This window comes from Phascolarctos cinereus, unplaced genomic scaffold (assembly GCF_003287225.1).
Source record: "Phascolarctos cinereus isolate Bilbo 61053 unplaced genomic scaffold, phaCin_HiC Scaffold_5;HRSCAF=322, whole genome shotgun sequence".
Taxonomy (NCBI): Eukaryota; Metazoa; Chordata; class Mammalia; order Diprotodontia; family Phascolarctidae; genus Phascolarctos; species Phascolarctos cinereus.
In genome coordinates, this window is record NW_027555958.1 from 277,933,595 (window position 1) to 278,180,832 (window position 247,238).

The following is a 247,238-nucleotide window of genomic DNA, read 5'->3' on the forward strand; positions in this document are numbered from 1 at the left end:
AGCAGGAAAGGATTAGTTGAAAAGACTGCCACATCTTTGTACCGAGTCCCAGCGCAGTTGCCACGTTACCGTGGTTGGGACGAATGGGAAAACAATCCTTTACACCCGTCCTCCAAGATCCCCTCTCTAAACTCCTCTAGCACGTTCATGAGGTCAACAAGCAGTTTTGAAACGCCTACTATGTGCAAGGTTTCAGCTTCTCATTTCTCAAGCTACTCTCCTCTCAGCTTTGACCAAACTGCGCTGTTCCCTTTCTCCCCTCTCCTCCTCCTGTCTTCCCACCATCGGACTGACCCGCTTTTTTCTGCTTTCTTCCTTCTTTCCTCCCCTCTCCCTCCCCCTCTCCTGGCTTGAGCTGAGCAGCCTTTGGTTGGGGTGGAACTCGCTTTGAATCCCAGGGTTGAAAGTAGGTATTGGGAGATGGGCAAGTCGGGGGTTGGGGTGGGGTGTCAGAGAATCATGTGACCCTCACGTGACTGTCAGTCTCTCAGTCCTCTCTCTTTCTCTCTCCCACCCCTCCTTCACCCCCCAAATCGTCCAACAGCGGCGACACGACACCTCTCCCCTTGCTGGCCGCCTCCACTAACTCTTAAGGGAATGAAGGAAGTCGTCAGCCCGGCACCGATCGCGACAGGCCCCACCCCACCCCCGGCTGGGAGTCGCAAGGCGATAGGCCTCGGAGGGGTGGAGGTGGCAGCGCTGCTTACGTGCGGTCCTGGTTGAAGGAGAAACAGCTGAGCCCGGCTTCGGCCTCCGCCCCACCCGGGAGGACTTCGGCGGCCTCCGTCTCCATGGGGACGGGGAGAGGGGGCTCAGCCTGACAGGTGGGGGCGGGTCGCGAGCAGCCTGGGTCGCGACAGTGCCTAGAAAAGCCTCTCGGTGGCGGCGGCGGCTCCTCAAGCCCCCCGTCCCGGCTCGCACCCTGGGGTTCACCTCCACAGCTGGCAGCCGGCGCTGCCGAGCAGCTGACTGGGTGGGGCCACGAACAGCAGCTTGCTATTGGTAGCCACCCCACTCTGGGGCGGGGCTACCGGATCGGCCAATCGCTAGTAGCTGGGGGTGGTACTTCTCGGGAGGTGACCCTGCCCCCGGCCCGGCGACGCCGTCGCTCATTGGGCCAAGGGTTTAACTACGTGGCTGGAGGCCACGTGGTAGTGTTTTCGTCGCCTGGGTTCCAGGTTGGAGAGGTGCAAAGCTGAGGTCCCTTAGGAAAGATAGGCTCATCTGGAGCCTCTGGTATGTGCACCTGGAGGCAGCCCCATTGCCCGCTACAGTCCTGCATCCCTGGCTTCTGTAGCTTTATTTTTACTAACCTGTTACCGATAAACAAACTGTAGATTTCATTAAAGAGCATTAGAAGCAAGGATATCTTCTATGTGAATTGAAGGAAGACAGAAAGAAAGAACGTAGCTTCGAGCCAGAAGGGAATTCGTTGAATTTAATTGAATTAATCCATTTCTTTGAAATTGGGAAAGGCATTCCTTCTGTTAACTTGTGGCTTCCCAGTGCTGTAAATTCCTCAAGGAAGGAGACATAAAACTTGAATTCCTAGAGTCCTGAGTCATAAATAATAACGAATATACAACCTCGGGGAAAGAGAGAAGGTACATATTTAGAAGCTATGGGCCTAGAATCAAGAAAAGGCAGAGAAGGTGGATTAGATAATATAAATCTTTGTGTGGGACATCTTCCTTCTCCCTAATAAAGGAATAATAAGGCATTCAAAGGTATACTTATAGGTTGGTTCAAGGCTTCTTGGTTTCAAAACATTATGCCGTGCTACGAATTAAAACTTATGGTTTAGGTGTGACACTACTGCACTCTAATGTTCCGAGTCAAAGGAACATCACCTGCCAGCTCAGTCCTATACCTCAGTCCTCTGTACAGTAGTCAATGTTCTATTTAGAGGAGCAAGACAATTTGTACAACGCCTCCTGGTTAGAATGGCGTTTGGAATGCTGGTTCTATTTCTAGATCTGGCTCTGAGTCACTGCAACTAGGAGCAAGAGGTTTAAGGTCTCTAGGCTGCAACTGTAAGGCAAGGAGAAAGTAGCAGACCTCATAAGACTCGAGAGAAAATGAGAGTAAACTTTAAAATGTACCTCATGAGCTTTGTGAAATTTATTTGTTCCTGGAAAGCTATGTAAACTGACTTTATACATTGTTTTATACCAAGTGAACAAATGTATCTTTTATTATTCATCCTTTCATAAAACAAACAAAAAAGGAACATGGTATAGGCCATATGTTATCATGGAACAAAAATAGCTCACAACAAAGTAAGCTGGCATTTGATAGTTTAAAAAGTCTTTTCCTCGAAACAGCTCTGTGAGGTAGGTGTTATAAGTGTAGTGGGTGTGTACCAGAGTATTCATGCTGAAAGGATCCAAGCAGTTCCAAAATAAGCTTTACGGGCTGAAGGAGAGCCTTGAAGCGCCTGTACTTGAAAAGCTGATTTGGTTGTGCCAGTGTGAGTGCCTGGAGAGCGATAGGATGTGCTGAGAGGCGGTAACTGAGACAGAAAGCTAAAGGAGTGAGGCTAGTTGTATGTTCCTAGGAGCAATAGAGAAGACATTGTCAAGAGAAGCTGCAAAGCACTGAGCTGAATTGCACTGAAGTCAATTCCACTCACACTAATAGTATTTCATATCTTCTTCATTGACTGTGACTAAACCTATAAAGTCAAGGGAAAAGTTGAGTTCTCTGATAGACGATTATAACTATTAATTTGCTAAAGGAGCTTGGGTATGAATTCGTTCTCTTTCTTTGTATGCATTTAACAAAACTTCTCTATATTAATGTTTTGGTAGCCTTGGTTGCTTGCAGGTGCCTAAGGAAACAAACTCAATTCTGATGTTCCAAGAGGAGACTTGGAGAATTATTACTATCAAGAGGTCCTTCTCTTTTCCACTTCTGTACCTCCAACCTCCTCCCCATTCTCCTTAGGAGGTTGAGTTCTATTGAGGGATCTATTGACGTGTGGATTACAGTATTATTATTATTATTATTTTATTATCATTCCAGAGAAGAAAACAGAGGTTTTTGTTGTTGTTTTTTTTAAACATTGACATCACTTTCTGGCAACTCTCCTTCCCACCTCGCAGTAGAACCCTCCCTCATAACAAATCCTCCCATCAAAACAAATCAGCACACTGGCCTTGCTCAGATGGGTTAAATTGCCCTGGGTCACACTACATGTAAATATTAAAACCAGATTCAAAACCAGACATCTCCTTACTCCAAATCCAATATTCTTTCTTTTATACCACATTGTCTCTAAAGAAGGAACACTGAACCAGAGGATCTGGATTTCAATCCCATCTCTGATATTTGTTCCCTGTGAGGTCTTCAGCAAGCTAGCCACTTCTTTGTGCCTCAGTTTCTTCTTTTGCAAAATGAAGACAGGTTAGATAAAAAAAAATTCTCCAAAACTTTCTATCTCATAATCTTAAGGATCTTTTATTTTTCAAACATGCTGGGGGGAGATGATAAAATTTGGAGATATTATGTTTGCTTTAAGTGAGGGTTCACAGTATTATGCTGGAGAAAATTAGTGGAACAGCAGGACAAACTACCTCGTAAGAAGCATGGAATTTATAAGAAATAATGACGCAAAGACATCTTTGTTGGACTCGACAGCAAGTGGCTCAAAGGAAAAGGAAAGCTCAGGAAATGTCAAACACTTTCTGACTCAGCCATAGCAAAGCCAATAATAAAGATCAAACATTTTTAATAGGGGTGCTATGCCAGAAAAAAAAGAATTCATAATAATCACAATGAAATAAGATGCTTAGGAAACAGCAATTAGTCATGTCTGGCACTGCATCACAGTAGAAACAAATGCATATTTGGTCACATCATCTCCATGTACAAAAACCTTGACTAGCTCCTGATTTAAACCAGTTACAATGTCATTCAAGGACCTCCACTGCCTTGTTCCAGCTTCCATCTTTCTGGTAACCGTTATTTGGGGAGGAAGGCAGTCAGAGTCAAGGGGGTGCCAAATCCTCTCTCCCCTTTCTCTAAGACCCCACAAGCAATGTGAATCAGAAATTGACAAATGGTCTTTCCCCTCTGCCAAGAACTGGTGAACTTATATTAGAAAGGCTGTAGAGTAGCCAGAGGGGAGTGCATTTCCCTTCATTTGCAGATTGAAGAGGTACTGGCTCAAAGCTTTTTTCTCCCTTAAGCTCTAAGCTCGAGGACAGTTTTCTCTCTTGGGGAGAGGACTGGACTCAGGAAGAAAAGCTTATTCTTCCTCTCTTTCCTATCCAAATGAATTTTTCCTACCATCTCCATTCACTGTCCTTTCATCACTACTGTTTTATTCCCTCTTTTTGTATAAAGGGGCAGCTAGGTGTCTCAGTAGATGGAGTCCTGGGCCAGGAGTGAGGGAGATCTAAATTCAAATCAGGCCTCAGATACTAGTTGTGTGACCCTGGGCAACTCTTTTAACCCTGTTTACCTCAGTTTCCTCATCTGTAAAATGAGCTGGAGAGGGATATGGCAAACCACTCCAGTGTCCTTACCAAAAAATACCTTATGGGGTCATGGAGAGTGAGACATGACTGAACAAAAGCAACTTTGTATAAAAGAAAAATCTATTGATTGCTAATCCTTATTTGTGTGATTTGTATTAAGCAGATAGAATGGCAAAGATTTGGATATTTGTAAAGTGACAGTTTCATTGAGGTTGCATCTTAGGGAAAGAAGAGAAGCGAACAGTGACTCCATTCAGAAGTCACAAATATTTGTTATTGTTGCTCAGCTTCCAACTCCTCACAACCCCATTCGGGTTTTTCCTGGTAAAGATACTGCAGTGGTTTGCCATTTCCTTTTCCAGCTCATTTTATAAATGAGGAAACTGAGGTAAACAAGGTAAAGTGACTTGCCCAGGGTCACATAACTAGTATGTGTCTGAGGTTTTTAAAAATAATTAATTTATTTATTTTTAGTTTTCAACATTCACTTCCATAAGATTTTGAGTTTTAAATTTTCTTCCCCTCCCTTTTCACACCTCCCCCCACTCCATGGTGTGCAATCTGATATGGGCTCTACTTATACATTCACATTAGGCATATTTTCCCATTAGTCATAATGTAAAGAACAATTAGAACTAATGGGAGGAGCCACAAGAATGAAGCAATAAAACAAAACAACAAATGAAAAGGAGAGCAGATAGTATGCTTCCATCTGCCTTTAGACTCCATAGTTCTTTCCCTGGATGTAGATAGCATTTTCCATTGTGAGTCTTTTGGAGTTGTCTTAGATCCTTGCATTGCTGAGAAGAGCCAAGTCTATCAAAGTCAGTCATTGCACAATGTGGCTGTTACTGTGTACAATGTTCTCTTGGTTCTGCTCAATTCACTCAGCATCAATTCATGCAAGTCTTTCCAGGTTTTTCTGAAATCTGCCTGCTGACCATTTCTTATGGAACAATTGTATTCCATTACATTCATATACCACAACCTGTTTAGCCATTCCCTAATTGATGGGTATCCCATCAATTTCCAATTCTTTGCTACCACAATAAGAGCTCCTATAAATATTTTTGTACATGTGGGTTCTTTTCCCATTTTTGTGATCTCTTTGGGATACAGACCTAGAAGTGCTATTGCTGCATCCAAAGGTATGCACAGTTTTATAGCCCTTTGGGCATAATTCCAAATTGCTCTCTGGAATGGTTGGATCAGTTCACAACTCCACCAACAATGCATTAGTGTTCCAATTTTCCCACATCTTCTCCAACATTTATCATTGTCCTATTTTGTCATGTTAGCCAATTTGATAGGTGTGATATGGTACCTCAGGGTCATTTTGATTTGTATTTATCTAATCAATAGTGATTTAGAACATTTTTATATGACTTATAGATAGCTTTAATTTCTTCTTCTGAAAACTGCCTGTTCATATCCTTTGACCATTTATCATTTGGGGAATGACTTGTATTTTTATAAATTTGACATATCAGAGACATTCGTTGTAAAAATTCTTTCCCAGCTTTCTGCTTCCTTCTAATCTTGGTTGCATTGGCTTTGTTTGTGCAAAAACTTTTCAATTTAATGTAATAAAAATTATCCATTTTGTATTTCGTAATGTTCTGTATCTCTTATTTGGTCATAAATTCTTCTCTTCTCCATAGATCTGAAAGTAAACTATTCTTTGCTCTCCAGTTTGCTTATAGTATCAATCTTTACATCTAAATCCTGTACCCATTTTGACTTTATCGTGGTATATGGTGTAAAATGTTCTATGCCCAGTTTTTGCCATTGTATGTGAGGTTTGATTTGAAGTAAGGTCTTCCTGACTCCAGGTTCAGTAATCTATCCACTGTACCACCTAGCTGCCCTTATAGATACTGTGGAGGTAGATTGAAATAGGGCCCCTAACAAAGTATGCTTTCATAATCAAGAGTCTATAAGCAGAGAGAAATTAACAACACAAATTGTAAATTTACTCCGAGAACTAGCAGAGATTAATCCTTGAGGAAAAAGCAAGCCAAGCCCCTCACCCCCAAACATGGGACATATCAAGTGTTGTATGTGGTGGCCCTGTACAAATATTACATATGGGCACCTCTTACCTTTTTCTCCAACAAAATACTAACACTTGGGGACCCCTTACAGTTTTACATATAGAGACCTCATCCTTGGGGATTAATTTGGAAAGATTGTTTTCTTTTTTTTCTCTCTTGTTATTTCTCCTACCCAGTTATTGGGACTTAAGTTTTATGGGTTTTTTTTTTGAATGGATTAATTGTGACAGTTTTTTGAATTTGACCTGGTGTCTGGATCAGGTTTAGCTGATGCTGGCTGGAAAGAATTTTGGCTTATTCACTTTCCTTGGGCTTTTAAGTCCCAGTTGCTTAATTTTAAGTATCTTTGTGTCTATTCACTGATTTTTTTTTTCTGTCTGGGACATTTTCAATTCTGTTCTTGTTTTAGTTCTGTTGCATATGTCACTTTGTTTCTTTCTCTATGGAAGACATTAAAGGTAATGGATAGAGATCCAGCCTTGAAACCCAGGAGGCCTGAGGGAGTTCAAGTCTCTCTTACACAAACTAACAGAGAGGCCCTGGGCAAGTCACTTAATCTCTCAATTCTCTAGCAACTTTCCAAGATTATAAATTTCAGAGAAGGTATTGATCTACTTTGGTAAAAGTGGTTTCCTCACTTGAGAAATCCCTATACCAATGAAATCACAGGTCGGGTCCCTATCCTATCTTACCCTCCAATGAGATTTTCATCTCCCTACTCCAGAAGGGTTTTTTTCCCTTTTTTTCTGCCTACGTAAAGCAATCCATCATTTCAGCTTCTTTTAAACACATTATCGTTTTTGTTTGTTTGTTTTTGGATTTGGGATGCACAGATTGTATTACATTTTCTGGCTAGTTACTATAATGTTTATAGCTATTCTTTCTAGAAATGTTCCATTTTGTTGCCAGTTTTATTTTCTGTTTTTGTTGGGTGTTGTCCTCAAGTCTCAAACAGAAAAGTCTTTTCCCCTAATCTATCTACTCCTAAAAATAAAGTGTTATTATGCAAAATGTTTTATTGATGTTCTCAATTGTTGTGCTATGTTGATGAGACAACAGGTTTAAGTGGCTCTGAGCAAGTGTTTTTATTCATTGCATGTTATTCACATTGTTATTTGATATATTTTGTTACTTGAAAAAAGTTATTGGTATTATTTTTATAATCTCCATTTTATTTCTGTTCCATTGATATCATGTCTATGTGTTTACTAAAGTGTCGGTATATACCTATTGGAAACAATTTTGCCATATTCAAAATACTAGCTGGATGTAAGTTGGGATCCTATATCTGCATACTTTATCTGCATACTCGCCATGCAACCTGTGCAGAAACCTACAAGAGAATGAAGACAAGCATTGGTAGTGCATATCATGAGAACGCTGGCTTTTCAAACTCAGTAGTAGATGCTTAGATATTTGACCAGGTGACTACTTAATACTGAAGACTAAAAGGATTGGTTGAAGCAAAAGCTAAGTAAGAGAATGGGAATTTCCTTAATGTACATGTGGGATGTGGAATGTGGGACATGCTTAAGGAGCAATTCAATTCACTGCTGCACAACTAAATATCTGGGGCAATCAAGGATGGAAACCAACAAAAACTGTCTGGAAGAATTGTTGGTCATTTACATCATCAAAGAATTCAGCAGCATATATCTATCACTTATTATAAGGATAAAGAGGAATGAAAAGATACAAATGTCTATTCTCTGGATTGCCTACAAAGCATCCACTTATCAACAATCTTAGATTTACGTAGTAAATATTAACATATTTCTATGGCTGAAGAAGACAAAGCAAAGGCACCTTTCATCTACCAAAGTGCATTTTTCCAGTTTGAGTGTATCATCTAGGTGTATTAGGGGCAACTGTCATATTTCCACAACTGATGATAATCCAAGAGGTGACTATAAGGAGGGAGTTCATTTTGGGCACAGGGGAAAGCCAATGAAAAGTACAGAAATGTGAGATAGATTGTTATATATGGGGAACTGACTGCCAAGAACATTGAGACAAGTCATAAGTAAGAGGAATTGGTAATTGATCTTAGAATACAGGGAGTGACTGAATTTACTGAGTATGTATATATGGGGATAGGAGGGGTGATATGGTGAGACTTGTACTTTAGAAAATAACTTTGGTAGAGGTATGGAGGATGTTAGAATGGGGAAACGCTTGAGATAGGGAAATAAAAAAGTACATTGTAAGAGTCCAGGCGACAGATTGACAAGAACCTGAAAATTGAGCTATATCCATGGAGATGAGGTGACTGTGAGAGATTTTGACAAGGTATTTATTAGATGTGAGAGTGAGGAGTCAAAGATGATACTAACATTACAAAACTGAATAAATGGAAGGATTGTGCTGCCCTGGACAAAAATAGGGAAATTCAGAAAAGGAGTGAGTTTAAGAAGAAAAGCAAAGAGCTCTGTTTTGGACATGTTAAATTCAATGTGTGTATGGGACGTTGAGTTTGAAATGGTTTATAGGCAACTTGTAATGGAGGACTGGAGCTCTGGAGAGAGACTGGGAATGGATATTTATGTTTGGAAGTCATCTGCATAGAAATGGTAATTTCATTTATCAGGGCTGATGAGGTCATCAAATGAGACTTTAGGAAAAGAGAGAAAAGAACCAAAAATGGAGCATTGCAATATACCCAAACTGACTAGGCATCACATGGATGATGAATCAAATAAAGACTGAAAAGACAGTTCTCTAGGAGGAGAGAAGGGTGAATGGTGCAAGGAACTCAAGAAGGATGGAGAATGAAAAGCGATTGTTAAATCTGGCAATTGAAATCATTGCTACTGCTTTGGCTTTCTAGTTGCCAGCCAAGTTAGAGGAACAGTTATGGGACCAAGGCTAAGTGTTTCTGTTCTTTACCCTAGACCACCACCTAGTGGAGACTGTGCACAATATGTTTTACTCCACACTGCCAGTTAAAATGACAATATGTAGCACCTGGCCTAGACCTGCACAAAAAGATGCCAGAAGCCACCAGTGGCTAGGTGAGAGATTGTACCAGGAAACCATCACAAGGCTCAGTGAACAGAACTGAAGCCTGTGAGTTATGGAAAGGGGTCAATGACACAGATCATAGTAGTAAACAGATGTGAAGAAATACTATGGATTCAGAGAAGCCCAAGAGTTAAACCTGGAAGAAAAGACTAACTCCAAAGCAAGTAAAAAGAGCCTAAGAGAGGAAAAAATGACTTGGTGACAAAGACTGCAAGAGTGATTGAAAGAAATAAAGGAAGAGACAAAAATAAAATTACAGATTAGAGCTCTGAAGGAGAAAAAATTGGAAGCAAAGTGAAAAGATTAAAAGTGAAAGTAGAACACCTTATGCGCATGCCACACACGCGCGCGCGCGCGCACACACACACACACACACACACACACACACACACACACAACACAGAGACAGAGAGAATAAAAATGAGAGGATGCAGAAAAATTTACTACCAACCAGGCAAAAAAAAAAAGAGTTGCAATTATGCTCTCAGACAAAACAAAAATAAAAATTCAGAGTGTAAACAGAGAAGTAAGGAAATTGCATTTTTTAAAGAGACCATAGACAATAAACCAATATCATCATTCAATTTATATGTTCCAAATTGCATTAAAAATCACTAAATAAAAATTAACCGAATTGCAAAGACATAGGTAGTAATAAAATAAAAGTAGATGACTTTAATAATCTTCTCTCAAGATTGGACATGTATAACAGAAACATAAACAAAATGGAAAATATATCATTAAATATATTGTTGAAGAATTTATGGTTGAAAGATTTATCATGCCTTCTAAATGGGACCACTAAAGATCATACAGAGTTAGAGCACAGAGAAACTACTGTATGTGTGTATATATATATGCAAATGAATTTGACATGTCCTTTATAAAATTATAATACAATAAAACCTAATCAATTTCAGAGAACACAAACAAGAACCACAGACCTAAATGGAGACAGTAATAATATTCTAAATAAGGAGTGGGTCAAAGAACAAATTCAGCTAAAGCAATCAACCTTCAGAAGAAAAATTATAATCTTAAAAACATACATTATCAAAAGAGAAAAAATACTAATGAACTGAACATACACGAAAAATTCAAAATATGACAAATAAATATAAAATAAACATAGAAGAGAAAAATTTAAAAATTAGAGGAAAAGATGAATTGAAAACCAAAAACAATAGAACTGAAAAATGAAAAGCTAGTTTGTCAAAAAGACCGACAAGTGATAAACTTTTTGTTGTTTGTCATTTTTCAGTCATATCTGAACCCCATTTGGGGTTTTCTTGGTAAAGATACTAGAGTGGTTTGCTATTACCTTCTCCAGGTCATTTTATAGGTGAGGAAACTGAGGCAAATAGGGTTGAATGACTTGCCCAGGATCACACAGCTAGTAAGTGTGTGAGGCCAGATTTGAACTCAGGAAGATGAGTCTTCTTGACTCCAGGCCCATCCACTGTGCCACTTAGCTGCTTTTTTAGCCAATCTTATTAAAAAGAGGAAAGCAGGAAATCCAATCATCAAAATGATAAAATCACAACAAAACTAGAATAGAAAGAATTATCAGATTCTACTATGTAAAGCTCATAAAACTGAAAACACAAAAGAAAAATAGAATTATATTTAAAAAATAACCAAGCTAACAGAACACCAAACAGAAATCTGAAGTAACTTAATCTCAGCGATGGAAAGGAAATAGAACTATAAAAGACTAACCAAAGGAAAAAAAGTCTTGGTCTTAATGAATTTATAGGGGAATTCTATTAAATTTTTAAGAATTCTCAAAAATTGAGGAATAACTCCAACCAATACTTTTATGTTATACATTTATGTCAATAGATTAGAGCTCTTCTCTGAGTGGGGACGGTTTGTAGCTAACTTGGAGGGAAAGTTGAGCCAACACACAGTTGGCAACAGTGGAGCAGAAAAGGAGTAGGCAGCTTTCAGAGATTTTGTGTATAGTACTGTGTTTGCTCATCTGGGTCAGAACACTCGTAAATATCAAGACTGGTTTGATGAAAATGATGGGGAAATTCAGAAGCTGTTAAACGAAAAGATGAGAACTCCCCAGGGTTTACCAGCAGAATAGTTCATTCATTTCTAAGAAGGCAGCATTTAATTCCATCAAAAGTAAAGTACAAGCAAAGCTTATAGAGATGCAGGATTCTTGGCTCAGTAAGAAGGCAGATGAAATTCAGTTTTATGCTGATAGTAACAATCCAAAGCACTTTTATGATGCCCTAAAGACTGTTTATGGGCCAGAGACCTATGGTGCATCTCAATTACTCAGTGCTGATGGAGCCACATTGATTAGTGATAAGGACATGATCTGGGAGAGATGGGTTGAATACTTTCATAGGGTTCTCAACAGACCATCATCAATCAATGCTGAGGCCATTGACTGTTTACCTCAGGTTGAAGTCGATCCCACCCTAGCTGAAGTTCCAAGTGAAGAAGAGGTTTTGAATGCCATTAGGCTCCTTTAATGTGGCAAAGCACTTAGTGCTGATTCTATTCCAGCAGAGATTTAGAAGATGGGGGTCCATTGTTCATACAAAAGCTGACTGAAAATTTCCAGGTTATATGGCAAAGGAGGTTATCCACAAGGAGTTCAAGGATGACTCCATTGTCTGTCTCTATAAAGGTAAAGGAAATAGATTGTCCTGTACAATGCTGGTAAGATTCTTGCCAGAATCCTCCTTAATAAGCTGATCCTTCACCTGGAAGATGGTCATCTACCTGAGAGCCATTGTGGCTTCAGAAATGGCCAAGGAATGGTTGATGTGGTGTTTTCTGCTTGACAACTCCAGGACAAATGCCAGGAGCAGAACAGAGGTCTGTACACAACATTTGTAGATCTGATCAAGGACCTTGATACTGTCAGTCATGAGGGTTTATGGAAAATTATGTCAAAATTTGTTTGTCTGGAGAAGCTCCTCAGCATTGTACATTGATTTCATGACAACATGATTTCCCAGGTTCTGGACAATGATCTTGTGTTTTCCCAGTCACCAGTGGAGTGAAACAAGGCTGTGTGCTTGCTCCCATGCTTTTTAGCATGATGTTTTCATCCATGTTGTCAAATGCTTTCAATGAGGATAAATACAGCATCAAGGTCAGTTACTGCACCGATGGTAAACTCTTCAACTTGAAAAGGCTATAAGCCAAGACCAAAGTTGAAGGAGTATTGGTGCACGATTATCTGTTTGCAGATGATTGTGTACTCAATTCAGCCTCTGAAACTGAGATGCAACCAAGTATAGATTGGTTCTGTGCTACTTGCGCTAATTTTGGCCTAACAATTAGCACCTAACAACAAGAAAACGTAGATGCTCCATCAGCCACCACCGTACCATCCATCAAATGGAGAAATTTTGGATGCTGTAGATAAGTTCACTTGCCTTGATAGTGTACTTTCCAGGGATGTACACGCTGATAATGAGGTTGATGCATGCATTGTCAGAACCAGCTCAGTGTTTGGAAGCTTCTAAAGTATTAGATTGACTACCAAACTGAAGGTCTACAGAGCCATTGTGCTGATTTCATTATTGTATCCCTGTGGAACCTCAGCAGTATACCAGCGCCATGTTTGGAAATTGAATTGCTTCCATTTTTCTTACTCATTCTACTACCCGCTTTCCTATTATTACATTGAAGTCAGCTAGGTGGTGCCATAGATAGAGTGATGGATTTGGACTTAGGAAGATTCCTGAGTTCACTTCTTGCCTTGAGCACTTATTAATTGAAACTGGGAAAGTTATTTAGTCTTCTTTATCCTTAATTTCCTCATCTATAAAATATTAGTGAATTGTTTAGTCTATTTACATTTAAAGTTATGAGTGTTAAACTTGTGTTTTCCTCCATTTCTGTCTTTGCTTTTTAATATCTTTTTTTTTAAATCCTCTTTCTCTTTCAGAACTTTTTTTGTTCTTGTGTTTAGCTTTGCTTAAACTACTTTGGTGCTTCTGTTCCAGTGAGCTCTTTCCTCCCCTACTTCTGTTTGTCTACTCTTTCCCAAGTTTGGGAATTTTATTTGAATTGTTGATTTCTTTTTATTTCTTTTTATTCCTTCTTATCTTTTCTTCACCTCTTTTGTCCCTTTATTTTTCTCTCTAAGTTGTGTTCAAAATATTTTCACCTTTTTAAATCTATTAGCTTTCTTTTATTGCACCTTTTGCTAAGTTTTCCTTTGCTTCATTCTTTTCATTATTTCTTCTTGTAGTTGATTCTGACAAAGTTGCTTTGGCTTGTAAAAATTCATATTAATTTTTTCTTAATTTTTAAAAGATTTCCATTATAATTTTTCTGTTATCAAAACTCAACAAATATGAATTTTCCATATACAAAGAACAGAAAAAGGGTATTATAAATGAAGTCATGAACTCCTATTATGAATAGTTTCTTTCCCCCCCCCCAAGTATATGGTAATTTCAACACAGTTAAAGTGCTATCCCACTTGTATCTATCTCCCTCTGAACTTCCTTCTATTCTGTGCATTAACAAAAATGTTTCATTGAGGTTTTTTTCTTTTCTATATCATCATCATTATCACTAGTCTCTCCTTTTGTACTTAAAAGGATGCTAAACTGTTTGTTCTGTATTTATTAAATGTTGATGTTATTTCATTGTCAGTAGTGCCTTTAAATATAATGTAGTTTTTTTTTAAAAATCATGACTATTTTCACTGTCACCTCCTTTGTCCAGTTTAATTATAATTGAGATTCATGTGATTCTGTTCCTTCTACCATTCCTCCATGTTTATATACTCTTCTTCTCAGACCATTAATCACGAGAAATAGTTCTAGTCCCTTGTTCCTCATTTCTTCCCCAGTATATTCCTTTTCTGCTCCATTTTATTTCTTCTCTTAAGACCCTCAAAAAAGAATGAAAATGCTACTAAGCTTTTTCTGTTTCATTTATTCAACTCCCTCTGTGACCTTTGAAGATAATAGGGTCCTGAAAAAACATTCTTTCCTCTCTATCCATTAAAATTTAAACCCTTCATCAGTGTTCATCTCCTTCCAAGTTCTCAAATGTATTTATATTTCTAGTTTTCTCTTGAAATTTATATTTATATTTGCCTTTTCATCAGAAATGCTATAAAGCTCCTTATTCTATTAAATATCCATTTCCTACCTCTCTCCTCATCCCTAGCCTATAGAATTATATTCATTCTTGCAAGATAAATTGTTGTTGATGGTAAACCTTTGGGAAAATTGTATTCCAGCATTTTCTCTCCTTTATGGTAGTTGGAGCACAGTCTTGTGTGATCCTGATTGCAGTCTCATGATATGTAAAGTTGTACTTTCTGACTCCTTGAAGTATTTTTTCTTTGGCTATGGAATTCCTGAGAATTTTCATTTCTTTTAAGTGGTAACTGGTAGATTCTTGCTGTTTTTACTCTGACCTTTGGATGGAATAGATCTGGGCAGTTTTCTTTTATGATCTTAAGTGTTTGGATTGGTCATGATTTTCAGGAAGTTTGGTGATTCTTAAATAATCTTCCCTTTACCTATTTTTCAGATGAGTTGTTTTTGATAGAAGCTGCCTTATGCTTTTGTCTTAAAATTATATTTTATTTATTTCAATCAGCAAAAACACGCTTTCTGTTCCTCTTCCCATTCCCCCTCCCCCATTGAAAAAAATTTTAAATTAAAATAAATTTTTTGTTATATTTTCAGTTCCAAACTATCTCCCTTCCTCCATCCCTACCTCACAGATTTATAAACATATGTAAAACCATACTATGCTTATTTCTGTCAGTTCTTTCTCTGGGGGTGGATAAGATCTTCCTTCATAGGTCCTTTAGAGTTGATTTGAGCATTTATCATACTCAGAATAACTTGGTTGTTCACAATTATTCTTTGAACAATATTGCTGTTACTGTATACAATATTGTCTTTGTTCTGCTCATTTCACTTTTCATTATTTCATGCAAGTTTTTCCATATTTTCTAAGGTCAACCAACTTATCACTTATTATAGTTCAGTAGTATTTACATCACAACCATATACCACAAGTGGTTTAGCTGTTCCCCAATTGATCAGCATCTCCTCAATTTCTAGTTCTTTGCTACCATAAAGAGAGCTGCTATAAACATTTTTAGAGCATATAGATCCTTTTCCTTTTCCCCTGATCATCTTGGAAAAAAGACCTAATAGTCACATTGCTGGGTCAAAAAGGGTATAGTCAGTTTAATAACTCTTTGAGCATAATTCCAGATTGCTCTCCAAAATGGTTGGATCCATTCACAATTCTTCCAACAGTGTATTTGTGTTCCAATTTTTCCATATCCCTCCAACATTTGTCTTTTTTCCCTTCTATCATTTTAGCCAATCTGATAGGTGTGTGAGGATATCTCAAAGTTGCTTTAATATACATGTCTCTAATCAATAATGATTTAGAGCATTTTTTCATAACATTATAAGTGGTTTTGATTTCTTCATTCAAAAACTGCCTATTCATATCCTTTGACCATTTGTCAATTGGGCAATGACTCATGTCCTTATAAATTTGACAAAATTCTCTATATAGTTGAGATATGAGACCTTTATTCAAGAAAGTTTGTAAAATCCACCCCCCCATTTTCTGTTTTCCTTCTAATCTTGGCTACATTGGTTTTATTTGTACAACCCCTTTTTAATTTAACATAATCAAAATTATCCATTTTTTATATCACAATGCTCACTATCTTGTTTATTTATAAATTCTTCTCCTATCCATAAGTCTGATAGGTAATATGTTCTATGTTCTTCTAGTTTTCTTATGGTAGCTCCCTTTATATCTATGTCATGCATCCATTTTGGTCTTGTCTTGGTAAATAGTGTACGATAATTTATCTATATTTAATTTCTGTAAGACTCTTTCTAATTTTATTTTAAATGGGGTATCTCTTACTGTCTCTTCCTGCAGGAATTTGTTGGTGGCAAGCAGAAATGCTGATGATTTTGTGTGTTTGTTTTATATCCTGCTACTTTGCTAAAATTATTAGTTGTTTCAGCACTTAGAAATAAAACAATCAATTGTCTTAGTTGAATCTCTAAGATTTTTGAAGTATATCATCATATCATCTGCAAAGAGAGATAGTTTTATTACCTCACTGACCATTTTGTTTCCTTCATTTTGTTTTTCTCTTATTGTTGCTAGCATTTCTAGTACAATATTGAATAATATTGGTGATAATGGACATCTTGTATCACTCCTGATCTTATTGGGAAGGCTTCTAACTTATCCCCATTACAGATAATGCTTGTGGATGGTTTTAGGCAGATGCTTCTTATTTTGTGGAAAAATCCATTTATCCCTATGCTTTTGAGTATTTTTAATAGGAATGCCTAATTTAAAGTTAAAGAAAAGAAAAATCTCTGCAACAAAAATACATAATCAAGCAAAACAAATTTTAACATTGGCCATGTCCAGGAAATGCATATACGTACATATGTATGTATGTGTATATACATACACTACATACATACATGTGTGCATGCACACATACACATACATTCATTCTGTACTCTAAGTTCTTCCCCTCTGTATCAGGCGGTAGGCAACATGTTTCATCATTAGTTCTCTGGAATTGTAGTTAGCTATTAAACTGATCAAAGTTTCTAATTCTTTCAAAATTGTTTTGTCTTTACCAAATGTTTGTCACTCTATAAATTGATCTCCTGGTTCTGTTCACTTCACTCCGTTTCAGTTCATACAAGTCTTCCCAGGTTTTTCGGAAACTATCCATATGATCAATCCTTACAATAGTATTTTATCACTTTTATATACCATAACTTGTTCAGCCACTTCCCAATGAATTGGCACTCCTTAGATTCCCATTCTTTACCACCTTAAAAAGAGCTATAAATATGTAAATGCTTAGAGTTGATTTTTCTTAATATTAATCCCTTTAAAAAATCTACCCTGCCTCTAATTCCCCCTCCTCCCTATTCACCTTTCCTTCTTATTTCCCTACTGAGTGAAGTATATCTTTGTACCCAACTGTGTGTATACTCTTTCCTCTTTTTCCGAGTTCAGATGAGAGTGAGGTTCAAATGTGAGCCACTTCCCCTTATTTGCATAGATGTCTACTTTTACACCCTGACTGTGTGGGATAATTTTCCTTAACTTTTCTTCAGCATCCCCCACCACATTACATTCCTCTTCCCCTTTTCCCATTCTTCTCTTAAGATCATTAAGCTGGAACCTTTCCCAGGCCTTGTGTCATTAGAATCCCTCTATAAACTGTGATGGTAGTAAGATTCTGAGGGGACAAATGTATCATCCCAGATTAGAATGTAAGCAGTTTATCCTACTTTAGTCTTTTATCATTATTCATTCCTGTGTACCTTTTTAATGTTTCTCTTAACTCCAGTGTTTGAACTTTAAAGATCCTACACAGTTCTGTTTTTTCATCCATAATGCTTAGAAGTATTCTATTTCATTAAAGATTCATTGTGTAAATTTTTCTTGGTTATAAACCTGTATCTTTTGCCTTCTGGAGTATTATATTCTAAACTCTCCATTCCTTTAGATTAGTTGCTGCTAAATCATGTGTAATATTACTGACTCTGGCTCCTCAGTATTTTAATTCTTTCTGTCTCCCTGCAGTATTATTTTTCTTTGACTTGGAAGCTCTGAATTTGGGCTATAATGTTTCTGGGAGTTTTCATTTTGGGATTTCTTTCAGAAAGTGACTAGTGGATTTTTTTTCTATTTCCATTTTGCCCTCTGGTTCTCAGGGATCTGGGAAGTTTCTTCTAGTTCAAGATGTCTAATAGACAGTTGGAGATACTAGACTGGAAGTTACCATTGGTTTTTCTGTTGACCCATAATGTATTTTTTTCTTTGTGTGTGTGTGTATGCTTGGTGTCTATTTATTTGCATTTTCATCCTCAGTTCTTAGTTTGAGACTTTGAGCCAGATCCAGGCTCTAGCCCTTCCTGAACCCTTAAATGTGGTACTTAGGCCCTTTTTTGTCCTTAAGTTGATTCATTTGGATCCTACTAGTGGTTTCCATTTCCCCATGGTGTGTCTATTCTCAGAACATTGACAAGTTTCAAACACTCCTGAATCATTTGTGGTCAGAGTGCTGAAGTCTGGAGGACCATTTTGAATATCTCAGGTTGGGCTGCCATGGATTTATGGCATCCTATAAGGATACTAATCAGAGAAATGCTCGGTCCTAACCCTATGTTAGTGGTCAGAGTGTTCAAACTGCTTCAGATTCCTGAAAGCCTCAGAGTTCCTAATTCCTGGGAATAGAGTGCTGCACTTTCTGGATGCCCCTGGAGTGTTTGGTCAGGGGGCTGGCAGACTTCTGGCTTGTTTACTTGCATTCATGGTGGCTTCTCTGGAGGAGTCTAGCAGATTTTGGCTGTTTTTTTGTTTTGTTTTGTTTTGTTTTTTTGTGCTGAGAGAAATGATTACTAATAACCAACAATTTGAGGAGATCTAGAGTTCCCCCCCTTTCTTCTAAAGTCCTATTTTAAAAATTTAGTCTCTTGAAGAACATTGATGATAATGAAATTGGACTGAGACCTCAACCCGGTAGGGCAGCCATTGTGTTCTGCTCAGGCTTGGGTGGAGCATGCATTCTTTGAACAGATAGATGGTCCACGGCTGGGGGTGGTCTGGGTATAGAGATTATTTCTCTGTCCTAGGGTGACATAAGTCACTCTCAGCCTCTCATTTTAGTATAGCCCACCTTCTCTTGTGTTACCCAATCAGAGTTGATTGCCACTCCTCTTCCAAAATAACATATAATCTCTGAGCCCACCTCACCATTATTTTCTTTGGTCTAAGACACATGACCAAATGACTATCCTTTATTAATAACATGCTGCCCTTGTTAATAAAATGACCAAATTATCCAGAAACTATGTCTTTTGAAACTTTTTAATCACCACAGTGCAATATTGGGCTTAACCACTTCCTATCTCTTTTACTAATTATTCTTACCCACCAATTCTTCTATCAACTTGTTTTATCTTCTAATTGTTCCGCTTAGCTTTTTTTACTTACCTTTCCTTGTCTTGCCAACTCTCTTCTCTTTTCTTCCTTTAGGTTTGGTGCCCTAATCCTCCTCGATACTTTAATATCATCCTTAATTGTACTTGATCCTGTTCCTCTTTCAATCCTGGAGTAGAATCTGGACAGATTTAGACCTGAGATTGCTTACCTTCAAAATTTTTTCAGTTTCTCCCAAATTTTGCCCCATTTATCTTCTCCAAATTCAACTTTTTCCCTACTTTTGTATTCCAACCCCCTCTAAGTCACCTACGCAATTTCATCCTCCATTTTCAGCTTAAGTCCTTCTCTCTTCTCTCACACTCCCATAGAAGGTGGAGGAAAGAATGAAGAAATTAAGTGAGAAAGAAGCATGAGGCAGAGTTGCTTGTTTATTTAACCAAGTGCCAGACACCAGGCCTCTTGCAATCTGCCCACCCAAACCCAAACCCAGCCAGCAAACACAGGTAATCAAAGGACACCTTAGTGAAAATTCCTTGCTCTCTGTTTACCAGCTTCTTCAGCTTTGCTGACCTGAATTTTCAATCTACCCCAGCCACACGCAGGTATAACCATACTCTTGTCTCATCATTATCCACAAGTATTTCATCCTCACAATCCAGAATTTTAAATTCTGCTGACTATAATATCTTTCCATTTATTCATGTGATTTGTACCTCTTAAAACTATTTCTTATTTCACCGCAATCAACAAGTATTTAATAATTGCTTGCTAGGTATCAGACACTATGCTAGGTACTGGGGATACAAGTGTAAAGAATGATATTATTCTTACTCAAAACATTCTAGTGGGGGACAGCACAAGTATCTCTCTCTCTCTCTCTCTCTCTCTCTCTCTCTCTCTCTCTCTCTCTGTCTATCTACCTATAGATATCTAGATATATAGAGAGAAATAGATAAGGAAGGGTCAGTTGAGTCAATCTCACTTTACCTTATTTAATGTAACTAACAAAATGTGCAATAAGTCAATCTAGAGGCATGAACTAGGTGGGAACAAATCAATAAAATTTATTAAACTGATATTTTACCATCTGCCTTGTGGGTCTTATATAAAATAGCAAACCAGTTGCAGGACAGCATTTGAGTATTTGGAATCCTAGAGGAAAGGGAATCCCTTGATGGTGATGGAGGTGAGGGAGAGGGAAAACCTCTGTCTCCTTCTTTGTTTGCCTATGTCTTCATTGAGAACATTGTGAAGTTCAAAAGGTTAGAAGATTTGGACTTCTCATCGGAATCCTAGAAGTGTCCCCAGAATAGCAATGATTATTGTGGTAATGTGGGCATTGGGAGCCAAAGACATACTAGATACACTGAGCAAAAGCAGCTTCAGGACTCTACAAGGAGCCAGCAGAAAGCTCCCCCACAGTTGTGAACCGGTTCAACCATTCTGGAGAGCAATTTGAAACTATGCCCAAAGGACAACAAAACTGTGCATACTCTTTGATCCAACAATATCACTGCTAAGTCTATGTCCTAAAATATCAAAAAGAGGGAAAAGGACCTATTTGTACAAAAATATTAATAGCAGTTCTTTTTGTGGTGGCAAAGAATTGGCAATTGAGATGATGCCCATCAATTGGAGAATGACTAAATAAACTGTGGTGTGTGATTGTGATGGGATATTATTGTCCTGTAAGAAATGGAAAGCAGAATGATCTCAGAAAAACCTGGAAAGACTTACATGCACTGATATAAAGTGAAATGAGCAGAACTAGAACATTGCACACAGTAACAGCAATATTGTACAATGAAGAACTGAGTAACTTAGCTGTTCTCAGTAATACAATGATCTAAGAAAATCGCAAAGGACTAATGATAAAGCATACTATCCACCTCCAGAGAAAGAACTGATGCTGTCTGAATACCGACTGAAGCATGCCATTCTTCACTTTCTTTCTTTGTTTTATTCTTGTTTTATGTTCAATTTAGTGTTCTTGTACAAAATGATTAATATGGAACTGTTTTACATAATTACACTCATATAACCTATATCTGATTGCTTACCATCTCAGGGAGGGAGGAGGGGAAGGAAGGAGAGAGAGAGAGAGAATTTGGAACTCAAAACTTAAAAAAGACCCAAATGTTAAAAAATTGTTTTAACATGTAATTAGGGGAAAATGTTTATACATACATACATACATACATACATACATACATATATGTATATATATGTGTATATATGTATATATATGTGTATATATGTATATATACACATATACACACACACATATACACACACATACATATATAATATACACATTATATATATACATACATATATTTAAAAAGAAGGCTCCCCCATACATAAGAGAAACAATTTAAGGACTCCAGAAAAAAGAATTCCTGGAGCTTTGAGTTATCCTTTTATCACATGAGTTCTAATCTCAAGCCCACTTTCCCCTGAACTCCATACGTACCAGTGGGAGAGTTGCGTCAGAGACATATTCTGTTCAGCTGTTCTTACTATATCACCTTAGTAAAATACTCCTTTATGAAAGCTAATTATCTGTCTGACTAATGTCAATTGACAGTCATGAGGGAAAGCACAACAATTGGAGCTTGTGAGCTGGAGAATTCAAAAGACACTCCAAGCCCCTCAGGACACCCTAGAATTCTAAGGGGAGGAGAAGCAGCCTTTATCTGGAGACTCTGCTTACCAGTGCCAGTGAGAGCTGGAAGAGCAAGCTTTAAAGCCTTTGTTATAAATATATATGGCATACCTATGAAATGATTAATACAAATAAAAGTAATTAAATACAAGATGGTTTGTGAAGAAATATATACAAAATAGTTGTATTCAAGCTAGTTGGGGAGGAAGGGCACTCAGTTATAGTTGGGGGCTTCAGAAAAAGCTTCATGTGGAAGATGGTATTTAAGTTGCTTCATAAAGGGAGAAGGGAGTTAAGAGAAAGGAATTAAGAAAGGAATGTGCATTCCAGGTATGGGGGCAGTCAATGCAAAGTCACTGAGATAGGAGATGAGGTGTTCTAAGTGAAGAACAGAGAGAAGGTCGGTTTGGTTGAATTGAAGATTACAGGAGGAAGAGTAATACTCAATGAGGCTGGAAAGATAGGTTGGGGGGCAGGTTGTCTAGGGCTTTAAAAGCTAAGGAGAGGAGCCTGTATTTTATCTTAGAGGAAACAGGAAGCTAGTAGAATCGATTGCACAGAGACCTCAAATAGTCAAATCTGTGCTTAAGGGAAATTACTTTGGCAGCAGTGTGTAGCCTGGACTGGAGTGGGGACTGATGAGGTCCGGAGACCAGTTGCAGTAATCTGAGTGAGAGATGACGAGGGCCTGATCTAAACTTGGTAGCTGTATGAATGGAGAGAAGGGGTCGAACGTGAAACATGTTGAGCTATTAACAGCAAGATTCAGTAAGTGACTGTATACATGGGCTGAGAGAGAGAAAGGAGTGAAGAATAATACAAAGTGGTAAACCTGGGACACTGGAAGGATGTTAGTACCTTTAATAGAAGCAGGGAAGTCTGGAAGAAGGGAAAGGATTTTTTGGGGGGAAGGGGAAGTAATGAGCTCAGTTTGGGACCCGTTCAGAGTAACATGTTAAAACCTCCACTCACCCACAGTTCCCTGCTTTCCCAGTCTGTCACCCCTACTTTCACCATCTCACTTATCTCCTTTCTCTGTCTATAGATCAGTGTTCAGTGCAATACAAACTCAAATCTCTTCCCCCCTTGACCTGTGACCATGCATCCTTCTCCTAAATCCAATCCTCTCTCCCTCATACTTAAAAGATGCTGGAGGAAATCACACAGCAGTGTTGATGAGGTCCACCACAAAATTATGTTATGTGCTGTCAACTGCATAAATCTTGCTGCCCAGCAATCCTTTTACTCTTCTCTGATTGACTCCACCTTTCACACTCCCTAAAGCATCTGTTTCAGACATTCTATTCTCCCCTCAAGACAGTTATATTGCCCTCTCCCCCCAATAAGAGAACCTTGCTTCATATTTTATTCAGAAAATTTAAAAAAAAGAAAAAAATAGAAAATTAATACCATTTGTCATAAACTCCCTTTTCTCTCAAATTTCCACCTCATATTCCTTCAGCATCCACCTTCATTCTCTCCTTATTTGCTTCAGTCTAGGAGGAAGAGATAGTTCTTTTCCTTATCATATCTATCCCTTCTACTTTCTTGTGCTCTTGATTTTCTCCCTTAAATAATTTCCTCTCAATTAAAGGGACCTTAAAAATAATCTAGCCCATTTTAGAGAAGAAGAAATCTATTCTCAGGGAAGAGGTTAGGTGACTTATCCCTGGTCACACAAGTAGTAAGTGACAGAGGCAAATTTCAAAATCAGGTTCCGTGATTCTAAGTTTGGTGCTCTTTTTACTTTCCTTCATATTGTCCATAGATATACTGAGTTTCCTGCTTCTGGGAGAAGACATCCTGTATTACTCTCCTATATGCATGGGAATGGCCACTTTCCATTGGTTGCATAGTTGGAAAAGGCTGCATCTTCTTAAACTGCCAGACTGAGACACACATTCTCTTGCTGTGTCTAGGGAGGGTGAAGGTTATTATTTATCCACAGTGTGGACATTGTGAACTGACCTGGTCCTCCTTTTGCCCAGTGGCCCCAAGAATCAACTTGGGGGTTGCATTTTGGTTTGTTTCATTTGTCATTTTCAGTTCTAGGTACAAGGTGTAGAATACTCATTGGACCTGGGAGTTTGAACCATGGTCACTTTGGAGTCAGGATTCTAGTTACAAGCCTGAGAAGCTAGGGTGCCTGGGACTAGAGCCCAAGTAGGGCTTTGGACTTGGAATTTGGGATTGTGCTGTATAGGAACTGAGCTAAACTGAACCTGATCCTCTACCCCTTGCCAGAGACTGAGGTGGTGGTGGGGAGAAGATTGTGCTCCCAACTGTTGTGGGGGTGAGTGTGGGCAATGTTTGTGTGCTTATTCTCGCTATTCCTTTGAAGTAAATATAAATATTACTCTGTAAAAGCTAATCCAGCTACTAAGTGGTTGAATGGAATTGCATTGTAGGGGACCCCCCCCAACTAGGAAAACACTATTGATGGGGGCTGAATCCAATGACAGAGAACCTAGACACTCCTAAATCCCCTCAATGGTACCAGAGAACCTGGAGGTAAGGGTGAAATGTAACAGACCTGGCCTTTAGGCAGTGGGAACCAGGCTAATCACTGTTACACCCAGAGTGCATGGCAACTAATATTCTGAGGGAAAATACCCTAGAGATTGTGTGTGTATGTGACTATGATTGATTCATGGAGTATTCTGGGAAGGAGAATGCAAAAGATGAGAAGGTAAAAGATAGGTGAAGTCCTGGAATGTTGGACAACTTTCATCTGTAGGTGCAGCCAAAATTTGCCATCTGAATCCCCAGGGCCTGTATCCAGAGGTACTGTGAGAACTGATGACCATATAGCTTTGGCTATGGAGTTGATATGGCATCTCAAATCATATCCAGTTGGATGAGACACCCCCTAACAGTCATTATGCTCTTTCCCCACTCAATTCCTTGTTTCTGTCTCCCCAAAGTTTCTGTCACTGTCTACCTCACATTAGTACTCAAGCAGGAAAACCCTCCCCCTTCCCCTCAATGAGAAAGCTCTGGTTCATGTGTTTCAATATTTGTGCTGATCAGCGACAGCTATTTGCTCTCTCTATGTACATACACAAAACTGGTTTAGCGTGATACAGGTCTTGTGCTTATGGTGCAAAGCTTTTGCAGTACAGAGTCAGAGCAGTTCTAGCATAAACACAATAGACTCACCCAGTGCTCTCTTTGGGAGACAGCCCCTGGGGTTAAAGCAGCCAGGAGAACAAAGAGACAACTTTAGGAACTGGTTCCAGATGCTGGGCCAATACCCATTGCAACCCAAGATTGAAGCAGGAAAAAGATGAATAAAGGCCAGAGAAAGTATTTATGATCTCACCTGAATTTACACTTACACAGAATTTGAGCCTAGTAGTACAAATCAAAAGAAGGAAACTTCATATTAATGGTGTATATATTTAAGTTCCTCATAAATTGGGATTATTTCATTCTTTGTATTTGTATCTCTAGTGCCTAGGACAGTTCCTGGCACATAGCAGGTACTTTAATAAATCTTATTGATTGTTCTATGAACTTTCCCCTATGGGTTCATCATCTTTATGCAGATGACTCCCCAAAAAACACATTCATCTCTCATCTTTCCTGGACTCCATTGTCTCTCCATATCAGTAGTTGCCTAGTGGACGTTTCCACCTGGATATCCCATTGGTATCTCAAATACAACATGTCCATTATCTTCTCCTTGAAATTCACCTCTCTTCTTAATTTTTCTATATTAGTGGAAGGTTCCATTATCCTTCCAGTCATCCATGTTTTACAGCCTTGGGATCATCCTCAAGTCCTCACTCCTTCATAACCCGTATCCAATCATTTGCCAAGCCTTGTTTTTCTACCTCTTGTTGTTGTTGTTGTAGATCCTTAATTCTTTTTAAAAAAATTTTTATTAATTTATTTTGATTTATCAACAATCACTTCCATAAGCTTTTGAGTTTAAAAATTTTTTCCCCTTCCCTTCCCCCCTGCCTCCCCAAGATGGTGCACAATCTGATATAGGCTGTACATATACACTCCTATTAAACATATTTTGCATTAGTGGTGTTGTAACGAAGAATTAGAATCAATAGGAGGAACCATCAGAAAGAGGAAACAAAACAAAACAGAAGAAAAAAAAAGGCGAATAGTATGCTTCAATCTCCATTCAAATGATCCTTCATTCTTGAAGGGGACCAATGACATCAGGAGGGAGATGTCTTAACTTGCAAGTGAATTGGATTTAAGTGAGGCAGAGCTGTGCAAAGTCATCAGCCTCACTCTCTTCCCCAGAGTCACCGGAGTCCAGTGGCAAGACATAAGTTAAGATCACTGGTGATGGCCCAGTATTTTCACCTCTAAAGCACACTCTCATCCCCTTGTCTGCACTCATATGGCCATCACTCTAATTTAGGTCCCTATAAATTTTTTGCCTGAACTATTACAATAGCCTCCTTATTGGTCTACTTTCTTCCAGGCTCTCCTTCTTTCAATCTATATTCCATACAGCTGACAAATGGATATTTTTAAAAGCACTGATCTGATCATTGCACTCCTCTGCTCAGTACCTTCACCAATCCCTTATTGCCTCTAGGATAATTTACATACTCTTTCAGTTTGGCATTTAAAGTCCGTCATAGTCTGGCTCCAGCCTGTCTTTCCAGACCAATTTCACATTATCCCCTTTTATGCACTCTACCTTCCATTCACATTGGGCCTCTGCCCTTTTCCAAGCTGCCCTGAGGAGGGTTCCATACAGCGTTGTTCTTGGTTTCCGTTGTAACTTTAAAGGGAAACTTCACAACGTCCGGAGCCCTAGTTGTCTTGCAGGTAGAGGAGGATGTCCTCAAATTCCTTGCTGCTGGAACTCATTTGGGTGGCACCATTTTGGACTTCAAGATGGAAAAGTATATCTACAAAAGAAAGAGTGATGGCATCTACATCATCAATTTGAAGAGAACTTGGCAAAAGCTTCTGCTGGCAGCTCTTGCCACTGTTGCCATTGAAAATCCAGCTGATATTAGCGTCATCTCATCCAGGAACACTGGCCAGCGAGCTGTTCTGAAATTTGCTGCTGCCCCTGGCACCACACCTATTGCTGGACATTTCATAGCAGGTACCTTCAGTAAACTAGATCCAGGTAGCTTTCAGGGAGCTTCACCTCTTGGTGGTCATTGATCCTCTGACAGATCACCAGGCTCTGACTGAAGCATCATATGTTAATCTCCCAACCATTGCATTGTACAGCACAGACTCCCCACTTCACTATGTGGACATTGCCATTCCATGTAACAACAAGGGAACTCACTCAATGGGTCTGATGCTGGCTTGTGAGCTCCTACGTATGTGCAGTACCATCTCCCATGAATATCCATGGGAGGTCATGTCTGATCTTTACTTCTATAGGGATCCAGAGGAGATTGAAAAGGAAGAGCAGGCTGCAGCTGAGAAAGTAGTGATGAAGGAGGAGTTTCAGGGTGAATGGACTGCCCCTGCCCCAGAATTCACTGCTACTCCACTGGAGGTGGCTGATTGGTCTGAGGGAGTACAGGTGCCATCTGTGCCCATTTAGCAGTTCCCTGTGAAACATTAGGGTGCTCAGCCGATTACTGAGGCCTGGTCTGCTGCTCCTACTGCTCAGGCCACTGAGTGGGTAGGAACTACCACAGAGTGGTCTTAAGTTTTACCCCAGATGCTCTAATAGTGTTGAAAAAAATGCTGATGGAAAATAAACATTGATTTCTTACAAAAATAAGAAAAAAAAACAAATTGGGCCTCTGTGCTGTCCCTCATATTCACATCCTGTCTCGTAGACTGCCTCTATGCCTGGAATGTGCTACCTTTTAGCATCTCTAGCACCTTTTAAGGTTTATCTACAAAGGTCTCTCCTGTTGTTTTTTGTTACTGTTCTCTCTGTCCCTGAAATTACTTTGTATTGATTTTTATGCATTTTCTATTTCCTTAGCTGTGCATACATCTTTTTTGCCCCAGCAGAATGTAAGCTACTTGAGGGCAGAGGGATTAGGTTTGGGGTTTTTTTTTTTTGTACCTTCACTGCTTAGTACAATGCCTGGCACATGGTGGTTACTTAATAAATGATTTCTGAATTTTGCCTATATCCTATCTACCAAACGTGTGAAACAAGTCTTGTGAATTTGGGTGTCATTCCCCCTTTCTGGGACTGAGTTATTTCTTCTATAAAATAAAGGGGTTGTATTAGATGACCTCCAAGGTCCTGTTCAGTTCTGATGTTGTGATACTCTCCAGCAAGATCCTTCTATTTATTGGCTTAGGCTTAGACTGTAAATTCCTTAAAGGAACTGTCTGGTCTTTTCATATTGTATCTCCTATACCTAGCACAGTGCCTAGAACATAAGCATTTAATAAATGCTTTGTCATCTATTTATCTGTCTGTTTGTCTGTCTGCTTGTCTTTCTATTCCAGTACAGGCTTATCTTTTTACTATCCCATACATTCACTCTTACCTCTGTGCTTCCTGCCTCCATTTAAATTTTACCATCACCTTTCAGGGTTCACCTTGAAAGGTTTCCTCTTCCACGGACCCTTCTCCTATTACCCTACTCCAATCTTATTTCCCCTTTTGTTTTAACTCCTATATCATTCATTGGCTGTCCCGCAAAACTGAATACTTGTTATTACACACTGCCTTGCATTGCTCTCTTTTTCTTGTGAGGAATTCTATTTCTTCAAACAGCTCTTCATTGTATAGACCCTCACTAGGAGCCCTATATTTCTCTTTAGTTGTGTTCTTAAATACTCACAGTGATCTGTGATCTTATGGTTTTACTGTTCCCTCCGTTGGTGTACGTTTTAACTAATCAATTTTTGCTCATCCTGTGACCAGTATGCCATTTGCCAACAGGAGAATCTGGAAGGCCTCACTGTCTTAAAAGACTGCTTCTAACTTGGACTCTGCTGATCTTCTTTAGTGACAATGGTGAAAACCTTTGGCAAGCACACCAGGTTCTCCATTTTATACCTTTCCTGAAATAAGTCATAGGATCATTGTATGAAGATATCTCCACTGTTATATCTTTCAAGGAATCTTGGGTAATTCTGTCATATGTATGGGAGACATCTTGTTGGAAGACAGCATTCAAAGTGATGTTTTTCTCTACTGAATAACATGCTTTAGAAAAATCAGTAAATAAAACACATAATGAGGATTTTGTATTCTCTACATTTTTCAATCATTCTTTTATTCTTTTTAAAAAAAATTTTAGGCAATTGGGGTTAAGTGACTTACCCAGGGTCACACAGCTAGTAAGTGTCAAGTGTTTTAGTCTGAGACCGGCTTTGAACTCAGGTCCTCCTGATTTCAGGGCCGGTGCTCTATCCACTGCACCACCTAGCTGCCCATAATTCTTTTATTCTTAAAATATTCTCAAGCTTATTACATACCTAGCATTATGCATGTTACTTTGCTTCAGATCCCTTTGGCATCTGCCTAGGACAGGGCTGGGCACATAGGAGCCATTTTACAAATTTCTTTTGAATGATATTATAGCTTCTTGGGTGTGCAATTAATTACCAGCACCACTGGTTCACTAGTTTTATACCTATAGTTGAGGAGTCAACTCATAGTCAAGACAAAACTGGCAAACTGAAATCAGGATGTTGATTTTTTTTTTTTTGTGGAGGATCTGCTGTTGCAATAGGTTTGCAGGTCAGTTAGAGGCTGTTATCTTATGTCAGGTGTTATCTTGCCAGGCCTTATCAGGCCTTCCATGCCACTTGTAAGAGTAATCTTGAGCTCTATAGCGGTAATAAAAGTAGAAGTAGATAACATTTCTTAGATCCTTAAGGTTTTTTTTTAAATGTGTTTACATATACTATCTCATCTGGGCCTCATAGGAAATAGTTCTTGAGGTTCTTGAGTTCTTGCTATAATATTATTAGTCCAATTTTCAAAATGGAGAAGCTGAGACTCAATAATGTTAAATGAATTGCCCAAGGTCACATAGCTTCTAAGAAGTTAGCTTCTAAGAAGTTAGAGGCAGAATTTGAACCCAGTTCCAGCACTCCATTTCACTCTATCAGAGTTGGGAATGTGAAGACAGGGAAAGGAGGAAGTCAAGGGGAAGCTATGGACCTGTGTCAAAGTGTGACCTCCTTTGTAAGGTAAATGCAAAGGGGAAATGTGACAGAGCTGAAAGGGGATTTGTTTATGGACATTGGTGCTGGCTCATGTACTCCACTGTAGAATTTACTAGCTACTTAGGGTGTGAGATAAATGATTTGGGTTTGGGGTGATATGGTCTGATAAATTATATTTGCTTGTTTTTTTACCATAGTGCATCAATTGAAGGAACTTGATATTTTTTGTCTAAGGAAGGGAAGATTCAGAAATCATGACATGGGAGGGGTGTGTGTGTGTGTGTGTGTGTGTGTGTGTGTGTGTGTGTGGTGTTTTCTGACTGCAGTGAGTACATCTCTTCAGAGGATTTGCTGACCAGCAAAGCAGATCATTTGTAAATGGTGCCACCTAGTGACTGAAATGTTTACTCCAGTTGTTGGAAATCAGCTTGGGAAATGATCACCTTGGGAAAAACCTCAGAATCACAGAATTTCAGAGTAAGCAAGGATCCAAGCAGCCACTTAGTCCAAACCAACCAACTCTACTGCCATCCCCTCTTCCCCTGCACTTGAAAATACCACACCTTTATATTGCAGGTTTGCAAAATGCTTTTCGTATATTGTTTCATTTAATTCTTATAATAACCTTGTGAAGTAGGTGCTGTTAGTTAAGTTAAGAAACTGAGGCTCAGATATGCCCAGTATCCCATAGCTAGTAAGTATTTGAGACAAGTTTTGAGGTAGGGTCTTCTACGCTCTAACACCAAATGAGCATCTAATCTTTCCTAGAAGACTATGAAAGTGAACCTACCACCTCCTGAGATAGTACATTGCACTTTGATTGTTCTAATGTTAGGAAAATTTTCATGATGTCAAGCCTACATTTGCCTCTCTGCGTCTTCTATCCATTGCTACTAGGTCTGTGTTCTGGGGTCAAGTCGAGCAATCATAATCTGTTTCCCACTTGAAAATGTCTCGGGTACTTTATGATAGAAATCATGTATTCCTGATCTTCCCTTCCTTAGACTAAAATTCTCAAGTTCCTTCAACTGATAAATTTCTATGGGTTAGAAAAAAACAAAACACGTCTGGCAGCCAACTTTGGTGAAAAACATAGCCAGGCTGTTCTTAGTGTAATAGGAATAAATGCGGGAGCCCCCTTGATCTGAAAGATCTTATACCATTTCTGGTAGGCCATGTATATTGGCTCCTGTGTTTTGGGATGACTCAGCATTGATTCCCTTGGTCTCCTCCTTCAATCATATACACCTCTCTCTTGGACTTCTGAGGACTGGATAGAAGATGATTTCTATTGCCCTTCCTGTACTTAAGCAGGTATGGTGGCTGCTCATGCATGGCAGCAGGCACACATGCTACCTAGGTGAGTCTGTCCATTGACCTCTGTATGCCTTTTCTGCTTTGTGTTTCTTTCCTGAGGATGGGTTGTTGAACAACAATCCTGAGATGGCTGTTTCTTGACTTGGAGGCAACCTCATATGTTTGAGAGGTCAGGAGCACCTGTGTCCCTGAGCTGATTAGGGGAATATTCTACAACTATTTCTTTCTGGGAGAAAATGACCACTGTCAGGAAGGTAATCTCAAGATCTGGCTTATTTTGGGAGGAGTGACATCTACCAAAGCACCTGCTACTTAGACAAGGCTGGTTTTCCCCTAGAAAGGGACCAATCTATCCTGAAGACTTGGGACTAAGGCTCAAATTGTTGACTTAGCTTCTTGAACACTTAAGTACAGAAACCTAGCACATGAAGATTCAGGGGTTTTACAGGCCTGACATATTATTCTCACATGATCCTGCAGGCATCATAGTACCACCATAGCAATTATGTAGATAGGAGAGCTGAGCTATGACCAGCTGAACTAATGCTATATCTTTGCTAACTATTATTTCCATGTTGTTGTTAAGTATACCTTCAATATTAGGTAGTCTGTTCTGCAAGTATCTCATTTCATTCCAATTCTTTTTTTTTTAAAGGCAATTGGGGTTAAATGACTTGCCCAGGGTCACACAGCTAGTAAGTATCAAGTGTTTGGTCTGAGGCCATATTTGAACTCAGGTCCTCCTGACTTCAGGGCCAGTGCTCTGTCCACTGCGCCACCTAGCTGCCCCAAAACAGTCCCTACTCTTTTTTTTTTTTTTGGTTAGGCAATCTGGGTTAAGTGACTTGCCCAGGGTCACACAGCTAGTAAGAGTCAAGTGTCTGAGGCCAGATTTGAACCTGGGTCCTCTTCACACCAAAGCTGGAGCTCTATTCACTGTGCCACCTAGCTGCCCCTTCATTCCAATTCTGAACAGGAAACACTTGACCAGCCTGTGTCAAACCTGACCCAGAGCACCTGGCTTGACAGAAGATATGGACTTTGATGGCGCTGTTCTGATAGTGCAGATAAAGGTGAAGGTAAAACGGTGATTCCTCAACACCATTAAATATTTTACATTTTAATGCTTCAAGTATCAATCTCCTGGTAGAGTATAATGGGAGTTATAGGTTATTGTTTCATATTTTAAGTCTTTGTCAGTGCACATTTATAGGTTTTTGTATTTTAAGTATTTCTTTTATGAGGAAAAAAATAAATAGTTGTCCTATATTTGATCTACATCATGCACTGAATACCTTTCTGCCCTCTTTTGGGAGACTGTAAATATGTGACAAGCTTAAACTTTAAGTGATTTTCCCCTGGAACTCTGGGGTGTGGGAATAAAAAGCCAGAGAGTCAGAGAAAGAATCTCATCCCTCTCATTCCCTTAGAATCTTAAGGGACTAAGAATATGTATGAGCTCAGAGTTATGGACCCTTAGTGGGAGGGATAATTGATGTTTCTTGGACCTGAGCTGGTCTATTGTTACATTAGACAACAGACAAACAGTATTCTTGGGCCTATGCCTGAAATCTTTCCAACTTACTAGAATTTGCTATATCTTACTCTCCATTGGCATAGTTTTCAATAATACATTGTTGTCTTTGTATCACAAAAAGAAATCAGAGTAAGACTTTAGTGGAAGCTTGATGAATCAACGAAAATATCAAAGGTTTCTGATATAGCTAAGAATCATCTATAAAGATTATTCTTCCAAAATGTGTAATCTGGATCTTCTAAACCTAAATCTGAGTTATAAAGAATATGTAGTTAGATTTCATAAAGCAACAAGGATATACTTTTTATAGAAAAATTAATTAAATTGAATTTCCCTGACTAGAGATGTTTGGTTAAGTAACTGCCGTTCTACTTCAGCTTACACACATCTCATTCTTTACTTACAAATTATTTTTATTTATTCTTCTGGGAACACAGGGACACAAAGTTGAATTATTGTGTTCATCTATCTTGGAGAACTATACGACAAATCTAGTATTTTACATTGCTCATAATGAGAACCCTTCAGGGGAAATTTAGAGGGAGAATAGTCATTAATTTTATTCTTAAATTTGGTGGAGTAGGTTGAAAATTGTTAAGAAAATAGATACTTTTGAGTAAGTAATTAACTATCAGGGCAACTAGTGTTAACTGAGCAGCATCAGTTACTACTTAATCACAAAGGAACAGACCAACATTTTATAGTTATATGAGGGTAGCTTGAAGACTCTGGGTATTTTGTTGTCAGATGAGAATATAAGCAAACTGTGTGGAAGATAAAGATTTTAACTATTCCACTTACCCTATATTCTTGTTCAGATCCATTTAACTGTCAAGAAAATTGGTCCAAAAGGGGCTTGATAATTTCTAATCCTGAGTCTTATAGTTGTCAGAGGCAAAGGGGTGTGATTCAATCCTAGCCACAGAGAACTCAAAGAAAAGATTCAATCTTAGCCTGGGGGCACTCCACTGTTCAGCATCGTTCTTATTTGGCTATGGTGACTCATAGTTTTTTCTAGGTTGTAAAGGTGAAGGGATGCATAGAATGATTCTCCACACTACAGGTTTTAAGTCAGTTAGTACACATTTTAAAAGCACCTACCATATGCCAGGCAATGTGCTAAACTTTGGGAATACAAAGATAAGCAAAATTTAGTCCCTACTCTCAAGAAGTGCACAGTCAGTTATAAGGTAAATAAAGTATTCCTAAAGGAAAGTGGAATGAGGCTTCAGTCAAGGGGAAAAGTAGAGATCTGAAGTGGAGGGAGAGACAATGCTTGATAGAATGTTTTGCACAGAGGAGAAAGGGAAGGAATAGGCTAGCTGTACAATTAGAATTTAAAACCAAGTTGAGATTTTCCTAAAGAGGAGGAAATTAGATCCTTTGAGGAGGAAGGAGCTGCTTGTCCCTCCAAAGAATGATAAAGTAGAGTCAAAGATGCTATCAGATAAAAACACATTCAGTAAGGGTCAGAGGAAGAATTGAAGAGTAGTTGGTGATTCTCTGCTTAAAGGTACTAAGACAACTATTTGTATACTTGATAACGAAAGAGAGGTCTATTGTCTTCCCAGGGCAGATATCCAAGATGTAATAGGACTTCTCAAAATTTGTCAGAAAGAATGCCGTTACTCACTTCTGGAAATGCACACGTGCACAGATGACGCTGCCAGAAGGAACACGAAAAGTATTGCCGGTGATTATGAAGTCTTGGGCAAGAAACTGAAAACAATAGGGGCACAGGTGGCATTTTACTTACTTTTGCCCAATAGAGAAAAATTAATTTGGGAAATGAATAGCTGGCTAAGAAGATGACGTCTAAGGATGGAATTTGGGCTCTTGGAGCACAGCTTAAAGTAAAGAGATGACATATTCCTGGCCAGATTTGGAGTATGCCTAACAAATACTGATGAGAATCCATTTGCCAGATGGTTTGCAAATCAAAGGAAAATGAAGTTAAATTAAAAGGAATGGAAGAGGGAGAAGGCTAGGTATGTCTCCCAATTTAGATCTCTTAGAGAATAACTTTTATAAAAGGAAGATTAGCAGTTGAGATACCCAGAAATTCATGGGAGATAAAATTCAAGAAAGAAACTGGTAGTAAAATACATATTATCAAATGCCTATAAACACATTCTAAACAAAAGTTTAGCAGACAAGCAAGAGGAACTAGAGGTCCTAAGGCAAAGAGGTAAATCTGACCCCTTAAATATGACTTGAGACTTGGTGAAATAAAACCCAGGACTGGATCATGGATCTAGATGGGTGTATCTAATTTAAAAAAATAGGATGGGTAAAAAGGTGGTAGAGTGAGCAGTATACCAGCAAAGATTAAAATAAAAATCATCTGGTAACTCATGACAGAGAGGTGATGGACTAATATGCAGACAGAAATATATTTTTGGATGTGACCAATGTGAGAAAATGCTTTGTTTGACTATGTTTTTTGTTTCTTTTATTTTGTTTCTTTTTCTTTTTTTGAGAGATGTAGAGGGGAATATAAGAGGGAGGGTAGAATCAGAGAGGGATTAGTCATAACCAAAACAAACTCCAATATAAGAGGATAAATTGTGAGGGAGGATTACAAGGAAAGAAAGAATGGGTAAGAAACTATACTCAGGGTTTGGGTGAGGGAAGAGAAGAGGGCTACTGGATCAGAAGCAGATTACTTCAGTTATAGGTCACTAGCATTGAGCACATTTCTTTCTCACTACCTTTTCTTTGTAAAAAGGTTAAGGGAGCAGCTAGGTGGCACAGTGGATAAAGCACTGAGGATAGAATCAGGAAGGCTGTTCTTCCTCAGTTCAAATCTGGCCTCAGACACTTACTGTGTGACCTTGGGCAAGTCACTTAACCCTGTTTACTTCGGTTTCCTCATCTACAAAATGAGCTGGAGAAGGAAATGGCAAACCACTCTAGTATCTTTGCCAAAAAAACTCCAAGTGGGGTCATGAAGAATTGGGCATAACTGAAATCACTGAACAACAATTTAAGGGGGGCAATGAGAAGAGAAAATATAAGAGGCCTAAGCTATTGCAGTAAGGATTTGCAGCTATTTGATTTAAAAAAAAGAAACAACTTGGGGGAAAAACCTGGAAAGTACTCTGGCAGAAAATAGAGTTAGACTAGCACCTCAAATCATATACCATGTGTGGGGAGAGCAATATTTTGACTTCTTTTTCAATGTAAGTTAGGCTAGTTTTTCTTTGAAAAGTTACAAAAACTCTCCCTAGGACTTGATTAGTTCAAGACCAAGTTGCCTTGATATCAGCTACTGGTTGCTTCTAAAAATATTGAAGTGGCTTCCTGATTGCTTAAGGGCATAAAACCCCACACGCTCAGATATGAACCATTCAAACTCGGTGAGTGTCCCCAAAACATAAAAGTTACCACATCCTGCCCTGTTGACTAGACATGTTTCCATATGGAGTCAAGGGGGACTACTTCTACCCAAGCTAAGCTCTAGTTACCTTTATTGAATATCCTTTCAGATGCTATGAATAAATAAGACTACTCTTGTTAACTGTTGAATGACTTATGAATGCCTAATGTTTTTTTCAATCACCAAACATGATGTAACAGAGTACTGGCCTGAGCAAGGCCCACCCATAACACCAAGATAAATTACATATGGATACATGACTTAGGTGGTATAGTTGTGGATAGAGGAAGTAGACCTGGAGTCAGGAAGACCTGAGTTCAAATATGGCCTTGGAAACTTAACTGGCTGTGTGATCCTGGGTAAGTCACTTAACTTCTGTTTGCCTCAGTTTGCTCAACTATAAAATGAGGATAATAATTGCATCAATTTCCCAAGGTTGTTGTGAGGATAAAAATGAGATAACATTTGTAAACACTTAGCACAGTACCTGGTCCATAGTAGGTTTTATACCAATGGTATTATAGTAATAATTATATAGGTCACATTATAAACAAATTAGAAGAGCAGAGAAGAAATTTCCTTTTGGATTTATGGATAGTGGAAAAGATCATGACCAAATAAAAGACAGAGAAGCTCACAGATGATAAAATAAACAATTTTGATTATACAAAATTTAAAAGTCTTTGCACAAACAAAAACAAATGCAGCTAAAATCAAAAGGAAAATGATGAATGGTGGGAAAAATTTTTGCAGCAAAATACTCTGATAAAGTTCTCATTTCCAAGATACATAAGGAATTGACTCAACTTACTAAGAATGAAAGCCCTTCCACAATTTATAAATGATGAAAGGATATGAAAAAAGTTTAAAAAGGAAGAAACCCGAGTCATTAATAGAGACAAACAAATTAAAACAATTCTGAGGTCCCATCTCATACCCAGTGAATTGACCAATTTGACAAAAAGGGAAAATGACAGTTGATGAAGAGGTTCTTGGAAAATGGGAATAATACACTGTTGGTAATATTATGTACTGCTCTGGCCAATTTGGAATGTAATTTGGAACCATATTCCAAATGTTCATATTTTTGACCATTCTTAGGACTATATCCCAAATAGATCAGAGAAAAAGGAAAATGAATACATGAAAAATATTTATAGCCTTTTTTTGTAGTAGCAAAGAACTAGCAACTCCTGTGCAAGTCACTTAACTCTGTTTGCCTCAGTTTCCTCATCTGTAAAATGATTTGGAGAAATGGCAAGCCACTCCATTATCTTTGCCAAGAAAACCCCATGGGGTCACAAAGAGTTGTACATGACTGAAATGACTCAACAACAACAATAACAAAATTAATGGAATTATAAGAGAGTTATAAATAATTAAGGCAACTAGGTGGTACAGTGGATGGAGTGCCAGGCCTGAAGTCAAGAAGACTCAACTTCCGAAGCTGAAATCTGGCCTTGGACCCTTATTAGCTGTGTGACCCTGGACAAGTCACTTAATTCTTTTTGCTTTAGTTTCCTCATCTGTAAAATGAACTGGAGAAGGAAATGGCAAACACTCCAGTATGTTTGCTGAGAAAACCCCAAATAGGGTCATGAAGAGTTGGACATAACTGAAAAATGACTGAACAAAAACAATAAATGTTTAAAATGATGAATTCAGAGGAACATGGGAAGAATTGTATAAAGTGGTGCAGAGCAAAGTGAGCTCAACTAGGGGAACAATCTATACAATAATAGCAACATTGTGAAGACAAACAACTTTGAAAGACTCCAGAACCCTGAACAATGCAATGACCAATCAAGATTCCAGAGGACCAAAGAGCAGCCCTGTTTAAAAAGAGGTGATGAACTCAAGACACAGAATGAGATGTACATTTTTGAATATCACCAACATAAGAATTTGCTTTGCTTGACTATGCATAGTTATTACAAGAGTTTTATTTTGCTTTTGGGGGGAGATGGGAGACAGGAAGGAGAGAAAAATAATGCTTGTTAATTGAAAAAAGTAACAAGATATAAGTTATATGAAATATGTGATTAGGAAATACATAATTAATAATCCTAACTATTAACCTGAATGGACGAAGTTATAAAATGGAATAGAATAGCAAAATATATTAAAATAAAGAATTCGACCAAATGTTGTTTATAAGAAATTTACTTGAAACATAAAGATGCATGCAGATTTAAAATAAAAGGCTGGACTAAAAACTATTATGCTTTGAATGAACTAAAAAATATGGCAGAGAGTAGCAATCATGTTAGTCAAGACAATAGTAAAAATAGACGTGATTAAATGAGATAAACAGAGGAACACATTATGCTTAAAGACATCTTCGATAATGAATTAATATCAGTACTTAATATCTATACTCTAAATTTTATCACATTAATATACTTGAAGGAAAGCTAATCAATTTATGTGGAGAATAGATAGCAAAATGATAATAGGGACCTTTACATTCCCCTTTTAGACCTAGATAAATCTAACAAAAAGAGAAACCAGGTCCGGAATAACATTTTAATGGTATTTTGGTTTTTTTTCCAATTACATGTAAAGACAATTTTTAATGTTCATTTTTTAAAATAAAATTCTGAGTTCCAAATTTTCTCCCTTCCTCTCCAATGACATCCCCTCGATTTCCAATTTGCCACAACAAAATAAATTGCTACAAATGTTTTTCTACATATAGGTCCTTTCCCTTTTTAAAGATCTCTTTCGGATACAGACCTAGTTGTAGTATTGCTGGGTCAAAGGGTATGAGTGGTTTTATAGCCCTTTCGGCATAGTTCCAAATTGCTTCTAGAATGGTTGGATCAGTTCACAGCTCCACCAACAGTATATTAATGTCCCAATTTTCCCACATCCTCTCCAACATTTATCATTTTCCTTTTCTGTCATATGGTGTAAAATGTGAGGTGGTACCTCAGAGTCATTTTAATTTGCATTTCTTTAATTAATAGTGATTTAGAGCATTTTTTTATATGACTGTAGATAACTTTGATTCCTTCATAAGAAAACTGCCTGTTCATATCCTTTGACCATTTATCAATTGGAGAATGACTGATATTCTTATAAATTTGACTCAATTCTCTATATATTTGAGAAATGAGGCCTTTATCAGAGACAATTGCTGTAAAAATTGTTTTCCAGCTTTGTACTTTCCTTCTAATCTTGCTTCCATTGGTTTTGTTTGTACAAAGACTTTTTAATTTAATATAATCAAAATTGTCTATTTTACATCTTGTAATGTTCTCTATCTCTTGTTTGTTCATAAATTCTTCCCTTCTTCGTAGATCTGATAGCTAAACTATTCCTCACTCTCCTAATTTGCTCATGGTATCACTCTTTATGTGATTTATCACTTAACCATTTTGACCTTATTTTGGTATACAGTGTAAGATTTTGGTCTATCCAGCAGTGGGGAACCTGCAGCTTCAAGGCCACATGTGGCCTTCTAGGTCCTCAGGTGTGGCCTTTTGACTGAGTCCAAGTTTTACAGAAGAAATTCTTTTATTAAAAGGGTTTGTTTTGTGAAGTTTAGATTCAGTTAAAGAGCAGCACTTGAGGACCTAGAGGGCCACATGTGGCCTTGAGATTGTAGTTCCCCATTCCTGCTATACCTAGTTTCTGCCATGCTGTTTTCCAGTTTTCCCAGCAGTCTGAACAACGTTTTTAGAAAACGTTAGATATGATAGAACTCTGGCAATTACTGAATAGGAATAAAAAGCAGCATACATATTTCTTGGTTGTGCATATCGTAATTGCTGAAATGATCTTGCATTAGGGCTTAGAAACTCCATAAATAAATGCAGAAAAGAAGAAATATTAAATATATCTACTCTCTACAAAATAAAATGTACGTTCAATATATGGTCAATATAGAGATTTAAAGTTAATTGAAGACTGAAAAACTAAATCTTAAAGAATTCTTGGGGTCAAAGAACAAATCATAGAAACAATGATTTCCTTGAAGAAACTGATAACAATGTGGAAACTTATCAAAACTTTTGTGATGCAGTTAGTCAGTGGAAAATTTGCATTTCTATATGAAGAGTTCTTAGTATTTTTTGTGTGTCATAACCCACTTTGGCAGTTTGGTGAAGTCTATGATCCCCTTCTCAAAATAGTGTTTTTTTTTAAATTCATAATGGAAGAAAATGTTAAATTTCATTTAGAGGACAGTGGAAAAATGTATTTTTCTCCATCCAAATTCATGGATTCACTGAAATCTATCCTTGGGACTTCTATGGACCTCAGGTTAAGAACCTAAGGTTAAGTCTAAGCACTTTCATCAACATAAGATAAAAAGACATGAAACAAACAAATAGAATCCTAGAAAAGTAACAAATTAATTTTTTAAATTTTATTTATTTATTTGTTTTTAGTTTTCAACATTAACTTCTATAAGATTTTGAGTTCTAAATTTTCTCCCCCTCCCTCTGCTCCCCCCTTCCCAAGATGGAGTACAATGTGATATAGACTATACATGTACAATCATATTAAATGTATTTCCATATTAGTCATGTTGTAAAGAAGACTTAAAACCAAAGGAAAAATCCACAAGAAAGAAAAAAATAAGTAGAGAAAATAGTATGCTCCGATCTGCATTCAAACTCCATAGTTCTTTCTCTTGATGTGGATAGCATTTTCCATCATGAGTCTTTTGGAATTTTCTTAGCTCCTTGCATTGCTGAGAAGAGCTAAGTCGATCAAAGTTGGTCATCATGCAATGTTGCTCTTACTGTGTACAATGTTCTCTTGGTTCTGCTCACTTCACTCAGCATCGGTTCATATAGGTCTTTCCAGGTTTTTCTGAAGTCAGCCTGCTCATCATTTCTTATGGAACAATAGTATTCCATTACATTCACATACCATAACTTGTTCAGCCATTCCCCAATTGATGGACATCCCCTCAATTTCCAATTCTTGGCCACCACAAAAAGAGCTGCTATAAATATTTTTGTACATGTGGGTCAAAAGCAGCAAATTTAAAAAAAATCAAATGAAGCAACAAAATGGAAATTCTGAAATCAAAGAGCAAAAGTTAAATTGATAAAAAAAATTAGGAGCTTTAAAAAAATAAACAGTTAATCTAATTTTGAAAGAACAAAGCAAATGAAAATCCCAATATGAAAAATGAAAAAGGAGAATTCACAACAAATAAAGATGAAATAAAAGACATTATCAAATACTCTTATAACCAATTATGTGCCAAAAAATTGGTAACTTAAATGAAATGGATGAATATTTACAGAAAATTAAAAACACTCAGATTAATAGAATAATTGAGAACTTAAATAACCCAGTCTCAGAAAAAGAAATTGAACAAGCCAAAAATGAAATCCCAAAGGAAAAACTATAGGATGAAATGAATTTGAGAATTCTACCAAATAATCAATGATCAATTAATTGCATAAAGAATAATTAATTGCATAAACTGTTTGCAAAAATAGGAAAAGTACTAATCTTACCAACTTCCTTTTATGATACAAATATGTTTTTGATACATAAAACCAGGGAGGGGTTGAATACACATTCACACAGTTTGGCATAAGCATTCATCAAACTCAGAAAAGGAAGTAGGAGATAGGTAGAGGGAGGATAATCCTGGTGAGAGAAAATTACGAGCAAAATAAATTTCCTTATCCTGAGGGAGGTATTAAAAGAAAAAAAAAAGAACTAGTAACTAAGGGAGTGAATTAAGGAATACCTCAACAAATTGTGGTATATGAAGGTAACCGAATATTGCATTGTAATAAATTACAAAGAAGATAATTTCATATAATCTTGGGCAGTGAAGTGAGCAGAGCAAGGAGAGTGATCTGTACAAGGACAGCAACATTGTAAAGAAAAACAACTTTGAAGAATTTAATAGTTTTGTTCAATGTGATGTCCAATCATGCTTCCAGAGGACATCTGATAAAGCATGTTACCCACTTCCTGACAGAGAACTGATCAACTCAAGGGGGAAGAAGCAACACAAAATTTTTTTATATGTCCACTGTGACAATGTTTTGTTTTGCTTGACTGAGTTGCTACAAGAGTCTCTCTCTCTCTCTCTCTCTCTCTCTCTCTCTCTCTCTCTCACTCTTTGTCTCTCTCTGTCTCTTTCTGTCTCTCTCTCTTTGTTTCTATGGGGAAGGGGGTAGTTGGTAGGGTAAAAGGAGGTTAGTAACAGTGGTACCAGAAAAAAGAGGGTCATTGAAACACTTTTAAAATAATGTGCAAAAGAGGATAGAAGGAAGTTCAGAAAGAAGTACAGACAAGTGGGGCAATTTTTAAAGTAACATGGAATTTATGATATACTAAAAAAAAGAAGCAAGTAGTACAAAAGGGAGATAATAATAATAGCAAACATTTATATAGCACCTACTATGTACCAGGCACTGTGTTAAGTACTTTATAATTATTACCTCCTTTGATTCTCACAACAATTATAGAATGTAAGTGCTGTAAATCTCCCTATTTTATAGGTGAGGAGACTGAGGTAAGCAGAAGTTAGGTTAAGTGACTTGCCAGGGTCACCCAGCTAGTCTGAGGTAACATTTGAACTGAGGTTTTCCTTACTGCTTGCACTATCTTGCTGATGGTTGCATATACTGCCCTCTTTTTCAGTTCTGGTTTGTGTATGGAAATGCTCATTTTTTGGTGTTTAAGTTTAGAACTTGAAAAAAAATCAAATGAATAGTAATAAAGAAATTCAATATGGGTCAATGTAAAATTTTTTACTTGTGTGCAGAAAATCAACATTACAAGACTAAGATGGAGGAGGCATAAATTTTTTTTTTGCTTTTTGGTGAGGCAGTTGAGGTTAAGTGACTTGCCCAGGGTCACACAGCTAGTAAGTGTCAAGTGTCTGAGGCTGGATTTGAGCTCAGGTCTTCCTGACTCCAAGGCCGGAGCTCCGTTCACTTCACCACCTAGCTTCCCTGAGGAGGCATAATTCTGAAAAATATCTAAAAGTTTTAGTGGACCACGCCTTCAGTATGAGTCAGTAGCATGATGTGGCAGCCCAAAAAACCAATATAATCTTGGACTGCATTGAGGGGCACAGCATTCAGAAATAGGAAAGTGACAGTCTCACTGTACTCTGCCCTGGTCAGACTTCATCTGAAATATTGTGTTTGCTTCTTGGCATCATAGCTTGAAATGGGTCATTGATAAGCTGATGAGTGTTCAAAGTAGAGAAACCAGGATGATGAAGTGTCTTGTGTAAGTCATGTGAATAGCTGATTGGGACTTTTGGTTTCATAAAGAGATTTGGTTTTTGCAGGGGGATCATGATAGCTGTCTTAAAGTATCTGAAGGGTTGTCACATGGAAAAAGAATTAAAATTATTCTATTTGCTCCCAAGTAGGCAGAACAAGGGAAAGTGGGTCTAAGTTACAAAGAAACAAAGTTAGGTTTGATGTAAAAAAATTCTAATAATTAATATTGTCCAAAAGTGGAATGGGCTTCCCAGAGAAGTGATAGACTCCCCTTTCTCAGAGGTATTTCAACCCGGTCTGGAAAAGTACTTGTCAGATGTGTTCTAATGGGAATTCCTTATGTATGGTTTATACTACATGGTCACTGAGGTCCTTCCCAATTCTCCAATTGTGTGATCTTGAATAATTTCAAGAAAAGAATAAAAAAGTGTTGGAAATGGTGGATACTGAATAATGCTACAAAAATAATTATATTTTAATAAACAGGAAAAAATTAATTATGGATATTGGAGCTATTCCTAAATCAATTGTTCATACACATGGCCATGTACAGTGATGAAACCCTACTATCTTCAAAGAATTTAAAATGATATCACCCAAAGGGCTTTGCAGAGGCATGTGGTAGTTACAAGCAGGCTGTCACATGGCACAAAGAAGGAACTGCAAAGAAGAAGTGGAGCAAAAGATGTCATCAAAGAAATGTGAGTGAGAAAAGAAGAAGAGCTGGTAATGTTGTGAAAGCAAAGGATAAGTAGTGAACAACCTGCACTGATATCCTAATTATGTCAAAAGAACATATGACATATGGAGCGGACCCTTTCTGGTAAATGTAGAGGAATGTGGACCAGAATACCCCATGATGGGCAGTTATGGGTGCATTGGAATGTATGTTATTAAAGGGAATACCGACATTGATGAAATCACAAATCCTTTTTAATTTGAGTTGAGTTGTCTACACAAACCATCCATACATCCAGAAATTCCAGTATTTTGGCAAGTGGCAACTGAATGAGTCAAGTCAGGAAACATTAGAACAAAAATATGGACTCTAATAGAACCTAGAAACCAGCTCTACTACTTTGGACAAGTCAACCTTTCTGTGCCTCTGTTTTTTATCTATAAAAATAAATAAGGGGGTTAGCCTAGATGGCCTCTAAGGTCCAATCCAAGTCTAAACCTAGGATCTCATCCATGTGGGTAATCCCTCCAATGATGTAGCTCCTGATCTATCTGTGTCTGCCCATTCTGTGCTACTCTCATTTACATCTTCCCATAAATTTGTCATGAGTCCATCCAACATGCTGAATTTCTTTTAATGTTCTCCTGATATTTCATGAAAAGCAGTGGAGCATGTGGGCAGTATATCAATTATTCCCTCCTTACAGTATTTAACCATACCACTTTACATCCCTGCCCCCAGTCATATACTTCTCAGATGACATTCTTTACACCACTTATATAATTACTGTATTGCAAATAAGTAATGTGTTAGAGTCTGCTCATGTCCATCATGTGTTGCTCCATTGCCCTTTCAGTAATCCCCAATTTCATTTCCTCAGAGATTGTGGTATTCTGTAACTTGAAATCATGCACTATAACTGGAAGAAAATTAATGCAAAGACTGGTCCTTGTTTCAAAGAAAAACTTGGAATTGTTAAAAGAAATGTGTGATTTTCTTTTTTCTTTCTTTTTTTATTTTAAAGAATTTTTAAAATTACATGTAAAATTTTTTTAACATTCTTTCAAAAAAAATTTGTTTCAAATTTTCTCTCCTTTCCTCCCTTCTCCTTCATTGAGAAGCGAAGCAATTTGATGTATGTACAGTTATGCAAAACGTATTTCCGTATTAGTCATGTTGTGAAAGAAAACACAGGCAAAAAACTCCTAAGAAAAATAAAGAAAGTGAAAAAAAGGTTGCTTCAATCTGCATTCAGACTCGTTTAGTTCTTTCTCTGGAGGTGGATAGCATTTTTCATCATACTCCTTTCAGAATTGTCTTGGACCATTGTATTGCTGAGAATAGCTGTCATTCACAGTTGACTATCCTTACAATATTGCTGTTACTGCATACATTGTTCTTCTAGTTCTGCTCACTTCATTTTGTATCAGTTTGTGTAAGTCTTTTCAGGTTTTTTCTGAAAGCATCCTGTACACCATTTCTTATAGCACAATAGTATTCCTTTGCACATTCCATCCACAACTTATTCAGTCATTCCTCAATTGATGGGCATCCCCTTAATTTCCAGTTATTTGCCACCACAAAAAGATTTGCTATAAATATTTTTGTACATGTAGGTCCCCCTCTTTTAAAAAATCTTTTGGGGATACAGAATTAGTAGTGGTATTACTGGGTCAAAATTTATGCATGGTTTTTTAGCCCTTTGGGCATAATTCAAAGTTACTTTCCAGAATGGCTGGATCAGTTCACAACTTCACCAACAGTGCTTTAGTGTCCTCATTTTCCCAAAACCCACTCCAGTATTTGTCACTTTCCTTTTCTGTTATATTAGCCAATCTGGAAGGTGTGAGGTGGTATTTCAGAGTTTTTTAAATTTGCATTTCTCTAATCAACAATGATTTAAGGTATTTTTCATATGACTATAGGTAGCTTTGATTTCTTCATTTGAAAACTGCCTATTCATATCCTTTGACCATTTATCAATTGGAGAATGACTTATATTCTTTAAATTTGACTCAGTGCTCTATATATTTGAGAAATGAGGCCTTTACCAGAGAAACTTTCTGTAAAAAAATTTTCACATTTGTGACTACTGTGTGTTTCCCTCCATCCTATTTCCCCCCTGTTTATCCTTCTCTTTCTCTTTCTCTCCTTTCACCCTGTCCCTCCTTATAAGTGTTTTGCTTCTGACCACCACGTCTTTCCAATCTACCCTCCCTTCTATCAGCAGCAACATCTGCCTCCTCTAATCCCCTTCCTCTCTTACTTCCCTGGAGGATAAGATAGATTTCTATATGCAACTAGGTATGTATGTTATTCCCTCTTTGAGCCAATTCTGTTGAGAATAAGGTTCAAGCACTACTCTATCTCTCCTCATTTCTCCCTTCACTGTAAAAGTTCTTTGATGCCTTTTTATTGTAAGATAATTTACTCCATTTTGCCTCTTTCTTCCCCTTCTCCCAGTACATCCTTCTTTGTCATTCCTTAATTTTATTTTTTTAGATATCACTTGATCTTGTTCAACTCACACTCACGCCCTCCACCTATGTGTACTCCTTTTAACTGCCCCAATAATGATAAAGTTCTTAAGAGTTAAAAGTATTATTATGTAGGAATGTAGGAATAGAAATAGTTTAACCCTATTTAATCCTTTATAATTTCTCTTTTCTGTTTACCTTTTTATGCTTCTTTTAAGTCTTGTATTTGAAAGTCACATTTTCTATTCAGCTCTGGTCTTTCCATCAGGGAATGTTTTAAAGTCCTCTATTTCATTAAATATCCATTTCCCCTCTGAAGGATTATACTCAGTTTTGCTGGGTAAGTGATTCTTGGTTGCAATCCTAACTCTTTTGCCCTTCAGAATATCGTATTCCAAGCCTGCCAATCCTTCAGTGTAGAAGCACTAAATCTTATATGATTCTGACTGGCTCCATGATATCTGAATTATTTCTTTCTGGTTGCTTGCAATATTTTCTCCTTGACTTGGGAACTTTGGAATTTGGTTATACTGTTCCTGGGAATTTTCATTTTGAGATCTCTTTCAGGAAGTGATTAGTGGATTCTATTTTACTTTCTGGTTCTAGGATATCAGAACAATTTTCCTTGGTAATGTCTTGAAATATGCTTTTGATCATGCCTTCCAGGTAGTTCAATAATTCTTAAATTATCTATCCTCAATCTATTTCCAGTTGTTTTTCAATGAGATAGTTCACATTTTCTATTTTTTCATTCTTCTGATTTGGTTTTATTGTTTCTTGATGTGTCATGGAGTCATTAGTTTTTACTTGTCCAATTCTAATGTTTTTAGGAATTATTTTGTTTAGTGAGCTTTTATGCCCCTTTTTCCATTTGACCAATTCTACTTTTTAAGAAATTCTTCTTTTCAGTGGGTTTTTGTTCCTCTTTCACCATTTGGCTTATTCTGTTTTTTAAGGTGTTATTTTCTTCAGGGTTTTTTTTGTGTGCCTCCTTTACCAAGCTATTGACTCTTATTTCATGATTTTCTTGCATCACTGTCATTTCTTTTCCCAATTTTTTTTCTCTACCTCTCTTGTTTGATTTTTAAAATCCTTTTTTGACCTCTTCTAGGAATTGTGTGTGTGTGTGTGTGTGTGTGTGTGTGTGTGTGCCTGAGTCTTTCACATTTTTCTTTGAGTCTTAGTATGTAGCTTTCTTGACTTTGCTCTCTTCTTCTGAGTTTGTGTTTTGATTTCCCTTGTCACCATAGTAATTTTTTGTGGTCAGGTTATTTTTGTTTGCTAACTTTCCCAGCCCATTTCTTGACATTTACCTTCGTGTCAAACTTGGGCTCTGCTCCCGGGGTGGAAGGGCCACTGTTCCAAGCTTCAGGTTTTTCATGCTTCTCTTTTTAGAGCTGGTTTTGGGGGTCTATAAGTTTTTAGATTTTCCAAGATGGTATGATCTAAGGAGAGGTGTGATCATGGGTCCCCTGTCCTGTGTTCTGTTCTGTGAGCAATCACAAGTACTCTTTTCTGCCCTGGAACTATGACCAGGGTCCCCACTCCCCTGTATCTGCATGCTCTAGTGTGTTAGTGTTCCTTCTTGCCCTGGGACTGCCACCTAGAATGGCATGTGGACAATGCAGCAGAGTCCTGCTCCCGGTGCCAGCAAAGGGTTCTCTGTAATCATTTTCTAACCAGTTGTCTGATCCCCTTACCATCTGTAAGGCTGAAGAGCTCTGGAAACTGCTGATGATTCAGTTGCCCCCAAGGTCTACTGCTGGCTTGCTAGGGTATTGCCTGTGCTGGACTTTGTTCTATACTTACTCCAGTGAGATTAAACTTTATTGTCAACTTTCTAAGTTTTCTTGGGCTAGAAAATTATTTCACTCTGTCCTTCTGTTGGTTCTGCCACTCCAGAATTCTTTTTGAGGCACCATATTAAAGTTTTTTAGAGGAGAATACAGGAGAGCTTAGGTGAGTTTTTGCCTTTGCTCTACCATCTTGGCTTCCAATGTGCAATTTTCAAAGGCAATCCAGATAATTTTCCTACTGTTCAATTCTAGGTGCAGCTCATTGTTCATTTTCAGTGCCCATCTAAGATATGTGGATTGTACAATGATAATAATGATTAGCATCTATGTAAAGTTTGCAAAGCACTTTATCTCCTTTATTTCATTTGATCATCATAACAACACAGCGAGGTAGCTACTATTATTCTCATTTGACAGATGAAGAAACTGTGAAGCACAGAGAGGCTAAATGATTTGCCCACAGTCATACAACTAGTAAGTGTCTAAGGCAAGAAGTAAAATCAGATCTTCCTTACTCCCAGTCCCATATTTTATCCATTATACCACCAGATGCCTCATGAGTTCTAAAGACTGTAGAACAGCAACTGCTTATCATATCATGATTATTCAACTGTAGAAATGCAACTATTTATCATAGTTGAAACCTACAAAAGATAAGCACACATAAACTGATGAAACATAGAGATAAATTTTAAAAAAATGTGTGCATACTAACCCAGTATAATAAAAGCTCTGATGTACTTAATGTATATGCTATTGGTGCATGGGAAAAAGGTACGAAAATTTAAAAAAATATTTTGTACTTAAAAACAGAATAAAATGGGCATTTTATACATAGTAGAACAGAAAAAGAATATTGTACATGAAACTGTGACTTCCTATTATGCAAGTCTTGCTTTTTTTAGTATATAATTTCAATCTGTAACTTCCAAAGCTATCCTGCTTGTCTGTGATTCTTTTTGTCCTTCTTTCTAGTTTTTTCTGTGCATTTAAAAGTGATTCACTGACTCTTCTTTCTTTTCTTTACCCTTCTTCTTTCCCTCCCTCCCTCCTTCCTTCTTTCTTTCCTTCCTTCCTTCTCTCCCTTTCCCCCCAAGCCTTAAAGTTCATTAGCATATGACTCTGTCTTCATTGGTGGAGATTAATGCCCTGTGCCTCTGTAAGGTAGGGTGGTGGTGATGGTGGTGCTCAGAGTTGGTGAGAGCAGGAGAGAAGAGTGATTTATTCTAGTTTTCAGCTTTAAGAAAGAAGATGCGCATTGCCAACCTCTCTTCAGGTTACTGATGGGGAAGAAAGACTCTGGGAGGAAGCCGACCTAATTGGAGCTGATAGTCTTCATCATGTCCCTATCCTCAGCTTGCTGTGCTAGAGACTTCAGAGAATTTTTCTGTTGGTTGAGATCTGTAATTCTCTCTCTCTCTTTCTCTCTCCCTCTCCCTCTCAGCTGAGCTGAGCTATCTCATTCTTGCTGTATCAGTAACTTCACTCTGTATTGTCTAGTATGTGTATATATACACACACACACACACATTTTCTGATTTTCTGTTTTGCTATCAACTTGGATAAATGGGTTTATTTGCTATTTGTTATGCATGTTCATTGTGGAATTGGTATTTTGTAGAAAAAAGGAATCAACCTTGTGACCTAAAGCTTGGGGGCCCCTTTCCACATTAGTGATCTAGAGTTTAGCTTGAACCTTAAAATTACTTTCCTTAGACTGGAAATGTTTAAGGGAACAGATAGATCTATCCCTAACTTGGTACTCTCTCCCCCTGAGGAGAGCAGAGTTGCAAACTTCTGGCCAGAAACCTCCTGCTTCCTTTCCTGTAAGGAATTAAAGTCTCCCTGAGAGATAGATGGGAAGAGAAGATGGTAGAGATGGCTCTTCTTGTCTCCCTGTGAAAGACATAATTCATACATTGAGACAGCACCACATTATATTTTCTTTACTTTTTTTTCTTTTTGGAAACTCTATTCAAAGGGAATACCTTGAATACCTAGATTTGTGGTTGGGAAAAATATAACAGGATATATACCCTGTAGAGAGGCAGCGTGTCATAGTGGAGAAAAGGCCAGCTTTGGCATCAAGAAATCCTGGGTTCAAGTCCTGTCTCTGACACATACTACTTATGTGATCTTGGGCCAGTCATGTAGTTTCTCAGCACCGAAGGCAACTTCCATCACTTACGTCAAGTTGCCAATTGTGCAGTGGGAATTTTCAGTCTGGGAGTTCCCTATATCCATGAAATCATAAGTCCAAACAATAAGAAAACACGCACACACATACACACATTGTATTGGGGCCTCCCCAAACAGGAGCTCCAAATTATACATATTTGTGATATCATTCATCAGGGTTGGAGTGAAATTGAAAGTGTTAGTAAAGACTTGGAGATGAATTGACTAGTTCCCTACATCAACCCTGAAAGGCAAGAAGGAATCTCACCAGTTGTGTGACCATGAACATGTCATCAAAACTCCCTTATTCCCCAACTTCTTCATAAAAATATCTATGATTTGAAAACCCAGACATTGTGATCCACCAAGAACAAGTATCCTATGGTTGGAAAATGGTAATATAAGGATTTTTTTTTACTTATGTCTTTGGCAACCATACCATTTGTTTTTTTTTTAAACTACTTATTTCAAGAAAGAAGTTACACTTTACGAAAAGGAATATTCTTTCTCAAACCATGTGTTCTAATTTTTTTTGTTTGACACGTAGCATTATCAAGACCATGCTACTCTTTATATCCACACTGTGGGGGCACATATTTGCATCTATAGAGAGACAGATTGATAGATATGCTTATATAAAGTAGTACTATCAAGCTTAAGCGTGCAAAAGAGCACACAAACACAAGAGAACAAGGAGATCATTCTAGAAGATAAAAAGCGACCCTTGTAAATTATTGTCCTTAGATGGCTATTTCTATGTCTTTTTAACATACTTTTTAGAGTGCCATGTACATACTAGCATCCCTGTATAACTGTATACATATATACATACATATATGCTATATATATATATATATATATATATATATATATATATATATATATGTATGTATTTAAAAGTAAGTGGAAAGATAATGAATGATGAAAATGGTAAAAATAATGACTCTCTAGTTGTACCATTTCAGACCACAGAATAATGCATTCATTATGTATGAACTAATACATTGCATCAAAGCAAAATTTAGCATATTTGGTTGTTGACAAACTGAAATGACATTTTCTGGTTTGCTGTTGAGAATTTTCTTTTAATTTCACTAACACCTGTCAGGATCAAAGCTGGCTCAAGAACTGCTGAACTGGCTGTAAGCAGCTTCTTGTCACACATTGCTGTCAAGTGAGAGACTATGTTATAAATGGAAATGAGGGTTGTCTCATAAGCATTGCCTAAAAAGCTGATACGGAAGTTTATTTATGTACTCATCATTTTCATGACCTCTTTCTCCCAGTTGATTACGGAAAGCCCCCTACTCTTTTTTTTAAAATATCTAAAGTTGACCTTTTTAAGTTATATATGCAAATTGGCATAGCATATATAACAAGATCTATCTTTAGGTTGTCCAGGGTCCAGTAAAATGGTAGTCATTGATGGTCAGTATAATCGCTGAGATCCATAAATATAACTTATTCCAACTTGATGAAACCAATGTCTTTCTCATACCACCAGGAGCACTGGTGGTACATGTTCAGGCCTTACTTGAGGATCAGGCCATGCCAGTTCGAACAGACGCAGCATGACCGAGACCCTTGGCCGAATTTTTGAGGGTGGCTCTGGTAGAGCTGCTGGTAACCCAAGGCACCACTAGCAAAGATGTGAGACAAAAGGCGCCCCCTACTCTTCCTCCTACCAATTACGTAGTCTTCCAAAATAATGGCTATAGGGATTGACTTACATATTTGAATCAAGTTGATTTTAAATGATGTCTTTGAGGTTAGAAATGTCCTTTGGTCAGCTGTTCCTATGAGGGTTCATTTGTAGAGATCAGCTAAGGGCAAATAATATAGAGACAAATAAGAGCCCTTAGGAAAAGCATTAGGCTGACAAGAAAGGTCATCAGATTTTAAAGTGATTCATTCCTAGACTATCTCACTCTTCTCCTTCCTTATCCCTGGAAATGTAGTCTGGTCTCACACAGGTTTAAGCTACCATCTTTCTAGAGATGATTCTCTTGCCCTGTTCCTTCCCAATGATGAAATCAGCCACGTACTACAGTCAATATTCTTGCTTTTTATAATATGTATGTGTATGTATGTGTATATGTATATGTATGTATATTTGCATATGCGTGTGTGTGCGTGTATATGTGTATGTGTATGTATATGTATATGTATATGTATATGTATATGTATATGTATATGTATATGTATATGTATATGTATATGTATATGTATATGTATATGTATATGTATATGTATATGTATATGTATATGTATATGTATATATATGTATATGTATATGTATATGTATATGTGTATACATATATACATACATATATGTATATGTATATGTATGTGTGTATACATACATACATATATATATGTGTGTGTGTGTATATATATATATATATGTATGTATGTATGTATGTATATGTATATGTCCCTGGCAAGTCACTAAAAGTCTCCAAGACTATAAGTCTAAAAGTTGCAGATTGGCACTTACCTCTATTGGTAAAAGGAGTTTCCTTATTGGAAATTCCTTATATTCATGAAATAACATGTAAAATGTAACATGTAAAACACAGTAAAATATGAATGCATTTCTATATATTTAATATGTGTTATAACATATACATGTCATACATATGATGTATATATGTATATATACACATACATATAAATGTATGTATAAGTGTGTATTGTGTATAAATGTATATATAGTTATTCTATAAATACTCGTATTTATAAGAGTTGATAAAAATAAAGTATTTTTCTGTAAAGGACCATATAATTCTCCGAAAGAACTCTGGTTTGGGGACACTAAGGGGCATAGTGGAAGAGCCATCTTTAAAATGATTTCTTTAGGTTGCTTAAGGAGTATGAAAAGATTTTAATTTTTAACTTTGTCTTCCTAGCTTCAAAATACCTCTCACATCAAAGCTCTCTTCTCACTTTCACTTCAACCAATGTATTTTGGATAAGTTATCACTTATCCCGCAAAATGTTACAAAACCCTCCTAAATGTCCTTCCTGCCTCTAATCTACCCCGTCTCCAGTCCACCCTACTGCCTTTGTCACTATCCCCTTCTATGTCTTTGCCTACTGAATCAAGTTAAAACTCCTTACTCTGTCATTAAATCATCCAAAATCTGAGTATGATCTCCCATTTAATCTTATTTAATACTATATATAGTCTATGGTGCAAAAACTAGACTGTACTCTATCTCTTGTTTTTCTCTTATTTTCTCTCATGCCTGTGCTTTTACATATGACATCCCATATACTTGGAATAAACTCTCCCCATCTCCCATTTCCATCTGTTGAAGTCATTTCATTCTTTCAAGGCCCAACTCAAGCGCCACCTTCCTTATGGCTCCTTGAATCCTTCCTGACCCACCCAGTTGAAAGTGATCTTTCCTTTCTCAAGTTTCTCATAGCATTTCCTTGGCTGTCTTTTTTTTTAACTAATTTTTTTTAAAGGATGAGGGACAAGGAAAGATATCTAGATCTGTGATTTCAACAATTTAGGTAATTTCCAATGTTGAAACTGTAATAATTAGTATGGGAAACTATAAGTTATATCTTAGTTGCCTGTGGCACTGAAAGTTTAAGTAACTCACGCTGTCAGTATTTGTCAAAGGTAAAACTTGGAGCAATGCCTTCCTGACTCCAGAGACTCATTCACAGTACCAGGCAACCTCCCAAACCTATCTTCTATAATGATTACATATATATATATATATATATATATATATATATATATATATATATATATATATATATATATATATATATATATATGTATATATGTGTGTGTGTGTGTGTGTGTGTGTGTGTGTCCAAGCCACCCTCCTCAAGTAGGTCCTTGACAGCAATGACTGCATCCTTTTCATCTGTATATCCCTAGCACAGACAGTGACATGAATATGTTTGCTTTATTAAATGTTCAGTTGTTAAATCAAATATTTTACCCTTGAATTGTTGGTTCCCATTGCTTTCTTTGTATTTTAAAAAGATCTCAGAGATGAAAGTACTATGTCTAAGCCTTAGTTCCATGTGGATGTCAGTTGCATCTAATCCCCCCTTTTTTTCTGTCTAGACTTGTGATCTCACAATGTGGGGAATCTCAAGGTGGTTATTACTCTTACTGATGTGGATTGTTATGGTTACTGGATATAGACATGGAGTTACTGATAATGCCTCTGTAACTTCAAGTTCTGGATAGTTGCCTGGGAAACAAGATTAAATGATTTGCTATGGTCACATACTGTTCGAAAATTTTTAAAAATTACTGACATCTTTTGTTTTTGCAGAGTGTTTAGTAGCCCAAAATATAGTTTTCTCCCTTCTCCCAACCAGAAGACTATAATAAAGAAAAAGGAAAGCAAAGCTAATCAACATATCAAGTGAGTATGGTGGTACTTAGCATGTGGAATGTTCCATGTCAACATTTTTTATAGCATTTATTAAGCACCTACTATGTGCCAGGCACTATGCTAAGCACTTTACAAATATTATCTCATTTGATTCTCACAACAAGCCTGAAAGATAGACACCATTATTATCCCCATTTTGTAGTTGAGGAAACTAAGACCAACAGAGGTTAAGTCCCCCAACTCTACAAAGAAGGATGGGAGGTATACTCTATTGACTGAGACTAAGCTTGATCATTATAATTACACAGTACTGAGCTGAGTTTGGGGAGGCATTTATTATTTGTTCAATTTGAATCATTGTAGTCATTATGTCAATCAAGAACTAATCAATAACATTTATTAAGTGTCTTTTTGACAGGCACTGAGTTAAGTGCTTGGGATGCAAAGAAAGGCATAAGATAGTCCTTAACAAGCTCACAATTTAATGGAGAAGACAACACATAAAAAGAAGCTAAAAAGTTGGGGGGCTGGGGAGGAAGGTTATAAAGACAAGGGGCATGAGGAAGTTACACAGCCAGAGTGGGATATGATCTAAGGAGGTGTGAATTTCTGAGTTGCTTTCACCTTGCAGAATGATGAATATCTGAAGATGATGAAGTCTAGGAAAGTAACTATGTGGGACATGACGAGGAGAATTTCCAGAATATTATTCTTAAATGGAGGAGGATCAGGGAGGAACTTCCAGATGTCTACCTCCTACCTTCTCTAACCAGAGGAAGGAAGGAGTCATAAGGGCAGAGGGTGCTGAAGTGTGAGTTTCTGAGTTAATTTTATCTTGCAGAATGATGACTTTGTGTAGACCAAAAATATATGAATGAAAAAGATGATCTGTGCATATTGTTTTCCTGGTTCAGCTTTGGATCTATAAGACATGTGTATGTGGGTTCTCTAAATATGTAGACCTAGGTCATGGGTAGCATGGATAGATCTAGGATCTAGTACAACTTTGTGGAGCGGAGTAAAATCTTCAGTCTATTTGAGGGAAAAGGGCAGGTCTGAGCAATCTCTCCTATATTCAAAAGCTAGTAAACTTCTAATGAAGAAAGTAGCAAATAGAAATTGGAGAAATCATTCAGATTATAATATATTCAAAAAGTACATGAGTAAATTAATTCTTTAAGTAAAAGATAAGATCTCAGCTCATACTAAGAGTGAGTGAATGATCTTACCCAGGGGAGTCCATGCTCAACAGTATTATAGGTACTAGAAGTCAAGGAGCATGATAGAGGCTGGCTTCTCTATATATCTATGGCTCTTGGGTCTCCCATTATCTATTCAAAAATTCATACTTCACCCCCCTCAACCCATCTCTTTTGAGGACCTCTCCCAAAATATACTTCCAAAAATTCCCTTATGCAGATATAAAATGTCATGCTCAATATTCTCTCAGCCAGTTAGGAATCATATCCTTCACATATATGCAACACAGGTCATGGAGTTGTCCTTTAGGAAAACTGGCTAGAAGTGGGAAGAATCAATTACACACAAGTTCATATAAATCCTTTCAAGCTTCTATGAATTTTTCAGATTTATCATTTCTTTGACACAGTAATAGTCCATTATTTTCTTGTACTACAATTTGTGGTATTGAACTAGATACATTTATCTGCCACCTGTCAAATATCACTAGTCTACAGGTACAAATCCGGGTTCAGAATAAAGGCAGTTTACCTAGTCATTTTCAAGAGGGAGGGTAGCTCTTAATTTATATTTATTAGCTTAGCTCTTTTTTTTTTAACCAAATGCTAGTTATAGAAAAGACTATAATGAAGAAAATTACAGATCAGGATTAAATTTTTTTTTTCATAGAGCACACTTCTCCAGAGCAACCATGTAAGATTAATGAGTGTTCACTGGACATTTGTGTAAACAGGAAGACTTAACCTTTTTTTGTGTCATGGATACCTTTGGTAGTCTGGTTAAGTCTATAGATCCCTTCTCAGAATAATGTTTTTATATAAATAAAAATGGAAATCAATTACATTGAAATATAGTTATCAAAATATTTTTAAAAAACTAGTTCACAGCTCCCCCAAACTCTATCCAGGGACCCCCAGGGGGGTGGTCTATGGACACCAGGTAGAACACTTAGTTTAAATTCTCAATTATTCATGCTAATGGAGTATGGGAGTGCTATAGAGTCAAACACACCAGTTATTATAGAAATAATTTCTATCATAAAGTCTTTTGGAATACATCAAAACCACTGGCAAAACACTGATTTTTTCTGCTTAATTTCTTATTAAAACAAGTTTCTACTCTTTGAGAACATGTCAACTAACAAAGGTGGTTTAGTAGTAGCACCAGCAGTTGACATTTATATAAAACACTTTTCTCATACTAATATGGCATAGTGCAAGTATTATTATTTCCCTTTTATAGATGAGGAAGCTAGGGCTTATAGAGATGAAGTGATTCAAATTCTAGCCTTTGTCTGATTCTATCCAGAGCCGGTGCTCTTTCCATTATACTATGTTGCCTCTAGATATATGATGAGGGATAAGAAGAATCCTATCTAAGGAATGCTGGGAAACAAATTTTAGGAAGAATATTGACAAACTGCAGTAGATCTAGAAGAAGGCAACCAGTGCTGTAAAGGAACTGGAGACAACTGTATAAACTGGGGTGCTTAGCCTTCAAAAGAGAAGATGTAATGACTAATATGAAAATATGTTTTCCATGATTGCACATGTGTAACTTATACCAATTTGTTTAACCATATCAGGGAAGGGAGAAGGGAGGGAGGGAGGGAGAGAATTTGGAACTTAACATTTTTAAGAATGAGTGTTCAAAATTGTTTTACATGCAATTGGGGAAAATCAAATATTTTTTTTTAAAAAGAAAAGATTTAGGTGGGACAAAATAACTGTAACCAAATATTTGAAAGGTTGTCACATAAAAGAGAGATTGAATTGCTTCTGATTGACTTCAGGGAATAGGACCAGGAACAATAAGTAGAAATAGTAGATGGACAGATTTAACCTCTATGTGAGGAAATACTTCCTAATAGTGAATGCTTTCGATAAGTGGAATAGACTTCATGAGGTAGCAGATTTTCTGTCACTGGAAGTTTTGGGGGGGAGCGTATGTAACAGAATAAAGATTAAATTGTGCTGAACAAAACAATATAAAAAAGCATAAATAAATGAGTTTATTGTACAAATTATGTTTTTGTATAAATGTATCAAGGACTCTGAAAAGTTTTTAAAGTCCCACTGGCGCAAAGACCTTTGAAGTCCTTTTCTTTCAGCTGACATAGTTTGAAGACCACAAAAATACCAAATTTAGAATAGTAAGTCAGATGAAGAGCTCCGATGTTGCCTAGGGCTTATTTTTGCCATGAGCGGAAATCAGCTGTTGATGTGACTGCTTTTGAAGATGCACTGAACTTCATAACAGAATAAAAAGATACCAATGACAGCTATTTCCTGGGTTGGACTTCCCCTTTTGCAGGGGATGAGACTGAAATGGAATGGTTTGGATGTCACCACCTGCCCATACTGCCTACTTGATCCCCTGTGGTCTAATGTCACACATAGTGAGAAAGCTGGCAGCAGGAGGGAGACAGTAGGGGTCCTGCCTCATGATTAATAGTAGCAGGGCATTTGGGGCCCTGAGCAGGATATAAGGCAATGACCCTTAATTCCCAGTTGAGATTTCTGAATAACCCTTTAAAGTTCAAAACAAAAAACCCACAAACACAATCTCCCTCAAGTTTTTCCCAATTTAAATGGAAAAAAGTATTTTCTGCCAACAAATTAATGAGCCCAAAGCATTTGTTACCCAGTTGTGTCTTCTCATGAAGAGTGAGTGGACCAGGTGCTAGAAATTATAGTGGGAGGGTGAGGATATGATATAGGAGGATACAGTTCAAAGGCCTCTTAAACCCACCCATTACGCAAATGATCATGAAAGTTTCTATATACAGAGACAGTTTCCAGTAAAGAGTTCAAAAGCTTTTTCAGATACTGTTCATATCATGCATCCTCCCAGTGTCCTTATATGCATAGCTGCCCCCTTTTCATAGATGGGAAGCCAGGATCCCATGTTTGATAGAGTCCTAGGCTTGGAATCAAGAAGATCTAGATGAAATCCTGCTTTTGGCAACAATTCTTTGATATTGGGCGAATCATTGATATACTATGCACATGAAGCAATGCTTCCCTTCCTCCTTCCTTCCTTCCTTCCTTCCTTCCTTCCTTCCTTCCTTCCTTCCTTCCTTCCTTCCTTCCTTCCTTCCTTCCTTCCTTCCTTCCTTCCTTCCTTCCTTCCTTCCTTCCTTCCTTCCTTCTTTCCTTCCTTCCTTCCTTCCTTCCTTCCTTCCTTCCTTCCTTCCTTCCTTCCTTCCTTCCTTCCTTCCTTCCTTCCTTCCTTCCTTCTTTCCTTCCTTCCATCCTTCCTTCCTTCCTTCTACACTTATTTATTAAATGCCAGCTGTGTTTTAGACACTGTGTTACATACTAGGTATATGAAAACAAAACCGAAATGGTCCCTGCCATCAAGAAGCTTCCATTCTAGGTGTTGGAGGTGGGAGTATAACAACAGACAATATGTACACAGATAAATAAATACTAAATATATACAAAATAAATTTCTTTACTGTTAAAGATGAAATCAAAGGTCCAGAGAAGTTAAATTCATTCATTCACTTATTCAAAAAATGTATTGAGTACCTGCTAAAGGCAAGACAGGATGGTAGAACACAAAGATAAATAAATGACTTAGCCAAGATCCCACAGGGAAGCAGTATGGCCAGGGACTGGGATGACAGAATCTCAGATTTGCAAGGAGTCTTAGAAATCGAATCTCATCCAACTTATATCTGAACACGAATCCCTTTATCTCATCCTAGACAGGTGGTTATACAGACTTTGCTTGAAGTCCTCCAGGGATGGAGAGTAAAGTATTCATTCCACCCCAGCCCACTCCTTTGGTCCCCAGGCAGCCCATTCTACTTTGGGACAACTCCAATTATTAGAAAAATTTTCCTTACATTGAGCTGAAAACTGTCTCTGCAACTTCTATCTTCCAGCCATAGCTCCTGATTCTGCTCTCTTCAGGCCATAGTAGATCAAACCACATAAGGCGCTGCCTTCATTTTCAATAATGTACAGGCAATTTATAAATATTGTACTCTAACCCTCTTGTTTTTCTGCCACTTAATAATCACAATAGCAACAATAAATCCATTGATTCTCCAAGGCTCTGCAATTTTAACAATGTCATCTTTTGGCAGGAACTCCTGTGTAACTTAGCAAGAAAAGCAGTAAGCCTTTCATGATAGTAAGAGAAAACAGATGGACAGCTGTAGCACTTCATTAGTAGTCATGGAATATGAAAAAGAAGCAGAGGAAAGCCTATGGTGAGCTGGGAGACTGCTTGCTGGCAGATTCACAGACACTGGCAAGAATTTCTCAGCAAGAGAAGAGATGGATGGGTTGTCCCATCTGTGCTGCTGGAAAATAAGAAGGGTGGGGAGAGACACACATAGGTGAAATCACAAATTCATTGCAATATTGAGGTATAACATGGAATGTATAATGACCAGTGCCTGTAATTGCTTGTCTCTTTTTCCTTTACCCTACTGCAGAATTATGACATGAAGACAAGTGCCCATCTTTCCTTTTTTCAAAAGGGGAAAATATCTATTTCTTTGGTGTTGTCTTTATACAACTGTACTGAAGTGCAGAAATATGTACTAAAGTATAGAAAGAAAAGACTGTTTAAATACATCTTAAAGTTTTAAGACACAACAACCAAATGAACCTCAAAGTAAGAAAAAATACATTGCCATATTTTGAACAAGGGAAAATGTTTTTAAAATATTCTCTTTTTAAAGTAAATTGAGTCATGTTCAAGTAACTGGAAAAGAGCAATAATACTTTACAGTTCTTTATCTTTTATTGGCTCAAAGAAAGGTCACTTTGTAGGATCTAGCCACCTAGCTTTAAAAAAAAAATAAAGAATAGCTGGAATTTGTTGTGTGCATCTTTTCAAATACACAAATGGATGTGTTTTTCATTGATATAAGTGCTTCCTCCAACATTGTTGATGGCAACCTATCCTTTCTTGCCCTATCTGTGAAATTCTTGTGAATGACTTCCTATAAATTCACTAGAAGTGATCTACCTAATGTGTTAGGGGCCTTCCTCATTTTATCTTGTCATTATAAGGACACTAATAAAGCACATGGGCTGTCTGTTAATTATCCTTCTTTCTCACCACATGACCAGTCCATCTTCTTTTTCATTTATACATTTCTTTGATGGTATCATTACTGTGGTACTCCCTTTGCTACCTAAGGAACCCAACTGCTCTGGACCCAGATAGTCTATTTGGACCAAGTTTAGTCCTGGGGAGTCTGCCTATCATAAGAGTAGGTTCCCTTTTCCCACATTCCCACATAGCCATGTGCCCCTAGGGATGATTATTTTTTAAGAGTAAATTAGATTGTGGCTCAATCTAGGACCTCTCCAAAATGGTAAGAAACAAAAAAGAAGGCACTTAATGTATAACATGAACCAAGTAGGGAGTAAGTATTTTGTTCTTTCATGCAAAGGGAATGCTAAACAAAGTGGTATTTGACAAAAACAAACTTAAAACAGCATTCTGTAATTGAACCTAACATTTGTTACACCAACTAGGAAGCTAATATTTAAATCTTACCAGAATGTAAAGTAGTTTGTAGGACTGCTAATTAAGTATTGTACATTTCACCTTGGCTTAGCACTGTCCAAACAACTCCCAATATTTGTCTGTTGGTAAGGTGGACAAGTTTGGGGTAATCTGGTTGGAGGCCATGTTTTCTAAGGGTACTGGAATAGTTCATTTCCAGGAATTCTTCCTCTGCCACCATTCAGCTCCTATTTGATGTGACTCAGCAGGTCATTTCTAACCCTATACATGCTCATCTCAGGATTGGTACTTGTCCTTTTAATATCAGGAAAAAGGAGGAAAAAAAAACAGAAAAGAAAAACGAAAAAGAAAAATAAAGCTAATGGGGGCAGCTAGGTGGTGCAGTAGATAGAGGTCCAGCCTTGGAGTCAGGAGGACCAGAGTTCAAATCCTGCCTCAGCACTTGACTTACTAGCTGTGTGACCTTGGGCAAGTAACTTAACCCCGAATGCCTCACTGAAAAAGCAAAAAAAACCCCCCAAAAAACAAGCAAACAAACAGGAAAAGGGAAACATAAAACAAACAGTTCAAATCAGCTATAGAGATGTTTTGACAGGACATATGCTTTAACTGCCATACATTTATAGACCCACAGGGGGTTGGAGCCAGCTGCCTATCCCTTACCAACCCTCAGGAAACAGTTGTAAACACTCTTGCATGATTTGCAGCTGGAAGGAATGACATGAGGGGGAAGGCCACTCCGTTTTATACAGGTATTCCCCTTTTCCATCTCTACAGCCAATAAGGAGACTGCTCATTATCTCACAGTGTAAAACCCTCAGCAATTCTTAGTGAATTACGTGAGGTTTTGGGAGGTGGGGATGGTTCTGACTACCTATTAATTAGTTAGCTTCTGCTTCATAATTCCTTGTTTGTAATGTGTTGCAGCCTGTCTACACTCCTCCATTGCACTTCGATTGACACTAATGTTCAATTCTTTGGAAACTATAGAATGACTTGCAGCCATACCACACTTTCAGAATATATTTTCCAGGAGAATATAGACTTTGTTTCAGGAAAAAAACTTGGGGTTATTAAAAGAATTTTGCCATTTGCTAAAGATAATCAAGTCTGCTCTTCTCTTCCTCTTGTTCAATTTTGGGCTCAATTCATTTTCCATTTGTGTTATTTGTCAGTCAATCAACAAGCACACATGTACCATGTACTATGCTAGGTACTGGGATACAAATACAAAGAATGATACAATCTCTTCTACCAATGAGTTCTCCAAATTGTATATTTTGATAGATGAGTGCTACAGGTTTTCTGTCCCTCCATGTCATAGTCTGGGCAATACGCATTATTAATTTACTTGGCTTTTCCTATGTGCATAGTTAGCTCAAAATATTTTGAGTGACCATGGATCTCCTCCATGAAGCATAGCTATGTTCTGGGACTTGATGCAGGCAACTTATTGTCAAGCGCAAATGGTAGTAGCTGGATGACCTCAACAACATAGGAATCCCTCCATAACTTGAACTTTATACTCTCTTCCATGACATTGACAAACATCTTTTGTAAGATTGTCTCTGTTGAATATGTTACTTGAAATTAATGATCGCAAGACTGTTGAATAAGAGTATTTCTATTATCTTTTGTTGTTGTTATTATTTATGTTATTTATTATTATTATTATATTATTTCACTCATTTGATATCATCTCCTCTTTTAGATGCTGAGAATCAATCTCTCCACACCCCCTAAATCGAGTCTTCTCCAGCAGGAACCTTCTCTGTGTACTTTTGGGCTAGTCTTAACTACTTTTCATTTCTTGGGTCTCTTTAATTCCATTTTTACCTCCTCTATATAGTCATCCAGCACCATGATGTTAGTATGAAAATATGTTGACTCCACTATCCTAGATGATAAGAAGAGTTTATTCTAAAAATATTTACAGATCTCTCCCATATTTTGCCTGTTTGTCTTCCTTGCAGTTCCATCTTTAAATAAGCTTGGTATGATTTTATTAGGTTGAATATCTCATCAAGTTTTCTTTAAAGTGATTTTCTCTGCACTTTTTTTTGTTTTTGCTGTTTGATAAGGTAATACTGTTCCTAATTTTCCACTAGCCTTTTGTATAAGTGTCTTTCTTTTTAAATAAACAAGTTAGTAACCTAAACTACTGTTTTCCTTGGTTACTATATCTCTCCACTTGGCAGGTAAATTGTGCTTTCTGTCTGAGGTAGTTTTTAGGTGCTTTTAATCTCCTTGCTATGACAATTGAATTATATTGATTAAATATCTTAAGAAATTATTATGATCCATGTTGATATGTTTTCTTTCATCCATTTTTACATTTTTGGCATCAGTGATTCAGTTGGAGTTGTTTTTAATTGCGTATTATATCTTTTTCTCATCTTTGTCCTTTTTTCTAGATTTATATTAATTTTGTTCTTTGTTTTCTGAAAACTGGCAGTTCATATCCTTTGACCATTTATCAACTGGGGAAATGAGACATATAAAATTGAGGGCCATTTTAATTTTTCTTTCTTTCATGGGTACCATGGCCAAATAAATTTTAAATTTTTATGTACATTTTATTCATATCTTTTGCTTTTACATCACTTAGATTTCCATCCCCACAATATTCCTCCTCTTTTTTCCTCCCAGAGAATCATCATTTATAGCAAAGAATTTAAAAAAGGAAAAAGAAGGGAAGAAGAGAAGGAACTTAAGCAAAACTGATAAATATCTTAAAAGAAATCTGACCTATGCAATGTTCCACATCAGTAGGCCTACGTCTTCTTCACAATCTTTGCAAAGGAGTAAGGGGAAATATTTTCTTATGTTTCATCTTTGGGTCCAAGCTTGTCTTCATAATGTTGCAACATTCATTTGCGATTTTTATTGTGGTTGTTGTTATTACCATTTAAACTGTTGTAGTCACTGTACATATTGTTTTCCTAGTTATTCTTATTTTGCTTCCCATCAGTTCATGTAGGTCTTTCTGTTCTTTTCTACAGTAATTCATGTCTGTTATTTTTTTTACAGGACAGTAGTATCCCATTACATTCACATACCACAATTTGCTTAGCTACTCCCCAATCAATCTACTTTGATTTCAGTTCTTTATTATTATTAAAAGTCTCTATAAATATTTTAGTATATATGAAACCTTTCTTTTTATCAATGGCCTCCTTAGAGTATATGCCTAGCCATAGAATCTTTAGGTCAAATGGTACAGATATTTTAGTGACTTTAATTGCATAATTCCAAATTTCTTTCCGGAATGGTTGTATTCACTCACACCCAAGAAAACACAGTGCTTTGCCAGGACCATTCTTGAAGCTTTTCCAGCATGAACGGATCTGTCAGAGTTTATGCTCTGCTCATACTACCTTACCAAACTTAATTAGTGAATGCCAGATTACAGAATCCTTGGTTAAGATGTAAGAAGGAGGTAGAATGTAGGTGGCATTTAACATTCTGGGTTAGCAATTTTTTTTTCCAGGATTGGGTGTTTATAGTATTTTTTGCATTATCAGCAAATTAAAACATCTCTAAAATGATCATGAAAACAAGTATTGGGGTCTCACTTGAAGAAGCCTGACTATATTCACTTTGCTTAAAAAAAAGTTCACTCTAAAATGTAAAGCATGGAATACAAATAGTTCCAGCTTGGGTATTAGGTTGTGGTTTTTTGTTTTGTTTTGTTTTTCTAGAGGCACAGGAAATAAACAAGTAAAAGATCAAGCCGTTTAGCTGAAGGCAGAAAGGACAATCTACCAGCTATCACTGGAAAAATTTTGAGTTTAGATTGTAAGCTGCCCCCTGAAGTAAACAATATTAAATGACTCAGACCACCCTGGATCAGATTCTGGAAAAACAAAGGACTTGACATTCAGTGCTGTTTGTTCAAAATGAAAGCTCAGTTGAACAGCAGGTTAGAATAAGAGAAAATGAGATTCTGACTGATTGCCCTCATGTAAACAGTTGAATGCTGACCAATGTCCTCCAGAAGAATCTAACCATATGAGAATATCATCCTAGGATTTTGAGATATTACAAACCCTAGTGCTGTACAGGATTAACATTAATTCAATTCAAGCCAACAAGCATTTATTGAATGCCTACTGTGTTCAAAACACTGCAATAGATATTGGAACTACAAAGACAAAAAAAGTCACTGACCTTAGGTGAGCTTACATTCTATAGGAGGGAACTAGCCTGTGCACAGATATGCAGATATAAAATATTTACCAAATAAATTAATTTCCCAGAGTTGGCAAAGGGAGTTAGCAATTGGGATGATTAAGATTGACTTCTTGTAAGAAGAAGAACCCAAGTGGACCTTTGAAGACAGCTAAGGATTCTATTGGGTTTGGGTGAAGAGTGAATAGATTACAAGCCTGTTCAAAAGCATGGGGTCAGGAAATAGAATGTCACAATAGTAATAGCATTTACATAGTACTTTTAAGGTTTATAGAGCACTTTACAAATATCATTGCATTTTATCCTCACCATAACCCTTGGAGTTAGATGCTGCTATGATTTCCATTTTATAGATGAGGAAATGGAGGCAGATAGAGATTAAGTGCCACAAAGCTAGTAAGGGTAAGAGAACAGATTTGAACTGATACCTTTCTCTAACTCTAGGTCCAGCACTACCTACCATATTACCTAGCTGTCTCCTTCATTTTTCCTCCTGATTTGGCTCTCGACTCTTTGGATATCTTTTCCCATCATGTCCTGGCAGGAGTACCTTCTCCCTCCCCTAGCTTAATTTCAGCCTACTTTAATGTGTCATCTTCCTCCATTAGTTTGTAAGCCTCTTGAGAGCAGGAACTGTCTTTCTTTTTGCTTGTATTTGTATTATTACAAGCATATAGCTGTGAGCTTCCTGCCTTGACTCAATTCTAGTTGTCATGTATGAGAAACAGCAAGTCAGGCAGTTTAACTGCAATGCAGGGGGAAATACTGTAAAATCTATTTGGAAAGGTACTCTGCATTCAGATTGTGAGTTTTATGAGCCAAATGCAGGAGTTTATATTTTATTTCCTAGGGAGAGTAACAAGTTAATGAAGTGACATGATCAGACATATGCTTTAGGAATATCAATTTGGCAGCTGTGTGGAAGATGGGCTGCAGAGGAGAGAGACTGGATTGGCTTTCTTGCATAAAGGACAGAGAGAAAAAGTGAAAAGAAATCACCTGTCACTAACAATGAGTCAGACCTGAAAAAAAATTCATTTCAGCTTTCACCTTGCCATTTGACCCTATGTTTTATTTACTTTGGACAATATGGCCTTCTAAATTCCCCTTTCGTCCCATTTTTTTGGTAAGATGCCTGCTCTACAAAGGCTTTATTTTTTTAAGAGTCAGAAAGTGAAAGAAATCACATTTCTGTTATACTCTTTTCTTTCTGCTCATGCCTGACTCATTGATATTCCTTTGAATGATAGGAAACAAGTCTATTAAGTTCAGGGCTCCAATTTAGAAGTCTATGAGATATTTAGTGATTTAGAACATGTTGATTTGCCAAAAAGAAAAAAAAATTCTTTTCAAAGGAATCAGTCAGGTCTGCAATCAGTTCTGCATTAGCCAGACTAATGCCTGAAGAGAGCAGAAAATACCGGATGGATTTCTTCATATGTTTATTCAGTCCTTGGCTCCTGGAGTCTAACAGGCATAACCTGCATGGTGTTGTACCAGGCAACATCATTTCACAATGTCATTATAGCATTATAACCACACCCATCCATGACTCTTTGACGTCATTGGGCTCCCTGCCCAGTTGGCTCTGGCTTCTAAGCATCGGATTTGTAGTCAGAGGTTCTTCATTGAAATCTCATCTGTGCTCCTTATTACTTGTGTGACCTTGGGAAACATTTCACTTTTCTGGGCCTCATCTCTAAATGTGGACATTGGAATAGTTGATTTATAAATTCCCTCACAGTTCAAAACATATGGTACTATGATCCTATGGGGAAAAAAATTCTCTTTTAATGTAGATTGTAAATATTTCAAAGGCGGGGGGAAGCTAGGTGGCACAGTGGATAGAGCACCGGCCCTGAAGTCAGGAGTACCTGAGTTCAAATCCGGCCTCAGACCAAACACTTGACACTTACTAGCTATGTGACCCTGGGGAAGTCACTTAACCCCAATTGCCTAAAAAAAAGAAAATTTCAAAGGCGGACTTTTTTGTCTTTTTATTTCCAGACCCTAACATAATGTTGGGGACTTAGTAGGTGCTTAAAAACTGTTTATTTAATTGAATCGAGTTCTTAACAAATGAATAAATGATGTTAGATTGGGATATGCCAATAGTGGCTGTGCTGGAAATTTTAAACAGGGAAATATAAATAGTTCTGTCAAATTTTTCTTTGAAAAATATCCAGGTAAAGTCTATTGAAATAGAAGAAGGTTCTGGTTTAGGTTATTTGCTACCAAACAAGGAAGTGCAACAGATAGAGATCTGAGCCTGGAGTCTGGAAGACCTGAATTCAAGTTCAGCCTCAGACACTTAGCCTTATGACTCGGGGCAAGCTGCTTCGCTTAACTTCTGCCTGTCTCAGTTTTCTCAACTATAAAATGGATGATAATAGCACCTCCTTTCCTGAGTTGGTGTGAGGATCAAATAAGATATTTACAAAGGGCTTACACTTAATAGATATGTTTTTTTTCCCCTTTCTCTTAAAACAAAGACCAATATTTCAGTACATGTTAAGTTGTTGCTCCATAGAACATGCTCTTATAGACAATTTGAGGGATACAATGAAACCAAGTTTGGGGTTTCATCATTTGTTGACCATTTGATCTAGTCTAGTCTATTCAATTCAATTCAAGAAGCACTTATTAAGTACCTGCTCTGTGCAAGGCACTGTCCTAGTTGCTGAGGATATGAAGACAACAGGAACATTCTACCATTGGCATTTATTTGTCTTGTTGTTTGTCCTTTGTTCTGGAAGAGGACCAAGACGTCAGGAAGGTGATACCATGACATGCAAGTGAATTGGATTCAAGTAAGGGATGTCTGTGAAAAGTCACCAGCCTCACTTTCTCCTCTGGAGTCATCTGGGTCCAGTGGTGAGATATAGATCAGGACAATGAGAGATAGCCCTGGATGCAGTGGGAGACCTTGGCTAAAGTCTTTCAGTTTGACTGAGGCAATGCCTCAATCAACAATCTTTTATTAAATCTGCAATGGACCAGGCTTTGTGTTAGGTGCTGGGGGTACAAATGAAAAAGTAAGAGTACCTGCCATCAAGGAGCTAATAATGTATAATTCTTACTTTATATTTATGTAAAGAAAGTCCATGTTCTTTGTACTTAATCCTTCTAGCTAGCTATTAGTATTGAGATTCTAGATTGTGGACCTGAAAGGGACATTCCAAGTAATCTAATCCAATCTTTCATTTTCTAAAGAACCTTAGGATCAGACAGGTTAAATGAATTGTCCAAGGTCACACAGGTACCAAGAAGCAGAACCAGGATTCAAACCCTAGTCCTTTGATTACAGGCTCAGCACTCTTTTCACTGTAGTTTCTAATGTTCCTAAAATAAAAAGACTTACAGAAAAGCAAAAAATGCTATTCCTGGTCACAATTTACGTAAATGTTCTTTGTATAAGGAGATGCTATTGCTTCTAGGCACAAAATAATAATAGTGGATGACATTTATATAGCATTGTAAGGTTCACAAAGTACTTTACATATATTATCTCATTTGATGCTCAAAACAGCCCTCTAGGAGGGAAGTACTATAGGGAATTATTTCTGTCATTTTACTGATGAAATTCAAAGCCAGAGGGAATAAATGACTCACTCGTTGTCAGAGTTATTAAATGTCAGGGGCAAGATTTAAATTGAGGTTTCTCTTGACTCATAAAAAAAGGTACTCCTGACTCCAAATCCAAAGCCCTTCCCACCACACAATACTGTCTATCTAACCTAAATGAGAGCTCCCCCTATAACAATATCCCTTACTAGACATGGTTGCCAATGATTGTAAACCTTATTATGGGTAGGCTGATGCTGATGAATCATTTGTAAGTCTAGCATCATCAATATGGTGGGCCTTTGGGAGCAGGAAGCCACCATAATAAGTAAAGGGGGGGGAGGGGGGAGGAACTGGTCCAGGTCAGAAATGGAGCAGGTGAAAGCTTCTGGGCTGATTATAGTAGGATCAAGCACATGAAAGGATACTGCTCTTTTATCTGAGAAAAGATAAGGAGATTCAGTCTGAAAAACAAAACAACAACAAAAACTATGAAAAGGAAAAACAAAATTAAAAAAAATATAGGCCCAAAGTTTTACTTTAAGCAAAATATTCCCTAAAATACTTTTTATTATTCATACATAGTTTCAATATATAGAACAGAAGCCTCCTGATGATGCACAGGCAAAGGCCCGTTTTGGGTGTAAAACTAATCATCTTGTTCTGCTTGGTAATTTTTAGTATTTGAAAACGCCCATTTAAATGACAATTAAAGCGTCTCTGGGGTTCTACCTCACACTCATCAGATTAGCAAAGTTGACAGAAAAGGAAAATGATAAATACTGGAAGTACTATGAAAAACTAGCACATTAAGGCACTGGTTTGTTGGTGAAGCTTGAATTGGTCCAGCTCTCCTGGAAAACAGTTTGGAACTATGACCCAAAAGTTATTACCATGTGCATTTTGACCCAGCAATACCACTAACAGGCCTATGTAGCCCAAAGAAAATACCCAAGGTGCATCCACAATTGATGAATTTTTGGAAAGTTTGTACTGTATGGTGCTTGTATTGGAAAAAGTAACTCAAGTGGTGGATTCAAGATTCAGAATGAGATGTGTTTTTGGACACAGACAATGCAGACATTTGTTTTGCTTGATTACATATTTGTTACAAGGATTTTGTTTTTCTTTTTCCCTGATGGGGAAAGGAATGGACAGAGAATCAGTGCATATTAAATGAAACAAAATTAAAAAACTTAGAAGAAAGTTAAAAAAAAAGAAAAAGTCACTCAAGAAAAAAAAAGTGGCCACAATAGGTGGCACCACTTTCTTTCCTCACTCTTTTCTTAACCCCTTACAATCTGGCTTCCTACCTTATCATTCCCATGAACCTGCTCTCTCCAAAGTTACTTTTGTTGAGTTGTTTTTCAGTCATGTCAGACTCTTTGTGACCCCATTTGGGGTTTTCTTGGCAAAGATACTGGAGTGGTTTGCCATTTCCTTCTCCAGCTCATTTTATTGGCAAGAAAACTGAGGCAAACAAAGTTAAGTGGCTTGTTCAGGGTCACACAGCTAGTAAATATCTGAGGCTGGATTTGAACTCAGGTCTTCCTGACTCTAGGCCTGGTGTTCTATCCACTGTGCCACCTAGCTGCCCTCAAGTTACTAATAATCTCTTAGTTGCCAAATCCAATGCCCTCTTTTCAATCCTTATTCTTCTTGATCTCTCTGTATCCTTTAACACTATTATCACTCTTTCCTCCTTGATACTCTCTTCTCGCTAGGTTTTCAGGACACCACTTTCTCCAGACAATGCTGTCTAACTGTGGGTGTCCTTCAGGGTTCTGTTCTGGGACCTCTTCTTTTCTCTATGCTTCTTCATTTGATGACCTCACCAGCTCCCATGGCTTTAAATACAGTTTTTATACTGATGATTCTCAAATCTACTTACCCTTTCCCTATCTCTCTCTAACCTCCAATCTGTAACCTCCACCTGCCTTTCAGACGTCTTGAACTGGACATCTAATAGATGTCTTAAACTCAATATGTCTAAAACAGAACTCATCTTGTCTCCCCACATTCTCCTCACCTCCTACTTTTTCTATTACTGTAGAGGGCAACACCATCCTTTCCAGTCCTTCAGGATCACAACCTAGATGTCATCCTGGATTCCTCACTATCTTTCCCCTCCCTTCCCCTCCCTCATAGCCAAGCTGTTGCCAAGGTCTCTTCATTTCACCTTTTCAGCATCTCTCAAATAATCATGCTTCTCTCCTCTGATATTGCCACCACTCTAGCACAGGTCCTCATCACCTCACACCTGGATTATTGCAATAGCCTGTTAGTGTCTGCCTCTTTCAAGTCTCTCCTCACTCCAATCCATCCTTTATTTAGCCACGAAAGTGATTTTCCTAAAACAATCATGTTACCCCCACCCCCTCCCACCCCAATAAACTCCAGTAGTTTCCTATTGCCTTCAGGAGTAAAATACAAAATGCTCTGTTTATCATTCAAATCCTTTCATACTTTCCAGTCTTCTTACACCTTACTCCCCAGTATGTACTCTGATCCAGTGATCCCGGCGTCCTGACTATTCCATGAACAAGATATTCTACCTCTAGGCTCCAGGCGTTCTCTCTGGATATCCCCCCATGCCTGGAATGTTCTCTCTCCTCCTTTCTGACTACTGTCCTCCCTGATTTCCTTTATTTATTTATTTTTTGACAAGGCAGGTGGGGTTAAGTGACTTGCCCAGGGTCACACAGCTAGTAAATATCAAGTGTCTGAGGTCATATTTGAACTCAGGTCCTTCTAACTCCAGAGCCAGTGCTCTATCCGCTGTGCTACCTAGCTGCCCCCAAATTTCCTTTAAGTTCTGTCTAAAATCCTACCTTCTACAGGAAGCTTTCTTTCCCCAACCCCTCTTAATTCCAGTGCCTTTCCTCTGTTAATTATTTCCTATTTATCCTGAATATAGCTTGTTTTGTATATATTTGTATGTCATCCTCCCCATTAGATTGTAAATTCCTTGAGACCAGGGACTGTCTTTTGCCTCTTTTTGTAACCCCAGTGCTTAGCACAGTGCCTGGCACATAGTAGGCACTTAATAAATGTTTATTTATTGATTGATTTCTAAGATTAAGACACTATATAAACATCTGTTATGATGCCACTGTTGGGGCGATATATGCCTTAAATCTTATCTTTTCCAGGCTAGACATCTAACTTCCTTCTACTAATTCTCACATGATTTTATCTTTAAGTTCTTTACTATCCTAGTCACTCTCATTGGACATTTTCCAGCTTATAGATGATTTTCCTAAAAATTAGCACCCAAATTATTTGTAGTTACAAGAACACCAGCCAACACACTTGGTGATTATGGTCCCTAATCATTCTGAAAAAAGCATTGGAAGAACTGTTGACTGAGATTAGAAATGAGGTAAGAAATAATAACAATTCAATTGGAAAAACAAAAAGTCAAGAATATTAGGAAAATAATGGAAAAAAAGTGTGAAGGAAAGAGGTTTAGCAGTACCAGATCATAAATTGTATTATAAGGCAGTAATTATCAAAATTCTCTGATACTGGCTAAGAAATAGAAAGGTAGATCAATGGAATAGAGTCAACATACAATTTACAGCAGCAAATAAACATAATAACTTTGTATTTAACAAGTATAAAGATAAGATTTTTGGATAAGAATTCATTATTTGGTAGAATTGTTGGGAAACCTGGAAAGCAGTATGGCAGAAGCTGGGCATAGACTAATATCTTACACCATTTACCAGATAAGGTTAAAATGGACACATGACTGAGATATAAAGAGAGATTTTACAAAAAAATTAGAAGAACATGGAACATATTGCTTATCAGACTTATGGATAGGCAAACAATTTATGAATAAACAAGATATAGAGCAAAGTCAGGTATAAAATGGATAATTTTGATTAAATTAAAAAGATTTTGTACAAATAAAACAAACGTAGCCAAAATCAGAAGGAAAGCAGAAAAATTGTCTTAAGAATGACTTTGAGCAAATACGTTATTTTGAATATTATAAAAACCTGAATTATCTATAAAGAACATTTGAAGAAAGATGCTATGTGGATCCAGAGAAAGAACTGATAAATAGAAGTATGTGTAGAATAATTTTACATATATATGCTTATTTGGGTCTAATGGTAGCCATCTCTAGGGTGGGGGTGGGGGTAAGGGAAGAAAAAAAGAAATTTACATGACAATTTTTTTGTATATTTGAAAGGAATAGCAAGATTGAAATAGTAGATGTCTATAATAGCAGATTTGTAGTTTCGTGTGCAATCATCTTTTTATTGCACTATGTTATAGAAATTCTTGTTTTATTCCTTAAATTGGAACCAAAATTTTTAAAATGAGGTCAAGTCCTGGTCATAACATCTATTAACTGTGTAATCGTGGGCAAATCTTGAGCAGCCTGCATGAACCTCTTTTCCTTTTCTGTAAAATGTAAATAATGATTTAGGGTCAGATGACTTAGAACTGGTTCCTTCTACCTATTAGGATGAGGGGCAGCATGGCAGGATGGATTGTAGCAGGCTGTCAGAATCAGAAAAACTTGGGTTCAATTCCTCCCTCATACACATGCTAGCTGTAAGACCAGGGGAAAGTTATTTAGCCTCTCAGTGCCCCTGACATCTTTCTTATTTTGGGGGGGGGAATGTTTAGTTATTTATTTTTAACATTCTTTTCTTTTCAAAATTTGAGTTTCAAATTTTCTCCCTCTCTCCCACCCCCTCTATCTATTGTGAAGACAAACAGAATTACATTAATTATACATGTGAAATCATGCAAAAATCTATTTCCATATTAGCTATATTGCAAAAAATAAAGTGAGAAAATTATACATTAATTTGCATTCAGAGCTCATCAGTTCTCTCTCTGGAGATGAAAAGCATTTTTTTTCATCCAAGTCATTTGGAATTGTCTTGGATCATTGTACTGATCAAATAGCAAAGTTTTTCACAATTGATCATCCCTACAACATTGCTTTTGCTATGTAAAATGATCTCCTGGTTTTTCTCACTTCACTTTGCATCAGTTCATGTAGGTCTTGCCATGTTTCTCTTTTTTTTTTTTCTGAAACCATCCCCCTCATCCTTTTTTACAGCACAATAGTATTCCAGCAAAATGGTACAATGTGTAGAATGCTGGTTGTGACGTCAGGAAGATTCATCTTCCTGAGTTCCAGTCTAGCCTCAGACACTAGCTGTAAATGTGAACCTCGGAGAGCCATTTAACTCTGTTTGCCCCAGTTTCCTCATTTGTAAAATGAATTGAAGAAAGAAATGGCAAACCACTCCAGTATCTCTGCCAAGAAAACCCCAAATGGGGTCACAAAGAGTCAGATATGACTGAAAATGATGGAACAACACCACTCCATCACAATCACATGCCACAACTAGTTCAGCCATTCCCCAATTAATGAATGTTCTCTCAATTTCTAATTCTTTGCCACCACAAAAAGAGCTGCTATAAATATTTTTCTACATATCAGTCCTTTTCCTTTTTCTTTGATCTCTTTGGGGAACAGACCTAGTAGTGGTATTGCTTGGCCAAAGAGTATGAAAAATTTTATAGCTCTGTGGGCATAGTTCCAAATTGTTCAGAATGGTTGAACCAGTTTACAATTCTACCAACAATTTATTTGTGTACCTATTTTACCTCATCCCCTCCAGCATTTGTCATTTCTGATAGGTGAGGTGGTACTCCAGAGTTGTTTAAATTTGCATTTCTCTAATCAATAATTATGTAGAACATTTTTTATATGATTATAGACTGCTTTGATTTCTTCTGAAAACTTCCTGTTCATATCTTTTGACCGCTTATCAATTAGGGAACGGTTCTTATTTTTATGAATTTGACTCATTCCCCATTTATTTGAGAAATGAGACCTTTATAAGAGAAATGCTATAAATTTTTTTTGATATTACTTCATTGTTTGGGGTATCTTTTAGCAAAATGTAATTTCCCTGAATATATCTTTTAATTAGGTCTCTTTTTTTTTTTACTTCCATTGAAGCATAATAGATTCTGTTCCAACCCTTTATTTTCAACTCTGTTTCAAGTCTTTGTGTGTCTGTTTCTTGTAAACAACATATTGTTGGATTCTGGTTTTTAATCCATTGTGCTATCCACTTCTGTTTTATGGGTGAGTCCATCCCATTCATATTCACAGTTATGATTATTAACCATGTTTTCCTACATTCTATTTTCTTCTTTTTATTTCTCTCTCTCTTTTCATCCCGTTCCTCCTCAAAAGTTTGTTTTGACCACTGCCTGCCTTGATCCACTCACATTCTGTACCATATCTCCATGGCCTCTATCTCTCATTGCCTTCCTCTTTTATTTCCTTTTGGGTAAGATGGATTTCTATACCCAATTGAGCATATATGTATTCTTACCTCTTTGAACCAATTCTGGTGAGAGTGAGGTTCAATTATTGCCCACGCCCCATCTTTTCCCCCTCTGCTATAAAGCTCTTCCTTGCCCACCTCTTTTATGTGAGAGAAATTCCCCTGTTTTACCTCTCCCTTTACCCTTTTCCCGGTGCATCTCTCTTTCTCTTTTCTCTCTTTTTTTTTTTTGAGATGACCCCAACATAATCAACTTATACCTGTGCCCTCTGTCTGTGTAGACTGCTTCTAACTGCCTTAATAATGATAAAGTTCTTAGGAGTTACAAGTATCATCTTCCCATACAGAAATGTAAACAATTAACTTTATTGAGTATCTTATGGTTATTCTTTCATGCCTTTTTATGATTCTCTTGAATGTTCTGTTTGAATGTCAAATTTTCTACTCAGATCTGGTCTTTTTATCAGGAATTCTTGAAAGTCTCCTATTTCATTAAATATCTATTTTTTCCCCTGAAGAATTATACTCAGTTTTGCTGGGTAGGTTGTTCTTGGTTGTAATCCTAGTTCTTTTGCCTTCAGGAGCATCATATTCCTAGTCTTCTACTCCTTTAATGAGGAAACTGAAAAATCTTGTATGATCCTGATCATGGCTCCACAATATTTAAATTGGTTTTTTTTCTGGTTGCTTGCAATATTTACTTCTTGACTCAGGAGTTCTGGCATTTAGTCACAATATTCCTGGGAGTTTTCATTTTGGGATCTCTTTCAGAAGATTATTGGTGGATTATTTCCCTTTCTATTTTAACCTCTGGATTTAAGATTTCAGGACAATTTTCCTTGATAATTTCTTGAATTATGATGTCTAGGTTCTTTTTCTTTTTGATCATGGCTTTCAGATAGTTCAATAATTCTTAAATTGTCTCTCCCTGATTTATTTTCTGAGTCAGTTGTTTTTCCAATGAGATATTTCACATTTTCTTCTATTTTTTTTTAAATTCTTTTGACTTAGTTTTATTGTTTCTTCATGTCTTATGGAGTCATTAGCTTTTACTTGCCCAATTCTAATTTTTAGGGAATCATTTTCTTCAGTGAGCTTGTGTACTTCTCTTTCTATTTGGCCTATTCTGCTTTTTTAAGGCACTCTTTTCTTCAGTGAATTTTTGTGCCTCTTTTACTATTTGGTCAATCTTATTCTTTCAAGGTGTTATTTTCTTCAGTATTTTTTGTGCCTCATTTACCAAGCTGTTAATTCTCTTTTCATAATTGTCTTACATCACTGTTACTTTTTTCTCCCATTTCCTCCTTTACTACTCTTATCTCTTTCCTTTAAGTCTCCCAGGAATTCTTGTTGGGATTGGGTTCAGTTAGCATTTTTCTTTGAGGCTTTGATTGTAGCTGTTTTCACATCATTGTTTTCTTCTGGGTTTATGTCTTGGTCTTTCCTGCCACTGCAGTAGCTTTGCATGGTCAAGTTCTTTTTTGTAGTTTATTCATTTTTCCAGCCTATTTCTTGGCTTTGAATTTTATGTTAAAGTTGCGCTCTTCTCACCTGGGAGTAGGGAGGCACTTTCCCAGTCTTCAGGGAGTTTTTGTGCTGCTGCTTTTAGAGCTAATTTTGGAGTTTTTCAAGTTTTTGCTGCTTCTGAAGTGCTGTGATCTGAGGAGAGGTGTGGTTATTGCACTCCTGGTCTGTACTCTGGCCTTTACTCACAAAGTGCTAGTGTTCCCCTATGCCCCGAATTGTGACCCAGAATTGCATTTGGGCAATAGACTTGCCATCAGCACCAGCTGCACCCAATGCCAGCAAAGGGTAATCTCTTTCTGCCTGATTGTCCAACATTTTACCATTATCTCTGGGCTCAGAGCTTCCAAAGCTCTGACCCTTTGTTGGCTTTGCTGGTCCAAATTTTTATTTGAGGAGTTATTTTAAAATTGTTTGGAAGGGAATGTTGTAAGGGTTCAGCTGGGTTGCTTTTTCTTCTTCTTCTTCTTCTTCTTCTTCTTCTTCTTCTTCTTCTTCTTCTTCTTCTTCTCCTCCTCCTCCTCCTCCTCCTCCTCCTCCTCCTCCTCCTCTCTTTCTCTCTCTCTCTCTCTCTCTCTCTCTCTCTCTCTCTCTCTCTCTCTCTCTCTCTCTCTCTGACTTTTGCTAGGCAGTTGGGGTTAAGTGACTTGCCCAGGGTCACAGAGCTAGTACGAGTTATGTGTTGTGTGTCTGAGACCGGATTTGAACTCAGGTTCTCCTGACTTCAAGGCCAGAGCTCTACCCACTACGCCACCTAGCTTCCCCTTGCTGCTGCTTCTCAATCATCTCCCAAACAACTTTCTATGATTATAGATTCAATTACTGTAGTAGGAGGTAGGGTTATTTGACTATGGAAGGGTTTGTCCCAATAGGACTTGAAGAAGGAAGCTTGAGAACATTGGATAGATTTTGAATGGGTAGTGAATATAAGCTTGAAAGCCATAGGCAAATTATTCTTGACAATGGTTGAAGAGGGGTTTTTGACATCTGTGGTCCAGTTTTGTGAAGGTACTAATGATACCTAAAGGAGTCAAAGCTTGTCCCTTATAGGGCACCATGATGGTGATCCCAGTTGTCCTGGTTATTGCAAGCTGTTTAGATTTCTCAAAGGAGATTCGAGATTGGGAAGGGAGGAAAGTAAAGTAAGTAACAATAAAGTCCAAAGATACGCTATTTTACAGCATCTGGAGAAGCTGGTAGTGTGTGGCAACTATGGAAGACACAGTAGTGTAACATTGTTCTAAGCACACAAATATATGTATGCATGTATGTATATTATATTTAACATATTTTACTTTCCCCAATTACACATTAAAACATTTTTTAACATTTGGTTTTTTTTAAAGTTTTGAGGTCCAACTTCTTTCCCTCCTTCCTTTTTTTTCTTCCCTGAGAGGGTAAACACTCAGAGATAGGTTATGCACATGCAATCATGTAAAACATTTCCATATTAGTAATTTTCTACAAGAAGACTTGAATAAAAGAAAAAGAATGAAGTAAAGAAAGTGAAAATAGCATGCTTTGATCCACATTCAAATAACATCAATTCTTCTTCTGAAGGTGGATAGTATGCTTCATCATTAAACCTTTGAGATTGTCTTGGGTCATTGTACTGCTGAAAATAGGTAAGTTGTTCACGGTTCTTTGTTGTACAATATTGCTGTTACTATATACAATGTTCTCCTAGTTGTGTTCACTTCACTTTGCATCAGTTCATATAAGTCTTTCCGGGTTTTTCTGAAATCATCCTGTTTATCATTTCTTGTAGCACAATGATATTCCATCACAATCATATATCACAACTTGTTTAGTCATTTGCAATTGATGGGCATCCCTTTGATTTCCAATTCTTAGCCACCACAAAAAGAGCTGCTATAAATGTTTTTTGTACAAATAGGTCCTTTTCCCTTTTTTATGTCTTTGGGATATAGAACTAGCAGTGGTATTGCTGGATCAAAGGGTATGCACAGTTTTACAGCCCTTTGGGCACAGTTGCAAATTAAGCACGTGAATATTAACAGAATTTCTCCATACTGTGGCAGATGTACGTCTCCCAGATGATATGAAAAGCTAATTATCCAGCTTTATGTGGATGTCAATATGGACGCTATTAGACTACAGTGGTTCAGCTGCAAAGCTTCAAATCACAGTGGTCCAGGGAGAAGAAACATAGATCTTTCTCAATATAACTGCCTCTGAGCTGTTCTGAGGTTCCATGGGTAGTCCAGGAATCAGCTAACTAGTCTTAAGGCAGACCGCGCTGCATTTGTATAAGTAGGTTGGTAGCGCATGTGGTACTGGGAAAATTAGCCATGTTGGGAAAGGTATGGGTTTGGGTCCTTAAGTAGTCCTTCCCTGCCTTCTGGAATATGGGATATGCTTTCCTGTTCTGAGTGCCCTGGGAAGGGAAAGAGAGGTCAGTGTAAAGTTACTTTGTGCAAAAAAAGGCATCCGCCAGTATTTCAGGCATTTCTAATGTCACAGCACTAGAGATCTGAAATGGTCTGTGATGTTTTGGGCACCTTCATTTGTTTTGAGAGCGAGAAGGAACCTTAGAGGTCATCTAATCTGCTACCCTTATTTTGCAGATAAGGAAAGTGAGGCCCAGAGAAGGGAATGACTTCTGGAAAGTTACATAGTAGATAAATGGCAGAGCGAGGATTTGAACCTAGGTGCTTATATTCCGAAGTACCTTTATTCTTTGGAAGCAGTTTTGATGTCAAGGAGATTAACTGGTTCTATTCTTAGGGGGTCCAATGTTCAGAATAGAAAGTTTATGGGGGGAACAGACTCTAGGTTTAGGAGAGGATAGCCCTACTGACTAGGCTGAAAGTGTCTTCTTTCACAACAAATGACTATGGGGTTAGGCTGAACCAAAATGGAAGATGTTGCCATAACCAGAGGTTAGGTGAAGACAATGTGGGTGTCACAGTCCATCAAAAACAAGCATCTTTTTCCCCCTGGAAGGTTGCACATATACTCCTAGTTTTAAAAAAGAAGGAGTTGGAGAATAGTTAACATTTATATAATACTCTTTGTTTCTCAAAGTATCTTATATATATTATCTTATTTGACCATCATAAAAAGCCTATGAGAGTTGCTATTATTGTTTCCATTTTATTATTTTATTTTACTGGACATGTGATTTAATCAGTGCAAGCTACATCCTGATTAGTATGAATAAAAGTTCCCCTGAAGCGGTTGTATGTATTCAAATTCACACTATCCAAAGTTATAATTATGTAAAATATGATAATTGGTTCCAGCACAATGGAAAATGTAGTACAAATTCAAATGATGCAACAACTAATTAGACCTAGCTGTATGTGGAATGTCCAGTGAGGAACCTCCCTTTACCAATACAAAATACCTTTTATTTAATTTACAATCTTAAGAGAGTTTCTTGGGACACTGAAGAGTTAAGTAATTATATCACATTCAGTAGAATCAAGACCTGGACCCTGGTCTACCCCACTCTAAAGCCAGTTCTCTCTCCATTATATCACATTGCCTATTATCTGTCCATTTTACAGATGAGAAAAATTGAGGCTCTGAGGGACTAAATGACTTTTCCAGCATGTGCTTGGGCAGGAATCAAACACAGACTTTCCATATTCCAACTTTCTACCCACTATTCTATGCTGCCTCTTGAAGATTCCAAGGAAACATTGCATCCCATTTGTAATGACCATCATGAATATATCAGGGGTTGGGGTGGGGCAGAATCTATTTGTACTTGAACACAGTACCTTAAGAATTCAAGCATCCCCAGGTAGAAAGTGAATTTTCCTGACTTGGTATACAGGTGATAGTCTGTAAGACAATGTACACATGGTGGGAATGCTGGCAAAAATATATGTGGAACATGTGGCCAAAAAAAAAAAAAGAACAGAAAGTCACCAACATAGAGCACCATGAAGCAGTTGAAGAATGATAGAAAAAAATCACAGAAGAGATCACACCCGAGGTTAGTCTTGACCACAGCCTTTTACAAACTGAGTTCTGATGTGTTTGTATTTGTGATGAAGCACAAGAACTGGCTGGCATGGGGGTGATGTTATTTTTTGTGTGAAAGGAACAACTTTAGTAATGTAATATCTCACCACCCAAAGGTGCAGACCACACATGTTGTCTACCTTCATGAACCTTACAATAAACACAGAAAACTATAATATTTGATATTCTGTGATAAACATATCAGAGTATTGCAAAATAAGATGCTATATATGATTTGAGGAAGTTGGTTTTTAACTTTTAAAGAATGGGAAGAAGAAGGAATAGGGAAGTTGGCAACAAAATTCTGTTTTAAAGACTAGGAATAGCACAGGCAAAGAACACCAAAGCAGGAAGGAGGGCACATGGTACATCTAGGCTACAGGGGCCCCAAAATAGATCAATCTGGCTGGAGCTTAGAGTATGTTGAGGGTAATAATAATAGACAAAGTTGAAGAGGTATGATGGTGCCAGATTGTGAAGGGCCGTGTGAATGCCAGGCAAAAATGTTTGAACTTTATGTGGGAGATAAGAGGACGTCACTGAAAATTTTTGAGCAAAGCAGCAATGTGATGAACTCTATATTCATCCATTCATTCAACAAGGATTTATTAAATGACTATGATATATTAGGCACTGTACTAAGTGGGGATACAAAGACAAAAACAAAGCAATTCTTTCCCGTTAAGAAGCTTGTATTCTGTTGAGTGGAGGGTAGGGAGCAACCTGTATATAGATACATAAATACAAAATACATGCAAAATATGAGGAAGACTACCAACTATAGGAATCAGCATAGGCCCTATGTGAGAGGTGGCACTTGGGCCATGCTCTGAAGGAAGCTAAGGATGGTACAAGGTAGAAGATCCATTCACGCCATGGGAACAGTCTGTACAGAGACAGGGAGATAGATGGAATGTCATCAATGGGGAACAAAAAGTTTGGTTACAATGCATAATGCATAAAAGAGATCATTGTACAATAAGCTTGGAAAAGTAGGTTGGAGCCTTATTATGAGCAGAAAAAAAATCGAAGAGTTTGAGACAAGGGGGAAATTACTAGAACTTTGGAGGCAGCTAGGTGGCTCAGTGGATAGAGCACTAGGCCTGGAGTCAGAAAAACTTGTGTTTGAATCTAATCTCAGACACTGCCTAGCTGTGTGACCCTGGACAAGTCACTTAACCTCTGTTTACCTTAATTCACTGGAAAAGGAAATGGCAAACGACTCCAGTATTTTTGCCAAAAAAACCCATGCAAGGTCATGAAGAGTCAGGTACAATTAAACAATAATAACAAAACCTGGAACTTTTTGAGCAAGGGATTGACAGGGATTGACCTATGCTCTAAAAATATCAATTTGATAACTCTGTGGAGGATGAATTGGAGAGAGAAGAGATGGGAGGCAGGGAGACCAAGTGGGGAGCTATTATAATAGTTCAGGTGACAGGTGATTATGGTGTGAACTAAGATAGTGGTTGTGTGAGTGGAGAGAAAAGGATGTATGTGGAGGGAGAATCAAAACACTTTTCCAAAAGTGGCATGATTGATGCAAGCATTTGTGGCAGAAACAATAAAACTCTAATTGCTGCAGTTTTCACAACATTGATTTCTGGAGTTCTATATCCCTTTTTTATTCATTTTAAGCAGACATGATCTTGCTCTTCAGAATTTTGCATGTGCTATTCTTTTCCACTCTGAGGAACATAAATGAATTAGTATTTCTTGCTATAGAATATATGTGTGTATACACACACATATGCACATATGTAGGCACATACATTTGCACATAGTTCTATTATTAAGGCCTTTGTCCTTTGTTAGTAGCTTTTGAACATTAGGAATTTATTCTCTCCCTCTCCTGTTGAATCTGAGTTAGAATTTTATATGTAGAATCCCAAGGAGGAAAAAGCAAAATATATAAACATACTTGAGAGAATAAACAAAGGCCATTCTCCTTGCATTTTCCAGACATTTGGCAAATATTCTGTAAGTATTCATTGTTGCTTGGTTTTTGCTCTCACCCCTAAAACTAGGCAGCAAGGTCTCATCCTCTTTGTTTAATGATAACTTCATTGCTAAGAGTTCATCTGGACCCAGATGGCCCCGTGGCAGCTGGCATCATTGATAATATCCTTCACATCACCTTTGTTAGCCAACCTTGAATAAATCAGGGAATACTTCACTCCTACAGCAACATCCCCAACTAATTACTACACTCAGAGATCCCAAAGAATAGATTTGGAAGTGGAGATAGCAAATAATACCTCACTCCATCAATAAGCCTTAGACTCTTCACAGCTGTGTGATCCTGGGCAGATCTATAAAAATGTGGTTAATAATAGCACCTACCTTTCACAGTTTTTTTGAGGACTAAATGAGTTAATACTTGTAAAGTGTTTAGTATAGTGACTGGCACATAGTAATGTTTAATAAATGTTTATTCTCTTCCATTCCTCTTCTTCCTAATTCTCTCCCCTGCAAAAAAGGGATCCTCTTTAACACATCAGAGGTGAGATTTTGCCTATGTGAAAAAGGGAAGATACAGCAAATGAACACATATATGAATTTTGTGTGTGTGTGTAAAGGGAGGTAGGGGTTGATCTTAGAAGCCCAAACAATTTGAAGAGTCTCTCTAATCAACTTGATAGATTAGAGGGTGAGGACCTTTGTTGTTAGGTAGCTAGATTTCACAGTGGACAAAGTCCTGGATTTCAGGTCAGAAAGACCCAAGTTTGAATCCTACCTTAAACACTTACTAACTGTGTGACCCTGGAATTCACTTAACATTCCTCAGCTTCAGTTTTCTTAACTGTACAGAAGAGATAATAATAGCACCTACTTCCTAGGGTTCTTGAGGATTAAATGAGTTAATATAAAATATTTATAAACCTTAAAGCTCAATAGAAATCTAGCTATTATCACCTCCTCAAGACAGGGGAAGTTCAAACTCTAACATTCTATATCTCTCCAAACTTTCTAAGCTAAGCTCCTAGAAAAAGTTATTTACTTTCATAATGTCTAGTCTTCTCACTTACTTTTCTATCCTTTATACTTATCACTTATCTGGTCATTCAACTGAAGTAATCTCCAAAGTTTTATAAATGATCTCTTAATTGCTAAATAAGATAATCTTTTCTCAGTTCTTATTCTTCTTGACTTTGCCATTGCATTTGACATAGTTGATTCTATTGCTGGCTACATCCAGAGAAAGAACTGATAAATAGAAGTAGGTATAGAATAATTTTACATATATACATACCTATTTGTGTCTAATGGTAGCTATTAAGGTGGGGGGGAGGGGAAAATTTACATGATAACTTTGTTGTATATTTAAAAGGAATAGCAAGTTATATATGGTAGATATGCAGTTTCATGTGCCATCATCTTTTTTTATTATACTATGTTATGCTTACCACATTTGCGAATGACACAAAACTGGAACATACTGGATGACAAAGTCAGAATCCTAAAAGATTCCACAGATTATAACACCGTGCTTAAATTTAATAGAGATAAATTTCAAATTGTATATTTTGGTTAAAAAAAGTCAAATTCAGAAGCACAAGATAGGGTTAATGTTGCTTAGAGAGCACTTCATCTGAAAAGAGTGAGGGTTTTTAGTGGACTGAAAGTTCAATAATGGTTAACAATGTGTTGTCTGCAAGAAAATGTAGTATACCAGTCAGAAAATTTAGTGCAAACTTAGGATATATTGGGAGCTGTATAGTATTCAGGTCTAGGGAGTTGATGATTACAATGTACTCTGCCCTGGTTAGACCACAACTAGAGTATTATGTTCTGTCCTAGGCTTCACATTTTGGAAGGATATTGATAGGATATAAAGTACTCAGAGGAGGGTGATCAAGACAGTGAAGGACTCCAATGTTAGGACAATAAGAGGACTGGTTGACAGAACTGGAGATATTTTTCTTGGAAGAGAGAATATTTAGGAATAGATGTCATAAAGATCTTCAAGTATTTGAAGGTTAATCTGACAAGAAATGGCAGATAGCACAGTTATTTGGGTTATGGAGTCATGATCAAGAGGTCAGCTATTCTACAGAAAAGCGCAAGGTCAAAAGTCAAAGCTGAATTAGGATTCACTAAGATCTCTGGTAACATTAGGGAGAAGAAAATAAGTAGATTTCAAGAAAGAAGACTAGTCAGCATCCAGGAATTCAGATCCAGTCAGAGGGAACAGGAAGGGGATGGATTTTGGATGGGGAGGTTAGGAAGAACACCCTAGAGTGTAGCAAGGCCTGGCTAACCCCAAAGCACAAAACACCAGGGTTGTGACCACCGATCATTTTGGTCTCCTCAAAATTTCTTGCATCTGCTCCCTTCTCACATGGCCACTACCCTACTACAAATCATAGTTGTTGTTCAGTCATGTCCAACTCTTTGTGACCACATTTGGGGTTTTCTTGGCAAAGATACTGGAGTGGTTTGACATTTCCTTCTCCAGATGAGGAACTGAGGTAAACAGGGTTAAGTGACTTGCCCAAGGTCACACAGCTAGTAAGTATCTGAGGCCGGATTCGAACTCAGGAAGATGAGTCTTCCTGACTTCAGGCCCAGAACTCTATCCACTGCACTACCTAGTTTCCCAGTACAAGTAGTCTCATCTTTAAGTCCTCCTCCACATAGTTGCCAAAATAATTTTCCTAAAGTCCAGATCCAATTGTGCATGTCATTCCCCAGCTCAATAATCTCCAGTGGCTCCCTATTAGATTTAGGATCAAATATAAACTCTTCTGTTTGAACCTTAATGACTGCCCCCAACCTACCTTTGAGGCCTTTTTCATACATGACTTTTTTCATACACTCCACAGTCCAGCCATGTTGGTTTTCTAGCTGTCCCTTACAGACAAAACTCTATCTCTTGTCCCTTACACTTTGAATGCTCTCTCTCTCTCTCATTTCCACCCCTTACAATCCATTGTTTCCTTTAAAACTATATTTAAATTTCACCTTCTCCATGAAACCTTTGCTGATTCCTTAGCTGCTTGTGCCACCTCTCCAGACATTATCTTGTATTTATCTTGTATGTATTTTGTATTTTCTTATATAGCTGATGTTGTCTCACCCTAGATAGAAGGTAAACTTCATAAAGGCAGATATAGTTTCATGTTTCTCTTTGTAGCCCCAGCACATAGCATTGAACACAGTAACTTACAGGGGCTTTCTGTCCTGCTCTTATGTAGCCTGGTGAGTTGGGGTAGACAAGGGTTGGCAGGTGTGTGCTGGCAGCCAGAGATATATAGCTACCAATGTGGTTGGAGCTGTTAAATATAGCAGAGGCTAGGTTAACTTTATGTATTTGCCTACTTATTCATCCACTCATTCATTTAACTATCTATTCATGCATTTATTAACTAATCAATCAATTAATTCATCTAGCTGTTTGATTTGTTGGTTAGTTAGTTTTTCTGTTAGTCTTTTAGCCTGTCTGGTTATGTTTGAACCTGTGATTCCACTGATGCAGGGAATAAAGTTCTTACCGAAAAACTCTCTCTACTAAAACAGGCTGGAAATTTCTAGTATTAGAGAATTGCCTAGCATTCTGAGATGTGAAACAGCTTGCCCAAGGTCATTCAGCTGGTATGTGTCAAAGGCAGGAGATGAACCCAGGTCCTTGTGACTTGAAGGCCAGCTGTCTATGCACTGCCTCTTTCTAGCTAATTTTGAGGCTAAGTTGGCTGGTAGCCTCTCCTGTTGGCTCGTTTTGGGGTTACTTGAATGAAAGAATAAGTAAATGAATGGATGAATATGGCTGGCTGGATGAATGAATGAAAAAGCACTTCTTAAATACCTACTGTGTGCCAGGCACTGTGGATATAAGTCTGAGACAGGCTACATGCTAGGAGATAATATTCTAAAAGTATGAGACAATACATAGTGAGAGCAGTGGCTAAGGAAGGAAGGCTTTGGTCTGGGGAGTCACAGGAATGGTGAGTTGAGCCTACAGAAATTAATTGCAATGCCCCTTCTCATCACAATGATAGTATTGGTTTGGTTTCTGTTTCCAGAGCAAAAGGTGGGAAAAGAGATGAATAGAAATAAATGTATGTGGTGGCAGGGTAGACAGCAAAATGTCCTGGATTAATGATTGTGACTGAAGTCTGGGGCTGGCTGATATAATGCAAACTGATAAGTTTGCATTCACTCATTCACCAATCAGGACATCTCATCCTGAATTGATGAACTCTTCTAGACCTGGTCTCTGAAGGTCTGTTACAGAAAATCCTTTTCCACATGAAGACAGGGTAGCTATGACAGGACTGATGGCAAAATACCTTAGGTTGGTGGATGTAAAGTATAGTCCAAGGCTTGCAAGCAAGATACAGGGGATTTGAGTTTGTACTCACTCTTCTCCTTGAGAAGACAGACCATTTTCCTATCCCAGATTTCTCATTATGGATATCCGTTCTCTCCTTTTTTACTTTTACTTTAGAGGAAAAGATATCTCTATTTCTCACTAATTTATTGACTTGTATCCCTTGATTCTATTCCCATCTCCTTTAGGACCTTGTAGCTATTGCTGTCATATATTTTTAATCTCTCCCTTTTTGCTGTCTCTTTCCTATATACAAAAAAAAGGGATCAGATATCTCTAATTCTTAAAAAGGTTAAAAAAAACATCTAGCACATCCACCTATTATCCAATTTTCCTCTTGCTCTTATTGCTAAATATCTTGAAAAATTTATCTCTATCCAATGCCTCTGCTTCCTTCCCACTCTCCTCAGTATTTTGTAATGTGTCTTTCCTTTACCTCTCTACTAACATAGTTCTCTCAGACCAATAACTTCATAATCACTAAATCCAAAAGAATTTTTGGGGCTATCTACCTTGACCTTTTTACTGCCTTTCACATTGCTAATGATTTCCTCCTTCCTATGACATGTTCTCATGACTTCTGACATAGAGAGATATTCAACAGAATAAGAAAAGGCTCAGAAGATATTAAGTGTCACTGACCTTTTGATACAAAGTCATCATTGTCCAAACTCTTCGGTGTTTTCTGAGTCAGACTTTAAGTAGCCCATTTTATAGCCGGATGCACAAACCTTCACCAAAGACAACCACAACACAGGGATGGTAGGAGCTTGGCAATCATTGTAGGATGATGGTCATCCCCAGTGCATCACTGAGAGTAGGAACATGCCAAAGTTTTCAAAGCTGTTATGGTTAGGGCTGGAGTCTCTTTATGTATTCCTATCTCTTCACACATTTCTTAAGTGAGGGAAGGGTGTTGAGAAGGAAAGTGAGCCCTGAGTGATGGGATAACTAGAAAAGGGTCCCCAGGGGTAAAATTCTTGTTTAAAATATATAGGGAACCTTTTTGGAATAAAGATATGGTTCCTAATGATCCTGTGGTATTAGTATGATGTATGTTTGAGGAAAGCAGAAATACACCATAAAAAATATCTGTGGAGTATTGCCAAATGTTGCCAAAAGAGGTATTGCCAAAACAAGGAAAATTAGAATAATTTGTACTTGTGTATTAGACTATTATAGGAAGAGCTAGATGACAATGTTCCTTGCAGTCAGAGGACCTTTTAATGAATTTGTTATTTACTTAAGTGAAGAGGTCAATGTTAGTGGAAGTAGGAACTAATAAGTTATAGGTAAAAAACGTTCCCTCTGAGCCAGAGGCATCTTCTCTGCAGAATGCCTTAAAGCCTATAGAAATTAGAATTATAAAACAGGAAAATAAATGCAAGTGGATAAAATAATGGGTGGAGATTAGAGCCAGACATAAAAGAACCGGAGGCCTATCCTATTACTTTCCCCCACCCCACCCCATGCCACTTTTCATGGAGTGACTTCAAATATTAGGGGGTCATAGGGTGGGAGGGGTTTAAAATTAAGAAACTCGGTTAGTTAAAAGAGAAATTTATACAGTATGCAATAAGGGTGTTGTCTTATGGGGTGATTAGAGCATTTGTCAGTTGCAGAATTCTGTCCTCTGGGAGATCCTATAGATTTTATGCTCTTGCAAAATCACTTCAGTCTATTCAGGCCTCAGACAGAGTTTGCTCTTTATTGCTTTAAAAAGTCTGCACACACAGTTCCATAAGATGAATTCCTTCTATATTAAGGGTTTGTAACTTTTTTTTTTTGCATCATGGCTCCCTTTGGCACTATGGACCCCTTCTTGGAATAATGTTTTTTAAATACACAAAGTAAGATACATAGGATTACAAAGAAAACCAACTTTTAATGAAATAGTTAATAAAATTTTCTTTTTTAAAAAAAATTCAGGGACCTCAGGTTAAGAAACTCTGCTCTAGAGTTAGTTTTCCAAAGGAGAATAGCAGCGAAGGGAGTGAGATTTTAAAATCAACCCACCTCCCCACAAGCTGCCCATCCAGCTTTAGGTGCAATTAGATCCAGTCTCTGGGGGCAGAGCAATACCAGAACGGACCAGGCCTTAGCTATGGTTCTTTTAAGGCTAGATATATGCCTGGGCCTACCAATTGGTGAAATTTGAATGGGAGATTAATGTAGCCCTAGTAACTAGGGATAAATAGGGATGTCCATACAAATAGGTACTCTGTGGAAGATGGAAGTTACCCTGTGGAAGATGCCTACTGCCATGTTAGGTTATTGGACAACGATGCTACTCTTTCTTGCAAGGTGGTTTACATTTTTAAAATGTAAGAGTACATGATTGATGGTCTTCCTATAGGGGTGTCTATAACATGGTAAGGAGAAATCCAGGACTAGGGCAGTAAAGGTCCTTCTACTCTGCCATTAGGACATCTCTGAAAGCCTCTATCCCATCTAGTTGGTCCTCCACCTAACCTCAATTTTTGGAGTCATTCAAGTCTTTGTATCCAGATTTGAAGGACTATTAGAATGAGTTCCCCTTGAATGAAGTTTGAAGTTCCTCTATGGCTAAAGCTATTTTAATTAGAGAGGGCTGGGGTAGGGGTGAGAGTGCAGGAACCTCAGGCTGTATGTCCCAATTGTGATGGTTCAGAAAGGATGGCTGATAAATATATAAGGGGCTGGAAGATACCGGCAGTCAGATAACTATTATGTTAGGGTTCCACAATAGCTTCGTAGGGATAACCCAATACCTTTGGAGAATAAGCCAATGAAAGAAGGGACATCCTTGTTCAGATGGAGATAGGTAGAAGAAATTTGGGTTTCAGTGATGGTAATTGACCAGGGGAAGTGTATTGTGGGTATGACTATTATGAGTTCTTGGGAGTCACTACCCATATGGATGCTTATGGCAGCTTCTGTGCCAGTTATTGTGGGTATAGTTATTGTAGGAAGCTCTTGGAGCTGCTTAAACCATTACATGTATTTCATATTAAACAATGATGGGCGCTACATATTGACCAATATTTCCTCCTTAGTAATAGAGATGGAAGTTGTAGTATTTATCTCCCCTTATAATAGGCCTTTGTGGAAGGTATAGAAGACAGATAGTATCTAATAATTTACCGGAGATTTTGAAAAGATGAATAAAGTCACTATACCAATTGCTGCAAATGATCTTGACCTTTTCAGCATAGTAAACTGAGTAGACTGGTCCCCTGTGAACTATATGAGATTATTGATCTCATCTTTGTGCCTGAGACCAGTCAGGAGTGGTTTATATTTACTTGGGAAGAAGTTTTGAAACTTTGAAAATCCTGCTTTCCACCATTATATTAATGCTGTAATTTTGACTGGGTTGGATGAGGTTACAGTAGCAGAAGCTCTAGATTAGATGGTAACTTGTGTTAGAGACAAAGGGTGAGAGATTCTCCTTGGTTTTCCCAAGAAAATTCGGGGTCTAGCTCACTTAGTTAAATTTTTATGAATTTGTTGGGTTTGGAGACCTCAGATGATTCCAGGTGTATTTCATAATAAGTTATTAAAACTTGCTTCCTCCAATGTAAAAAAGAAGTCCAGAGGCTTGTTATCCTCTTCAGGTTTTTAAGAAGCCATATTCCTCATCTGGATAGTTTGATGGCCTCTATTTACTGAAATACTGCCTCTTTTTGCTGGGAAACAGAATAAGTTATAACTTGGAATCCATCAACCAACCGAACAATCAAGTATTTATTAAGTGCCTACTATTGCCAGGTACTGTGCTAAATGCTGGGGATATAAGTACAAAGAATGAAACAATCTCTACTCATAAGAAGCTTACATCCCAATGGGGGAAGCAACAAACATATTTCCTAAATGGGCACAGCATAACAATAATGTATACATGTATATATATGTATATTTGTATATATGTATATATATGCATGTGTATATATGTATGTGTATGTATGTATGTATGTATACATGTATGTATATATATGTATATATATGTATATGTACATATAGCTGGTGAAGGATCAAGAAAGGCTTGATGTAGATGATGATGTTTGAGCTGCATCTTAAAAGAACTCCATGTGAGGTAGAGGTAAGGTATGGAGGAAATTCTTTCTAGGTATGAAGAATGGCCAGTTCAAAGACATGGAGATAGGAGGCCAGTTTGATTGGATCACAGAATAAGGGAGAGAGAGTAATGTACAATGAGCCTGAAAAGATAGGTTGAGGCCAGGCTGTGAAGACTTAGAGGAGAGAGGATCCAGGAAGAGACGGTGGTCAACAGTGTCAAATGAAGTAGTAGGCAGAGAGGGATGTGGCCTGAGAAAAGACCATCAAATTGGGCAATCTAAAATAGGCTGCCCAGCAGACTCTCACCTTCAGCCTTTATCATTCTGTGGGACCTATATTCTTGGAGGTTTCTGTTCATAGGAACCAGACTGAGTGTACTTCTTGTCAGGTAGCAAGGAGTAGGCTAGACCAAATTATACCTAGACTTTCAGAACTGTAAGTTCCCTGGAATGGCCACTCACTACAATATGTATAAAAAATAGTTCCTTATATGCTACTGGATGCTGGTTGCTGCTGAATAGACAGAAAGGGTCATACTATTACCCTGGCTAGTATGAGTTCTGTAATGCAAGATTAAAAACTTTATTGGAGTCAAGACCAATGGAGGAAATTTGCTGGTGCCTCTGACTGCACATAGCCATTTGTGGGGCATGTTAGTCTCTACTAGAAGCATCATACACCTTTTCCTGAACTGAATAATCAGGTTGATACTCTCACAAGAACAACAGAGATTAGGGATTAGCTCCATCATCAATCTGGGCGTGGCAGCTGTGATGCCATGTTGTGATGGGAACAGGACCCCCTATCTGACCCCCTTATGAGACTAAAATGATGTAGTCCCTTCCATTCAATGATGTTCTTCATGCCAATTGGGTATGAACCCAAGTAGTTCTTGACCTGCTTCTGACTGGTAAATAGATTATGTTGGTATTACTCAATTGAAGGGCAAGAAGTTTCCCCACTGAAGGTGATACTTGTAAAGAATATGGGATTGAAGTGCCAATTAAGTCTGTTACTGAGACAGCCTTTACAGAACTTGTCCTTCTATATGAGCCCACTTGTACCATTGCCTCTGATCAGAGTATCCATTTTACTGGGAAGAAATTTCCAAAGTGGGCCCATTGTTATTATATTTGCTGAGTTTTCCATCTTCCATACCTTCCCGGTGCAGTTGATATTATTGAGCACTGAAACGGACTTAAGACAGCAACTTTATTGGTGACACCTTTGAATATCATAGTTAGGTGTCCTATCTTCCAGAGGCTGGATATCTGATAAACAACTAGACACTGAAAAAGGGAATGGGTTTTCCACTCCAGCAGTTTCTTGAATTCAGCTTTAAGGACTTCCCTCAGAATAAGCTATTGTTGTATATAGTTCAAGTGATCCCCTCTAGTCCTTTCTACTTCCATCATCTGTGCAGATTTACCTTTTCAAAGTTTTTATCCCCTCATAGGATTGTGTATAACCCATGGAAATGGTTCAAAACTCCTTAACTGACAAGTTTCTTCCCTCCCCCCCACTTTGGATATCTCCTTTAAAGAATGGATTTGGGGCACCAAAAGTGGAATTATTGGGAGTGTTTTTGTTTTTTAATGATATGGGGGAGTTGAAATCATCTTTTTTCAAACTACGATGATGGGGAGTTTATGTGGAAAAAATGGGGATCTTTCATTTAGCTTACCTGGTAATAATAATTTTGAGCCTCTAGATCAGGGGTTCTTAGCTTGATTTCAGAGTACCCATGTACTTGGGTGGAAAAAATTCCATCTTTATTTCAATAAAATTGCTTTCCTTTGTAATCCTATGTATTGTATTTTATGCATTTCAAAATATTCTGAGAAGGGATCCATAGGTTTCATCAGATTGCCAATCCAACACACATTAAAAAATGGTTAAGACCTCTGCCCTAGGTGAAATTGAAGGGGAATTTTCATCCAATTCCTCTAGAAAAGAATGGGATAGTCTTTAATAGTGGCCTCTAAAAGGGACAGAATTTGTTATCATCCCTCTGGCAGGGTCCTTAGTGAAGTGGAAGTTTTGGCTCGTGGGCTGAGGAACACTGCATTTGAACCCCAGTATCAGCTTAGGCCACAGTGTGAGTGGCATAAAAGAAGTCCTCTTAGCTATTTTAATTCAGATCACCCGAATCTGTGAGGGTGTAGGAAGTATCATTCTTTTATTCAGTGGAATAGATGTTCTGGTGCTGATCCTGGCTATCATGATTGTTTTTATTCCTCAAGGCATTTTATGAACTGCACTGATACCACTCCTTTGATATTTTTAAAAGATTGCATACATTGTTTCATGTTTTATGTCTTTTATTTGTATTAAGCTCCTCCCCCAGCTGTTAAGATTATTGTCGTGGTGGACTATCCCCAGTAGAATTTTAGGACCTTGTCATGAAAGGGTGGGATTTGGTAGGTCTGACCCACTTAACTGTTGAGAATGGAAATAGATGTACAGTCCTGTAGCTGTTGTGGCCACGACTCAATTCTCTTCCCCTCTCCCCTCCCTTCCCCCGCAACCCTGATGCATTCCCACCAAATCTCACCCCTCTGTATAGCACCTCTGTATAGTATGGAAGCATATATGAAGCATAAAGAAGCTTAGCCTGGGGAAGAGACTGATATTTCACCTCAGCTGCTGCTGCCCACCAGCGGAATACTTTCATGTTCCAGTTGCTATGGTAACTATCGAGGGAGTATTTTATCTCTTTTTAACTTTGGAATTGTGTTCTTTTTAATCCTTTCTTAGTAAAGGTGGTTTTAATTGTGTTTTGTGCTCCACAAGGGCTTATGATATTTTAAACCTTAAGCCTGCTTGAAGCATGGTCCACAATAATGGGAACATCAAACCAGACATGCAAGGAAAGCTACCTAACAATAATGTTTCCCTCTCTCTCCTCCGTCCTCCCCCCTGTCCCCAGCCCTGAGCCATACTGCTACGTCATGAAGATGTCTGACCCATTTCTTTTGCTCTTTTTTGCTGTCATTACACAGAACTCTGTTGTTTCATTAGAACTGGCCAATCTAAAGACCAGCCAGGACATTTGGTATTGGGGGAACGATATATTTTAAAAAAAGAGAAGGGTTGGCTTCTCCTTTCTTTTATTTACTGCCTATAGGCAGCTTCAATGTGAGAAAAAAGGCTGAATGGTGCTTTTGTTAGGGCTCCTGAATACTGCAGCCCTCTTGTCCACATATTTCAGCTTCACTGCCTCCCTGATTGCGGTAACACTCTCCACTCTTGGTTTCAAAAACTCCACATTCTCTTGGCACTTCTCCTGCTTATTTATCTGATCACAGTGTTTCTTTCACTCACTCTTCTTCCTCTTCTTGATGATCTCTTTTGGTGCTTACCAAATCTTCTATTGACTTGCACAGATTACTTCCAAAGCTCTATCTCTAGCTTGACTTCTCTCTAAGGATCTAGACCTGTACCTTCACTTGCTTATAGAATTTCTTTGGCTTTCCCATTGACATCTCCAACTTAACATGTTCAAAAGTAAGACTGTTAGATTTCTGCAAGTATCTGCTTCTTCATTTTATCTTGTTGTACTTGTTCATCCTTTGTTTTCAAAGAGGACCAATGACATCATAGGTGATATCTTGACTTATATGTGAATTGGATTTAAGTAGGCAGAGTTGCACAAAGTCATCAGCCTCATTCTTTCTTCCTGAGTCATCTAATTGTAAAACAAAAGTCAAGATGACTGGTGATGGTCCAGGATGTGGTAGATACAGTGGATGCCCTCAGTGTCTTTGATGCCTGACCAAGCTTTAAGGGTTCTGCCTTACGTGCTTCAGCTACTTTCATGGCCATTGGAACAAATTGTTCTCTTCTGCCTATTTCACCTGGGAAAATCTTCACGTGCTTGGAGTAGTATTTCCAACAATAGAATTGCCATTTATTCAATCTGATTTAAAAGCCCTGGAGTTACCTTTAACCCTTCCATCGTCCTCATGCACAAATCCAATCAGCTGCAAAAAATCTTATTTTTTTTCTCCTTCACAGCATCTTTCACATCCTTTCCCTGTTACACTCTGATACAAGGTTTTATTGTCACCTGTATGGATTATGGGGTGGTCCTCTTTGTCCCTTTTTCACTTTTTCCCTTCTCTGATTCATCTTCCCACTATTGTCTTGCTCTATAACCATTCTATTATTGAGTGTAGTGACTTTCAATATACTTTATTGGGAGGGGGGACAATCAGGGTTAAGCGACTTGCCCAGGGTCACACAGCTACTGAGTATCTGAGGTCAATTTTGAACTCAGGTCCTCCTGACTCCATGGTCAGTGTTCTATCCACTGCTCCATCTAGCTTGCCCCTCAATGTACTGTCATCTTCATTGGGAATTCATCTGAGATTTGAACCCTGATGTCCATTTGCATGAAACTTGATTTATAGTTTTTATTAATACTCAAGATAAATCACCCAGCACTTGCTGCTTTCAATTCCTCTCCTCTTTCTCTTTCCCGAAACCTCTGCAAGCTGGCTTCTGACTCCATCACTCAAGTGAAACTGCTTGCTTAATTGCCAAATCTGATAGCCTTTTCTCAGTATTCATCCTTCTCAATTTATCTGCTGCATTTGACACTGTTTACCACCCTCTCCTCCTGGATATTCTCTTCTCATGGGCTTTCATCATACTACATACTCTCTACTAGTTCTCCTTCTACCTGTTGGACCACTTTTTCTCTGTCTGCTTTGTTGGCTCACCATTCACATCATACTCCCTAGCTGTGTAGCTTAATAAATGCTTCTTGATTGATACAAAATTGTTTCCCATAGGAATCGTAAGATTATAGAATTCAGGGAATTCTAGAAGGGACCTTAAACTTCATCCAGTCAAACTTCTCATTCACATTAGTGAAGAAACTAGGGCCCACAGATGTGTAATAGTTTGCTGCTCACACAATGGTGGTATAGCCATCTTGAACCCAGGTCCCATCAACTCCAAATTCAGTGCTCTTTCCATTACATGCAATCCATGGTAGCATGGCTTTCCAGTAATTTGAATGTTTCCTAAGGGAAGGTTGTGTTTGAAATCTGCAAAATTGGGGGCAATTTGAATATTTTTGGTTCCACAAGAAGCAAAACATTCAGCATGACTGAGCAGCACAAACAGGATAGAATTTGTCTTAATTGTTCTCACTGGAAGTCTATGAATTTATCCTTGGGAAAAAGCAATCTTAAATACAATGAGGCCCAAGATATAGGCTTTTAGGGGCTTTATTTATTTTATTTTAATTTTACTTCTCAGTTTCATTTATGTTTACTAGATTTATTCAAGGAAATAGGACAAGAGGCTTTGGATTAAGAACAGTAGACATCTGGGGGTAGAGGAATCTTACATTGTAAGTACGATATGGCAATGATTACATATTGTGATAGAAGGACATTCATTGAGAAATGTCATATATAATCTGGCATTCACCTATGTGGAGTTATCAAGGGGGAATCTGTACAATTTATAAGCTATCATGACTTAAAAAAATAAATCACCAGTTGTCTTAGTAAACCCCACTCAAATTTAGCTCTAGGAAGCTTCTCTTCCTTTTTTTTCCCCCAGCTCTACAGTAAATATGGATTTGGCATTTGGAACAAGGCTAATACTATTGACAGAGAAAACAGTATGGTCCTTGCCCTTAGTTGGAATAGTGCCTATACTGCAGATGGGTAGGAATAAAAACCTCATTCTTTACTGAGTAAGCAGCTGTCACTCAAATAACATAGGAGAAAATGTTTAATATTCCCAGCTTACTACTTCTTTTCTCTCTAGCCCTCTAAGGCTGTCTCCTCAAAATATTGCACCAAAACCAAATACGGCACAGAGCCCACACAGTCCAAAAAGGGCATAACCTTGTAGCTTGAGTGACCCTTTAGCTTCACAGTATCCTATTCCCTTCTTTTGCGTGACAGCTGAGGGCATATTTATCAGTTCCTTCTCTCTTTGCTCTTAGGTGTGAAATCCTGTGTGAAAGAAGCTGTCTTTATCCTACCATCTCAACTAAATCAGGCATGCCACAGAATAAATGTCAACTGTGATGTTCATTACAGAACACCCTTGGGAGAGAGAGACTTCCAGCTATAACTCTCTATTAGCATTTTGCTATCTTTTTCATTTTGTTCACAGTCTGCTTTTCTGCCCTTGACTGTGCTTCTGTTAGCTATCAGATATGAGGGACAATCATAAATCAAAAAATGCTTTGTCTCTTTCCTGTTAGAACACTCATAGCTCATTCTTTTGGTTCTGCAGAAACACGTGAAAAGAGTATAAAAGCATACAGCAAGATATATATGCCTACCAGTAAGATTTAAAGTCTTAAAACAATCCTTTTGAAACAACTGTTCCCCCCCCCCCGCATTTTTCCCTTGAAGGTAGGAATCATATCAGTAAACGATAGAGCCTGTGAAGAAATGATGATCAAAGGAATCATTTTATCCTTGAATTTATTCTTGCCTTCCTCCCCCATCATTATAGTTTTGCAACCAGGCTTGGAGGGAAATGTTGACATGAAGTTGTGAGAGATGATTAGATTATGTGTCTTTAAAACAATCCAATTTATAGGATTCTGAAATAGTGGTGAAGATAGCTTTTTTTGGGTAAGATTTTTTTTCTCCTTTTCTTTCTACCTTTGCCAGAATTGGTGATGATGCATCTAAGAGGAGACTGTTTGGCTTTTCCCTCAGTGGTACAGTCAAACGACATAATATGCTTTTGAGCAACATATATGCTAGAAGCTCTTAGTATGTTTATTCTTTAAAATTATTAGGCCTGATTTTTACTTAAGACTTCTAATTTCCTTCATAACCAGCTCATCAGCTCGTGAGCATTTTCATGGTTGCTTTAATTGAATCACACAGATCCCAGGATGATCGATTTTCATCTACTACAGGAACAAGCAGTTCTCCTTTGTTGAGTCCAAGGCTTAAATATGTTTTCTTTCAGGGCCCTGGGAGGTCTTTAACGCAATATATGACAACTTGGAGGAAACTGGGCTAAGGGAAAAAGGTGAGGCGATAAGATGTCAGAGGAAAGAGCACTGAGTTTGGAGTCAGGTCACCTGTACTCGAAACCCGGCTCCCACGGTCCCTGGGTTGGAATTATGACTATGTCAGTCCCTCTTCTTTATTGGACCTCGTTTTCCCTCTCTGAAAAATGATGGCGCTGGAGTAGATGGTGTTTTACTTGCAGAGAATAACCTAGACTATCACGCAGTGCTGCCAAGAGCCTTCCGGGCAGGGAGCGGCCAGGTTAGGACGTGTCACTGCAGCTGCCAGACACTGCAGCAATTGCCATGGCAGCAGAGCTTTGCCGCATCCCCTGCCGCATCCCCAGCCGCAGCCGCAGCCGCAGTAGCCGCAGTTCTTTAGCATCCGCCCGGTCCTTAGTAACAGCACGAAATCTTCCCCCCAACCCCCCTTTTCAGCCCCACCCCGCACGGGGTCTGCTGAGAAGAGGGCGCAGCTGCAGAGGCGCCTCCCCACCCCCTCCTCCCCGCCCACGTGAGGCAGTCTGGGGCTAGGAAAGGGGGAGACAAGACAGACTAGTCAGAAGAGGCGGAGGAAAGGAGAGGAAGAGAAGGACGAGGAAGGGGGTGCAGCAGAAGCGACAGGAGGAGCCCGACGAGAAGAGGTGGGGCTCGGGAAGACCGAGAGATAGACGGACCGACGGACGCACGGAGGGAGAGAAAGGAGGAGACGGGGAGGAAAGGGGAGATCGAGACAGGCAGTCTAGCCTGAGAGACAGTCTGGACACAAAGCGTCTAAAACGAGACAAAGAGAAAGGGAGAGACAGTCAGAGAGAAAGAAAACTGTAGAAAAAAGAGAAATACAGTGAGAAAGCAAGAAAGGAGAGCCAGAAGAGGAAAGATTGTGGACAAGCAGGTGAGAGGGTCGCGGGGAGGGGGCAGAGGGAGAGAAAGACCCGAAAGAGAAGGGAGGAGGGGAAGAGGGGAGGAATGGGGGAGGCTACAGAGTAGGATAAGAGGAGAAAGGGGCCACGGGTAGAAGGGTCCCTGGGGAGGGGGGTGGGGTTCGAAAGAGAGGGGCTGTGAAAGGGGGGGAGGGGCGCTGGTTTCTCCTTTAAGGTTGCCCAGGGCAACCACCTTGACCAGACCAAGGCCCATTGACGTCAGTGATCGGGCGCTGATTGGTTGTGGCTGGTTCGTTTCCGGTAGCTGGGCAGGGGGGAGCGTCTCTGAGCAGTCGAGATCACCTGAGAACCGCTGAGGTGGAGGGGGGCGACGCAAAGCAGGTTCAAGCCGCCTCTCAGCCGCCTACTCCTGGGAGCACTGAGAGTGCGGTTGCCAGCACCTCGGTAAGTGGAGCGTGTCCGGCCTCGGTCGCGCTTCGCTGCCGAGCCGATCCGTTTGTTGAGGCTGGAGGGATCCAAGATGGCGCCTCGGGGAGCGCTCTGGGGAAGGGCCGCACCCACCCGTTCTCTCCCCTCCCCCTCCCCTGCCAGGCCTCCGGGGCCGCGCCCGCCCCCAGCCCCTCCGCCCCTCTGCCCCCCCCCGCCTCCCGCTGCGGTATTCTGTAGCCATCCCAAGCCATCCGTGAAGCTTTCACCTTCCGTTTCCTCCGCCTACAAATCGCACCCCTTATTGCAGCTCGCGCGCGCCCTCCCTTTGCTCCTCCCATCCCCGAACCCCCTCCTTTCTCATTCCTGCGATTCTCTCCCCGCCCCCGTTACTGAAAAAAGAGCATCTGAATCTGATCCAGTAAAATAAAATATGTGAAAGCGGTCTGCGAACTTTAAAATGCTGTACATATAAAAATACTTTTCGGGGTGGTTGTGAGACTAAGGTGAGATCGTATTTGGTAGAGCGCTTTGCAAACCTTAAAGCGATATAGAAATAAATATTAGCTGTTATTGCTATTGGTGTTACAGACCTATGCTATTAGTGTTATTACCTATCCCAGATCCTAAACAAGTCTTTTTTGTTCCTGAATTTCCTATAACAGCATTTTATTTTTGCCACCCCCCGCAGTTTGTCCTTGTCATCTTCTGCACCTTCTTCCTTCCCTTTTTTCCCCCTTTAAGCAGTATTTCCCTCTGAATTTTTCTTTCTTCTTCCTCACCTACCTCTAAACCAGGTTTTCACATCTCTCTGCTTCTCTTTCTCTTTCATTCTCTTTCCCTCTGCTGTTGCCAGCCAGCTACTACTGGATCGTGATTTGGCCTCTCCTTTCCATTCTTTTACAGAGTTCCATTTGGGCTTGAATGAAATGAAGGGCACTTTTCTACTGACCTTCAAAACCAAATCAAACCAAAAACCCCAAACTGATAAATGGTTAAATGGCCTAACCTGCAGTCTTGACTCTTCTGCTGTGGTGGAGTAGATTCTCTTGAAGGCCTCTAATTATCTCCCCTGCCCCGCAGGAAAGTAGGACCACCATTTTTCCTTTTGGAAATAATTTATTCCAATTTGGAGACCTAACAAAAGCAGAGTTAGTTTTATGTGGGAAAAATTGTGAGATCCCACAATAGTTACAATGTAGCTTTTGTTTAATGGCTACAAAATCGTTAATTTGCTTCTATTGTAACATTGTACCCCTTCCACCCTCAGGCTCCTGCGTATCTTGGCGTGAGCTCAGCTTTTGGTATGCCTTCCTCTTAATAGGCATTGTTCTGAACCAGAAAAATTTTGTCAAAATAAAATGTTAAATCTCGTATTTGACAACCATTTAAACTGAAGAAATATCGCCACTGAATTTCTAAATAAACGAAATTTCTGGCACACATAATAGCACATCGACGTGGCCATGGCAAGCCGTAAAACAACCACCACCAAAACTCTTTAATTTTATGCTATTGTGGAAGATTCAAGAAGTTTGTATTAACATGAAAATTTCATTTCCCAGCAATATTATCAGCTTGGTAAGGACATTTCTCTGTGTCAAAATGGAGGCTAACGAAGCAGGAAAGCTGTTAGCACCACCAGCCAGTTCTCTAGACTGAGAATCACAAGGCAGGAATGTTTAATTGCTGAGGGTTTGAAATGCAATGTCTAGAATAATTAACCTGTTTGGGGGAGCTTTTTTGGTTTTGGATTCTTAAAAATAAATCTCTGCAAACAGGTGATGGTGCATATTTGGGTTATGCAGGGCTATTCAAATGATTATATATATATTTTTTCCATTCCCTTTTATTGTGGTATTTTATTGGGCTTTTGGGTTCATTATTGGGTCCTTGGTTTCTTTATTAGTAAAAAATGAAGGTGTTGGCCTTGATCACCTCTGAGGTCCCTTCTAATCCATGATCTTATTGTTTTAAAAACATTATGCCACTATTGTGATTTGATTCGGAAGAGTCAGGGTTGATAACTTATAATTTAATGTGTTATTATTATAGTTATAACTGGTTTCAGACTTTGAAGGGTAAAAGATCTGACTTAACTCTGCAGTTGCTGTTTTCATGGTTTCTTGACATGCAGAGTCACCTCTGCAGTACTTGTGAATAATATTGAAGCCTTACTCCACATTGTTGAATGACCTGGAAAATGGGTAGTAATGGAATCTAAGTGGATGTTACATGCCTCTTTTTTTTTTTAGTAGCAAGATACCATGTTTTATCAATTATAGCAGCAAAGTGTTTCTGGTGGAATTTATGGACTGTCAGAGTCACCAAATTTTTCATTGCCAGTTAACTAGGGTGCTTATTATTTGTTTTTAATATACAGCAATAATATTAAGTGTTTTATCTTTGTGAATAGTAAATAACACATCAATAACAATTCTTTTCTTTTAAAATAGAATAGATTTTGTTTTGTATGATCGTGCACATAGACTTCTTCGCCTTGTCCAGGATCTTACAGTTATTTTCTTAAAAAAAATGTTTATGATGAGAAGGCATGAGTGCTAGTTTGTAGGGTACTTCTTTATCATGGAGGTTGTCAAAACAAAAGAAGTAACAGTGTAGGGCTTCAGAAGACCTTTAGAGTCAGGCTGTTTTTCACATTCTTTATTTTAAACCATTCTCCACTCATTAGTTTTAGGAGGCTTATAATATAACCTTGCTGGAAAAGCATTGAATTTTCAATATTACCCTCAGTTGAATTTCTAATTAAAAAACTTTAGTGACCAAGTTTTAAGTTAATATATAACTGACAATTTAAAACAGAAATGTATTTTTATCCATCTCATTCCTGTGTCAAAGTAATTTATTTGAGCCTGTTTCAAAAACTCTTTTCAAATAAACCTTTTAAAATGTAAAAACTTTAAGGCATATGATATATTATAAGACTCAATGTACCAATTTAATTGGAACCTTTTTTTTAAGGATAATCAAAATGTTTAGAAAGCAAAGTGTAATGGAAAGAGTACCAGATGATTTGGGTTCAAATCCTGCCTCTCACTTGTGTGACCTTGGGCAAGTTACTTTAGCTCTTGACCTCAGTTTCCTCATTTCTAAAAAGGGGGGTTAAACAGTATCATTAGTTCTTAAAGTATGGTCTGTGTATCCCAAGAGTCCCTGAGACCCTTTCAGGGGGTCTGCAAGGACAACATTTTTCATAATAATACTAAAATTTTAAAATGCTCCTCCCTTTTGCAATTATGTATCAATGTGAAGGCAGATTTTCTTTACATACTTCAACCAGAGCAACAGATTGAAGTGCAGAAGCAGAAAGGAGAATCCAGCTGTCTTCTATTAAGTCAGACATTAAATAGATTTTCAAAAATATGTAAAACAAGGCCTCTCTTCTGTAATACTTTTTGTTTTGTTTTGGAAAACACAGTCTTTCATGAAAGTATTATCTAATGGTTTTATTATTTTAAAATGAATTAATAAATATTTTAAAAATTGATCAGTTTTGATTTCTCATGAGGATCAAATAAATGAATATTTGTAAAAAGCCCATACCACCGTTTGGCACATAGTAGGTGCTATATAAATGCATATTCCCTTCCCCTTTCTTACATAGTAAATGTTGATGGATCTAACTGACAAAACAAAAGTTCTTTGGAATCCTTAATACTTTAAGCGTGTAAAAGGGTATTAAGACCAAAAAATTTGAGAACTGCTAAATTACGATATCTTGAGAAAATTTTTTTTCCAGCTTAAATCTATGGTCTTATGAATAAGGAAATTTTGATGAGACTATGTTACCAAGGAAGGTCTGATTATCAGTCAGGATTATTGATAGCAACTGATATCACAAACAGGAGATTCTGGAATAAGATGATTTCAGATCTTAATATCTTTTGTTCCTTTTATGGTTTGTTAAAAAAAAAAGATATGACAACTAGTAAGCCAAGTGCTGGTGTATCTAATATATTAGGAAATTCTTAACTAGATAGGAATATACATTAGGAATAAATCATAGATGTTTAGAAGCATACCCTTGTAATATTCTTTGCTATATACTATATATATCCCATACCATTAAGATGAGGTGGACTGAGTGAAACTGTCTCATGGGATTAACTTTTCAGCAGTCTGGCTAATAGCTGCTGAAAAATTCTAGGTCCATAGCTTAGTTTACATTTATCCAAATGTTAGCAGTAACCAATCTTGCGTTAGGAACTGGACTTGTTTCTTAATGGAAGAATATTGTTTAGCTACATCTTTACATTCTTCCCCCCTCCCCCCTTTCTGGTGGGGGAGTGGAGGATGGGAAAATAAAAAATGAAGCTAAACAGTATTCTATTAAGAAACAAGTCTAGTTCCTAAGGCAGGATTCAATTACTGTGAGTAGGACTGAAGTCAGAAATACCTAATTGTACATTGTCCTTGAATGATTTGATTAAGATATTTGATATTATAATTTAATAATATATTTGATGTTATAAGATATAAAGATAATATAAGATAATTGATATTATAAGACATAAGATTATTAAAATAAGACATTTAAGATATTTGAATCATTTGATTAAGATATTGAGCAGAATAGAAGCTCCGTTTCAGTTTTCTCTTTCTAAATAGTTTATGCAAATATATATGTACATTTTTCTTTCAGCTAAAAGCAATGGCAACTAGCAGCGCCAGCAGTGAGGAGGAGCGGAGCCTCCGGGAATGTGAGCTCTATGTCCAGAAGCATAATATCCAGGCACTCCTCAAGGATTCCATTGTACAGCTCTGTACTGTTCGGCCTGAGAGACCCATGGCATTTCTTAGGGAATACTTTGAGAGACTGGAGAAGGTAAAAACAAACAAACAAAAATGTGGGAAGGGAACAATGAGATTTAAATAGTTGCTAAATTTTAATTGCTAATCAGTCTTACTAACTTGTAACAGTTGGCAGGGTAAGTCTTGTCAGTGGAAAGTCTAAAATAATATATTTTAAAATACAGTTTATTTTATCATTTTCAAATGCATATGTAATAATCTAGGCTAACAAAAGATCTGAAAGGACATTCTTCCTAATTGCATTAAGAAATGGTATATAATTAGCTGATTCTGTGGTTATATTTAATGGGTGTAGCAAAAGTTCTCCAGAATGGAATTTTTCTTAAGCAGCTTAAATTATTTCCCACAAAATCTTGTTTATTCAGTTTTGTAATTTATAGAGATATAATTAACTGAGGAGCTCCCTTTCTTTTATGATTAGTACAGTTGTAAATTTAGCCCAGCTCATGGCTGAATTACAAAAATTCCGTAATTGTATAATTTGTTTTTATATATAATGAATTTAGGTTACTCTTTCTAAAGGGGGTGGGTCTGTCAAGGGAGTCCCAGTTTTCACTTTGTTTTTGGTCATGTCTTTTGCACGTTTGTATAAAGAAAAGGAATCCTATTTTCCCTGTTTAGAAAGTGTTTTAGGGATATCTGCTGTCTTTTTGTTTTTTGGTTGTCTGAAATTTTAATGTTTGCCCTGGGACTCATGTGGAGCAAATTTTTCTATACTAAATATTTTCTTCTCTATTAAGGATAAACCTTAAATTCACTTTCTTCTTAAGGACTGATGAATGAAACAACCAAGATCTCATGTACATCCCAGTCTTGAATGACTTAAAGTTGTGGGGCCGTTTGACCAGATCATCTCTCTAGAAGGAGGGATTCTTAACCTTTTTGTATCATGAACCCCTTTGGCATTCTGGAGAAGCCTTTGTCCCCTCTCAGAATGTTTTTAAATGCCTTAAAATATCTAGCATTACAAAGGGAAATCAATTACTGAGAAATCAATATACTGAGATATAATTAAGTATTAGAAAAGTTTACAGACCCAGGTTAAGAACCTTTGCTCTAGAACCTTTCCAGTTGCTTCTTTGGATGGGCAGAAAAGTTAGCTCAAGGGGCAGCTAAGTGGTGCAGTGGATAGACCTCCGGCCTTGGAGTTAGGAGGACCTGACTTCAGATCTGGCCTCAGACACTTGACACTTACATTACCAGCTGTGTGACCCTGGGCAAGTCACTTAACCTCGATTGCCTCACCAAAAAGCAAAAAAAAAGCTCAAGAACCACATTGAAATTTTGAGTTAGAGTTCTGATTATAAGCTATGAATAATTTTAAAACCATAAAATTAAAAAAAAGCAACAAAACTAGATTAGGGTAGAATATCATCCTCTTTGAGAAGCAGTGTTATGTAGTAGATAGAAGGCTGGCTTTGGAGTCAAGACAATGAATACACATCTTACCTGTGGAACATACTATGTGACTATAGTCAAGTTACTTAAATCCCCAGTCCCAAGTAGTTTTCTAAGACAAAGAATGAATATGAATATGACACAGTCCTGTCCAAATAGTGTCACTAGTACTAAAGTTTATAATGAATAGAGGCTAGCAAGGAGAGTGAAGGAAAACAAATTTTTTTTAAAGCTATATTGAGACAAAAAGGATTGAAGAAATGATTGCGCTTGGGTGTGGATGAGATGATGATAATTGAAAATGGAGAAGGCAGAGCTGCTCTGTTCTTATTTTGCTTTTTTCTTTGCAAGGATAGTGACTTTTGCACTAGAGATGACAAAATGTACTTTCAGGGAATTGATACCCAAGAGAGGTAAAGAGATAGTGAGAGAGTGCTACTTGCCTTGGATGATTTAAGTCATCTGGCCTAGAGATACTAGATCCATAGACATTGAAAGAACAGGCAAAAATCACTGACCCACTTCCAGCAGTAGTGTATGAAAGATCAGGACATGGAAGCACACAATTGGAGAAGGGGATATGTGACCTCAGTTTTTCAAAAAAGGGAAGAAAAGAGTTTACAAACTCTAGGCCAGTGAGCTTGACCTTGATTTCTGAGAAAATTAAAGAATGGGCTACTAAAGAGATGGTTGCCAAGCATCTAGATAGTGATTTCAAAGCGAGCCAGCGTGGTTTCATCAAGAACAGGTCATGCCAGACTAACCTCGTTTCCTTTTTTTGACAATATTGTCAAACTAGTAGGTGAGGGGAATTCTTTGGCAATAGTTTATCCAGATTTTAGCAAAGCTCTTGATAAAGTTTCATAATATTCTTTTCAAGAAGATAGAGAGATATGGACTAAACAATAATAATAATGGATTCTACTCTGGTTAGATGTCTTGACTAAAAGAGCAGTTGTTAGTTATTCATTGTTTACTTGGTAGGAGTTCTCCAGTCATCTATCTGTGCTTGGCTGTATGAGGTTTAACATTTTTATTAGTGACTTGGATGAAGGCAGAAATGTTAGGCTCATCAAATTTGCAGGTGACACAACACTAATAGGAGTTAGCTGATACAATGGATGACAGGGTCTAGGTCTCTTTGATGTGTTAGAGCACTGGGATGGATTTAACAAGATTGATGTTCTATGGAAATAAATGTCAAGTCTTAGACTTGGTTATGAAAAAAATTAGTTTCACAAATACAAGGTGGAGGGAGGAATGGTTAGAACTAAGTTTGTCTGAAAAAAGATCTAGGATTTTAGTAGACTGTGAACTCAGAATCACAAAAAAATTGTGACTTGTAAGGGAACCTCATTGACCATCTAGTCCAACAACAAAGTAATTAACCAGTTACCAGAGTAATCTCTAATGTTACCTACCCAACTGGTTGATCATACAGTCTTTGCTTGAAGACCTCCAAAGAGAGGGAACCTACCTTCTCTCAGGGCAGTCTGTTTCACTTGGGAAAGCTCATAGTTGTTATGAAGTTTTTCCTGACATGAGACCTAATTGGTTTCTTTGTAGCTTCCACTAATTGCTCCCATTTCTGCCCTCTGGTACCAAATAGAACAAATCTGATTTCTCCTCTATATGACAGTCCTTCAGCTACTTGAAGATGGTTATCATTTCTGTATCCCCCAAATCTTTTCTTCTTCCTTCAACTAGTTTTCATATGACATGGACTCAAAGTCCTTTGCCATTGTGCTTGCCCTTCCATGAATACTCTTCCAGCTTATCAGTGTTCTTTTTAAACCATGGTACCAGAACTGAGCACGATACTCCAGGTGAAGCCTGACCAGGATAGAGTACATTGGGCTTATTACCTTTCTATTTCTAGAAGGTCTGCCCCTCTTAATGCAGTCCAAGATTGTGTCAGCTTTTTTGGCTGACACATCACACTGCCGATTCTTTGAGCTTTCAATTCACTGAAACCCTCAAGATCTTTTTCAGAACAACTATCTGAAATATTTTCTGCTATCTTGTAGAGAAGAGGTTAATTTTTTTTTTATATTCACGTGTAAGACTATATGCTTATAGATTAGAAATTCTCAAGACCTGTGGTATGGATATATTTTAAAGTGTCTGTGAACTTGGATGGAAAAAATATTACATCTTTATTTTCACAGACCTCTAATTGAAATTTAGTATTTCCTTCAATTAATGACTATAGGCATCAAATATTTTTGATAAGTGGTTCAGGGCTTCCTCAGACTGCTAAAGGGGTGCATGACACAAAATGGGGGTATATGGTGAGGTAGCATGTAGTATAAAGTGATATGTAGGTGGGTCAAGGAGTATGTTCCTTGTATATATAGTGTATAGTAACTATTTGGGCACAGTTTCTAATTGCTTCCAAGAGTGGCTGTACCAGTTAACAAGTCCACCGACAGTGCATTAGTGTGCCTGTTTTCTTCAGACCCTCCAACATTTGGAATTTTCTTTTTTTGTCATCTTTGCCTGTCTGATGGATGTGAGGTAGAACCTCAGAGTTGCTCTGATTTGTTTTTCTCTAATTATTAGTGATTTGTAGCATTTTTTCATATAGTTAATAACTTGGATTTCTTAATTTGAAAACTGCCTATTTAGATATCGTTTTGATCATTTGTCTATTGAGGAATGGCTCTTGTTCTCATAAATTGCAGTAGAGTAACTCATGATTATATTGGTGGTTGCTAATCAATAAGAAAGGTTAAATTATGTTCAGTACCTTGTTTAAGGTAGCAAGAAATGTGTGATATAATTTGGCTTTCTTTTTATCACAGTGCTTAGCAGAGTACCTGACACATAGTAGTTACTTAAATGATTGTTGATTTGATTTAAAAAAATTGTTAAAGTGAAAAAATATTTTGTGCCTCTTTGGTAAGTTTCAGTTATCTGAAAATTTCACCTGATGTAGAAACTTCCATTCCCAAAAGATGCTGCCTAATTACCTAATTGTCATTAGTAAAGTTGAGTAAAAGAAATTGGACTAGAAATATAACACCTAATCACATTTGAGAAAGAGTGCTGAATTTTAGGAGTATTTTTTAGGGAACTTCTCAATATCCCTTTTTCTTCCCTCTGGATTTGACTCTTTTCCCTTTTTTATTAGTGATAGAGGAAAAATAGGGTGATTTAAATAAAATATTAGTTTTCTACAATAGATGATCATGTGCTCTGAACATATCTCTTTATCTCTCCTTTTTTTTTTCCCCATCTAGGAGGAAGCAAAACAGCTCCAGACTCTGCAGAAAGCAAGTGCCCATTCTGAATCAAGGGAAGAAGAAATTTCTCCTCCACCTCCCAATCCAGTGGTTAAGGGTCGGAGGCGAAGGGGGGCTATCAGTGCGGAGGTATACACTGAGGAAGATGCTGCATCATATGTTAGAAAGGTAATTCTGCTCCTGTTTATGTGCAAGGCCATCCAAACGATAGAGTCTACTCTGTCTCAGACCTTGAGAATAAGAACAGACTAGCAAATTAGAAAATCTCATACCCTCATACTCCTCAAGACACACACCCACATACCCCCACCCCCACACACACCCCAAACTGGTCCCAAGACCAATGAAATACCATTTGTTGAACCCGCAAAGGTAATGTGCCTTCTATATACTATAAATATCTGTGGGAAATGGCTTGTGTTCAGAGACCCACTTAAAAATTGGAGGAATGTTCTTGAGGCTCAAATAATAGTCATCTCATGATTGTTAATAAATAGACATCCTACTTTGATTAAGCAGAAACTTGAAATTCACTATACTCTGTGTTATAATAGCCTCTTATAAAATCTTGTCATCAGATGTTCTACAGGCTGTGAATAAAGATCACAAATAACCCATTAATATTTTTATGCCATTGGTTGAAGTTGGGGTTTGAGTGTTTTCCTACTCCAAAGCATATTGTGTTACAGGAGAGGAAAGCAGGTACTCCTCTCTTTTGTTAGATTAGAATCATATTTAAAGCTGGAAGATACTTTAGAGGTCATCTAGTCCAACCTCCTCATTTTGCAGATGGGGACAGTAAGGCCCAGAAGGGTTAAGTGACTTGCAGGATGACACAGGTAGTAAATGACAGGCAAGATTTGAACCCAGACCACCTGACATGTTCCATGATTGTTAACCCTTTCTCCTAAATCTTCCAACTTCCTTTCTCTCTGTACTTCAGTCAGTTATCCTACTCTCCCTGTAGGAACAGTACCATGTCTGCTTTTTAAAAAAATGATTTTTCCTTGCTCACAGATTGCTAACTACCAGCACTGTTAGTATTGCCAACTTTCAGAAAGTAGCCTTCATCAACTAGCTTGAGGCACATTTCTCACACACTTTCCATAGACAAGTTGCTTCATTTCTTTTTGTGTTGTTTTGTTCTTATATTATTATTATTTTTTTTTCAGCAAAGATGAGGTTTATTAAAGATCAGCCATATTGGCCAGACTCTTAAGGAATCTAAGCATTTGTATCTCTAATGCAAGTGGGCCAGATCTTAAGAATCTGAGTCCTTGGCTATATAAGAATCTGAGCCAGGTTGTTTCATTTCTTAAGTTTAAACTGGAAACCAGCCTTGCCTGAGCGTTAAATGAATTAATCAGTATTTGTTATTTGCTGTGAGAATCACAATTGTTGGAAGACTATCATAGTAAATATTTGAAAGAGTAGCATTTCAGTGTTCATAAGTTAGTTTGGTATTGTTGGAATTCAGATTGCAAAATGTATATAATAACGTGTTTGTTTTACCAGTTGTGACACTAGATTTTAATTTTTTTTCCTAGGTTATTCCAAAAGATTACAAGACTATGGCTGCTTTAGCTAAAGCCATTGAGAAGAACGTATTGTTCTCACATCTTGATGACAATGAGAGAAGGTAGGTTTTAGTTTGCCTTGCGGTTTTAGTATTCAGTTTAAAATTACAAGCATTTAATAAACACCTACTACGATCCAGGCACCGTAAAGAGCTTACTTGCATTTGGAGGGGAAAACAGCATGTACAAACACAAGCAAATACAAAGTAATTTTTGTAGTGGGCAGCACAGTTTTAACATGAAAGGCAGTTTACTAGCATAAAAATGGAGTTCCAAAGGGTAAAATGGAAGAATAAAGAATAGGATAGAGATACTAATGGAGGGATGAGATTGATTTTGACAGTAGGGAAATTAATCCATCTGACTGCTAGTCCTACTTGGCAGTGAAGGTAGGAATTGATGGTATCCTGGGGCTAAGCTGGTTATAAAGTGATAAAAGCATTTCTGAGGTACTCTTAGCTGGGTCACTTCTGCTCTCAGACCCCCTGAATTGTTGAATAGATTATCTCCCCTGAGGTGTGTTTAGGAGAGTGATGCTCAGAGATGTCTTTTTTCCTGGACTGGTATGATTTTGTCATTTCTTTTGGTGAGTTGCCATAATTATTCTTTGTGGATAATTATTCTTTGTAGATAGACCTTTTATCCTTTTGATGGCAGCCTAGGTTAAAATATCTAATAACTAATCTCTTTATTCAAGTTTGCATATCCTTAGATAGAGGCATATTTTGAAATATAACATAAGAAGAAGTGTTTCTCTCTGTTGCAGTGATATTTTTGATGCCATGTTCCCGGCCTCCTTTATTGCTGGAGAGACTGTAATTCAACAAGGTAAGAACCATTTCCATGACATTTTTTTTTAAATCAGAAGAAAATAATCTAGGTTTTTTTTTTTAAACCATTCCACTTCTTTCTCATGTTTTTCCTGATTTTTCCATTTCATTAACCAGTCAACAAACATTTATTAAGTACCTGTTCTGTTCCATGATACAAAGACAAAAATGAAACAGGCTCTGCTCTCAAGAACCTTATACTTTTCTATTTTTTTGGTGGTTGACAACATGTGTCTGTGTATGTATGTGCACAAAATATATAAAAGAAAAATACAATTTTTGAGGGCAGTGTGGTCTTAGAAGTTGGAGGGAAAAGCTTAAAGTAGGAGATTCGCACTTGAGCTAAAGTTTGAGGGAAATGAGGCATTTTAAAGAGGCATAGGGAGTGTTTTACTGTCCTAAGGGGCATCTTGTGTAAATGTATGTAGATGAGAAGTCATGTGAAGAATATTAAAGAAGGCCAGTTTGGCTTAACTGTAGTGCATGAAGGGGAGTAATGTATAATAAGACTGGAAAAGTAAATTGAGGCTAGGTTGTGAAAACCTTTAAATGTCAAGTAGAGGACTTTGTATTTATTCTATGGATAATAAGGAGCCATTAGAGTTTATAGATGTGGTTAATCATAAATCAAAGGAAGTGACACGGTTACTCTATCAGGTATTATGTTAGGTGCTATAGATACAAAAACAAAAAATGGAACTCTTCTCAAGGAGCTTATTTTTTTTTTAGAGGGAGACAACATGTACATGTATGAGTGTATATGTAATAAACATAGAATACGGAATGTTTTTTGTGAAGAATGGATAGGAGGCCGGTTTGGCCGGACTTTAGGAGAGTAATGCACAATGAAACTAGAAATACCATTTGGAGCCAGGTTAGGAAGCATTTGAAAAGCTGAACAGAATCATAGATGCATAGAATTTGAGAGTTGGAAAGGACCTCATTTAGTCCAGGCCAATATGAAAAGGAATTCCCCTAATGTAATATAATTGCCAAATGATTGTCTAGTCTCTTCTTGAACTCCAAGGAGATGGAACCCATCATCTCTCAGGGCAATACATTTTACTTTTGGACAGCTCTAATTGTTAGGAAGCTTTTCCTTATAAGCCTACATTGGCCTGTTTGCAATTTCCACATATTGTTCCTGGTTCTGTCCTTTGAGGCAAAACAGAACAAGTCTAATCCCTCTGCCATGTCACAGCCCTTCACATACTTAAAGACAGGTGTCATCTCCTCACCTAACCCTGAGCTTTCTTTTCACCTGATTCTCATATGAAATGAACTCAAGGGCCTTTATCATCCTAGTTGTCCCCATGGTACACTCTCCAGATAGATTAAACCTTGGTGCCAGGACTGAACACAGTACTCTAGGTGAAGTCTAACTGGTTCAGTAAATGGGGACTATTCCTGGAATCTGTGTCTTTCTTAAAGCTATCCAAAATGGTGTTAGCTTTTTTGGTTACCATTATTGTGATAGTCCAGGGAAGGAGCTGATCTGGAATGATGGCCATGAAAGTGGAGAAAAGGGAATGAATGTGAGAGATATTATAGTGGTAGAATCAAAAAGACTTGACACCTGATTGGATGTGGAGGGTGAAGGAAAGTAAGGAATTTGAAGATGACTTGGAGCTTTTAATCTTGAGTGATTTGAAGGCTGGCAGTGTCCGTGATGGACAATAGGGTATTAAAAAAAAGAGATAATGGATTTGGAAGGGAATGAACTCTGGTGTGAGCATATTGAATTTGAGATACCTTTGGGACATCTAGTTTAAAATGTCCAGTAGGCAGTGGGTAATGTGAGACGGAAGCTCTCTAGGGAACTGGAGCTAGATATATACATCTGGGAATCATCTGTGTAGAGATGCTAATTGACCTCATGGGAACTAATGAGGTCACCAGGAGAGAGCCTGGAGAGGAGAAGGAGGCCCTATGCAGTTTTGGAGTATATTGACACAGGGTAAGGGTTATCAAGAATGGTGCAACAAAGGAGTCTTAAGAAGAACTATCAAACAGGTAGGAGAAAAACCAAGAAGGGAGAGGGTATCCAAGAATTGAGAGAGTTCAATAGTGTCACATGTTGCAGAAGTCAAGAAAAATGAGTTAATTTGTGCCTTCTAAGGACTTTTATCAAAGGACTGGTCTCTGTACCATTTGACACACTATCATCTTATTCATGAATTTTTTTTCTATGTATTTCATAAATATGCTTTTGTCTGAAATGGTTTTAATATAGTCTTTTCTCTTTTAGGTGATGAAGGAGATAACTTCTATGTGATTGATCAAGGAGAGATGGATGTAAGATATAAAAATATTTTGATCAATTTTTAAGTCACAAATGTAATGCTATTTCATTGTCTTCAAGCAATAGGAAATACTATTGCTAATAGCCAAAGAAAAAAGTATTTTATTCTTTCTGTCTCAGAAGTTAGTAAAACTGGTATTTATTCATACTCTTTTCTAAATAGTTTGATGAGCTAGGTGAGAATTTTTGGAGAATTGGGTGGAGGTGCTCATTATTTCTGTTTTGTGATTAAATACTGGTTCTGAATTCCTCTCTAGGTTAATTTTCTTTGCCCTTCTTCCCTGCCCCTGTAAATGGCCCTTATTAGATAAGTAAAATACAGAGCTAAAACAGTGTAAGCTCTAAATGTGATTTTCTTTGCTCTGATTTCTGAACATTTGTATATTTGATATCCTGAAATAAAAGTAAAGAATCCCAAACCTTTGAAGATAGCTGATTTTAGTTCTGTCTCTATACATATTTCTCCAGAAACAATTCAGTCATGTTTTTTGGCTTTTTAGGTCTATGTCAATAATGAATGGGCAACCAGTGTTGGAGAAGGAGGGAGCTTTGGAGAACTTGCCTTGATTTATGGAACACCTAGAGCGGCAACTGTCAAAGCAAAGACAAATGTGAAATTATGGGGCATTGACCGAGACAGCTATAGGAGGATCCTTATGGTAAGAAATCAGCTAGATTTCTCATCTGCTTGCAATTTCACCATGTGGTGGTGTTAGGAAATTTCTTGTGGCCATGTCTGGTTGTCAGCTTAAGATCTGGATACTTCTGTTACCTGCCACTCATTTATAGATCTACGTGTAGGAGATCTTTGCAGTTACCTAGATGTTTCCAAGAAGCCTTAGCAAAGACTGTTCAGTATTCGGTACATTTTTTAAAATGACTAACTGAATTATTTTCCTATGTGAAGCTTCATTTTTGTTTTTTTTTTTTTACAGCATTGAGTATTGAATTTCAGTTTCTCTTTCCTTTTGCAGGGAAGCACATTGAGAAAGCGGAAGATGTATGAAGAATTCCTTAGTAAAGTTTCTATTTTAGGTGAGTTGGTGGGCCATGAATATTGAAATTATTTTACTGTTAATGATACTTTGGTATAAAGTATAAGAGTATAATCATTTTGCTGTTGCCATAATTATCATTGGCACTTTCATCTCAAGTGCTTTATAAACATCCCTTTGCTAATAATTGTGATGTGTGGAGTTTTCACCTGATAGAGGTCTTGACTTAGAAATCAGTGACTTTACAGTTCACCAGTTTTCTTTCCAGCAATTATTTATATGTTTTTAAAATTTTTTTTAGCATTTTTATTTAAAGTTTTGAATTCCAAATTCCCTCTCTTCCTCCCTCCCTTCACCCTTCTCTGAGATAGTAAGCAATCAGATATAGGTTATACATGTGCAATTATGTAAAATATTTCCATATTAGTCTTTTTGTACAAAAAGACTCAAATAAAAAGAAAAAAATGAAAAAATGAAAAATTTCATGAATTTTTCAAAAATTGAATACTCTGTATTCAAACAGTTATCAGTTCTTTCTCTGGAGGCAGGTAATATACTTTTCATCATTAGTACTTTGGGGTTGTCTTGATCATTGTATTGCTGAAAATAACTTAAGTCATTCACAATTCTTCATCGAACAGTATTACTGTTACTATATATAATTTTCTCCTGATTCTATTCACTTCGCTATGCATCAGTTCATGTAAGTCTTTCCAGGTTTTTCTGAAATTGTCCTGCTTGTCATTTCTTAATAGCACAATAATATTCCATTACAATCATATACCACAGTTTGTTTAGCCATTCTTCACTTGATGGGCATCCTTTTGATTTCCAATTCTTAGCCACCATAAAAAGACCAGTAATTATTTGTTAAGCACAGTGTTAACTGTGTAAGGCAGTGGTAGAAATTTGAAATTTGGATAAGACATGGTCACTGTCTTTATGGAGCTTATAATTTAGTGGTGATACGGGACGTGAACACTGGTCATTGTAAGATGTATGCGAGGTCCAAAGTTGATTTGGCTGGAGATGAATCATGGAAGATATTTGAGATGGGCTTATTCCCCTAAAGATGGATAGGAATTCAGCAGATGGAACATAGTGCCATATAGTAGAAAGCATATTGAATTTAGCATCAAGAGACCAGACCCTTCATTTAAATCCCACCTTTAATACTACCTCTTTGACCTTGGGCAAGTCACTTAACCTCTCAGGGCCTCTGTTCCTCATCTGTGAAGGGAAAAGATTAGATTAGATGGCATCTAAAGTTCTTTATAATTCTGAATCTTTAATTCAGTGATATGTGGTCATTAGGCCCTTAGGCCCTTCCAGGCATTGGGAACAGCCTGAGCAAAGGTATAGAGGTAGGAAGGCACAGGACATTTTTGGAGGGCGAAGACTGCTTAGTAAGGAGTTAGTAATGTGAAATGCTGGAAGGGGTAGAGTGGTACCCTTATAGAAGGCCTTAAATGTTGAGCAGAGTAGTTTGAACTTTACACAGTTATTGATAGGGAATTACTGAAGATTTTTGAGCAGACAAGTATCATGACCAAATTTATGCATAACAAAGATTATTCTGGCAACAGAATAAACCATCAATTTTGACAGATCTTCATGGAGGCAGAAGGACTTTTTAGGAGGCTGTGACAGGATGGGTGAAAGCAGTAATGGAGGCATATACTAAAGGTGGTAGCATTGGGAATAGAAGATAAGCTAGATATATATTTCTAAAATAAAATCAAGGAACTTTCAAACTGATTAGGTACAAGCAGTTGAGAGCAAAGAATCAGCGATAACTCTAAGGTTATTGTTGTGGGAAGTCAGTACAGAAATATTGAAGTTAGTAGTTGGAAGAAGTGTTTGTGGTAGAAAAGGTAAGTTTGCTTTTGGACATAATGAGTTTGAGGTGCTGGCGAGATATCCAGGTAGGCAGAAAGTAGGGAGCTCAGTAGAGAAGTGAAAATGAATGAGAGAAAAAGGGTAGAGGAGAGAGGGAGGAAGAACATGGCAAGGCAGATTGATTGCCTGCGTGACTATTTTGGATGTAGTTGTTGAAACCACAGGTGTGAATGAGTTTACCAAAGAAAGAATGTAAAGAAAAAAGAGGTTTACAGACAGCTCCTTGAGGGACATCTGTAATAGTGAAGGAATGAACAGAGATCTAAGAGAGAAAAGCTGGGAGAGTATATAGTGTGAAGGGATGCACAACAATGTTAAAAACTGAAAAAAAGTCAAGGAGGATATATGTAAGGGAAGCTCCTGAGTAGGAAGTCATTGACTGCCTTTGAGACAGTAGTTGTGAATAGAGGATTGACAATTCAATTTTAAGGTATTGAGAAGACTGGATGGTGAAGAAAAGGTGAGTCATGAAGTATAGATGACATTTTCAATAACATCATAGCTTGAGTGAACCTTTAGCTTCACAGTATCCTATTCCCTTCTTTTGCGTGACAGCTGAGGGCATATTTATCAGTTACTTCTCTTTGCTTTTAGGTGTGAAAGAAGCTGTCTTTATCTTACCGTTCCATTATACCAGGCATGCCACAGAGTATATGTCACCTGTGATGTTCATCACAGAACACCCTTGGGAGAGAAAGAGACTTCCAGCTATAGCTCTCTAGAGCATTTTGCTGCCTTTCTCATTTTGTTCACAGTCTGCTTTTCTGCCCTTGTCTGTCCTGTTAGTTGTTAGATATGAGGGACAATCATAACTCAAAAAAATGCTTTGTTAATTGGTTTTTTTCCTGTTAGAACACTCATGGCTCATTCTTTTGGTTTTGCAGAAACACATGTGAAAGGAGTACAAAAGCATATAGTAAGATATATGTGCCTACCAGTAAGATTTAGTTAAAGTCTTATAACAGTCCTCCTGAAACAGCTGCCCGTGTTTTTTCCCTTGAAGGTAGGAATCATATCAGTAAGGGACAGAGCCTGTGAAGAAATATGATGAAAGGAATCATTTTGTTCTTGAATTTATCCCTGCCCTCCTCCCCCATTATAGTTTTGCAACCAGGCTTGGAGGGAGATTTCGACATGAAGTTGTGAGAGATGATTAGATTATGTGTCTTAAAAACAATCCAGTGGATGGATGATGGCACAGCATGGGGTGGAAAGGAAGATTCTGAGTCAAAGACTAATATTGAGAAATTTGGGACAGGGACTTTTTGCTTGATGGAGTACAGCAGCAGGTTATGTCAAGACTTACTAGCTAGAAATAAAGACTATAGGGAGGGTAGGTTGTGGTGGAAGAAACCTGATGACATTTTAAATGCACCGTTTCCACAACTCAGAAAAATGACAGAAAAATACCTATAATCTTCGAAGTAGTAGTGACTGAGCTAGTTTAATTGGCTTTTGGGGCTTCTCCCTCTTTTGACATTAGGTGTTTCATAATTATTCTTGACTGCAATTTGGAAGCTTTTCATCATGCTATGGTAGTCTGTTATTGAGGGTCCCAAGTACAGGACAATATTTATTTCAGATGATACATTTGCTGTTTAAGATGATTAATTGAGGTTTCAACCTCTGAAATAGCTAAATTAAATTTTAATGTAAAGCAGATTAGTAAGAAGCACATGGGTGTTGTTGCAGACAGTTCTTTATAGGGGAATTGGCAAAATTTGGATCGAATTTTATGTCACTGGTGTTTTACAATGAATTGAACATGTGAAATAATTAGTAATGACACCAGTTGTTTTGGGTCCTATGGTCTTTCACAGCTGAATCGAACAGCTGTTTTTAACTGAAGCCTTTTAGATGTATGTGAAGTTAATTTAGGGCAAGTAATTTCCTGAAATGAGGATCTAAGGGCTGAGGGATACTTCGTGATTGAATGATGTCACCCTCATGGCAGTGAGAGGAGAAGCATCACCAAATAATGCAAAGGAACCTTTTTCATTTTGTTTTCCAGAATCTCTGGACAAATGGGAGCGTCTCACAGTAGCTGATGCATTGGAACCTGTTCAGTTTGAAGATGGGCAGAAGATTGTAGTGCAAGGAGAACCAGGAGATGAGTTCTTCATTATCTTAGAAGTGAGTAAAGGTTACTTACCAAGGGTAGGAAAAGAAACCTAAACTTGGTACTTTTTACAAATACTTAGATGAGGAAAATAACGCACATGAAATCTGGACTGTTGGTATTCATTGAGTTTAAGTTGTGAAGATACCTGCTGGTCTGTCCAAAGGTATTCAGTACCTTTTGAGGGGTGTTTTGTTTGGTACCCTGGCTAAAAGCTGTTGCTTAGATGAATTCAACTGCTGAGACAGAAATGCTGTCAGGGCACCCCCTAGACTGTGAAGTAAGAGATAAGCTCCTAGACCCACCCAGATTAATTGTTGTCATGCTAGCTAAACAGAGCTCTATCACTGAACATATTTTGTAATAAACTAATGAGTACACTATAAGTGTCAGTGTATATATCAGCACTGTTTGAGTGGCAAGTCATTATAATGAAGAAATGGATTTCAGGATATTTTCTAGAACACTTCATTTATATATTCATGAAATTGTGAAGTAAAGGAACACAACACTTAGATCCAAGGCAGGTTTGTAGAAACCCCTAGATCACTGGCTCCGTTATACATTGCGGGAAGTAACGCTACTGTAAGAGGGCTGTAAAGGCACTTGTTAAGTAATTGAAAAACTGTGATTTTCTCACAATAAAAACTAGTAGATTTGAAATGATCAGAGAATGTATTTTGCTGAGATGCTGAAATTGCACAAAAAGGCTAAAAGATTTTGTCAGTTGTAATATTGATAAAAGTGTGCTGGTTTTATTGTAGGGTTCAGCTGCTGTGCTTCAGCGTAGGTCGGAGAATGAAGAATTTGTTGAAGTAGGAAGATTGGGGCCCTCTGATTATTTTGGTATGTGATTAGTTCATAGTCTATCTGTACTTCACCTTTCCATGAGAAGGTATAATCTTCCATTGGGGCTTTTCTTCTCTTGTGCCTCCAAGAGGAGCAGCTTTTGCTATAGATTTTCTTGACTTTCAGGAAAGCATAACAGCACTTGAGGGTTCTTGTTCTAGACCACTTTGGTAAATAAGTTACATAAACAAGAACTGCAAGTCAGTTGTCTGATACTAGGATATCTTTGCCTTCTGTTTCTTTTTTTTTTCAGTTGTAATTAAGAAATGATTGAAATATGTTCATTAGTAGCTAGGTGGTACAGTGGATAGAGTGCTAGACTTGGAGTAAGGAAGACCTAAGTTCAAATCTGGCTGCAGACACTTCCTAGATATGTAACTCTGGGCAAGTCACTTAACCTCTGTTTGCCTCAGTTTCCTCAACTGTAAAGTGGGGATAATAATAGCATCTATGTCACAGGTTTGTGACAAGGATCATATGAGATAGTAATTGTAAGAAACCCTTAGCACAGTGCCTTAGGCACACTGTGATGCTTATCACCTCCTTTCCTCCTTCTAATTATTCTGTTTCTTGCTATAATCAGCAGAGAGGCTGGATGAATACGTAGCTTTGGAGCCAGGAAGACCTGGGTTTAAGACCCACCTCCAACACATGCTAGCTCTGTGATTCTGAGCAACTAACACTAAAAGTTGCCTAGAAGGTTCTGACCTTCATTGTTAGAGGAAGGTTCTCACTGGGAGCTTCCTAGACTAATGAAATCATAGGTTCATCCCTATTCCTAGTTTAGCAGTAATCTCCTAGGATAGGAGTTCTTATCATGGATTCTTTCTCAGAATGTTTTTAAATACGTAAAATACATAGGACTTAGGAAATCAGATATATTGAAATGTAGTTATCAAAATGTTTAAAGAACAAGTTCATGGACCCCAGTTTAAGAACTCCTGGCCTAGGAAAAGGCTGATGTTCAAAGTGGTTGATGTTAGCCTGCTCTCATTTTCTCTTTTCTTCCTTCCAGGTGAAATTGCACTTTTGATGAATCGTCCACGAGCTGCCACAGTGGTTGCTCGTGGCCCCTTGAAATGTGTTAAACTGGACCGACCCCGATTTGAACGTGTTCTTGGTCCCTGCTCAGACATCCTCAAACGCAACATCCAGCAGTATAACAGCTTTGTCTCGCTGTCTGTCTGAAAGGTGGCTCCCCCTGCTTGAGCCCATGCTTCACCAGTCCTTTTCCTCATTTGCAGCACCTCATGGCCATTGTTATTGTGGCTTTCTGTCTGTTTATATAACAAAAAAAGAAAAAAGTTGCTTTCATTGCACCATTTTTAATTTGGAGCATTAGTTGAAGTGCTCTTTGTCCAGTTAAATAAATAGTTATATGGAGACATTGCTGTTACTGCTTCTCTTTGTGCAGTGTTAGTGTTCAACTTTTGGCAGTGAGTGCCATGCCTTTTGGTGATGGCAGATCCCAGCACCAAATGAATTGCCATAGAATAAGAATATAACAGTGGAAAAATTTTAAAAAATGAAACATTTCCAATTATTATAAGCGTATTTTATGTGGTCATAATCTGCTGTTTTTCATTAAACAAATGACTCCTTACCAAGCTTCTCTAAAGTTTAAAAAATGCATGGGTACTCTTAATTCTCAGTGCAATGGAGAGGCATTTGCTTATAGTCAAATGGTAGGTTAGTGATAGCGGAAATGTGCCTATTGTCTGCTGGTTTCCAAATGATTTAATATGTTTGGTTTCTTAAAAACCACCAGATTTTTTGATTGTCATGCTTAATTGCTTCCATTCACACTAGATACTGATGTAACTTCCTAATTTATAGAAAAAGCTTTTCTGCTTGATATGTTTCCAGCTGCCATTTGCAAACTGGACTAATGTTAAACTTACATTTGTCCAATGATTCACGAATTATAGAATGAATCCTCTATTTACCCAGTTAGTGCCAAATATTAAGTGTCAGGCATTGGACTCAGTAAAAGAATTTGAGATAGATAGTCTTTCTGTTCTCACCTTGTAGCCTTTCCTTCTTGCATATCCTTCATTTGACTTTTGTATAAGGTTCTCTGCCTGATTCCAGGAGATGGGTTTGACTGGGAGTGTGTACATGTGGAAAACCTGTCACCATGGATTAATGGAGGTGCGTTGGCTAATGGGACTGTGAGGTGGATCAGGTGTCAGGTACCTTTTCCTGTCCCTGGAAATACATATGATTTAATTTTTTTTCTTCTGTGTTAACCAGAAGTAATGCTAGGTTGGGAGTGTGTGTGTGTGTGTTTTTAAGTTTATGTAAAATGCTATGTCAGGCTTCCTTTCCCTTTCCACCTAAAGTTCTATGACAATTTTTATTTTAAGTAAAACTTTTCTGAGTCTTTAACATATTTCAATATTTACCAGCTTTGTTATATTATTCTAAGTATGTCAATGATTCTCAGCAGTTTTTTTAAAACAAAATTCCAGTTTCATAATGTAAGCAATTTTATGGTTTCATTTTCATTGTAATCTTATAGAGGGAAGTTGAACCTGGGAGTAAGAACAAGCATTTTTGTGTTTGTTATGCAGCAGGCTTTAATAATGCTTTCTGTTTTTTTCCTGGGTATTTACATTGATCATGGCATGTTTTGTTCTAAAATTTAAGTGGTTTTCAGACTGTGTCGGCTGTAAAATGGGAAGGTAAAAAGTCACCATGTATAAATATTTCTGTTTTTCAAAAGAATGTTGAGTGAAGGTTTCCAGTAATTACCTTCATGTATGAGTATCTCTTTTATTTTCAATTTAAAAAATTATTTTTTTTTATCTGTATCTTGGTTTTTCTTCTTACATTAGTTACTGTAAAGACTGATCCATAGCAATGTGTCAGAAATGTACCTAAATGAGTTTAGAATGCCACAGAAATGCACACTTTCCAGTATATATTTGTATAGATCTATATACATGTAGCTATACCTATTTAGAAAAATATAATAATGCTTGCATCCTAATTAAGTTTCCCTGCTGAGTCTTTTAACTTGCGGTTTTTACTCCTTTTGTAGCTTTACCTAAAAGATTTTAAGATAAGCTAAGTCTAGGTTAAATATTAATCAGTGCTAGCATTGTGTGCAGTTTAAATATGTGTGAGAAACCACAATTGGCATAGTTACTGTAGCTAACATTCAGGCCTTTAGAACTCATTTTTTAAAAGCTCCATTTAGCTACATCCCTAGAAAGCAAACAGTAGATGACCAGTGGACCATTTTTGTATTGTTATCTATCAGTCCGTATACTGTATATCCTAATATATTCTATTGCTTTGGTAAAGATTGTCCTAATGGCAGATTAAGCAAATAAAAATGATTTAAATTATTAAATATAATCATCTTCCCCCCCTTCAATAATCTTTCATCTAAACAAACAGAAATGATTATAATTAGAAGTTAATGAAGGGTAGGGCTATGTTAATATACTAAGAAGAATTTAGTTTCAGAGAGACCCATTTCAGTCTTTACCAACCAAAGAATGGATCTGAAATATATTTTGATGATAAATTTGCTGCAAGAGAGTACTGTGCCTGTCAGTCTTGGACAGACTACATTAATCATAGCATCTTAAAGCTGGAAAGGGACCTCCAGAGCAAGAACAGTTTTTTCCACTCTGAAGGCAAAAGGTTAATACCTTTGAGCTTTTTTTCCTAGACTTCTTTAGGAAAAACTAGTTCCTGAGTCAGCATATTAATTTAGTGTAATTAATTACAGCTTGACACATTGCTTAGCTTTATATTTATCTTCACTTTAGCTTAGCTTCCAGTTGGTCACTCTTCAGATGTCTGACCATAGGCAGAAGACTTGTAGCTTGTTAATATACACAGCAGTTTAGTTCATGTGAATGTATTTATCTATCCTCCCAATGTAATGGAACTTAAGGCTAGTGTATTCAGATGTTGTCAGGAAACATTTTTTTCATTTATGTTGCTTTCCAAGGCAAACAGCTTAAACACGTTCAGTATTGTTTTGGGGGCCATGGACAAAATAGATACAGCCAAAAGAGAATCCAGCTCAACAGCAGTTCGTTTGGGTGGATCCCTAGTTACGTGTGCCCTTTGCCAAAGCAGAGTGCTAAAATGATAGCTCAAGTTTGAGCTTTCCTTTTCCAGGGCAGAGTCTGTGTCTTACTCCTTTTTGTATCCCCCATGGTGCCTTGCATATAGTAGGAGCTCAGTAAATATTTATTGAATTTTCACCAACATCATATTGCTACAGTTTTCTTGACATGATTTTGTGATTTTAAACTGAATTTTAAAAATAGAAGCATTTTGTACCCCAAACTGTAAATTCATAACTAAAAGTGCTGTTTTTTCCCATTTTTCCTAGTATTGTGTGATATATATAGAGGACCCTCAGAATCAGAAAGGCCTGGATTTAAGTCCCACCTCTGATAAATATTGCCTATGTGCCCCTTAATAAGTCTTTAAGACTATAAATTACAGTGCAATTGCCTATTTGCATTGGTAAAGTGAGTTAGTTCCCTATACCTACACCAATGAAGTCACAGGTCTGGACCAAAAAAAAAATTCCCAGTGTATTTCTAGATGAATTAAAGTGACACTGAGGAATTCCTGTCTAGAGAGCTCCTTATTACACTCTCCAAAACTTGTGTCATAAAAGCTGTTGGGAGTCTGTAGACCTGAGGATAAGAAGGTGATTTGTGTTTTTTTTCTCTCCTATCGCAGAATATTTTCCACGATAACCAGCTTTGATGTACATACATAGCTAAAATTGTTTTCTTGACTTCAGGTCTGTGACCTTATCGTTAGCCCACCCTAAAGTTAAATCACTAATAAATCCAACTCAATTCATCTTGTAAAGCAGTTCCTACCTGTGCATTTTTTTGTAGAAAGCTTAAACGACTTTCTGAGTTAAGAAACAAAAAGCTACCACTAGATGGAGAACTTTAATTTTTGTCACTATTTTTGTTCCTAAAGCTCCTTTGAACTTAACAAGTTATACCCTCAAGCTGAAACTAGTTCTCATTCTTTCCCCTACACGGCCCTGTTTGGTATTCAGTTTTTTGGCAGGAAGACCATGAAGAAGGTTTTATTTAGAGAAGGAAATGTGTTAATTCACAGGAAGTTAAGCAGGAGTTTGTCAACCAGAAATCACTCAAAATGCACATGTTGGAAGTTAGTTCTAAGAATGGTACTTTTGGTTTTCTGATATTTTTGATGAATGAAAGCAAAGCCCACCTCTTTCCCTTTGAATTTTGGTCAGAAAGTATATTGGAATATCAAGGATGAAGAAAAAGGTGTTCAGTACCCTGCGCAGCCAAATTTAAATTCTTAGTTCAACTTACCATTTCCTGGACCACCTCTAGTGCTTCTAAGGATTTTGTGAGTCCAGAGACAAAAAGGAAGGGGGGAAAACGCAGGATTGGGGGAAAAAAATTCTTCCCCTTACTTTCTGAAAGCATTAAAATGTTAGTTTATTAAGGTTGTCGTACTGCCTCTGTTCTGCCCCATCTCTCTCCCTGTAGAGGCAACAAACTGCCTTTGGTGCTTGAAAACTAGCCAAATTTGTGAATATTTGTCTATTTGTAGCAGTTAAGTGACTCATTTTAAGGCTGTAATAGGGCTGTGCTAGTCTGAGGTTCTAGCACTGTGACCCCTTAGCTGAAGAATAGCTTCTGTCCCTTGAAACTGGACCTTTCCTGTACCTACTGTTTAGTATTTCTTTTGATTGTCCTGTTTCCTAAAGCATGCAGATGAGATAAAAATAGGAATGATGGCTAATGAACTAGGAAGCCTTGTGCAGAACAGTAATATCTCAAATTCTCAGAATGAAGCTATTTTAAAATTAATATGGCTAGAGTAAAAATAAAAGAAACCTTGATGAATAGCATGAAGCAGTATTGACTTGTGACAGACTCCTAAGTTGTGTGTGCAAGGAAAAAGTACCCCCTCACACACCTTGTTTTGACAGTTGAAGGTAATGGCTCACACTAGAAAAGTTGTGACATTCCTCAAAAAAGTTTGTCTTTAGTCTTCTTTCAGCTCTGCCTTTCAGGGCCTAGATAGGAAAACCCTTTAAGCATCTAGAATCATCCTACATGCTTTCTTAATAGCCTGTCAAAACAGGAAAAGAATTTGTTAGTCTCATTTGTCAAGTGATTTCACTTTAGGATAGATGTCAGTGTGGTACTTCAACTTAAGCAATTGCATTTTAAGTCTTTATTTCTGGAATGAGACTAACCCCTTGTTAAAAGAATTTCAGGCTTCAGAAAGTGGGTATAGAGGTATTTAGGAAATCACAGTATGTGTATTTGTCTTGCAGGCCCACCCTGAAGATAAACCCAGTTTAGGTCATTAGGGTGGTTGGGGGGGACATGATCAGTTAGTCTCTCTGAGAAGAATTTTAGGGACTAACTCATCTATGGCTAATGAAAATCTACTGGGAGCTGCTAGGAACAAAGGAACATATAATCCACCACTGTTTTTCTATCAGACTCAACCTTTCGCTGTTCGTGCCTGAGTTAGCTCCATTTCTTTCCTTCTTGTATCCCAAGGCTCTCGTACATATTTTGTCTTTTGGAATATTCAGCATTAAATACTGTCTAAAATAATGTACTTTTCCCTTTTCTGACGTCCAGAAAGATTCTTAACTGTATTTTAAACCTACCTCACAGGGTTGTTGTGAGGTTAAATGTATGTGATGCTATTTGCAAACTTTAAAGCTCTCTGTAACTGTTGTTATCTCTGCCTCTGCTAACAAAGCTTCTGATAAAGTGTGTCTTTGGAATGCAAATGGTATCACTGTATTTCAATTGAGCTCTAATGGTGGGAAGGAGGGTAAAGAACCTAAAGTCATACTATACTTGGATGGCTCTACTTCACCAACTTTTTATTTTAGCCTGCCTCCGGTATCCTATGAATTTTTATTAAAGTTGGGCAAAGCATAATTTTTTTTTATCATTGCCAGAATCAAAACTAGAATCTGAGGGAGTAAGTGTACACTTAATTTGTTGTCTTTTTATTCAAAGCCTCTTTTTTGAGTTAATTCCCTTACCCAGGAGTCAAGTGTCAAAACTCTCAAAACCTCCACATGAGGATAACTGATTTAGAGCCATTTCTCCTCCTGGGTTCATGCCATGTTAGCCCAAGGGACGTTATTGTGAGCTTTATCGAGTTCCTGCTGTCTAGGGAAAACAGGGCAGCAGCTTGCCATAGAAGTATTGCTTCAAAGAATGAAGTTCAGGATCAGGAGGCTTTTGTTGTTGTCTTGGAGTCATTTGAGCTCCTGACAGCTTTTCTGAGACTGTGATGTCTCAGCATGGACCAGCAATGGAAGCAATAGGTGAAACTGATAATTAGTCCACTGCCTGTCTCCTGGGACCTTTTCTTAAATTTGATGTTTTCACTTTTACCTCCAGACCCTAGCTTGCCAGATCTACTTGGTCAGAGTTTGGGGCTAAAAGTTCTGATGGTTCAGTGGCTACAACATTCTGCTCTCCGTGAATCCCTATGCATCCTTCCACTGTCTTTAGGATGATTTGTAGCCTCCTATCCAGGGCAAGAAGGTGGGGCTCTGTGAGGACAGGAGAGAGTTGGTCTTCTTGAAGGGACTCCCTCATCACATCACTCAGCCTGTAGTCTGGATGGGCCAGCAGCTGCAGGTGCAACAGTGTTTTCTTTTTTATCCTGAAATGACAAGGAATTATGGGTGAGGGGGCAAACAAGCAAAAGGTTTTTTTTCTTTAATTTCAGTATTCACACTAGCTCATCTGCCTGAAAAATGCTCTTAGAGACTCCCCTCTCCCAAGACACATTCTGGTGAAAACTAAGAAAAAGGAGAAGATAGGACAAATGTAAAGCTTACCCAGATTTTCAGGACCTTTGCCCAATTTTTTGTTCTTGCCCTAAAAGAAATCCCTGGTCTTTTGAATGTTGCAGATAAAAATACCAGACCAAAAGTTCTTAACCTTTTTTATGTCATGGACCTCTTTGGCAGTCTGTTGAAGCTTATGTTACCTTTTCTCAGAATAAGGTGCTTAAAAGGAAACCAGTTATATCAAAAGCAATGATTAAAACACTTTTTAGAAGTTCATGGATCCCCAGGTTAGGAACTTCTGTACTAGACAATGTATGTATGTGCTTACCCCGTTGCTATAATGTTAGCAACTACTAAACTCAAACCAAATTCACAGTGGGCTTTAGTACCCAGGAACATTCCAAGGTGACTTAGTATGGGAAGAGATGTAGAGTAGGTGAAATGTTGAGTCCAGCTTTTGCATCTTATGTGTTTTTTAAAGACTGGTTCTCCCAATGTTACCGAGGCTGGAAATGCAGGGGCTACTCACAGGCCCAGTCCTACCACTAATAGGCACAGGAGCTCTGACCTCCATTTCCATTAAGTACTGCTTTGCCCTTCCTTAGGTAACCTGGTAGCCCCCCCCCCATTTCTGGGTCTTATGATATTAATACCAAACAGTGACACTGGACACCGAATCAACATAGCCCATTGGAGCTTAAAACTCCCAAGGTTGAGCTCCATGAGCCTCCTTATTCCTAGTAGCTTGGGTTGCTGGCATGGGGAGGAACACATTTTCTCCTACATTATTCCTATTCACAAGATACTGGGCAGGGAGGGATCTTTGAAGGGCGTATATTCCTTGGTTCCTGGGCTTGCTGGAATTTCAGTTACCTGGCCCTGATTTTCCCTCTGATCCACAAATAGGAACTGCCTATCCAGAAAGATGGAGAGTAAAGTGAGGGTAGAGGTAGTGGTATGAAGATGGATGAAGATTTAACTTAGCAAATAAACTTGATCAAGGACTTTGATTACTTATTTGAAAAGTCAGCTGGAAATGAGGGAGTTTTGCTAGGTATATGAATAATTTTTTTAACTGAAGGGAGCTGAAGGGAGGATGGTTTTTTGTGGATACAAAGTAGATATTATCCAAAGAAATAGTGGTCAGGCAAAACCTGTCAGAACTTTCTTCTAATTTGACTCCAATCACCTTTTTGAAGAATTTAATTTAGGGCAGTTGTTTAGGACTAAAAGAGCAATGCTTTTGACCTGATTTTTAATGCTGGGAAAAGCAGTGAACTTGTTGACATTAAAAGTTTTCTTGGTGTCCTTAAAGTAGGTGATTGTTCTAAAGAACTAACTATAGTAATAACATCATTTACGTAGTGCCTACTGTGTGCTAGGCACTGTGCTAAGCACTTTACAAAAAGTGACTACTAGTGATATAAAGTGTTTCTGATCAGTCACAGAAGGGAAAGGCAGGAAGGGACACTGAGTTCATTTGCTCTATGCTCTGTCCAGATCCATAAAAATAAATTCTGGGTTTCAGAGGCCTTCTGGTCACCTGTTACAGTGCTTAACTGCTTGGAGGATGAAAGAAAACTTACATGCAACACTGGGAGAGGGGTGAGAGGATGGAGAGCTCGTCATGGGAATGTCGCCCGAACCTAAGAGAAGATATTGTGGGTGAATTAGGATTTTCTGGGGACATGACATCATGATAGAAATATTTTACCTCTTCCCACCCTTTTTTCCCTCAGCTTTTTCTTTTTAAGAGGCAGTCAAGGTTAAGTGACTTGCTCAGGGTCACACAGCTAGTAAGTGTCAAGTGTTTGGTCTGAGGTCAGGTTTGGACTCAGGTCCTCCAAGCTTTAGGGCCGGTGCTCTATCCATTGCACCTCTTCTCCCCCACCTTTTCTAAATTGACACACCAGGGGAAAAAAATCAGTGACCAAATTATGTGACTTCTTGGTCCTTGCTTTTATTATCAAGAAAAGATTGAAACATGAGTCAGGATATCCAAATGACCAAGTTGTTGGGGACTAATCTTGAACAGAAACTGTACCCACTGAAATTAAAAGGCAATTCCCATCTGGTTATTGAAAAAAAAAACAAACCAAGGGAGTGAGAAATACAGAAATCTATGAGAGTTTAACTAACTTACAGAGTTTTACAATGAAAATAGTAATTAGAAGCCCATACCCACCTCCCACCTCTTGGGGAAATTAGACTTCACAGGTTGGAGGGACAATACTTGTTCCTTTCTCCAAAGAACTTGTGAAGAAAGAAGGGAATGAGAAAAAAGGGAGTGAGGAAAGGGTAAATGGGATGAGCAAAGTCCGTCTCTGAGCCTGAGCCTTAGGGATTGTAAAGGTAAGCTGCCATATAGGAACCAAAACAGACTCTAAAATATTCTTATAAATGGAATATTTTTAATACCAGAAAAATATGTTTATTAGATTATGGAGTTACTGTAAAGTTGCAAAGCTTCTAGTGAATGGTAACCCATAGGGTGGGTGTCGGGGAAGAGCACACAAATGCATTGGCCTTTCTCTGGTGGGACTTAGGGAATTCTAAGAATTGTTTGAGGGTATATTTTGGTGTGGAGCAGAGAAGAGGATTTTTCTTTTGGTGATAGAAGGGACCAGATGGAAGGGACATCTCTTACCCTCTGGCATTATCCAGGTGAATGAGGAACCCATCATCACCAAACTTGGTGAACATTTCATAGTGGTGACGGTCCATGTTTCCTATATGGAAAGGGAAGAAACAGACTCCTGAACTCTCATTCCTCTTAATGATGAAGAAGGGCAAATAGCAGCTCCAAGAACTGCAGTTTGACACAACCCAGGGGTATAGAACTGAGTCCAGGCAATGAGATGAGAGATCCTGAGGTTGTTCACAAGGGCAGCTGCAGGGCAGCCCAGCTAGAGGTGATCCAGAATACAGGCTGTTTTATGAAAGGCCTGAAACTGTGGGGTACCATATAATCGACTAGGTTTTTACCAGTCAACAAAAATATCCCTCCATCATACTGGGTCATTTCTTTCTACCTTCTCTGGTTTCTTCAGCTAAAAGAACACAAGGGCCTACCTTCAGCAGACACAAAAGTCCTTGGAAAGTCAATTTGTGGCATGGAATAAAAATGAGATACAGGTTTGAGCCTTACTCCTTTTGGCTGGCTGCCTGATTGCTTGGTACTTGGTCCCATGAAGGTTAACAGCATGTCTTCACCCTCATGTCTACCTCTTGACCTTGGGCAAATAAGTTACCACCCTGGATCTCAGTTTTTTCTTCTGGAAAATGAAGGGGTCAGGCTGCATGATGTTTATTGTCTCAGTTCCAAATCTAATAATCCTACTCACTTACATCTCCTATTTTTTCCTGTGATTCTGGAGCAGAGGTTCCCAAACTTATTTGGCTTACCACCCTCTTTTTTAAAAAAAAAAACAAAACACTTAGCTCCTCCCTGGAAATCTACTTTCTTTAACCCTTTTAATAGTTAAAAAAACAAACTGCGTCATTTAAAAAATAATTTTTTTTAAAAAATGATGCTTCTTAAATTTAATAATTTATTGTAAATTTGTCGGTTTTTTCCTGCATTGAAATTCTGATGACACAATATTGTGTCATGTAACCATACAGTATTGTATCTTAAGTCATTACGTGCACATATTCCTGCCGATGCATGCTGGACTTCCCAACAATGTGACACCATGATTGCCTGCCAACATTTGCTTGTTAAGACCTGTTGGCGGACTTGACCACTGACCCGTTATAGCTTGCATTTTATGTGTTTATTTGGAAAATAATGTAACGACTCGTAACTCGGTTACACAACAGATGAAACGTACGAACCGTTTTTCAAAATTTTCTTCCTTCCTTATGCTACCTTAATTTTATTTAATGCCCCCAAATTTTTTTCCTTCCTTCCGTATGCTACCTTAATTTTATTCAATGCACCCAAGGTTACTACCACCCCCTGGATCGTTCTAGCACCTTCCGGGAGGTGGTATCACCCACTTTGGGTACCTATGCAGAGCCTAGGGAGGAAATGGAGATGCAACAATAATAGGACAGAGGCTTAGCTTCTTTTGCATGTGAACTTGGTCTTGACTCACACTCTGCATTTTTTAACACCACCTGTGGATGTCACCCTTTCTGATCTTCAAAATACCTTCACATTCAGGATCTAGTTTTACCCTTTGAGGGAGGTGGGCTGAGCATCATTATCCTTTTTCTTTTTTTTTTTTATTCACACCTGGGAGGTTCAAGGACCCTCAGTTTGGTGACATATGGGCAGGAAGGAGTAGATCCCTGTTACTGTGAACATATGTGAATAACTTTGGATTTCTGCCATGCTTTTTAAATTAAAAAAAAAAATTCCCCAAAGATCATAGAGTGCATTGAATTCTATTTTCTGGCGGCTTTATAACCTATCGAATGACAAAGTAGAGATGGAGGTTATGATCCCCATGTTACATGGAGGGGTAGTGTTATGTGATGAGGCTTAGATATGCTCAGTAACTTACCCAAGGTCATACTGCAAGTCAGCAGCATAGCAGGTCTACCCTAGACCCAAGAGTGAGTTACTTGAGAGGCAGCAGGAAGGATGCTGGACTTGGAGTCAGAAAACCTTGGTTTAATGCCTGGCATCTGTACTAGCTGTATGACCTTGGACCAATCATTTAATCCCTCTCAGCCTCAGTTTCTTTCTTTCTTTTTTTTGATGAGGCAGTCGGGGTTAAGTGACTTGCCCCAGGTCACATAGCTAGTGTTAAGTGTCTGTGGCTGGATTTGAACTCAGGTCCTCCTGACTCCAAAGTTTCTTTCTTTGTAAAATGGGGATGACAATACCTGCCCTGTCTGCTTAATAAGGTTGTTGGGCTCAGATGGGGCAATGTTTGTAATGCATTGTAAAGTATTACCTATATAAAATACTTTACATATGCACACATGTATATGCATATATATATATATATATATATATACACACACACACACACACATATAAAGTGTTTTTATACATGTAAAATATTTATGTTTATATAATATAAAGTGTTGTGTGTGTGTGTGTGTATATATATATATATGTATATATATACGTATATATATGTATATATATATATGTATATATATATATACACACACACACACACACACACACACACACACACAGATACTTTACACTTAAAAGTTGATTGGCGGTTGTCCTTCGTTCTCAAAAAGGACCAAAATGAAATCAGTATGTTAGAGTCAAGCGGCAATGTGTCCGACTGTGGCTGATCAGATCAATACGAGCTCGGAATGCTCTACCACAGGTCAGGCACAAATAGTCCATGTGAACATTTGGGATGGATTCTCTGAATTTGCTCATTTCACATTTCTTTTGAGCTGCTTCAATTCTGTTTTGCTCATAGAGGACAGCACCTTCTCTGATGAAGAGCTTGCCATGTTGGGTGGTCCTGTACCAGTGTCTTCCTTGTCATGCAGTTAATTCTAAAGTTCTTAAGAAGGACCTTGAGAGTGTCCTTATATTGCTTTTTCTGACCACCATGTGAGCACTTGCCTTGTGTGAGTTCTCCCACAAAATAGTCTTTTTGGCAAGCATACATTTGGCATTCAAACAGTGTGGCCAGCCCATTGGAGTTGTGCTCTCTGTAGTAGAATTTGAATGCCTATGGTTAAAGAGTACATTATAAACAATGCCCCTATGTGATCCCAACAACAGTATAAGGTAGACAGGGCAGGTATTGTCACCCTAACTTTACATACACATACATACACACATACATACATACATACATACATACATACACACACACATATACACACATGTGGGTACATACATTTGCAGCATACACATATACACATACACACATTTATGCATATATTGTACATACATGTACACACATATTTGGCTCAGATCTGTGATTTCATTGGTTTAGGGAATTCCTAATCTGGAAACTCAATGTCAGCAACTTTTGTATAATTTGTAATTTGAAAGAGTTGCCCTGTTATTGAGAGGTTAAACAATTTGACCATGCTTACACAACTAAGTATGTGTCGGGCATCACTTGAACCTGGATCTTTCTGACTCCAATGCTAGTCCTCTATCCACTATGCCATACTGCTTCTTCAAATGCTGTTTAAATGTGATTATTTTATGTTACCTATTAAGAAGTCAAAGATGGCCATGTCGATGATGTTGAGGAGTCGGTTGCTGCTATTATAAGGATAAGTTTGCTTCACTGAGTCACAATACAGTGGATTCACTTCCCACCTAAGGAAAAGAAGAAGGTCCAGAGATGGTCTCAGAGCCCCTTTTATTTCCCCCACTTCCCCATTAGATCCACTAATCTCCCTCTGGGTTTATGGCATTTTCTCAGTGAAACATGGTCTATTCAGGCATAGCCAAAGAGTCAGTTCCTAAAGACTTAGGATGATTATTTAGGAGGTTATGGATCTATTTGCTGAGAATAGACCCTGGTCTAGAGCATAGACTAGAAACCATGTCAGTTAGAGAAGCTGTTATAAATCTCTTTCAGCCTGTCAATGCATGGATAGAGTAGATGTGGGAGGGAGGCACAAATTAGTGGCAACGCTGGAAGATAACTGATGTGAGATAGTTGCAGGTTGGGCAAGGAGAAGAAAGACCCCATAGGTCCACTGAGGAATAACTATGGTTTGGTGGTAGGGGTAGACACTGAACTAAGGCGGGTGATAAGCCAGTCTAGTCTTGAGGCAATGTCACAGCACATAGTAGATGCTTACTAAATGTTGATTGATTGATTTATTAAGGAGAAAGGGATGGCTCTTAGGGGCAGCTTTTGAAAGTAAGAGACAATCCTAGCCATGGGCCCTACATTTGGTGTCTACATTTTGCTAACCAGGACATGGACCGCAGTACTCTATGATACTTATATCATTGGGACCAATGGGCTAACTCCATCCATCTGCTGCAAATTCCCAGCTCCTGTAGGGACTTACTCCTCTTTTCCTGCCAGTGAGTAAGATCGGATCCATGGGCTGGGCACAGACAGTCTTGGGGCCAGGTTGAGAGATGGCAGGAATGCTGAGAGGGAGCCCTCCAACAGGTGAGGGTTGCCACAGACGGCATATTCGGTCTTGCACATGTATGGACACTTAGCAAAGAAGCACACATTGCTGGCTAGATGATGGGGGAGGAGAGAAAGTGGGAACAAAAGGATGGGTTTAGTAGTACGCTGTCTTTGTAGTTGCAGAAAACCACGAATTCAGTACAGTTACATATATGGACAGTTCTTGTTTTACATAAATTCACATTACATACTTTATGTGAAGAATTGCAAAAGAAATCCACATTCCAAAAAACTACCTATGTTAACTTTACTGTACAGTGCTGTGCTTTCTCTCTCTCCACACTCTTCCCCCTTGGCTCTGTGTTCCATAGCCTACCCCCCCAAAATACCCTAAAAAAACCCCCAGAACTGAAAAAAACCCTCCAAGTGAAAGCAGAATGCTAGATGGGGGTTTGGCTTGAGACCTTCGGAGACTTTTGCTCCACTCTGCCCATTTGCCCATGTGTCTGGCCCCCACATGCCTTTCCCTCCTCCCCAGCACTATATTCTTCCTCTCAGTTCTGGCCAGGTCCCCTGCAATTCCTCCCTGTGTTCTTCCTCCTGCTCTTGCTTCTCTGTCCCTGGCCCCCATGTGTCTTTGAACTATGTGCCCACCCCTTCCCTCCACAGGCCTATGGTCCACTTTCTCCTTCCCCTTCTCCATATCCTTGGGCAAATTAGCATAATGTAAAAATTACTTTAGTAGAAGCCTGCAGAGGGTCCACTTATATAAATTGAGATCTGTCTGTATTATCAAATAAGATAACATGTGTAAAGTGCTTTGCAAATTTTTCACATAAATGCTAGCTAATATTAGCTATTAGAAAAGAGGAAAGCAGGTGGAAAAAAGGAATAATTCCGTTCTCCAGCTTGGGGTGTGCATGCTAAGTAAACTAAAGTTTTCTTTTTTTGTTAAAAAAAAATAAATGAAACTTATGAATACTTTAAGAACCCCTGATTTGACTGTGGTAAATACTTCTATTACCATGCATATCTCCACCCTCTTATACCTTAGTAGAACAGGTAACCATAAATTTAGAATTGGAAAGACTTTAAAGATCATCTAGTACAAACTCTTTATTTTTCAGATAAAGAAACTGAAGCGCAGAGAGGTGAAGTGACTGACTCGCTCTAGATTATATGGGTAGTTAAATGTTAAAGCTCGGATTTGAACCCAGGTTATCTGACTCAAAATCAGCCCTCTATCTACAGTTTCATGTTCTTCACAAATTCCTGTGACCAAAAAAACAAAACAAAACAATCAGTCATCTGGTGGTGAGCTTTTCCTCATGTAGCCAGACTGGTCTTCAGATAACAGACATGAAATTTGTCAGTCAGCTAATATGTGAAACCTTTTCTAGCATTGTAGGATTTGGAGGAGTTGGTACTCTACCTCTGAGAAGTCTGCTCAAGCTGTGACATAATAAGTGTGGTAGGAGCAAAGTTCTTGTCATTTAGGCTAGCTAGTTTTTCCTTACAAGGTAGAGAAACCATTCTCCAAACTTAATTGGACCAGGAGACTAAGGCTTGAACCTTTAACATAGCTTCTAGGTCTCTTAAGGCATAAAAAGTCCAGTCTACAAGGAGTCAGCATCCTCAAACTTGATGGAATCTTTACTACTGTATTGGTTGACACACCCTGTTGAACATAGATGAGGGACCTGCATCCCCGTCAGCCAATGCTGCATCTTTGATGAATATCCTTTCCATGCTACTGTTAGGTAAATTTCTTTTAGTTAACTGTTATATGATCTATGAGAATTTCATTTAACTCCATTCCCATGCCTGAGTCACTGGACTGACCTGAATCAGGTGTGACTCCGAATATGAGACACTGGCAAGAGGAGACATTAAAAGAGGAGGGGGCAGCTAGGTGGTATAGTGGATAAAGCACTGGCCCTGGAGTCAGGAGGGTCTGAGTTCAAATCCAGCCTCAGGTACTTAGTAGCTATGTGACCCTGGGCAAGTCACTTAATCCTGATTGCCTTAAAAACAGGATGTGAAGAAAGACAACGTGCAAGTTTAGTGCATAGAGAGCTGTCTTCAGAGTTTCTTGGTTCAAGTCCCACCTCTGATAAATTACGTGATCCTTAGCAGTGAAAAAATAAGTAACTTTGAGATCTTTGAGGGTTCTCAAAGATTAAGTTGCCAAGCAATTGCAAATCTGCACTAGTTAAAGAGGGTTTCTCAGTGGGAGCTCCCTATACCAAAGAAATCATGTTTTTACTTAAAACACTTTTTTTTTTCCCTCTAAGATCAATTTTTTTTTGGGGGGGGAGGTGTTCACATTTATACAGGAGAGGAAGCAAGCATGGTGTGGTGGATAGAATACTAAATCTCCTGTCAGGGAGACCTGGGTTCAAATCCAGATTCAAAACTCTGACATATGTTAGCAGAGGGACCGTGGACAAGTTACCTACTTTCTCTAAGCCTCAGTTTCCTCATATGTAAAAAGGGGAGGGGTTGGTCTAGATGATTTCTAAAGTCTTTTCTAACTTAAATTTAGTAATTCTTTTCCTAACCAAAATAATTTTTTAAGGTTTCCAGAATTATGTCATTTGATCTTCACAACTTTTATTTAAACAGGAATCTGGGTGCTAGTACTGATAACAACTTCCACTGGGAGGAAGGACACATTGACCTCAGTCTCAGGGTGTTCTTGCTTTCCTTGTTATAGCATCCATGTGCATATGAAGATTCATCATCTACTGGCTTGATTACTGACAGCAGGACATAAACATACTTAAGATGGTGGGTTCAATATCTATGCAGGCCAGTTAATATCACACACCCAGAACAATCCTTCCCTAGCCAGAGATGGCACCTATCAATCCCAAACTAGTCAGTAGATGAGGGGCTAGGGTGAGGCTGAACCCTAACCCTCTTCTTCACTAGAAAAACAACTCGCAGTACATGCACTAAAGACATTGAGATGATAACCATGACCCCATTTCCACATTTATTTACTCTATACTTAGTCCCTTAGAAGGCGTGGAGGCTCTTGCTCTATTACCTGGGGAGACGAAGAAAACGCTTTGCAGGATTTCATTCTTGGTGACCTCCAAAATTTCCTTGGTGACATTCAACAACCTCCCCACAGTTGGGGGAACGCGACGGAAATCCAGAATCCTGAAAGAGAGGGAGTAGGCATTAATATGTTCTTTCAACAAGTCCCTTCCCCTCCCCCAACCTTTCTTATGGAACCTACCGCTTTCTGCTTCCTGTAACAGTTGTTAGATGGAAGTCTAGATTTGAATCCTACTGTTGATATTTACTAGCAGTGTGACCATGAGCAAGTCACTTAGACTCTTTGAATCTCAATTTTTTTATGCATAAAATGGAGATAATAATACCCAGTCCCTTCCTAGTCCACAATTACAGAGTAATTACAATTACAACAATTACAATTACAGGGTAATTGTAAATACAGGGTAAAGTGACATTATGTATGTAAGTACTAAAAAAAAAGTCAATTGTTGTAGTTATTGTTATTAGCGCTGATCTATGATTTTATTGATATATAGAACTCCAAATCAGAAGACTCCTCCTACATTATTATTGTTACTGTGACCACTGTTACTACTCCTTGAGTACAGCAATTATGTCTATCTATCTTTTTATCCCCAGGGCCTAGAACAACAATTTATACATAATTGGTGCTCAAGAAATGGATACTGAATCTCTGAACTACATCACACACACACACACACACACACACACACACACACACACACACACACACACACACACACACCATTTCCCAAGCCAACCAATTCCAAAATTCATTGCTATGCCTAGCCAGGAGAGACTGGTGAATGAGTAACCATGGGGTAGAGCTGATGGTGTCCTCCATGGATTCTGCAGTTTTAAATTGAGTAGGACAGTGGTCCTACTTTATCATTTCCCCTTGGCCATACCAGTCACCTTCCTGCCTGAACTTTAGAGAATTATTTCTTCATCTCCAAAAGGAGCTAGGAAACTTGGGAAAGTATTTTCAATGTACTGTATTTGATTTCCCAAAAACCTCAATAGCTTAGAGCAGAAATCATTCTCCCCAATTCAAAGATAGGAGAACTGTGGGCCAGAGAAGTTAAATTTGAAAAAAAATATTGCTAATAATAATTAAGCACTCATAGAGAACCTTAAATTTTGCAAAGTACTTTATATACATTAAATTAGTTGGTCCTCATAACCCCATGAAATGGATGCTATCATTATCCCCATTTTACTGGGGATAATAAATTATCTTCAAATAATTTAGCTAAGGAAACTAAAGTTCAGGTAAGGCAACTTGCTTAGGATCATAAAACTAGTAGGTATGTGAGGTTGAGTTAGAACCCAATTCTTACTGATTCCAATTTGAGCACTTTATTTACTACCACACACTGGTATGGTAATCTGGAAGCAAGTTAGTAGTAGGATGAAGATTCCCAACCCCCAACTGTGGTGTCATATGCTTCTGTCTACATGTAGTGAGATGGCGAGTATATATGGTAGGAATGCAAAGGAAATAAATCAGTAGGAAGAAATGTCACATGGTCACATTGAGACAGGAAGGGCTGCCCAGGATCCATTCACAGAAATGTCATAGCCAACCTTCCTCTCAACACCATCTACTTGGTCTTCAGGATACCCACCGGTCCAGGTGGAAAGCTGCAATCTCAGCATTGTGCCTCTGAAAGTCAATGAAGTAGAAATAGTCTTCAGGTGTCTCTTCCTCCCGTTGCTGTCTGGAAGGAAGCAAGGAGTCATGATCTGGGCATACATACTGGGTACTTCATTCCCTCTTTAAGCCATGGAAGAATGGTATGGCCAAGGTTTTAAAAAAGCAACAAACTTTTCTTTTTTGGTATGGATAGTAGTCCAGAAACAATATGGATGGTAGTTCAGAAAGTTTCTCTAGTTTTTGGACCCAGTTTTTCATTTGACAAGCAGTCTTTGCTTTAGATGTGGTCACTCCACCTCCTCATACTCCCCCCTCCCCCCATATCTGAAATCATCTTTGTTATAAACTTCTAGCTTCACTGGGGGGTGGGGGGGATTCCCTGCCTATGACATCAGAAGTGGGAAGCCAATTGAGCTAGACCCTGTACCCCTCCTTATAAAATCCTTAGCTTTGGTCTGCATCTATGGCCTTCCCTGATGCTTGGAATGACAACGAGATCCAAAAGCTCCTACCCTTCAGACTTGGAGGAGGGCCGAGAGTTTGGTGTAACCATACAGCAACTCCAGGGAACAGTCTCTCACTGTACCATCATGGACTTTGTCTTCCTTCTGCCATGGTCTAAAGACCAAAAATGGGCCAAATAAAGGCCCATTAATTTCAGCCTTGAATTTCTTGTGAAATTTTTCTGGAATGCCCTCTCTAACTCCCTAAAACCACTGCATCAGTTGGGATAATACATGGGAGTGATGATAGATATCTGTCTTCATAACACAGTCAAGATGCTGGAATCCTGGAATATCAGAGCTGGAAGTGACCTCAGCAGTCATGACTCCCCTTCTAATCCCACCTCCAGTTTACAGATGGAAAACTGGGCCCAGAGAGAGGTTCAGGTTCCTTCATCTGGCATTCAGTAGGACCCTCCACAGTCTGGTGCTTTACTACTTTTCTGATATTCTTATATTATTTCTTCCACGTTTTCCATGCTTCAGCCAAACTGGACTATTTGCTGTCCCCTGTACACAGCCTATGCTTTCAATCACTGTACTTTGGTTTACTCTTCCCTGTGTAAGAAATGACTTCACAAGCTCCTTTTCTTGTTCAATTCTAGTATATCTTTCAAATCCTGACTCTTCCATGTAGCCTTCTACATAGTCCCCTCAGTAATAATAACCTTCCCTTTTGGACCATGCTTCTTGGGCTATCTCTCAATGCACTCATCCTATAATATTATATATGTATCCTGTACCTTATCCTAGACCAGTGTAGTCAAACTCAGAGAAACGGGGGACACTAAACCACACATAAGGATCCTTGTGGGTTGCATATCAATGTAGAAAACCATATATCAACATTATCTTTGTTCTGTTGTGTTTTTATTTATCTTAATAAATATTTTCTAATTACATTTTAATCTATTTCAAGCCAGTAGGGAGTGTTTGTTGTAGGTCACAATGCAGCCTGCAGGGCACATGTTTGACACCTCTGTTCTTAGACTATAAACTCCATGCAAAGGACTTTTTCTTACTTAATCTTTCTCCACCAATATCCAGCACAACGTTTTCCACACATTAGTGCTTCTTAAATGCTGGTTGAATTGAGGGGACAGGCTCAATCCCTATATTTGATAGCTAAAGGAACCATGGCGGTGATGTGACTTATTTGGCCAAGATCACACAAGTAGTGAAGTAGCAGAGATAGAATTAGAACTCAGGTCCCCCCTCCCCTAGCATCAGCAAGTTAGCCAGAACTGGAACCCAAGTCTCCTGATTCCAAACTCAGTGCTTTGTTCAAGATAATATTTATGGGCATTATATTTCATCATTAAAAGCTCTTGGACAGACAGAATCTGAATTAGTTGAGAGAACCAAATAACCCTCAATGGATTTGAGGAATGGACTTCAAATAGTTGACAGGAGCTCTATGTGAGCAGAAGAGAACAAAGATGAGACAGAATGAGATAACTCAGTAGAAATAGACTTCCTTACTTTGATGAAAAATTATGATCTCTCTTTCCCTCATCCTATCTGAGTCTAGAAGAAGCTGCTTGTTTTGAATGGGTTTATAAGGGCTTGGGAAGGTTCATAGGATCCTGAATTCAGAGTTGGAAGGAAACTTAGAGTTCATTTGGTCCGATCTCTTCATTTTGCAGATGAAGAAAGTGACGCCCAGAGGTAAAGTGATATTTAGACTCTGACACCAAATTCAAAATTCTTTCCACTACATTAAGGAGCCTTCCAGAGAAGAGGAAGGAGATGAGAGGACCGGTTTCTTTTCTCGATCTTTTCAGGGTTCTTCCTACGGGACAACCTGTCTGTGAATGAATCCTCTAGGGAGGCTGGAGGCCAGTCAGTCAACAAGCATTTATTAATTGCATAATATGTGTAAAATGCTCTGCCCAGTGCTGGGGATACATCTTGGTGAAAATATGGTCTCTGACCTCAAAGAGCTCACATTCTAATGGGGGATACAACATACAAACAACTATGTACAAACAGGAATGCTATTGCTGGAATATGGCCATGATCACTAACAGATGAAGAGCACATTAAATGTGGACACCGGTCTTTGAGTTCACTTTGCCAGCTAAGGTGGGGTACTGAGGCAGAGCTACAAAAGCAATTTAAATATAAATAAAATGTTATGTAAATAAGTAACACAAACCATTTAAACAATGATTTGCAAACTGCAAACAAGAAGCAAAAGAAAAAAAAAGAAAAACACAACAAAATCTCTCTCTAACTTCCCATCCTGCTGCCAGAGTCATATCAAAACCTTATCAATACACAAAAAAGCAGGATTGCTATTTTAAAAGGGAAGGATGCATGTAGTTCCAATTCAGTGAGCAGTCTTTGGGGACCAACATGCCCCAAATTCGTAATAGAATACTAGAACTGGAAGGGGCCTTAGAGATCATCTAGTCCATTTCTCTCCCACTTTGCAGATGAAACTAAAGTCTAAAAACGTAGCGACTTGTCCAAGATCGCGTAGCTGGCCAGTTGTAGAACTGAGATCTTTTCATTCCTAGTCCTTTCTCCTATACCAAGTTGTCTACCTGCTTGCCTCCTAAGATGAGGATCCAGTTAAGTCGGCATCTTTGGATCCCATCAGAAGAAAGTGCATTCTGAGTTGTGAAAAAGAAAGGATAAATTGCATTTCCCCTGTGCCTCTCCACAGTGGGAACCAGTGGGCATTAAAGTTTTCTTTGTCTTCTATCCCACAGACATGAAGAATCATGTTCATTTGTAGTAAAACACCTAGTTATTTTGATTAATAGCTGTTTGCTCAAGGGAAGTTATATGAAAGATGCCAAACTCTAAATGACTGGCCTGGAGTGTTTGTACTATTTTTCTCAAGTGGTAGGAGAAGCTGTTGAGGCAGAACACCCCAATGGGGGCATGAGGTATACAGTACAAGTGAGGAAGGCTGGTGCTTACCTCATGGGTTTGAACATTGCCTTCCCGAAGTCTTGGAACCTCAGAACCAATTTCAAGTGGACTCCACTGGGCTTCACAACTGGGATGGTGGCATAGGATAGAAGGATGAGTTTAGAAGTTTCTTGGTCCTAAGGCTCAGATCCTAATCTTGCTGTTAATTGATCAGGTCTGATTTATACCTTGACTCCCTCCCAATTCCAGGATATTAGCTCAAATCAACTTAATTCAGCAACCATTTATTAAGCTCTTATTATATTCAAGACACTGTAATGAGCAGAAGGTTGGACTGCCTCTGGTGGAATGGATGCCTTCTATAATACCTATAGGGCAAATTTCCAGGATACTGGTGGCTTCAAGCATTGTTTTTCTTTCCCCTACTGGAAAAGGAAACAGTGTCTCTATAATGTTCCTGGTCTTCACTGAAAAATCTACGGGACTTTCCTCTAAGAATTGTAGAAGGAACTCCAGGCTTTGGGTCTGGATATAATCTCTCTAATTTGTTTCTTCCACCTTATTGTTGTTATTGAAACAGTCAAGTCCTGGAGCATAGACACTGTGTATGGTGTTTGATGCTTTTACATTTTTCATGTATTATGTGCCAGGACTCCTTCTGGTGTTCAGTACATGTGAATGGGTGGCCAAGCCCTTCTGTGCTGCTATGTAGGCAATAGGGTAAGTGACAAGATACTGAATGAGGGCCAGACAGAGGTGGGAGTGTGTCACTTACTCTGGGTGCAGTCACATACCCCCAACAAAGCCTTCTCATCCTGACTGTAATCTGCAAAGGAGAGGAAGCAGAGTGAGACCAGTCTTGCCTACCTGACAGACATTTCTGCTTGACCCATTGGCATGCTTGTATGACTCCAAAAGGCAAATGGGATGTGACCTGTCTTTCCAATGGCCAGTAATTCCCAGAAATCTCTAATTCCCTGTCTTGCTCCTAGTCTTAAGACTCTGTAATTCAATGGAACATGTGACAGACCTCTGAAAGCACTGAAGAACTGAATTCTTATCCCATCTTTGCTGATTACCTGCTGTGTGAACTCTGGCAAGTTCTGTCATCTATGGAAATATGGTGGCCACACTGGGACATGACAAAAGATCTGAATTTTAATCCCTTGTTTACCACACACTAGCTATGTGTCCCTATGCAAGTAGCTTCACCTCTCTGGGCTACATTTTCCTCATTTGTAAAATCAGGGGACTAGACTAGATCTTTCAAATCCCTTATAATTCTGACACTCCCTGCACTTGCCTCTCAGTGTTTCAAATTCCTTTTCTCTAAAATGAAAAAAACAAAAACAAAACCCTTCCCTATACCTAGGAGGCAGTAGCTTGTTATAGAAAGAACACTGAATTGATTGTCTGGAGACTTGAATTGCAGCTGTGTGACTAACCAGCTGTGTGATGATGAGCTAATCACTTCCCCACTCTGGGACCCAGTTTCTTCAACTGCAAAATGAGGGGGTTAGAATAGATGATCTCTACATTTTCTTCCAGCTCTAACACTCTGTGCATTCTATCACATGAAACAGCTGTGAAAATAAAAGATTTAAAAATGTGATGATAAACCTTTTAAAAAGTTAAAAAGCATTCTAACAATGTAATGTGTTACTGTTATTTTGTAAAGTGCCTCAAATAGCTCCCCTTCAGTGGTTAAGCTTTTGCTGGGCCCTGGGGAAAATGTCCCAACCCCTTGGTGAGAAATGGACAAAAACCTGGTTAATTCCAGGAAACCTCACCAGCACTGATGGTAGGGAAGTGCCTCATGTCATGAAGAAGTTTGTTGATTGTAGGACTCGATCTGGAGTACAATCCGTGGCGATTGATGCCCAGTTGGAACTGGACCCAGCTGGCCTCATGTTGGAACTGTAGTGGAGCCTCTGGGGAGGTCTGGTTGAGCTTCTCTCTGTATGTCTTGTGTCGTCTGAAAGAACATACTAAGGCTTTTCATTGGAGGATTGAGGATCCAAATTCCAAATATCTTATGTTCTAAAGCTGGGATGAATGAATAAAAGTCATGTAAAAACCACAAGATGAACACTGGAGGAGGCAAAGCTAGATTAATCACTAAAAGTCAAAAATGTTTTATTACCATGTGGTCATCATTTGTTGGACACTGTGGAGGAAAGGAAGGGAAGGAATGGGAAGAGAGAGGAAGGGAGGAAGGAAGGATTTATATGGTGCCTACTATGTGCCAGGCATTATGTTTGTAAGCACTTTACAAATATTATCTCATTTGATTGTCACAATAATCCTGGGAGGTGAGTGCTATTATTTTCCCAATTTTAAAGTTGAGGAAACTGAGTCAGAAAGAGGTTAAGAGACTTGCTCAGCTAAAATGTCTGAGGCTAGATTTGAACTTAGATCTTCTTGACTTCAGGCCCAGTACTCTATCCACTGTGGCACCTAGCTACAAGAAAGCAAGAGAACAGAAACTCCTGCCCTCAATGAGCTTATAATCAATAGTGTGCTGAAGTCATCTTGTTAAATTTTCAGTGCAAGAATTTATAACTTGGAAACCAATATAAACTACAAATCAGGGCTTGATTTATTATTTTATTGATCGCCTTAAGTCAATGATAAGAAAAGATTGATATTGCAGATTAAACTTAGAAGTGTGTCCACAAGTATTTTTTTTCTTTTTGGAGAGCTGATTGTTAAACATTTACCAACACACCCCTGCTTATAATCCATTTGGGGAGATAAGATGAAACACGTAAAATAAACAGAGAAAAATACAATTTCATTTAAAATCTATGCCTATGGTCCAGACTGTCAACCCAGGGCAAAGGGGCATTAAAGTGGTACAGTAAATAGAGTGTGGGCCCTGGTATCCAGAGAACCTGAGTTCAAATCTGGCCTCGGACATGTACTGTGACCTTGGGAAAATTATTTAACCCTTTTTGCCTAAGTTCTTTATCTGTAAAATGAGCTGGAAATGGCAAACCACTCCAGTATCTTTGCCAAGAAAACTCCAAATGGGATCACAAAAAGTTGGACACAGCTGAAAGTGATCAAACACTACCATATATAAACCCAGGGTAGTGAAGAGTCACTATGGAGTGGTCAGGGGAGGCTTTATGTAAGAGAGTCTTCAGCTGTTTTTTTTTTTTTTGGCTAGGCAATGGGGTTAAGTGACTTGCCCAAGGTCACAGAGCTAGTAAGTGTTATGTGTCTGAGGCCGAATTTGAACTCAGGTCCTCCTTACTCCAGGGCCGGTGCTCTACCCACTGCGCCACCTAGCTGCCCCCACCCCAAGCTGGTTTTTGAAGTACAGAATTTTGATTGGTGGAGAGATAAGATGAGGGAAGGAATAGGCACAGCATGTTTGAGAAGTTAAGCCCGATTTGTGTTGGGAACTAGTGGGAGATATAATTGAATACATACAGAAAAATCTGTCTTTGTTAGCAGCATCACTTTGGGAAAGTCATTTTCCTCATCTGCAAAATTTGTTTCCTCATCTGTAAAATGTTAAGCATTGTCAAAGGGTCTCAACTTGTCCTTTTGAGTTGCCATATTTTCCATAAACTCTGGACCCAGAGCATGTAGGAGGCCCTGAATGTGTCAAGGATGAAACAGACCCGCTCCCCCACCCCAACTGACATAATTTGTTGTTAGCATCCCAAGCAGAACTCCCTATATGTCCTTAGGAGTCAAGGCAGGTGCCAGACAGTCTGTACTAGGCTTGTGCAGCTGAGACCCATGTTGATAAGCAGACCATCCTATCTTTGTAGTCCAGTGGTTCCCAAGGGAAAGGAATATGGCTCTTGCCATCACCTTGCTCCTCTCCTCTGGGAGGGGTTTTGTCTTTTTTCCATCTTCACTGTACTTTCCGTCTTCCGTGCCACGCCCCTTTAGGTGGAGATTTGGTTTACTTCTCCTTCCTTTGTCCTGTTGTCATAAATATGCAAATTTCTGAATGGTTGTGAACTCTTTGGGTTCCACATGGATGTTCATTTCTCTTGTAATAAATCTAGTTTTCACATAAGTTCTGTAGAGCTGAGATTGCCTGTTGACAAAAATCATGGGGTTTGACGAGCTCTAAGATCCTTTTAACATAGGACTCCATGACTTCCATCCCGTAGGCTGGGCTAAAACTTCTCATACTTTTTGGTCTCAGAACCCCTTTATGGTCTTAGAAATTATTGAAGAACCCAAAGAGCTTCTGTTTATTTGGGTTATACCTACCAATATTTACCATAATGAAATCAAAACTGATAAAATTTAAAAATATCTGTCAATTCATTTAAAATGAACTCATTACATGTTAACACAAATAACATTTTTAATGAAAAATAACTATACTTTCCAAATAAAAAAATTAATGAGGAAAATGGAATCATTTTAGATATTTCTGCAAATCTCTTTAATGTTCAACTTAATCATTCAATTTTTGTTGACATGTTGTTTTGGTCAAAGTATATAAAGAAAATCTAGCCTCGTGTGGCTATATAGTTGAAAAGGGTAAAGTATTTTTACAAGTAAATGCTATTTTAGTATTATTATGAAAATAGTTTTTACCTCAGAGATCCCTTGAAATAGTCTCAGGATCCCTAAGAGTCTATGGACCACACTTTGAGAACTGTTTGGGGTGGGGTGGGGGGCTAGATAAACTACTATAATGTCGGGCCACTGACTGGAAGTTTGACTAGATGGGTGGGACTTCTTGAGGCAGGTAGATTATTTGACTGCTATCTGTTCTCACCTTCATGGGCTGTATCATAACCAGGCTTGAGTGCCCTCTGAGGTGAAAATCATCCTAACGATGGAGGGTATTTAATTTTATAAATTGGTATTTTTAGATGTTACCCACAGTGCTTGCATTGATCACTGGGCAGGGGTACTGAAAGAACTGCAAGATGTCTCTGAACAGGTTTGGGGCAAGAGAAAGTTTTCACATGGGCTTGACAGTAGCTTTTGTGACTCCAAGACTATAATCATTTACAGAATTTGTGTGGGATTCTTTTCTGCCTGCCGGGGCTTATCCCTTTCCCTGCTTATGTTCCTCCTTTTCTGAAGCTAAGAAAGCATGAGTAGCAAATGTATGTAATCCTTTTCTGTATCTTTAGCCCATCTGTGGAGAAAAAGGTATTGCTTAACTGTCCAAAACATGATTGACATGTGCAGGGAAAGCGGTGACTATGTTATTGGCAGGAAAGTAGGGCAAAGTTCACCAGTTTCATTTAATCCTTTTCAATCTAGCTCCCAGAGTGAGGTTTTCATGGACCTTATTGGCATAATAGGAATGGATAGGAGTTGAAAGGCACTAACACCAAATTAGAGAGTAACCACCTGTAGAGTTAGGGTATGTAAGGCAGAAATAAAGGAATCAAAAAATGACAATGTCTGAGGCCTTCTCTGGAAAACTATTGGCCTGGGTCAGTCAGTCAATTCATATTTTATTAAGCACCTACTATGTGCCAGGCCCTGGGCTAAGCAACAGACGGTTCCTGCTCTGAAGTTGCTCACAATTTAATGGGAGAGACAACATGCAAGAAGCTAGGTATAAACAATCTATGTGCAGGCAAATTGGAAATACTCAACATAGGGAAGGCACTGCAATTAAGAAGGATCAGGTAAAGCTTCTTATAGAATGTTGGATTTTAGCTGGAAGAAAGCCAGGGAAGCCAGGATGGAGAGATTAGGAGGGAGAACTTTCCACTCTTGGAAGATCATCAGTAAAAATGTCTTGAGTCTAGGGATGGAGTCTTGTTTAAGGAACAGCGAGGAGGCCAGTGTCACTGCATCTCATTGTAGTGGCTGGGGGTGATGGGAGTATAAGGTATAAGATGACTAGAAGGATACTGGGGATGGGGCAGGTCAAGAAGGGTTGGACCACCAGAGCAGTTTATATTTGATATTGGAGGTGATAGGGAGTCACTGTAGTTTATTGAGCAGGAGGGCCATCAGGCCAAACCTGTGCTTTTCTTTTTTTTTTTTTTGGCTAGGGAACAAAATTAAGTGACTTGCCCAGGGTTACATAGCTAGTAAGTGTTATGTTTCTGAGGCCAGATTTGAACTCAGGTCCTCCCGAGTCCAGGGCCAGTGCTCTATCGACCACACCACCTAGCTGCCTCTAAACCTGTGCTTTTTAAAGAAGATCAACTGAGTATTAGAGGATGGAATGGAGTGGGGAGAAAACTGAGTCAGGCAGACCAACCAGCAGGTTGTGAGGTCCAGTCCAGGTGTGAGGTGATAAAGCCTTGCAACAGGTGGCAGTGTTAGAGGAGGGATTTTATAAAGGTAAAATGTATAGGCCTTGGTAACAGCTTGGAGTTAGAGGGTGAGACAGTGAGGAGAGAATGGTACCTAAGTTGTGAAAGTGGGTAGCCATATTAGGGGGGTGAAAGAAAAAAAAATTAAAAAAATTAAAAAATAAAGTTACATGATAAATTTATTATATATTTAAGAGGAATAACAAGTTGTATGTAATGGATTTGCAGTTTCATGTACAATCATCTTTTTTCCTATTCTACTGTTATGTAAATGTTTGTTTTATTTCTTAAGTTCAGAATAAAAAAAAAAGAAAATGGGTGATTAGAAGGATGGATCTTAATCACAAAGAAATGAGAGAGTCCCTGGCTATGATCTAAAAAAAAACAAACTTCTTTCCTCTATAAGAAGAGGCCAGCCAGGGGCAGCCCATAACAGCAGAGAGCAAGAGAGGAGCTACAGAATTGAGTTCTGTTGTAGACCAGCATAGGGTAGCTTGCATTTATATAGCACTTTAAGGTTTGCAAAGTACTTTACAAATATTATTTCATTGGGTCCATGAATAACCCTGGGAGAAGGGTGTTATTGTTATACCCATTTTACAGTTGAGGAAACTGAGACATAGAGACAGAGGTTAAATGAATTGCTCAGGGTTGTACAGCTAGTAAGTGTCTGGGGCTGGATTTGAACTTAGGTCTTTCTGACTCATGGTCCGGTAATCTAACCATTTCACCTTCTAGCCGACCAAATGAAAGAAGTAGCTCTACAGCAGCAAACCACATCAGAGACTGGAAGGGTTTCCATCCTGGGCACAGCCTTAGGAGTCTGACCTGACAGTGATGTCCCATGCATGTTTCCTGAGCATGTTTGTTCCCTTTCCCACCAGTGATGTGGAAACCTCTAAGTGTATCTCTATGTGTATGAGGTTGGGGGGGGGGAGAGGGAGTTTTCTTTCTTTCTATGCTGTTTAAGTATATTTTACTTTAAACTGGTTGTACTTTATTAGTGTAGTAAAAGAAACATTGGTGGGGTCTCATGAGTAATGGTTTTGAGGGGATATTTACCCATAGAGTGCCTTGGGTCTGGGAACGCTTTGAGGAGTTTGTGTGTTGGGAGGTGTCCTGGGCTACATCAGTTTACGTAAATTTAGGGTTTGAGAAAGTGAAGAAGTTTCTCTTTCTAGAAAGTCCCAGTTAGGTTTTCTGTCTGCAAACTATTCCTAAGAGGTTTGTTTTTTTTTTTAACAGAAGCAGAGGTAAAATAGAAACATGGTAAAATGGAAAAGAAGGCAGCTTGGTGGCTCAGTGGATAAAGTGCTGGGTCTGTGGTCAGGAAGACCTGAGTTCAAATCCGGCCTCAGACAATTCCTAGCTATGTGATCCTGGGCAAGTCACTTAACCTTGTTTGCCTCAGTTTCCTCATCTGCAAAATGAACTGGAGAAGGAAATGGCAAGCCATTCCAGTATCTTTGCCAAGAAAACCTCAAAAGCGGTCAGACATGACTGAAAACAACTGAACAACAACAGAAATGGAAAAACAAAACAACGTACTAGTCTTGGGGTCAGAAGAGGTAATCAGAATTCTGTTTCTGATGCCGACTAGCTGTGAGTCAACCTCTCTGAGGCTAAGTGAGGTTGTAAAAGTTGGTTTGGCTATTCTAAACTTCTTTTCTCCTCAACTCTCCTACACCTTCTTCCCTGAGCCCACCCTCCTCTCCCCCACCTCCAGCTGAATACTTTACTGAAAAATCAAGGCCATCTTCCATGGACACTCTTTCTTTTCTTCTTTACATCTCAGAATCACAGAGACTGCTCCCCATTTTTTCCTCCTTAATAAGGCTAACCCCTCAATATTAATTCCTCTAGTTTTCTCTAGCAGAGTGCTCCTACAATCATGAGTTGGACTTCTTTCTTCTAGTCACTCATGCAGCCACCTTCCTAGCTCTGCCCCTCATCAATGTTCACCTGAACTATTCTAACAGATTTCTAGTTGTTCTCCTTGACTCAAGTTTCTCTGCAGTTCAATCTATTTTCCACACAGCTGCCAAAGTGACATTCCTAAAACACCAGTCAGACCATCTCCTCTTTATCCCCTCTTTAAAAACTTCCTATTGCCTCTAGGACAGGAGTTTTATCTTTTTGTGCATTGAACTTCTTTGGCAGTCTGGTGAAGTCTATGAACTCTTTCTTTGAATAATATTTTTAAGAGCATAAAATAAAATATATAGAATTACAAAGGAAATCAATTATATTGAAATACAGTTATCAAAATCTTTTTTTTTTAAAGAGAGATAGTTCATGGATTCCAGATGAACTAGCACTGATCTGGAACCAAATATAAATTTCTTTGGCATTTAAAAACACACACTGGCTTCATCCTCCCATTACCCCTTATCACACATTACTCCCCTTTGTGTATACTATGGTCCAGTCAAACTAACTTTCTTACCATTCCTCATACATGGCATTTCATCTCCTCTGCCTCTTAGAATATATAGTTCTCTTCAATACTTGGCTCAAATGACACCCTCTATATGAAGCTTTTCCTGAGTGCCCCCTACTCTCTGCTAACAATTGCTGGTGCCCTTCTTCTCTATTTTGTATTTCTTTGTATTTAGAATACACACATGTATGGGGTATAAGGGGTATTCAGTAGGACTAGCACCTCTGTGTGACGGCTTACTGAGCCCTTATCAGGGCTGCTTATCCACCTTTGGTGTCTGCATTCACCCAACTCTCACCTGTGACTCCAAGAAGCTGTAGCATGTGCACTGGCAACACCTGGTAAACCATCTCAATAGATAGGCTAGACCAGGTTGAGGGTAACTGACAGGCCTTAAACCTGTTAGTGAGTTAGGGGCGTGTTTACCCCACAAATGTGAAGACTCCCCTCCATGGTATGGGTGGATGAGAACAATTTGTTCCAATGGCCATGAAGGCAGCTGAAGCAGGCACTGTGGAGTGCTTAGAATTTGATCAGGTATTGAAGACCCTAAGGTCATACATTGCATCACTGGTCCTCTTGGAATTTTATTTTGCCAACTGACTCAGGAAGAGAGAGTGAGGCTGACAACTTTGTGCAACTCTGCCTCACTTAAATCCAATTCACTTGCAAGTCAAGACAAGTAATGTCACTGATCTTTGAAATGGAAGGATGAACAACATTTCTTCATATTGTTCTCTTTATATTTATTCTACATAACTTATATATGCAGGCTCCTCATGAGAAAGGAGTTTCATTCTGGATATTTTTATACCTTGAGCCTAGCACAATGTGTGACTGGTACATAGTAGGGATTTAATAAAAGTTCATTGAATTGAATTGACTTGAAACAACACGGGGGCAACATGGAAAGGGTTTCTTTTTGGTGACTGTCACTATCCTTAATGTCCTAACATTTTAAAGAATGAGGTAACTGTAGCATAGAATTTGAACATTTTAGATCACACTGAATAGAGCAAGAACCAATTAGGCATGGTTGTCATGGAGACTACAGACCAGGACGCTGATGACATCTCAAAAAAGACTACTCTTCTGGGTAATAACAAAGTAACTGTTTTTAGAGAAAAGCAAAATTCTTTAGAAACATTCTATATTTGAAAGTAGCATTTTTATCTGCCATTTTAAAGCTATTAAATGTGGCCATTAGTGCTCTTTGGCATCTCCAAATCAGGGACCAATCAAAGGACCTTAGGATTCAAAAAGCCTTGCAATCTGACTTCTGACTGCATTATGCAACTGAAACTACTGTCTCCAAAGTTAATAGCGATCTTTTAATTGCCAAGCCCAATGTCCTTTCCTCAGTCCTCAATCCTTTCTGAATTCTCTGCAGCATGACAATTTTGACGGTCCTCTCTTCTGGGAGAGCAATGCGCTGGATCTTCATTTCTGACTCTTGGAATTCCTTTTCCTGTAAGAGTCAGCCCAAGTGCTGTCTCCTATGAGGCTTTCCCCAATTTTCTTAGCCTCTTCTCCCTGCCCCTACAAAAAACTACTTTGCATATGTTTTATATCTACTTTTATGTATATATGTTATTTCCCCTGATAAAATGTAAGCCCCTTCTGGGCAGGGACCATTTAATTTTTTTTCTTCGTATCACCTAGCACAGTATTCAATATATAGTAGGGGCTAAATGGTTTTCGATTAATTAGGATCCAGGTGAACCCTTCGTGAGTTCACTTAGAACAGACTGTAAGCAGCAGCCAAGTTAATGAGGCTCTTTAGAAAACTGCTATTTTAAATTCTGCTCCTGTTCAGACAGGACCATGCATGGCAGGTGAGTGAATTTGAGGGTGGGGTAGGAGCAGAGGGGTTGGGCACTTTGGCAGCTCTAGGCAAGCATTTGTTCCTTCTTTGTTCTTTAGATGTGGGAAAATGAGAGCATCTGGAAGGTGCTAGAAGAAATATTCCTTTTTCTTCTTGAATCCATTGGGGGCAGAAACCATTTGGGGTGGGTATAGTGTTAATTAGCCAGGTGCTGGGAGTGCTTCAAGGAGAGAAGATGAAGAGAGTGATTCAAAGGATTGAGAGAGGATTAGGAAGCACTGAGGGATTTAAGGAATCCTCCCAGCTCTCTTCTTTATTTACCACATAGCTTTAGACAAGGACCTGAAAAACATAATTTTGCTCAGCTATTAAGTGGGAACAACAGGACGAGTATGTGTTCAAAGTCAGGGATGGAGAAAAAGGGAAAAAAACCTCAACTACTGAAATGTCAAACTTACTTCTTGGCCAGTACCTCAAGGGCACAGAAATTCTTCTTTCTCTTGGTGCGTCCATATTGAATGTTATTTACACAATATTGTAAAGTCATTATGCATGAAGAATGAAATATTTTGCTTTTTAAAAAAAAACAAAAACAATGTTTTAATATTCAGTAACTTCAAGACAAAAGTGAATGTAGGCTAAAGATCATAGATTAGTAAATGACAGAGGCCAAAAGTTTGTAGACTATTTGGAATCAAGGTTAGCCATTAAATTAACCAAAGTTCTGATGTCTTTTAGGGCTGCTTTCCTTTGAATTGCTGTGGTCATTGTATATATAATAAGAAGAAAGGCCAATGAGAACCCAGTGCCTTAGAGGCAATATGCTCTGCCTACCACAACATCTATGTGAAGAGTTTGTGAGCCTGATTCCAGAAATGTGCAATGGAGGGGACCTTTCCTTCCCTACTTAAGATTCTCTTTTTCCTGTCTGATTACTCCATAGTGAGGAAAAACATTTTAACTGGCTGTTAAATAGAACCGACTGTGATTAAGAAATCTGGAATGGATGAACTCTCTTCCCTAGTGGTGATCAAAGAACTGTTGTAAGCCTGTCAGTTAGAGGAATGATAGCAGCAGCAGTGACTTCTTTATCTCCCCTACTTGGTAGCTAGTAATTTTGTAGCTGCTCTTTGAGTAAGTCATTAGTATTAGTGAGACAGAAAACATTTCAGAGATTTGGCCCTCTATACTTCAAGACTCATGTGGTAGAGTTTCAAGCTTGAACTTGCTACAACTGCTTGACTCTAACAAGGGAAAAAGCTAACAAACACAAAATATCATCATAAAGAAGAAATAATAAGAGAGTCCTAGAGGAATGTCACAGAGTATGTATAGTGGAAAGGGCAGTTGAGAGCCATTTTCTTTGAATTTGGGTTGTGGGTAAAGTTTAATAATTTGTGACCAAAACTTGGCATAGATATAGAAATTTCCAGCTACCATCTTGGGACATAAAGGGCCACACTGACATGGAATTCTAGGATTTCAGGCCTTGAGGATAATCTAGTCTAACGCCTTCATGTTGTTGTTCAGTCATTTTTCAGTTGTGTCTGACTCTTACTCCATTTGGGGTTTTCTTGGCAGAGATACTGGAGTGGTTTGTCATTTCCTTTTCCAGCTTATTTTGTAGATGAGGAAACTGAGGCAAAGAAGGTTAAGTGACTTGACCAGGGACACGCAGCTAGTGTTTAAGGCCAGATTTAACTTATGAACATGAGTCTTACTGACTCCAGGCCCAGTGCTCTATCCACGATGCCACCTAGCTGTCCTTCATAAAATGACATAAAATCACAGAATCAGAAGTGAGACCGAACTCCCAGGTTATCTAGTCCAACCTGTAACAGAATAAGAGTACTCTACACTAATTGTGTCAATCCTTGTGAGCTACATACTGACTTAGAAAAATCACAAATTAACATTATCTATGCTATATTGCATTTTTATTTATTTTGTTAAACATTTCCTTTTTTTAATGAGCACTCTGCTCTACAATCTCTTTCACAAGTTTTCATCTTCCACTTAATTTGGAGCAATGAGCAGCCTACTACTTCCCAATAAAGCTCATTATATATTTGGGCAGCTTTAATACAGACCTATTCAAGAAGAAACACTCATGAGGAAACACAGGAACCAGAGTGAGAAAGCATGGTGAAGAATATTTTGATTATAATCACTTGAGATAGAAACAGAAACAACACTGTCATTGAAGTGTACTATAGACCACGTGGATTGAAAGAGGAAAAAAAGGAAGAGTTCCTTGAAAATATCATAGGCCTGAAATAAAGGCGTGATATATAAATGATGGGAGGCTTCAATTATATAGACATCTTCTGAAATGGAATCTCTGCCAAAGGATCAATCAAAGACAGCACGAGACCACTGCTCAGGATGAAGAAGATGATAATAGACAATGAAAAGAAGGCATGGTGCTTAATGCTTATTTTGCTTCTGTTTTCTCTTCCATGATGATCATTGAGCTTGATGCTCAAGATAATTAGGGAGATATTGAGAGAACACCTATCTCTTATTGATGAATTTAATCACCAGGCCTAAAGGAATACATCCCAGAATACTGAAAAAAAAAGTGTATATTACTTTGAATGACTGGCAGTGTTCTTTGAATGTAAGAGAACAGAAGATGTGCCATAGGCCTGGAGAAAGGTAAAGATTCCCCATTTTCAAAAACAGGAAGAAAGTGGGCTATTCAAACTGTAAGGCCAATGACCTTGACTTCAATTCCCAGCAACTTTCTCAAAGGTATTATTAAAAGGATAGTTAGTGAATGTCAAGAACAGGTTATGCTTCCATGAACTGATACAAAGTGAAGTGAGCAGAACTGTACATAGTAACAGTAATATTATGTGATGAACAACTGTGAATGACTTAGCTATTCTCAGCAATGCAATGATCCAAGACAATCCCAAAAGACTCATGATGAAAAATGCTATCCAGCTCCAGAGAAAGAACTTATGTATGATGCAGACTGGAACATATTATGTTCCTTCCTTCCTTCTTTCCTTCTTTCTTTCCTTCCTTCCTTCCTTCCTTCCTTCCTTCCTTCCTTCCTTCCTTCCTTCCTTCCTTCCTTCCTTCCTTCCTTCCTTCCTTCCTTCCTTCCTTCCTTCCTTCTTCTTCTTCTTCCTTCTTCCTTCCTTCCTTCCTTCCTTCCTTCCTTCCTTCCTTCCTTCCTTCCTTCCTTTCTTTCTTTCTTTCTTTCTTTCTTTCTTTCTTTCTTTCTTCACAAAATAACTAATATGGAAATGTTTTTAACATGATTGTACATGTATAACCCATATCAGATTTCTTATTGTCTCAAGGAGGGGGAGATGGAGGGATATAATTTAGAACTCAAAACTTAAAAACAACAAATGGTAAAAATTGTTTTTACATGTAATAGGGGAAAATAAAATATTAAAAAAGAATGTAAAAACAAGAACAGGTTATGATAGACTAACCTAATTTCTTTTTTCTTATAGATAGATCTACTAGACTCTATTAGACTTATAGACCAAGGAAATATTATATAGTTTTTCTAGATTTCAGAGTAGTTGATGTAATAATAGAAAATAAGGGGCATTATAACAGAGTCATTAGTCTAACAAAGTACAAAGAAGTGTCTTATTACTGTCATTCTTTTATAAAATGTGAAAAAATTTCTTTGATTAGGTTAGAAGGGCAGACGGCCATTGGTTACAAAAAGGTCACAGCCACACCCCAATAGAGGCCCTTTAAAAAGCTAAGACTGCAAGGCACTGGGGACAATTTGAAGTTATCAGAGAGTTCAAGGCATTCAAGGCAGGGAACAACTTTGTGGAGTGTCTCTCCCAGAGGGCAAGAGTGGGGGTCGAGGGGAGGTGATTTTCTCTTTCCCCACTGCCCATTGAGTCTTGCAAAAGAGCTACTTGTCCACATCTAGCAGGGAGACTTTTGCAGAATTGAACAGATTGGACTATTAAATAATTCAGAGAATTCAAGGTATCCACAGGAAGGAGCAGAGACATGTACTCTAAATAGTGACAGCATTCAAGGTAGGAAGCCACTTCAAGGATTTGACTGTGGAAGGCAGAGAACAGAGACAACTGTGGGTTCATGGGGGTTAATACCCTAACAGTTGAGAGCTGATCAACAAGAGAGTAGGTCCAGGGAGCCCAAGTGAATGGCCTTCTCAGAAGAGGTGCTTGTGTCCATAGTGGGAAGCATGGTGAGGATTCCATGAGAAGAGGAAGGAAGTAGGGCCCTCTTGTACTGGAGGTGTGAGTTGCCTAAGTCAAATGTGTTTGCTACACATATTCCTCATTACCAGTTTACTACAAATCTGTGCCCATTTTTCTTACTGTACCAGTTTACTACAAATCTGTGCCCATTTTTCTTACTGATACTGTGAGTTGCCTTAGCCAAATGTGCTTGCTACACACATTCCTCATTACCAGTTTACTATAAATCTGTGCCCATTTTTCTTACTGATACTGTGTGTTTCAGTGAGAAAGCACGCCCTACATTTATGGAGGAAAAGTTTTATAACTATATTCTTACTATACCATCTTAGTAAAGTCTTTGCTTTGAGCTAATTGTGCCTATTGACTAACTATTAAAGTAAAACTCAGTTACATAAGATCATGAGCTATAGTGCTAATGGTAGACCCAGAGAGTGCTCTTGACTCTGAGTTAGTCACCCTTCCTGGACATCCAAACTGTAATTCTGAGTGCTGAGTTGGGAAGGTAGACTAGAAGGGGTACTATATTAGCAAAGCATTTGACAAACTCTTTCATATTATTTCTGTGGAAAAGATAGAAGGATATGGGCTAGTCAATTAGGTGGATTCAGGACTGGTTGACTAACCAGACCCAGAGAATGGTCATTAAAGGTTTGATATTAACTTGGAAAATGGTTTCTAGTAGAGTTCTGAGGGCATCAGTGCTTAGTCCTCTCCACTCTAACATTTTTGTCTTTGACTTGGATAAAGAGATGAAAGGTAAGCTTATCACATATAAAAATAACACAAATCTGTTAGCAAACATACTGGGTGACAAGATCCAAAGAGATCTTGACTTGGGCTGAATTGAGTAAGATGACATTTAATAGAAATAAAAGTTTTGCACTTGAGTTTGAAAAATCAGATCCATAAATGCAAGATGGTGAAAGTATGGCTAGACAGCATTTCATCTGAAAAGTATTTGAGGGTTTTAGTGGAATGCAAGCTCAATACAGATTGGCAGTTTAATATGGTAAAAGTTAATTACATTTTACCTCTGAGTTGAGAGAGGCATAGCATTCGGGACTAGAGAGGTAATAGCCTTGACATACTCAGCCCTGATTGTACAACATTTCGAGTAGTGTGCACAGTTCTAGGCATCAAATTTAGGAGGGACATTGATAAATTAAGATTCAGAACATCCAGAACAGGGTGATGTAGATAGTGAAGGGTTGTTAAAATCATGTCACATGCAAACACTTCAAGGAAACTGGGTACATTTAGCCTGGAGAAGAGATGTAGGGTTGGATGTGAGAGCTGTCTTTAAATATCTGAATGGTTGTCATGTGGAGGATGGATTAAATTTATTGTTCTTATCCCCAGAAGGCAGAAATAGTTGAAATGGATGGAAGTCATGAATAAGTAGATTTAGGTTCAATTTTATTTTTTTATAAAGTAGAATGGGCTGCTTCAGGATGTAGTGGGTTCCTCCTCACTGGAGGTCTTCAAGAAGAAGCTTGATATCTCTAATAGTGTGTTGTAAAGGGGATTCTTGTTCAGATACCAGTTGGACTAGATGGTCTCAGTAGCCCTTGCTAACACTAATATTTTGTGTGCGTAAATTGTTAGGAAGTTTTCCTTTACATTAAGCATAAATCTACTAGTCTTTCTAATCTCTTTCCAATCCTATCCTCTGGGAACAGCAGAACAAATTTCCCTCTTCAACATGAGATTCCTTCACATATTTCAAAACAAGCATCATATCTTACCTAGAGCTTTTCTTCTCCAGGTTAAAAATTTCTATTTGCTTTCAGTCATCCTTATAAGGTATGATTTTAAGGCTATTCACCAGGCTGGGTGTACAAGATTTCTCCTAAAGTATTGTGCCCAGAACTAAACATAACACACTAGGAGTGATCTGGCCATGGTAGCATAAAATGGCACCAACATCTCCCTTATTCTGGTGACCATGCCTCTCTTATACATAGCCTAAGATCATGATACACTTTTGACTTTCATGTCACATATGTTGTAACTCATGTTGTATCCACAATCCACTAAAACTCTTTAGAACTTCTATCTAACCACACTTCCCCCATCCTGTATTTGCAAGGTTATTTTGCCTTAAGTATGCCAATTTCAGATACAATAAAATGTAAGGATTTACTTTACATACAGATTCACTCCTTATTGGAGTTCAAGCAAAATCATTCTGAAAGTCAAGACTGAAAACAAATTTCAGCTTCCTGGCTGAGGAGTAGGTAGTGGAGACAAAACATTGCACTGTCCATAGAATGATAAATCAGGAGGATTTTTTTTTTGCTTACTGTTCAGTGCTTCCCACCTTGCACATTAAGGGGTCCATTATGTACAATATTGCATATACTCTCAGACATGGTTGATGTCTTCAGAAGTTTTGCTGAACTGCTCCCTCCCTCCTTTTAACATCTTTGTTAAATGGGATGGCTCACTGAGTAAGAAAAGGAAGAAGAGATGTATTTGGAAGTGAATGTGATATAAAAATGAAAGGTATTTAAAAAAGGAATATGACACACACACACACACACACACATAGACACACAGAGAACATGCATCTCCCTCCCTTCACTGCAGAGGTGGAGGACTATAGGTGTGAAAGGCTGCATATACTGTCAGATACATTCAATGTGTTTGTTGGTCTTGCTAAACTATTTTTTCCTCTCTTTCTTTTAAAGTCTTTGTTACAAGGTATGGCTCACTGGGTAAGGGAGTGAGAAGGAATATATTTGGAACAGAATGATGTTTTTAAGAAGGCAGCACTAAAAAAAGAGAAGAGACTGCAAACTCTGAAGATTTTTTTTTTTTACTTGTGTTTAACCTATACTTTAATATGTCAAGGATCTGTAATTTCACAGGTAGGGCCACTCCCTTTACCAATGCAACTGTATTTGTAGTGTCAGGGAACTTGACTCACTAATCTTGTACAGTGTCTGCCTTAGCCCAGCCGTATTATTATTATCATCATCCTCAGGACTGAGTCAGAAACACTGTAACCCATGCAGATATACATACAGTGGAGGATGGAGTGACCTTGTGAAAAACATTATTGAATGCAGAGCCATTCTTGCTTCTGGGGCAAATTCAAGGAAGGCTGGTTACCATACTCAATGTTCACTGCTATCAGTAGATCTGAGAAATCAGTCATGGGAGCTGAAAAGGTTGAGGAACTGGGAGGCCAGGATGTATGACAGGGGCAGGGATTGGGGTGAAGACTGGTATTGAACTCATTAATGAGAAAGGAGAATTGCCTGGAAGTCCAGGGATAACAGCAATAAAGAACTGGATGCACTGAAGTGAACTTTGGAGGAGAGGTGGTTGTGATATTGGCAGAAAAAAAGGTCTGAAAGTGGCAATAGGAAGCAAAAAGTATGTCATTGTCAATGTCTGCTGTGGTACTCGTGTGACAGAAATGGCAGCCAGCTTTGGAGAGGATACCAAGATGAGGTGCTTTCAGGAGAAAGCTAGGTTTCACTGAACAACAGAGGGTGAAAGGAATGTGAAAGGAAGAGATCTAAGATGAAGGGGGATTTGTCAACAATAGAGAAGAGTGCCAAAGGCCCAGTGGAAAGGTGAGGAGGAAGAGGAGGAAGGGGATGGATGAGGTCTAGGGTTCTGTGTGGGGTGCCAACAGAATTCCTGCTTTTCTCTCCTGATTATTCTGAGTGTACAAGTGGACAGTCTAGACAGCACATTTTGCTGTCCACTGCAGTAGGCAGAGGACAGTTAGGTGGTGCAATACATTGTTGTTGTTCATCCCTCCTTTCCAAAGAGGACCAATGATGTCAGGCTTGCAAGTGAATTGGATTTAAGTGAGGCAGAGCTATGCAAAGTCATCAGCCTCACTCTCTCCTCCAGAGTCATCAAAATCCAGTGGCAAGACAAGGGTCAAGATGACTGGTGATGGCCCTGGATGCAGTGGGAGACCTTGGCCTTTTTTAAGCTTGTCTGAGGCAACACCCATTCAGTGATTAAGGCTAGGTAAGAATTGAGGCAAAAGATGGACTAGTTTGCCTTCACAAAAGAACTCCACCGTGTGGAGTAAGGGAGACCTGAGTTCAAATCCAGCCCTAGACACTTACTAGTTAGGTGATCCTGGGCAAATCACTTAACCCTGTTTGCCTCAGTTTCATCATCTGCAAAATGAACTGGAGAAGGAAATGGCAAATCCAATATCTTTGTCATGAAAACCCCAGAAAGGGTCATGAAAAATTGGATACAATTTAAAAAATGACTAAAAAACAACAACAGTAACTTCACCATGTCCAAGACCTTGGGAAGCTGGGGGCTAGGTAGCTACTACTCTGTGGGACAATTTGGGGAAGAAGAGGAAGCAAGCCCTACTCCAACCCTCTGAACTTGTTGGCAGTGCTGGTTCAGGCTTTGATTATAGGAAAGTGATGTAAGAGAGTGGATATGTGTTTATAGGAAGTGGCTGACATTCAATATATAACTGGCTAGATTGAGATGCAGGGATCAAATGAGGTAAAGTACATGTGCTTTGCAAACTTTAAAGCAGTATCCAGGGGTTCTTAATGGTTGTGTGTTATGTGTGCATGCATGCATGTATGTGTGTGTGTGTGTGTGTGTGTGTGTGTGTGTGTGTGTGTATGTGTGTGTGTGTGTGTGTGGGTGTGCATGCTCCAGAGCTTATATTTGTATAATGGACTACTTTGGCTGTCTGGTGAAGCCTATGGACCCCTTCTCAGAATAATGTTTCTAAATGCATAAAAGAAAATACACGGAGGATATAAATTACACTGAATTAATTATCATAATGCTAAAAAAGGTTCATGGACCGAAGGTTAAGAACCCCTGGAATATACAAATGTGAGCATATACAATTGTTACTGTTATCATCATCTTCTGTACTGAGACAAACCCTGACAAATATGCTCTCTCTCTAGTGAGAGTGGATGGACCAGAATGGCAAATTACACAACAAACCGTACCTTCAGCAGACAGGGCAGAATCTATGTGAAATTTGCCAGTGTCATCACAATTAGGAGGTCACAGAATGCTGACAGGGCACCTCCCTGTCTGCTTACTAGTGCAAGGACTTTAACAACACATTTCTAATTTCAGTTATTTCAATCCCTCCACCATTTGGCCTTTTCTCTTTGTGCCCTTGAGAACTGAGGCTCAAATGATAGCAGGGGAAAAGGGAATCAACTTCCTGGGCTTAGCAGATCACTCTGTTGTCATGGTCACTAAGCTTCCCCTCTAACCCTAGATTTCCTTATTTATTATCAACGATGAGAGGTAGCATGGCATATAGTGACTAAAGCTGTTCTAAAAGTCAGGAAGACCTAGAGTCAAGTCCTGCCTGACCCATACTGACTGTAGGACACTGGGCAACTCACTTCAACTCTCAATGCCCCCAGGTAATTATCTTCTTCTTGTTCAGTCATGACTGACTGTGACTCCATTGGGGTTTTCTTGGCAAAGATACTGGAGTGGTTTGCCATTCCCTTCTCCAGCTCATTTTTATGGATGAGGAAACTGAAGCAAACAGGGTTAAGTGTCTTGCACAGGGTCACATAGCTAGTGTCTGAGGCCAGATTTGAACTCAGGAAGAGGAGTTACAACTCTCTCCAGTGGGCCACCTAGCTGCCCCAGGTAACTCTCTTGGGCAGTGCAGAGAGGGTGTTGCCCTGCACTGGTAGAACCAGTTCCTCACTCGGGTAAATCACAGGACTAAGTCCTATCCCTATCCCCTATCCTCAAGGCTACAAGTACGATGAATATTTTCTCCTTTTCATTTTGCCCTTTGACCCAAAAGATTATCTACTTGGATTAGTTTACAAATCAGTTCTGTCTCTTTAGGTGATAAGTTAGTTGTAAGACTGTTGAATAGAGGAGACCCAGAGGTAGAATCACTTAGGATGTTAGTTCTTAAAGGGAATTTAAAGTTTATTTAGTCCATTTTAAAGATAAGAAAATTGAAACCCCGAGGCAACAAATGACTTGCCAAAGTCAAACAGCTAATTACTGATGACCTCTTAACTTCCAAATGTAAATGGCCTTTTCCCAATCCTCATTCTTCATGGGCTCAATACGGCATTTGACATTGTGGACCTCATCTTCATTTCCTAGATATATTCTCTTCTCTCAGTTTTTGTGACACTACTGTATTTTGGGTTTCTTCCTACCTACCTCAGCTTTCCTTCTCAACCTCCTTTGCTGTTTCATTATCCATATATAACCCATGACTGAGGGTATGTGCTCCCCCCATTTTCTCTATTTCACTTGGTGACTTCATCAGTTCCCATGCATTCCATACAGATGACTCCCAGACCTATATATCCAGCTCTAGTCTCTCTCCTGAGTTCTAGTCCCATATCATCTACTGGCTATTGGGCATTTTGAACTGGATGTCCCTTGAGCATCTTAAACTCAACATGTCAAAGATAGAACTCATTTTCTTTCCCCCTCAATCTACCTTTTTCCCCAAAGTTCCTTATTTCTGCTGAGGACACTACTACTGGTCCAGTTTCCCAGATTTACAATCTCCATGGCAACCTCAACTCCTTGTTCTCAGATATCCAGTCACATGTCAGATCTCATAATTTCTACATCTGCAATGTTTACATTATCTCAAATTCACCCTTCTCTCCATTACACAGACACTACCCTAGTTTAGGATCTTATTACTTCCCATTGTGTGGGATGGCGAAGATCCCTACCCAAATTGACTACTCAGGAGTCACTCCAAGTAGGGTACAGAAAATTTATTAGAATCTCATGAGAAGTGGGCAGTCCCACTGCGAGCCGAAAGGACAACAGAAATGCTCATAGCAGGAGCACGTGTGCAGTTTTTATACATTTTAGACAAAGAACCCGGAAAATTCCACCTTCTATACATTGTGATTGGCTAAATAAACTTTTCTTTCCTTATTCGGACAATGGAATGAGGTGACTGAGGTAATGGTATAGTTCCTCCGGCCATATATATTCCAATTCCTTTTTAGGACAATGGTATGCAGCCCAGTCCTTATCTAACATCACATGACTGAGGCCTCCAGGCTTCAGCTAATCGAGCTAACAGTTACCTATTAGTACATACCCAGACTGTGAGTTCTTCACCTATCTTATACACCATCAAAATAATTGGCATCCTAATTGGTCTGTATTCTTCAGGTCTCTCCCTATTCCAAAGCATCCTCCACAAAACCACCAAAGTGATGTTCCTGCAGTGCAAGTCTGACCATGTCAACCTGCTAACTTGATAAATTTCAGGCTCCATATTACCTCTTGAATCAAAATAAATTTCTTTCTTTGGCTTTTAAAATTCTTCACAACCTGGCCGCATCCTACCTTTCCAGCCTTATTATATGTTACTCCCCATCCCGCACAATATATACTTTTTGACTGACTGACAGACTCTATGGTACAACCATACTGGTCTTTTTGCTGTTCTCTACATGGCATTCAATCTCCCATCTCAGTGCCTTTGCACTACTCTGCCTCCTCTTCCCCAACATGTCTACTATGCTCTATTTCCAACTTTGGGAAACCTTTGTTTCCTTCAAAACTTTGCTCAAATGCTACTTTCTGCATGAAGTCTTTTCTAGTTCCTTCAAATGTCAGTGCCTTTCCCTCACCCCCAGGTTATCTACTTTGTATGTTTTATGGGCAGCTAGGTGGCAAAATGGATAGTGCACTGGACCTGGAGTCAGGAAGACTCATCTTACTGAGTTCAAATCTGGCTTCAGACATTCATTAGCTATATGACCCTGGGCAAATCATTTAACCCTGTTTGCTTCACTTTCCTATTCTGCCACCAGTCAAGTGTTTTTTGTTTGTTTTTACTGGTGACCTACTACTTATCCTAAATTGACTTCCATAAAATAAAATAAAATATTAGAACTGGAAGGACCTTCTTTCTTTTTTATATCATCTAGTCCAACCCCCACATTTTACAAGTGAGGAAACTGAGGTTAAGGTGAAAAGATCAAAAAGTCTTAATGATAATCAGACCTTAGATAGTCAAAGGTAGGCCACATATAATTTGTTTAAAAAACCTGACAAAATATGAATTTCTTTCACAATTGAAAGCTAATTTAGCAGTCATTACAATTTAAAAACAGTTGGTTTGGCTACTTTAAGAGGATAGTATTCAAAGTAAGGGAGGAGACAGTCCCAGTGGACTTTGTCCTGGTCAGCCCATACCTGGAGTATTGTATTCAATTCTGGGAAAGGCACAGACAAGCAGAATGAAATCCACAGAAAGGCAACCAGAACTATGGGGGGATTCTTTAATATGCAGATTAGTTGAAAGAAATGAAGGCCTTCAGAAAAGAAGACCTTGAGGAAAAATCATCAATATTTCCAAGAATTTGCCTGTCAAAGGGCATAGTGATTAATGCTGTGAAATGTGTGAAATGTGTCCCCAGAATGCAAAATTAGGGACTAAGGGTAGAAGTTTGAGAGGAAAATTTTAGAGCAATATAAGAGATATCTTCTTTCTTTTGTTTTTTTTTTTTAAATAATATTTTATTTTCTCCCCCAATTACATGTAAAAACAATGTTAACATTGGTTGGTTTTTTGTTTTGTTTTGTTTGTTTGTCCAAATTCTATCTCTGCCTCCCTCCCCACCCCCTCCCTGAGACAGTAAGAAATCTGATTTAGATTATAATGTGCAATCATGTAAAACAGGAAACATTTTCTAACAATTATAGCTGTTCAAGGTAGCGAATTCCCCATCAGTGGAGGTATTTAAGTTGAGGCTAGATGACCATTTACCAGGTATGTTGCAGAGGGGATTCCTACAAATATCCAAAGTTGGATTAGATGACCTGTCCTGTCCAACCCTAAATTTCTATGAATATGTATCTATACATATCTATATCTACATGATACACACATACACATATCTTGCCTAAATTCACACAATCAGAAAATGTCAGACCTGATAAAAAGTCACAGAAATCAATAGTGGAACTGGGTCTAGGATATGCAGGAAACTGTATCAAAATTATAAAAATAAGAAACATTCCCAATTCATAATAATGGTCAAAATATATGAATAGCAGTTTTCTGAAAAAGAAATCCAAGTTATCAAGAATCATATGAAAAAAATTCTAAATCACAAATAATTAGAGAAATGCAAATTAAAACAACTCTGAGGTAATACCTCATACCCATCAGATTGAGCAAGGTGTCAAAAAAAAGGAAAATGACAAATACTGGAGGGGTTATGGGAAAATAGATGCTTTAATATATTTTTTGGTGAAGCTGTGAACTAATCTGAGCATTTTGGGAAGCAATTTGGAACAATACCCCAAGAGCTACTAAACTGTGCATACTCTTTGACCCAGTAATACAGCTACCAGGTCTATACTACAAAGAGATCAAAGAAAGAGGAAAATGACCCATAAGTACAAAAATATTTACGACAGCTCTTATTATGTTAGCAAAGACATGGAAACTGTGAAGATGCCCATCCATTGGGGAATGGCTAAACAAGTTATGTTATATGAATGTGATTGAAACTATTTTTCTGTAAGAATTGATACAGGGGATAGTTTCAGAAAAACCTGGGAGGACTTGTATGAACTGATGCATAGTGAAGTGAGTATGCACTAAAAACAATATTGTGAAGATAATCAACTTTGAAAGACAGTATCTCTGATCAACACAAGGACCAACCATGATTCCGAAGGACTCATGAGGGACTATGTTATTCACCTCCAAATAGAAAACTGATGGACTCAAAGTTCAGACTGAAGCATCCTATTTTTTCCTTTCTTTTCTTTTTTCTTCCTTCCTTCCTTCCTTCCTTCCTTCCTTCCTTCCTTCCTTCCTTCCTTCCTTCCTTCCTTCCTTCCTTCCTTCCTTCCTTCCTTCCTTCCTTCCTTCCTTCCTTCCTTCCTTCCTTCCTTCCTTCCTTCCTTCCTTCCTTCCTTCCTTCCTTCCTTCCTTCCTTCCTTCCTTCCTTCCTTCCTTCCTTCCTTCTTTCCTTCCTTCCTTCCTTTCTCTCTCCTTTCCCGTCTTTTTTCCTTTTTTTTGAGGACACAGCAGAAATTTATTTTATATGACTATATATATTTGTAATAGGTTTTGTTTTTCTTGCCTTCCCAATGGAGAGGAGGGAGAAAAGGGAGAGAGAGAATTTGGAAATAAAAATAAAATAAAACTGAATTTAAAAATTTTAAATAGTGGAACTGGAAAGTTTGAGTCTTACAGCATTTGATTCTTTAACCAAAAAATGGTAATTTCTTAATTGTTTAAGTTGCCTAAACCCGCCACATTCTTCCTCCCCACCCCAACGTTTTTTTTTGCCACACCAAATCAGATTTTAATGATCTATACTGGGTAGATAGACGTCCTGGGATCTTCAGAAATATGGCCATTTTAGTTATGATTCAAAGAGCCACCTGCAAATATAAGTGCTTAATCCTGAGTGACAATGAAGACAATGGAAACACCTATGCTTGTTTCTTGATTCAAGTCAATTGGATATTTATAGCAAATAACATGGAAATCTCTTTGGATAGGCAGCTAGGTGGTGCAGGGCGTAGCTAGTAAATATCTTGAGGCCAGATTTGAACTCAAGTCTTCATGACTCCAAATCCAGCACTTTATGTACTCACTTAGCCTCTGTCTCATCCTCTATAAAATGGAGATAATTGGGGCAGCTAGGTGACGCAGTGGATAGAACACTGGCTCTGGAGTCAGAAGGACCTGAGTTCAAATCTGATCTCAGACCAGACATTTAACACTTACTAGCTGTGTGACCCTGGGCAAGTCACTTAAACCCCCATTGCCTTGCCAAAAAAAAAATGGAGATAATAATAGTTCCTATCTCACAGTGTTGTTGAAGGGGTTAAATTAGATAACACATGTAAAGTGCTTTGCAAACTTTTAAGTGTTATTTCATCATCATCATCATCATCATCATCATTATATTTACAACCCTCTTCTAGATCTTCTACATAGCAATAACTAAAGCTATGAACTAGTATTTTTGAAGAGGACAAATTTGGCTTGATTGTTTGATTGTTAGATTTATACCACCCTAGCAAGTATATTGAGAAAACCCAAACACAGTCTTGATTTGACAAACACACAAAAAATCGGTCTTGATTTGCAAATATAACAATATTTACTGATTAATCTAAATGTTCAGGTTCTCTTCACTAGCAAACTCATTGCATAAAACCAGAAAACAAGCAAATATAAAAAGAGTAGCCATAAGTCTATATATATTTATTTACAAATATATATATATATTTACAAGTCTATATATATTTTTTCCCCCAGTGTGTGTGTGTGTGTGTGTGTGTGTGTGTGTGTGTGTGTGTGTGTGTGTGTGGTGGTGGTGGTGGGAGGTAGGAGAAAAATACTTGATAATTAAAAAAAATAAATTGCAGCAAAAGAATGAAATTGCAGTGAAAAAAAAAAGAGTAGTTATAAGTTTGCACTTCCTTTTAGCTTTTGTTAGTAAAGTTAATACCAGAAAGATTTGGTTGTCCTATCACCTTTGCCCCCCTACAAATCAATCAGTCCCTAAATTTTTCCCATCTTATCACTATTATCTTTTCCATTCATATTGTCACCAGCCTAGTTCAAATTATCATTACTTCTCTTCTGGATTATTGTAACAGACTCTTAACTGGTTGTATTTATTCAGTATTTACTTACTGAGTCTAAGGCTGTGTGCTGGAAGCTGGGGGAGCTACAAAGATGAGTAAATCACAGATCCTGCTTTTGAGAAGCTGATAAGGTAATAGGGAAGATAAGACACGTATAGATGGATATAACAAAATTGGAGTATGACAAGTACATATGAGGAATATGAAGGCTGTGAGATCAGAAGAGGCACTAAAATGTTGAGAAGTAGATAAACCACAACTGAATAATCTGTCCCTTATTACCCATCTTCCTCCCTTCCAACCCTAACTCACCTCTCCTTAACTGTCCTATTTCTATTGATAATACAACAGCCACCATCCTCTAAGTCACTCAGCCCTGAAGCCTTTGAGATACCATTGACTCTTCCTTCCTTCTTACCACTCCTCCCCACAAGACATCTAATCACTTGCCAGGTTCTATTGATTTTGTCCCTACAGTCTGTCTCTCCCTGCCCCCACCTCTGCTCACAGTGTCACTACCCTTTATTTCTGGTTCTCCCCACCTCCTGTCTAGGCTATCATAATAGTCTTATAAATGATCTCCCTTTCCTCATTGCCTATAGCATAAATAACTCAATCCTATGATCTCTTTAGTTAGCATGCAGGATCCTCTACTGTTTGGGTCCAAGCTTCCTTTCAGGTCTAATTTAATCGTATTTTCCTTTTAAACCCTAACTAGTGAGGTATAGCAGTTCCATAATGCATAGCAAAGGATGTTTTGGAACAAAGAGTCTAGGAAGGCTGTATGAAAGTGACTGGGATTGTGCTGGGAGAGGAATGCCACAAGGAGGAAGCCATGCCCCAGGCTGGAGGGTCGGGTTGTCTCAACAATTTTGAGGTCAGGTGTGGACTTTGCAGGATCAAACACTTGGCATGAGGTTTTTGCTTTTCTGCTCTCCTAAAAGAGTCTGAGAAAAGTAGGTGTTGCTATGCTGTCCTGGTAATAGCATAGCTGAGCCAGAGGAGAATGACTGTGAGCAGTGAATGTTGAGCTTAAAGTCAGTCAGTTAGCCAATAAACATTCCTTAAGCGTCCATTTCTTCTCAGGAACTACGTATGTTAAGCACTGGGGATACAAAGAAAGGCTCTCAGTGTTCATAGTCTCCTGGAGGAGACAAAGTACAAACAACTGTGGACAAATAAGTTATATACAAGCTAAATTAGAAATAATCAACAGAGGAAATGCACTAGAATTATATAGATGATATTTCTAGTTGATATGTAAACAAATCCAGGAGGTAGAAATGAGAAGGGAGAGCATTCCAGGCATGGAGACAGCCAGTAAAAATGATTGGCATGAGGAGATGGATTGTTTTGTATGAGGAACAGCAAGGGGGCCAGTGTTACTGGATTTTAGAGTATGATGGGGTAGGGGGAGGAGAGAGGCTTTAAGTTGTAAGAAAACTGGAAAGGTAGTTTTGGAAAAGCTTTGAATACTAAAAAGGATTTTGTATTTGATCCTGGAAGTGACTGGGAGGCATTAAAGTTTTGGGGTGGGGCATAGTCCATTCTGAACTTTAGGAAAATCACTGATGGCTGAGTACAGGATAGAAGGAAATGGAGAGATACTTATGGCAGGCAAATCAGCTAGCAAGCTATTGCAATAGTCCAGCTATGACGTGATAAGGTCCTGAGCTAGGGTGATGGCAGTTTCAGAGAAGTGGGCATATGTAAGAGATGTTATGAAAGTAAACTCAACAAGCCTAGAGGACTAGGTTGGGTGAGATGCCATGGTGGAACTGAGTGGAAGTGGTTGATAGCAAGGAAAGTTATCACTGGAGAATTTGACCACCTCCAGAAGAGAGAACAAGCCTGGCCGATTTTACCAGCAGATGAGTGCCAAGAGTTATTAGTTGGACTTTGCCCAGTGCTGAAGTGAAATGTGAAATGGCTAATTAGCAGTCTTTCAAACCATTTTACATATTGATGAAACTTAACTACTAGTATCCCAACAGATGCAAATCCTGCTTATAAATTATAGAATTCTATTTAAACTGCTCTGTTAATGCATACAATGATTTTTCTAGGTTTCATATGATTTTCTATGTAGGAATAAATGACCCATTTGTTAGCGAACCAAGCAATGTCAGACTAGGGAAGCCTGCTTCCCCTAATTTGAGTTCAATAATAAAAAGTAAGTGAACCTGGTCCAGGACCACAATGGCTGGGTACTGCACATAGAGTGATCTAGGACTAAGTTGCCAGTCCCTATGAGTCCTGACTGAATGATACCCCTAAGCTATCAGAAACTCCTTGAATGCTTATTAACAGTTACTGAAGAACAAGGAACTACTCCTAAAACCCATAGGATTTAACAATGAGGAAAATGAGGCAGACAGAGATTTTGTGCCTTGCCCAAGGTCACACAGTTAGTAAATATCTGAGACAGGATTTGAATTCAGGTCTTCCTGACTCCAGGTTGAGGGCTCTCTAACCACTGTGCCAACTAGTTACCTATTATACAAGAAAAAATGATCATTTAATAATTAGGGTATATACACAGTGCTGTGAGAATCCTATGAAAGATATAATTCAAGGAAATCTTCATGGAAGAAAGAAATAATTGCTCTAGATATTGAGGAATAGGTAACATTTCATGAGAGGAATTTGAGGGAAGGGAATTCCAGGCATAAAGATGGTGAGAGCAAGATCAGAGAGGCAGGAAAGTGAAGGCTGTATTTAAGAAAGAGGAAGTAGTCCAACTTGGCCAGAGCACAGGGCACATGAAGGGGAAAAGCATGAGATAAGCCTGGGAAGGATAAGTAGGAGCTAGATTACAGAGGATTTTGAAGACATTTGAGATGAAAGAATTTTAGTTTTTTTCACTGGACAGTAGAAAGCCAATGAATGTTTTTGAACATTATAGTGACAATCAAGTCTGTACATTGGAGAGTTAATAAGATAAAAGATGATAATATGTCAAAGTTACATAGGTTTTCAAAGTACTTTTACATGCATTATCTCACTTTGTCAAAAGTCACAGAAGACATTAAATGAGACTCCTCAAGGAGTTTCCAATAGCTTAGGGCAGGACTCAGATCACTGCAAATACAGAAATCTCATCAGTTCATTAATCAACATATATTTATTAAGCACTTACCCTACCCTGTGCTAGGTGCTAGGAATAGAAAGCCATTGATGAAATAGTGTCTGCCATCAAGGAGCTTACAATCAGATTTATTCAAAGCTCTAAGTTTTCATTAGAGGGAGGAATAGTTCTAAAATGGGTAGGCTAACAGGGTTGATCAAATTCTCTGAATGCTTTCCTTGCTTATGATCAATATATTTTGTGTCAAAATAACTGAGCAGAGATCAATAAATATCTTCCCTCTTCTCAAAGCATTAGACATAGATAAATCAAACAAAGGCAAATGAGCAAGCTTGGGAGCAGCGAATTTTCTCCTAGCAATAAATAATCAAAACAACAAAACTCAGACATGGTAAACATTCTTTCAGCAGCATGAGCTCAAATAGAAAGCATAAATGAAAGAGACTGGATATTAATGGATTAGCAAATAGCAACCCCTGTCTTCCAGGTATAACAAACACATAAAAGAGCAATGGATTTGTGGTGGCAACCACTCAGCCTTAGTGTTATATCTATGCTAAGGATTGCATGACAGGCATGGGCTTATGGGGGCCATCTCTTGGAGCATGCACTGAGTTGCCCTGGCTGCTTCTGGGGAAGTATGCTCACCTTTTAAGAGCTTGTTGCTTTCAGATTACGTAGCAAACCCTAGTTGCTCCCTTGATTCCCTACATGGTGATGGCTGAAAGCAAAGGGGAAGGGAGAAATATTAAGGCAGGAAGTATGGCCCACTTAATAAGAAAGTGATTTTACCCTTTATCCTCTGTTCTTTGGATTGTCCAGGTGGGATCATGTAATTCTAGGAATTCCCATGAGGGTGGAAGACAGGTTCCTTCCCTTCCTTCTCTACTCTGGCAGCAAGGTGACATGGTGACTACTTCCATATAACAGTTATAGTGAGGCTCAGCTAGGTGAGCTTGAGTTGGGGCTCTGTTTACCCCTTCTGTTTTGTATTTTATTTTGTTTTTGTCTGATTGTAGGTGATTGAATAGGAATCCTGAGAAATATACACTTGGAGCATACTTTATGAGTTTTAGAGATACAGAAATCTTGGGTCCTGAGTATGAGAAGTATACTTTCTATATCTCCTCTACCACCTCTTGATAAAGAAGACAACTATGGATAGAAGGTTGAGCCCAAATCCTAGCCTGGCTTTCCAGAAGACATAGACGGAGAAAATTGTTTGGACAGTACAGAGTCAAGGTGAAATGTAAAATGCCTATTCAACAGTCCTGAAAAATGCATCAAATTTTGATATCTTAAGGATCAGTCCCCGGACAGAGTGCAACAGTAGTTATAAGACATTTCTAGTTTTGAGTCTGTCAAATTGTGCTTATGAATCTTTTGTATTTAACATTTCTTTTGTGTAGAGGGAATAAAGAGTTATTCTACACCTGATTTCCATTATATTTCGAGTAGCTTCCTGGTTCCTCACCTCTCTTTAGGGACACCTTAGAGCCAAACTGAAGCTTTGAGTAATTTTCCCTGAGTCAGAGACAATAAAAGAGCTTGACTCTTCTCTTTAGAGGTCAGGTCCCCCTGTGTCCAGAGATAAAAGGGATTCTTTAGAGGAAAAGGAGAAGATGAGTTGATTCAGACAGACCTGGGCCCAACAGAATGTATTATTAACTGGGAATGATAATTCTCGTGAAACTGGCTTTGTGATTTGATTCTCTTTTCAGGCCCCTAAGTGTATTTGCTCAGCAAATGCTCTGATTTTCTAAGAGCTAATGGTTCTAGTACCTGTTGTCCAGCTGGCTAGAAGTGTAAACATCATGTCCTCTTCTTTTTCCACAAAGATTTTTTTGGTCCAGCTGCTCTCTGTTTGGAATCCCAAACTTCTCTAGTGAGAAAATTGCTTTTATATTTTTGTTCAGGGAACCTTTTGGACCTTGTACTTTTCTTCATAGCAAATGCTGAGTAAGATCTATTTCTGATTTTTCTCTAGTTAACTGTAAGCCTTTGTCTTTGGGAGAAATTTTGTCCAATTCGACATTTATGTATGTGACTATCTGATTCAGTAGACATCTATTGTATACTTATTATATATAAGGTGCTATTCTGGGTATGGGGGCTACAAAAAGAAAAACAGAACAATATCTGCCATCAAATTTACATTCAACTGAAGGAATACCATATGTACAAAGAAATATAGTTTAGTAAATACAAGGTAATTTTTTTTTTTGGCTAGGCAATGGGGTTAAGTGATTTGCCCACAGTCACACAGCTAGTCAAGTGTCTGAGGCCAGATTTGAACTCAGGTCCTCCTCCAGTGCTCCACCTAGCTGCTCCAATACAAGGTAATTTGAAAAAAGAAAGCACTAGCAATTAGAGGGAATCCAAGGAGTTCAATATCTGAAATATGAAAAGAATTAGAAGGGAACCCTGAGAACATTTAGTTCAACCCATATCTGAACAATAATTACAATGTGCCTGACAGGAGTCATTAAGTCTTTCCTAGCAAACCTCTGGGAGAAGGAGCTTGTTTCTTCTACAGGTAGCCCATTTCATGGTTGAGTGGATGAAATGGTTAAGAGAGTTTTTCTGTATTGGAGTCTAAATCTGCCTCTCTTCAACTTCCATCTCGTCTCTTATTCTGTACCCTAGGGTGTCAAATACCCCACAACATTGCAGGCCATCAGATTAAAATGTAACTTGGAAATATTTAACAAAATTAATAAAATTGTGGTTTTCTAAGAAAAATATGCACCCACAGGGCTCTTTCTATATGGTTCAGTGGCTCTCTTTTCTTTATGAGTTGGACTCTACTGCTGCAGAACTATTCAAATTCTGATTCTTCTTCCACCTGTTGATCTTTCACATACTCAAATACCTCTATCAAGTTTACCATTAGTTTTTTCTTGACAGACAAAGATAGAATGTTTGTTATTGAGCTGGTGAATAGCCAGAGGATAGAGGCAGCTAGGTGATACAGTGGTAAGAGCACTGGACTTGGATTCAAGAAGACCTGAAATAAAATCTGGCCTCAAACACTTACTGGCTTTGTGACCCTGGTCAAGACACTTAACTTTTATCTGCTTCAGTTTCTTCAACTGTAAAGTAAAATGGAGGATAATAATAGCATCTACATCCTAGGGTTGTTGTGAGAATTAAACAAAATAAAGTGCTTGATACAGTGCCTGGTACATAGTTGGCACTTAATAAATATTTGCTTCCTTCCTTCTTTCCTCTTAATAAAAGTATGGCTCTTATTGTACATGTCATCCCTTGCATTTTAGTTATTTATTTACATTTATTATTTCCTCTCTTGGAATTTAAAGCTTCCTGAGCTCAGGAATTACAGATAATTCATTCTGTTATCCCTTGTGCCTCATCACCAAACATATGCCTTCTCACACCTAGTCTTATGAAAATCAGAAAATCAATAAATGTTAAATCAATACATGAATGTGTATTACAGCACTGACTAATAATCCTTGGGTAAAGTTACTTACAGTAACCCTAACAATTTGGATTGTTTGAATGACCTTCATTGGTATTATTCTGGTCTCACTCATACAAAATGATAAACAATTCACTTCGGTTGCTCAGTCAATTCACTGGCTCAATAATATGGGTAGTTTCAAAGTTAGAGAACCAAAGATTCTCTGTTCTATCCAGGTAAAGTGCTACCATCATATTGCTTTAACCACTTCAAGCTTTTAATAACATTTATAATAGATTTGGGATTATCTTAAAGGATGAAAACAGGACCTGGAACTCATATATGAATTATAGATCTTGTATAGACCTGATGCGAGGGGGGGGGGAAATCCCACCATGTAATTTTGTTTTTGTTGTTCCATCATTTTTCAGTCATATCCAACTCTTTGTGACCCCATTTGGGGTTTTCTTGGCAAAAATACTGGAGTGGTTTGCCATTTCCTTCTCCAGCTCATTTTACAGATGAGTAAATTGAAATAAACAGTTAAGTGACTTGCTCAGGGTCACGCAGCTAGGAAGTATCTGAAGCTGGATTTGAACTCAGAAGATGAGTCTCCCTGACTCTAGGCCCTGCACTGTATCCACTTTCACTGGTTAACAATAAAGAATATTCAACGGTTTAAAAAGAACAAAATTTGAATATGACTTGCCGAAAGCTGCAATTGATGAACTGCTCTTTTTTTTTTTTTAAGGCAAGTGGGGTTAAGTGACTTGCCCAGGGTCACACAGCTAGTAAGTGTCAAGTGTTTGGTCTGAGGCTGGGTTTGAACTAAGGTCTTCCTGACCTCAGGGCTGGTGCTCTATCCACTGTGCCACCTAGCTGCCCCTTGAACTGCTCTTGATTGATGAGACTAAGCAGTATTCTTTCTTTGGTCACCAAACTGGATAGTATATGATAGAGCAGAGTAAGAGTGTCTGAAGCAGAGATACATCAGGAGCCATTCCATACTCCCAGTGTCCTCTCTTTTTAGTTGGTCACCTTGAGCCATTCCATTCTGACCAGACAGTCATACGGAGTCAGGAGGTTGCTAGTATTGACAGCTTGTGGCCTCACCAGTGGGAATAGCAGACATCTTGCCCAAGAGTCTGTGTGGCTCAGTGAATGAAGTGTACTTAAAAGTCAGGAAGACCTCAGTTCAAACCCAGATATTTATTGTCTGTGTGACTCTGGCCAAATCTATTATCTTCTCTGTGACTTGGTTATCTTTTCTGTAACATGATTGGGTTGGACTCAATGGCCTCTAAATCCCTTCCATTTGTGGTTCTATGATTTCAGGGGAATGTTTGAAAGTTTTCTCAATTTAGGCAAATTCTTGCTTGTCAACCATTAAGTGACCAGACCATCATGGAAAGAACATTGATCAAAAATGTGCTAAGCTCTGACATACTATCAGAGTGTCGCATTTAGAGTCAGGAGAGACCTAGGTTCAAATCTTGTTTCCAATATTTACTAGCTATGAGATCCTGGGCAAATCACTTAATAACCTTGCTGAGCCAATTCCCTTATTTGTCATCCGGGGATAATAATACCCATGGTCCCTACCTTCCAGGGTTGTTGGAAGGATTAAATGAGATTCAATTAATCTTAATTCAATGAGCATTTATTAAGATCTTGTAATTATATAAATAACTTTCCAAACTGTGAAGTGCTATGGAAATGTCAGCTATTATTACTGAATTTCAAAGAAGCTTTAAAAAGGACTGGAAGTTATCAGTTTCATTGATAGATAATAACCCAGGGAAAGAAAATCAATGCAGAGAGCTGTCAGATGGATGGCTGCATACAGAATTTTGTTTTCTCTTTGAAAGACTGCAAGAAAAAAAGTTCTTTGCACCATTACTTTTTCATTAAGAGCTTATTAAACATATTGCCTAGAATGTCATTGCTTAGTAAAAAAGGTTGGTTTGATTATGGAAATGTTATCACTTTGAAGACAGTAGCTTGTTACAGTGTAAAGAGAGGTAGATTTAGCACCAGAGAATTTGGGTTTAAATCCAGGCTCTGGCACTTTTTGTGTCAGATCACCTTTGTGACCTTAGGCAAGTCACTTAACTTTTAAGTTACTCATCTGTAAAATGAGGGGGTTGGACTCAATGGACCTTTTAGGTCCCTTCCAGCTCTAAATTTGTGATCCTACTTTAATGAGTGGCATTTCGTGGAGCATGTACAGACGTTCTTTGTTGCACTCTAACCAAATTTGTAGGAACTTTGAGGCTGCTTCTGGCCAAATTGTGACCTATTGCTGAAAAGACTTGGTGTTTAAATATAATGTGATAGACTTTGAGTAGTCCCTTAGTGTGGAATGCTGCTGGAGTTACCATTCTCTTGTCTGTGGCTTTCCAGGTGGCAAGATTTGATGGTAGTGAGCCACGGGGAAAGACCAGAGCTTTTTTCTAACCTTGTGTTATGTCAGTCCTCTTCAGGTGGTAGCTAGCGTCAAGGAGCCACAAGTAGGCAAGCTTATGCTTAGATTCTTGGTAGCAGCTGTGCCTTTTTGTCTTTCCTTTCTTTGAGCTGATGACCCTTGTGAGTGTGGAAAGTGGAGGTCTTCGAATATGAGAAGTAGCATTGTACAACAGCAGAGAAGCAGTGGCAGAATCTATTGGAGCAGTTGTTGCACTGGCAGAAGGGAAGTTTCCATACAGGTGGAGTTAGCTACTGATAAAAGGACCGACCCAATCCTGACCACTTTGCCAGCAGAAAAGTCTTAGGAGTGGTTAAGACAATACCAGGAAGAGGTAGTATGTATGGCTTATTAGCAGTATTGCAAAATTGTGTTCTTACAAGACTCATACCAGCTGATTGTAACCAAAGTTATAATTACTGAATTCTGTTATCTTCATTCTGTTAATGTGCACTCTGACTCTATGTTTAACACTTCTTTCTCTGTAGCAATGAAGTAACTCTTCTAGTCATACTGTCTACTGGTTCCTTCTTTTCCTACTCTATCTTTTTGGCAAAGCTCTAGGCATGAGTCATGAGTAAAGTTGTCTTGGGGTAGCTAAGGTTGGGGTATGTTAATGAGTCAATCATTATAAAGAGCCTAACCTGCCACGCTGCTGCCGCCTCCCCCCCCCCTTCCCCACTCCACCCAATTAGGGGTCAAACTTCTTTAGGAGTAAATTCTGTCCAAACCATATGCTTGGGTGTAGAGCACGGAGTGGTGTAAGTCTCAGCCACTGTGGGCCTATCTGAGATTTCTCATTGCTAGACTACCATTTTCTTCTAATGATAGTTTCCCTTAGGGAGCCACTTTTATATATTATATATATATATATATATATAGCAACTTTATATATTATATTTATAGCAACTTTTCACACAGGATTTGTGATATCTTAATTCAATGACTGTAGAACATGAAAATAAGAATCATGTTAGAAGTGATAGCCAGTTATCCCATGTAGTTACTGAGAAACTGAGGCCCAGTGGCATGATGAGAACTGATCAAGAAAAGACAGATGTTCCTTCTCTCAGCATAGATTCCATGTTGAGTAGCATTGCCTCCAGTATCATTAAATGGAAATTATTAAGCACCTAACTCCAGATGATGCTATGTAGGACAGTGTTCGATAGCCAGCACCAGCATCGTTCCTTTCCATGACCAACAAGCCTGCTTCCTGCCCTTCTCTCTATAGGAAAAGCAGGAGGAAAAGTTTAGAGGAAGATTGTCAGGGAGGCTGACCCAGCTGGAGTAGAAGGGTCATGTTAGAGTATAAGATCCAGAATGGGAATTTGGATTTGATTCAAGAAGCACTAGAGAGCCATTGTACTTTATTGAGCAAGATAGTGATCAAATGAGAAATATCATCTAAAAAGATTATTGTAATGGAAAAGAGCACTGAATATGGAGCCAGAAGAAATGGGCTTGAATCTTAGTTTCTGTAGTAACTCTGTGGGTGAGTCATTTCTTTTCTCAAAACCTTGAGGGATTTGAACTAGGTGACCCCTAAATTCTTATCCATCTCTAAAATACTATGAATTATAACAAAAGACAGTGCTGCATCCTGGATAGAGTGCTAGGTGTGGTAGTGGTAGGAACTGGATTCAAGTTTTGCCTTTAATATTTACTAGCTGTGTGACCATGGGCAATATACTTAACCTGTATGTGTCTGAACACCTCAGGACTTGTCTACTAAATCACAGATAGCCTGTAATCAGATTCAGTGAACCTCAGACATGTTTACAATCTAACAATTGGTCTAGGAGATTATTTCCAAGCATTAAATGTTCCTCAGTGATAAAAAGTTAAGGACTTCTATCACTAAAGGTATATCAAAATCCCTAAACCTCTTCACCAGTGCTTTGTAAGGTCTTATTGTTTGCTTGGGCAGCCAGGTGGTGTAGCAGATAGAGTGCCAGGCCTGGAGTCAAGAAGACCTGAGTTCAAATCTGGCCACAGACACTTACTAGCTGGGTGACCCTGGGCAAGTCACTTAACACTGTTTGGCTCAGTTCCTCATATGTACAAAAATGATATAGTATTCTGTAATTTTCATAGCAGGATTCAGGACCAGGCTTTCTTTCAGTGACAGCAAAGATATAGAAGGATGTGGGAGAATTGAAGAAGATAGCTTCTGATATTATATATGTAACACACATACAATACTCTCTCACACACATAGAAGCTACAGTGCATACCTAGAAATTGGAAAAATGGGGCAAGCCCAGGAAGATGATTTCCTTTTCCCCTGTGATCATCTGAGCTTCAGTTCTCAAGGGCACAAAGAGAAAAGGCCAAATGGTGGGAGGGATTGAATCTTAAAAGTTACAGTTGTTAAAGAAAAGATGAGGGGCAAATTGGTTGAAGTTTTTTTGGGGGACAAAGATTCTTTGAGGAGTCAGTTCCTAGGTGGTTCTAGCTCAGTTTTTACGTGTAGGGGCCTCCATTGCTGCTTTGGCATCTGTTGTCACAGTGGCCACTCCATTTTACATACCAGTTCAAAAAATTTGTGAATTCCCTTCTGCAGTCCATATATGTAGTAGTTTAGTCTTTTTCTAGGCTGCAAAAAACTACAATGACCAGAAGTCCATGCATTTATATTAGGAAACTTCTCCCTGACTTACAGGAATTGGTCCAAAGAGTATACACATATGCACTCCAAAACAAACCATAGGATGGAAGAAGGTTTCAAAATCTCCAAAGACCCCTTTTTCAGTGTCCTGACTACAAGTACCAAGCAGCTGGAAATTCTGCTTGCTGGCTGCTCTACATATGGAAGAACCCACTTGGGAAGTGACTGTGTCTACCCTAAGATGTTGAGACTGTGTACTTTTTTCCACCATGTTTTTTCCTTTGCTTTATTTATCAGTGCAGATATTCCTAAGTGTTTCCTATTCTTTTAAGTTTCTTTTTTGCTATTGAGATGGTATTTTAATATTTGCTTCCTCTAAATAAAATTAAGATACAATTTTAATTGTATTCTGAATGTGTATCTTGGAGAGAGTGGAAGGAGAGGAAGCTAGTAGCTATTTAAATATATAGAGCCTAACAGGTGAAGGATATTCATCTTTGATCTGTTGACTGGAAGTCATTCTAGTTTAGGGGTTCTGAGCTTTTATGATACATAAAATTGGGATAAGTACTTGTAGTACATATCATACAAGAATGTTGTAATTCAAATGAGATCACATACACACACTGCTTGTATCCCATAATGTACATAAAGTGCTTTGTAGGCTTTAAAATTATTTATAAATATTGAGCTATAAGAAAATGCCATCTACAGATATAGCTTAGTGTTTGCTGTTTTTTTGTGTGTGTGTGTTTTTTTTGGTGAGGCAATTGGGGTTAAGTGTTTGCTGTTTTTTTTGTGTGTGTTTTTTTTTTGGTGAGGCAATTGGGGTTAAGTGACTTGCCCAGGGTCACACAGCTAGTAAGTGTCATGTGTCTGAGGCCAGATTTGAACTCAGGTCCTCCTGACTCCAAGGCCAGAGCTTTATCGACTGTGCCACCTAGCTGCCCCTTGATGTTTGCTGTTTAAAAAAAAAAGAAAAAAAAGAAAAGGGAAGACAGCATGGTATAGGAGAAAGAACAGTAGTTTTGGATGAGTGGTTCATCACCATTTTACCCGGGTTCCAGTTCTGGGTCCTAAGCATAAATGATAAATTTAAACATCTACTATGTGCCAGGAAGTGTTTGGAACTGGAGATACAAAGATAAAAACTAAACAAGCCCTACCCTCATGGACCTTGCATTCTATATTCCTCTTCCCTTATCTTTATCTCCTAAGCCAGGACTTAAATTATCATCAGGCTTTGCCTCTCATTGTGATATTTCAATTGCCTATCTTACAGCAACTGTTTCACCTATAATCTTATTTACTTGGGTTAACTATGGTTAAATTTTCAGGGGATAAAGTGAAAGAAAAGGAAAAAAGAACATATAAAGGAAGAAGACATGAAAGAAGCATTGAATGTCAAATAGAATTCTGGATCTTAAACTATCCATGATAAGATGTATCTTACTTATGATTGACCTCAGTTTTCCAGGGGTGGCGGTGGGGTGGGGTGGAGAAGGGGGAAATGGAAGGGGAATGTATAGGGAAAAGGCTTAGATAATACCTGCCTTCTTATGATAATAAGATATTTAAATTGGATAAAAGTATTTTCTGTTATTACTATGCTATCTGATAGCCCTGCAAAGTCTCTTTCCCCACCCAAGTGACTAATTTTATCTGCCAGTTAGGTAGTAAAGAATGCTGACCTAAGTTTGATGGGCTATGTCACACCTGTGTTTCTTCTGGTAAAGGGAACCATTAGCTGATAAAATATTTTGCTGATGGCTAAATTTTAGAGCATTGTTTTTAGAACGGTATACTCACATTTGTAATATGTTGCAGGTTATATTTTGGACATATATTCAAGATTTTAAAAAAATCCCAAAGTGAATCAGTGTCTACAAAAGTGAAAAAAAATAGCAAAAATAGTCAAATTAAGGTATGATTTATACTTCTGTCAACTCTGAAAGTCTGAACTAGGCGCTTTGTCCTTAATCTACATCATTAATATCTACCTTGCATTTTGCAGAAGGGATCCATGTTTCATCAGTAATTTCACATATTGGTACTAATTCAAGACAAAAATTAAAAAAAAACCCAACAAATGATTATGCCTCACAATAGAACTATAAACATCATTGGGATTCATGAATTTTTTAATTCCAAGGAAAAAGGGAAAGAGGAAAGTTGTTATCCAAAATCTTGGATACTGAATATGCTCCTGGGTTCCATTCTGTCCACGGCGTGATTTTATTATGGCATCTAGCCTCAGTCTTCCACTTCTTGAAAATGGGAAGGAAACATGGGGGGAGAAGATTTGACTGTTACTTACTTTACGGTGATGATGATAGGGTTAAACTTGTGAAAAAGGCATTTTCTGATGAGGGGTATTCCCTATATTGATATTACTCTCTGCTCTGTCTCTAATTATTATGCATATATGTTGTGTGTGTGTGTTTATACATGAACAATACATGCTTATCAGCATTATTATGTTACAATTTGAATTTAACAAAAGGGTAAACTGAGGCAGATATCTGTGCAAAATTCATTAGTAGGGGCATGCTACCTGTCAATTAATGGGTCAGTGGATTGCCTCCATTCCTGCCAAAGACTCCAAGCAAAAAGACAGTTCCCTTTTAAAGATTTTGGGGAGTATAGAAAAAAAGAACAGAACAGGGTAGATGACTTCATTGGATTAAGGGCATCATGATTGTTTACAGAGCTTAGGTGGAGGGACCAACATGATTGGTTGGATGTTTGGTAATGGGGGCTAGAAATGTCCCCTTTTCTTCTTTCATAAGACTAAGAAGTGCTCATTGTTTGAGTCCAAGTGTAGGATAGCAGCCCAGCAGACTTTTGGACAGCAAACCAGACATCCTTGAAAGATAGCATGGTAGAGTAAAGATATCATGCCCATCTCGCTTTCTTTCACATGCATTCTTCAAGGTTAGCAGAATTCCTTGAGGCAAAAAGAGCTCGGTGATTAGCAGGAGAGCTGGATTTCTAGAATTAAGCCATTATAACACAGCTGAATTCTGAACTAAATTCAAGAGACAAAGAACCATGATTTAATTAGTTACAGATAAAAGCAGTTATAGGACAAAACCAATTACTTGTAAATAGGATCAATAAGAAAATGATACAGAATCAGTCTTAATCTTCTCAATTATATTAACACTTCTACTAAGGATTGAGTTGAGGGCATGGGCCTTTCTACCTTTTTATCAGTTCTAATTCCAATGATCAGGAACCTATTGGCTCTTACAGCACATGTATCTATATACATAGTCATCAAAGCCAACAACACCAACTGCTGACCAACTGTTATCAACTTTCACTTAAGCCCAAGAGCACCTGGAGTGACAGTGTCTTCAGTCCAAAAGCCATTATCCTGAGAAACTACAGTACAGTTGTGACCTGGTAATTGCTTCTGCAGGTGCTGCAGCTCTTGCCTCCTCAGCAGCCCCAGCTACTGAAAATTCAGAAGAGAAATTCTTGCCACTGAAGTCCATGTCACTATCAAGTGATCCAACATCGGAAATGTTTGTGATTTTATCGATTAAAATGACGTTAAAAAGATATATTACCATCTGCTTTGCCCCTACACCTTAAGGGCCATGGGGCCTTTTCATCTGACTTGCAATTTAAAACCTGTACATGTTGTCTCTTCCTAGTAGAATGTGAGCAACATAACAGGCACTTTCTCCCTGTTTTCATGTGTATCCTAGAGTTAGCTACTAGCACAATGCTTTGCAATACTGTTTAATATGCTTTTTCATTCATTCATTTATCGGAGAGTGGTAGGATTATTAATCTCCACTGTCACTTCCTACCAATCACACAGAAATACTCTTTTACCACTGAGTGTATCAAGGTCACTCACCTCCACTGATCTTCTGCTAGATTTCAGATAGTTTCTTGTTGCTAGGTTTTCCTTTTTTTATGTAACACATAAGCTGTACAACCGAGACAGCTTAAAATAGACAGCTGGGCAGGTCAGTAATTATGTTTTTGCTCTCTGCCAAAATTTCCACTCTAACTTTGACTTTTCTACTGCACCAAAATGGTATTGACAACACTAGAGGTCATAGTAGTTAAGCCAATGTGGTCCCCACATTTCCAAAAATTAGTCTCAGGTGACTCTCCACACCTATGCTTGAATCCAAAGGGGGCTTGTCTTTCAAAAGATGACTTTTGGATATCCTAGAGGAAAAGATTTCAGTTTGTAGGATTTTAGGTTTAGAACTAGAAGAGGTCATAGGAGTTAGAATTCAACCACTTAGTACAAGGCCTAGAACCTAGTAGGGGCTAAATAAATGTTAATTGGATTTAATTCCTAATTTTACCAGGGAGGAAATGAGGTTATGAGGCTTGCATAAAGTCACATAGATATTGTGGCAAAGCCAAGATTTGAATCCAAATTCTCCCAAGTTTAGCACTTTTGTCACTGTTCTATTTGCCTCCTAGCTTGACTTAAAGAAGCCTTGCCAAGCTTTCCTTCTGTTGATACACACAACTATGGATGAAAACAAGAAAATGTTGAACATTACTGCACCTGAGAAGCAATCCCAAGCTACCTTTGTGTAGCACATAATGAGAAGTGAAATCCATTGATGCCCACTTCCTTTTCCAATATAAAACTCTCAGTAACAGAATTGCAGTTGGGCTTTTCCTTTATTGATTTCAGTCAAGTATATTCTCTTTGGATATGATGATGATTTCCTATCCTCTCACTTCCGTGAAAGTTGTTGTAAACTGTTTATGGTCCTACAAAGTGACATCAAACATTCAGGCTGTGACTTGAGAGAGGAACTGTGTATTGCTTCCACAAAGTTATTGGTTAAGCCATCCTTCTTATAGAGAGAAAACACAATTTCATGACATCTTATTTTGAAATCTTTTGTATTAAAAAAGAAAGGAATAAAAGTGAACTTTGAGGAAGTGATAGAAATCTCTATTTCAGAGAGAAGCATGGCACAATGAATGGATAGGGAACCAGTCTGGAGGGAGGGAGGTGTGAGTTCAAGTTCTATCTCTGACCTATAGTGGCTGATTGACTGTGAATGAAGCACTTACCTTTTCAGTACCTACAGGCAACTGTCTAAATTGCAGACTGCTGCTAGTCAGCTTTGGTAGATGGAGTTATGGACAGTATACTAATAAAATCACAGGTACAGGATTCAAAATACAGTTCTCAGCACCCATAAATAGTATTTGCTATTAGCTGGAACTATAGGAAGAGCACATCAACTTCTCCTATACCTTCCCTCCCTCCCTTCCTTCTTTCCTCCCTTCCTTTCTTCTCCTTTCCTTCCTCCTTCCCTTCCTTTCTTCCTTCCCTCCCTTCCTTCCTCCCTCCCTTCCTTCCTCCCTCCCTTCCGCATTTATTTTAAATTTACTTGATACGTTTTGTCACATTTTACTTAGAGTTTTTAAAACTCCCAAGTAGATAACTATATGCTTTCATGTTAAAAACAAAAGTTTTCAAATGTGTAGGGGGTAAAATTTCTATAAATGAGTTAACATAGAAAGACTCCATAGCCACCCTCAAATTCCCTTCTGTAACCCTAACAACAAAACAATATTTGATTACTATATGCTCCTTGCCTTCACTAACGTCCTATTTCCTCCTCTGACAATAGCCAGGAAGAAGAAATAGAGAAGAGGAAAAAAGGGGTGGTTGTGAGTCGGGCTGGATCTCGGACTAATTCCAGAGCCACTCGAGTTTGCCCCAAGGCCAAAAATGCCTTCACGTGGTTGCTCTCGTTGTAAACTCCAAGTGGGAAAAAACTACTGCGGAGCAGAGACTTCCTTCAGAACCAGGAAACGAGAAAGAAAAAGTGGGTCAGGGACCCAAAGCAAGGGAGTGAGGCAGAAAAAAAAAATAATGAGGAAAGAGTGGGGATAGGGAGGAGAGCCAGCTTTTAAAGTGTGTCAAATATATAAACATTTCCTGTGCCTTTGAGGTTTCTCTGAAATTGACCTCTGGGAGTCATTAACATTTGCTGGGTCAGGTCTTAGGCGTGTGGTGTGTGCAGGATGGGCACTGGGGGTCATCAACACTAGAGGGGCCGGGGCGCGCGCGCGAAGGATGGGCATTCGGGCACTGTACCCAAAGAGGTAGAATAGCTTTGGTCAGCCACCAGGTTGAGCGGGCGGAGAGGTAACAGGGGCCAGCCCCGAGGTACCTAGAAGACTGATTGTAGGGGAGCTGGTGGTGACGCCGCCTGGTGGAGTGGTGGGGGCGCATCTCACCTGTTCCAACGGGCCACCTTTCTTAGGTAATAGCGTAGCGCTTCCCGGCTGGACAGCAGAGTGTCCTCGGGTCCTTGCAGGGACGGCTCCTCGAGGGCGCGGTATAGCGGGTGGGCAAAGAGGCTTTGCAGCTTGGAAGGGAGGCCCTGGCGGCCAGTACTGCGGCCGCCCGGCTCATCGCTCCGTTCGCCCGGCTGGACTTGGGAAAAGTTGTGCGCAGCTTCGCTGGGGCGGGAGGCGGTGGCAGCCGCGGAATCGAGGGGCGGGGCGGAGGGGTCTCCAGCCGAATCTGGGCAAGAGCAGCCCCCCTGACCTCTCCGTGGCCGCAGCTGGAGCCGCACTTGGGGCCAGAGGTGGAAGTAGAGGTCCGCGGAGAGCAGCGCCCCGAGCAGCAGCAGGGTCAGCAGCCGGTCCCGGCGGAGCCCCAGCATGGCGGAGCCTGGGTAGTGGCTGCGGGGCCGAGGGGGCCAAAATGAGGCCGGGGGAGACGGGCTAACCCGGCCTTCCGAGGAATGAGGAAGGCGGGGAGGCTCCGGTCTCCGAAGGCTAGGAGTAAGGGAGTGTCAAGGCTGGGGGAGACCAGGGAGCAGGCTCCGGGCTGGCTGGGTCTGCAGGCTGCTGACCAGTCTGTCAGTGGCAGCCACCCACCCACTCTTCGGGGGTCGCGGCCAAACTCCACTAAGCCAAGTGTGGAGGCAGGGGAGGTGGAGAGAGTGAATGTCTGATCTGAGCCTTCTCCTCTTTCCTGCAACCAGGACACTCCCAGAGCAGGTGAAGCCCCACTAGCAAAGCGCAGACATGCGGTGCCCCGGAGCCCCAGGTTAGTACTGGTCACTAAGTCCGGTAGAGTGAGGCGGGGTGAAAGGCGTCGCGGTAAAGAAGAAAAGTGGGCCAGTCAGCTCCGGCACCCAGGGGAAGAAAGCGGCTGCTGCGTTGCCTGAGGCTCGTCTACAGAGGATGCTGCTGCTTTTGCTGTTCCTTCAGCAGGCGGTGGGGATATCCGTGCCCTAGGTTGGCAAAGCGAGAGGAAAGCACGAGAGTGGATGGTAGTGGTGGGGTCGGCAGGCGGGATGGGCTTCTCCGGACTAGTTCTGCCAGCCCGCTTGCACTCCCAGAGGCAGAGGTAACGCACTGCCTTCCCCTAGGCTCTGGCTCAGAGCCCAGCCCTCCACCCACTCTTAGCTGGCACCTGCCCTTACCGCAGTTTTCCAGCCAGTTCTTGATTTCGCTGACCAGTTCTGTCTTTCCACTTTTTGGCTCTCCATGTCATTGAACTTTCTCCCACTCTTTGGCCCCTCACTCTTTCTTTGAACTTTGTAACTGGGGCTCAGCTGTGGTATATTGGAGGAGATTGCTTGGCAGGGATAGAAGGACTCCTTATTTTTATTTGTTTTTAAAAAAAGTTACAAGAATAAGAATAAAAACCCACAGCTCAGGTTATGATCTATCTTCAGTAGCTCTTTCAGGTAAGGAATCTTTTTGGTTTTCACAATGTAGAAACATCCAGGTATGTACTGGGTGTGCTATGGGATCTTAACAAATGTATCTTAACTTGTTTATCTTTCCCCAAGGCACCAGTTTTAACTGGAATCTTAATATTTTCCAGTTTGTTTTTAGTTTGATCCCATCTGTGCCAAGCACTGGCTGAAAGTTTCTCCTGGAAGTGGGGGATGGGGTGGGGCCCCTTTCAGAAAATCTTCATAAATTTAGAGCTGGAGAGGTTTTTTTTTTTGAGGGGGGGTGAGCTATTCTGGGAGAAAAAAGAAGGATCAAAGTAGGGGTAGAAATTCATTATCTTTCCCCCTACACTCTCCTGTCTTTTGAACTTTCCTGTTAGTGTCAAACTCACCAGCATCCTCCGGCTCACCCAGGCTTGAATCCTGGTGTCATTCTTTAGTCTTCCTTCCTTCCTCACCTCATCAATCCAATCTGTTGCCACGTCTTTTCATTTAAGTCTTCTTCTCTCCTCTCACACAGCCACCATCCTGTTGCAGACCCTCATCACCTCACTCCTGGACTATTGCAATTGCCTTCTGGGTGGTCCCCTTGCCTTAAGTCTCTCCCCACTCCAATTCAACCTCTATTCAGCTGCCAAAGTGATTTTCCTAAAGCACAGGTTTGACCATTGTCATCTCACTACTAAAAAAAAAATCCCTTGGCTTGCTATTACAAGATCAAATATAAAATGCTCTGTTTGGCTTTTATGACCCTTCACAACTTGACTTCTTTTTGCCTTTCCAGTCTTCTTACACTTACTCTCCTATACTTACTCTACAATCCAGACACACCAAGTTTCTTGCTTTTACTTGGAAACTGTATTCCCTCATACTACTTTGTGGCTTTTCACTGGAAATGTAAATTCCATTCCTGGAATGCTCTCCTTTCTGGTTACCCTGGCTTCCTTCAAGACTCTGATCAAATCCTATTTTCCACAGGTGGCCTTTCCTGGTTATTCCCCCTCCACCCTTCCAGATTACCTAACATTTGCATTGTATATATCTTGTATGTATATTAAAAAAATTTGTTTCCTTCAATAAACTCACTGTCTTTCCACTTTTGGGCTCTCTATGTCATTAAACTTTCTCCCACTCTTTGGCCCCTCACTCTTTCTCTAAACTTTGTAACTGGGGCTCAGCTGTGGTATGTTGGAGGAGATTGCTTGGCAGGAATAGAAGGACTCTTTATTTTTATTTGTTTAAAAAAAGTTACAAGAACAAGAATAAAAACCCACATCTCAGTTTATGATCTATCTTCAGTAAGCTCTTTCAGGTAAGGAATATTTTTCATTTTCACAATATAGAACACCCAGGTTTGTGCTGGGTGTGCTATGGGATCTTAACAAATACATCTTAACTTGTTCATCTTTCCCCAAGGCACCAGTTTTAACTGTAATCTTAATATAGAAAGTGAGTTTACTGAGGACCAGAATGTTCAGCCTTTGCTTTGTGTTTTCACAACTTAAAACAGTGCCTGGCATATAACACATAACTTTTGTTGACTTTTCTTGAGGCATGATGGAAACAGACAACAGAGAGATGGAATTGCTGCTGAATGCCTCATTTGGTTTCTATTATCTCTACAGAGGAGAGGACCAAAAATGACTAATGAGGAGTCAATACCCAAGATGAGTAAAGAGACAATAAAAGAGGACTAAATAAATTTGAATCATCTGGTCCAGATGAACTACATAAACCCTTAGGGCTTGAAATAATTGGCAGATATGATTGATGAGCTACTGTCAGATATTTGAAAGAGCATGGAAAACAGGGGAGTGACACAAGATTGGGGAAAAGCAAATGTCCCAATTTTCAAAAAAAAAGAAAAGGAATGGAGTTTGCAAACTTATAGGCCAGTAAGCTTGACTTGAAAAATTCCTGGAAAATTCTAGAATGAATTATTAAAAATACGATTGGCAAGCCATCTAGAAAGGGAAGTGGCGATTGCAGAAAGTCTGGATGGCTCCATCAAGAATTCATGAAACATCTTATTTATTTTACTGAATTAGTTGATGAGGGGAATGCTGTGAATATAGTTTACTTACATTTTAGAAAAGCACTTGATAAAGAGTCTCATACTTTTCTTGTGGAGAAGATGGAGTGATATGGATTAGGCAATAATGCAATCAGATGAGTTCAGAACTGGTTGGATGGCCAGATTCAAAAAAAGTTGCTAATGGTTCGATGTCCATGTGACAGGAGGTCTCTTATCAATGAGAGCCCCAGATCTATATTAAACCTTGTGCTGTTTAACATTTTGATCAATAACTTTGATTAAGGACATAGATAGAATATTCATCAAATTTGCAAAGGTTGGGAGGGATAGCTAACACCTGGATAATAGGATCCAAAAGGATCTCAACAATCTAGAGCAGAGATTTCAAACCTAAAGAGAAATGAACTTAGAAAACCACAAATTTAACATTTTCTGTGTTGTATTGTATTTTTACTTATTTTGTTAAACATTTCTTAATTACACTTTGATCTGGTTCAGGCTGCATTAGGGAGTTTTGTGAAGCCCAGCTGAATCTGATAAGATGAAATCAATAGATAAAGTCCTGTACTTGTACTCAAGTACAAAAATCAGTGAGGAGGACGTGGATAGACCGAAGTTGTTATGAAAATAAAATATAGAGGTAAGTTAGTGGATTTCAAGTTCAGTCTGAGTCATCGGTGTGATGTGGTATTCGAAAAAGCCATTGAGATCTTGGGCTGCATTAAGAGGGGGTATAGCAACTCATCTGGAGTATTATATTCCATCATGAACACCGTAGTTTAAGAAGGAAATTGATAATCTGGAGATTGTGTCCACAAGAGAGCAACTGAGATGCCAGGCCTTGAGTCTGTCATATACAAAGTGGTTGCATGGAATTCATTTTTATCTCTGTGCTGATGACTCTTAATTCTACTTATCCAGCCTTAATGTCTCTCCCAACTTCCAGTCTTGCATCTCCAACTGCCTATTAGGTCAAATTGGTTGTCCTATAGACATCTTAAATCCAACATGTCCAAAACAGAACTCATTTTTTTCTTTTCACCTTTCAAACTTCCATGTTACTCTTGAGAGCACCCTCATCCTTTCAGGGCTCCAGGCTTATAACCTAGATGTTATTCTTGACTACTCCCTATCTGCCACTCCCCATATCCAATCTGTTGCCAAGATTTTTACCTTTGCAACATCTCTCAAATACTCCCCATTTCTCTCCTCTGATATTGTCACCAGGCCCTTATCTCTTCATGCCTGGACTATTACAATAGTCTGCCTGCCACAGGTCTCTCCACTTCTGTAAAGTGCAGGTCCAACTATTTCATGCCCTTTACTCAAAAAGCTCCATTAGCTCCCTATCACCTCTAGGATCAAATATGAAATCTCCTGTTATGAAATCCTCTGTTTGGTGTTCAAGGCCCTTCATAACCTACCTTTGACACTGGCTTCCTTGCTGTTTCTCCAACAAGACACTTAATCTCTTGGCTCTGGACGTTTTCACCGGCTGTCCCCCATGCCTGGAATTGCTTCTTCCTCACCTCTAACACCTGGGTTTCTCTGGCTTCCTTCAGTTCCCATGTAAAATCCAATCCACTACAGTAAGCCTTTCCCAGTCCTCTTAATTCCAATACCTTCCCTCTATTAATGATTTCCTATTTGTCCTGTATATAGCTTGTCTGTACATGGTTGTTTGTATTGTCTCCCTAATTAGCTTGCGAATTCTTCAAAGGTAAGGTCTGTCTTTTGCCTTTCTTTGTATCTCTAGCACTTAGCTCAGTGCCTACCACGTAACGGGTGCTTAAAAAATGCTTATTGACTGACTGAAGGAACTAAGCATATTGAACCTGGAGAAAAGAAGACTTGGGCAGAGGGAGAGAGGCCATCATTTCTGTCTTTAAATATTTGAAGAGCTATCATATTCTGTTTTGCTATAGAACTAAGAGCATTAGGTAAAAGTTGCAAAGAAACCAATTTAGGCTTGACATCAGAAACAATTTCTAACCAATTAGAGCTGTCTAAAAGTAGATTGAGCCACCCTGAGGGGCACTTGGATTTCCTCCTTAGAGGTCTTTAGGACAAAGCTGGATGACTACTTGTGGGGTATGTTGTAATGGGGATTCTTTTCATATACAAGTTGGACAATGGTTGCTGAGGTCCCTTCCATCTCTCAAATGGTGAGATTCTCTGATCTAGTCCAAGTGACTCATTTTACATATGAGGAAACTGAGATACAGAGAGAATAAATGATTTACCAAAGTTCACAGGTGGGTAGTAAGGAGGAAGAGCCATGTCCTCTGACTCCAAATCCAAGGCTGTTTCCATTGTACTCGTCTGCCTCCAGTTTAAATGGGCAACTTCTTAAGAACTTGGTACCTGACCTATCACAAAGTGTTGAAGAAATCAAAGAGGGAAGAGCAAATATCACTGGTAGGCTACCTGGTGCCAAGATTTGACAGAAACCTAGACAATTATATGTTCCTCCATTGGAAAGACAAATATAAGTAATCAACTTATTAGCCCCTCACTTAAGAATTTATGACTCCATACTATTACCACATAAATAAGCTGAACACTTAAGTCCCAGACTGGATAACTGCTACATTGGAGAGGTCACTAAATCTAGACTCATGGGAACTGGACTTGGATTGCAGTTCTGTTTCTGGCTTCCAGAATGATTTTGGTCGAGTCACTTAACTTTTCTGGGCCTCTGCTTCCTCACTATAAAATGAGAGGGTGGACTAGATGGTCTTAAAGAAAATAAATAATAATAATCATAATCATAGGCATCTAGTGCTTTAGTTTGCAAAATACTTTATGCTATCTCATTTGATCTTAACAATAACCTTTTTAGATCTAAATCCCATAATGTGATTTTTTAAAAAAACCTGTGTTTAACAAAATTACTTTAGTAGCTGTATGGAGGGATGGATTTTTAATAGTGTCATTTAATAGCCAGCTGGTGATATAGGACTGGAGTTCAGGAGAGACTAGGGCTGTATATACATGTATATGTATAGAAACACAAACATATGTATGTATACACATATATATGCACACACACATGTATACACACATACATCTGTGTATATGCACATACATGTGCATATAATGTATGCACATATATGTGTTATTATTACATATTCTATATAGCATATAGAATATATAGCACATATGTGCTGTTATTATATATTATATATAATTGTATATTATTACATGTGTTATTATATTAATGTATACATACATTATATAATCTGGGAATTAATTGTGTAGAAATAATAGACCAAGGGGAGCTGGAAATAATCGCCAACAGAGTGTAGAGAGAGATGATAAGGAGGTTGGGGACAGAGCCTTGGGGGACACCCACAATTAAGGGGCATGATATAGATGATGATCCAGAAAAGGATAATAAGGAGCAATCAGGAAGTAGGAAGTGAACAGAGAAAGCAGTGTCAAAAACCTAAAGAGAGGGTGGTCAGTAGTGACAAACGGTGCAGAAAGGTCAAGAATCATCCAATCAATCAACAAGCATTAGTACATAATTATGTACCAGCTGCTGTGCTAGGTACTAGGGATATAATGAATGAGACAATACAATACAAAGAATGAAACAAAATCTTCTCATAGAGGCCTGCATTTTATAGTGTGAGAGACAACAAATATATATATATATATACATATATATATGTATATATATATGTATATATATGTATATATATATATGTATACATATATATATGTATATATATATGTATATATGTATAATATATATATATATGTATATATATATGTGTGTGTGTGTGTGTGTGTATAAATACACACACACACAAAGAAATTAAAGGGAAGGAGGGCACTAGTAATAGGGGGTGGGTAGACAGGAAAAGCTTCCTCCAGAACTTGGCACTTAAGTTGTATCTTAAAGGAAAAGATATGCTCTGTGAGGTGGAGGAGGTGAGGAGTGCCTTCCAGGCATGTGGGAAGACAAAGCACAGAATTGGGAGATGGAATGTTGTGGGTGAGGAACAGAGGGAAGACAAATTTGGCTGGATCACAGAATGTATGAGAGGGAAGGTAATGTTCAATGAGGCTAGAAAGATAGGTTGGAGTTTTAAAAATTAAATAGAGTCTATATTTAATCTTAGAGACAATAGATAGTCCCTGGAGTTGATTGAGTAGGGGAGACACGTGGTCAGGTCTGTATTTAAGTGAAATTATTTTGACAACAATGTACAGAATTGGCTGGAGTAGGGAAAGAAGAATCAGAGAGATCAATTAGGAGGATGCTGCAATAATCCAGATTAGAGGTGAAGAGAGCCTGAACTAAGGTGGTAGCTGTGTAAGTGCTAAAGGAGAGAGAAGTGGTAGAAACTGCAAGATTTTGCAACTCATTGGATGTGTGGGGTGAGGGAGAGTGAAGAGTTCAGGATAATGCTGAAGTTATGAATCCAGGAGATTGAAAGGATGATGGTAACTTCCACAGAAACATGGAAGAGGAAAGACTTTGGGGTGGGCAGAAGATAATGAGTTCATTTTTGGACGTGTGAATTTTAAGATGTGTTTGGAACATGCAGGTTGAAGTGTCTAATAGGGAGCTGGTAATATAGGATTAAAGCTCAGGGGAGAAACTTGGGCTTTCAGAGTCATATAATAGGAGTTATGTTTCTGTATTATGTTTTGTTCTTTGTATACCTGTGTGTATGTATGTGTATATACCCATGCCCACACACATACATATATATCCACACACATATACATATTATATATGTATATATGTGTATATGTGGGTATGTGTGTGTACTAGGTCCAATACAGGGCTGTTTGTTCCCAGAGATTCCTGAATCTTTAGCACTAAAGTATTCTTATGGCCATTCTGGATATATAACTCTCAAACTTCACTATTTGTCTTCCTTTACACAAACTTGCATATTTCAGTTATTGAAATGTAACACTTTCACATTTTAAGTGTAATGGTGGTTAATGGGTGAACCTTTTAGTTCCCCCACCCCTACCCCTATAAACAGTGGGCCACATGTCTCTGGCTCATTGTGTTGAAGGACTTTTTATTTTAAGATGACGAAGCAATCACCTTATGATTTAGGAAGGACTAGCTACCTCCTGAATAGAATTTAAAAAGAGAGACAAATTCTGCTTTCCCACTCTTCTTTTCTCCCAAACTTTTCCCATGGGATTTCCTGTGGGTGGGGGAGGAGAGGCTCTTCCCCCCAACCAGGAAGCCATAGCAGCTACTCACACATGGCAGAACGTGCATGTGCTGCCTTTGTGAGTCTGAGATTGGGACTCAAGGCCCTGACTGCCTCTCCTGCTTGTATTTCCTTCCCTGAACACAGGTGATCAAACACTAATCTAGAGATAAACGTTTCCAGCTTTGGCGGCAACCTCATGAGTTTGAGAAGTCAGGAGTTCCTGGGGTTCTCAGTCGGAGCTTATTGGCATCAGGAAGAGGTTTCTATTCCCTTCTAGGGGGAAATGACCGCACAGAGGTGATGAGTCCAAGCCCCACCTTGGCTGGTCAAAAGGCATGAATCTTCAGGGAGTTGTTCAGACAGTGCAAAGAGAAGATGAAGGGGAAACATCAATTCATAGTCCCCCTAAGTGTTTCATGAGTAGTGTTTTACACACCAGCCTCCTAGAAATATAAAACAGGAAGTTGTAGGCTGCTGTATCATATTTTGAGTTTTTGTCAACGTGTGCTTGTGGGTCTTTAGAGTAAGCATTTCTTTCAAAGTGAAATACTTGTCCTATGCCTGATGCACAGTGTACATTGAGTACCTTTCTATTCCCTTTTAGTGAGACTGTAGACATGAACCATGCCTAAGCCTTAAGTGATTTTTTTTCTCCTGGGGCTCTAGGGTGGGGCCCTAAAGGGCCAGAGATGGAATCTGACCCATGTATGGGCCCAGAGCTGAAGGTCTCCTTAGTGGCACAAGGCAAACATCCAACCCTGGTAAATTGTTACATAAACATTAAAAAATTCTTTCAATTTTAAGCTCAGAAGAAATCTGTACTTTTTCAAAAAAAATAATCCGAGTCATAGGACTGTTTCCTGTTATCTCCTATGAGTCCTGCCTTCCCTTCTTCCCTTCTATCTCCTCTTCTTACCACTATGCACTTAGCCTGCGGCTGTTGCCACACTACCACACCCTTGGCCTGGCCTCGCACAAAGACTACCACATCAACTGAATCTTGGATCACATTCTGGTTACTGTGCTGCATTTCCCTTTAGCTAATTTTAACACTCAGAAAATGCTGCATCATTCAAGTTTAGCTATAAAGGAGGACAAATACCTATCACTTAGGATCCTTAGTTATAGCCAAATGGTGGGGCGTCTGCAGGCTTCTCCTTGTGGCATTCTTCAGGTGACCAAACAGACTCCCAGTCACAGTGGGCAACATTGGAAACTAGCACATCAAAACAAGTTGTAGAACAAATCTCAGACAGGCATGGTGGTGTAATGCAATTAAGAGATCTGGGTTTGAATCATGACTCTGACAATAATAATAGCTAGCATTTATATAGTGCTTTCTGGTTTGAAAAGTGCTATTATATTATCTCACTTTATCTTCCCAACAGTCCTGTAAAGGAGGTCCTGTTATTACTCATTTTGCTCATTTGCTATTATTACTCATGTTATTGTTCATTTTAATAGATGAGGAAATTGAGATCTAGAGAGTTTAAGTGACTTCCCATGGTCATACAACTGGTTAAGGGTCTGAGGCAGAAGGTCTTCTTGTCTTCATATTCAACATTGTATATGCCTAGCTATATGTGACACCTAGCTATATGTTTTTGTTCATGCTTGGGTCTAGTGATACTTCTGTATATCTTCCTCTTAGAGACAGAACCTTTGATAAGGCAATCTTAAAATCTTTGGCCTATAAAGTACCTTGCAATGCCACTGCATAAACCAGTCTGCTATCAGAGAGGGCCACATATAAACCCTATCTGGTAGACTCTTTATGTCTTCTGAGAAATGAGATTTTATACAGTCTCTTCGAAATCCCACCATCAAGGAATTCTTTACTGGTGAATCTCAATGAAATCTGAATCTCTGAGGAGGCAGGTTATAGGCTAAATTTCAGGTCTAGCTAAAATTCCCCCTCTCCTGTGAGCTGGGGTTGAAGTACAAGACAAAAGAGGTATGCTTTTTGTAATCAATCAATTAGTCATTATATATTGATGACATATTTATGCTTAGTATTACGTAAAGAGAGGTTCAGAGAATTTTAGAACTGGAAAGGACCTTAGAAACCATCTATTCTAGAAGAGTCTCTGCCTTCAAGAAGCTTACATGAAATATTTAGAAAATCCTACAGAAGAATATTTATGTAGAGGTTGATTATAGGAGTCTCCTTATCAACTTGGTGAGCTTATAGGGAAGACAGCCATTATTTGGGACTTTAATTGTTTCCCCTTATGCAGGATGAGAACATACTCTTTTGACTTAGTCAAATTCATTAGCTATTGATTGGGGATGAATCAGTTGGCTCAGACTATTGTAGGACAAAATGTTACAGGAGGAGCCATCACTTTCTTGGCCTATGAAAAGGGGCTTTTGTTTTATTGGAATAAGCCTTGGATCTTGAGGTTGGAGGCTTCAGTTTGAATCCAAGATCTGCCACTTACTTCCCACGTGACATCTGCAACTGTATATCATAGACATGTTAATAACATTAATACTCGTTATAATGATTATCCACAATCATGAGTAATCATCCCTTGGCATTATATACATGAAATCTACATTAATATAAATGGCAAGGCTGCTTCAAATGGAATATATTAATTGTATACAGGATATATTATAGGGACACATTATAATAGTACATGTGTATTCATAATACATAAGCAAATAATCACAAATAACAAGAGAAAATTCCCACTAGCATAACTCACAATAGCGGTATCAATAGGCTTATATAGTAACAAACTTGCCTAATTACTAGCATATTCATAAATAGCAACATTATACATATCCAACAGACAGATGTAGCTATTTATGTGCAAGAAACTAACAATAATTAACATGCATCAACAAACGCAGTTCTGTGCAAGGCATACATTAAAATGGGCAAGCACTGGGATCGTCTAGCTACATGTGTACCTATTTCTCCTGCTTCTTTTGCGACATTTTAAGTTAACCTGGCGACAGGTTAGACGATTCTGCCTGTTTTGTGATACACTGACCTTTCTGCATCTCTTCCTCAGTTGGCTGATCATCATTCTCATCAGATCTATGAGCTTACAGTGCTAAACTTGACTTTTTTGTACCTAAGGCACCAGGAAACTACTTCAATGACCCAAGCCGACACCAAAACCTTCTTTAGGAAACTTCAAGGTCACTCTTATATATCCTAAATATGGGGAGTCTTTGTCACTTGGTCCATCAAATCCTAGTCCTTTCCTAGGCTGTGGAGGAATTATTCTCAAATGTTTCTCATAGCATGATCACAATATGATGGTCATTTATGATCCACTGCCTGGTATAGCAGGGCATTCCACATTCTCAATTTTCACCATCACTTCTGTGGAAGGTTTTATGGATCTAAATGTAGTGGATCCATAAGGAACTATTTCTCTCAAGTAAATTTGACATGTGGTCATGGAGTTCAGATTTGTAACAGAAAATAAATAGTTTTGTCTCTCTGTTTATATCCTGCCAGGGGCTTTCTTGTTTCAGACTGTTGTGACTTCTTTTCCCTTGGTTTTTTTTCTTTCCAGGTAAAAAGATCATGTTAGTGGTTCCATTTTTCAATGCACTTCTGTGGCCCAGATGCATGAAGGTGTTCTGGAGGTAGTAAAAGTTGAGTTTTCCTGAGCTGGTCTACCTTGTATATTCAGCTCATTGGTCAAATACTTTCACTTTCTCTAGCGACTACCCACAAGTCAAATGTTTACTTGTTGATACAGCATTCCTTAACTATGCCTTTAGCTCAGGACGTCCTCGTATTATTCTGCCATATTAGGTAATTTTGGTAATGTTTGTTTTCTTGGGTTGCACCACTGCTGTTTCTTCCAGTCTCAATAATAGGCTATTTACCTGCATTCACAACTTCTGGTGGGCGATTCTCCTTCATGCTGAATGGTTTTGCTGAATTTAGCACAAATGTCACCTCAGAATTTAGAGAAGGCCCCCAGTGTCTCTCCAACTTTCACAAACACTCTTGATTTGTGGTTTCAGGTTTTTCTGCCCTCGGAGACCACATAAATTCAAAAGTGCATCATCTGATATTTTCTACCAAATTACATTTTATCCAGCTCAGATGCCTGCCAGGCCTTTAGAAGCTTTGTCACATACCCAGTTCAAGCCTCTACTGGCTCTTCCTCAAGAGGACTCTTCCTAACACCTGTATTATCTAAATCTGGCCCCATTTAAAATTTTAAATGCAGCTAAAATCAAACCAAAACAAAACTGATGTGCAATTACTCTCTTCACAATGCTCAGATAGAATGCTCCAAACATCTGGACCTTCTTATGCTGCCACCAGCAAGTGAAAATTTATAGGGAAACATCACAGTATAATCATACTATATGTATTATTAACCATGTTACCTAATGCTGTCGATATGCATGTGATCGTGACCTTGGCCATGCTATTTCCCCTTTCTATGTCTTTGTTTCCATGTTTCTAAAATAATCTCTAAATACAAGACAATTTCTAAGGTCCACTCTAGTTCTATAAGTGATTCTGTGACTGATGTTATAACCAATTGATGTCTTTGGGAATGTTTTGGGCTAGGAGGAAATCAATCCATAGCCATGTTGGGAGTGACATTTTGTACATCTATAGGTTTTTGTCTGGAGTTGCAGTGAGTCATTCTGTTCATAGCCTGGGTTTGGAATTCTTGAATTTGAACACTCATCACCAAAAAAATAATGTTCAACCAGGTCAATAAGTGAATCAGTCAATAAAATTTATTGATTTTTATCAGTGACTAGTTAACTCAGAGGATGGCAGTAATGAAATCAAAGTCATAGGCTTGATTCTCAATTGAGGTGCAAATATTTAATTAGTATTGAAGTAAAAAACAATTCATAGTATATTATCCACTGGTGGGAAGCGAGATTTTTATATAGAGAGGAAGGAAATAAAAACGTTTAGCCTAGCAAAGCTAGGAGGGAAGGCCAATGTTAGCAGTATTCAAGTATTTGAAGGAAGGGCTGTCATGTTGAAGAGGGTTTAAACTTATTCCCTTTTTTTATTGGTGAGGTGATCGGGATTAAGTAACTTGCCCAGGGTCACACAGCTAGTAAGTGTTAAGTGTCTGAGGCTGTATTTGAACTCAGGTCCTCCTGACTCCAAGGTCAGAGCTCTATTCACTGGGCCACCTAGCTGCCCCAGTTTAAACTTATTCTTCAGGATTCCAGTGGGCAGAACTAGGAGGAACGGGTGGAGGTCAAAGACAGGCAGATTTAAGATGCATTTAAGGAGATACTTCTTTTTAAATAATACTTTATTTTTCCTCAATTACCTGTTAAAACAATTCTTAGCATTTTTTTAAAGTTTTGAGTTCCAAATTCTATTCCTCCCTCCCCTCTTCCCGGCCTAAGATTGCAAGCAATCTGATATAGGTTATACATGTGTAATCATAGTAATTAATATTTTTGTATATTTAGTTTATTAGTATATTTGTTTAGTATATTAGCCATTTTGTACAAGAAGACTCGAACAAGAAAAAAAGAAAGTGAAAACTAGTTTTCTTCAGTCTGTATGCAGACAATATCAGTTCTTTCTCTGGAAGTAGATAACATATTTCATCATGAGTCTTTTGGGATTGTCTAAGAGTTAGAGTTGTATAATAACTGAATGGGATGCCTCAGAAGGTCATAGTTCCCCTTACCTGAAACTCTTCCAATTAAAGGCTTGACCACTTGGGTATGTAGAGGGGGTCCACGTCCAGATGTCCTCATTGGTTTAATAAAGGATTTGGACTAACTGACCTCTAACATTCCTTCTAGCTATCTAAATACTATTTAATCCTCCTTTCCTCGTGGTCCACTTTCCTCCAAAAAATACTGTTTTCTTAGATACAGTTAAGTTTAGGAATTGAATCTTGACCTTAAAGACCATAACATAAGGCATCAGTTCAAAAAATATGTTCAATGATGAGAATATTTATTAAAAGAAGAATACTATATGGTATAAATAATATGTAAGAGCAATCTTCTTGCTTATATTAAATTGTATTGAATGTATTTCTATTTTAGAGATGGATGAGTACCTGTGGGATCATAAATTTAGAACTGGAAAGGTCCTCAGAGGTCATCTAGCCCAGCCTCTGCATTTTACAGATGTGAAAACTGAGGGCCAGAGGAGTTAGATGCCTTGGAGGGGGTCACATAGGCAATTATGTGTCAGAGAGAATTTGAGCTTAGGTCCTCTGAGTCCAGAGCCAGCATTTTTTCCACTGTACCATTATCTGTTGCTAAGTTCAACGTTGTTATTCTTGATCCAAGAAACACTTCTGCTCTGTTTGCATTATATCAGCTTTAGAAATTGTACCAAACAATGGCAGATGTATTTTCCTTATTCCATTTCTTATATCTATGCAGCACAGTTTCAAAAGCTGGGTTGGTGTGCCTTCTTTTGTGGAGAATGGATGTGGCTAGTTTCTTAGTGATACTTTTATACTAGCTTTTCTTCTCTCTCGGTATCTGTCTTTCCCTCCCCCCCCCTTCGTGTCTGTCTATCTACCTACCTATCTATCTATCTATCTATCTATCTATCTATCTATCTATCTATCTATCTATCTATCTGTCTATCTATCTATCTATCTAATCAATCCTTTACTAAAGTCCAAGGCCTCATTTTGGAATAGAAATAACCCTGGGCCTCATAAGGCTATACTGGTAGAACACAACTGTGGTAGGTTCTACTAAACTAAGAAGGTTTTGAGTACAGGCCTTGCTTAAGGAAGACCTTCATAGCAAAGTTCAGAGAGTACTATCACTTGAAGTCTGACCACTTGGTGAAAATATTTTTTGGCCATAACAAATTGCTAATGCTGTTGACTGAGATGTAGAAGGGTATCTTTATTAGTGGAGTGTTTATGTGAATAAAATCAGAGTTCCTTCCTTCATTTCCCTCCCTTCCTTCCTTCCTTCCTTCCTTCCTTCCTTCCTTCCTCCCTTCCTTCCTCCCTCCCTCCCTCCCTCCCTCCCTCCCTCCCTTCCTTCCTTCCTCGCTTCCTTCCTTCCTTCCTTCCTTCCTTCCTTCCTTCCTTCCTCCCTTCCTTCCTTCCTTCCTCCCTCCCTCCCTTCCTTCCTTCCTCGCTTCCTTCCTTCCTTCCTTCCTTCCTTCCTTCCTTCCTTCCTTCCTTCCTCTCCTTCCTTCCTTCCTTCCTCCTCCTCCCTCCCTTCCTTCCTTCTTCCCTCCCTTCCTCCCTCCTCCCTCCTCCCTCCCTCCCTCCCTTCCTCCCTTCCTTCCTTCCTTCTTCCCTTCCTCCCTCCTCCTCCCTTCCTCCCTCCCTCCCTTCCTCCTTCCTCCCTTCCTCCCTCCCTCCCTCCTTCCTCCCTTCCTCCCTCCCTTCCTCCCTCCCTCCCTCCCTCCCTTCCTCCCTTCCTTCCTTCCTTCCCTCCTTCCTTCCTTCCTTCCTTCCTTCCTTCCTGCCTGCCTGCCTGCCTGCCTGCCTTCCTTCCTGCCTTCCTTCCTGCCTTCCTTCCTTCCTATCTCAGTAGTGCAAATTGCCAAGACATAAAGAGGTTAAATGATTTGCCCAAGCTCCAATACACTGCTTATGTGGGGCACAACTAATCCAAAGCCAGGTCTTCTAATTCTAAATCTGATTCTCTTTCCACATTGACTCTGATAGATGGTTATCAGGTTGCTGTTCTCATTACAAAAGAGCCAGCTAACTGCTGGACTCCCTTTCACACTCATATGTCAGAGCCCAACCCTCCCTTTTTCTTTGGTAGTACATAATGGTAGTACAGTGAACAACCTGCCCCAATAAATCAGCAGCCAGAGAGGAGAAGGAGAGACAGCTCTGGGTCCTCTTGGTCATTAGGGAAATCAAAATCATAGCTGGAAATAGGCACTGCAGAGCAAATGGGAACACAGAATCCACCTTTGCTCTGGGGCTTGCAAATTGAGCAAACTTGTGGTCTGAGCAAAACCCGCAGCAGCAGACCAAGTTATATCCCCTTGCATTGTTTCCCACTGACATGTCTCCCCATCCCATTGTGGGTGATTCATTCCAAGAAGAAGTTTCACAACTCAATTTGGAAGAGCATGTATAATCTGGAGAGGCTGGAGATGGAAGAACATTTTTAAAAAGGCAGTTAGTCGGCTCTTTTGTAATGAGAACAGCAAGAGATAACCATCTAACTATCAGAGTTAGAATGTAATAAATTTTTAGTTCTCCTAAAACCAGTGAGGCAGCAGGTAAAGCCTTAAAGCTAAGTTCTAAACCTGGAGTCTATGAACTTTTTTTTATTGCTCATTTGAAATATTTTGATAGCTGTTTCAATATTATTGGTTTCTTTTGGAATCTTATGCATTTTATCATGCTGTGTAATTATGTAAATATATTTATCATTCTATGTAACACTTCATTCTATGTGGTCCATAGGCATTATTGGCATAGGCATAGACAAATCACCAGAAAGGTTCCTGGCACAAAAATGGTTAACACTGCTCTAGAATTAGGGGTTCATGGGGCACCTAGGTAGCATAGTAGATAGAGTTCTGGCCTTGGAGTCAGGAGGACCTGAGTTCAAATCCAACCTCAGACACATGACAGTTACTATCTGTGTAACCCTGGACAACTTAACCCTGATTGCCTGACCAAAAAAGCAAAAAAAAAAAAATTAGGGGTTGAAGTCCTTCCACTAATGCATAATGATTGTGTGTTAACCTTGGGCAAGAACTTAACTATGAGAATCCCCAGGATTTCCTTTAAGACTATAAATTGCTCATCTGTATTGATGGAGGGAGTTGCCCACACTCATGAAATTGCAGATGTAGATCCCCTTCCTGCAGAAAAGCTTCTGTTGCTCCATCACAAATACCTGTCAGGAACTTGTGAGAAGTAATTGATTTTTCGGCCTGAAGCTTTATCTTACAAATAAATGGAAAACATCCTCCAATACGGGGCATCAATATATATTCCTCGAGCTGTATTTGAGAATGTAAGTGTCCTCTGAAGAGGAAATAATTTTTAAAATTGGGTTAATTAAAAAAATAACTTCCCATTAATCAAAAGGGGGAGAGAACAAGGCATTATGCTCTTCTTTTCAAAGTTCTCTTTGTAAGATGTGTAAAATTATGAAGATTCTACTCAACTTGGTGTCCTCCACGTAACAGCCAGATGGAACATATGTTACTTGCCTACTCAAAAATCTTCAGTGGTTGCCTAATGCTTCTTGGATAAAATGGAGAATTTAAATACCTGGACAATATGACTTCCAGCAACCTTTCTGGTCATATTTTGTATTTCTGTTCTTCAGGCAATTTCCATTTTAGACTTTGCCACCACAAAAAGAGCTGCTATAAACATTTTTGTACATGTGGGTTCTTTTCCTATTTTTATGACCTCTTTGGAATACAGACCTAGAAGTGGTATTGCTAGGTCAAAGGGTATGCACAGTTTTATAGCCCTTTGGACATAGCTCCAAATTGCTCTCCAAAATGGTTGGATCATTTCACAACTCCACCAACAATGCATTAGTGTTCCAATTTTCCCACATCTTCTCCAACATTTATCATCGTCTTGTTTTGTCATGTTAGCCAATCTGATAGGTGTGATGTGGTACCTCAGAGTCATTTTGATTTGTATTTCTCTAATCAATAGTGATTTAGAACATTTTTTTCATATGACTATAGATAGCTTTAGTTTCTTACTCTGAAAATTGCCTGTTCATATCCTTTGACCTTTTATCAATTGGAGAATGACTTGTATTCTTATAAATTTGACTCAGTTATCTATAGATTTTAGAAATGAGGCCTTTATCAGAGACACTGATTCTTTTCCAGTTTTCTGCTTTCCTTCTAATCTTGGATGCATTGTATTTGTGTAAAACCTTTTCAATTTAATGTAATCAAAGTTATCCATTTTGCATTTCATAATGTTCTCTATCTCTTGTTTGATCATAAATACTTTCCTTCTCCATAGATCTGAAAGGTAAACTCTTCCTTGCTCTTCTAGTTTGTTTATAGTATCAGTCTTTATACCTAATCCTGTATCCATTTTGACTTTATCTTGGTATAAGGTATGACATGCCCAGTTTCTGCCATATATTTTTCTAGTTTTCCCAGCAGTTTTTGTTAAATAATGATTTCTTATCCCAGAAACTGGAGTCTTTGGATTTATCAAATAGTAGATTAGCATAGTCATTGACTGTTGTGTCTTATGTATCCAACCTATTGCACTGATCCACCACTCTATTTCTTAGCCAACAGAAATTGAGGGAATGTCCATCAATTGTGGAATGGCTGAACAATGAATGTAATAGAATAATATTGTGCTATAAGAAATGATAAGCAGGCAGACTTCAAAAAAACCTGGAAAGATTTACATGAACCAATGTAGAGTGAAATGAGCAGAACCAGGAGAACATTGTATACAGTAACAGCCACATTGTGTGATGACTGACTTTGATAGACTTGGCTCTTCTCAGCAATGCAAGGATCTAAGACAGCTCCAAAGGACTTATGATGGAAATTGTTATCCACATCCAGAGAAAGATCTATGAAGTCTGAATACAGATGGAAGTATACTCTTTGCTCTCCTTTTCCTTTGTTGTTTTGTTTTATTGCTTCATTCTTGTGGTTCCTCCCATTAGTTCTAACTGTTCTTTACATCATGACTAATGGGAAAATATGTTTAATATGAATGTATAAATAGAGCCTATATCAGATTGTATGCCGCTGTCTCAGGCAGGGAGGGCAGAGTGGGAGGGGGAGAAAATTTAAAACTCAAAATCTTATGGAAGTGAATGTTGAAAACTAAAAATAAATAAATTAATTATAAAAATAAAAAAAAATTCCATTCTAGACAAACTGAACAGCTAGCTGTTATTTGTACAACACACGCCATCTTCCATCATGGTTTTGTAGAACCTGTTCCTCGTATCTGGAATGCCTTCTTTACCTCCCCACCTCAGTCCTTTAGAATTTCTAGCTTCTTCCAAAGCCTGACTTTTGTGCTATCTCCTGCAAGAGAACTTTCTTGATTTCTCTGTCTTGAAATTATTTTGTATATATTTTTATTTATTGATCCCTCTCTCCACCCACCTATAGAATGCAAGCTTTTGAGGGCATGTTCTGTTTCATTGTTACCTTTCTATTCTCAGTGCTTAGGACAAGTAACTTGCATATAGTTGGCCCTTAGAAATATTTGTTGAAATGAATTTAATTCAATAGATGAAGCATTGTTCCAGTAATGGGTGGGGAGTGGAGAAAGAGGGAAGTGACTGGAGTTTCTATTATTATTTTCCTAGTAAGAAGGAAATACCAGAACTTTTACAGGTATATTTATATTTTAGTTGGCAAATAAATAACGAGACAAAGAATGACTGATGTAATAGATCCAAAGAGAAAATGGACTTTTAACCTGGGGCGTGAATGGTTGGATTCTCAGAAACAAGGATCCTCTCAACTAATTCTACATAGTATATTTCTTTCTGACATTTGCTTATAGGGAGGTTTGTTCCAGATTATATGTGAATCTACAGCTTAATACAGTATCCTAGTCTCTTATATTGTATTAAAATTCCATTGTATTAATTTTCTTCAACAAAGCCATGATATTGTTGGTGTGATCTTTACCAAAGCAGATCACAACCTTTCCAAGCTTTATCCTGTGGGATTCTTGTTCATGTGTTTCCATAAATCTTTTTTAGGCTCTTTAGGCTTCCACTAGATATCTCAAAAGCACCAATGTACCATTTGGGTCATCCATATATTATCTGTCATCTTTCACGACCAGTCCCCTTTCTTTTCCAGCCATACATACCTGTATTAGTTTCTGAAGCATCACTCCTTAAATTGAAGTAATCACCAGTAACATGCTATAGCCCATTTACAATAAGTATGTATGTTTCTTTTGCCCTTTGTATTATATATTTAAATTCAATTATTTGGAGATCATAGTGTAACATGAGTTCATAGACAAACTATTGTCAATGGGACAATGTTGGTATTAAAGAATGACCTTCAAAAAGCTATGCATACCCTTTGACCCAGCAATACCACTATTAGGTCTAAACATCAAAGAGATCAAAGAAAAGGGAAAATGATGCATGCAAAAATATTTACAGTCACTCTTTTTGTGGTCACAAAGAATTGGAAACAGCGAGGATGCCCATTAATTGGGTAATGTATATTAATATAATGGAATACTACTGCGCTGTAAGAAATGATGAAGGGGATGATTTCAGGAAAACCTGGAAGCATTTATATGAACTGATGCAGAATGAAGTGAGCAAAACTAGGAGAACAATTTACATAGTAACAGCAATATTGTAAATATAATCAACTGTGAAAGACTTAGTAACTCTAATCAATACACTGATCCATGAGAATTCCAAAGGACTTATGATGAAAAATGCTGTCCACCTCCAGATGGAAAGGTGATGGACTTAGAATGCAGATTGAGCTGTAATTTTTTTCTCTTTTAGAACATGACTAGTGTGGAAGTATGTTTTGCATGAATTCATGTATATATGTATATATATATGTGTATATATGTATATATGATATTGGTGTTCTTGCCTTCTCAATGAGTTGGGGAGGGAGAAAATTTGGAACTGAAAATAAAAATAAAATTTAATAAAAAATGAAAAAGAGAATGGGCTTTATGATCCACCCTGATTTCCTCTTCCTCAGTTCTGGACCTAGATTATTGCTCTTCTGCAGATCCTGTTGAAGATACGCATAAGTCAATGGGCTAACTCAGCAGACTTCCTTTCTAGTTGCATGATACAGTCTGCTTTTGACACATTTTGGTTTTCTTCTATGCATGGGTAAGGCAATCTCTTTTGTCTCATTGTGTTTTTCATGAAGAAGGTTCTCAGGAACAAGAACCCTTTCAATTAATTCTATTAAGCATATACATTACATCCTGGGGGACAGAAGATTAACTTTCCTAAATTCTATTTGATTCCAAATTCCACTGATGCCTGGAAGGCCCCACATCAGAGCTGGTGTCAGATGGGACCACCTCCTCCTTCCCTTTTCCAGAGACTAATCTCACTCCCAACCTGGCAATGCCCCCTTCCCTATTCCTCTTCTGGCTAGACATTGACTTCCCATTCACACTCCTGCTGGAAGGAACCCAGAATCCTCTCTCTACTTAGGCCTGCTGTCCCCTTCATAATGGTGGCAGAGTGCTCTTCTAGGGCAGACAGTCCTGATGCATCCTAAGGACTCTAAGGCCCTTGCCATCTTCCCTGCAACTATACCCTTAGGACCTCTGGTCCCTCTCTCAAATATCTAACTTCTCCCTGAAGCTGAGCTCTTCTACATGTACTGTTTTCCACAATTAGAGGGTGAGCTCCTTGAGAACAGACTATCTTTTTACATCCTTAGAACCTAGCATAGTGCTTAGCACTTAGCAAAAATAAATGCCTTTTCATTCATTTGATTCATTCATTTAATTTCATTAATACAAATTCAAATTAGAATTCCAGTATATTTAGGTACAGAGAGCAGTCACCATGTCCTTCTCAGTTCTATCTATGCATTTTTCTTGCATCTGTGCCATCTTAGCAGTGGCTTTCATTATTATCTTTTGTCTGGATTATTTCAATATCCTCTCTTCTGACCATCAGTGGCTCCACTCCAGCCCCCACACACTACTGCCAGATTAATCTTCCTAATGCAAAACTCTGATCATCTTACTCCTTTGATTTCAAAACAAAACAAGCAAACAAAACCTTCAGTTGTCCTCATTGCTTCCTAAATAAAGTCTAAATATTTTATCCTGGGAGTCATGGCTCAGTTTTTTTTTGGGGGGGGCGGCGAGGCAATGGAGTTAAGTGACTTGCCCAGGGTCATACAAGTAGTTAAATATCAAGTGTCTGAGCCCGTATTTGAACTTAAGTCCTCCTGCCTCCATGGCTGGTGCTCTATCCACTATACCACTTAGCTGCCCCCATGGTTCCCTTACAACATAGCTCTAATCTGCCTACCCAGGATTATCTCACACTACTTGCTGCCATGCAGTCAGTTCTTTGGTCAAGTTAAATTACTTATCATCCCTTGAAAAAATTCTATGCTTTGTCTCTATGCATTAGTCTCTGCCTCTGCTGAGAATGACTGCTGTTCCAGTCATTCTCTTATGTTTAGGATGACTTTCCTCTCCCTGTTTGCCCATGGAAACTCTGTCAACCTTTAACCTTTTCAAATATTATATCTTTCATGAAGCCTTCCCTAATTTCACCAGCAAAAGAGAGCTCTACTTTATATAGTGTGTTTGCTTTTTCTTGGGTAGCCAACACATTGTAATTTGTTTATAGTTATTTGTTACATGTCTTATCTTCTCAACTAGATTAAAAGTGTAATAGGCATAAACAAGCGAGTATGTCCCCCCACTCCATTTGTGGGACCCTGAACCACTTCTGCTGGGTCTATGTGTTTGGGCTTGGTGTTGAAGGGCTTGACACTGTGGGGTGATGCAGCAAACCTTGGGTCTCTTGGTCCCCCTCTGGTTGTAACAGGGTATTTGCTATTTTAAAACAGGGGTTCTTAACCTTTTTTGGTGTCATGCCTGGTGAAACCTATGGACTTCTTCTGAGAATAATGTCTGCTGCCAATGTCTATAATTGAAGGAAGGGCTAAATTTCAGTTACAAGTTAGTGAAAATAAAGATGCAATTTTTTTTTCATACAAATTCATGGAGCCCAGGGAGTCTGTGGATGCCATATTAAAAACTATTTGTTTTAAAAGGAGAGTGGAAGATTATTATCTCACATCTCCTTCCCCCTCTCCTTTTCTTACTTCTTGTTTCCCTCTCCTTCCTCTTTCCCCTCTCTTTCCTTCCCATCTTCCTCCCCATCTCCTTTTTTCTGTCCCTCTGCCCTCCTTTCTCTCCCTCCTTCTCTTTTCTTCTCCTCTCTCTCCCCTCTCTGTTCCACTTCTTCACCCATTCTCTTCCCCCTCTCCTCTACTTTTTCTACAAGTGTGAGAAATTCTCTCTCTCTCTCTCTCTCTCTCTCTCTCTCTCTCTCTCTCTCTCTCTCTCTCTCTCTCTCTCTCTCTCTCTTTCTCCCTCTGTGTCTCTGTCTCTCCACCTTGTCTTCTTTGGGGGTGGTGGTACTCTCCTCAATCTTTGCAGAAATGGTGACTGCTCCCACATGGCAGCTAGAGCAGGGGCTCAATTAGATGAGACTTACCAGAGGCACAGGCTTTGCCTCTTTGGCATACTCTGGATGCCTTTTTGCATGTTCTTTCCTGAAATAGGAGTGACCCCACAGTGTTGAGATGGATGTATCTAGCCTAGAGTTTAGTGCCTAATTCAGGATTTCTCTCTTCCCAACAAATCCTGCCTTCTGGGAGATATCAACATAATTATATATATTTTGCTGATATAATTGCTGATGCCCTTTCAAATGATCTAATTTCTTAATTTCTCAATCTGCTCTGACCCTCTATTTTTACCACCTTTAATTGCCAAATCTAATGGCCTCTTCTCAGTCCTCATCCTCCTTTACCTCTCTGCAGCATTTAACACTGTTGGCTACTCTTTCATCTGGGATATTTATTCTCTTATCTCTGGGCTTTCATAATACTGTTCTCTCTTGGTTGTCCTACCTGTCTGACCATTCTGTCTTAGCTTCCTTTGCTGTATCTTCATTCATGCCATTTCACACTGTGGGCACTCTTCTATTTTTTCGTTTGGTTCTCTCAATCAGTTCCCATCTATTCAGTTATCATCTCTGTGATGACTGCCAGATCGACATATCCAGCACTAGTCTCTCTCCTGAGCTCCAGGCCCTCATTACCAAGTGCTTATTGGACATCTTAAATGCCACTCTTTCAAAATAGACCTCCTTATCAAAACTCATCCTTCTTACAAGGGCATCAGCATCCTTCCAGTCACTCAGGTTTGAAACCTTGATGTTACCCTCAACTCATCACTTTCCTCAATGTATATATTTAATCATTTGTCAAATATTGTCACTTCTACCTTCAAAACATCTCTCCCTTTCTCTCTAATTTTTAAATTAAATTTTATTTTCAAACAAAGATTAACTCCCTATTGAGAAAGCAAGAAAAACAAAACCCCTGTTATGTAATCAAGCAAAACAAAATTTCTTACTGGCATATCTAACAAGAGTCTCAGTTTGCACATTGAATCCATCACTTTTCTGTAAGGAGGTAGGCAGAATATTTCATCATGAGTCCCTAGGAATTGTAGTTGGTCATATGTTGATCAGAGTTCCCAAGTTTTCTTTTTCACTTTGTTTTAATCAGCTGAGATCTGCCTTTTCACTCCCAACCTATCCTCCCCCATTGATAAGAGAAGAAAAATAAAACTCATTACAAAAATGTATAGTCAATCAAAACAAATTTCCATATTGACCTTGTCCTTAAAAAAATACCTCATTCTACATTCTGAATCCTTCACCTGTCTATCAGGAGGTGGATAGCATATTTAATCATTAGTCTTTTGCAATCCTGTTTGGTAATTTTGCTGATAAGAGTTCAGCACAATAGTATTCTATCACATTTATATACCATAACTTGTTTATCCATTCCCCAATTATGGACACTCGTTCAGATTCTCATTCTTTTTCACCTCAAAAAGAGCTATAAATATTTTTGTACATTCTTAGAATTTGTCTTGCTTAGAACTAATCTCTTCCTTAGACTGCCCTCCCACTCCTCCTTCTCCTTTTTCCCTTCTATTTTCCTATTGAGTGAAATCTATTTCTGTACCTGTGTGTGTATTCTTCCTTCTTTAGACAAGTACAGATGAGAGTGAAGTCCAAGTGTCAGTATCTGCTCTCTACCTCTCCTCCTTGTTTGTACAGATGTCTCCTTCCACACCATCATTATGTGAGATAATTTCCTCCCACTTCCTTTCCCTCCCTCCACCCTAAAAGGTATTCCTCTTCCCTTCTCTTTCCATTCTTTCCTTAAGATCATCAAGGCATAACAGAACTACTTCCAATCTCATCTAATTGGATTGCTTCTATGAACCCTGATGATGTTAGGGATCAAAAGGGACATGAATCATTTCCTCATGTTTGAATGTAAGTAGTTTATCCCCGTTTAGTCCTTTATCACTATTGGTTATTCTTTAGCTTTTTATACTTCTCCTCATTCCTGTGTTTTTATTTTGAAGTCTCTCTGTAGTTCTGGTCTTTTCATCAAGAATGCTGGGAAATCCTTTATTTCATTAAAAATCCACTTTCCTCTTGTAGCATTATTCTCAATTTTTCTGAATGAGTTATTCTTGGCTGGAAGTTCATGTCCTTTACCTTCTGGAATATCATATTCCAACTTCTCTGCTTCTTTATAGTGGTGGTTGCTAAATCATGTGTGTGTTTTCATTTTGGCTTTTATTTTAGGAGGTGATGAATGGATTCTTTCTATTTCTACCTTTGCCCTCTGGTTCTAAGAGATCTGAGTAGTTTTCTTTTAAGATTTCTTGACATTTCAGGTCCCTTTTTAAATTATGGTGTTCAAAGAGTCCAATAATTCTTAAAATTCCACCCTCCCTGATCTGTGCTCCATATCAGCCATCTTTGCTATGAGATACCTTAAATTTCTCTCTCTCTCTCTCTCTCTCTCTCTCTCTCTCTCTCTCTTTCTCCCTTTCTCCCTCCCTCCTTTTGACTTTGTTTTCATTTTTTTGTTTCCTCTTGGAATCATTGGCTTTTATTTGGTTCATTCAAATTTTCAGGGAAGTTGTTGCTTGGGAAAAGTTTTGTACCTATTGTGCCAATCTGTTTATTCCCTTTCTAATGCTTTCTTCCATAGCTCCCATTTATTTTCCAATTTTGCTCTCAAGCACTCTCATTTTATTCATAAAAACATTTTTTAACTCTTTAAAAAAATTCTTGCTTCATCTCTTCTAGGAATTTTAGGTGAGTTTGTGCCCAAACTGTATCTTTCTCTGAGGCAATACTTGTAGATAATTTGGAGTCATTCTTTTCTGTATTTGTGTCTTGTGTATCCTTTCCCCCAGAATAGCTCATGGTGGAGTTCTTTTTTTTTTCCTTCCCCTTTCTTCCCACCTATTTCCTGACTTTGAGCTTGCTTTTAAGGCTGTACTCTGCAGCACATCTGGAGAGTAGGTCTGTGCTGGTCTTATTATTACTTTCTTAGAGTTTTGAGTATTCAGTTGTTCCAAGATCTCAGGGATAGGCTAGAATCTATAAGCTTTCAGTATTCCCAAAACAGTCTAATTCGGATAAAGTCTGATGGCTGCCCCTCTGGTTTGAGCTTTGTGAGTTCCTGACCTGTGTTTAAGTATAAGACCAGAATGCTTCTGGACTCTGCCCCTAGTTAGTTAGCTGGAAAGCTCTGTTGATTCAGAGCACAAACCTGTAGGCTCCCCTTAGGTATGAGATTTTCATCTTGGTTATTCCTTTGCAGGCTGGGCCAATGTTGGAAGTGAGCCCTGCTCTGCACATGAGGCATAAACCATACCACACCACAGCTGTTAGCTTCTGAACTTCTTCCTTTCTTGGTACACCACCCAGGCCCTCCCTACTCTGGAACACCATTGCCAGGTTGAGGTACTTTTCTTACTCTGCCTTGGATCTGTGACCAGAGCCAATGTGCGTGATGAAGCTACTGATTGGCACCTGTCCTTATCTTAGAGCCCCAGCATGGGTCTAGTGGCATCCTGGCATCAGTCTGAGACTGTCTCTTGCCCTGGCATACAACCTCTCCCTCAGTACTGGAGTGCTCCTTGAATTGCTTATTACTGGCCTGACCCATGCATTTCCTTATGCCAAGCTGGGCTGAACAAAGGATTCATTGTGACTTTTTTTTTTCTTCTGAAATATCTTCTTTGGATTTGGTCTGATGCATTTTCTAGAATTGTTAGGAGGAGTTTGTAGAGAGGAGCTTGCTGCATTGTTTCCAATAAGGCCACCATCTTATCCCCGCCTAAATCCCTTTCTAATATAGCTTCTACCCTAGCTATGGGCCTCATTACTACTTACATCATAGATTATTGTAACAGGCTAGTTGGTCTTCCTGTCTCAAGTTTCTTCACTCCAATCCATTCTCTACACAACTGTCAAAATTATTTTCCTAAAGTGATCTGATCACTTCACCCCACTATTCAATAAACTCCAGAGTCTCCATATTACCTCCAGGAGCTAAGAGAACTGCCTGTTTGGCAGTATGGTCCCTTCCTATCTTTTCAGTCTTCTCACACATATTTCTCCTCCACATAGTCTACAGACTATTCATACTGACCTTGTTATACCTTCTACACAATGTTCCACTCTTACCTTTGCTCTGGCTGTCCTCCAGCCTGGAATGCTATCCCTCTTCACCTCTGCCTCTTAGAATCCCTGCTTCCTTCAAGACTCAGCTCAAATTCCACTTTATGTAAGGAGGTTTTTCTTGATTGTAACACTCCTCCCCCCAGCACCCCTGCTGCTGGTGCTTCCACCTATAAGGTTACCTTCCATTCACTCTATAAGTATCTTGTACAAACCAATTTATGTTCATGTCATCTCCTCCATTAGAATGTAAGCTCCTTGAGAGCAAGGATTATTTTCCTTTTTATTTGTATCACCAGTGCTTAAAATAGTATTCGGTATACAGCAAGCACTCAACAGATTATTGCTTATTGATTGATTGGAGACAACTTTGTGAGTCTGAGAGGTTGGGATCTCCTGACTGCACTATGGGAGATACTTCATACAACCACAACAATTTTTCCTGGAAGTAAAGGTGACTACCAATAAGATAAGGAACCCAGTCCCTGGTCTGGCTTGCTAGAAGAAATGAGCTTGAGGGAAATAGTGCAGAGCTAAGTCAAAGGTAAAATGTCAATTCATCAGTCTGACAAAACGCTTCCCTTTTTCCTGTTTTAAGTATCAGCCTCCCAGGAGAGAATAGTTATGTTATTTCTTCACGTTTAAGTCATTGTCAATGCATATTTGTCAGTCTTTTGTGTTTTAAACATTTTGTTTGTGTCCTAGAAATAAATAACTTTCCTACAACTGATTTACATTTTGCATTGAATTCCTTTCTCTTCATCTTTTTTGGGGCAACATGAACCAAATTTAAACTTTCAGTGATTGTACTGGGGCTCCAAAGCCAAACATTAAGATCTAAAGAGGTCAAGATTAAAAAAAAAAAGATGCACTTGCTCCAGTCTTTAGGGGCCAGGATCCCTCAGGCTTGAACCTGTCATATATGTGTGAGTCCAGAGCTAGGGGCCTCTGAGAGGGAGAGATGGAGTGCTCTAGGACTCCTGGGCCCAGAAGACTTTCTGTGTTGTTACACTAGCTTTTTGAAGGAGGTTTGCATCAGACACATATTTTTTTTTTTTTTGCTGCTCAATTGTTTTTCAGTCATGTCTGAATCTCCATGACTCTATTTGGGGATTTCTTGGCAAAGACACTGGAGTGGTTTGCCATTTCCTTTTCTAGCTCATTTCTACAGATGAGGAAACTGAGGCAAGCAGGATTAATGGCTTGCCCAGAGTCACACAGTTAGTAAGAGTCTGAGGCTGGATTTAAACCCAGGAAGATGAGTTCCTCATTCCAGGCCCAGTGCTCTATTCACTGTGCCACCTAGCTGCCCTATGTATCACAAATAGTAAGTACCCAATAAACATTTTTTGAATGAATAGGAAGATAGGATTTAATTTGTTTAAGTTCACCTAATATTACTAAAATGAAAAGTAAACTTTTAGATGTAATAGATTCTCTAAAACATAGTACATTTCTCTTAAAGCCATAGAACTAGAATTTTAGGTTTTGAAGGAACCTTAGAAGTCATTTACTCTCCAATTCCTTCTCAATATTGTTGCCCCCTAGCTATGTAACCTTGGAGAATTTATATAACCTTTCTGGGCCCCAGTATCCTCATTTTTAAATGAGGGAGTTAGAAGAGATCATGTCCAAGGTCCTTTACAGCTTTAATATTCTATGGTTTATTAATTATGTAGAAATATCAACAAAGCAGCTAGGTCTGTCTGTAGGATTTTATGGATTGAGTTGCCAAGTCAAGGCATCACATTGACAAGTCTGACTGAAAGTCAATATGGGTATAGAGCTTGGATCAGCTCGACTGTGGTGCATGTTGTATGCTTAATTTTGATTGCCAATTTTGGTTCCAAGTCTTGGCTTCTAGGAAGTCACTAGGTGGGTGGTTAGATTTGGTGTGGGCCTATGGATTCATCTATATAAAGAATTTATAGAAACTCCCTCCATCTGTGCATATTTGCAACTCATTTGTAACTCAGAGTCTTGGAAAGTTTGCAGGGACACTGAAAGTGTAAGTGATTTGACTATAGCCACACAGCCAGCATATGATAAAGGCAAGATTTGAACCCAGGTCTTCCTGACCCCCAGGAGAGCTATCCACTGTCATTTCATGAGGTATGATTTAATTAAAAACCAGGCATGGAAAATATGTCTCTGGATTTCCTTTATGAAGTAATGAAATGAGCCCCTCATTTGGTGACTTATGTTGATTTTGGTAACATGACTGTCAGAGAACATTAGCTTGCTTGTCAGAAAGTAGAATGTGTAGATGGCCCTAATTTATTTTATGCTCTCATCTATTAATTTATGTTGTCATTAATCCTCAGAATATAACTACGTAATTCATGAAGAAAGAATAAAAATAAAATCACTGAGCCAGAGGCTGCCTTCCTACCCTAATTAGAACTTGCTCCAGTATTCTTTTTGTAGTTCCTTTACATATGTAAAAAGTATGGAATCTGACCCATGAACATCATCTATGGAAAGTGCTTTATGACAGCTTTGATGGAAGGATAACTCTGGTATTGCTTTTTCTTGGGAGAGGAAAGCTTGTAAACTTTGGAACTGATGCTCTCTATCCTGACAGGAAAAAAGCCCAAATGCAAAGCAATCACATTCAGTAGTCAAGACTTCAAGTAAGCTCAAGATTTACTTGGTGCCTGTCACAGGGATAAGGTGTCATGTTAACACCTTAGTAGCCATGTCAGTTGTAAAGAGGAGGGAGCAAGGTCAAAACCCTGGGATACCTACTTTCTTTATTTTTGGTGCCACCGCACTCTCTGAAACAGCAGGGCCCACTTTTAGTTTTAATCTGTATCATTAACATTTTCTCAATCACTTTCTTAAAGTCTAGGCTATCATAAATCAATCTCTGATGTGCAGCATTTGCTGAAAATTTAACAAGTGGCTCAAGTCAATAGGAGCTGGCTATCATTTCCTTTAAGGGACCACAAACCTAACCGTCTCTACTGCTAATTCTCCAGGCATTTCATGAATACATATACTTCGTTATTTTATTTATTTTTTTGCACATATACTTTGTAGAGAAAGGATCTACAGTCAGAGTCTCACTGGGTGAGAATGAGTCAGAAGATTGTAAAGGTCCCCAGTAGCTAAAGTCTGAAATGAGCAGATCAAATAGAATATTGGAATGAAAAGATTGTGGCTCAGAGAAAGCCTGACTCTAGTCTTCTGACATTTCTTATCCCTTTGCCTGTAAAGGCCAGTAATGTCTTCCTCTTTGCTAATCCTTTTACCTGTAGGTAATAGTGGGGACTTAGAATGCTATAGCAGACAGGCAACATGAATAAATGAATGGAGAAGCTTGGCACATAGTGTGAAAAGCTGGGGATACAAATAGCAAAGCTAAACATACCTAAAGGGCAGGTAGGTGGCACAGTGGGTAAAGTGCTAGGGCTGGAGTCAGGAAGACCTTGGTTCAAATCTGGGCTCAAATACTTGCTAGCTGTGTGAACCTGGGCAAGTCACTTAACCTCGTTGCCACAGTTTCCTCATCTGTAAAATGAGCTGCAGAAGGAAATGGCAAACCACTCTACTAATTTTGCCAAGAAAACCCCAAAAAGAGGTCATGAAGAGTTGGACATGACTGAAAAGCAACTGAACAAAAAAAATACAAAAATCCTAAGACAGTTCTTTGTCAAGGAATTCACACTATATTGGGGGAGATAATATAAATTAACTGTAGGCCAATTAGAAAGGCCCAGAAGTTTTAAGGGTTCAGCCATAGGGTAGATGGTAAGGCCCAGGGTTCTTTAGGTTGCATTTACTGGTAAAATAACAATGCCCCACGATCTGGAGGGCATAGCAAGAGGGCAGATAGAAAGACTTGGGTGATTTTTAGGACATAGTAATAGGACAGATGGTAAGTTCTGATGTTATACCATTGCACTGGAAAGTTTGTACTTGGAACTCTACTCTAGGCAGGGCATCCTGGAGGTCACTGGGGGGAAGAGTGAAGGGAATATCTGCTTTTTGTTCTTTCTAGATGCATGGCCGATAGCAAATACTTTGGAGACAATATGAAATTGTTTATTGACAATGCTATAACTAGGGTTGGGGATGACCAGGACCTTATCTTAAGGTGCCAGTATCTGGGGATGAAGGAGTAGACATGCTTTTTCTACACAGAGGTTGTCCAGTTTGCCATCTCAATTGTCCTCTGTCTCCCCCTCCCTCCCTTCCTGATACTGTTTAGTTTTTGTCATTGTATCTGTAGCACTTAGCACAGCACCTGGCATATAATAGGTGCATAATAAATGTTCATTGAACTGAATTAAAATCAAATCAATGAAGTAAATGGTTGGAGTGAGGAAAGTGTGCGGTCTCTGAGTCCTTGAGTATAACATCCCCTGAGTCATGCAATTTATTTTGAGAAAGAAGGAGGGAGAAAGGTCCTAGCATCAGCAGCATATGGAGGCCAATCTATATTCTGCTTGCATAGGTGATTTTTGCCTTCTGACAGAAGAGGTACTTTTCTTCCTGTCTCTGAAATGTTTGAGTATAAGAAGAGAACAATCCTGTGGTGGGAGAAAGAGCAGGATCAAAGCTACCCTGCAATAAATCTAATCAGTCCCACAGACAGTGGTTTTTCAGTGATGTGGGGAAGAAGATTATCAAGTTAATGCAAATAGATCAATCTTTCATGTGGTTCTTTTTTTTTTTTAAAGAGAGTGTTGTGGGGAAGGGACTGGATCTCTGATTTAATTGGTATAGGAAACATCTGGTAAGGAACTTCCTCTATCAATGTGGATTATCTGCAGCCTATGTTTTTAGAGGGTTAGCTAGGAGGTTCAGTGGATAGAGTTCCGACCCTGGAGTCAGGAGGACCTGAGTTCAAATTTGGCCTCAGACACTTACTAGCTGTGAGACCCTAGGCAAGTCACTGAACCCTGTTTGCCTCAGTTTCCTTATCTGTAAAATGAGCTGGAGAACAAAATGGCAAATTGCTCCAGTATCTTTGCCAAGAAAACTCCAAATGGGTCACAAAGAGTCGGACATAACTGAATGACTAGACAACAACACACTTTTAGAGCATTTCCTGGGACACTGAAAAGTTAAGTGACTTGGTCATACAGCCAGGAGAGGTAAGACTTCAATGCAGGTCTTCCTGACCCCAAGACTAACTCTTTATCCACTATGCCCACATGCCTCTTATGGTTCATAATATAATAGGGGACTGGTCAATAAGCCTAGTCCCTCTAAGCATGAACAGTACCACAGATACAATTCCCCATATGGAAGCAACTGGGAAGTCTGCTTATGGGTGAGTCATGATGACATGTTATGGAAATGTCTTGGAGTGACTGTGGAGCACATGTAGACATTTTGTAATTGGTTCATGTCTGCTAACCATGTGATGGACAGCCTCTTTGATTAGTTGTAGGGTTAGAACTGGAGATGAAGGCGACTTCAAAAAGACGTTGGTTGGCTTCAGCCTGACTCTTAATTGTACTTCCGTTCTATGTTTAACTCCTTCACTGATACTGACCCTTGAGAGACAATTCTGTAAAGGGAGAGGCATTGGGCCCTATCTATCCTAGGCCAACATGGGATCCCATGAATATGGGTCTCCATTCTTGGTCTACCTTAGTGATTTGTTCTTTCATTTTAGGTGAAGGAGATTTATCTGGAGGTTCCATCCTGGTACCTGTTGAGATTCAAAAAGTCAGGAGAGCTAACCTACAAAAAGTCAGAGAGTTGAGTCCATGCTGAGTTTTGTGGCCAGTCCAGCATGAATTTTCCATGTAGAAAAGATAGCCCTTCAGGATCTAGCCTGATAGTATCTGAGACAATGACTCATATGGCGAGGACGCCTCCTTAGGATGTGAACTTTGTGGGACCAATCTTATGTAGAAATTGTGCTAAATCTGAGCTCACTCTCCCAAAAGATGGTATAAGAAAGAGTGAGGCCTGCTGTATGTGTCAGGAATAGGGGGAAGGGAGAAAAAGGTATTTCTTTTCTTGTCCTATCTTTGACACAAATATTCCTTTGTAAAAACTAACTGACGTTACCTGGTTAAATGGAACTGAAGAACTAACCATTGATGACTGGCAGTAGGGAGGGCACAGCTGCTGAGGGATTATACTAATGGCATTAGAGAGAGACATCCATACCCTAGAAATTTAAGGGAGAGATATACCCAGCGTTGCTCTGGGAGAGTAAGCCTAGGGCATACTTATCACAATAGTTGGCAATTTTTTTGTTTGAGAACTGTTTATTCATATCCTTTGACCAATTATCCAACAGGGAAGGACTATTTGTATTAGTTCTCTTTATATTTTGGATATAAGATGCTTATCAATGTTATTTGATATAGAGACTTTTTTTTTTTGCAATTGTCAACTTCTCTTCTTATATTAGTTATGTTGATTTTGTTCATGCAAAAGCTTTTCAAATTTGTGTCATTGAAATAACCTTTTCTATCTTTTATGATGACCTCTATCCCTTTTTGGTTCGGAATTCTTCCCCTAAGCATGCCTATGAAAGCTACCTTATCTGGTTTACTTAGCATTTATTTATTTATTTTAATGGTGTGACCTTCAGTATTTAGATTGCACGTCCACTTTGAGTTTATTGTGGTACTCAGTATGTGTTGGTCTAAACACAATTTTTGTTACACTGCTTTCCAGTTTTCTCAGTAATTCTTGTAAAATATGGAGTTATTTCCCAAGTAATTTATGTCCTAGATTTTTTGAACTCTGGGATTAAGTTTATTTCTTTTATTTTCTCTATTCCACTAACCTATTTTCTATTTCTTTTTAGGCAGCACCTAATAATTGTGATGATTACTACCTTATACTATAACTTGAGGCCTGGATGGTCTATTCTTTGGAAGCATAATATTTATTATTGACTGACTAAAAAGATTAATTTCAAAACTCTACTTCTAGCCCTGATTTTTTCTGAGCTTTAGATTTATATTTTAAATTACCTGCTAGACATCTTAGCCTGGATGTGTCACTAATACTCCAATCTTTACATGTCGCAAACTCATTTTTTGCTCAAAACCTTTCCCTCCTCAGGACATTTTTAATAATACCAACATATTCCCAACTGTATTTCAAAAGTTCAAAATCATTTTTTACTTTTCTCTATCCCACTTTTTTTGGGGTAGCCAAAAACTTTATTACAAGTAAACAACCTAAGACTGAAAGTTAATTTTTGAATAAAAAAAAGAGAAAAAAATTTCATACCCAGGTGCCATTGATTGTTCTAAAAAGGGACAGTGGGAGGAGGAAGTAAGAGGATTGGCTAGCACCAAGGAATGCCATTTTTTATCTAGAGAAGAGAAGGATAGTGGGAGAAAATTACAATCTTATCCTCCTAGTTCACTCATTTGTCAGTTATTACTGTCTTGCCCTCCCAGTTAACATTTGATCATCTCTTGGTGCCACACGCAAACAACCCCTACCACCTTTAATGGCCCAGTTGAAGTTATGTCACTTCTCTCCTCTTCCTTCTTCAATGGCCATTGTGTCCCCATATTTTTTCTTGGATAAGTTTGCAATCACTTTCCTTTGTCCTCCTCCTTCTTCTGCCCAGGAGTTTGCTCTACCTCCAGGTCAGTCAGGGGCAAGACCACAGGAAGTTGGGCAATGCTGGGTGAATCACCCAACCAGCAAAGATGTTCTATTCCCTGCAAAGTTTTCCTAGTAGGTAGGGGGTTTGCACTAAGCATGGACTCCTCCTCCCCCCTCTCCCCAACACACACACACTTTAGACTATTATTTTATTTCTTTTTTTCTTTTTTGTCATTATGAACTTGACAAATATGAACATTTCCCTAAATAAAGAATTGAATACAAGGACTGTAAAATGAAACTGTCTCCAGTTTCATATAGCTTTGAGGTTTAAAAATAATTTCAACTTTAACATGGTAGTTGTAACATTGCCATGCTTGTTTGTGATTGCATCTGAGCTTCTACCTATTCTCTTCTGTGTATTTAGAAAGAATATTCACTGATACTTTTTTCTTTTCTTTCATGTTTAATATTACTATTACTAACCCTGACTCCTTCCTCCAATTTCCCCACCCTCTCCAAAAATAAAATTCCTTCCTTGTAGTAAATAGATATTATCACACAAAACAAATTAACACATTGACCGTGTCTGTACCTCTTGACCTCTACCAAAAGGTGGGAAGCATGATACATCATTAGTCTATCCATAGAGAGTTATTGCATTGATCCTAATTCTTAAGTCTTTCATAGTTGTAATCCTTTACAATGCTTTAGTCATTGTATTATAACCCAATTCCCCAACCAAGCTGGGTTAAGGAAGGGCAGTCATATGGTACATGTTACCTTTGGAACGTGATTCTGGAATAGTGAAAAGAATGCTTGATGCAACCCTGAATGACCATATGAGGGGCTGACTTGGTCAGAAAGCTTTGAAGAGTAGAGATATTTGTCATTCTGCTTTGAGAGAGGACATGTAGCAGACTGACTTGGGGACTGGTTCCAGACATGTAAGGAGATAGAGATAGACTTTAAAGAGACATGTAGGCAAAGCCATCTCCTCAACATGTCCCTTTATTTTCAGCTTACTTCCCTAAGAAATTTCAGGAAATTTCCCCTTCAGTGACACTGGGATCTCTCTCTTCATTAAGCTGCAATTTCATCTCCTTCCCATCTAAAGAGTTTATTTAATCTTGTGTATTTTCTAGTGTAATCTAGTCTGTATTTCTGATTTCTGTTTGGCATTTGCTGAACAGATGAGTTTATTTGCTATTTACTTTTGGAGATGTCTTTTGTGAAACTGGTAGGAGCAATAGCCCAACTCCTCTCCAATGCAGTGTAGGCTAGTTTTTCCTTAAAAGGTATCCAGACATTTCCCCAAACTTGGCTGACTTAGGGGACTAAGGGCTCAGACAATTGACATCACTTCTAATCATCTGGGTACAAAGCAGCCATAAGCTGAAGGAACTCTCAAATGCTTGTCTGGTGAATCTCAATTGGAGCTTTGCTAAGCTACACCAACTGGAGTGGTCCTCAGTGCCTGTTCTTTTTAAAAATATTTTTCTCCAGCTATTGCTAAATAAGTTTCCTTTTTGTAACTATTGAATGACCTATGAATGTCTCATTTTATTCCAATATAGAACCTAAATTACCAGGGGACCGGCCTGAGTCATGCCCAGCACAGAACAATTGGTGTAATCTTGTAGGATTGTAACATAATGAATTGCAGTTATCCTTCTACATTACAGAGGTTAGAGGCAATGCGCCCCCATGATGTGGAAAATCCACGTAAATTTTTTTGGCCCTCCCTTTGCTCCAGAGAAGAAGTCTGAATCATTATGGTATTAAAAGATAAAAATGTTGGTATTATACCATACTGTACATATATTTTATGCATTTCTGAGTTTCTAAACTTTTTCTGTGTCATCTGCAGCTTCCACAAAACTCCCCCCAAATTCCCATTTAATTTCTTATGCCAACCCACGATATATTGAAACCACAATGGGGAAAGTTGTGATATGGAAGGGATAACTGTAGTTGAAGTGGGGGATGGACAGAGCAGAGGCAAGTGATTCTGAATTAGCCTTCATGCTTCTGGTAACGCTTTTGGTATTGTCTCTGGAGAAAGCGGTTGCTTTTACTGTAAGGCACTTCCTTGGAGATTAAAGAGAAAACTGCCTATGACCATTCAACAAGAATGTGAGCACATACTGTGTCTTTAAAAATACCTAGAAGATAATTGTGTAGATGCCTTGAAGACAATCACATTAGTCTATGGCTTAAGCCCTCCAGTTTTCTTGGGCCTTCCAGCCTGGAAATTTAAGACTCTTCCAAGTTCTTTGAGTGCATTCCTTCAAAACTCAGTTTATCTTCAAAGCAACCTAGGGCAATTGAATGGAATGGAAAAAGAGATTTTCTCTCATTAGAAAAAGGCAAATTCATTAGAGCTAGTTGTTCTCAGTCCTAGCTGAGACAGAATCAACTTCAATTCAAATTTAAATTCAATCGACTTCTGGGAGGTCTAAAAAAAGTCCTCTCCTAGCTTTAAGGGAATCATCTTTACATAGATTGTTTGGTTTTGGAAATGATGATGCAGCTGAACCAGGAATCCTCAGTCCTGTAATTGTATATGGACATAGCCAGCCTTTGAGGGGTGGCATGAGTTACCTCAACAATGAGAGAATGCAAACAAAGGAAGATCCTTAAAATTTTAAGATTGCCTAACAACTATGCTGAGTAAACTGAGTTTTGTTTGTCTTTAAATTAGGGATTTGAGAAACCAACCACAATTTTGCCACAAAGATTTTGTTGTGACTATATGTAAGCCATTGGGGGAGGCACTTGATAGGACAATCTTAAGTTCTCCCCAGGAGCCCAGAGATAGTTCTTGAATGGGTAGGAACAAATGTTCTTCCCTTATATTTTATTTTAAGGTAAAAACTATAAATTTATTTATAACTTGAAATATAAACATGTTATTTGTTTTAAAACATATTTAATTTTTATTTTAAAAGGATATTAATCATTTCATATTTTAAGAACAGTAAGAAAAGGTCCATACAAGAAGAAAACAATTTTCAAACAAGATGGGAGGTAGATGATTTCTTTTCTAAAGGAAAAACAAGATTTTATGTTTAATTTATAGACACCATTTTAGTATCCCCAAGGAATGTAATTTAAGTTCTATTATGAAATACATCATTCTACCTCTCCCTTCCCCCTTCTCCCTGTGCTTCCCTCTTTCTCACCCTTTCATTTTCTTTTTTTTTTTTTAGAGGTCATCGTAACATAATTGACTCACATTCATGCCCTCTATGTAGACTCCAACTGCTTTAATAATGATACAATTACTAGGAATTACATGTATTGCCTTCCCATATAGAAATGTAAGTAGTTTAACTTTATTGAGTCCCTTATCATTATTCTTCCATGTTTACCTTTTATGCTTCATTGAGTCTTGTGTTTGATTGTCAAATTTTCTATACAGCTCTTGCATTTTCATCAGGAATGGTTGAAAGTCCTCTATTTCATTAAATGCCCATTTCTCCTCTGAAGGATTATATTCAGTGTTTCCAGGTAGGTTATTCTTGGTTGTAATCAGAACTCTTTTGCCTTCCAGAATATCATATTCTAAGCTCTCTGTTCCTTTAATGTGGAAGTCATTAAATCTTGTGTGACCTTGACTGTGGCTTCATGATATTTGAGTTGTTTCTTTATGGATGCTTGAAGTATTTTCTCCTTAACCTGGGAGCTCTGGAATTTGGGTATAATATTCCTGGGAGTTTTCATTTTGGGATCTCTTTCAGGAGGTGATAAGTGGATTCCTTCAATTTCTATTTTATCCTCTGGATCTAAGATATCAGGGTAATTTTCCTTTATAATTTCTTGAAATACCATGTCTAGGCTCTTTTTTTTTGGATCATAGCTTTCAGGTAGTCTAATAATTCTTAAATTGTATCTCCTTGGTCTGTTTTCCAGGTTAGTTGTTTTTCTGATGAGATGTTTCACATTTTCTTGTGTTTTCTTTTTGTTCTTTTGACTTTATTTTATTGTTTCTTGATGTCTCATGGAATCATTAACTTTTACTTGCCTACTTCTAATTTTTAAGGAATAATTTTCTTCAGTGAGCTTTTATACTCTTTTTGCATTTAACCAATTTTGCTTTTTAAGGAGTTTTTTTCTTCAGTGGATTTTTGTCCCTCGTTTACCATTTGGCTTATTCTGTTTTCTAAGGTGTTTTTTGCAGTATTTTGTTGTGTTTCCATTACCAAGCTATTGATTCTTTCTGCATGATTTTCTAGCCTGGTGGCTTCTTATCTTGCTCTTCTCCAGTCAAGAAATACAGCCATCATTGGAGGAAGGTATATAAGATTCTAGAGATATTTATCCATGCCTTCCCTCAAGCTGTTTGTCTATATGTTTAGACACCAATGTGGATGTGTACATCATACACATCTCACATAAATATTTTACAAGAGGCCACTAGGTAGTACAACAAATATATGCATATGTTTGTGTATATACATGTGCATATATATGTATATATGTGTATGTATATGTATATGTATACACATATGCATGTGTATATATATATGTGTGTGTGTGTGCTGGTCCTGAGTTCAAATGTGTCCTCAGGCACTTAATAGCCATGGTCAAGTAATTTAACCTTTGTCTATTTCAGTTTCCTTATTTGTACAATAGGGACAATAATTGCACCTACCTCCCAAGGTTGTTATGAAGTTAGGATAGTATTTTTTTTTGTTTTTAATTTTTTATTAATTTATTTTGATTTATCAATAATCACTTCCATATGCTTTTGAGTTTAAAATTTTTCTCCTCCTTTCTCCCCATCAACCTCCCCAAGACGGCACATCATCTGATATGGGCTATACATTTACATTCCTGTTAAACATATTTTCACATTAGTGATGTTGTAAGTAAAAAATAACACTAATAGGAAGAACCACCAGAAAGAGGAAACAAAACTCAACAGAAGAGAAAAAAAAATAGCAATTCAACTTCCATAGTTCTTTCTTTGGATGTGGATAGCATTTTCCATCATGAGGCCTCTGGAGATGTCTTAGGTCCTTGTATTGCTGGGAAGGGTTAAGTTTATCAATATTAGTCATTGTATAATGTGGCTGTTATTGTGTACAATGTTTTCTTGGTTTTGCTCACTTCACTCAGCATCAGACCATGCAAGTCTTTCCAGGTTTTTCTGAAGTCAGCCTGTTCATCATTTCTTATAGCACAATAGTATTCTATTACATTCATATACCACAATTTGCTCAGCCATTCCCCAATTGATGGAGATCCTCTCAATTTCCAATTCTTTGCCACCACAAAAAGAGCTGCTATGAATATTTTCGTGCATGTGGGTCCTAAAGATAGTATTTGTAAAGAGATTTGCAAACATATATAGTTGTGTGTGAGTATACATCTATATTCTGTTATCTTACACAGGCAGCACAAACTTACATATATATGTATATTTATACAAATAAATTATGAATAGTGAGGTAGTAATTTCTGCAGTTCTATGGTTTCGGGCCTCATTAGTGAGCAGATTTGATCAGCTGGAATTGGTATTCCCATAACTTGCTCTCATGACATTAATAACTATGGGTATAAATAGATTATGGGCCAGGTTCATGCTATCTCAGATGTATGCCCATTTATTCTTCCTCTGAGTCCATATTGTATGCATGTCTATGTTAATAGTATACTCCTAAGGCCAGTATGGTAACAATATCTCAGCCTTGACTAAACTGAAATTCTTAGTACTAGGAAGAAAGTGCCAGTTTGGAATCCTCCAGGGAACCCAGGGTAGTACAAAATATCTGGAGTCTATAACATATGCCTCTCTGAAGCAATAGCCTACACTTCCAGCCCAACATTATGCCATTTCCTAGAAAATTCCCTATTTTGTTCTTGCTCTCCTTATTTGTTTTGGCCAGATCTTTCACATTACCCAATATCTAGCATTTCTCTTCCTTGACATCAGCACCAATTCTTACCCTTTCAATAAACTACATGATTTTAAGCTGTGCTAATGAATCATCCTGGTATTTAAGTATTTTTTGGTAGCTAGGTGGCACCATAATGCACAGAGTGGTGGACCTGGAGTCAGAAGAAATAAATTCAAATCCAGCCTCAGACATTAGCTATGTGACTGTGGGTAAGTCACAACCTCTATTTGCCTCAATTTTCTAGACTGTGAAGTGAAGATAATAATAGCATGTATCTCACAGGGTTGTTGTGAGGAGCAAATGAAATACTATTTGTAAAAACACTTAGCACAGTGTTTGATATATAGTTGGTACTTAATAAATGATTGTTTCCTTCTTTTCCCTTTGTGATCCAGGCACCTCACACGAAGGAAGAGAAATGATGGAGAACTTGGGGAAGTTGGGTATGCTGAATGGGTGTGCTCTCATCTTGGCCTTGAGACCATTATGTCTGCAGTCTTAGTGACTACCCTGATTTTATCCTTCTCTAGTTGTCCCTGATTCTTCTCCAGAAGTATTTCATCTTAAATCTTGAGCTTCATCTTGTGTGAGTTAAAACATACTGTAAATACTGTAATAAAGGTCCACCATTTTATACCTGGATGTTTTATTCTTTTGTTAAAAAACAAAGTGCCATAATTATGGAAAAGACTGGAATGAAAACTGGCTTTATGAGCTGGATGAAATTTATGAAAAATCAGACATCATAAATTCTACTTTTAGTTTCACTTTTTTTTTTGTTTTGCTAAAGCTAACTATTCCCTTATGAGCAATATGACTGTAGCAGAATTTGTCTTTAAGAGGGTGAATATAAACCCTATAGAACAGGCAGTGTCTGCCTGGTCACCCCGGGCTCACGAGTAAGTTTCACCAAAATAGGACTAATGTAATTTGATTGCAAAAATCCATAGCTGGAATACTGGGTTCAGACTGGAATAGGACCCAGTGGGACAATTCTTAGTTTTTAGGATCAGACTCCAAGGATCTAGGCCAATTTTGGTGTCTACTAAGGATCCATACACATTGGGAATCTGTTCATCTACCTTTATGGGATTTCTTCTCTTGTGTCTCATGACTTGCTTTTTAGGGACTTCTGCCTGCACTCGATAAGACTCCTTTTCTCTTCTGACACTGCCAGTGCTCTGGTATCACCCCTTACCATCTCACACTTGGACTATTACAATAGCCTGCCAGTGGGTCTACCTGACTCAATTCTCTCCCCATTCCAATCCATTCTCCATTCAGCCACTAAAATGATTTTCCTGAAATGCAGGTCCAATCATGTCACCACCCTACTTAGTAAAATTCAGTGGCTCTCTGCTGCCTACAGGATCCGATACAAAGATGCTCTGTTTGGCATTCAAAGCCTTTTATAACTTAACTGCCTCCCATCTTTCCAATTGGGCAGATAGGTGGCTCAGTGGCTAGAGTATTGACCTGAAGTCAGAAAGACTTATCTTTCTGAGTTCAAATCTGGCCTCAGATACTTACTAGCTGTGTGAGTCTGGGCAAGTCACTTAATCTTGTTTGCCTCAGTTCCTCATCTGTAAAATGAGCTGGAGAAGGAAATGGCGACCGACTCCAGTGTCTTTGCCAAGAAAATCCCAAATGGGATCATGAAGAGTCAGACACTACTGAAATAACTGAACAACAACAACAACAAGAAAACCCTTTCCAGTCTTCGTATAGCTTACTCCTCAACAAGTTCTCTTCAATCCAGTGACACTGGCCTCCTGGCTATTCCATAAACAAGATACTCCATCCCTCAGCACTGGGCATTTTCTCTAGCTGTCCCCTATCTGGAATGCCCTCCCTCCTCTGCTCTGCCTACTGACCTCTTTAGCTTCCTTTAAGTCCCAACTAAAATTCCTTCTTTTACTAGAAGCCTTCCCCAACCCATCTTAATTCTAGTGCCTTCCCTCTATTAATGATTTCCTATTTATTTCATATATTTGCTTGCTTAGTATAGATTTATTCGCATGTTGTCTCCCCTCATTAGATTGTAAGCTGCCTGGGGACAGAGACTGTCTTTTGCCTCTTTTTCTGTCCCCAGCACTTAGCACAGGCTCTTAATAAATGCTTATTGATTATTGATTGATTGATAAGTGTCTTAGGCATGAGAAATAATTCCGAGGTTTCACAATCTTTCTATAGTCTAACGATCCTCATTGTCAAAAGTTTATATTTACATCTAACTTAAGTTTTTCATGCTGGGATTAAAGTTAGTTTCCTCTTGTTGGGTTAAAGAATAGCTGGTTGCTACCCTCTGTGTGATAACCCTTCATGTGCTTGAATATTGTCATCAAGCCTCTATTTAGTATTCTGTAATCCAGCCCCCCCAAAAAAAACCTAGCTCCTGTTTTACACCCCTTTAATCATCTTTGTGACTCTTTTTTTGAACTTTATACCTATTATGTTTAGATGAGCCCATTACTGGGTATGTTACTTTAGTAAAGAAAACCACTTACAGTATGAAGAGAAAGCAAAAAAAAAATGCATCAATATAGGACTTTTATTGTTTATATATTCCATTTTTTGCTTCTTTGCCCCTCATGAGTAATACCAAACTTTAGGTAAGCTAGATTAATTATTTCTGTCTGTATAGAGAAAGGTTTTTTTAAAAAAACGTTTATTTGTACATCTTGATGGAGAGCATATCTCTAATACTCTTCTTTGATTGAAACTATTCTTTATAAGTTTATCTGATGCTAGATGTATGGACTTCAATTATAATAAGATCTGAAAATATTGCAAAATCCAGGACATTGGAAGTGGTAGAGAGGCTGGTGTTATAATTGAGTCTATCAATAATTGACAAGAGTTGAAGTCAAAGGGGGAATGCTTTTCTTTTCTCTTCATTAACAAGATACTGAGTGACACATTTTCTGGTGAGCAAAGAGATGAGCTCCATGCCACCTACCTTCTTGTTATATCCTCTGAACTGCCAGTCATTGCCATTTGCTCTGCCATTTTGCTTTCTGGACCACTGGGCCTTACCATCTGCCCTATGGCTGGATCTTCCCACAAGTGTTATCTTTATCATTAGAACATGGATTTCTAGAGGGTACTGTATCCCCAGCACTTAGCAAAATGAAAGCATTTAGCAAGTGCTTAATAAATACTTATTCATTCATTCTGACACATGGCTTATTATCTCTTATTTTTCCTCTCTCCCTCCCAAGCTCTTTCTCTCTCTTTAGATGACAGTGTCAAGGGTTTGAAAAGTGGGGCTGCAGTGCACATACCAGGTTGGTGGCCTACTAACCATTATTGTACTTGATGTCTCATAGAGAGTCTTCCCAGGCTTCCCCTAGGAAGTGGAGCCAAGTTCTGTGGCCTTTAATGGGACTTGGTGAAACAAGCCTTTCTGGGCTTTTTTGTATCCCCAGCATTTAGCACATAGTAGATACTTAATACATGTTAATTGATTGACTTTCTGGGCAAGAAGAAGGAAATTGTATGCCCTAATTATTGCCCAGAAATGAACCAAAGAATGAACTCATTTGATAGTAATTTTTAACCTGATAATGTTAATTCAGATCTTTACCAGGGCCATTTCATTTGAAAAACCTGTTAATATTGTGAATGTATCAGTAATCATCTCCTAGGGAATGAGTCTTTAGGGAAGTTTTTGATATAATCAGAATGGATATCTGCATTGCAATTGCAACTCAGGTCTATAGGTTTATAAATCTAGGTAGAGCTGGAATAGAACTCAGAGGCCACCTTGTCTGAACCTCTACGTTTTACAGATGAGGAAATTGAGACCCAGAGAGGTTACGTGACTTGATTAATGTCAAATAGCTAAGAATCAGATATAGCATTTGAACCTGGGACCCCCTAACACAAGAATCAGTGGCCTTTCTCCTATACCACCCTGCCCAGCAGTTTCAAAATTGGTCTGGGCAAGTTTTCCCATTAAAAGTTGAGTTTTGCTGTAAAATGAATGTGCAAATAGGAAAAAGTACTATGAATGATAAGATTTAGAATTTTTTTGAACTGTGTGGTTAGATTGTCTAAACAGTAGACCATAGCAAGAAAAAAAGTGAAGTTACACAGTAATGAAGGTATCTGGAGCAGCAAAAGTAAGAGTCATGATTGAGAAGGAGGTTGTCCTGCTAACACTACAATATGTGATAAGAATATGGTAAAAATAAAAGAAAATCTCTGTGGTGGTCTGAAGGTTTCTTTGTTTCCCCTATCTCCTTTCTCTACTGTTTCTTCACTGAATATCATTCATGCCTTGAATACATTCTCTCCTCACTCCTATCCCATGAATCCACCCTGCTTTATTTCTCCCCATTCCAATCCATTCTATATTCAGCTGTCAAATTAATCTTCTTAAAGCATAGATCTGACCATGTTAATCTCCTTTTTCCATAAATTCTAGTGGTTCCCCACCATTCCCAGGATCATATAAATCAAATATAAAATCCTCTGTTGGGTATTCAAATCCCTTCACAATCTGCCTTTCCAATTTTCTTATATCCCTTGTACTCTGTTTGGAGACTACTGAGATAATAATAAAAATAGTAATAACTAGCATTTATATAGCACCTACTATGTGTCAAGCACTGTGCTAAGTGCTTTACAAATATGATTTCATTTGCTTCTTATAACATCTCTTCATTGTAGCTACTATCATTATCTCTATCCTATAGTTAAGGAAACTGAAGGAAACAGAGATTAAATGACTTGTTCAGCAGTCACACAGTTAACAGTATCTAGGCTGGATTTGAACTCAGGTCTTCCTGACCACTGTGGGTCCAGCACTTTCTCCACCATAATACCTAGAGGGTGAACAGCTTATTCTAACAAGTAGGAAATGAATGAGACTGTACCCCAGGCAATAGGGAGCTCTCTGGGGAATCATAAACAGTTTGATACTAGAAAGTTTAGAAGATCCTTTGCCTTTGAAGTAATATGGCGGACTTATTTTCTTGCTACAGTATGGGGTTCTGGCCCAGCACCTCTGGATCTCACAGAGAGTGGGCCTACCAGGGAGCAAACAGCACCTCCATTGTCTGAGTCAGCGGTGGGGTAGAGGTTGTTTTTGTTTTTGGTGTGAGGCAAGATTGTCAGGTCCTAGCCAGGAGCTCATAGAGTGTGCCAAAGATCCAGAGAGTTAAGCAGGAAGTGGTGAGCTGAGTCTCAGATTATAGGGAAGGACACAGCATCAGTGACTGACAGTGACCTTTTCAGGAGCTGGTACTAACCACAGCCCATCCACGGTTAGGCCTTGCAGCTGTGGACATGGGCACCTTGGATTGACCCTCATTTTACCAACATAGACACTCAGCCAAGGTGGTTGAATGGTGTCTCCAAAGACAGTGATTTATGAGCCTTCTAAAAAAGATGTACAACACTTGGGACCTACAGACAAAGAGGCAGCAGTGGAAAGAGCCCTGAGTTTGGAATCAGAATATGTGTTTGAATCTTTCTATATGCTTTGGCTAAGAAAAAGATTTGCTGACTTCCAAATTTCATTTCATTCTACCATCAAACCTTTAACTAACAGGCTTCTGGCCAGAGCAATGCTCACCCCTAACAAGAGGGCTGGGCAGCGAGGTGGCACAGTGGATGGATCACCCAGCCTGGAGTGAGGAAGACTCATTTTTATGGGTTCAAATGCAGCCTCAAACACTTATTAACTGTGTGACTCTGGGAAAGTCACTTAGGCCTATTTGCTTCAGTTTCCTCGTCTGTAAAAATGAGCTGGAGAAAGAAATGGCAAACCACTCCAATAAAACCCCAAATGGGATCATGAAGAGTTAGACATGACTGGACCGCAAAAACAAGAGGACTGCACCAGATAACCTTAAAAGTCTTTTCCAGTTCTAGAACTATGATCTCCGTTGGACTCATCCTACAGAGGGAACTCTACTAATGGAGAGAGAGTATCAGTGGCAACAAAGGCCTAGACACTAGTGATGTTGAAAGGAAATATTGTTCCAAAATGGAATAATTTGATCTGTATGCCATATCCTTTTATAATAAGGACCCATCCCTGGAAAAAACAAATAGCTATCTCCTAAATCAAGGGTGAGTTTGTTAGTTTACTTTTATTGCTAGCAAATAAAGGACTATTTGTCTTTTACATCTGTTCTATAATTAGAAAAAAATATTATTCAAGTCCAACTGGTTGTAATTACTTTGGGTGCCATATGGAGAGTTTTAAAATCATTTGCAAAACAAAATGTGATTGTTTGTAAATGTGCTTTCTTTTCCTCTCATTTTCTTGTAAAGGTAGTGAAATCCACATTATTATCATTTTTAATTGCCATTAAATGATGATACAACAAAATAATGCCAAAAAACCAAACAAACCCCCAAAACAACAAACTGTGGTTTGAAAGTGTAAATACTATGCTGTGCCTGGGGACAACTTGCAAATGGATCCTTTTAGAAAAGATAACCCAGGTTCACAATACTCTATGGGCCCACATCTTTAAACCACTCAAAACTTATATTTCATGAGCTTTCACTAAAGGGTCTATTTTTATTAGCCAGAGAACACAATTAATAAAAGCAAAGACATGTAATTCAGGGATTCTTAATTTTTTTGTATGTGTTTGTGTCACAGATCCTTTGGGCAGTCTGGTGAAGTTCATGACCCCTTTTGTTGAATGTAATTTTTAAATGTGTCAAATAAAGTATATAGAATTACAAAGGGAACCAATTATGTTGAAATATAGTTATCAACATATTTTCAAAGAAGTTCATGGATCCTAGGTTAAGAACTTCTGATTTATTTAAATAGCACAATAAGAAAAGTAGCAATAGAACATTCCCCACAAATATGTACATCATCATAGGTAAGAATGGATAGCTATAGGGAAATAGTATATGTAAAACAAGGCACATATAGAGGGAACATAGGTGTCCAAGGGACACACATAGGGAGCACTGAAAAGCCCAGAGCATCCACATGGAGGGTGAATTCACACCTTTGATTTTTGCAGGGCCATCAATATATGCTGGTAGTGTTCTGGTGACATTGTTCCAGTTGGGCCTGCTTCCCAGTGGTCTCAGACATCAAGCCATCTTTGCTGGGTTCTATGAGGCAGCTAGGTGGCACAATGGATACAGTGAAGGTCTCAGAGTCAGCAAGACCTGAGTTTAAAGTCAGCCTCAGAAACTTCTTGGCGGTGTGACCTTGGGTAAGTCACTTCATCTCTGTTTGGATCTATGGATCTGCTAGCTATTAGGCAGTCATTTCAGAGCATATGGTTGCTGCTGCTTTGGCCTTTGGAAGCTGGGGCATAGCGACTAAAAAACCTCTCCCTAACAAGGCTGGACTGGTGGCTCTTTTTTAAGGTGGATAAGTTTTATTTTAAAAAATAATAAAAGTGTATTGATATATTTTGTTATTTTTTTTACATCACTAAAATTTATTGTAGTATTTCTCCCATTACTTCCTCCCAGAGGACCAACCTATATATTTAATGTTTTTTAAAGAAAAAAAAAGAAAAAAAATCACAAAACTGATCACTACGTTAAAAAAGTCTGAAAATGTACGCATTGTACCACACATACGGACCTCCCATCCTTCCATACTAAACATGCTCTTGAGCTCATCCCCTCCTGTTTTCTCTAGCAAATTGCAATCTCGTTCTCTGTCTGTCTGTCTCTCTCTGTCTCCCCTTTTCTCTCTGTCTGCCTGTCTCTGTCTCTTTCTGTCTCTCTCTCCTTATATTTCTCCTCTTTTCTCAACCAAACTGCTAGGAAAAAAAAACTGTCTACACTCATTGTCTCCGTTTCTTCTCCTCTCACTCATTCCTCATCTCTCAGAAATCTGGTTTCCATCTTCATTACTTAACTGAAATTGCTCTTTATAAAGTTGCTAATGATCTTTTAATTTAGAAATCTGGTGGGCTTTTCTCAGTCCTCATCACTTTTGATTTCTTTACTTCATTTGACACAGTTGACTAACTCTACTCCTGGATTCTCTCTCTGAAGTTTTGTGACTTTCCTCTTTCCTCACTGTCTGACTGCTTCTGCATCAATTTTCCAAGGAGAGTTTAATAGAGTAGGGGAGGACCTTATGCTCCTGTGCTTGTTCATGAACCTTTGTGAGTCTTTTATATCTCCTGCATTTTCTGTGGTGGATGAAATAAAAGTTGTCTCATATCCAATACAAATATCATACATTGAGTCCCTGTGGGAGTTGGAGACCTTGTTATCCACATTTGGAGAAACTTAGACACAAGCTATATCTAAAATTTATTTTAGAGATTTTTCTGAAGAACTGGTGGCAAGAGCCAAGAAGAGAAACTTATCCTTTTTGGGCCAGAATCCAACTTAGTCTCTGTGAGTTTGGAGTCCTTAGTGGTGGGGGGAGGGAAGGAGAGCTGGAATGCTTGGATACAGGTAACAAAAAGAAAAACAATCAAGCAAAACTGACCAGTTCTGCAATCGTGTCTGTCTGTATCTGCCACATTTGGTGTCTGTAGTCATCGGACAACAGGATTGAATTTGATTGAAATGTTAATTCAGAGTTCAATTCCCATTTTATGTTGCCTTTATTTACTATATTTTATAACCATTATGTATCTTGTTCTCTTGTTTCTTTTTACTTTTTCCTACTGTATATCATACGAGTATTCCCATGTTTCTCTGAATTCTTACATTTGTAATTCTGTTGTTATAATAATATATATGGCACAATTTGTTCATTTCCCCCCCCCCCAGTTGGGCAACCATTTTGTTTCCAGCTTTTTATGAATACAAAAAGTGCTGCTATGAGTGTTTTTGGAGTTTTCTTTTTGTCTTCAGCTTCTTGGGGGATACCCGCTTAATAAAGAGTAACTGTTTTTTGCATAAGTCCCAATTGTTTTAAAGATCGTTTGGACTAATTCATGGCTCCACCAATAGTGTACTAGTGTGTCTGACTTCTCATTGATTATTTCCATTTTTTATCATCTTTGCATATTCAAATACTCATTGATTGATTTGTCAATTTTTAGAGTGAGGTAAAACTGCAGTTATTTTATTTTGTATTTCTCTTGTTACTAGTGATTTGGAGCATTTTTTCCATATGCTTCTGAAAGTTTTCATTTTTTCTTTCGAAAACTTTTCGGCAGTTTTCAGAGGAAGAAATCTAAGCTAGCAATACAAATAGAAAAAGAAAATGCTCTAAATTACTAATAATTAGAGCAATGCAAATGAAAACAATTCTGAGGCATTACTTCACTCCCATCAGATTGGCTAAGGTGACAAAAAAGGACAATGACAAATGGTGAAGGCACTATGGGAAAGTCTGTGCTTTAAAACACTATCGGTGGAGCTGTGAACTGGTCTGAGGATTCTGGAAAGCAATTTGAAACTATGCCCCAGAAGCTCTTAAACGGTGCATACTCTTTGACCCAGCAATGCTACTGTCATGTCTATACCCCAAAGGGATTTAAAAACAAAAGGAGGAAATGTCCTATATATGTATAAAAATATTTATAGAACTCTTTTTATTGTGGTAAAGTTGTGGAAACTGAGAGGAATCCCATCAATTGGAGAAGGGCTAAACAAGTTACACTATAGGAATGTGATTGAATGCTATATAGAAATGATGGAGATGATCTCAGAAAAGCCTAGGAAGACTTGTATCAACTAATGCAAAGTGAAGTGAGCAGAGCTAGGAGAATGAGGTATAAAATAACGACAATATTGTAAATGTAAACAACTTTGAAAGACTTAGTAGCTCCAATTATCGCCAATTGTCTTGACTTTTGTCCTGCCACTAGAATTTGATGGCTCAGGAAAAGACGTGAGGCTGAAGACTTCATTCTCACTTAAATCCAGTTCATGTGCAAGTCAAGACCTTACCTCTGATGTCATTGGTCCTCTTTGAAAATGAAGGACAGACAGCAACAGCCAGCTCTGATTAGCCCAGTGCGCAGCCACAGTTCCAAAGGACTTGTGATGAAAAATGTTATCAACCTCCAGACAGAGAAATGATGGACTTAGAGTGCAAATTGAAGTTTTTTTGTTTTGTTTTCTATGAATGTGGTTAATGCAGGAATTGGTTTTATATGACTGTACATATTTGTAACAGGTTTTGTTGCTCTTGCCTTCTCAATGGGTGAGGAAGGGGGGGAAGAAAGAAGAACATTTGGAAATAAAAATAAAATAAAATTGAATAAAAAACCTGTTCCTATCCTTTGCCCACTTATTTATTGGTGAATGTCTCTTGGTCTTATATATTTCTATCAGTTCCTTCTCATTGAATATCAAAGCCATATCAGGGATATTTGCTATGAAGATTTCCTCCCCAATCTACAATTTTTTCTTCTTATTCTAAGTATAGTGCCTTTTTTATGCCAAAACTTTTAAATTTTATGCAACAGAAACTATTTTATCTTTTGTAATCTTTATCTCTTGCAAGAATTTTCTCTTAGCTATTACTGTGAAAGGTACCTCCTTCTACAAAATATTTTTCAGTACAAATAATTACATTTTTTAAAAATTGGATTTCAGAATATTAGGTTTCCTTACAGTGGAACACATCTATGTCATTTTCATGACTTTCTCTTTCCATTTTGCTCCATGTTTCTTTGTTGATATAACTATGCAAGTTGTTTGTCCTTGGGTGTGTGGGAGGACTTTGGGAGCTCAAGAGTTTTCCTCTGACAGTTTGAGGAAAATACTCAGGAGGAAAGAAAGGAGACAGCTGTAGTATAATAGATGACTTCTGGTTCCAAGAACTGGAGGACCTACTTTCAAATCCTGGCCAAATACTGTCTATGTGTCCTTGGGCAAGTCGCTTATCCTGTCTGAGCCTTATCTGTAAAATGAGGAGGTTGTACTAGATATTGGAACATAATCCAAGTAATAATTAATTTATTCTCAGCTCTGGCTGGATTTCTAGAACCTTTGCACAAATAGATAGTCCAAGAAACTGTCCAACTTATTCCTAAGACTCTTCCTAATCTCTTAAGTAGTAAATAACAAGATCTCAATGACCTTCCAGAAGGATTTTGTTGTTGTAGGTTCTTATAATATAATGCTTTCCTTGAACTAAACTTGCATGGCCCAAATACTTATTTTTTCCTCTTCCTCATAGTTTTCTTGGAGGACCACAGGGAATTTACAGCCAAGGAAATTGTACATGGAAAGGCTTCAGATTTGCCTGCATAATTTGGTATATTGGGAGGGCAATAAGGCTGGAACTTGGGAACCCGTGCCTCAACATTTGTGGAAATGTTCCATGATCAATATCTCTTCAAAGTAAAGGGCCAAGGTGCAAGGAGGTATTCTGGGAGGAGATGTGATATTTATGCCACATAAACCATCAAGATATATGACACTGTTAGGGAGAATATGGAAGTATGGCCAGCCTCACCCGACCTTAAGAAACCATGGTGCACTCTAGCGATTGACTAATACTAATTACCCCTTTGCTATTCAAACTCTAGAACCCCACTTACTCTTTTCCTGTATTGGTTTTATGGGCCTCTAAAACTCTATGCATCTGTTCCAATTTGTGTTTCAACTATAGTTCAAGAGGCATTGTTTACTTAGTAAGTTTGGTGGCTCAGTAACTTCAACTATTAACAAGCCTATGCCACATTTCTTTGGATATAATTTTGTATCATATTTGTTTTATAGGCCATGAATTATGCTATATGGAAGTAAGACTTTTATTTTTGGACAATACCTCTCATCTTAAACCCTTTAAGACAGTGTGGAATAGTCTCAATTACCCCTCCTGTCTTCCCTTTTCTTTGCTTGGGCCAGTAGGATTGGGCAAGAAAAGCCAGATCCTAGGAAATGGGCTTTTGGGACCTTGTGGCACATATATGACAACTGAGTGATGTTAATATCAGTTATATAAGCCTGGAGCTATTGATTTAAATCCTAGTAGTCCAGGCATTGAGCACAGCAGATTTGAAACTGACCAGTTAATCTTATCTTTAGCTGTGGTCCTGGCTTCATAGATGAAAAACAATGTATGTCTCTAATTAATGTTGGCATGATGTAGGGGTTAACAAATTGGAGTTCTAATAAATGACATAAAGCCAAACACATGGTTTGCTTTACAGTTGGAGCACCATGGGAAAACTTGTGAAGTTTTTTATAATTTGTATTTCAATGAACAAACATCAACTTTCTCCCCCTCCTATTTCCTGTCCCCATTGAAAACAGAAAAGAAAAATAAACCTTTGCAACAAATACACATTGTCAAGCCAAACAAATTCCTGCATTGGCCACATCCAAAAAAACATATGTCTCGTTCTGCACCCTGAGTCTATCATGTTCTTATCAGGAGGCAGATAACACATTCCGTCATAGGTCTTCTTGAGTTTGGGTTGGTCACTATGTGGCTCAAAGTTCTTAAATCTTTCAAAATTGTTCGTATTTACAATGCTATTGTTATTACATAAATTGTTCTCCTCTTTCTGTTCAATTCATTCAGTTCAGCTCATGTAAGAGTCTTCCTAGGTTTCCTTGAAATCATCCCATTCATCATTTTTTATAGTACGATAGTCAGAAAACTTTAGGAGAAAATAAGAAGGCCAATAAAAGAAAGCCTAAGAAATTCATAAATCCAGGAGGTTATGGTTAAAATCCAAGAGGTTATGGACTAGGAAGCCAACACTAGCATACTAGTTCCACCATTTTCTGGGATCTGCCACTGAGCCTAGGCTAGATGCAGTGGGCTTGTGTGAAGTGAAATGGAAAGAGAAATTTTATTTGGGAAAAAACATCTTTGTTGTAATCATGGTTACTCATAAGGAGTTGTGATTTATTTCCTGCTCATTTTAAATCAAGTCCAGACAAGGCAGAACACAGCAACCAGAATATAAAAACAACAGCATGCCAATTAGTAGGGTAGAAGAATTAAGGGAAGGCCCATATGGCTAAGGATATGGTAGTTAAGGTTTATATGTTGCCTTCTCATTGTTCTTCCATTCAGTGTTTCCTCTGGTTTTCAGGGAGAGGTCAACATAGAGGGGGTGAGAAAAGCGAAGTAAGTGATGTGGATACACACTGCTCCTGTTGATGGGGTTCTTTGTTGCTAACCAAAATATTTAACTCCATGCTCTTTAGGATATAGGGCAGTGAAACTAAAGGAAATATGTCTGAAAGCAAGATTTTCTAGCCTTTTCCATATCCTATTTTTACTTCTCACTATAACTTGTACACAGTTAACTTCTCTCATCCCAAATCAAATTTCTTTGTTTATGGCAGATACCTCACAAACATTGTTTCCTGCTGCTTACTTACTGGATAATGTCATCAGTGGTTCCAGGGGCAATTCAGAAAAAGTGAATGACTTAGATAGACAGAAAGGGAAAAGAAACCCAAGTATACTTAACATTGTGTTCTAGCCACTGTCATCTCTGTCTATCCCTGGGGATTGAAGTAAAATGTTAGAATGGGCACAACTTGAAAGAGTTGGAAGGAAGGAAAAAAGGAAGGAAACAATCATTTGTCCAGCACCTGTTATATTGTTCCAGGCACTGTGTGAAGTGTTTTTACAATTATTATTTTATTTGATGATATGAAGAAGAACAACACATAATGAGAGAAATTTAAGTTAAAGGAGATAATTATCATCTCATTTGATCAAATGAGGTATCTGTAAAGCACTTTTCACAGTGCCCAGCACATAGTAAGTGCTATATAAATGGTTATTATTATTAGATTCTCACAGCAACCCTAGGAGGTAGATTCTATTACTGTCCCCCTTTTACATTTGAGGAAACTGAAGAAGACAAAGGTTGAAGTGACTTGTCCAAGGTTAACAGACCAGTAGTATCTGAGGATGTTTTGAACTCAGGTCTTCCTGAGTCTAGGTCCAGAGCTCTATCCGCTGCACCACCTAAGTGCCTCTAAACAGAAATCTTGGATTCCAGTCCTTAGTCTATCACTTATTTACTCAACTTCTCCATGCTTTAGTGTCCTTATCTGTAAAATAGGAATAATAATACTTATATTACCTAATGCATAGAATTATTGTAAGTAAAGTACTTTGCTAATCATAAAATCAGTATTATTGTTGTTATTGTCATTACCTTTACATGTAATGTGGCAAAACAAGGTATGTTTATTCTGTATCCCCTGATAATTTCCCCCATATCATTAAGGTATTCACTAAGCTGGTACTGGATGTCACAAACTATCTCCCTTGTATTTTGGTTTGATCCCTAGGACCCATCCAAGTTGCTACCCCTTTGGTTTCTCTTCTGAGCTCTGGACATAATCTCTACCTTAAAATATACAGTGACATCTCAAGTTCAACATGTTCAAAACTAATCTCATTAATATTCCCCCAACCTTGCTCTGTCTTCACTATTTATCAGCAGAAGGCTGCCTGCTAAACCTTTTTTTGCAATGTTGTAATAAATAGTTGACATCTAGTTAGCTTTTAGTTATTTGGAATTCATAGGAGTAGAATATTTTGCCCTTCTCCCACTTTGAATCCAGTCAGAATTATTTCAATAAAATTTATGTTGACTTCACAGAAAAGAGATTGCTTTTCGTTTATGAAGAGGGCAGGACCCTCCAAACTGACCCCTTCCTTGAAAGAAGAGGGGAACTTCCATGGACCTTCAGATCTGGTGGAGTTTGGAATGTAGAAATTAAGATATTGTTGGTCATCCTTCAGAGGGGAAGGGGTGGGGAAAAGGATCACGCCATGTTAATTAACTTTACTGGAAGTAGTAGCTGGGGCCCCGAGAGAGGTTTTTTGAAGTCCTCTTTCTTTAAAATTGTGCAGGAAGAGAAGCAAAGCCTTTTAGTTCTGCTCCCTCTGTCTTGCCTCTCCTCTGGAGGACTGGGCAGTAGACAACACTGTGGCTGAGGGGAGTGGTACTCAGATGGCTTCTTTTTTGGCAGAGAGAGGAGCAACCACAGTCATTTTCTTTCCTTTTCCCTGTTTCACTCTTTCTGCTGAAAGTTAGGAGGTCTGTGTGGCTGCATCTCAAGAAAAGCTCGACTGGGTTTAGGAAAAGTATCCTTTGCCAATAACAAGTCAGAAATAATTCATTGTCTCATATTTGAAGAATTGTAGCTAAGGATTCTAATTTTATCGTGTATCAATTATTGTTGATTCATTTATATTATATGCTTGTCTAGCCAGATATTTCTTCCAGAAGTCCTTGTACTTGATAGACCCCACTAAGTTCCTCTCTCTCGAGCAAAATTGTGCTTGATTATCTAGTAAGATTTAGACTGCCAGATGCTAATGGATTTGGAATGTTGTTGTCTTATTAAGATTACCATTCACCAAGATTCCCTAGTGCAAAACCTTGATTGGGGTTATCTTTGCCTTTTCCCTTTCTCACACTTTTCAATTCCAATTAGTTATTAAATGCTATCTATTCTACATCTGCTGCATATTTTTCATTTGTCTCCTTCTCTTTAGTCCTACTAATACTAACACTTGTGTAGATCCTCATAATCAACTAGCTGAAGTCTTCCCGTTCTTCTCATCCTCTCTCTCTTCCTTTTCTAGTTAATGCTTCATACCACCAACAAATTTTTCTTACTCATGTATCTGTTTTTGCCATTCCTGTATTCAAAAATCTTCATAGCTTCCCTATTGCCTACCATGTAAAGTTCAGGCTTCTTTGATGGACATTCAAAGCTTTTTCTACAATTTGATTGCATCCTGGACTATCCCAATACTCAAATATCCCCCATATTTTCCTGCTTCTGTGTTTTTATTCATTCTCTTTCCTAGACCTGGAACACCATTATTTCTCCTCTTTTCCTTTTGAATTCCTACCCATCTCTTGTAGACCAACTCAAATGAGACTTCCTTTATGATGTTTTTCATCTTTTCTTATCAGTAACAACCTTCTCCCTTAGACTTCATAGAGTACTTTCAGTTGTACTTGTTTTTTATTGTGTATTATGAGTATCATTATATGTATTTTACTTTTATCCTACCCTACTCCATTTTATTCTTCCCTGCTCTGCTCTGCCATGCCCTTGCCCAGCCCTGCTTTGCCATCCCATCCCTTGCCATCCCAATACTATTTCAATACCATATGTTTCATTTCACTCCATCTTACAACCATATCAATACCAATACCATACCTTACCATACTTGTATTATAGTATAAGTATCTTACTTACCCAGTAGTCTATAAACTCCATGAGGTCAGAAATTTCTTATTTAAAGTTTATATCTTCTCTAGAGCTGCACATAATAATAAATGTTTGTCGCATTGAATTTGTTCCTGAACTATTATAGGTCTATATACAGGAGGCCTTCTGCATGCAGTATTAATCATCTAGTATTTAGACTATTCATAGTGTGACAGATCACATAGATGGTAGATGCTAGGATTTCACATGAGGTTGTTGTCAGAGTTGTATCCACTTATAGTTGGCTCCTTCCACAGATGTCTTCAATCTGTTGCATGCAAGGGGCAGTCATATATTTAATCAACCAACTTCCAATTGTACTCAAATAGCCTCCTTTCTCCTCCATTTGGCTGACAAGACCATTTGGAAGATGCACAGGTCCTTTATAAATCTAATAATATGACTTGGAATAGGCTTAGTTTTTTTTTTTTAATGGAAGATCTCTCATTTATGCTCTTAAGCCTTATTTGTTGCTTTTGGAAACACCATTTCTTATTCATGTTCCCTCATTCTTAGGATTTGATAATTTACTCCCCCCCTTAATGGTCATATGATTTAATAAAAACAATATCCAAATTTTAATAAAAACAGCATCTAATGGTAGCATAGCTAAGCAATTCAAATTATAAAGAAGTGTTCAACTAGCAAGCTGCAATGAAACTACTTAGCATGATCAATTTCCTCACAAACCTCCTTCTACCTGGTGTAAGTGGGGAAAAGAATAAGGAAAGTGTTTGCTCGGTTTTAGAACTTGCCGAGATTTCTTCAACAAAGCTGTTCTGAGAAAAGAAAGGGAGAGTTTTCTAAAGTTTTGGAACTCGTTCAGGTTTGCCTATAAATACTTTGAGGGAACAGAGGAGGGGGACATTGCTGGATGCTGGCACACTTTCTCCTGACCTCATTGTGGCTGGGCACACTCACCTAGCTGGTCTTGAATCTGCCCTCATCCATTCTTCATTCTTGTCTATTTGTATCTATTCTATGTCTGCAGTGTTCTCGGTCAGTGGTGTCAAACTCAAATAAGAATGAGGGCCACTGAAACCAACTGTAAGGATTCCTGTCAGCCACATATTGACTTAGTCACATAATAATATTATCTATGTTTTGTTGCATTTTTATTTATTTCAGAAAATATTTCCCAATGATGTTTTACTATTGTGGGCCACATGTGGAGGCCATGTGTTGGACACTTCTGCTTTAGGGCCCTACATTGGCCCCACAGCTCTCCATGAGTGTTTCCAATTTTTGTTTCACTCTGCCTGGCTATAGCAGTAGCACCAGTGGGGTCTCTTCCCTCTCCCCCCATTATACTCCTGCTGTTCTAAAGAAGAAAAAAATGGAGGCCAAAGGAAAGTCTTTTTTCACCTTTAGCCATTCAAAGGGGGAAACTAATAACAGAAAAACAAGTCAGTGTGATCCTGCCATTTTATTTGTAAGGCTGTGTTCTCAACTTTCCCAGGAATCTACACTTAGCTGAATCTGATTCAGTACTTGGAAGTGCTAGGCAGTACATACTATAAGGGTTGTTGGCTTTTTAACTTGTATGACTTGATGATGTGTTATCTTAGACTCTTAAATAGGGGTCAGCTTCAGAGCATAGATCTTAGGTAAAATTTGATTTCCAAGATATTCTGCCTGTCATAATAAGCTTTACTGCTTATAGCTTTGAGAAAGATATAGACGTTCTACTGGACAGTTAATAACACAAGGCACTTGAATTATTTTGCAGCTGTAACAAAACACATGATAATATGACATTGAAAACATTTTTTGTCCCCACTGAGCTTATATGAGGTGTTTTGCATGTCCTTAATTTTTTTCTTTCAATGATATTGGCACTACCCTGCATTTATACTATATACAGCATGCCATTCATAATACATTTCGAAGTAAATATAAATTATAAATGTTAGCAGTCACAAAAATAAAACAATGACGTGGAAGATTTTTTTTTTTACAAAGAATACCCATCAAATTAGAAAGGTACTTATTAAGTTTAGCAAAATGGCTTTTTTTAAACAAATGCTTAAAATACAAAAAAATTAATGATTTAAAAAAATAAAATCTGAATGAGTATAAAGGAAGCCAACTATATTGAAATTATCTGTTAGTCTGTCTGAACACGTTAATGACCCTATGTTAATAATGCGTACTAGAGAGAGAAAAGAGACATCTAAAATGGGGACTTTGATGTTTCATGCACTAGTGCTACTGATCTAGAATGCTTGGTTTGGTCTCTGTCTAGCTAACCTCAGAGAAGTCATTCTCCTTGATGACTTAGAGTGGATTTTCTAGGTGTGAGAATGAAAATCTTTAACATATTACATCATTATCTTACAGGAACTGACAA

General features: G+C 38.5%; 3 protein-coding genes, 1 long non-coding RNA gene and 1 pseudogene across 7 annotated transcripts in view; 3 read left to right on the forward strand and 2 right to left on the reverse strand.

The window, feature by feature from the left end:
* The window catches only part of WIPI1 (WD repeat domain, phosphoinositide interacting 1), a 61,763-nt gene extending 60,794 nt beyond the window's left edge, over positions 1-969 (reverse strand). The window contains exon 1 of the mRNA XM_021000919.2: positions 708-969. Within this exon, the coding sequence (XP_020856578.1) occupies positions 708-793 (86 nt within the window). The 5' untranslated portion in view covers positions 794-969. The remainder of the gene's footprint in view (positions 1-707) is intronic.
* Positions 792-27,838, forward strand: LOC110218238 (small ribosomal subunit protein uS2 pseudogene; annotated as a pseudogene).
* A 71,608-nt stretch (positions 27,839-99,446) lies between these two features.
* Positions 99,447-127,065, forward strand: PRKAR1A (protein kinase cAMP-dependent type I regulatory subunit alpha). Of its 3 annotated transcripts, none has more exons than XM_021000871.2 (11): positions 99,447-99,819; positions 104,898-105,080; positions 109,708-109,878; positions 111,258-111,349; positions 112,054-112,115; positions 114,366-114,412; positions 114,920-115,078; positions 115,394-115,454; positions 119,325-119,446; positions 120,197-120,278; positions 121,297-127,065. In XM_021000871.2, exons 2-11 carry the CDS (start codon positions 104,907-104,909, stop codon positions 121,467-121,469), a joined length of 1,143 nt encoding a protein of 380 aa, XP_020856530.1. In that variant the 5' UTR covers positions 99,447-99,819; positions 104,898-104,906; the 3' UTR covers positions 121,470-127,065. The 3 variants fall into 3 exon arrangements, with proteins under 3 accessions (XP_020856530.1, XP_020856532.1, XP_020856531.1); XM_021000873.2 differs by having other exon boundaries at positions 99,458-99,568; XM_021000872.2 differs by lacking the exon at positions 99,447-99,819 and adding an exon at positions 100,102-100,252.
* On the reverse strand, positions 121,296-187,835 carry FAM20A (FAM20A golgi associated secretory pathway pseudokinase). The gene is made up of 11 exons (XM_021000870.2): positions 187,405-187,835; positions 145,010-145,194; positions 143,995-144,045; positions 143,268-143,346; positions 139,805-139,897; positions 138,181-138,296; positions 135,058-135,238; positions 134,241-134,350; positions 130,736-130,817; positions 129,675-129,734; positions 121,296-127,958 (listed from the first exon to the last, which is right to left on the reverse strand). The coding sequence occupies exons 1-11, from the start codon at positions 187,833-187,835 to the stop codon at positions 127,694-127,696; spliced, it is 1,653 nt and encodes a 550-aa protein (XP_020856529.1). The 3' UTR covers positions 121,296-127,693.
* A 569-nt stretch (positions 187,836-188,404) lies between these two features.
* On the forward strand, positions 188,405-238,929 carry LOC110218271 (uncharacterized). Of its 2 annotated transcripts, none has more exons than XR_013487178.1 (6): positions 188,405-188,870; positions 226,064-226,174; positions 226,276-226,364; positions 229,153-234,838; positions 235,759-235,956; positions 238,534-238,929. It is a non-coding gene; the product is annotated as an uncharacterized LOC110218271 (long non-coding RNA). The 2 variants fall into 2 exon arrangements; XR_013487179.1 differs by having other exon boundaries at positions 229,153-229,343; positions 238,534-238,927.
* Positions 238,930-247,238: the final 8,309 nt, after the last annotated feature.

Excerpts from the sequence above, each read along its gene's own strand:
- PRKAR1A (XM_021000871.2), top strand. The coding sequence starts at position 104,907 with ATGGCAACTAGCAGCGCCAGCAGTGAGGAGGAGCGGAGCCTCCGGGAA. Across the intron at positions 105,081-109,707 it reads ACTTTGAGAGACTGGAGAAG|GAGGAAGCAAAACAGCTCCA; the intron begins GTAAAAACAAAC and ends TTCCCCATCTAG. Across the intron at positions 112,116-114,365 it reads AGAGACTGTAATTCAACAAG|GTGATGAAGGAGATAACTTC; the intron begins GTAAGAACCATT and ends TTTCTCTTTTAG.
- FAM20A (XM_021000870.2), bottom strand. The coding sequence starts at position 187,835 with ATGCTGGGGCTCCGCCGGGACCGGCTGCTGACCCTGCTGCTGCTCGGG. Across the intron at positions 145,195-187,404 it reads AAGGTGGCCCGTTGGAACAG|ACGACACAAGACATACAGAG; the intron begins GTGAGATGCGCC and ends ATGTTCTTTCAG. Across the intron at positions 130,818-134,240 it reads CATCTTTGACTTCTTAATAG|GAAACATGGACCGTCACCAC; the intron begins GTAACATAAAAT and ends CTTTCCATATAG.